This window comes from Rhodnius prolixus, unplaced genomic scaffold (genome assembly GCF_049639745.1).
Source record: "Rhodnius prolixus isolate KJV_2025 unplaced genomic scaffold, Rpr scaffold_8, whole genome shotgun sequence".
NCBI classification, from domain to species: Eukaryota; Metazoa; Arthropoda; class Insecta; order Hemiptera; family Reduviidae; genus Rhodnius; species Rhodnius prolixus.
The window spans coordinates 7,215,941-7,442,828 of NW_027411593.1; the positions used below are offsets into that span (position 1 = coordinate 7,215,941).

The following is a 226,888-nucleotide window of genomic DNA, read 5'->3' on the forward strand; positions in this document are numbered from 1 at the left end:
TCTAAATTGTCATCCCAAAATATTCTGGAGAATAATAAATTACCCAAAACCAGATCAATCTTTGGAAATTATTGACAAAAATATTTACAGAGATTGTACATATGTATTAAAGAAAATATTGTTTAAAAAAGGTAATATTTCTTAGAAGAATCAATGTTCATCATAACAAAAAAATGTAGAGATAAAGTTTATACATTCAAAAAACATTTACACGCGAGTATGTTTATAAAAACGAAAGATTTAATTTTGAATTTTGATACTTTACTTTGTTATTGTTTACTTTTAAATAGATTCATGCACTGTTTAAAATATTTTTTATTATTTTTTTTAAATATCTCAGTTGTTACATGTTTAAATAAGGATACAGTGGGATGACGATTCCTTTTTGGCTTAGCTTATCACTTTAGGTCCACCGTTTGCACTTTAGTATTAGTCATGTGACAAATCGATTGGGAATTTCTTCCGTCTTGGCTGCCGTTTATCTCCCGGTTATCTTATTTAGTGAGAGATCCTTCTGGACCATATAATCACCACCATATCTGAAGATATTATCTTTCCTTCAACATTGTAAAAAAATGTCCAAATTAGTGAATATATTATTACAGAAATCACAATCAGAATTTCCGTGGGGAATAACTCTTGGAAGTACAACAACAGCCACAAATAATGTACATATTACTTGGGTAAGAATTTATAATTTATTTAATATATTTTAATAAATATGTAAAGAAGTTTTTTGTGACTGTAACAAGTTTATCATTCTAATCTCTTATTTTTAAAACAAATATTTTCTCATAAAGTCCCAGATAGAAGTAAAGTACACCTTTAACCTTAAAATATTAAGCATTTTTCATATTTTATAGTGGCAATGAATTTGGTTTTTAAGAAAAATAAAATTCTATCATTTAACTAATAATTTACTGGTAATAATTTTCTTTTTTGCAAAGATCTTTACGACTGCAGTTACTCTAATAAGATAAAAATTAATTAGCATAATAATTAGCATAAGGCAATAAAAAGACATAATATTTAAGTGCCAATATTTTTTTGGTTTAGAAATTATCCATGATTGTAGATTTTTAAAATAAGTAATTTATTCATAACAAGAAAGCTTTTTTCATGAAGGCGCTCTTACCTATTTTTGGGCCCAGCAAATTTGTAGATTTTGTTATTTTATTTAATCTTTGATTTAAAACAAAAAAAAATGACAAACTAGAATTATTTGGGTTGAGAAATCAATTATTCTAGACCCTTCTTCCTCAAAATAAAACTGGTTACAGAAAATTTTTGGTGTATCCCGGAATGCTGTCTCTTTTCAGTACTATAAAAAATTAAAGTGATGCCTATTTTTTTAGGCAGCTTTATACCTACAAAACCCAAATTAGTTGTTATATTTTAACGGAAAAATAAAAATTAGCGTTTTATATAAAGTAAAAATATTCTCTTTATAATAAATTGTTTATAATTGATTAATTGATTAATTATTTATTGTTAATTTTAGTTTCAATTGATTATCATTACAAAAAAATTAAGCATTTTTTATTAACTACAAAAAAAGGATCTTAATTATTGGTTGCCTTAAATTATAAACGACCATTTAGATTTGATTTATCTAATTATTACCTTCGATTGATTACTTTATAAGACTTGGCTGGAAACTTATAGTGAAAGTCGTCAGCCAATCATTACATAAAGTTTTATATCATTGTAGCGTACTAATTACTAATTTTCTCTTGCTTTACTGTTGTGATTCAAAAAATAGAATGAATTTAATTACATTCGTCTTTAAATTTGAAATTTTGTAAATTCAGTTGGGGTTTAGGTTGGTTTAATTAAAAAGTAACATCCTCACAAAATGCCTCAATTCTTGAAGGTGTGAAATATAAGCAGGGCCGGATTTTCCTTTATAGGCTAACTAGGCTTCAGCCTAGGGCCTCATGATCAAGAGGGGCCTACATTCAAATTGTTAGCAAAATTTAAATTACACTAGTCTAAAAAAACAGTGCACACTAAAACACTGTTTTAGTGATGTATCAATGTAGAGATCTATTTTATTATCTCTCATATAATTTACAAACTTAAAAATGTGAGGTGAAAGGGCCTCATAAGTGGAATACCTTAGGGCCTCTTTTCATCTAAATTCGGCCCTGAATATAAGAATAGAATTTCAGGGCTGATGTCAAATTTATAACTATTTAATCACCCAAACTTATGGTATAAAAACTGGGAAATCCATTAGATAAAGTGGTGCTCAAAGTTAACCGATTTGGAGCCTTGTTATCGAGTCCATAGGCACTGGTTTAGGGATGATGGTTCCCTCCTCCAAAAATGTATGAAAACCAGTTTTTATAATAATCTAGCCCATAATTCCCCAGTGTTTTTCTTAATAAGAGAGTGAAATTTCGGTAATGGCCAGAAAAATTCCTTAAAAAAAAAAAGAAAGTGCCTATCAAATAGGGGCTCAAAGTTTCAGTTATTATTGGTACCCTTCTTCAGGAGCTTCTTTAAAGTTGAAGAGCTAAGTGTTAATTTTTTTTCTAATATTTTTTATGTTTTGTTTTTGAGTTGCGGTAGATAATTGCAAACTCTCCTTCAGGAAAAGATACCCAGAAACCACCTTTTTTTTTCTGGGGCTCAAGATATCTCAAAAAAGATAATTCCTTTCCTTTTTTTTTGAGTGAAAAACTCAGTGGAAAATCCGCACGATTACAATACTTCTCGCAGAGAGAGTAAGAGAAGTAAAGTAGAAAAGAAGTAAGTGAGGAAGTTTAAATAATTCTAAAGAATGTTTATTTTTTGTTTTATGCTAAAAATGATTTTTTTTTTAAATCAATGTTGTCGGAGTGGAATTTGAATAGAGAGGGCTTGAACTCCTCTTCAGGATGAACTCCCAAGGTTGCACCGAAATTCCTCCTTCCATTAAAAGACATTACATTGTAATGCCCACTCTTTGCCAACAGCGTCCAGCCGATAGAACTTTCTATTGCATAACTACAAACCAGTTATGTTAACTTTGTTTATATAAAAACTAAACAAAAAACCTGAAATAACCTGAAAAACTGATCCATTCAGTTTACCTAAATTTTTTTAATAACTTTTTTTTTGTATTTCCTTATTTCACAGTCAGATCATGATTAGATGAATCGCTATTATTATAGTAGTAAATCAACAACAGCTGTATACAATTCTCTAAGAATACATACTCTAAAAATAGCACTAGAATAATTATTTGAAAATAACTGGCACTAAATATGGAACCAAACGGTGTGCATATCTTTGCAAATGATAATACTTTGGGTTAAAGATCAACTTTTTTTTTTTTTTTGCCTCCACATAATTTTCTTATTTATTTCTATAGAAAGAAGAATCTTCAGTGGAATTTTCACAATAAAATAATTAAAATCACAATAAAAACTAGCCAACCAAAGCTGTACATTATACGCCTGGCTTGAAAGTACAATGTAAGAAGCAGGAAATTCTAGTAAAACTAAGGAAGATTGGCCTATTTTTCCTTTCTATTATTACCTTAAAATCCAAAACTAGCCAGCCCCACCTGTACGTTATACGCCTGGCTCGAAAATACAAAATAAGAAGCTGGAAAGCAGAAAATTCTAGTAAAACTAAGGAATATTACTCTATTTTTCCTTTCTTTTATTAACTTAAGATCCAAAACTAGCCTGCTCAAGCTGTTCATTATACGCCTGGCATGTAAGAGGCAGGAAACAAGGAAATTATAGAAACACTAAGAATGGTCTATCTTAATTCCTCTATTTTGAGAACCACAAGATCCAAAACTAGCCAGCTCCTACTATATCTTATACGAATGGTTTGAAATTGCAATGTACGAAGCCGGAAACAAGGAAATTCTAGTAAAACTAAGGAAGATTGCTCTATTTTTCCTTTCTTTTATTACCTTAAGATCCAAAACTAGCCAGCCCTAGCTGTACATTATACGGCTGGCTTAAAAAACATAGTACGAAGGTGGAAACAAGGAAATTCTAGTAAAACTAATGAAGATTGCTCTATTTTTCCTTTCTTTTATTACCTTAAGATCCAAAACTAGCCAGCCCTAGCTGTACATTATACGGCTGGCTTGAAAAACATAGTACGAAGGAGGAAACAAGGAAATTCTAGTAAAACTAAGGAAGATTGGTCTATTTTCCTTTTCTTTTATTACCTTAAGATCCAAAACTAGCCAGCCCTAGCTGTACATTATTCGGCTGGCTTGAAAAACATAGTACGAAGGTGGAAACAAGGAAATTCTAGTAAAACTAATGAAGATTGCTCTATTTTTCCTTTTCTTTTATTACCTTAAGATCCAAAACTAGCCAGCCCTAGCTGTACATTATTCGGCTGGCTTGAAAAACATAGTACGAAGGTGGAAACAAGGAAATTCTAGTAAAACTAATGAAGATTGCTCTATTTTTCCTTTCTTTTATTACCTTAAGATCCAAAACTAGCCAGCCCTAGCTGTACATTATACGGCTGGCTTGAAAAACATAGTACGAAGGTGGAAACAAGGAAATTCTAGTAAAACTAATGAAGATTGCTCTATTTTTCCTTTCTTTTATTACCTTAAGATCCAAAACTAGCCAGGCCCAGCTGTACATTATTCGGCTGGCTTGAAAAACATAGTACGAAGGTGGAAACAAGGAAATTCTAGTAAAACTAATGAAGATTGCTCTATTTTTCCTTTCTTTTATTACCTTAAGATCCAAAACTAGCCAGGCCCAGCTGTACATTGTAGGCCTGGCTTGAAAATAAAATCTAAAAAGCCGGAAACAAGGAAAACCTAGTAAAACTAAGAATGATCCCTCTTATTTTCCATATTTTGCCAAAAAGTTCTCATAATAGAAAAAATAAGAGGGATCATCCTTAGTTTCACTAAATTTTCCTTGTTTCCAGCTTCTTACATTGTATTTGCAAGCCAGGCGTATAATGTACAGCTTAGCTTGCCTACTTTTGGATCTTAAGGTAATAAAAGAAGGGAAAAATGGTCCAATCTTTCTTAGTTTTACCGGATTTCCCTCCTTACCAGCTTCTTACTTTGTATTTTCTAGCCAGGGGTATAATATACAGCTTAGGTTGGCTAGTTTTGCACCTAAAAGTTCTCATAATAGAGAAAATAAGAGGGATCATTCTTAGTTTTCCTAGTTTTTCTTTGTTTGCTGCTTCATACTTTGTATTTGCAAGCCAGGCGTAGCACATAAAGCTTTGATTGGCTAGTTTTGGATCTAAAGGTTATTGGAATTTTGAAAAATAGTCCAATATTTCGATGTTTAACAAGATATTCCTTATTTTGTGTTACTAACTTTTTATTTTTAAGGAAGGTATACACAGTACACTAAATGTGACCAAGCTGGTGATCTTGAGGTTCTCAAAATGAGGAATAAAAAATATTCGCTCTTAGTTTTTCTAAAATTTCCTGGTTTCCTGCTTCGTACTTTGTAATTTCAAGCCAGGTGTACAATCTACAGCTAGGGCTGGTTGGATTTGGATCATAATGTATTAAAAGAAAGGAAAAATAGAGCAATCTCCCTTAGTTTTACCAGATTTTCCTCGTTTCCAGCTTCTTACTTTGTATTTTCAAGACAGGGGTATAATGTACAGCCTGGGCTGACTAGTTTTGTATCTTAAGGTAAAAAAAGAAAGGAAAAATAGACCAATCTCCCTTAGTTTTACCAGAATTTCCTTGTTTCTAGCTTCTTACTTTGCATTTTCAAGCCAGCCGTATATTGTACAGCTTAGGTTGGCTAGTTTTGCACCTAAAAGTTCTCATAATAGAGAAAATAAGAGGGATCATTCTTAGTTTTTATAGTTTTTCTTTGTTTGCTGCTTCATACTTTGTATTTGCAAGCCAGGCGTAAATAAAGCTTTGATTGGCTAGTTTTGGATCTAAAGGTTATTGGAATTTTGAAAAATAGTCTAATATTTCGAGAAATTCCTTATTTTGTGTTACTAACTTTTTATTTTTAAGGAAGGTATACACAGTACACTAAATGTGACCTAGCTTGTGATCTTGAGGTTCTCAAAATAAAGAATAGAAGAATATTCGCTCTTAGTTTTTCTAAAATTTCCTGGTTTCCTGCTTCTTACATTGCATTTTCAAACAGGCGTATAATTTACAGCCTGGACTGGCTACTTTTGGATGTTAAGGTAATAAAAGAACGGAAAGATAGAGCAATCTTCCTTAGTTTGACTACAATTTCCTTGTTTCCAGCTTCTTACACTGTATTTTCAAGACCGGCGTATAATATACAGTCTCGGCAGGCTACTTTTGGATCTTAAGATAATAAAAGAAAGGAATAGTAGACTAATCATTTTTAGTACGACTAGATTTTCCTCGTTCCCTGCTTCTTACTTTGTATTTTAAAGCTAGGTGTACAATGTACAGCCTGGGCTGGCTAGTTTTGGATCTTAAAGTAATAAAAGAAAGGAAAAATAGACCAATCTCCTTTAGTTTTACGAGATTTTTCTCGTTTCCAGGTTCTTACTTTGTATTTTCAAACGAGGGGTATATTGTACAGCTTAGGTTTGCTAGTTTTCGATCTTAACGTAATAAAAAAAAAGGGAAAATTGAGCAATCAACCTTAGTTTTACTTTATTTTCCTCGTTTCCTGCTTCTTACTTTTTATTTTAAAGCTAGGCGTACAATATACAGCTGAGGCAGGCTAGTTTTAGATCTTAGGGTAAAAAATAAAAGGAATAATAGACCAATCTCCCTTTGTTTTACGAGATTTTCCTCGTTTCCAGCTTCTTTCTTTGTATTTTAAAGCTTGGTGTACAATGTACAGTCGGGGCTGGCTACTTTTGGATCTTAAGGTAATAAAAGAAAGGAAAAATAGACCAATCTCCCTTAGTTTTACTAGATTTTCCTCGTTTCCAGCTTCTTACTTTGTATTTTCAAGGCAGGAGTATAATGTACTGCCTGGGCTGGCTAGTTTTGTATTTTAAGGTAATAAAAAGAAAGGAAAAATAGACCAATCTCCCTTAATTTTACGAGATTTTCCTCGTTTCCAGCTTCTTATTTTGTATTTTCAAGCGTGGCGTACAATGTATAGTTTGGGTTGGCTAGTTTTGAAACTTAAGGTAATATAAGATAGGACAAATTGACTAATCTAACTTACTTTGACTAGAATTTACTTGTTTCCAGCTTCTTAAATTGTATTTTCAAGACAGGCGTATAATATACAGCCTGGGCTGGCTACTTTTGAATCTTAAGGCAATAAAAGAACGGAAATATAGGCTAATCTTCCTTCGTTTGACTAGAATTTTGTAGTTTCCAGCTTCTTACATTGCATTTTCAAGCCATTCGTATAATATACAACCTGGACTGGCTACTCTTGGATCTTAAGGTAATAAAAGAATGGAAGAATAAAGTAATCTTTCTAAGTTTTACTAGAATTTTCTTGTTTCCAGGTTCTTACATTGTATTTTAAAACAGGCCTAGAATGTGCAATTTGGGCTGGCTACTTTTGGATCTTAAGTTAATAAAAGAAAGGAAAACTAGACTAATCTTTTTTAGTATGACTAGATTTTCCTTATTTCCAGCTTATTACTTTTTATTTTTAAGCCAGGCGTACAATATACAGCTGAGGCAGGCTAGTTTTAGATCTAAGGGTAATAAAAGAAAGGGAAAATTGAGCAATCATCCTTAGTTTTACCATAATTTCCTTGTTTCCAGCATCTTACTTTGTATTTTCAAACCAGGAGTATAATGTACAGCCTGGGTTGGCTAGTTTTGGATCTTAAAGTAATAAAAGAAAGGAAAAATAGACCAATTTCCCTTAGTTTTACGAGATTTTCCTCGTTTCCAGCTTCTTACTTTGTATTTTCAAGCCAGGGGTATAATATTTGTAAACGTATTATTATACCCCAAATAATATTTAGGGGTATAATAATAATATAGGTTGGCTAGTATTGGATCTTATGGTAAGAATAGGAAGGAAAAATAGAGTAATCCTCCTTAGTTTGACTAGATTTTGCTCGTTTCCAGCTTCTTATTTTTTATTTTCAAGCGTGGCGAACAATGTATAGTTTGGGTGGGCTAGTTTTGAATCTTAAGGTAATAAAAGATAGGACAAATTGACTAATCTAACTTAGTTTGACTAGAATTTACTTGTTTCCAGCTTCTTACTTTGTATTTTCAATCCAGGAGTATAATGTATAGCCTGGGCTGGCTAGTTTTGGATCTTAAAGTAATAAAAGAAAGGAAAAATAGACCAATCTCCCTTAGTTTTACGAGATTTTCATCGTTACCAGCTTCTTACTTTGTATTTTCAAGGCAGGGGTATATTGTACAGCTTAGGTTGGCTAGTTTTCGATCTTTAAGTAAGAAAAGAATAGGAAAATTGAGCAATTATCCTTAGTTTTAATTTATTTTCCTCGTTCCCTGCTTCTTACTTTGTATTTTAAAGCTAGGTGTACAATGTACAGCCTGGGCTGGCTAGTTTTGGATCTTAAAGTAATAAAAGAAAGGAAAAATAGACCAATCTCCTTTAGTTTTACGAGATTTTTCTCGTTTCCAGGTTCTTACTTTGTATTTTCAAACGAGGGGTATATTGTACAGCTTAGGTTTGCTAGTTTTCGATCTTAACGTAATAAAAAAAAAGGGAAAATTGAGCAATCAACCTTAGTTTTACTATATTTTCCTCGTTTCCTGCTTCTTACTTTTTATTTTCAAGGCAGGAGTATAATGTACTGCCTGGGCTGGCTAGTTTTGTATTTTAAGGTAATAAAAAGAAAGGAAAAATAGACCAATCTCCCTTAATTTTACGAGATTTTCCTCGTTTCCAGCTTCTTACTTTGTATTTTCTAGCCGGGGGTATAATATACAGCTTAGGTTGGCTAGTTTTGGATCTTATGGTAATAAAAGGAAGGAAAAATAGAGCAATCCTCCTTAGTTTGACTAGATTTTACTTGTTTCCAGCTTCTTACTTTTTATTTTTAAGCCAGGCGTACAATATACAGCTGAGGCAGGCTAGTGTTAGATCTTAGGGTAATAAAAGAAAGGAAAAATAGAGCAATCTTCCTTAGCTTAACCAGATTTTCCTCGTTTCCAGCTTCTTATTTTGTATTTTCAAGCGTGGAGTACAATGTATAGTTTGGGTTGACTAGTTTTGAGTCTTAAGGTAATAAAAGATATGACAAATTGACTAATCTAACTTAGTTCGACTAGAATTTACTTGTTCCCAGCTTCTTACATTGAATTTTCAAGACAGGCGTATAATATACAGCCTGGACTGGCTACTCTTGGATCTTAAGGTAATAAAAGAACGGAAGAATAGAGCAATCTTTCTAAGTTTTACTAGAATTTTCTTGTTTCCAGGTTCTTACATTGTATTTTAAACCAGGCCTAGAATGTGCAATTTGGACTGGCTACTTTTGGATCTTAAGTTAATAAAAGAAAGGAAAACTAGGCTAATCTTTTTTAGTATGACTAGATTTTCCTTGTTTCCAGTTTCTTACTTTTTATTTTTAGGCCAAGCGTACAATATACAGCTGGGGTGGTTAGCTTTCGATCTTAAGGTATTAAAAGAAAGGGAAAACCGAGCAATCTTCCTTAGTTTTACAGAATTTCCTTGCATCCAGCTTCATACTTTGCATTTTCAAGCCAGGCGTATAATGTACAGCTTAGGTTGGGTAGTTTTGTATCTAAAGGTAAAAAAAGAAAGGAAAAATAGACCAATATCCCTTAGTTTTACGAGATTTTCCTCGTTTCCATCTTCTTAATTTGCATTTTAAAGCCAGGAGTATATTGTACAGCTTAGGTTGGCTAGTTTTTGATCTTAAGGTAATAAAAAAAAGGGAAAATTGAGCAATCATCCTTAGTTTTACTTTATTTTCCTCGTTTCCAGCTTCTTACTTTGTATTTTGAAGGCAGGAGTATAACGTACTGCCTGGGCTGGCTACTTTTAGATCTTAAGGTAATAAAAGAAAGGAATAATAGACCAATCTCCCTTAGTTTTACGAGATTTTTCTCGTTTCCAGCTCCTTACTTTGTATTTTCAAGCCAGGGGTATATTGTACAGCTTAGGTTGGCTAGTTTTCGATCTTAACGTAATAAAAGAAAGGAAAAATAGACCAATCTCCCTTAGTTTTACTAGATTTTTCTCGTTTCCAGGTTCTTACTTTGTATTTTCAAACGAGGGGTATATTGTACAGCTTAGGTTGGCTAGTTTTCGATCTTAACGTAATAAAAAAAAAGGGAAAATTGAGCAATCAACCTTAGTTTTACTTTATTTTCCTCATTTCCAGCTTCTTACTTTGTATTTTAAAGCTTGGTGTACAATGTACAGTCGGGGCTGGCTACTTTTGGATCTTAAGGTAATAAAAGAAAGGAAAAATAGACCAATCTCCCTTAGTTTTACTAGATTTTCCTCGTTTCCAGCTTCTTACTTTGTATTTTCAAGGCAGGAGTATAATGTACTGCCTGGGCTGGCTAGTTTTGTATTTTAAGGTAATAAAAAGAAAGGAAAAATAGACCAATCTCCCTTAATTTTACGAGATTTTCCTCGTTTCCAGCTTCTTACTTTGTATTTTCTAGCCAGGGGTATAATATACAGCTTAGGTTGGCTAGTTTTGGATCTTATGGTAATAAAAGGAAGGAAAAATAGAGCAATCCTCCTTAGTTTGACTAGATTTTACTTGTTTCCAGCTTCTTACTTTTTATTTTTAAGCAAGGCGTACAATATACAGCTGAGGCAGGCTAGTGTTAGATCTTAGGGCAATAAAAGAAAGGAAAAATAGAGCAATCTTCCTTAGCTTAACCAGATTTTCCTCGTTTCCAGCTTCTTATTTTGCCAGGGGTATAATATACAGCTTAGGTTGGCTAGTTTTGAATCTTAAGGTAATAAAAGATATGACAAATTGACTAATCTAACTTAGTTTGACTAGAATTTACTTGTTCCCAGCTTCTTACATTGTATTTTCAAGACAGGCGTATAATATACAGCCTGGGCTGGCTTCTTTTGAATCCTAAGGCAATAAAAGAACGGAAATATAGGCTAATCTTCTTTCGTTTGACTAGAATTTCCTAGTTTCCAGCTTCTTACATTGCATTTTCAAGCCATTCGTATAATATACAGCCTGGACTGGCTACTCTTGGATCTTAAAGTAATAAAAGAAAGGAAAAATAGACCAATCTCCTTTAGTTTTACGAGATTGTTCTCGTTTCCAGGTTCTTACTTTTTATTTTAAAGCTAGGCGTACAATATACAGCTGAGGCAGGCTAGTTTTAGATCTTAGGGTAAAAAATAAAAGGAATAATAGACCAATCTCCCTTTGTTTTACGAGATTTTCCTCGTTTCCAGCTTCTTTCTTTGTATTTTAAAGCTTGGTGTACAATGTACAGTCGGGGCTGGCTACTTTTGGATCTTAAGGTAATAAAAGAAAGGAAAAATTGACCAATCTCCCTTAGTTTTACTAGATTTTCCTCGTTTCCAGCTTCTTATTTTGTATTTTCAAGGCAGGAGTATAATGTACTGCCTGGGCTGGCTAGTTTTGTATTTTAAGGTAATAAAAAGAAAGGAAAAATAGACCAATCTTCCTTAGCTTAACCAGATTTTCCTCGTTTCCAGCTTCTTATTTTGTATTTTCAAGCGTGGCGTACAATGTATAGTTTGGGTTGGCTAGTTTTGAATCTTAAGGTAATAAAAGATATCACAAATTGACTAATCTAACTTAGTTCGACTAGAATTTACTTGTTCCCAGCTTCTTACATTGAATTTTCAAGACAGGCGTATAACATACAGCCTGGGATGGCTTCTTTTGAATCCTAAGGCAATAAAAGAACGGAAATATAGGCTAATCTTCCTTCTTTTGACTAGAATTTCCTAGTTTCCACCTTCTTATTACAGAATGCATATTATTCATGGTTATTGGACCGTTTGAAAACCGAGCTGCAAGAAAAACGCCCACGATTGGCTCACAAAAAAGTCCTTTTCCATCACGACAACGCACCAGCTCACACCTCAGCAGTTGTGGTCGCAAAATTATTGGAAATAGGGTTCCAACTCGTTTCACATCCCCCCTATTCTCCAGACTTGGCTCCCTCGGACTACTATTTGTTCCCCAATATGAAGAAATGGCTGGCGGGAAAAAGATTTTATTCAAACGAGGAGTTGATTGCAGAAACGAATAGCTATTTTTCAGACTTGGACAAATCCTAATATTCGGAAGGGATCAACAAACTAGAGCATCGTTGGACGAAGTGTATAAGCCTAAAAAGAGACTATGTTGAAAAATAAAAAAGGTTTACCCCAAAAAATTAAGTAGTTTTTATTTTTGCACGGACTTTTCAAACGACCCTCGTACAGCTGAGGCAGGCTAGTTTTGAATCTTAAGCTAATAACAGAAGGGAAAAATAGATCAATCTCCCTTAGTTTTACGAGAATTTCCTAGTTTCCAGCTTCTTACATTGCATTTTCAAGCCATTCGTATAATGTACAGCCTGGACTAGCTACTCTTGGATCTTAAGGTAATAAAAGAACGGTAGAATAGAGCAATCTTTCTAAGTTTTACCAGATTTTCCTTGTTCCCAGCTTCTTACTTTTTATTTTTAAGCCTGGCGTACAATATACAGCCTGGGCTGGCTACTTTTGGATCTTAAGGTAATAAAAGAAAGGAAAAATAGTCCAATCTCCCTTAGTTTTACCAGATTTTTCTCGTTTCCAGCTTCTTACTTTGCATTTTTAAGCCAGGGGTATATTGTACAGCTTAGGTTGGCTAGTTTTCGATCTTAACGTAATAAAAGGAAGGAAAAATAGAGCAATCCTCCTTAGTTTGACTAGATTTTACTTGTTTCCAGCTTCTTACTTTTTATTTTTAAGCCAGGCGTACAATATACAGCTGAGGCAGGCTAGTGTTAGATCTTAGGGCAATAAAAGAAAGGAAAAATAGAGCAATCTTCCTTAGCTTAACCAGATTTTCCTCGTTTCCAGCTTCTTATTTTGCCAGGGGTATAATATACAGCTTAGGTTGGCTAGTTTTGAATCTTAAGGTAATAAAAGATATGACAAATTGACTAATCTAACTTAGTTTGACTAGAATTTACTTGTTCCCAGCTTCTTACATTGTATATTCAAGACAGGCGTATAATATACAGCCTGGGCTGGCTTCTTTTGAATCCTAAGGCAATAAAAGAACGGAAATATAGGCTAATCTTCTTTCGTTTGACTAGAATTTCCTAGTTTCCAGCTTCTTACATTGCATTTTCAAGCCATTCGTATAATATACAGCCTGGACTGGCGACTCTTGGATCTTAAGGTAATAAAAGAACGAAAGAATATAGCAATCTTTCTAAGTTTTACTAGAATTTTCTTGTTTCCAGGTTCTTACATTGTATTTTAAACCAGGCCTAGAATGTACAGACTGGGCTGTCTAGTTTTGGATCATAAGGTAATAAAAGAAAAGAAAAATAGACCAATCTCCCTTAGTTTTACTAGATTTTCCTCGTTTCCAGCTTCTTACTTTTTATTTTCAAGCCAGGAGTATAATGTATTGCCTGGGCTGGCTAGTTTTGTATTTTAAGTTAATAAAAAGAAAGGAAAAATAGACCAATCTCCCTTAGTTTTACGCGATTTTCCTCGTTTCCAGCTTCTTACTTTGTATTTTCAAACCAGGGGTATATTGTACAGCTTAGGTTGGCTAGTTTTCGATCTTAACGTAATAAAAGAAAGGGAAAATTGAGCAATCCTCCTTAGTTTGACTAGATTTTCCTCGTTTCCAGCTTCTTATTTTGTATTTTCAAGCGTGGCGTACAATGTATAGTTTGGGTTGGCTAGTTTTGAATCTTACGGTAATAATAGATAGGACAAATTGACTAATCTAACTTAGTTTGACTAGAATTTACTTGTTTCCAGCTTCTTACATTGTATTTTCAAGACAGGCGTATAATATACAGCCTGGGCTGGCTACTTTTGAATCATAAGGCAATAAAAGAACGGAAATATAGGCTAATCTTCCTTCTTTTGACTAGAATTTCCTAGTTTCCACCTTCTTACATTGCATTTTCAAGCCATTCGTATAATGTACAGCCTGGACTAGCTACTCTTGGATCTTAAGTTAATAAAAGAACGGTAGAATAGAGCAATCTTTCTAAGTTTTACCAGATTTTCCTTGTTTCCAGCTTCTTACTTTTTGTTTTTAAGCCTGGCGTACAATATACAGCTGAGGCAGGCTAGTTTTGGATCTTAAGGTAATAAAAGAAAGGAAAAATAGTCCAATCTCCCTTAGTTTTACCAGATTTTTCTCGTTTCCAGCTTCTTACTTTGTATTTTCAAACCAGGAGTATAATGTACAGCCTGGGCTGGCTAGTTTTGGATCTTAAAGTAATAAAAGAAAGAAAAATTAGACCAATCTCCCTTAGTTTTACGAGATTTTCTTCGTATCCAGCTTCTTACTTTGTATTTTCAAGCCAGGGGTATAATGTACAGCTTAGGTTGGCTAGTTTTCGATCTTAACGTAATAAAAGAAAGGGAAAATTGAGCAATCATCCTTCGTTTTACTTTATTTTCCTCGTTTTCAGCTTCTTACTTTGTATTTTCAAGCCATTCGTATAATGTACAGCCTGGACTGGCTACTCTTGGATCTTAAGTTAATAAAAGAACGGAAGAATAGAGCAAACTTTCTAAGTTTTACCAGATTTTCCTTGTTTCCAGCTTCTTACTTTTTATTTTTAAGCCTGGCGTACAATATACAGCTGAGGCAGGCTAGTTTTGAATCTTAAGCTAATAACAGAAAGGAAAAATAGAGCAGTCCTTCTTAGTTTGACTAGATTTTACTTGTTTCCAGCTTCTTACTTTTTATTTTTAAGCCAGGCGTACAATATACAGCTGAGGCAGGCTAGTGTTAGATCTTAGGGCAATAAAAGAAAGAAAAAATAGAGCAATCTTCCTTAGCTTAACCAGATTTTCCTCGTTTCCAGCTTCTTATTTTGCCAGAGGTATAATATACAGCTTAGGTTGGCTAGTTTTGAATCTTAAGGTAATAAAAGATATGACAAATTGACTAATCTAACTTAGTTTGACTAGAATTTACTTGTTCCCAGCTTCTTACATTGTATTTTCAAGACAGGCGTATAATATACAGCATGGGCTGGCTTCTTTTGAATCCTAAGGCAATAAAAGAACGGAAATATAGGCTAATCTTCTTTCGTTTGACTAGAATTTCCTAGTTTCCATCTTCTTACATTGCATTTTCAAGCCATTCGTATAATATACAGCCTGGACTGGCTACTCTTGGATCTTAAGGTAATAAAAGAACGAAAAAATAGAGCAATCTTTCTAAGTTTTACTAGAATTTTCTTGTTTCCAGGTTCTTACATTGTATTTTAAACCAGGCCTAGAATGTGCAATTAGGGCTGGCTACTTTTGGATCTTAAGTTAATAAAAGAAAGGAAAACTAGACTAATCTTTTTTAGTATGACTAGATTTTCCTTCTTTCCAGCTTCTTACTTTTTATTTTTAAGCCTGGCGTACAATATACAGCTGAGGCAGGCTAGTTTTGAATCTTAAGCTAATAACAGAAAGGAAAAATAGACCAATCTCCCTTAGTTTTACGCGATTTTCCTCGTTTCCAGCTTCTTACTTTGTATTTTCAAACCAGGGGTATATTGTACAGCTTAGGTTGGCTAGTTTTCGATCTTAACGTAATAAAAGAAAGGGAAAATTGAGCAATCCTCCTTAGTTTGACTAGATTTTCTTCGTTTCCAGCTTCTTATTTTGTATTTTCAAGCGTGGCGTACAATGTATAGTTTGGGTTGGCTAGTTTTGAATCTTACGGTAATAATAGATAGGACAAATTGACTAATCTAACTTAGTTTGACTAGAATTTACTTGTTTCCAGCTTCTTACATTGTATTTTCAAGACAGGCGTATAATATACAGCCTGGGCTGGCTACTTTTGAATCTTAAGGCAATAAAAGAACGGAAATATAGGCTAATCTTCCTTCTTTTGACTAGAATTTCCTAGTTTCCACCTTCTTATTACAGAATGCATATTATTCATGGTTATTGGACCGTTTGAAAACCGAGCTGCAAGAAAAACGCCCACGATTGGCTCACAAAAAAGTCCTTTTCCATCACGACAACGCACCAGCTCACACCTCAGCAGTTGTGGTCGCAAAATTATTGGAAATAGGGTTCCAACTCGTTTCACATCCCCCCTATTCTCCAGACTTGGCTCCCTCGGACTACTATTTGTTCCCCAATATGAAGAAATGGCTGGCGGGAAAAAGATTTTATTCAAACGAGGAGTTGATTGCAGAAACGAATAGCTATTTTTCAGACTTGGACAAATCCTAATATTCGGAAGGGATCAACAAACTAGAGCATCGTTGGACGAAGTGTATAAGCCTAAAAAGAGACTATGTTGAAAAATAAAAAAGGTTTACCCCAAAAAATTAAGTAGTTTTTATTTTTGCACGGACTTTTCAAACGACCCTCGTACAGCTGAGGCAGGCTAGTTTTGAATCTTAAGCTAATAACAGAAGGGAAAAATAGATCAATCTCCCTTAGTTTTACGAGAATTTCCTAGTTTCCAGCTTCTTACATTGCATTTTCAAGCCATTCGTATAATGTACAGCCTGGACTAGCTACTCTTGGATCTTAAGGTAATAAAAGAACGGTAGAATAGAGCAATCTTTCTAAGTTTTACCAGATTTTCCTTGTTCCCAGCTTCTTACTTTTTATTTTTAAGCCTGGCGTACAATATACAGCCTGGGCTGGCTACTTTTGGATCTTAAGGTAATAAAAGAAAGGAAAAATAGTCCAATCTCCCTTAGTTTTACCAGATTTTTCTCGTTTCCAGCTTCTTACTTTGCATTTTTAAGCCAGGGGTATATTGTACAGCTTAGGTTGGCTAGTTTTCGATCTTAACGTAATAAAAGGAAGGAAAAATAGAGCAATCCTCCTTAGTTTGACTAGATTTTACTTGTTTCCAGCTTCTTACTTTTTATTTTTAAGCCAGGCGTACAATATACAGCTGAGGCAGGCTAGTGTTAGATCTTAGGGCAATAAAAGAAAGGAAAAATAGAGCAATCTTCCTTAGCTTAACCAGATTTTCCTCGTTTCCAGCTTCTTATTTTGCCAGGGGTATAATATACAGCTTAGGTTGGCTAGTTTTGAATCTTAAGGTAATAAAAGATATGACAAATTGACTAATCTAACTTAGTTTGACTAGAATTTACTTGTTCCCAGCTTCTTACATTGTATATTCAAGACAGGCGTATAATATACAGCCTGGGCTGGCTTCTTTTGAATCCTAAGGCAATAAAAGAACGGAAATATAGGCTAATCTTCTTTCGTTTGACTAGAATTTCCTAGTTTCCAGCTTCTTACATTGCATTTTCAAGCCATTCGTATAATATACAGCCTGGACTGGCGACTCTTGGATCTTAAGGTAATAAAAGAACGAAAGAATATAGCAATCTTTCTAAGTTTTACTAGAATTTTCTTGTTTCCAGGTTCTTACATTGTATTTTAAACCAGGCCTAGAATGTACAGACTGGGCTGGCTAGTTTTGGATCATAAGGTAATAAAAGAAAAGAAAAATAGACCAATCTCCCTTAGTTTTACTAGATTTTCCTCGTTTCCAGCTTCTTACTTTGTATTTTCAAGCCAGGAGTATAATGTATTGCCTGGGCTGGCTAGTTTTGTATTTTAAGTTAATAAAAAGAAAGGAAAAATAGACCAATCTCCCTTAGTTTTACGCGATTTTCCTCGTTTCCAGCTTCTTACTTTGTATTTTCAAACCAGGGGTATATTGTACAGCTTAGGTTGGCTAGTTTTCGATCTTAACGTAATAAAAGAAAGGGAAAATTGAGCAATCCTCCTTAGTTTGACTAGATTTTCCTCGTTTCCAGCTTCTTATTTTGTATTTTCAAGCGTGGCGTACAATGTATAGTTTGGGTTGGCTAGTTTTGAATCTTACGGTAATAATAGATAGGACAAATTGACTAATCTAACTTAGTTTGACTAGAATTTACTTGTTTCCAGCTTCTTACATTGTATTTTCAAGACAGGCGTATAATATACAGCCTGGGCTGGCTACTTTTGAATCATAAGGCAATAAAAGAACGGAAATATAGGCTAATCTTCCTTCTTTTGACTAGAATTTCCTAGTTTCCACCTTCTTACATTGCATTTTCAAGCCATTCGTATAATGTACAGCCTGGACTAGCTACTCTTGGATCTTAAGTTAATAAAAGAACGGTAGAATAGAGCAATCTTTCTAAGTTTTACCAGATTTTCCTTGTTTCCAGCTTCTTACTTTTTATTTTTAAGCCTGGCGTACAATATACAGCCTGGGCTGGCTACTTTTGGATCTTAAGGTAATAAAAGAAAGGAAAAATAGTCCAATCTCCCTTAGTTTTACCAGATTTTTCTCGTTTCCAGCTTCTTACTTTGTATTTTCAAACCAGGAGTATAATGTACAGCCTGGGCTGGCTAGTTTTGGATCTTAAAGTAATAAAAGAAAGAAAAATTAGACCAATCTCCCTTAGTTTTACGAGATTTTCTTCGTATCCAGCTTCTTACTTTGTATTTTCAAGCCAGGGGTATAATGTACAGCTTAGGTTGGCTAGTTTTCGATCTTAACGTAATAAAAGAAAGGGAAAATTGAGCAATCATCCTTCGTTTTACTTTATTTTCCTCGTTTTCAGCTTCTTACTTTGTATTTTCAAGCCATTCGTATAATGTACAGCCTGGACTGGCTACTCTTGGATCTTAAGTTAATAAAAGAACGGAAGAATAGAGCAAACTTTCTAAGTTTTACCAGATTTTCCTTGTTTCCAGCTTCTTACTTTTTATTTTTAACCCTGGCGTACAATATACAGCTGAGGCAGGCTAGTTTTGAATCTTAAGCTAATAACAGAAAGGAAAAATAGAGCAATCCTCCTTAGTTTGACTAGATTTTACTTGTTTCCAGCTTCTTACTTTTTATTTTTAAGCCAGGCGTACAATATACAGCTGAGGCAGGCTAGTGTTAGATCTTAGGGCAATAAAAGAAAGGAAAAATAGAGCAATCTTCCTTAGCTTAACCAGATTTTCCTCGTTTCCAGCTTCTTATTTTGCCAGAGGTATAATATACAGCTTAGGTTGGCTAGTTTTGAATCTTAAGGTAATAAAAGATATGACAAATTGACTAATCTAACTTAGTTTGACTAGAATTTACTTGTTCCCAGCTTCTTACATTGTATTTTCAAGACAGGCGTATAATATACAGCATGGGCTGGCTTCTTTTGAATCCTAAGGCAATAAAAGAACGGAAATATAGGCTAATCTTCTTTCGTTTGACTAGAATTACCTAGTTTCCATCTTCTTACATTGCATTTTCAAGCCATTCGTATAATATACAGCCTGGACTGGCTACTCTTGGATCTTAAGGTAATAAAAGAACGAAAAAATAGAGCAATCTTTCTAAGTTTTACTAGAATTTTCTTGTTTCCAGGTTCTTACATTGTATTTTAAACCAGGCCTAGAATGTGCAATTAGGGCTGGCTACTTTTGGATCTTAAGTTAATAAAAGAAAGGAAAACTAGACTAATCTTTTTTAGTATGACTAGAATTTCCTAGTTTCCAGCTTCTTAGTTTGTATTTTCAAGGCAGGAGTATAATGTACTGCCTGGGCTGGCTAGTTTTGAATTTTAAGGTAATAAAAAGAAAGGAAAAATAGACCAATCTCCCTTAATTTTACGAGATTTTCCTCGTTTCCAGCTTGTTACTTTGTATTTTCTAGCCAGGGGTATAATATACAGCTTAGGTTGGCTAGTTTTGGATCTTATGGTAATAAAAAGAAGGAAAAATAGAGCAATACTCCTTAGTTTGACTAGATTTTCCTTCTTTCCAGCTTCTTACTTTTTATTTTTAAGCCTGGCGTACAATATACAGCTGAGGCAGGCTAGTTTTGAATCTTAAGCTAATAACAGAAAGGAAAAATAGACCAATCTCCCTTAGTTTTACGCGATTTTCCTCGTTTCCAGCTTCTTACTTTGTATTTTCAAACCAGGGGTATATTGTACAGCTTAGGTTGGCTAGTTTTCGATCTTAACGTAATAAAAGAAAGGGAAAATTGAGCAATCCTCCTTAGTTTGACTAGATTTTCTTCGTTTCCAGCTTCTTATTTTGTATTTTCAAGCGTGGCGTACAATGTATAGTTTGGGTTGGCTAGTTTTGAATCTTACGGTAATAATAGATAGGACAAATTGACTAATCTAACTTAGTTTGACTAGAATTTACTTGTTTCCAGCTTCTTACATTGTATTTTCAAGACAGGCGTATAATATACAGCCTGGGCTGGCTACTTTTGAATCTTAAGGCAATAAAAGAACGGAAATATAGGCTAATCTTCCTTCTTTTGACTAGAATTTCCTAGTTTCCACCTTCTTATTACAGAATGCATATTATTCATGGTTATTGGACCGTTTGAAAACCGAGCTGCAAGAAAAACGCCCACGATTGGCTCACAAAAAAGTCCTTTTCCATCACGACAACGCACCAGCTCACACCTCAGCAGTTGTGGTCGCAAAATTATTGGAAATAGGGTTCCAACTCGTTTCACATCCCCCCTATTCTCCAGACTTGGCTCCCTCGGACTACTATTTGTTCCCCAATATGAAGAAATGGCTGGCGGGAAAAAGATTTTATTCAAACGAGGAGTTGATTGCAGAAACGAATAGCTATTTTTCAGACTTGGACAAATCCTAATATTCGGAAGGGATCAACAAACTAGAGCATCGTTGGACGAAGTGTATAAGCCTAAAAAGAGACTATGTTGAAAAATAAAAAAGGTTTACCCCAAAAAATTAAGTAGTTTTTATTTTTGCACGGACTTTTCAAACGACCCTCGTACAGCTGAGGCAGGCTAGTTTTGAATCTTAAGCTAATAACAGAAGGGAAAAATAGATCAATCTCCCTTAGTTTTACGAGAATTTCCTAGTTTCCAGCTTCTTACATTGCATTTTCAAGCCATTCGTATAATGTACAGCCTGGACTAGCTACTCTTGGATCTTAAGGTAATAAAAGAACGGTAGAATAGAGCAATCTTTCTAAGTTTTACCAGATTTTCCTTGTTCCCAGCTTCTTACTTTTTATTTTTAAGCCTGGCGTACAATATACAGCCTGGGCTGGCTACTTTTGGATCTTAAGGTAATAAAAGAAAGGAAAAATAGTCCAATCTCCCTTAGTTTTACCAGATTTTTCTCGTTTCCAGCTTCTTACTTTGTATTTTCAAACCAGGAGTATAATGTACAGCCTGGGCTGGCTAGTTTTGGATCTTAAAGTAATAAAAGAAAGAAAAAATAGACCAATCTCCCTTAGTTTTACGAGATTTTCTTCGTATCCAGCTTCTTACTTTGTATTTTCAAGCCAGGGGTATATTGTACAGCTTAGGTTGGCTAGTTTTCGATCTTAACGTAATAAAAGAAAGGGAAAATTGAGGAATCATCCTTCGTTTTACTTTATTTTCCTCGTTTCCAGCTTCTTACTTTTTATTTTCAAGCCATTCGTATAATGTACAGCCTGGACTGGCTACTCTTGGATCTTAAGTTAATAAAAGAAAGGAAAAATAGACCAATCTCCCTTAGTTTTACTAGATTCTCCTCGTTTCCAGCTTCTTACTTTGTATTTTCAAGCCAGGAGTATATTGTACAGCTTAGGTTGGCTAGTTTTCGATCTTAATGTAATAAAAAAAAGGGAAAATTGAGCAATCCACCTCAGTTTTACTGGAAGTTCCTGGTTTTCAGCTTCTTACATCGTATTTTTATGCCAGGGGTTTAATGTTCAGTCTTGGCTGTCTACTTTTGGATGTTAACGTAATAAAAGAAGGGAAAAATAGAGCAATCTGCGTTAGTTTTACTAGAATTTCCTTGTTTCCAGCTTCTTACATTGTATTTTCAAGCCTGGCGTACAATGTACAATTTGGGTTGGTTAGTTTTGAATCTTAAGGTAATAACAGAAGGGAAAAATAGACCAATCTCCCTTAGTTTTACGAGATTTTCCTCGTTTCCAGCTTCTTACTTTGTATTTTCAAGCCAGGGGTATATTGTACAGCTTAGGTTGGCTACTTATCGATCTTAACGTAATAAAAGATAGGGAAAATTGAGCAATCATCCTTAGTTTTACGAGATTTTCCTCGTTTCCAGCTTCTTACTTTGTATTTTAAAGCTAAGTGTGCAATGTACAGCCTGGGCTGGCTACTTTTGGATCTTAAGGTAATAAAAGAAAGGAAAAATAGTCCAATCCCCCTTAGTTTTACCAGATTTTTCTCGTTTCCAGCTTCTTACTTTGTATTTTCAAACCAGGAGTATAATGTACAGCCTGGGCTGGCTAGTTTTGGATCTTAAAGTAATAAAAGAAAGAAAAAATAGACCAATCTCCCTTAGTTTTACGAGATTTTCTTCGTATCCAGCTTCTTACTTTGTATTTTCAAGCCAGGGGTATATTGTACAGCTTAGGTTGGCTAGTTTTCGATCTTAACGTAATAAAAGAAAGGGAAAATTGAGCAATCATCCTTCGTTTTACTTTATTTTCCTCGTTTCCAGCTTCTTACTTTTTATTTTCAAGCCATTCGTATAATGTACAGCCTGGACTGGCTACTCTTGGATCTTAAGTTAATAAAAGAAAGGAAAAATAGACCAATCTCCCTTAGTTTTACTAGATTCTCCTCGTTTCCAGCTTCTTACTTTGTATTTTCAAGCCAGGAGTATATTGTACAGCTTAGGTTGGCTAGTTTTCGATCTTAAAGTAATAAAAAAAAGGGAAAATTGAGCCATCCACCTCAGTTTTACTGGAAGTTCCTGGTTTTCAGCTTCTTACATCGTATTTTTATGCCAGGGGTTTAATGTTCAGTCTTGGCTGTCTACTTTTGGATGTTAACGTAATAAAAGAAGGGAAAAATAGAGCAATCTGCGTTAGTTTTACTAGAATTTCCTTGTTTCCAGCTTCTTACATTGTATTTTCAAGCCTGGCGTACAATGTACAATTTGGGTTGGTTAGTTTTGAATCTTAAGGTAATAACAGAAGGGAAAAATAGACCAATCTCCCTTAGTTTTACGAGATTTTCCTCGTTTCCAGCTTCTTACTTTGTATTTTCAAGCCAGGGGTATATTGTACAGCTTAGGTTGGCTACTTATCGATCTTAACGTAATAAAAGATAGGGAAAATTGAGCAATCATCCTTAGTTTTACGAGATTTTCCTCGTTTCCAGCTTCTTACTTTGTATTTTAAAGCTAAGTGTGCAATGTACAGCCTGGGCTGGCTACTTTTGGATCTTAAGGTAATAAAAGTAAGGAAAAATAGTCCAATCTCCCTTAGTTTTACTAGATTGTCCTCGTTTCCAGCTTCTTACTTTGTATTTTCAAGCCAGGAGTATAATGTACAGCTAAGGTTGGGTAGTTTTGTACCTAAAAGTTCTCTTAATAGAGAAAATAAGGGGATCATACTTAGTTTTCCCAGTTTATCCTTGTTTCCTGCTTCATAATTTGTATTTGCAAGCCAGGCGTAGCATATAAAGCTTTGATTGGCTAGTTTTGGACCAAAAGTTTATTGGAATTTTGAAAAATAGTCTAACATTTCGATGTTTAACAAGATATTCCTTATTTTGTGTTACTAACTTTTTATTTTTAAGCTAGGTATACACAGTACACTAAAGGCGGCCTCGTTTGGGATCTTGAGGTTCTCAAAATAAGGAATAGAATGCTATTCGCTCCTAGTTTTTTTAAAATTTCCTGGTTTCCAGCTTCGTACTTTGTAATTTCAAGCCAGGTGTACAATGTACAGCTAGGGCTGGCTAGATTTGGATCACAAGGTAATAAGAGAAAGGAAAAATATTCCAATCTCCCTTAGTTTTACCAGATTTTCCTCGTTTCCAGCTTCTTACTTTGCATTTTCAAACCAGGAGTATAATGCACAGCTTAGGTTGGCTAGTTTTCGATCTTAACGTAATAAAAGAAAGGGAAAATTGAGCAATCATCCTTCGTTTTACTTTATTTTCCTCGTTTCTAGCTTCTTACTTTGTATTTTATAGCTACGTGTACAATGTACAGACTGGGCTGGCTACTTTTGGATCATAAGGTAATAAAAGAAAAGAAAAATAGACCAATCTCCCTTAGTTTTACTAGATTTTCCTCGTTTCCAGCTTCTTACTTTGTATTTTCAAGCCAGGAGTATAATGTATTGTCTGGGCTGGCTAGTTTTGTATTTTAAGTTAATAAAAAGAAAGGAAAAATAGACCAATCTCCCTTAGTTTTACGCGATTTTCCTCGTTTCCAGCTTCTTACTTTGTATTTTCAAACCAGGGGTATATTGTACAGCTTAGGTTGGCTAGTTTTCGATCTTAACGTAATAAAAGAAAGGGAAAATTGAGCAATCCTCCTTAGTTTGACTAGATTTTCTTCGTTTCCAGCTTCTTATTTTGTATTTTCAAGCGTGGCGTACAATGTATAGTTTGGGTTGGCTAGTTTTGAATCTTACGGTAATAATAGATAGGACAAATTGACTAATCTAACTTAGTTTGACTAGAATTTACTTGTTTCCAGCTTCTTACATTGTATTTTCAAGACAGGCGTATAATATACAGCCTGGGCTGGCTACTTTTGAATCATAAGGCAATAAAAGAACGGAAATATAGGCTAATCTTCCTTCTTTTGACTAGAATTTCCTAGTTTCCACCTTCTTATTACAGAATGCATATTATTCATGGTTATTGGACCGTTTGAAAACCGAGCTGCAAGAAAAACGCCCACGATTGGCCCACAAAAAAGTCCTTTTCCATCACGACAACGCACCAGCTCACACCTCAGCAGTTGTGGTCGCAAAATTATTGGAAATAGGGTTCCAACTCGTTTCACATCCCCCCTATTCTCCAGACTTGGCTCCCTCGGACTACTATTTGTTCCCCAATATGAAGAAATGGCTGGCGGGAAAAAGATTTTATTCAAACGAGGAGTTGATTGCAGAAACGAATAGCTATTTTTCAGACTTGGACAAATCCTAATATTCGGAAGGGATCAACAAACTAGAGCATCGTTGGACGAAGTGTATAAGCCTAAAAAGAGACTATGTTGAAAAATAAAAAAGGTTTACCCCAAAAAATTAAGTAGTTTTTATTTTTGCACGGACTTTTCAAACGACCCTCGTACAGCTGAGGCAGGCTAGTTTTGAATCTTAAGCTAATAACAGAAGGGAAAAATAGATCAATCTCCCTTAGTTTTACGAGAATTTCCTAGTTTCCAGCTTCTTACATTGCATTTTCAAGCCATTCGTATAATGTACAGCCTGGACTAGCTACTCTTGGATCTTAACGTAATAAAAGATAGGGAAAATTGAGCAATCATCCTTAGTTTTACGAGATTTTCCTCGTTTCCAGCTTCTTACTTTGTATTTTAAAGCTAAGTGTGCAATGTACAGCCTGGGCTGGCTACTTTTGGATCTTAAGGTAATAAAAGAAAGGAAAAATAGTCCAATCTCCCTTAGTTTTACCAGATTTTTCTCGTTTCCAGCTTCTTACTTTGTATTTTCAAACCAGGAGTATAATGTACAGCCTGGGCTGGCTAGTTTTGGATCTTAAAGTAATAAAAGAAAGAAAAAATAGACCAATCTCCCTTAGTTTTACGAGATTTTCTTCGTATCCAGCTTCTTACTTTGTATTTTCAAGCCAGGGGTATATTGTACAGCTTAGGTTGGCTAGTTTTGGATCTTAAAGTAATAAAAGAAAGGGAAAATTGAGGAATCATCCTTCGTTTTACTTTATTTTCCTCGTTTCCAGCTTCTTACTTTTTATTTTCAAGCCATTCGTATAATGTACAGCCTGGACTGGCTACTCTTGGATCTTAAGTTAATAAAAGAAAGGAAAAATAGACCAATCTCCCTTAGTTTTACTAGATTCTCCTCGTTTCCAGCTTCTTACTTTGTATTTTCAAGCCAGGAGTATATTGTACAGCTTAGGTTGGCTAGTTTTCGATCTTAATGTAATAAAAAAAAGGGAAAATTGAGCAATCCACCTCAGTTTTACTGGAAGTTCCTGGTTTTCAGCTTCTTACATCGTATTTTTATGCCAGGGGTTTAATGTTCAGTCTTGGCTGTCTACTTTTGGATGTTAACGTAATAAAAGAAGGGAAAAATAGAGCAATCTGCGTTAGTTTTACTAGAATTTCCTTGTTTCCAGCTTCTTACATTGTATTTTCAAGCCTGGCGTACAATGTACAATTTGGGTTGGTTAGTTTTGAATCTTAAGGTAATAACAGAAGGGAAAAATAGACCAATCTCCCTTAGTTTTACGAGATTTTCCTCGTTTCCAGCTTCTTACTTTGTATTTTCAAGCCAGGGGTATATTGTACAGCTTAGGTTGGCTACTTATCGATCTTAACGTAATAAAAGATAGGGAAAATTGAGCAATCATCCTTAGTTTTACGAGATTTTCCTCGTTTCCAGCTTCTTACTTTGTATTTTAAAGCTAAGTGTGCAATGTACAGCCTGGGCTGGCTACTTTTGGATCTTAAGGTAATAAAAGAAAGGAAAAATAGTCCAATCTCCCTTAGTTTTACCAGATTTTTCTCGTTTCCAGCTTCTTACTTTGTATTTTCAAACCAGGAGTATAATGTACAGCCTGGGCTGGCTAGTTTTGGATCTTAAAGTAATAAAAGAAAGAAAAAATAGACCAATCTCCCTTAGTTTTACGAGATTTTCTTCGTATCCAGCTTCTTACTTTGTATTTTCAAGCCAGGGGTATATTGTACAGCTTAGGTTGGCTAGTTTTGGATCTTAAAGTAATAAAAGAAAGGGAAAATTGAGGAATCATCCTTCGTTTTACTTTATTTTCCTCGTTTCCAGCTTCTTACTTTTTATTTTCAAGCCATTCGTATAATGTACAGCCTGGACTGGCTACTCTTGGATCTTAAGTTAATAAAAGAAAGGAAAAATAGACCAATCTCCCTTAGTTTTACTAGATTCTCCTCGTTTCCAGCTTCTTACTTTGTATTTTCAAGCCAGGAGTATATTGTACAGCTTAGGTTGGCTAGTTTTCGATCTTAATGTAATAAAAAAAAGGGAAAATTGAGCAATCCACCTCAGTTTTACTGGAAGTTCCTGGTTTTCAGCTTCTTACATCGTATTTTTATGCCAGGGGTTTAATGTTCAGTCTTGGCTGTCTACTTTTGGATGTTAACGTAATAAAAGAAGGGAAAAATAGAGCAATCTGCGTTAGTTTTACTAGAATTTCCTTGTTTCCAGCTTCTTACATTGTATTTTCAAGCCTGGCGTACAATGTACAATTTGGGTTGGTTAGTTTTGAATCTTAAGGTAATAACAGAAGGGAAAAATAGACCAATCTCCCTTAGTTTTACGAGATTTTCCTCGTTTCCAGCTTCTTACTTTGTATTTTCAAGCCAGGGGTATATTGTACAGCTTAGGTTGGCTACTTATCGATCTTAACGTAATAAAAGATAGGGAAAATTGAGCAATCATCCTTAGTTTTACGAGATTTTCCTCGTTTCCAGCTTGTTACTTTGTATTTTCTAGCCAGGGGTATAATATACAGCTTAGGTTGGCTAGTTTTGGATCTTATGGTAATAAAAGGAAGGAAAAATATACCAATCTCCCTTAGTTTTACGAGATTTTCCTCGTTTCCAGCTTCTTACTTTGTATTTTCAAGCCAGGGGTATATTGTACAGCTTAGGTTGGCTACTTATCGATCTTAACGTAATAAAAGATAGGGAAAATTGAGCAATCATCCTTAGTTTTACGAGATTTTCCTCGTTTCCAGCTTCTTACTTTGTATTTTAAAGCTAAGTGTGCAATGTACAGCCTGGGCTGGCTACTTTTGGATCTTAAGGTAATAAAAGAAAGGAAAAATAGTCCAATCTCCCTTAGTTTTACCAGATTTTTCTCGTTTCCAGCTTCTTACTTTTTATTTTCAAGCCATTCGTATAATGTACAGCCTGGACTGGCTACTCTTGGATCTTAAGTTAATAAAAGAAAGGAAAAATAGACCAATCTCCCTTAGTTTTACTAGATTCTCCTCGTTTCCAGCTTCTTACTTTGTATTTTCAAGCCAGGAGTATATTGTACAGCTTAGGTTGGCTAGTTTTCGATCTTAATGTAATAAAAAAAAGGGAAAATTGAGCAATCCACCTCAGTTTTACTGGAAGTTCCTGGTTTTCAGCTTCTTACATCGTATTTTTATGCCAGGGGTTTAATGTTCAGTCTTGGCTGTCTACTTTTGGATGTTAACGTAATAAAAGAAGGGAAAAATAGAGCAATCTGCGTTAGTTTTACTAGAATTTCCTTGTTTCCAGCTTCTTACATTGTATTTTCAAGCCAGGAGTATAATGTACAGCTAAGGTTGGGTAGTTTTGTACCTAAAAGTTCTCTTAATAGAGAAAATAAGGGGATCATACTTAGTTTTCCCAGTTTATCCTTGTTTCCTGCTTCATAATTTGTATTTGCAAGCCAGGCGTAGCATATAAAGCTTTGATTGGCTAGTTTTGGACCAAAAGTTTATTGGAATTTTGAAAAATAGTCTAACATTTCGATGTTTAACAAGATATTCCTTATTTTGTGTTACTAACTTTTTATTTTTAAGCTAGGTATACACAGTACACTAAAGGCGGCCTCGTTTGGGATCTTGAGGTTCTCAAAATAAGGAATAGAATGCTATTCGCTCCTAGTTTTTCTAAAATTTCCTGGTTTCCAGCTTCGTACTTTGTAATTTCAAGCCAGGTGTACAATGTACAGCTAGGGCTGGCTAGATTTGGATCATAAGGTAATAAGAGAAAGGAAAAATAGTCCAATCTCCCTTAGTTTTACCAGATTTTCCTCGTTTCCAGCTTCTTACTTTGTATTTTCAAGCCAGGAGTATAATGTATTGTCTGGGCTGGCTAGTTTTGTATTTTAAGTTAATAAAAAGAAAGGAAAAATAGACCAATCTCCCTTAGTTTTACGCGATTTTCCTCGTTTCCAGCTTCTTACTTTGTATTTTCAAACCAGGAGTATAATGTACAGCCTGGGCTGGCTAGTTTTGGATCTTAAAGTAATAAAAGAAAGAAAAAATAGACCAATCTCCCTTAGTTTTACGAGATTTTCTTCGTATCCAGCTTCTTACTTTGTATTTTCAAGCCAGGGGTATATTGTACAGCTTAGGTTGGCTAGTTTTGGATCTTAAAGTAATAAAAAAAAGAAAAAATAGACCAATCTCCCTTAGTTTTACGAGATTTTCTTCGTATCCAGCTTCTTACTTTGTATTTTCAAGCCAGGGGTATATTGTACAGCTTAGGTTGGCTAGTTATCGATCTTAACGTAATAAAAGATAGGGAAAATTGTGCAATCATCCTTAGTTTTACTTTATTTTCCTCGTTTCCAGCTTCTTACTTTGTATTTTAAAGCTAAGTGTGCAATGTACAGCCTGGGCTGGCTACTTTTAGATCTTAAGGTAATAAAAGTAAGGAAAAATAGTCCAATCTCCCTTAGTTTTACTAGATTGTCCTCGTTTCCAGCTTGTTACTTTGTATTTTCAAGCCAGGGGTATATTGTACAGCTTAGGTTGGCTAGTTATCGATCTTAACGTAATAAAAGATAGGGAAAATTGTGCAATCATCCTTAGTTTTACTTTATTTTCCTCGTTTCCAGCTTCTTACTTTGTATTTTAAAGCTAAGTGTGCAATGTACAGCCTGGGCTGGCTACTTTTGGATCTTAAGGTAATAAAAGTAAGGAAAAATAGTCCAATCTCCCTTAGTTTTACTAGATTGTCCTCGTTTCCAGCTTCTTACTTTGTATTTTCAAGCCAGGAGTATAATGTACTGCCTGGGCTGGCTAGTTTTGTATTTTATGGTAATAAAAAGAAAGGAAAAATAGACCAATAGTTTTACGAGATTTTCCTCGTTTCCAGCTTGTTACTTTGTATTTTCTAGCCAGGGGTATAATATACAGCTTAGGTTGGCTAGTTTTGGATCTTATGGTAATAAAAGGAAGGAAAAATAGACCAATCTCCCTTAGTTTTACGAGATTTTCCTCGTTTCCAGCTTGTTACTTTGTATTTTCTAGCCAGGGGTATAATATACAGCTTAGGTTGGCTAGTTTTGGATCTTATGGTAATAAAAGGAAGGAAAAATAGACCAATCTCCCTTAGTTTTACGAGATTTTCCTCGTTTCCAGCTTCTTACTTTGTATTTTCTAGCCAGGGGTATAATATACAGCTTAGGTTGGCTAGTTTTGGATCTTATGGTAATAAAAGGAAGGAAAAATAGACCAATCTCCCTTAGTTTTACGAGATTTTCCTCGTTTCCAGCTTGTTACTTTGTATTTTCTAGCCAGGGGTATAATATACAGCTTAGGTTGGCTAGTTTTGGATCTTATGGTAATAAAAGGAAGGAAAAATAGACCAATCTCCCTTAGTTTTACGAGATTTTCCTCGTTTCCAGCTTCTTACTTTGTATTTTCTAGCCAGGGGTATAATATACAGCTTAGGTTGGCTAGTTTTGGATCTTATGGTAATAAAAGGAAGGAAAAATAGACCAATCTCCCTTAGTTTTACGAGATTTTCCTCGTTTCCAGCTTCTTACTTTGTATTTTCTAGCCAGGGGTATAATATACAGCTTAGGTTGGCTAGTTTTGGATCTTATGGTAATAAAAGGAAGGAAAAATAGACCAATCTCCCTTAGTTTTACGAGATTTTCCTCGTTTCCAGCTTCTTACTTTGTATTTTAAAGCTAAGTGTGCAATGTACAGCCTGGGCTGGCTACTTTTGGATCTTAAGGTAATAAAAGTAAGGAAAAATAGTCCAATCTCCCTTAGTTTTACTAGATTGTCCTCGTTTCCAGCTTCTTACTTTGTATTTTCAAGCCAGGAGTATAATGTACTGCCTGGGCTGGCTAGTTTTGTATTTTATGGTAATAAAAAGAAAGGAAAAATAGACCAATAGTTTTACGAGATTTTCCTCGTTTCCAGCTTGTTACTTTGTATTTTCTAGCCAGGGGTATAATATACAGCTTAGGTTGGCTAGTTTTGGATCTTATGGTAATAAAAGGAAGGAAAAATAGACCAATCTCCCTTAGTTTTACGAGATTTTCCTCGTTTCCAGCTTGTTACTTTGTATTTTCTAGCCAGGGGTATAATATACAGCTTAGGTTGGCTAGTATTCAATCTTATGGTAATAAAAGATAGGACAAATTGACTAATCTAACTTAGTTTGACTAGAATTTACTTGTTTCCAGCTTCTTACACTGTATTTTCAAGGCAGGCGTATAATATACAGCCTGGGCTGGCTACATTTGAATCTTAAGGCAATAAAAGAACGGAAATATAGGCTAATCTTCCTTCGTTTGACTAGAATTTTCTAGTTTCCACCTTCTTACATTGCATTTTCAAGCCATTCGTATAATGTACAGCCTGGACTGGCTACTTTTGGATCATAAGGTAATAAAAGAACGGAAAAACCGAGCAATCTTCCTTCGTTTTTCTAAAATTTCCTGGTTTCCAGCTTCGTACTTTGTAATTTCAAGCCAGGTGTACAATGTACAGCTAGGGCTTGCTAGATTTGGATCATAAGGTAATTAGAGAAAGGAAAAATAGAGCAATCTTCCTTAGTTTTACTAAATTTTCCTCGTTTCCTGCTATTTACGTTGTATTTTAAAGCTAGGCGTATAATGTACAGCCTGGACTGCCTACTTTTGGATATTAAGGTAATAAAAGAACGGAAAAACCGAGCAATCTTCCTTCGTTTGACAGAATTTCCTTGCTTCCAGCTTCATACTTTGCATTTTCAAGCCAGGCGTATAATTTACAGCTAAGGTTGGGTAGTTTTGTACCTAATAGTTCTCTTAATAGAGAAAATAAGAGGGATCATACTTAGTTTTCCCAGTTTATCCTTGTTTGCTGCTTCATAATTTGTATTTGCAAGCCAGGCGTAGCATATAAAGCTTTGATTGGCTAGTTTTGGATCTAAAGGTTATTGGAATTTTGAAAAATAGTCTAACATTTCGATGTTTAACAAGATATTCCTTATTTTGTGTTACTAACTTTTTATTTTTAATCTAGGTATACACAGTACACTAAAGGCGGCCTCGTTTGGGATCTTGAGGTTCTCAAAATAAGGAATAGAAGGCTATTCGTTCCTAGTTTTTCTAAAATTTCCTGGTTTCCAGCTTCGTACTTTGTAATTTCAAGCCAGGTGTACAATGTACAGCTAGGGCTGGCTAGATTTGGATCATAAGGTAATAAGAGAAAGGAAGAATAGAGCAATCTCCCTTAGTTTTACCAGATTATCCTCGTTTCCAGCTTCTTACTTTGTATTTTCAAACCAGGAGTATAATGTACAGCCTGGGCTGGCTACTTTTGGATCTTAAGGTAATAAAAGTAAGGAAAAATAGTCCAATCTCCCTTAGTTTTACTAGATTGTCCTCGTTTCCAGCTTCTTACTTTGTATTTTCAAGCCAGGAGTATAATGTACTGCCTGGGCTGGCTAGTTTTGTATTTTATGGTAATAAAAAGAAAGGAAAAATAGACCAATCTCCCTTAGTTTTTCGAGATTTTCCTCCTTTCCAGCTTGTTACTTTGTATTTTCTAGCCAGGGGTATAATATACAGCTTAGGTTGGCTACTTTTGGATCTTATGGTAATAAAAGGAAGGAAAAATAGACCAATCTTCCTTAGTTTTACTAGAATTTCCTTGTTTCCAGCTTCTTACATTGTATTTTCAAGCCTGGCGTAGAATGTAGAATTTGGGTTGGCTAGTTTTGGATCATAAGGTAATAAAAGAAAGGAAAAATAGAGCAATCTTCCTTAGTTTTACTAGATTTTCCTCGTTTCCTGCTATTTACTTTGTATTTTAAAGCTAGGCGTATAATGTACAGCCTGGACTGGCTACTTTTGGATCTTAATGTAATAAAAGACCGAAAAAATTGACCAATCTTCCTTAGTTTGACTAGAATTTCCTGGTTTGCAGCTTCTTACATTGTATTTTCAAGCCAGGAGTATAATGTACTGCCTGGGCTGGCTAGTTTTGTATTTTATGGTAATAAAAAGAAAGGAAAAATAGACCAATAGTTTTACGAGATTTTCCTCGTTTCCAGCTTGTTACTTTGTATTTTCTAGCCAGGGGTATAATATACAGCTTAGGTTGGCTAGTTTTGGATCTTATGGTAATAAAAGGAAGGAAAAATAGACCAATCTCCCTTAGTTTTACGAGATTTTCCTCGTTTCCAGCTTGTTACTTTGTATTTTCTAGCCAGGGGTATAATATACAGCTTAGGTTGGCTAGTTTTGGATCTTATGGTAATAAAAGGAAGTAAAAATAGACCAATCTCCCTTAGTTTTACGAGATTTTCCTCGTTTCCAGCTTCTTACTTTGTATTTTCTAGCCAGGGGTATAATATACAGCTTAGGTTGGCTAGTTTTGGATCTTATGGTAATAAAAGGAAGGAAAAATAGACCAATCTCCCTTAGTTTTACGAGATTTTCCTCGTTTCCAGCTTGTTACTTTGTATTTTCTAGCCAGGGGTATAATATACAGCTTAGGTTGGCTAGTTTTGGATCTTATGGTAATAAAAGGAAGGAAAAATAGACCAATCTCCCTTAGTTTTACGAGATTTTCCTCGTTTCCAGCTTCTTACTTTGTATTTTAAAGCTAAGTGTGCAATGTACAGCCTGGGCTGGCTACTTTTGGATCTTAATGTAATAAAAGACCGAAAAAATTGACCAATCTTCCTTAGTTTGACTAGAATTTCCTGGTTTTCAGCTTCTTACATTGTATTTTCAAGCCAGGAGTATAATGTACTGCCTGGGCTGGCTAGTTTTGTATTTTATGGTAATAAAAAGAAAGGAAAAATAGACCAATAGTTTTACGAGATTTTCCTCGTTTCCAGCTTGTTACTTTGTATTTTCTAGCCAGGGGTATAATATACAGCTTAGGTTGGCTAGTTTTGGATCTTATGGTAATAAAAGGAAGGAAAAATAGACCAATCTCCCTTAGTTTTACGAGATTTTCCTCGTTTCCAGCTTGTTACTTTGTATTTTCTAGCCAGGGGTATAATATACAGCTTAGGTTGGCTAGTTTTGGATCTTATGGTAATAAAAGGAAGTAAAAATAGACCAATCTCCCTTAGTTTTACGAGATTTTCCTCGTTTCCAGCTTCTTACTTTGTATTTTCTAGCCAGGGGTATAATATACAGCTTAGGTTGGCTAGTTTTGGATCTTATGGTAATAAAAGGAAGGAAAAATAGACCAATCTCCCTTAGTATTACGAGATTTTCCTCGTTTCCAGCTTGTTACTTTGTATTTTCTAGCCAGGGGTATAATATACAGCTTAGGTTGGCTAGTTTTGGATCTTATGGTAATAAAAGGAAGGAAAAATAGACCAATCTCCCTTAGTTTTACGAGATTTTCCTCGTTTCCAGCTTCTTACTTTGTATTTTAAAGCTAAGTGTGCAATGTACAGCCTGGGCTGGCTACTTTTGGATCTTAAGGTAATAAAAGTAAGGAAAAATAGTCCAATCTCCCTTAGTTTTACTAGATTGTCCTCGTTTCCAGCTTCTTACTTTGTATTTTCAAGCCAGGAGTATAATGTACTGCCTGGGCTGGCTAGTTTTGTATTTTATGGTAATAAAAAGAAAGGAAAAATAGACCAATAGTTTTACGAGATTTTCCTCGTTTCCAGCTTGTTACTTTGTATTTTCTAGCCAGGGGTATAATATACAGCTTAGGTTGGCTAGTTTTGGATCTTATGGTAATAAAAGGAAGGAAAAATAGACCAATCTCCCTTAGTTTTACGAGATTTTCCTCGTTTCCAGCTTGTTACTTTGTATTTTCTAGCCAGGGGTATAATATACAGCTTAGGTTGGCTAGTATTCAATCTTATGGTAATAAAAGATAGGACAAATTGACTAATCTAACTTAGTTTGACTAGAATTTACTTGTTTCCAGCTTCTTACACTGTATTTTCAAGGCAGGCGTATAATATACAGCCTGGGCTGGCTACATTTGAATCTTAAGGCAATAAAAGAACGGAAATATAGGCTAATCTTCCTTCGTTTGACTAGAATTTTCTAGTTTCCACCTTCTTACATTGCATTTTCAAGCCATTCGTATAATGTACAGCCTGGACTGGCTACTTTTGGATCATAAGGTAATAAAAGAACGGAAAAACCGAGCAATCTTCCTTCGTTTTTCTAAAATTTCCTGGTTTCCAGCTTCGTACTTTGTAATTTCAAGCCAGGTGTACAATGTACAGCTAGGGCTTGCTAGATTTGGATCATAAGGTAATTAGAGAAAGGAAAAATAGAGCAATCTTCCTTAGTTTTACTAAATTTTCCTCGTTTCCTGCTATTTACGTTGTATTTTAAAGCTAGGCGTATAATGTACAGCCTGGACTGCCTACTTTTGGATATTAAGGTAATAAAAGAACGGAAAAACCGAGCAATCTTCCTTCGTTTGACAGAATTTCCTTGCTTCCAGCTTCATACTTTGCATTTTCAAGCCAGGCGTATAATTTACAGCTAAGGTTGGGTAGTTTTGTACCTAATAGTTCTCTTAATAGAGAAAATAAGAGGGATCATACTTAGTTTTCCCAGTTTATCCTTGTTTGCTGCTTCATAATTTGTATTTGCAAGCCAGGCGTAGCATATAAAGCTTTGATTGGCTAGTTTTGGATCTAAAGGTTATTGGAATTTTGAAAAATAGTCTAACATTTCGATGTTTAACAAGATATTCCTTATTTTGTGTTACTAACTTTTTATTTTTAATCTAGGTATACACAGTACACTAAAGGCGGCCTCGTTTGGGATCTTGAGGTTCTCAAAATAAGGAATAGAAGGCTATTCGTTCCTAGTTTTTCTAAAATTTCCTGGTTTCCAGCTTCGTACTTTGTAATTTCAAGCCAGGTGTACAATGTACAGCTAGGGCTGGCTAGATTTGGATCATAAGGTAATAAGAGAAAGGAAGAATAGAGCAATCTCCCTTAGTTTTACCAGATTATCCTCGTTTCCAGCTTCTTACTTTGTATTTTCAAACCAGGAGTATAATGTACAGCCTGGGCTGGCTACTTTTGGATCTTAAGGTAATAAAAGTAAGGAAAAATAGTCCAATCTCCCTTAGTTTTACTAGATTGTCCTCGTTTCCAGCTTCTTACTTTGTATTTTCAAGCCAGGAGTATAATGTACTGCCTGGGCTGGCTAGTTTTGTATTTTATGGTAATAAAAAGAAAGGAAAAATAGACCAATCTCCCTTAGTTTTTCGAGATTTTCCTCCTTTCCAGCTTGTTACTTTGTATTTTCTAGCCAGGGGTATAATATACAGCTTAGGTTGGCTACTTTTGGATCTTATGGTAATAAAAGGAAGGAAAAATAGACCAATCTTCCTTAGTTTTACTAGAATTTCCTTGTTTCCAGCTTCTTACATTGTATTTTCAAGCCTGGCGTAGAATGTAGAATTTGGGTTGGCTAGTTTTGGATCATAAGGTAATAAAAGAAAGGAAAAATAGAGCAATCTTCCTTAGTTTTACTAGATTTTCCTCGTTTCCTGCTATTTACTTTGTATTTTAAAGCTAGGCGTATAATGTACAGCCTGGACTGGCTACTTTTTGATCTTAATGTAATAAAAGACCGAAAAAATTGACCAATCTTCCTTAGTTTGACTAGAATTTCCTGGTTTTCAGCTTCTTACATTGTATTTTCAAGATAGGTGTATAATGTACAGCTTAGGATGGCTAGTTTTGTACCTATAAGTTCTCAAAATAGAGAAAATAAGAGGGTTCATTCTTAGTTTTTTTAGTTTTTCCTGGTTTGGTGCTTCATACTTTGTATTTGCAAGCCAGGCGTAGAATATAAAGCTTTGATTGGCTATTTTTGGATAGAAAGGATATTCAAATTTAGAAAAATTGACAAATCTTTCGATGTTTAACAAGATATTCCTTATTTTGTGTTGCTAGCTTTTTATTTTTAATCTAGGTATAAATTGTACATTAAAGGACGGCCTGTTTGGGATCTTGAGGTTCTCATAATAATGAATAGAAGACTATTCGTTCTTAGTTTTTCTATAATTTCCTGGTTTTCGGCTTCGTACTTTGTATTTTCAAGCTAGGCGTGTATTGTACAGCTAGGGTTGGCTAGTTTTGGACTCAAAGGGTATCAAAATAGAGAAAAGTAAATGAATCTTTCTTTGTTTTACTAGAATTTCTTTAATTGCTGCTTCTTGCTTTTTGTATTTTCAAGCCAGGCGTACAATGTATAACTCGGGTTAGCTAGTTTGGGATCTAAGGTTATCAAAAGTAGAGAAAAATAGAAAAAAGCTTCGTTAGTTTTACTAGATTTTCTTTATTTGTATTTACAAGCTTGGCATACATTATGTGTCTTATGTTAGATAGTTTGAGATTTAGATTTTCTCAAAAAAAATAGAAAAATTTAATATCTTCATATACTTTGTTGGAATTTTCTTATTTCCGGTTTCTAATATTGTAATTTTAGCCACACTTACCTTGTACACTCTACTTTGGCGAGTTATAGAATTATAGTTTCCCAAAGAGGCACAAAAGGGAAATCTTCATAAGTTTTCCTGGAGTTTTTTATTTTCTGTTTAAAAAAAAAACAAAAAACAATGAAATGAAAGCATTTAAGACCTGAACCAAATATTTAAATAAATAAAATTAACCATTCATCAAGTGTAACGAGAATGAAGTGGAAATCTCGTCACCAAACTGATGAAGGATAGATAAAAGTCCACATCCGGTCTGAGATACTGCGTGTTACAATGGTTTAAAGCAATGATACTTAAATCAATATTGCAAGATATAAGTTAACATTTAGTTTAAAACCGCTGTGTGTTTGGTTATCATTGATCCTCACCGCCTTATTAAAAAAAAAAAAGCAAGCTATGACGTAAAATATGAACTGTTAACTTATATTTCCTTTGTCACGTAGTCCGACAATTGAACCAAAACTTGAAAGTTTTTTCTTTTTTTAAAGTTAAAGAATACCAATTTCTTTATAATAACATCTTCTAAATTATTCTTTCAACCCAAATAATTCAAGGTAATCTACTTCTCCCCTTATGCCCTCATAAAATATGTACACTTTCTATAAAAATATGTAACTTATTTAAAATTTATTAACCAGCTGGTGCCCCTATTATAAATAATTAAACAAGGAATTATGCAACTGCACAAGTGCAAACTTCTAGCTCATTTATTGGTTAGATATTAGCAAAAGATATGTAGTTTTTTTTTAAATACAATATTGGTTAAAAGCAGGTTTAAAAATCAATTTTAGAAGTGATTTTTCATTTTATAACTAAACGAGTTTTTTTTATCCAAATTTTTTCATAAAATTTAGACCAAAATTGATGATTTCTCAAATATAACTGAATTTTAAGGCGCGTCATTATCGAAGTGTTCTCTAGTTACAGACATCACTCTCCATTATCGGGCAGTAAACTCTTAAGAAGTTCCTTGGAAGAGAAAAACAGCTGGGTTTGTACTCGAAATCAATTTTTTTTTTAGAATTGTTTAGACTCAGGGGGACCTTTCCGCTCGAAATCGAAAATTGGACATTATCACAATAATTGCTTAACAGGTAAAATAAGTTTGCCTTCTATGCTTCATTTTTGCAGATACTCGTGTCTTTGAGGAAGGCCTCTACTTGGTCCAAAAAAGTTTAGAAACGTGAAAGCTGGAAACTGAAAAGACTATTCCTCATCTCATCTTTTTGGCTGTTACATTTTTGTCTCAATAATAATGGAACTAAGTCGCCGTATTAAACGTAAAAAAATTCCCACACTAAAAATAGGGAATCATTTAATAATAAAAAAAAGAAATTTGTATTTACTTTAAAAAAAGCTTGCTATTATACTCGTACATACACTTTCTCTGCTTAATTATATACATTGTTTGATTGTATAAAACGTAGCGTATTATTTACGTTTTAACATCGAAGAAAATGGTACGTTAACATAATAATAAAAAGCGTGGTTTTCTTAATGAAGAAGTTGTTAAGACTATTCATTTTAAAGAGAGGAATGTTCATAAATTCTTGTATTCATTTTTTATTTTCCCCAGTGAGTTACAGAACTTTTAAAGTTGGTAATTGTTACTACCGTTTATCTCGCGTTTCATATTTGTATCCATCATCAGATGTTGATTAATTGTTTTAGTGTAGATTGTGACTTCCATTTTGTTTCTGTCAGAATACTAAGCATGCACTACTTACACTAAACTGTTTAAATAATCTGTGATAATGGATAAAAATCTAAAACAAACCAGAAACGATAATCAAAGAAAATCAAAGATGTTATCCAGCACAGCGGACCCAAAACCACAAAAGAGGCTAACTGCAGTTAACTCTAACCGAGTTTGATATTTTAGACTTTTACAAGATTTGTCCGGAAACTGCTACCCAGAGGGTCTTCCGTCTTATTGACGGTGTTTGTCATGCTTCTCTGCCATAGCTTATAAAAAAATTGGTAACTTGGTTAGTACGTTTACGAGAGAAACAGGTCGTAGCTTCCTAATTGCTACCCAGATCGTCGACCACTTCACTTCCCTAGTTGCCGCATCTTGCAAAGACAATCTACTTGTGCCGTTAAAGTCGGCACCTTGGACTTCCGCTACCAGGCAAGAGATAAGGTATTTCTTGAAGTAATGAATGCCTTTATGTTGTAGCCTAATTTTTCCAAAAAAAAAAGATGTGAATCATTTTTATCTTGAAAACCTTTTCTTACGTTTACTTCTGCGCCGGAATTGCTTGCTTAAATGGCACGGTAACGGTGCAATACCGTGGAGCAAATTCTTAGAAGACTTCCTATGACAATCTCGCTTGAAGAACGCCCAACAGAACTTTTAAAGTAGAGCTTTTGACTTTACAGCCACTCCTAAACAAATCTAGTCATTAAAATCCACAAGTATCTTTTGAGCTGTCTGTAGTCTATCTTGTAATCTTGAGATAACTTAAAGTTTGGTAAAAGAAAAAAGGCTATTTTTGAAGGATTTAGTTCCTCAATCTTGAGGAACTTGGGTCGACTTTTGCCGGGTATACCCATTTCATAAAGTTTTGGAGGAAGAAACTGACTGACACAGCCTTCTTCGGGGCTGATTCTGTTTCGTACTGAACTTTTTTTAGACTCGATTTATATGGTTCGACTTCCCTCGGCTACTTGATGCGCCTACTACTTGAATTTCTAAAAGGAAATTGCTCAAATTTAACATTTGATTGGCATCAATACTTTTACAAAAAATAGATATAAAATAAGCAAATTTTAAGAAGTCAGACGAGAGTTTTTTAAAAAAAACAGACTTTGAATGATTTAAAACAAAGAAAACTCTTTTACTTAAGAACATGTTACAAAATCTAACCGCTTATTTCACGAATTCACAATAAATAATGGACAATTTAAGCAATTCTTAAAAAAAAAGAAAGTCCTCTATAAGTGAAAATTCATGTTTTAATCTTGAGCAAAAACCTACGTGATATCTTCTGTTTTATGTTCACATTAAATCTATGTTAAATAAAAATAACCAGTAAATCACGTAGTATAAAAGATTTAGAAAAGAATTCGATTTTAGCGTCATAAATTTACCCATATTCAGACAGATTGAAATGTTACATAATTCGCATGAATGATAATTATCAGTGTAAACGATCGTCCTTGGCACAGAAGTAAACTGTGTTGAGACATTTCCTTTTTATTTTATTTTGTTTTCGATCTCTTTCTATTTGATTAAATGGTTTTCTTTTTTCAATTACTTACCAGTATACTCAAGAGATCGTAAGAAAAACTATTAGTTCTTTTCTGTAAAGCGAGAAATAGTATTAGCACAAAAAGGCAAAATATGTAAAAGAATTCTTTATAAATTAATTTATTTTTTAGCTTAAGTAGCCGTGATTCTCAAGTGAAGAAAAATAACTTCACAGTTTTCTTTTACCGTTGGCTTCCCATAAAATAAAAAAAATAAATCGTGTGTTGCAGAATATGGGGCTCTGGACCATCACAGAGTCTATTGTTTGCAGGTTTATTCAAATACTATTAGAACTGCCCATGGCTAGTTATTGCATTGGAATTGTTCACAACTAAAACACTCTTTAAATGATGATTACGTGGTTTTTAGCTCTTTACTACTCGTCTTCCTTCATCTCTTCACATGTATCCATAATTTCTTTTTCTAATTTTGGCCTTTAATTTTAGAAAGTCTAAAATAATCTGATATTGCTCTTTAACAATGCTGATCTACAATTTTGTTTGAGTCAGCAAGTTCAAGGAGATTCCACTCTCCACTTCTATCACTTAGTAAAAATAAAAGCGTCTTTCCAGGGCCCTCCCGGACCTGATAGCTAAAGTGATATCTTATCTATCCAACAATTAACAGCTATCCAATCAGTGACCTCTAAATTAGCTAATGTTTCAGCTTGATAATTAGTGCATAAATTATTCAGGTTTAATAGTACATACTCTTTTCTTCTGCCAAGATTTTTAAATTTTAGTTTTTTATAGACCTTAAATTTTAGAATAGATCACTGTTTAAGTAATTACGAGTAGTAGTATTACTTAATTACGAGTGGTAACTACTGTTTAAGTCATTCGTAATAAGAAGGAACGCATTTTTTTTTTTCAAATCACATTGCAGTAAAAATATATGCAAAGTATTTTTTAATTATAACAAAATATAGAAGGTAGAAATTACAAAATGATTTTGAAAAATTTAAAATAGTTATTGAAGTGAATAAAAACTAACAAAATCTCTTGCAGACGCGAACGACATCTCTGGAATAATTTAGTAATGATTTTCTTTCTATATTCATTACTCAAAGGACAGTAACAAGCTATTAATACAAAAAAAAATTGAAATAAGGTTTTCATTTAAAGTAAATTAAAAGATTAGAAAGAGTTCATGAAAATTAAATTAAATTTAATTAGATTAAAAAAGGAGAATAGTTTTGAATTTGTACAAAAATTCTAATTTTTTTTTAATCCAAAAAAGTATTACTATTTTTGTTCCAGATTCTTAACTACAATTTACCAGATACTACGTTGCAATTTATTGATTAACAATGAATAACTTCCTCCTCACAAATGTTCAGGAAGTAAACATCTTTAAGAAAGGCTATTCTAATCAGACTCATCCAGCTCAAATTAATTTACACTCTGCTAAGTGTTGCAACAACAATAAACAATATCTCCTTGTCCATTATTTAATAGATAGGTATTCCAAGGCATTTTTAATAATTTATTTCCGTTACGCCCTTGATATTTGTGACCAATGAGTCAATCTGATTATGATGTGACAAATGCTTGCTACTAATGATAATTTTTGATTAGAAGAAAATAACTTTTGAAACATAATATGCGTCATTTGGTATTCTTTTTATGGAAAAACTAAATTACAGAGATATTAAGCTTTAATTTCCTAAAAATTAATCTAGCTAACACAATTTTTTCAATGAAAAATTCCAATCTATTTTTCTCAGGGTATACCAGTGAACCCGACATAGTTTCTTGTATCAAAAAAGGCAGGCTGAGGGAGCTCGGCCATGTTGAACGGATGCCCCATCACCGAGTTCCTAGAAAAGTATTATATGGACACCCGGGAGGCGCAAGACGTAGAGGTCGTCCCAGGATAAGATGGTTAGATGACGTAGAAAGAGATCTTCGAAAGGTGGGTGTAAGAAGATGGCGCCTAAAAACCGAGGATAGGGAAGAGTGGCACTCTCTCTTATATGAGGTCCAGGTCCTACTATAGGACTGTAGCACCAGGGGAAGAAGAAGAAGATACCAGTGCACTGCGTCTTTTTAAGATCTGTCGTGCTTTTTTTAAATTTTTTTTTTTACTGGTACCGAGCAAATCCCTAAAGCACCTCTAAGAGAGTTCCAAAGAGAATATGTCCTCCTTCAAGCACTTGGTAACTATCCAGATGACAGAGTCTTCCTTAGATAAAACGGAATTCATCCTTACTTAGGCCGAAGCACGCCTGTTGATTTTTTTCCAGTAATAATTATCCAAACAGTTCTTTGCCTGACTGAGGGCAGACAGACTGGTCCAAAGCGATGTTATGCAGACTTCCCCTTTTCTGAAGAACAGCGACTTTTTTCGTTAACGTGATGTTCTCATTGTATCTAGGTCTATATAAATTTTATTTTAAACACTTTTCAAGGACAATTCGAGTAAGGACACTTCCGTAGGAGGGAAATGGTTAGGTTTTCCTCTCAAGTGCTATTACTGTATATTTTACTATCTAGCCACCAGTATAACATTACTTAGAAACAAATAAGAGATAAAATTCCAAAATTTTGAAGAAAATCGATGAACAATTATCACATTAAGTTTAAAGACAGTTTTAGAAGTCATTTTTGAGAAAATATATTTGGAAAAAATACTTTCGGTTGACCAATTTTGACCAAAATCCTGAGTTTTCCAAGTTCTGTTTGGTATCTTAGTTAAATATCAAATTTAAAGTTTCGGCGATATTTCTTTTTGAGTCAAGCATACACATGTAACGGTCAATTTTGAAAAACCATTTTCTTCGGACTCAGTGGAAATTCAACCGGAAATCAGCAGTATTAAAATAAATATCTGCTCTTATTAGTAGAGCAAGAGAATCTAAAAATGATTTCAAATTTGTGTATAAATATATTTATTTTTTAAAGGATTGGGCACTTTTATGCTACTAATAATTAAGGACAATAATTTAAGAGTTTTTAGGCTTCTTAAACGAGGAACCCACCAATAGGATAAAATTATCCATAAATTTATCACAATCACAAACAATATACAAACCTAACATTTTTTTTTACATAAAAACATTATTCAGCAAATAATGATTTCTGGAATATTGCAAACGTTAAGATATCACTTAATTTAAAGGCTCGATTAAAATTAAAAATAAATGTCATTCTCGAATTCAATGGATTGACATTAGTCAATGAATCATAATCACAATTTAAAATCTATTTAATTTTTTTGTTTTAACGTTGTTTATTTTTATTTTTTACTTAAAAATTTAAAAATTTGTTTAACAATAACTTCCCTTATAATTCAAAACTAGTAGAAATGATTTTAAACCGCACCATTTTAAACTGCTTCACCACCTGGTGGGAATTTTAGAAACTAATCCTACAGTAAACAATGTTTTGTAAAAAAGTACTGTGGAATATTTTTTTGGAACTTTTTGTAAGTACAATAATAGTTTATATCTATTATTACATAATAATAAACTATTTCTAAATCAATTTTTTCCATAAAATAAGTGCTGAGAGCTTCTTTTTCCTACTTTTAAATAGTCAATCTTATAGGTATGCTTTTATGAGTAGAATTATGAACCGAATTCCTCACTGAATTTTTTATTTATTACAAATATTTTTTAATTAAATAAATTAAAATGGTCTAAAAAACTGTGTTCTGAATTTATTTAAACAAAATTGATCGATAATTCGAATAATATAAAATAGTTTAAAATTACCTCATAAGATTATAATCTTACTAGAAAAGTTTATAAGTTTACTAGCACCCAGTAAAGTTATTTAAGTTTTAAGCAACAGGTTTAAACATAATTTCATCTAAAAATTACTTAATTCTTACATAAAAATAGTTATTTAATCAAGTATAAGAAATTTATGTCCAAATTCTTTTACCCTTTAATAATTTGTTATATAAGGTTGCCTTTGTTCACTTATCTTAATTGTTACATATAAAATTCCATTCAAATTATACCTGTTAAAGACAGTGCAGTTCATAAAGATAATGTCACAGTATTTTTTGTCCCAATTTTTCGTGTAGTTTTAAATAAAAAAAGAATTTGGATAAATTTATGTGTAGGGGTGTTGTTTATGTAATGAAGCATATAAGGACTTTTAAGAAAAGGGTGAAGGAAATAATATGTACGTATATTCTATATTTTCGTCTGAAGAATTGATGAACGTAATTTTCCGAATAAATTTTGTGAGAATAGAAAACAGTCATTGCAGATTTTATTTGTCCACTTTCATGTTTTACACTCAGTTAATTTTTTTTAAATTATTTTTGTAATAAAATAAAATAAATTGTGAATATCACTTGTAAACGATGTTAAAATTGTTTAGACAAATACAACTTCAGTAGAAATAGAATCATTCGGTTATATTTAAGATGAGTATACTGACTATTGGACCTCTGTTATGTCTGTTTATAAGTCATCATGACTGAAATATTACATATTTTGTTACCCTAGATTCTTTCTGATTCCTATATAAAGATGTTTAAAAACCTTGACACATTCACAACTTGTTATTTTTAAGGAAAGCATTTAGTTGTAATAGATAAGACTATTAGAATACAAAGTTCTTCTTAGTACAGACAAATATATTATTGCTTTCTTTTAAGTCTTATTAAATTCAAGTTTCGAGGTCCTTTGGTTAGGAATAATTTTTCCATTATCGAATATCTACATCCTAGTTGTAGCCAAAGCCTTGGCAGTCCGGCAATTAAAGAGGCAATCTTCCATCTAATTCAGACCTAGCGGAGCATATCCACAGCTATGAGCAGTTGGAGGCAGATCCAAATTTGGATCTAACCGCAGACAGGAAAACTCTGAAACACATCTTCAACAATGTTTCTTATGAGAAAGAGAGGGTTCGCAACGTGGATCGTCATTATCAGGCGATTTTATGGTATTAACGGCTTCTAGACAGAGGAATTTGTGGGTGTCAAAATGAATAAGGCTAATCTAAGTCTTATTAAAGCTATCTCGGTAGTCTAGCAGACAAAGTTAAACGCTCTTGGGGGCTTACTAAAAACTAAGACATTTTTCTTCAATCAACAATTTCACTCACATTCTAATTGGCTTAGAATTCACAGAAATTAATTTTCAGCAACAGGAAAAAGGTAGCTCTTCTTATCAGAGTGTTGTTTTTTTATCTCGTCATAATAAAAAAATCGTTTGTTTACTCATCTTTTATGCTGAAGGTTCATTATTTTTTGTAACTTAAATTCTCGTTGAGCCAACAACTCGACTCCTCTCCAATAGCTGATCAAATCTTTACACGCTTTAAGTTAGAGAATAATTAATTCTAGAGTCGTCCTCTTATCAGAGTCGTGAAGGTTAGTTTAGAACTATTTGGAAATTTTAAGCTTACAGTTCGTCATTTTTTGTAACTTAAATTCTCGTTGAGCCAACAACTCGACTCCTCTTCAATAGAATATCAAATCTTTACTCTCATTAAGTTAGAGAATAATTAATTCTAGAGTCGTCCTCTTATCAGAGTCCTGAAGGCTAGTTTAGAATATTTTGGAGATCGTAAACAGACAAAATCAAGTATCTGTCTTCATCTGTGTTCTTTCTTTCTTTCTTTCCCCGGATGAGGAGCGATGTGTGGTAGATTGTTTGACTTGAGAGGGGTTTTATGTAGTGTCCAAGGGATCATTTTATCATCAAAGAACGAAACAGTAAGTCGCAGGTGGGAACCCAGACCACTGACAGATGAAAAAGTTCAAAGGGGTTACTCGCTAGAATGTAGGAAAATCAGTGATGAGGTAGGTTCCTTTCAAAGGATCATTTCGATAATTTAGCAGATTTACAATTTGTATAACGTTAAAAATAATCTGACTTTGGAAAATAGAGTAAGCTACCTTAACCCAGATAAAGACCTGACCCTTTAGTATGAATTTTTTTTTTTGTACAATGAAAATATATTTTCAGGGAGTTGTCCTTCGGAAAACTGAGGCACGCTGCCCTGAAAAACCCACCTTTTTATGAGGAAGCCAAATTTAGTACACATGTGAAATGGAAATTCACAAGTTAGAATTTGTAGAGTAAATAGTGTAGAGTACAAAAAGCGTATGAATGTCAGATATTTTTTTCTTATTTACTAGTTTATTTAAAAGTTAACTTCCCTAGAAAATAAATAGAACTAAATTTAATTTGAGAATGTAAAAATGATGAATTACAGTTTAAATTTTGGCATTTGACAGATAGCTTTTAAAAACTTCTTTTTTTTAGTTTCAACGCTTGGTAACCAACTAGGAAGTTTACTTTAAAAGTACGGAAGGTTATTTTCAAAAGTTTAATTGACTACTCATTCCAAATCTGGATTAAAAATAACTTTTATTTTTAGTCTTAGTGAGTATTCCAATTGGGCGGATTTTCGACTTGACTACTGACCAGAAATATTCATTATGAGTTCCTTATGTAACATTTCTTTTTGTAGTTAAATGATTTTTTTTTTCTCTAGAGTAACTCGTTTTTTTTTTTAAATTTTAATTTGACATTTCGTTAAATTGATACAAGAAAGCGTCAATTAAGGTTCTTTTTTTTAAATCAAAATCTTGCACCACCGTCTTCAGTATCGATTGACTGGAATCATTTTTACATCTTTCAGAGATATTTTTGACACTAGCTCCAATAATTTTCCAATTATATTCCAATAAATTGGCATACTTTTGCGCACAACTTTTTATTTGAAGAATTTTCTAGTGATAATTCCATTAAGAGCGCACTTCTGGGCGATAGGCTTGGTTGAGCATGCTTCTAAATGCACCATTTCAGAGCAATGACAAGACTTATCACCTAAATTTTGAAATAGCCTTAATTTTGGTTTCTTTGCTGCGTACCATGTCTCATTAGGCATTTATAGAGCTCCACTCTCAACGCCTAGTTTTCCTATTATTATTTAAGGTATTTCTCAAATATTTAAGTGACCCTATTTTGATTTTACGATAAATTATTTAGAAAAAAAATTAATTTACTTAAAATACAAAGCAAACTTTCAAATTTCATTTTCTAGGAATTCAATGGCAGATAAATAAGCTTCAACAAATCAAATGTTTTGTTAATATTTTGTATATTACATAAAAAAATTTTACATATTAATATTACATAAAACATATATCCTACCTCACAGAACGTCTGACGAGTTCCAGCTTTAAATTCATTTACTTTGTTCAGTTCTGGAGGATGCTTAGCGGCAGATTCCTTTGAAAATGTTATTTCACTTATAGTTAATAAAAACTGTTTAATTTTAAGGAGAGATAATATGATTCAAAAATTAGAGGTTTGGAGAAAAACTGTGTGTTAGAATCTTCAGAATTATCGTTAGAGAAAGACATGTCAATGTTCGTATTAGAATTTTATTAATTTTATTTTTGCCCCAACAGGTTGACGACAGCAGTTTAGCTTCGGAACATTTGCAAGCTGGCGACAGAGTTCTTGAAATAGAGGGAATAGACGCAAGCATACTCACAGATGCGGAAATAGAATCTTTACTCAACAGTTCCAGCAAAAAACTTGAATTGTTAGTAATGAAAAGACAAAAATCACAATCAATTAATACTAATGGAATTGATAACACAAAATGCTCTAGATTCTATGAGGCAAGGGTACAGACAAGTGAAAGGACTGTTCATCAAAGTAAAAGTTGTGAACAGTCAGTTCTTGCAGAGAAGAAAAATGAATCAGTTGAGAAAATGAAAGGTGACCAATTCTGGACAAGACCTCCAGCGGATTTAGAGGTTACCATTATGAAGCAAACTTCTGAAGCGAAGAACAACTATCAAGAGAGAAAAATGGAAAATGATAGCGGTAAAAGTTTTGTAACTGAAAGTATGATTTTTCATTCGTTAAATAATTACAATAATAAGGGAAAGCTTGATCCTAGAGAGGAAAAGAGGAAATTCTGGGAAAACTGTAGGAAAAATGAATCAGTGAGAAGATTTAAGTGGGGAGACAGCATCAAACCGATAAGAATCAGTTCTCCATTGACAACCGTTGGCTCTTCAGAAAGTCTTTACAGCAGATCTGAGAAGATCGACACTAAACATCAAACTAATGCTAAAATAGAAAGATCCAAATCGTGCGAACCTAATGACTGGATGGGGACAAATCCCTTTTTTGCTGATGTATTCCCATTGGAAGGATTAAAACATGAAATAATGGTAAAAGCTAATAATCCTTTTATGGCTAACGAGCGGTTGAGCTCCTCAGAGTTCAGAAATGAAAAATCTATGAGTGATCAGAACATACGTGATAGATACGCTTTTGCTTCCAACAATGATCTGCAATGCAAAGAAACATCTTTTCAAATAGATGATAAACTAACAAATACTGGCAAAGATAGTTCCGGAACAAAATACTATTCAAAAATTACCACAAATGATGCGAAAAGTCAAGATATTAAAGAAAATTCTTCCAAAGAAGAGTTCAATGTGAAGTGTGAATTTTTTGAAAAAGCTACTTCTGTGCCCATATCCTGCGTTAATGAAAATGCTAAAGGTTTAGTGGAAGCCAGATTAAAAGAAGGTTCCAGTTCATGTCCAAATTCTAGTTTCATTTGGCCGACTTTACATAGCACAGCAGAGACAGATAGCAGTAATATGGCTGCAACCAGTAACAAATCACCACAGTTTGAAATGCCAACAAAAGAAAGATCATTTTATGCATCGCCAACCCCCAAACTACCAGCGCATTCAAGTCTGAAGAAACCATCACATTTTATAGCTCTGCAAAGAAATTCTCCAGTGGAGATTAGAGCTGAAGAAAATCTACCATCTACTGTTGAAAAGACGGATAATCAAGAAATGTATGGATTTCAAGAGCATAAAAAGAGGACACTAACTCAATCATCTTATGAAAAGATAATTCGCGATCGTAGTTCACCCTACGAGAATGTAGAATCATCTTCTAGAAGAGAGTATAAAGAAGAAGAACTAATAAGACCACTTAACATAAAAGATAGATCGTCTACACCGTCCGGTTTTTATGATAATCATTTTGAAGAGGTTTATCAAGAGATAAGATCAGCTAGTCCAGCGGTGTGCGTATTGTCTGACACATTTGAAGAGATTCGTTCAAAAGTTGGCAATCTGCTTGGCGGAACTCCGTTAGTTTGGAAGGCAAGACCCGTTCATTATCCACCAGAACAAGGAATCGAGGAAGCTTTCCAGGAGCTGGCCGCCAAAGAAGGGCTTGTTGGAGATATTTCCTCGTATGATCTTTACTATGATCAATTTACGTGAGTAGACTTCTTGTTTACACATTTTAGTAATTAAATTGTATTTTTTTTAATCAATTCTTGCAATATTGTTACATTCTCTTGCTAGATGAGCAAATCATTAGGATCTTATTAAATTTTCGATTTAGAGCATTCTCTGGAAAGATCCATTTTAAAGTCCCTTGAGTCTGTAAAAGAGGTTTATTGAAAATAGTCTGAACTTTCTGTTCTCTTTGTAATGTTGGTCTACAGTTTTCGAATTAATACAGTTTCGCTGGACGATTCGATTAAATTTCTCTTGGGATATTGGGTTTTCTTCCCTCTGAAATACTACAACCCCTTTGCCCCTTTTAAATTTTAGAGAGACCTCTCTTTAAAGGAGAAGTTTAACTTAAACTTCTCGTTAAATTCCTAGTTCGAGAAAAATTCCAGAAGTACCTAAAGTACCACACATTACTCAATGGATTTTTTCACATTCTAAAATTTTTTATTTCTTGAAAATATCTTTTAAATTCCTTATAAACTTCGTAATTATATAAAAGGTTTTATTTGAATCATTTTGAGCGTGCCTCACGGCTCTAAAGGGCAGACCGGACCCCTTAAACATACGGTTTAGGCCCACTGATTAAAGAACTTAATATATAAAATGACAATTATTAAATTATTATTTAAACACTAACTCTAATCTTTATTTATAGGTATTTTTATGTACAAGCGTGTCGTATATACTCCACTGTTAAGAGGTTCTTTTTTAAAATTAATCGATTTATCTATTTATTGATCAATAACAAAAATTCCCCTGAATATACATAAATTAACTTTTTAATAACCAATTTTCGACCTAACAAAAATGAACAAATTTAGTTTTGCCAAATCAAATTAATGGCCCCCTCGTATAAATACTATTTAAATCTTTTGAATTCGAAACATTCTTTACACACTCAAAAATACTGTTCACGATATTAAACGCTATTTTTTGAATTAATTTTACTCAATTCTACAAAAATGTGAAATATTTTTTTTTATATAAATAATCAGTAATATCTACTACACACAGTGTAACCTTCCTCACTTAGTCGACATCTGTAGTTGTGTAGTGTGCGTATATTGTGTGCGTGTGAGTGTTCTGTTATGATGCCTAAACTCTTCAGCTACTGATAATTATCTTCTGGTGATGGATGTAATCCGGAACTGGTCAGAAAAAATAGAATATGTCTGCTATGATGGATTTAATCAACGACTATCATATTGTGAGTACTATCTTATTAATTTATTTAGTGCATGTTTTTAATTAATCTCTGAATTTATTCATGGTACTTTACTCGTTATCTTATTCGCTTGTATAGGAACAGTAGTTTCAGTTTCAGTTCGTGAATATATTTTCTCCGAAGTTAGTCTTACAACGTCTTACAGTAATGTTACAATAATTTCGCTGAGTCTTGTCCGTTTATATAAATATTGTAGAAAATAATTGTTCTTGCCTTTTTTTTGAGCTTTACTATTCAAATTCCTTCTTTTTACATAGTTTTATGAGACTGTTCAACTCTTTTGTAAACATTCAAAGTAACACTGTGAAATATTTTCTTACAAATCAAAACCAGCCCCAATACTTCAGTCCTTAGTTCAGAAGACTAACTTCAAATGAATAATTTTTCTTTTAATTATATCTAAGCTATCTATAGCTGAATGTTACTTCAGTTTCTTGAGCTCCTAGTACTTCATCCCTTCGCTGAGTGTGGGTCCTTTTAACATGTAAGCTTCTTATGTCTAGTGTTTGCTTATTATAGTTAAGTAGATATTGAACCATTCATCATGATATTCGACTCCTAGGATGTCTCTTTTTTTGTCCCCTTTGTTTAAGTTTTTAAGGTTTTTCTTTGTTTAACTTTTCTTTAAACATTATGTATCTTCTCATTTATATTATGTTTCTCTTTCTGAGCCTGGAATTGGGAATGAATTCTTTCTTTGTTGCCAAGTTCCAAGTAAAGGAGCATTTTTTTTGTGATCAGCTTGTATTGATATTATTCACATATTATATCCAAGAAACGTAGATTTTTAAAATAAAATAAATTCGTTATGTCTTGAGAAAAGCAAGCAGTTTGTAAATTCATATTAAATGAACTTTGAAAATGAACTCGAGCTGGAAAAAAAAGTAGAAAGTTACTAATTAAATATAACATTTTAATAAACGCAGTTTAGAGATTTGTGTACGTTCTAGACTATATTTATCTCTGATTCAGCGGCCTAGATCGTAACTGTGTAAATGACCCAACTTAATTTAATAATAATAAAAAAAAATACTCATCTAGTGTGAACACATAAAGAATGTATTTCATTCTTATTTGCATCATAGTTTTTAAAACCTTACATCATAAGAAAAATATGCTTCCCTTTAATTATTGAATTATGTGTATTTAATGTAACCATTAAGAATTAAATTTTTCACCTCCTTGGGAAGCATGCAGCCCTTATTGTTTTAAAAGAGTGAATGGTCATTAACCAGGTTGATGAAGTCTTCCTTTCTTTTTACTAAGTTGATACAAACTTCGCTTCTCTTTTCGCTAAACCAATAAGTTAGGAGAAACTCGTAGGTACCAACTTTGAGAAAATCTTAAAAATGTGAAATACTTGTTGTAAAGTGTATTTCTAGTTGAATTTATTTCAAACATGATATTTTAACATTTATTTGATCTCTCTAATATTTCATGTGTTAGGTTAAGGATTACTCATTTCTTAGATATTAAAGAAAAAGTTTAAAAACTAGGACCTTCCTAGAAGTGATATATATTAATAGACTTTTCCACAAAAATAATTTCGATAGTTTGTTCGCCCAACCGTTTGATAATTATTTAATCAATTGTGACTAAAGTTGTACTTATACTTGTTGAGAAATAGTTTGCTATTTTACTGTCCTTTTTAAAGATGTTTCTACTTGATCATCTTTATTCCTTCATGACAAGAATTAGATAAGCAGAATGTTTCGTAATACATTGAAATTGCTAGTTGATTGATTATATTAAATTGATTATCTCTTTTCCAAAACTCGTTAAGTTAGGCAAATTATTGGTTCTTCTCTTAGGATGATTCGCTTACTAAATGAGATTTTTTTTTAAACTCGGTACGTTGTTTAACAATATTGTAGTATAACAATATTTTCTAATGAGAAATCTAATGAGTGCTTAAGGGCATTTTAATAAAATATAGTTTTAAAATTTAAATTAATTGAATTTTCCTTAACTAAAAATATCGATGGTTTGTCCTCCAACCCTTCGATAATTATTCAATCAATTGTAAAGGCTAAAGTTGTTCTTTTAACTTGTTGAGAAATAGCCAGCTTATTTACTTACTGTCCTTTTTAAAGTTGTTTCTACTTTAACAACTTTATCCATTCGTTTATGACAAGATTTGGATGAGGAATGTCTCATAATAAATTGATATTGCTGTTAGATTGATTGAATATTTTTTTGATGAATTGATTTGTCTTTTTTCCAAAACTAATTTTTCACAATTAAGATTGGAAAATTATTTTTCTTCTCTCAGGTTGATTCAAATAGTAAATGAGATTCTCAGGGTAAGATATTCTTTTAGGATAAGGTTAGTTATAGGGGGTCCCTCAAGTGATATTTTAATTAAATATTCAATTTAAATTTTAAATATTATTGACAAGATTAAGCCGTTGATAAAATTACAGATTCGATAGAATGTGAAATACTCAACTACTTTACTAATTGTTTAGTTTTGTGAAAACTTTGCACCAAAATACTATTAGATTTTCTCTGAACTTAGTAATTTACACATTTTCCTCATTGATCTGTAATTTTTGTAGTAATTTGTTTCGGGAAATTCATTTCAATGCATTTCTGTTGTTCAGAAGGGTCTTTTTAGTGTAAATTAGTATTTTGAAAACTGAAAAATGTTACTAAGAATGAATTGTGTTTTAAATTCGAGGATAGATTAAGAGTTTAGATTACAGCATAAGATTTTTTTAAAATTATTAGTTTGTTAAACGTGTGAAATCAATAAAAACGTGTAAAAAAATTAAACTACTTTATTTTTTAACTTTTAACTGATTCTATCCAGGCATCTTTATGGTTATTCAAACAATATTGATTTATTAAACTAAAGAAAGATTTTCAAATAATGAACTTGACATTTTCTTATTTATAACGTAGTCACTTAACTTCTATAGGATGAAAAATTAATGCCAGTTTCAGTCATTATAAACTTAATTCTGCCGAGGTTTCGACCTAGGGACTAAGTCATCTTCAGGGCTAATTTACAATATATGTACTGTTTTTACATCATTAGAGGGTTGGTGTGTCTTCTGTCTTGTCTGTTCGTGGACCCTTTAATGATGTAAAAAACAGTACATTGTCAATCAGCCCTGAAGATGACTTAGTCCCTCGGTCGAAAGCTCGGCATAATAAAGTTTATCATGACTGAAACTGGCATTAATTTTTCATCCTATTGAAACTATGATTCAGTCACCTAAAATAATGAACAGTAAAAAACAGTAAACTTCTATAGTTTTTGGTAATTGATCGCAGCATGTTCAAAGTGAAATCGTGTATCAAAAAAAGACTTATTTTTTTTAACTATTTGTCGAATAAATAACTTTTTCTAGCTACTTAAAAATATCACCTTTTGTGAGACGTATGTAAAATAATATTAGCTTAAAGTATCAAGTTATTTTTTTCACTTCAAAGTAAAATACAGTTAATAATAAACTCTGTATAGTTCCTTGTATTTAAATCAAGTTTGAATTTAAATTTGGAATGAGAAATACAGAATAAACATGGATAGAATTTAAAACACGTGCATAAATAATTAGCAGCACCTGATTAAAACTAAATTTTATAAAGAAAACAAAATTGGATATCCTTATTAAATTCAGGATTTACCATTTGTTTTGTTGGCAAGTAGAATTAGTGTGGCTAGACGCCGTGCCACCACACTATAGCCTAAGTGACCAAGATATTAATGAGCCAATTGCTGTATGTTATTGTCTTACAAAGAGCCAATTGGAGCCAGTTTTATAACATTGTTCTTCGCTGTTGCCTCTATTTAAATTTACATTTATTAGATAAATTAGAGCAAGAGGCTCTTTAATTTTTCATTGTTTTGTAAGTTAATTAATTTTTTTGTATTAGTTTCTCCTTGTTATTGCTCGTTGAAGGAGTTAAATTTAAGTTAAGGAGGGGGGACAGTAAACATGTTTTGAGTTGTCCTGAATGCGGAAAAAAGTATCTTTAGCGAATGTTCTTCACTCACTACTGTAAGTACGACAAAAAAGGGACATCCGGAAAGGGTTATAAATTTACATTAAATGGATCTTTCGACATTATTTTTTTGGTAAACCAAAAAGTGATTAGCTTTTTTAAACTGAATCGGTTATGCCAGTTATTGGGAATAATTTGTTGTGGTTTAGCAAGCATGTTACTCTTTTAATGGACAGTGTAGGTTCCAGATTTGACTATGTTCTTTGCGTGACTGTATTTATGTGGTTCAGTGTAATGACTGCTTCAGGAGCAGGATGGCGCATTGTTATTTCTCAACTATACTCTTAGTCAAAGTCGATTTTATTGTGTCCTACTTCGTTCTTCTTAGGCATTAAATGATTGACAGCTTTACTAATAACAGTTCTTGTAGTTTCTCGTTTAATATCGTAAATTTTAATTGTTGATTTCGGCCGTTATTTCTTTTCAACATATTTCTCTTAGTTTTACAAAAAAATTTTAATCCATTTTAATGCCAATTAAATCAGTTAATTGGTTAAAATTTACCAATGAAAATAAGAAAAAGTATTTCTATTAAAATGGATTTCAAGTTTAAGTTTTTCTTTGAAGCACCACCTTAATTTTTTTATTTTTAGATTGTAAAATTTTAAGTAAAGTTTATCGTACAACCGGAAGTCTTAAGTTTTCAGGAAACTGGGTTTACTGGAAAATAGTTCTGATTTTATAATTTTCCGAAATTATTGATTGCACCGAATTATAACCCATCATTTTTATTGGTTTGAATCCATCATTCTCATACATTGATGTTTAAAGTAAGTAGTAAAATTTAAATAATTTAAGGAGTGATAATTGTTATTTGTTTTCCCCCCTCTACAAAAGCTTTCCTATAATTAGGAAATCTCATTAAAAGTCGCCGTTAATATGTCCTGTAAACATCATTGTACTAGACCAGGAGTCGGCAACCCGCATGCGGCTCTTTTATCCAAATTTTGTTGCTCTTCAGCCTGTCCAAAATAAATTGTATATTTCAATTTAAATGAAAATTTCATTTATTAAAGTAAAGATATTTTTTCAAAAAGAATTTTAAATGTGATAGGTTTAAAATTGAATAGAATTATATTAAAATACAGTACGTAATATATAGGACTGAGGCCATTTTCATTCAAACACAGGTTTAGTTATTATTTATTTCTTTATTTACTTTGCAATATGTGAAAATAAATATATAAAATTGTCAAAGTTGGATGTTTTTCAACGTTACGCTTTTCCGTGCAGTTTTTGACGATCAACCCTTTTACCAATGTCCTACCGGACTGTTGTAAAACATTTAAATGTTATTGAATATCATAAAATCATAATTTGTGAAAATACAAATGATCTACAGAGTTCTTTACACTGTATCATCCTTGCGGCTCTTGGTAAGATTTATTAAAATTATTTAAGAAGAAATATGGCTTTCTACTTAAAATAGGTTGCCGACCCCTGTACTAGACCAGTGATTCTCAACCTTTTTTTTTGGGGGGGGGGGGGTTGCGGCACACTTTTAACAAATTCAAAATTTGGCGGTACACTAACAATAAGAGAAGTTTAAAAGTATTTCACTTATCCATAACTACACTGTGTAAAATAGTTTGTTTATTTTCAGTATAAAATAATATGTACTACAAAAACGAACAGTATATGTTTATTAAGGGATTAATTACAAGTTAACAATAAGAATACTTTTAATGAGAAATTTGAGCTTGATGTTTTTGTTTTTTTTATAATTACAGTTTATATTTGGTCGTATAAATGATAATGCTACTCTCATATCGTCTTCTACATTTAGATATACTTACAATTTTTATTGAATGCATTTCTAAAAATTTGGCGGCACTCTTCAAAACTTTGGCGGCACACAAAAGTGCCGCGGCAAAGTTGGTTGAGGATGATTATACTAGCCCCTCTTCTCCGACGAGGCACTCCCATAATATTATCAAACTGAATACACGTTTTAATCCGAAGAATCAAATTCAAATGATATGCGCTTTTTTTTTTTGAAATTAAACTACTATTAGTAGTTTCCGTTGAAGCAAATTCTTGATTTTATTTTATTTTTGGGTTTCAATAGTAAGTTATAGTCGTCGTCCCTCCTCTGTTTTGTTAATAAATTGGTGAATGATTCAAGTTAGTCTGCAAGAGGGGGCGGCGGAATCATAAACACTTGAATTATTTTTACCCTGTAGCTGAGATGGTGGGGTGGCTCCTGCTAGAGACTGCGCTTCAACGGATATAGTGGCTCTGTTTGTCTAGTTCAGATTTTGGAGGAGTAGCGGTTAGAACTGAAAGAGGGAGGTTTAGTTTTGGTTATTTATTTATTTTGGAGAAAAAAAAGGAGGGAACCTCTCTTTCAGTTTTATACCTCTAAGTTGAATAAATGGCCTAGATTTAGTTACTGAAGCGGGTAGTCAAGGGAAAAGAACAGAAAAAAGGCTCAGAATTGGACTGGGGGACCCAAACAATTGATACCATGAGTTCGGATTCTGTGCCTTGGCGGTAAGTCTTCAAATCACAAATATAGTTATTAATTTTTGATTTTCTTTAAAAAAAATTGTTCTTCAACTTCTTTTTTCTTTTTTTTTAAAGACTCTTTAGACATTTTCACTGCCATACCATGTAAACTGTCTAACCAATAGCATCACATTTTCCCATAACCTTCAAAACTGAACAGACCTATATTAGGATCTGATATATGAAACAGGGGATTCTTAGTAGAGTAATGTTCTAAAATTGGCAAATGAAACAGCTGTAGCTAAAATAAAGGCACCTTATAATTTGAACTTTAAATTTTTATTATGTATTGTATTATATTTTTTAGCAGAACATTCTATTTCATTAAAAGAATGTTCAACAAACATTAAAAGTTCTTTTAAAGAAATCTTTTATTTAAGAACTTAAAAAAAAAAAAATAAAAAAAAAAAAAAATAAAGACATTGCTCAAGTCTGAAACATCGAAGTTTTAAATCTGGATTGACCTTAGTTAAGCTAAAAATGTCATTAATGTTCTATGAGTCATTTGTAGAATTGCATTTTATACTTACCTTACATACCAGAGACGGTTCAATACATTGACAATGAACTAAATCAAGTATTGCAATACTGTTTTGAAATTTATATATCTACACGAGGGTCGTTTGAAAAGTCCGTGCAAAAATAAAAACTACTTAATTTTTTGGGGTAAACCTTTTTTATTTTTCAACATAGTCTCCTTTTAGGCTTATACACTTCGTCCAACGCTGCTCTAGTTTGTGGATCCCTTCCGAATAATAGGATTTGTCCAAGTCTGAAAAATAGCCATTCGTTTCTGCAATCACCTCCTCGTTTGAATAAAATCTTTTTCCCGCCAGCCATTTCTTCATATTGGGGAACAAATAGTAGTCCGAGGGAGCCAAGTCTGGAGAATAGGTGGGGGATGTGAAACGAGTTGGAACCCTATTTCCATTAATTTTGCGACCACAACTGCTGAGGTGTGAGCTGGTGCGTTGCCGTGATGGAAAAGGACTTTTTTGGTGGGCCAATCGTGGGCGTTTTTCTTGCAGCTCGGTTTTCAAACGGTCCAATAACGATGAATAATATGCATTCTGTAATAGTTTTACCCTTTTCCAGATAGTCGATGAGGATTATTCCTTGCGAATCCCAAAAGACAGTCGCCATAATCTTTCCGGCCGAAGGAACGGTCTTCGCCTTTTTTGGCGCAGATTCCCCCCTTGGTAACCCATTGTTTAGATTGTTCTTCGGTCTCAGGAGTGTAGTGATGTATCCATGTTTCATCCACATTGACGAAACGACGCTTAAAGTCCTGCGGATTCTTCTGGAACAGCTGCAAACCGTCCTTGCCAACACTTCACACGATTTCGTTTTTGGTCAAGCGTGAGCAATCGCGGCACCCATCTTGCGGATAGCTTTTTCATGGTCCAAATGTTGATGCAAAATATTATGTACCCGTTCATTCGAGATGCCCACAGCACTAGCAATCTCACGCAGCTTCACTCTTCTGTCATCCATCACCATATCATGGATTTTATCAATGATTTCTGGAGTAGTAACCTCAACAGGGCGTCCAGAACGTTCAGCGTCACTTGTGCCCATATGGCCACTCCGAAAATTTTGAAACCACTTATAAACTGTTCTAATCGAAGGTGCAGAGTCACCATAATGTTTATCAAGCTTCTCTTTAGTCTCCTGAGGCGTTTTGCCTTTCATAAAGTTAGTGTTTAATCAACACACGAAATTCTTTTTCGTCCATTTTTTGAAAATCACTCGACTTCCTCGATTCAAACGAATGCCAAACACAAAGAAATAGACCGATCTGGCTGAAACTTGGTGTGTGTTCTTCCAAGAGATGCTACTAACTAAACATAACCTCGATACGCACCAGTAGTGCTATCTCTCTGACTTTGCACGGACTTTTCAAACGACCCTCGTATATTTCTTTCTCCTGATAACAGTGAATCATTAGATTTTTGTTACAATTTCGAAATTTGAGGTTCGAGTACATGTTTGAGGCTTTTTACTTTTTATATATGGGGTACAACTACCTTTTTTTTTTGTATTCATTCTAAGCCAAGTTACCTAATTGTAGGTCTATCATATTTTTATGAGGCTGATATGTTTAGTTAATGGTATCTCCAAATATTTTGAGGTATATTCTTTATTTTTAAAAAAAATGGAGACAGTTTCCACGAGTTATTCTAAATGATTTCATCTAAATCATTTTGCATGTTTCTGGTGCATTATTGTTATTTTATTTTTAGAGCAGTTGAACTCCTGATTCTTTGTTAGCGCTACTTCAGTCTGCATTGTGCAGTCTTGTACTCTTCTTATTGTTTCTGATATTGCTGATTATAAAGGAAACCACTTGCCCCACAATTGCCTCTGGTATTTACTGCAACGATCTTTTTGTGTTTTCTGCAATTTATTGATTTTGTAATCATTAAGGTTTTTCTTTCAGTTCGTTATGTTAACTAAACATTTATGTTTTATGGGAAATTTCTTTGCAAAGCAAACTTTGGAGGATGAAGTTCGCAAATGGCGTCATGATTCTGTTGAGATTGTTTTAATTCTTCATTGATTGGCATTTTAGTTATCGTACAATAATTTTTAACCCATCCATTTTTTTTTTTAACAAGAACACCAAAATTTTGAAGAAATTAATCGTTTTTGGGGCAAACTAAATTGCTGCAAGAGATTTTATTTTGACCAAATTTGAACTGTCTCTAATTTTTGGTTAACCTAAATATTTGGAGGCCCTTGAGTTCGAAAAAGTGGGTTCTCCTTCTCTCTCTCTCATTCATTTTCTCCCTCTTACACGCTGTGAAAAAGGAAGTATTCGATGTCTTTCAGAACGAAGAAGTTGTTTTCCCAAATTGATTTGTTTTGTGTGTGTGTGTGTGTGTGTGTCTTTCCTCAATACGCAGTAATTTCCTTCTTTCTTTTTTTAAAATAAAAGAAAAAAAGGAAAATCTCAGTATTTCAAATTCGATATTTCGCTTACGGCGGTTCTTTGCGCCCGACTATGACGTTTTGGTCAAAACTAGTCTACCGTAAACTTATCACTTTAAATCGATTTTTGAGTTCCTATAAAAGATAACATTTCCAAATGTTCTATTTAATATAAAGAGCGTATTCTCTTTTTTCTATGTTTACTTTTTTTTTGGCAACAACACAGATCAAATAAATTTCGAGGAAAACTTTACCAAAGTTGGGCATTTTCGAAAATTATTGTTATTGTTATTGTTATTGTTCTTCTTATTGCTGATATTGTTTAGTTCTATAATTTTTTATTCATGTTATTTTGCCAGGGAAATTCGATTAAGGGCACTTTTTGGCGGCTGAAATTGTTCTTTAAAGTACCATTTTTGTTGTTTTTACTGACTTACCATCATTATTCTTTTTTTGATTTCACTTTTTACCTTTTCAATAATTGAATAATTAAATTAAAACATGCAGTAAATACGTCTAGCTATAAGAAAATTCTATCATTAGCAATCACTTAACATTACAGTAAATGAACAACAGACCCGTTGTTTCATAAGATATTAACAAAAAAAAAATAAATGATACGATTCCTGCAGCCTCATTTTCAGACTCTTGACCCTGTGTTCTAAATCTGGAACCAAGGCTCTGTTAAGACCCTGGTGGATGATTTTCGTTCTATTAAATAGGCCAAAACTTCTATTATTATTATAATAATAATTTTTTGGTCAATGCTTAGGTGTGTCCCAAAATTAGCTACGGAAAGGAGGCTATTTTTTTTTTGAACTATTTATTCACAATGCTTACTCAAGTAAAATGAGATGGATGAGTTAGTTAGGTATTTTCTTAAATTTTTAGTTTTAAATTGTATTTATATTTTGTTTAATTACAATTTTTCCCCCAAAAATAGGTTTTAAGATGTTTCCCTAATTTTAAAATACCATACTTGCGAGTTTGTATGCTTACAATATCTCAAATAATAATTAAAAAGGTCTCAAAACTCAAACTTAATTATACCATACAAACAAATTACCAGTGTAGCCAACTTTATTAAGATTTCAGCTAAAACACCATGTTCCGGAAGTACAACTAATTGACGTGTTTGTTGTTAAAGATGTTTTTTTTGGTGGGGGGGGGGAAATGACTACTAACTAACCTATACTCAAGACTGATCTAGCTCTTCAACGTTTCTTTGACATATCTATCTAGGAGAAATCTCTATTAAGGGCACTATTTGGGTGAGGAGTGAAGCTAGACGTACCTGTAAAGTGTCCCTTTCATTGTAATATAATTGTCCTAGAAGTTAAAACCATTGAGCAGTAATGTGTGGCTAAAAAAATTCAAGTTAAAATTCTGAACTGACGGTTACTTAATAATGGAAATCTCCTTTCAAAGAATTTTCTTATTTTTTTTTACATAGATTTTCTTTAAAACGTCTCCATCAATAGATTATACTTATCATCACCAAAAATTTGTGACCCGTCCAAGACCACCTAATCGGTAGTTGGACGTTAAGCCCGGCCTGAGAAAAATAGGCGATTACTTTACTGTACAAATGTTTTCAATGAAACAGTTTTCCGGGGAAAATCTCTTATTATGGGGAGAGGTAATCATTAAGCTTTCCTCTTCAAAAAAAAAAAAAAAAAAGGAGTCAATTTCAGTATAATTTACGGTTCTGTTACTTATATAATTTTAAGTAGGGTTGAATAAATGGTTATAGTTTTGAGTTCCAAAAAATGTGGCTTGACTGGAAAAGCGAATTTGCTGAGTTTTCTCATTTTTCTGCTATTTTCATGAAAATCCATCCAGCTAACTTCCCTTTACACTTGGTATAACCTGCCAGTTTTCATTGGTTTTGATTTTGTTCGAGAAAATTGTTGGTTGTCGTTCCCTTTTTTGGATTATTATCTCAAAATTACTGATTCTCTACGTCTAAAATTCATGTTACTGTTCCATTGGTAAAGTCCCGAAATTTAATCACCCATTTATTTGTGAAAATTGTCGTTTAAGTGGAATTTATGTATTTCCATATCCAGGATATGATTTCTTTTTCTCCATTAATGGAACGGTTAATGAAGTTTTAACGATAAATGATAGGTTGTCAGATCGTTGGGTGAGTGGTAGAAAATTTGGCACTTCTCGAATGAGGCCTTTGACCCTTCGTGTCCGTCGCGTCCACTAGGGGTCGTTTACATCGTCGCAGGCCCCTAAGCTTCCTAGTTGATGATGCCAAAAAAAAATTTTTTTTGATGCTCAACTTCTCACCCTCCTCCTCTTTTAGCAATTTATAATAATTCTTTTGCAGTAATTATTCATTTTTATTTAATTATTATTCTAGTTTTCTCTTTATTTTATATAATTTTATCGGCTAATCTTTCCAGATAAAAATAGCATTGTCTAGATTATTGTTTCCTCTATTCTTTGAATCTTAGTCAACAGTTTTTCAGTTCTATATTCAAATAAACTTGATAAATCTTACTTCTTCTTTTTTCCCTAATTACTAAGTCCTTAAGTTTGTAATTAAATTTGAATAAAATAAAAAGTGAACATTAATTCGTATAGTTTTATAGTTGGCGATGGGCCGCCTGGTGGGTCTATATTAAGTTTAATTGGTCCATTGCCAAATCTTGCCAAGCCTTCCTTCCACATACACACATCTGGTCCCTTATCAATTTTAATGCATTGCGCACTTCTTTCGTAGTTAACCATTCTTGTGGTAATTGCTGTATGTTATTTAAGCTATGAATAACTTTTAAAAACGGAAGTAATTATAGTAACGTATTTGGTTTAAGACTGTATTAATCATTAAACGATCTATAAGAAAACGGAAGTAATTATAGTGACGTATTTGGTTTAAGACTGTACTGATCATTAAACGATCTATAAGAAAACGGAAGTAATTATAGTGACGTATTTGGTTTAAGACTGTACTGATCATTAAACGATCTGTAAGAAAACGGAAGTAATTATGGTGACGTATTTGGTTTAAGACTGTACTGATCATTAAACGATCTGTAAGAAAACGGAAGTAATTATGGTGTCGTATTTGGTTTAAGACTGTACTGATCATTAAACGGTCTGTAAGAAATCGGAAGTAATTATAGGTGCGACGGTAGCCGAGCGGTTTATGTATAATATGTATCGTGGTACTGGGTTCGATTCCCGGTCTTAGGTCTTGGATTTTCTTTAATGGTTAATAAAAGAAATTTACAATGTTTACTAGTCGCCTCCGTCCACGATACCTAATTTGGTAGTTGGACATAAAGCCTGCCTGAAAAAGTAGGCAATTACTTTACTTTTTTTACTTTAGTGACGTATTTGGTTTAAGACTGTACTGATCATTAAACGATCTGTAATTGACCTAATAATGTAAAGATTGTTAATATTTCTACTTTCTTAACATTTAAGTTTGATCTATTTTAATTTTTCTTAGTTTTTCCCAGAAAAAGAGTTCATATTAGGGACACTTATGGGCGGGTGGGAGGTTCCCTTTAAAGTCCTGTACCATGGTAACGCATGACCGTACACCGGACAGTTGATCGCCAAAAACTGTACGAAAAAGAAGAGTGTAACGTTTGAAAATCACCTGACTTTGAAAATGTGTACCTTTTTTCGAATAAAAGTTTAAATTCTCAAATTTTCTTTAAAATAATAGGGCACATCGTAATTGAGAAGAGAATCGCTGAAACCGTTTTTGAGAAAAACTTAAAACCACTGAAAAAACAGTTTAGCAATGTGGTACTTCCGTTTTGCCTTGGTGGTAACCAAGCCAAATATCAAATTTGATCTTCAATTTTGCAATTTTTTCGTATTTAAATTACGATGGATACACTGACAGACACACTCCAAAAATACCAAAACGGAAACACTTACGGACTCCTAAGACTTCCAAAATGGGTATTTCCGGTTTAAATTCAAAATCGAAAAGCAGCACGATTACAATAACATCTCTTATGTAAGAGAAAGTAAAAATGTTATTTATAATTTTGAAAATCGCAATTAGAAGAAGTCGTCTGGACTGTTTGACGCTATATCTTCTTGTTTGACGTCAAATAAAAATGTATTCTCCTTTTTCTTTCTTTTGAATAAACCACTTTCATCACCTCGAAATTGTAAGAAAGAAAATTAGTTACATAGTTTGTAATTGACTGAAAATTTTCAGAATTTCCAATCCCTATAATCTATTTTAACATTTAAATATATCTTATCATTTTCGTCAGCAATGATAGAGAGCAAAATAGAAATATTACGTCAAACATAATCTCTCTTTCCAACTACTGCAGAAATAGATAAAACTGAGTCAGAGTTGATGTTTTATGTATTTAAAAATAACTAATGTGAGAGACTTGCACCCCGAGATATCGATATAATCTTAAACGGAATTCCCTAATAACCTGTATTTTTTTTTTTAGTAGAATTGGGGTCAATATTCTGGCAGGTCATTCCAAGCAGGGTTTTCCAAGTTTGTAAATTTGGGATTACGAAATTAGGTGTTCAGTGGTTAATATTATCCAGTCCGAGAGACTCCAATTACCAGTTGTAAATTGTAAATTTGGGATTACGAAATTAGGTGTTCAGTGGTTAATATTATCCAGTCCGAGAGACTCCAATTACCAGTTGTAAATTGTAAATTTGGGATTACGAAATTAGGTGTTCAGTGGTTAATATTATCCAGTCCGAGAGACTCCAATTACCAGTTGTAAATTGTAAATTTGGGATAACGAAATTAGGTGTTCAGTGGTTAATATTATCCAGTCCGAGAGACTCCAATTACCAGTTGTAAATTGTAAATTTGGGATTACGAAATTAGGTGTTCAGTGGTTAATATTATCCAGTCCGAGAGACTCCAATTACCAGTTGTAAATTGTAAATTTGGGATTACGAAATTAGGTGTTCAGTGGTTAATATTATCCAGTCCGAGAGACTCCAATTACCAGTTGTAAATTGTAAATTTGGGATTACGAAATTAGGTGTTCAGTGGTTAATATTATCCAGTCCGAGAGACTCCAATTACCAGTTGTAAATTGTAAATTTGGGTTTACGAAATTAGGTGTTCAGTGGTTAATATTATCCAGTCCGAGAGACTCCAATTACCAGTTGTAAATTGTAAATTTGGGATTACGAAATTAGGTGTTCAGTGGTTAATATTATCCAGTCCGAGAGACTCCAATTATCAATTAGGTGTTGGGGGACAAGAGCGGAAAGTTCACACATTTTACTGCAGCATTTTTTTTTTTTTTCTAACAAATAAAAAGTAGCTAGACACGGGATTCGAACCGGTGATCTCTTACTTACAAATCTACACTTCTTAACCACTAGACCAACCCATGGTCATTTTATTGTATAGTGTTTTTCAGTTTGTAGCGATTTTTTTACTTCCACTTCTTCTTCGTATGCAGGAAGTATTGCAATCGTATTTCTCCAGAAATATCTGTTTTAAGGTTTTCTTTAATATGGAATACGAAGTTTGAGTACAAATTGGTCTATATGTATTACATTAAAATAAGATCCTCCATTTTATTTTATAATGAATAATGGCAGAAAATATAAAAAATGATATTTCGCTAATGTACCTCAAGGGGAAACGGAAATAAGGTTGTTTTTTCAAAATTGGTTTACGGGATGTCGGTCTTTATTGATTCGATTTTTCATTATTTTTACTTTTATTTTATATATAACTTTTAGATTTTTCTTTATAGCGACTTCCATTTTTTTTTAACTTAGTATAATAATTATTGTAAATCTGGGTTTATAACTTCTGGTCGGGGAAGTGGTTGGGTATACCTCTAACGTGCCATTACAGAATAATGTTCGTTTTTTTTTGAAATTTTTTAAAATAATGAAAGCAATTTTAATTCATTCAGAGACCCCCCTGCGACATTGTCTGCCGCAGAAATTGTTTATTTTGCAAGTTTGCCAGAAATCTGACGGTCTCCGTCCACCCCCTTCCACTACATTTCCTTATTACATCACGGACATATAAGAAGTAATGGATGCCAACCGGTTGTCTTAGCAACAAAAACATGTGCGCCAACTATATTTCCATAACAAATAAATATCGTATGTATCAGTAGCACATGCGTGTGTGGGGGAACCTTGGTTGTTGGTGCTAAATGTAAACTTGTTCTATATTTTGTACGAGTAATTAGAATGGTGTGTGCGATATATGTTGGCTCGTATGTTGGCCACACTGTTACTAGACTCTTACTTTTGTCATTTTTAACCTAAATTACCTTTGTGAGTTTCGTATACTACTTCGTATTAGTAATGCTTTTGTAGGTAATAAATTGGGATGTATGGAATATGTTACGGTTTAACATTTGCTTTCATTCATTGATACTTTCTCCTGATTTTCTTTTAATGGAAAGTGTGCCAATCAATTGTTTGTGACAAATTTTAGGAAATCGAGTTTTCTCTAAAAAGATACTATTTGGAGTTCCATGAAAAATAAAGAAATTTAAAAAAATGTAGCCTATGCCGCGCGCAGAGTGTCTAAACATTTTTTATCCCAGCAAGTAGTAGTAACCTACCAATTAGGTGTCGTGGACGAGGGAGGAAGCTCATACTTTATTATAAATAATTTTTTTTTTAACAAATAAAAGTAGTCACACGCGGAATTTGAACTGGAGATCTTCCACTTACAAAGCCACGCTCTTGACCACCCTTAAAGTTCAAACTACCTTTTTTATTTTACTACTTTTTTTTTTTTTTTTTAATGATTTAAGGCGCGTCAACATCCAAGGTTATTAGCGCCCGGAGCTTTTTCCAGTGCACTGCCGGCCTCCGGACAGTGTTATCTCGTTACAGACAACACTGTCCATCACCGGACAGTGAGCTGTAAGAAGCTCCTAGGAAGAGAAAATCTAAGGGTCAGCTGCTGGATTCGAACCCGGGACCTCCGCGTGGGAGTCCAGTATGCTAACCTCATAGCTAATCCCTTCCCTTTTTTATTTTACTACTATTGTCGCTTTTGATATTGAAGATTTCATCTCCCGGAAGAGGACTTTGCTATATTGCTCAGTTTTTTTTTTTTATTGCGATTTTATCGTCAATAGCTCTATCGATATTCTCTGAACTTCCTGTATGGCGGTTTTTTTTTCTAAACGTTTTTCACTTTCATTTGCTAATATTTCCTAGAAAAAATAATCTTTTAAGAGTTTCTGCGAGAACTGCAAACATAGGCATCCCACTAAAGTATCACATCCCAATTTTACAGGTCAGGGATGGATTGAATAATCGGAGAAAGTCATAAGGATAATCGAGTCCAATGAAGTTTTGCTCAAGATTAGGATGGGACTTCCCAGGTGTATTCAGTGTGACAAGCATTGGTAGGGTGCTAGGGTTGGGGCAATCATAGAGATCCTAGGTGATTACCAGGTTTCTCAAATCATTGGAAATTTAGTTAGATCTACAGTGCTGGATAATATTCGGTCGTAGCACGCATGATTAGCGTATCCCTGACAGGTTTCGAAATTTAATCCATCATCAGAGGTAGATTAATAACTTTGGTTAAGCTGTAAGGATGGCAGGAATATAGAGTACTGATCCATCCATTAGTTGTAGTAAATAGTTGTATATAGTAGAGGGATGAATGTATGAAGCGAATGTATTTATAAGTAAGAATGGAGAGTGAGTGATATTGTAGTGATAAGCACCTAGACGATGCTGGCTGTATGGCGGAAGCCAATGCCGAAAAAAAAAAGAAAAGCAAAGATTTGATTACTAGAAGCGCGAAACAGAAAAATAAGTGAACATCCTCTACTCCAAGCTTATTAAATCTACCTCTGATAGTGGATGTAAGTCCTAAAACCGAGAGACACAATAAAGATGCGTGCTACGACCGGATAAAATCAACGGCCCATATTTGCCGAAAATTGTATACCTCTGCCCAACATCAGTATCAAAATGGATTACAACATTAAGCTCTCTCCGATTTTCTCTCTTTTTCTTGCACACTTACGGGCGCAAACTGCGCACAATCAGGAAAACATTTCTAAACTTGTATTTCCGTTAAAAATTTACGTAAATTTGGAAAAGATTCTTCCTCTTGTTATTGGGTTTGTGAAATTTCAAATAGTTCTGCTGAAAAGTATTCTGGCGCAGACATATTGGTCCAGCAACATAAAACTTAACCCCTTCTGAACCTTCTCAATATAAGTTTATGTGTCACACACATTTTGTATGCTTAGTAAAATCTCATTTTACCAAGAAAATTAGTCAATTTTAATTTTAAAGCTTCTAATCACAGAGAGAGTAAATTTTTTGAGATTAGAACGTTCAAATATTCTAAATTATAATAATAAATAATTAAAATTTAATACTAAATATTAATTTCCGCCTTCTTAAGAACCTAGAAAGAAAAAAGAAGCTGTAATTAGTAAGTATCTGTCTACCATGTTGGCTTAATTCCAGTTTTAGTGAATTTAAATTTATCCCAATCTATTTAATGTGGGATCCCGTTGGGAAAATAATTACTTGCACTTTACACCTGTATGTTTCATGTAAGAACTATAAATTGTGGGGAGTCCCGTTTTGGCGAAACATTTGTTGTTTTAAAACTAGCTTTCCGGGTTGTGTGATATTGCTACCGTTAGTGTTCAACATTGTGCCATTATACGATATGAGCGATCTAAAAATAATGTTTCCTTATTTTCAACACTCTGTTACCATTAATCTGTTTTTGTTAAACATGGAAACTCTATTCTCAGAGAAGTTTGTAATCATATAGAGTATTTGATGTATTGTTTTACAAGATTGGCGGGATGTTGGTCTAGTGGTTATGAAGCATGGCTTTGTAAGAGAGAGATAGATCGCCAGTTCGAATCCTGCATTCAGCTACTTTTTATCTAGAAAAAATGTTAATAGTAAAGTTAGTACTTCCGCTCTCCCCTACGACACCTAATTTGGCAACTACCAAATTCAGGTGTTAAGCCCCTGCCTGAAAAACAAGTGAGCGATTACTTCACTTTTCTTTATAAGTAGCCTAGATAATTACAGGAAATTCAGAGTCTGCATTTGGCTGATTCTAAGATTCGAACGTTAATGGAATATATACTCGTACAGGGTGAACCAGAAAATATTGTCCATAGGCCTACTGTGTGTAGTACATCTAAAGTGGAGTTCGATGACGTATTGGCCAACTTCATATTTTCCACTGTTCTTGAGTGACGTCAATTTAATTTTTTTTCTGAAATCATTACTTTTTTACAATAAAAAAGTTATTACTCAGAAAGTTTTAGTCCGAATTCGTTTCTGATGACACGGTTAGAAAGACAGATACATTTTCTAAAAATTGATACCATTTCGAAGCATAAGTTATACTCCAAACAGCCTCAATCTTCCTCCGGATGCTGGAAAAATAAAAGTAATAGAAATTTTTAAGAAAACTCATTGAGTAATAACATTTTCATTGGAAAAAAGTAATGATTTTAGAAAAAAAAATTAAATTGACGTCACTCAAGAACAGTGGAAAATATGAAGTTGGCCAATATGTCATTGAACTCCACTTTAGATGTACGTACTACGCACAGTAGGCCTATGGACATTACTTACTGGTGCACCCTGTAGACTAGTACTGCAATACATCTTAGCTGTGCGGGTCTAACCTATAACCGCTATTGTGGACGGAGGCGATTAGCTAACTATACTTTACTGTGAATTTATCATTATAAACCATTGGGAATATAGACTAGTACCGCAATACATCTTAGCTATGGGGGTCTTGCCTATAACCACTCGGCTATCGTGGCGATTAGCTAAATATACTTTATTATAAATTTCTCATATAAACCATTGAGAATATAGACTAGTACCGCAATACATCTTAGCTGTGCTGGTCTAGTCTTCAACCGGTCGGCTACCGTGGCACTTCGTAAAATGTTATTTCCCGTTTAAGGGATTTTTAATTTCTCAGTTAAAACACTATTTTGGATTTAAGGGGACGCTCAAAACGGATTTAGATTCCTGTTAGAACTCGAATTTCTAAAAACTGTAAAATCGGACTTCCTCTTGCTCAGAGAAAGAAAACAATTTAGGTTTTCCTTAGTAAAACACTCGTACAATGACTTCTTGCCCTATTTGTACTTTAATTATTCTCTAAAAAAACTCCAAATTCAGTTTACGAACATTAATTAATTATCTAGTCGTATTTACTGTTTCCTTTTTGTTAATTTAAGAAAGCTACAATCTAATTGGGCCGTTATTAGGAAGTTTGGGAGTGAGGCCAGTGGTTTTTCCCCTCAGTCAGATGTGTAACACTTTTGAAACTAGAGCTGTTCAGAATTAGTTCAGTCAGCATTTACTAGGTCTCGCTGTTAGATCAACTTCCGCCTACGCCAATGGACGCGTCATATCTCAATTTCTTTCTATGAATAAAAAAATTTCACAATAAGTCGTGATGATTAGAAAGAAGTGGTGGGTGGGGGAAAGCGTGGTTTTTAGGAGGTGGGGGAAGCTTGCCTCGTGGGGACAATTCCAAAATTTATTAGTTTTGGATCTGACCGCCTAGGGCGCGACCTAGTCAACTGTTGGCATGACCTGTTACTTTTGAAAAAGATATATATTAGTCGTATTTATATAATAGACTAGAGACGCACAAGAGAACGGCACTATTTTTAAAACTAAAGATTAAATTTAGTTTTATGATAAAAATATACTTTTACAAATCTCTACAAATACAAATGCTTCTTATTTCGTCGGTTACAAAAAAATATATCTTCATTATAAATAATTAAATTTTCCAAAACTCAAAATTCTGGTAATTATAAGCAGTAGACATCAAAACTATAAATGTCTTAAAGTTTAAAGCACAAAAAACAGTACAATTTTTCAATAAAATATCTGAGACTTATCAAATTAAAACTGTTCGGTAGGACAGTTAATAAGGGTTGATCGACAAAATGTGCACGAAAATGCGTAACGTTGAAAAACACCCAACTTAGTGAGATAAAGTTAGGGAGCATTGCATTTCCTTCAAATTTCGAATCACTGTATTTCCTGTCTTATTGGCGATTTCTCTGCGTAAATGTGTACAATTGTAGTCCTCGTTTACCTCTACAATTGTGTATAATTGCAGCTTCCAATCGGTATTTTTGTAGTAGAAATAAGCGAGATAAAGTTTGGGAGTTTTGCATTTCCTTCAAATTTCGAATTGCTGTATTTCCAGTCTTATTGGCGAAATCTCTGCGTAAATGTGTATAATTGTAATCCTCGTTTACCTCTATAGTTGTGCATAATTGCAGCTTCCTATCGGTATTTTTGTAGATGGTATAAGCGAGATAAAGTTTTGGAGTTTTGCATTTCCTTCAAATTTCGAATTGCTGTATTTCCAGTCTTATTGGCGATAACTCTGCGTAAATGTGTATAATTGTAATCCTCGTTTACCTCTATAATTATGCATAATTGCAGCTTCCTATCGGTATTTTTGTAGTAGAAATAAGGGAGATAAAGTTTGGGTGTTTTGCATTTCCTTCAAATTTTGAATTCCAGTATTTCCTGTCTAATTGGCGATATCTCTGCGTAAATGTGTACAATTGTAGTCCTCGTTTACCTCTATAATTATGGATAATTGCAGCTTCCTATCGGTATTTTTGTAGTAGAAATAAGGGGGATAAAGTTTGGGTGTTTTGCATTTCCTTCAAATTTCTAATTGCTGTATTTCTTGTCTTATTGGCGATATCTCTGCGTAAATGTGTACAATTGTAGTCCTCGTTTACCTCTATAGTTGCGCAGAATTGCAGCTTCCTATCGGTATTTTTGTAGTAGAAATAAGCGTGATAATGTTTGGGAGTTTTGCATTTCCTTCAAACTTCGAATTGATGTATTTCTTGTCTTATTGGCGAAATCTCTGCGTAAATGTGTACTATTGTAGTCCCCGTATACCTCTATAGTTGTGCATAATTGCAGCTTCCTATCGGTATTTTTGTAGTAGAAATAAGCGTGATAATGTTTGGGAGTTTTGCATTTTCTTCAAATTTCGAATTGCTGTATTTCCTGTCTTATTGGCGATATCTCTGCGTAAATGTGTACAATTGTAGTCCTCGTTTACCTACGAGGTGTTGCCTTTACGGAGTAGACGATGAATCCTTCCTACGGGGAACTGAAGTCCAGCCCTGGACGATCTGGTTTTTGCCTTTCCTTTTTTGGCTACAATTACAGCTTCCTATAAGTATTTTTGTAGAAGAAATAAGCGAGATAAAGTTTGGGAGTTTTGCACTTCCTTCAAATTTTGAATTGATGTATTTCCTGTCTTATTGGCGATATCTCTGCGTAAATGTGTACTATTGTAGTCCCCGTATACCTATATAGTTGTGCATAATTGCAGCTTCCTATCGGTATTTTTGTAGAAGAAATAAGCGAGATAAAGTTTGGGAGTTTTGCATTTCCTTCAAACTTCGAATTGATGTATTTCCGGTCCTATTGGCGATATCTCTGCGTAAATGTGTACAATTGTAGTGCTCGTATTCCTCTATAATTATGCATAATTGCAGCTCCCTATCGGTATTTTTGTAGAAGAAATAAGCGAGATAAAGTTTGGGAGTTTTGCATTTCCTTCAAACTTCGAATTGATGTATTTCCGGTCCTATTGGCGATATCTCTGCGTAAATGTGTACAATTGTAGTGCTCGTATTCCTCTATAATTATGCATAATTGCAGCTCCCTATCGGTATTTTTGTAGAAGAAATAAGCGAGATAAAGTTTGGGAGTTTTGCATTTCCTACAAATTTCAAATTGCTGTATTTCTTGCCTTATTGGCGATATGTCTGCGTAAATGTGTACAATTGTAGTCCTCGTTTACCTCTATAGTTGTACACAATTACAGCTTCCTATCGGTACTTTTGTAGAAGAAATAACCGAGATAAGTTTGGGAGTTTTGCATTTTCTTCAAATTTTGAATTCCAGTATTTCCTGTCTAATTGGCGATATCTCTGCGTAAATGTGTACAATTGTAGTCCCCGTTTACCTCTATAGTTGTACACAATTACAGCTTCCTATCGGTATTTTTGTAGTAGAAATAAGCGAGATAAAGTTTGGGAGTTTTGCACTTCCTTCAAATTTTGAATTGATGTATTTCCTGTCTTATTGGCGATATCTCTGCGTAAATGTGTACTATTGTAGTCCCCGTATACCTCTATAGTTGTGCATAATTGCAGCTTCCTATCGGTATTTTTATAGTATAAATAAGCGAGATAATGTTGGGGAGTTTAGCATTTTCTTCAAATCTCGAATTGCTGAATTTCTTGTCATATTGGCGATATCTCTGCGTAAATGTGTACAATTGTAGTCCTCGTTTACCTCTACAATTGTGTATAATTGCAGCTTCCAATCGGTATTTTTGTAGTAGAAATAAGCGAGATAAAGTTTGGGAGTTTTGCATTTCCTTCAAATTTCGAATTGCTGTATTTCCAGTCTTATTGGCGATAACTCTGCGTAAATGTGTATAATTGTAATCCTCGTTTACCTCTATAGTTGTGCATAATTGCAGCTTCCTATCGGTATTTTTGTAGTAGAAATAAGGGAGACAATGTTTGGGAGTTTAGAATTTTCTTCAAATCTCGAATTGCTGAATTTCTTGTCATATTGGCGATATCTCTGCGTAAATGTGTACAATTGTAGTCCTCGTTTACCTCTATAATTATGCATAATTGCAGCTTCCTATCGGGATTTTTGTAGAAGAAATAAGCGAGATAATATTTGGGAGTTTGGCATTTCCTTCAAACTTCGAATTGATTTATTTCCGGTCCTATTGGCGATATCTCTGCGTAAATGTGTACAATGGTAGTTCTCGTTTACCTCTATAGTTGTGCAGAATTGCAGCTTCCTATCGGTATTTTTGTAGTAGAAATAATCGAGATAAAGTTTGGGAGTTTTGCACTTCCCTCAAATTTTGAATTGATGTATTTCCTGTCTTATTGGCGATATCTCTGCGTAAATGTGTACTATTGTAGTCCCCGTATACCTCTATAGTTGTGCATAATTGCAGCTTCCTATCGGTATTTTTGTAGAAGAAATAAGCGTGATAATGTTTGGGTGTTTTGCATTTCCTTCAAATTTCGAATTGCTGTATTTCTTGTCTTATTGGCGATATCTCTGCGTAATCGTGTACAATTGTAGTCCTCGTTTACCTCTATAGTTGTACATAATTTCTGCTTCCTATCGGTATTTTTGTAGAAGAAATAAGCGTGATAATGTTTGGGTGTTTTGCATTTCCTTCAAATTTCGAATTGCTGTATTTCTTGTCTTATTGGCGATATCTCTGCGTAATTGTGTACAATTGTAGTACTCGTTTACCTCTATAGTTGTGCAGAATTGCAGCTTCCTATCGGTATTTTTGTAGTAAAAATAATCGAAATAATGTTTGGGAGTTTTGCAAATTTCGAATTGCTGTATTTCTTGTCTTATTGGCGATATCTCTGCGTAAATGTGTACTATTGTAGTCCCCGTATACCTCTATAGTTGTGCATAATTGCAGCTTCCTATCGGTATTTTTGTAGTAGAAATAAGCGTGATAATGTTTGGGAGTTTTGCATTTTCTTCAAATTTCGAATTGCTGTATTTCCTGTCTTATTGGCGATATCTCTGCGTAAATGTGTACAATTGTAGTACTCGTTTACCTCTATAGTTGTACATAATTTCTGCTTCCTATCGGTATTTTTGTAGAAGAAATAAGCGTGATAATGTTTGGGTGTTTTGCATTTCCTTCAAATTTCGAATTGCTGTATTTCTTGTCTTATTGGCGATATCTCTGCGTAATTGTGTACAATTGTAGTACTCGTTTACCTCTATAGTTGTGCAGAATTGCAGCTTCCTATCGGTATTTTTGTAGTAAAAATAATCGAAATAATGTTTGGGAGTTTTGCAAATTTCGAATTGCTGTATTTCTTGTCTTATTGGCGAAATCTCTGCGTAAATGTGTACTATTGTAGTCCCCGTATACCTCTATAGTTGTGCATAATTGCAGCTTCCTATCGGTATTTTTGTAGTAGAAATAAGCGTGATAATGTTTGGGTGTTTTGCATTTCCTTCAAATTTCGAATTGCTGTATTTCTTGTCTTATTGGCGATATCTCTGCGTAATCGTGTACAATTGTAGTCCTCGTTTACCTCTATAGTTGTACATAATTTCTGCTTCCTATCGGTATTTTTGTAGAAGAAATAAGCGTGATAATGTTTGGGTGTTTTGCATTTCCTTCAAATTTCGATTTGCTGTATTTCTTGTCTTATTGGCGATATCTCTGCGTAATTGTGTACAATTGTAGTACTCGTTTACCTCTATAGTTGTGCAGAATTGCAGCTTCCTATCGGTATTTTTGTAGTAAAAATAATCGAAATAATGTTTGGGAGTTTTGCAAATTTCGAATTGCTGTATTTCTTGTCTTATTGGCGAAATCTCTGCGTAAATGTGTACTATTGTAGTCCCCGTATACCTCTATAGTTGTGCATAATTGCAGCTTCCTATCGGTATTTTTGTAGTAGAAATAAGCGTGATAATGTTTGGGAGTTTTGCATTTTCTTCAAATTTCGAATTGCTGTATTTCCTGTCTTATTGGCGATATCTCTGCGTAAATGTGTACAATTGTAGTACTCGTTTACCTCTATAGTTGTACATAATTTCTGCTTCCTATCGGTATTTTTGTAGAAGAAATAAGCGTGATAATGTTTGGGTGTTTTGCATTTCCTTCAAATTTCGAATTGCTGTATTTCTTGTCTTATTGGCGATATCTCTGCGTAATCGTGTACAATTGTAGTCCTCGTTTACCTCTATAGTTGTACATAATTTCTGCTTCCTATCGGTATTTTTGTAGAAGAAATAAGCGTGATAATGTTTGGGTGTTTTGCATTTCCTTCAAATTTCGAATTGCTGTATTTCTTGTCTTATTGGCGATATCTCTGCGTAAATGTGTACTATTGTAGTCCCCGTATACCTCTATAGTTGTGCATAATTGCAGCTTCCTATCGGTATTTTTGTAGAAGAAATAAGCGTGATAATGTTTGGGTGTTTTGCATTTCCTTCAAATTTCGAATTGCTGTATTTCTTGTCTTATTGGCGAAATCTCTGCGTAAATGTGTACTATTGTAGTCCCCGTATACCTCTATAGTTGTGCATAATTGCAGCTTCCTATCGGTATTTTTGTAGTAGAAATAAGCGTGATAATGTTTGGGTGTTTTGCATTTCCTTCAAATTTCGAATTGCTGTATTTCTTGTCTTATTGGCGATATCTCTGCGTAATCGTGTACAATTGTAGTCCTCGTTTACCTCTATAGTTGTACATAATTTCTGCTTCCTATCGGTATTTTTGTAGAAGAAATAAGCGTGATAATGTTTGGGTGTTTTGCATTTCCTTCAAATTTCGAATTGCTGTATTTCTTGTCTTATTGGCGATATCTCTGCGTAAATGTGTACTATTGTAGTCCCCGTATACCTCTATAGTTGTGCATAATTGCAGCTTCCTATCGGTATTTTTGTAGAAGAAATAAGCGTGATAATGTTTGGGTGTTTTGCATTTCCTTCAAATTTCGAATTGCTGTATTTCTTGTCTTATTGGCGAAATCTCTGCGTAAATGTGTACTATTGTAGTCCCCGTATACCTCTATAGTTGTGCATAATTGCAGCTTCCTATCGGTATTTTTGTAGTAGAAATAAGCGTGATAATGTTTGGGAGTTTTGCATTTTCTTCAAATTTCGAATTGCTGTATTTCCTGTCTTATTGGCGATATCTCTGCGTAAATGTGTACAATTGTAGTACTCGTTTACCTCTATAGTTGTACATAATTTCTGCTTCCTATCGGTATTTTTGTAGAAGAAATAAGCGTGATAATGTTTGGGTGTTTTGCATTTCCTTCAAATTTCGAATTGCTGTATTTCTTGTCTTATTGGCGATATCTCTGCGTAAATGTGTACTATTGTAGTCCCCGTATACCTCTATAGTTGTGCATAATTGCAGCTTCCTATCGGTATTTTTGTAGAAGAAATAAGCGTGATAATGTTTGGGTGTTTTGCATTTCCTTCAAATTTCGAATTGATGTATTTCCTGTCTTATTGGCGATATCTCTGCGTAAATGTGTACTATTGTAGTCCCCGTATACCTCTATAGTTGTGCATAATTGCAGCTTCCTATCGGTATTTTTGTAGAAGAAATAAGCGTGATAATGTTTGGGTGTTTTGCATTTCCTTCAAATTTCGAATTGCTGTATTTCTTGTCTTATTGGCGATATCTCTGCGTAATTGTGTACAATTGTAGTACTCGTTTACCTCTATAGTTGTGCAGAATTGCAGCTTCCTATCGGTATTTTTGTAGTAAAAATAATCGAAATAATGTTTGGGAGTTTTGCAAATTTCGAATTGCTGTATTTCTTGTCTTATTGGCGAAATCTCTGCGTAAATGTGTACTATTGTAGTCCCCGTATACCTCTATAGTTGTGCATAATTGCAGTTTCCTATCGGTATTTTTGTAGTAGAAATAAGCGTGATAATGTTTGGGAGTTTTGCATTTTCTTCAAATTTCGAATTGCTGTATTTCCTGTCTTATTGGCGATATCTCTGCGTAAATGTGTACAATTGTAGTCCTCGTTTACCTACGAGGTGTTGCCTTTACCGAGTAGACGATGAATCCTTCCTACGGGGAACTGAAGTCCAGCCCTGGACGATCTGGTTTTTGCCTTTCCTTTTTTGGCTACAATTACAGCTTCCTATCAGTATTTTTGTAGAAGAAATAAGCGAGATAAAGTTTGGGAGTTTTGCACTTCCTTCAAATTTTGAATTGATGTATTTCCTGTCTTATTGGCGATATCTCTGCGTAAATGTGTACTATTGTAGTCCCCGTATACCTCTATAGTTGTGCATAATTGCAGCTTCCTATCGGTATTTTTGTAGAAGAAATAAGCGAGATAAAGTTTGGGAGTTTTACATTTCTTTCAAATTTTGAATTCCAGTATTTCCTGTCTAATTGGCGATATCTCTGCGTAAATGTGTACAATTGTAGTCCTCGTTTACCTCTATAGTTGTGCATAATTGCAGCTTCCTATCGTTATTTTTGTAGAAGAAATAACAGAGATAAGGTTTGGGAGTTTTGCTTTTCCTTCAAATTTTGAATGGATGTTTTTCCTGTCTTATTGGCGATATCTCTGCGTAAATGTGTACAATTGTAGTGCTCGTATACCTCTATAGTTGTGCATAATTGCAGCTTCCTATCGGTATTTTTGTAGAAGAAATAAGCGAGATAAATTTTGGGAGTTTTGCATTTTCTTTAAATTTCGAATTCCTGGATTTCCTGTCTTATTGGCGATATCTCTGCATAAATATGTACAATTGGAGTCCTCGTTTACCTCTATAATTATGGATAATTGCAGCTTCCTATCGGTATTTTTGTAGTAGAAATAAGCGAGATAATGATTGGGTGTTTTGCATTTCCTTCAAATTTCGAATTGCTGTATTTCTTGTCTTATTGGCGATATCTCTGCGTAAATGTGTACAATTGTAGTCCTCGTTTACCTCTATAGTTCTACCTAATTGCAGCTTCCTATCGGTATTTTTGTAGTAGTAATAAGCGAGATAAAGTTTTGGAGTTTTGCATTTCCTTCAAATTTCGAATTGCTGTATTTCCAGTCTTATTGGCGATATCTCTGCGTAAATGTGTACAATTGTAGTCCTCGTTTTCCTCTACAATTGTGCATATTTGCAGCTTTCTTTCTGATTTAATAAAAGAGATATAATATTGTATAGGGTGGTAATTTATAGCTCGTCCGTCAGTATCTGAGGTTATTGGCGCCCGGAGCTTCTGTCAGCGCACTGCTGGTCTGCATAGAGTGTTATCTTGTTATAGACTACACTGTCCATCACTGGAAGCTTCTAGAAAGAGGAAATCTATTGACCAGCATCTGGACATTCTAACCTGCTTTCTCCTTTTAAACGAAATTATCTCTTGTATTAACTTTCGAAATATCTCATGGTATCGCTTTAGACGGGTTCTTCATAAATCAGCCTCTCTCCGTTGAAGGAAACAGCTATATTGGTGATGATTGCTTGTAGAACTTGTAAGAAAGAATCCTTGTCGGTTTTTACAAGTCCGCCAGAGTGACAATGTGGAAATGTTTGGCTTCCAAGTGCCAAAGAGCTTTTAATCTGACAGGTTATAAGAGACGTTTCTTCTCCTCGTGGCATAGTTTACACGGGGTCCACTACAGCGGATGATCTACTCATACTCATCTGTGTAGAAGAGTAGATGATCTATTTTGCAGTATAACAAGGTAAAAGATAAATTTCTTCAAATTGTAAAGAAGCACTACCGTTTAACAGAGTTTCCTAGAAAAGAAAAATGTATAGTGAACTATAATGTTGATAATTAGCTTTCACTTTGTTTTTCTTGATGATCCATTAAGAATTTGACCTCAGTTAAGGAGAGTAGATCTTATTCAATGTTTGAAATCGTTTAAAACAAATTTTTTGATGCGAAAAAATTTAGCATCCAAGGATATTCTTCCGTTGAAAATGTTGGATTAGGTTCTACGTCCTAAATGTGCTATGATGAATATAATCAAAGATATTCTTGCACTTACGCACGTAAGACGAAATTTAAGACTTACAAACATTTACAAAGGTTATAATTAATTAATCTGCTAAAAAATTCTTGGCACATTTAGCTAGTTAAAATTCCTCTCTTATTTAGTAATATCTAAATTTAAGTATTGGTAATGTGTTAACACTCACATACTTTGGTAATTACTGACGGAAATTAAATTGCAGGAAACTGAGAAATACGAGATGCAGTTAAATGGCACTTTCTTCTTTCAACTGATTTTCTTTAAATTTTAAATTGAGATTAAATATTTAGTGACTACTAATATTAAAAATTATTGAAACAGAGTATTACATTTAAATAACTTTTGGAGGAGGTATTATTTGTAAAAAAAAAACTCCCTTTTTTGGCTTTCTGGAGACCTCCAAATGAAAACATGACTTAATAAACGCTAAAATTTTTTTACTTGAAGGTTAGAAAGAGCTACAACTAGTTTAGGTTATTAATCGGGGGGGGGGGGCTCCTCGTGGTGGTTGATGGACATCCAGCACTGGAACGACATTTCCAGATGTCTTTTTACTTTCGCATGTAATTGTAGTCTACACTGAACCTGCTGTGTAGTATTGGTTGCCCATAAAATATTGATTCTGCAACTCAGTGGCGATGTTTGCCGCCAAAAGCGAAGCGTATCTCTCCATTTGTTTTCGCTGTAAGGGCGATCTATTTGGGTTAGCAAGGCACAATACATGTTCATCCCTTTAGCCTCAATTGGTCAAGGCAAATGGTGTACTTCTAGGAGAAATCCAGCTGTCAACTAGCCGCATATTTCAATCTGGATTAGGCTGAATTTCCATGCAGAATTGAGCTGGATTTTTTTTCTTTTGTTTTTTTTGAGCTCCTGTGCAGAAACGGTGGTATCAGGAAAGCTTACCCTTACTAGAGCTACGAAGGGACGGCACAGTAAGCCTCTTTTGGGTTTCTACACAGTATTTATCTATTCGATCTAACTAAAATTAATTGGAATGGGCTGTAGAAGCCATGTTTGAATAAAAACCAGAAACTTAGCTGCTTTCCTTTAGATGACTGACAGAATTTAAATTTCGTAATTTGAATAGTTGCTGCGCAGTTCTGATCGGTCCGTTTGGACATTCTTTTCTTTTACGTAATATACGTATTTAATTGAATTACCATCTGTTGAGATTTCATTATTTCTGCTGAAAACAAAGATACTTATTTGTTTAAATCAGTACTTTTTTTTATTTGCATGCGATAAAAGACGTTTTATGTTCGTTCAAGTACATATTTACATAGTGTACATATATGTTTCCTCTTAATGCGCTCATGCTATAGTTGACGTAATTTCTATTTTTCTATAATGGGATGGGAACGCACGGTCACATTTTATAAATAAATACAGTGTATGGCCATTTAATGATGATAAATTAAGTGCATAGTTTAATAGAAGAGATGCATCTTTAGGCTGAAATGCAATTTTTCTTAATCAAAAGTCTGACGTATTCAAGAAATATATAAATAATAATAATATTCTTTCAACTTAGATAAATAGGAAGTATTATTCATTAAAAAAAGAAAAAAGAAAACTTTGAAGTGTGTGTGTGTGAGAGTGAGCGAGAGAGATAGGTGACGTCACAGAGAGGAGTACCGTCTTGGCATGTCTAGCCACTTCGAAAGACCTTCCAACTCCCAAATATGGATATCAACTTACAAGGTTGATTCGGCCTTCTTAATCTCAAAAATATACCTTAATTTTGAAAGTTTTTTTTTTTTGCAAAGCGAAAGTATTGCGTGCAAAAGTGTCAAATTTGGGATAACATGTTAGCACCGGAAATACACTCGTTTTGAGCCCCCCCCAAAAAGTGTTTTTTTCCCCCAAAAAATTTTATTTACTTTACATTCGTCTCGCGCTATACTTGATGATTGTCAGCATCAACAGTCAGCAAGAGTAGTGCGAAACGGTAGCCGGAAGTAAAGTCGTAACCTCTACACCAAACTGAATATTCTGTCTCTAATAGTGGATGAAAGATCGAAACCAGTCAGGTGTGCTCATACTAAGACGGTAAAAACCAAAGATCTAATTCTTTAATTATTATAATGTTGGAATCGATAATCTCTAACTGTTTTTTTAATCGTTTAAAGATCTAATTATAGTGTCATTTCGTAATTAACATATTTTCATAGTGAAGAAATTCTGACATCTAATTATTTTTGCATACCGAACTAGATGACTCATTTTACCACACATTAAATGCTTTATTGATTCAAGTGAAAGTGCCGTAATGGTATTCAGAGTAATTAATGTACATTAAATTATATTAATAATCATTTATTAATATTACATCAAGTAATAAGTTTTTTGCTGTAAGTATTATTTTGTGATTTTTAATTTCATTTTCGTTTTGAATTATTTTTTTTGTTTCATAGTTTTCTAAATACTTTCACTTAATTTCTGCAAATTAAGATACATGACTTTTTTTTTTTTATTTATGCAGTTTTTTGTTTTGAAATTACAAAATATCAATTTAAAATTTTAATTGATTCATAATTTCATCTTAATAATAATTAATATACATATGTATGCCTGTCTTTGAACGTTACGTTAGTGAACTTGCAACGTTTTAATTTAAGCAAAGAAAATAATTTAAATGACTTCAAGGTTTTTTTTACGAGGTTCGTTTGAAAAGTCCGTGCAAAGATAAAAACTACTTAATTTTTTGGGGTAAACCTTTTTTATTTTTCAACATTGTCTCCTTTTAGGCTTATACACTTCGTCCAACGCTGCTCTAGTTTGTTGATCCCTTCCGAATAATAGGATTTGTCCAAGTCTGAAAAATAGCCATTCGTTTCTGCAATCACCTCCTCGTTTGAATAAAATCTTTTTCCCGCCAGCCATTTCTTCATATTGGGGAACAAATAGTAGTCCGAAGGAGCCAAGTCTGGAGAATAGGGGGGGATGTGAAACGAGTTGGAACCCTATTTCCATTAATTTTGCGACCACAACTGCTGAGGAGTGAGCTGGTGCGTTGTCGTGATGGAAAAGGGCTTTTTTGTGGGCCAATCGTGGGCGTTTTTCTTGCAGTTCGGTTTTCAAACGGTCCAATAACGATGAATAATATGCACCTGTAATAGTTTTATTCTTTTCCAGATAGTCGATGAGGATTATTCCTTGCGAATCCCAAGAGACAGTCGCCATAATCTTTCCGGCCGAAGGAACGGTCTTCGCCTTTTTTGGCGCAGATAACCCATTGTTTAGATTGTTCTTTGGTCTCAGGAGTGTTGTGATGTATTTATGTTTCATCCACAGTGACGAAACGACGCTTAAAGTCCTGCGGATTCTTCTGGAACAGCTGCAAACCGTCCTTGCAACACTTCACACGATTTCGTTTTTGGTCAAGCGTGAGCAATCGCGGCACCCATCTTGCGGATAGCTTTGTCATGTCCAAATGTTGATGCAAAATATTATGTACCCGTTCATTCGAGATGTCCACAGCACTAGCAATCTCACGCACCTTCACTCTTCTGTCTTCCATCACCATATCATGAATTTTATCAATGGTTTCTGGAGTAGTAACCTCAACAGGGCGTCCAGAACGTTCAGCGTCACTTGTGCCCATATGGCCACTCCGAAAATTTTGAAACCACTTATAAACTGTTCTAATCGAAGGTGCAGAGTCACCATAATGTTTATCAAGCTTCTCTTTAGTCTCCTGAGGCGTTTTGCCTTTCATAAAGTAGTGTTTAATCAACACACGAAATTCTTTTTCGTCCATTTTTTGAAAATCACTCGACTTCCTCGATTCAAACGAATGCCAAACACAAAGAAATAGACCGATCTGGCTGAAACTTGGTGTGTGTTCTTCCAAGAGATGCTACTAACTAAACATAACCTCGATACGCGCCAGTAGTGCTATCTCTCTGACTTTGCACGGACTTTTCAAACGACCCTCGTATATCATCAGATTTCTATATAGTTTGCTAATTGTGTGTTTTTTTCTTCCGGAAGAAGTCGATGGCTTTAAGTTGTAGCCTGCTTTCAAGGAAATATTAGTTTGTAATTTTAAATGCCGACTATATTACTCGAATAGTTGGATTGTGGGTCTGGAGCTTCTACGATTTTGATTTGATTGGCAATAGTTACGGTTTTGTGAGAACACCCTAATATTTTTCTAGCCTAAGGTTTAGATTTTGCATTATAGTTTGGACTAGTTTTTCTTCTTTTCTTATAAGTTAGAAAATAGTCCAATTTTCTTTAAAATAAAGGGCACACCCTCTTTACATAAGTGTGATTTTTCGCAACAACGTAGATGAAATAGATTTCGAGAAAAATAGGCTAAAACGGGTTTTTCAACAATTGTTCTTGTACTTCTTCTGCTTCTTGTTGTTACCATTCTGTTGTAACTGTTGTGTTACCATTTTTTGGTTATGAAGTACAGAAGCTTCTAAACGTATGAACCCCATTTCCATGAATGGAGGTGATTCGATTCGATTCGAAAGTTCCTGTTGTATTTTGATGTGTTTATCTACACATCACGATTACAAGAACCTATCATGGTGTGGTAGTTAGTAAAAGATATACAAGAGGTACATGAAATGGTTTTTATTTAGGGATTGTCCAATCTGAATTTGAATTTAAATCCGAAAAGTTTTTTTTTTTTAATGATTTAAGGCGCGTCAACATCTAAGGTTATTGGCGCCCGGAGCATTTTTCAGTGCACTGCCGGCCTCCGGACAGTGTTTTCTCGTTACAGACAACACTGTCCATCACCGGACAGTGAGCTGTAAGAAGCTCCTAGGAAGAGAAAATCTAAGGGTCAGCAGCTGGATTCGAACCCGGGACCTCCGAAAAGTTTGCGTTTGGCCCAAATCGGCCCCTTGGAGAACTCAGGACTCTAGTAAGAACGCTGGGCACCGTTTTTTCTAGCCTAGTATCCCACCTTATGCCGCACCTTTTCTTCATCCAGTTTCTCTCATCAATTCTCTGGAAGAAGCTTTCCAGGTTTACAAAATCAAAATTTTGGTCATTAAAATTGTTGTGGTGGCAGACCTGGTATTTATTCTTCTCCTGACCTATTACGATCATAGTCTTGTTTACATTGAAAACTAAATGAACCTTAAATCCTATTCTGTACACGCTTCAGACTCTAGCATGTGTAAACTTCCTTTTTTTTTTGTTGCTTTTTTTTGGCATTGGCTTCCGCCATACAGCCAGCATCGTCTAGGTGCTTATCACTAGAATATCACTCACCCTCCATTCTTACTTATAAATACATTCGCTTCACACATTCATCCCTCTACTATATACAACTATTTACATACAAACTTACAACTAATGGATGGATCAGTGCTCTATATTCCTGCCATCCTTATAGCTTAATTGAAATTAAAATCACCGTAATCCTTCTCTAATCATTTTCTTCCATTCATTTTAATCGGCTATAACTTTTAAATACATTCATATTTCATTGCTAGCTCTGCTATAGATTTAAGCACATAAATGTTGGTGGAGAATATTATGTCTTCGTAGCGAAATGGTGCATCTAAATACCTGTATATGTCGTCAAACATTCGTTTCCTTTCTACCACATAACGTGGACATATCATTATTATATGTTTGAAATCCTTCTCCTCATTGCAATCCACGCAAAGAGGAGAGAGGACCTTTTGTTGATCCTGTGAAGATACGATCCGCACACCGCGTGGTTCGACTTCCTTGATACTTTGTGAAACCCTTTTTAAAATTATATGGCCCACAAATTTTTCTCACTTCTTGAAAAAACTCATCTTTTAGGGTATTCATTCCACGATAACAAGCCTAAAAACGCTACGTATTAAAAGAAATATTATTGAAGCAGTATAAGAGGTTGTTTTTTTTTTTTCAAACTTACTCATTACCCTAAATCGAACAATTAATTACTTTCATTTGACTAATCGAATTAGTATTGTTCTTGGCCAATCATTACTCTCTTACATAACATCAAGGTGAATAAGTTGCATTTAGAATTTTTTTTTTTTTTTTACCGAATGTCAAAACAATTCAGAAGGTTTTGAATCTGTGACGAACTTAAGAGTTCTGTTTGTTACTCTTTATTTAATTCATTTTTTGTTTGCATTTGTTTTTTAATTTCATTATTATTATAATCGTAGGGAAATCTAAGATTATGATAGGGCACGTTCTTAATTTTTAAATAATAACTTTCTTGTTTTGTTTTACGCTATTTTCTTTTATTTATTGACTATGAAATGTGATAAACATGGCCAGAAAATGACTGTCGATTTGTCATATAAATTACAGAAATATGTGTGCTACTTTTATCCCCCCCCCCCCAATATAATCGATTAATTTTATTTGAATCAATTTTCCAGAACAAGTTATTTTTTTTTCTGTATTTTGCGAAATTGAAAATGTACTTCCGAATTTGTGGATAGCGCAGTGTTAAGTGGATCAGTTGCTTAAGAATAATTTATGGCAGCCCAAATCGATACTTAGATTGACTGAACTCGTTTATTAAAATTTATCATTAATAGATAATTGTAATAGGAAGAAAGATAGTAATTAGTTGTCTAACAATTAGTGTTCCCATCTGATTGTTTGGAAAATAGATCCAATTAAGTGAACATGTTCTATCATGCTTTTTTTAATAACAAATTCTAAACTTCAAGGCTAATTATTATTATTTTAACGAGAAATTCTGCGTTCCTATCAAATTAGGTTTCTCCATTTGTACCATTTAAGACTAAACACTCCGTAGCACCTCTAAGTTATGATTAAACAATTCCCTCAGGAGCTCTAGGGAAGCTTTAGGAAGAGAAATGGAAGCCATAATTATGGGTAACTATTTCTTAGTGCCTGCCAACTCAACTTCCTTTCAATCTCCTCCTTTAAAAAATTCTGCAGAAAGCTCCCCCCAAGGTGGTTCTATTAAGGGAATATTCCCCTTTAACACCTCTAGTTACTATCTAAGCTCTCCAGGCAACCCCAGATAGCCTTGTATCATTCACCCTTCACCTGCCTCCTTGTTCTGAGTTGTATTGTTCCCAAATTATGAAGTTGGTCTTAATGATAACATACATCTTTCCAATCCTGGTAAATTATCCAGACTCTATTTGTGAATCCCAGAGGAATAAAGGAACCGGAACATTAGGATAACTACGTATTTCCCCTTAATACACAATATAAGTTAGATAGTGCTGTGCTGGTCCAAGAAGAGGTTCAGAAAAGAGAGAAAAATGTCATTTCTTTCTTCGTTTCACTGGAATTTCCATGATTTTGGTTTAGTAATTTGTATTTTCATTCAAGCTAGGAGTACACTGTACACAGTAGGTGCGCTTTTGTTTTGAAGAAGGGTACATTGTATAATCAAGCCAGGAGTACATATTACACGTTAGGTCAGTTTGTTTCTTAAAGAAGAGGTTATTTATGAAGAGGAATAACCATGCAGAATTGTTCTGAGAAATGTTCTCCCTTCTAGACAGACTCATATTACTCCAAGACGGTCCCATTTTCAATATGGTCACCACTACGTCGTCTATTCTTCGGCACAGTCGCATGACGCGTTTAAGTTGGGCTAGGGAAGTACTACAAATGGAGAGAAGCAGCAGTAAGGGATATCTTGTTTTCCTATCGCGATATTCTTTCTTCTCTCCTCCTAAACATCTTCTCCAGATGTTCTATGGATGACTCTTTTTCGAACTCCTTTTGCATACTTTCCTTTTTTTGCGTCTCAGCCAGATGGAGAGCTTCATTACTCCATCTTGGCCATGGGGCTAGTCTACTTCCTATCTCTGTAGGCCTGCTTCTAGGAACAACTGTTCTAGGGGCGCCTCGAAAAGGTAAAGATAGTATTTTTCTTCCCTCCAAATTTCTTATTGCGTGTAAATTGAATTTCTACAGTTCTAGTTTGTAATTTTTCTTTATCAAGTCTTCGGGGAATTTCCTGAAGAAAAAAAAATACGTATTTACAGAAAAAAAAAAAAAAAAAAAACGCTATCGGCCGAAAAATGAAAATTTTGAATTTCGTAATAGCTTAGAAAGTGTGCGTAGATTCGAAGAGGAAGAAGGTTGATGACTGTTGCAAGAACGTGTATTGTGGTTGGACATAAATTACAGGAAAACGCATTAGTGGAGGAAGAACGCCACTCCACTAATGATCTTTGTGGTTATGTTCGAAAGAAAAGAAAAAAGAAAGGATTGTTGCTGACCTTGAGTTCAGCAGGAGACTCCAGACCGGAGAGAAGATAATATCCTTACTTTCCTCTTCATCGTCAAGTTCGCTTTCTAAATTCCAGCAAGAGAGAAACCATTATCGTAGCTGGAAGAATGACCCACCTAGATCAGATTATTATTATTATTATTATTATTATTATTCATATTAAATTATAATAATTGAATAATTTAGTGATTACAAACTCTTTCATGTATTTCGTTAAATGTAACAGAGTGAATCTGATTTATTTTACTTCATTTACATATAAATTATACTTTAGGAACTGTTCGGGTGAATTAAAGGTTTCTCTGGGTAATTTATAATTATAAATTATACAGTCTTGTTTTGGAAAGCAGGAACTCTAGGGCAAAGTTAGTAGATCTCCTCAATTCCAATACAAATAACTGTTACATTCAATTCGCTGCGAACGTTCGCCCGCAACAAAATAAAAATACGTGCGATTTGTTCATATTGTAAAACACCATTTGGAAAACTCCATAAGACCTGATGAATATAACGCACGAAATCCCGGAAATCCATTCTGTACACTGTTCAGAGGCCAATGACCGCAAATGTTGACACAGCTTAAAAATAAATAAATAAATAATCTATCGTTAATAAAATGGCAAAAATGTGCACAATTCATTCAATAAAGAATATATTTCTTTATTTTTTGTATTCCTTAGATCAGTTTTATGTACGTGGGTGAATGTATTGAGGCGTCCGATAGTCCCTCTTAGAATTCCACGACAAGTTGTGTGGTATAGTGAATTCCATTTGGAGACATGTTACTATACGAGCTGAGATCTGGTATTAATTCTTTATGCTTTAGAACATTCTTACGGAAGCTTTTTTTTTTTTTTAAGTTGATTTTCTTCAAAGCTTGAGTTCCTGTGGAGCTTGGAATTTAGCTACGGCTTGGATTTTTTTTTTTTTTTTTTTGAAATGCTAAGATAATTTGTGAAAAACAATCTTTATTTGATTTGACTCTAGTGGTCTCTTTAGATAACTTGTTTCATGGGTTACATCCTATTCAGTCAATATTATTGTCAATCTCTTTTGATCTTGAAACGAACCAAGAATATTGACAATTTGAGCTGTATTAATTAGCGGAAATCCAATTATTTGTCAATTAATCAGATTGTGTTATTTTTTGTTTAATTTTCGTTACACTTCTGCAGAGAGGGAAGATAGATAGATAAAATTCTGTATTTAAAGAAAATTTCTCATTACAGGGGTTCATGACCTAGAATAAAGTAAAGTATCGCCTATTTTTTCAGGCCCGGCTTAACGTCTAACTACCAAATTAGGTGTCATGGACGGAGGCGACTAACAAACATACTTTACTGTAAATTTCTTTTATTAACCATTAAATAAAAACCAAGGCCTATGACCGGGGAATCGAACCCACTAAACCAACAATACATCTTAGCATTGCGGGTCTAGTATCTTAACCGCTCGGCTACCGTGGCACCTACCATGACATTATATATCCTACTAAATAAACTTAAAAAAATAAAAAATAAAAAAAAATCCATTCATCCAGCCTTGTAATAATCGATAAAACCAATCAGGGTTCGCGTTAACCCCATTCAATTGAAACAAATGAATTTTTACATCGACTTATTTATTTGACCTAGAAATTATGTCCCAGTAATATAAACCATGTTAACATTTTTATTAATCTTCTTAACTGCATTATTAATACATAAGATTTTATTACTTTAATAGCTATCGATAAATAGGAAGTCAAGGATCCGGCATTTGAAGAGACCCTGGCCTTTAATTTTACTTCCTTTTTTTTTCAAAATGTAAGCCTGAATTACTTCCTGTATTAGTGTTTTCAGTTTCAATTTTGAATTTAATACTTTCAATTTAATGTTCATTTAAGGCAAAAGTTTTACAACAAACTTTAAAATTTAAAGACAAATTTGTCTTTTCATTCCTTTGATTTCCTGGGAAAACAATTTGAAGAAGTGATTCAAAAAATTTCCCATTTAGGCTGTTGTCTAAAAAAGATTGTCCTCGAACATCGTGAGTCCATTTAGCGTCCTGCAGCTTTTTCTTTCACAGTTTACTGCCGGCCTCCCGGACAGAGTTCCCTTGTTACAGACAACACTGTGTCCATCAATGGTTATAGAAAATCTTCTCTTATCCTTTGATTTTATTGGTATCACTGACCGGTTTCTATTTTTCATTTACACTTGCTGACTCAATTTTTTTTGGCATTGGCTTTCGCCATACAGCCAGCATCGTCTAGGTGCTTATCACTAGAATATCACTCACTCTCCATCCTTACTTATAAATACATTCGCTTTACACATTCATCCCTCTACTATATACAACTATTTACATACAAACTTACAACTAATGGATGGATCAGTACTCCTATATTCCTGCCATCCTTATAGCTTAACCGTAATTAAAATCACCGTAATACTTCTCTAATCATTTTCTTGCATTCATTCTACAACTTTTAAATACATTCATATTTCATTGCTAGCTCTGCTACAGATTTAAGCACACAGATGTTGGTGGAGAATATTATGTCTTCGTAGCGAAATGCTGCATCTAAATACCTGTACATGTCGTCAAACATTCGTTTCCTTTCTACCACATAACGTGGATATATCCATTATTATATGTCTGAAATCCTCCTCCTCATTGCAATCTACGCAAAGAGGAGAGAGGACCTTTTTGTTGATCCAGTGTAGTTACGATCCGCGCACAGCGTGGTTCGCTCTCAGCCTGCTTATTGTCCGTAACAACCCAATTTATTAGTGGCAGTTCCCTTATAAACCATGGTTGTCTAGGTAACTGTTTTATAGAATCTCCCTTTATTTCATTACTGTAATCTGTCTGCCATTTTTGTAGTGCTGCTTTTGCAATTATGCACTTGATATCGGTGTGTGGTAATTAATAATTAACCATTTCCCCACTATTGGTGGCTTCCTTTGCCACTCAATTTGGATTATTTTCATCATCCACTAATTCTGAATGGTTCTTTTTTCATTTCCTTTAAACTTTTTCTTAAAAAAAAAACTAGCGATTTCCTTTAAACATTGTCTAGGTACTTATTTGTATTTAGGTTAATCAACAAACTTTGATTTGAAACATTATCGATTTGTGGAACATTTCATTTCAAGGGCTATTTTGGGAGAGGAAGATTGGTACACTCCCCTTTATAGAACCATTTAAGAATAATGTACGTCCCTATGTCTTATATATTACAAAAAGAGGGGGGAAAAATGTATTGCTAAATTCGAATTCCTCCCGCCCAGAAAATACAAACTATATTCCTCTAAATACATTACATACAAATTGAACAATCGATAAATCTTTATTGGGTAGAAAACAAAATAAAATAAAATAATTGAAAATCACAGCAGCAGCAATCGATTATATTCCATCAAAACTTTTCTTTCAAGAATTAATAATTATTTTTTTTTTTTGGCGCATCAACAGCTGAGGTTATTAGCGCCAGGAGCTTTTTCCAGTGCACTGCCGGCCTCCGGACAGTGTTCTCTCGTTACAGACCACACTGTCCATCACCGGACAGTGAGCTGTAAGAAGCTCCTAGGAAGAGAAAATCTAAGGGTCAGCTGCTGGATTCGAACCCGGGACCACCTCCGCGTGGGAGTCCAGTATGCTAACCTCATAGCTAATCCCTTTCCTAACTAATAATTTGATTTAATCAATACAAAGAAAAAAAAACTTGAATCATTGTAATTAATTTGAAAAGGCTAAGCATTGATTATAATTATTATAGAATATACAATTGTTATTACATCAGTCACATCAGGCATGATTAGTCATTTATCCAGTCACATATTCTCGCCACAATGTTGCATTAAAAAAGAATTACTCATTCATGTATTACACATGTATACGCACGCTCACAATGTTGATTGCTGATTGGGCCGAAGAGAAAACGTACAATTTACAGATTACAGATGTTTATTTTGTTTAGTTCCATTTTTTTAAATTTTATTTTGCTCGGTCAGAAAGTGGGTTATTATTTAATAGATCTAAAAAAATTAGTCGAATAACAGTAATTTTAGTAATTTATCGATTAAAATTCATTTTGATGACCAACTTCTTTCAATAAACTTCCCCAAACTTGATGTGCTCATTTTCAATGATGTAATGTTTGATTTGCAGGCCATCAATATGTGGTTGTTACCTCATTTACATAATATACAACTCTTTTAAAACATGAATCCATTCTCCCTCTTCCTCCTCACTCTCTCTCTCTCTCACTCCCTCTCATACACACGCACAGCTCCCCAACACTGTGTGCTCTTTGGTGTGTCACTACAGATGTTTTTTTTAAGTATAGGTTAAGAATATATTAAGACGGTATTTTGTTACAGTTAGCAATTAATTTTCACTTTTTGCTCTGCTATTTGATGATGACTAACTATGAAATTGATTATCGATAATCGCTTGAATTGAATATCAAATTATTATCGAGGACACGAAAGTATGTGGTCAGAAAGTTAAAATAACAAAACTGTTGTTTTTAATTAAAGAAAACTTTTTTTTAAAATCTTTTATTGCAATTTACCACTGCAACAGTGTAAAAATAGAAGAAAATCATGAGTGGAGAAGGCACCCAGTGGTGCCACTCCAGTAACGTGCTTTGCTCTCACGATTAGAGAAGATCACGAGGCCATCTTCTCTTCAATCTCCTTAGAGGATTACCTAGTAATGTGGAGGAAGATAGGTGTTCTATGAGAGGGTTAGGATGAGCTGCTGTAGAGAGGAATGAAATTTGAGAAAACGAGTAGTTAGCAAGTTCTGTAATGAAAGGGATTTTGTGAGCTCATTATGGATAGTGAGGTTAGATACAATAGAATGGAACGTTAAGAAGTTTTCGAAGTATTTTTTGGACTATAATGCCTGGAGGCGTAGTGAGTTGGGAACGCTTAGTCGATCCCCATACTTCGGATGCTGTATGACCAAATATAAATCGTAGGTCACAGTAACAGTAGATATAAGAGTCTTTTGTTATGTAGATTAAGTTTCGAACGTTTGTCTCAAGTAGTCTGGCGAGAAGTGTTGCAGCGTTGGTTAGTTTGTTGTCTTTTCTAGTCTAGTATGGAGATTCCATGACAACCGTTTGCTTCTAGGTACTGTCCCAAGGTAGCGTACTTTATCCACAGTTGGTATACAGGAGTTTGGATCAAGATGCCTACCTCCTTTCATCTTGAAGGAAACTTGAAAGCCAAAGAAATATTCGCATGATATATGGCCATAACTTCGAATTACTCTAATAAATAATAAATAAATAATTTATTATTTATTTTGTTTTAATGAAGGTAGCAAATATAAAAGGTTATGTTGTTTTCAACAAGATTTGAGTGGGTGGCTTGTCGAACCAGTGAACCGAGCTGAATGGTGGTCTTTTTTTTTTTTAGGCATGCGTGGAAACGTCCATTTTGTAATGCACTTTACGTGGTTTCCTTTATGGTTTTCCATTATTCTGCTAACTGTTGGTCATCAACTGCCAACAATCTTCGGGTGGATGTTGTGCGCACGTGAATTCCTAGGTTTTTTCTCGATGTACAGGTATTTTTTGTCTTCTTTGGCGTTCATCAGCTTATAATTTTGTTTTCTTCATCCCCTCTTAATGGGAAGGCTATTGGCAACGGTCTAGACAAAGAAAGTGGTACCTCTCGCCAAATCCAACACTTCTCCTAAAGCGGTAACTTTCAATTTACTGCCTAATTAAAAGATACCAAATTATTAGAATTGCCTCAGTAATTTCACTCTTAATTCGTTCCATCAAAATGGTAATATTGTACATTTCAGTGAAGTAGCACCTTAGATTGAAGGCTACATCACCCCTCACTAGCCGAAGAACCTTACACTGTGAGTTGCTGAGCAATGAACTTCTAGCTGAAACAGATTAAGAAAGTAAAATAACAAATCAAACGTTAAGACGTTTTTTTCTCGTCAGACAAGCCTAGGTTCACATTAAATGTATATCGTTTACCACATTGCCAAAAACACTTTTAATTCTAAAAATAGAACTTAAGGCGGAGTACATTGAAATGTATATATATTTTTTTAATGTTTTCTGAATAGGTGCCAAAAAAGAGAAAATATATAAAGAAATTCGGTAGAATAGATCATATTATTTCCTCTTTTATCACCATTTACAATTGTTATTTTAACAATTCAGAAATTTGGTAGATCAATTTGGTCACGTGGTTTGGTTTTTTGTATTTTTAACTGAATCTTATTGAAGGTCATTAGCGCTCGGAGCTTTTTTGGAGTGCACTGTCGGCCTCTGGGCAGTGAGCTCGTTACAGACAACACTGTCCATCACCGGGACAGCTGAAATAATCCCTTCCCTGGTACTGAAGTGTGTAATTCAAATTACGAAGTTTAAAGGAAACAAAATCTTCGGGCGGTTTTCGATAAAATCTCAAAAAAAAAAAAAAAAAAAGAATGACGTAAGTTCTGGAATTTCCGGTTAAGTGTTTTATGAAACCAACTTCCTCTCAAATTCATGTGCACTTTTTAATCCTTATAATTCAGGATTCAACTTTTTCCATTTACGTGGAAAGCTCCTAGGTATACCCCAGTATGTGCGATAATTAGCTGAATTTTCTGCCCTTAATTCTTGGCTACGTCACAGAAAAGGACCGTTAAATACTTTTAACGACCTTATTAAAAAACTATTTACCATGATTAAAATCTTGATATGAGACAGAAATATTTGAGCCAGCTAGGGAGTGTTTCACTTAGGGTCTCTTAAGTGTTCGTAAGTTGTCTGGTATTTTAGGAATGTCCATACCAAGTCCCCCTTAGCAAAGCCCCCTTGGGATCCATCCTTTCCCTCCCCCCTCTTTACACGTTCTGAAATATGTTTAAAAGTATAGATTATGTCTTAAGCCATTTCGTTATGCCTTTCTAATCGGCTTTATTTTTTTCAGAAGTTACTCTAATATGCTTTCTTTCATGCATGTGTCACACTCTTTTTGTATTATATATATAAAAGCTTTTTGGGTTTATAATTTAAAATATTTAAGCGTGAAATACACTGTGAAGAAATACTTTAGGAGGGAAGGGATTAGCTATGAGGTTAGCATACTGGACTCCCACGCGGAGGTCCCGGGTTCGAATCCAGCTGCTGACCCTTAGATTTTCTCTTCCTAGCAGCTTCTTACAGCTACAGTCCGGTGATGGACAGTGTTGTCTGTAACGAGCTCACTGTCCAGAGGCCGACAGTGCACTGAAAAAAGCTCCGGGCGCTAATAACCTCAGCTGTTGATGCGCCTTAAATCATTAAATATATATATATATATACTTTAGGATCGTGTCGAAATTTTCTATATTTATGTCAAATTTTAATATAAATTTTGTTGTAGAATTAATTATCTAAAAATTTAAAAGCATTAATAATAAATTAATTGAATTAACGCGAAGAAGCCCAATCTTGAAGATTTACCATTCGAATCAGGATGGATCTAGCCCCAAGCAACATGGAACCAGTCGTAAATCCAGGTGGTTCGCTGTTTTGAGAAGCGCTATCCATTTTTAGGGTAGACGATGCTATCAAGTTGAATCTAACGCAGTTAAACTTGGAATTCACCACAAACTGTATAAGAATTTAGCTCACATTTAGAGCTAATTAATCTTTTTCTTAGAGTCAGTGAAGGAAAGTGGCTTTTTGTGATGTAACTTCCGTCTGAATCCCGCCAATACGATCAGTATTGACCCTGGATCCAAACTAGAATGATTTGTTTCCGGATAGTGCTTTTTCTTTTTACGAAAACGGACTGCGGAAATTGATTGTAACTATCCTGCTTCGACGCTTTGGGGGGGGGGCAAGAAAATCAGCCCTTTTATTGCCCTCGAAACCAACATGGTTCTTAACCCACCTGTAAGTCATTATAGCTTCAGTTTTCTGTAGACGTATGCGAGTATTGTGTACTACGCTTAAGCGGTAAGGGCAGAAGACAGTTTAATGTTAACGATGTAGAACAAATTATAATTGTTATTAAATATAAGCCCTGAAGATGACAGCCCCTAGGTCGAAAGAAGGGCAAAAAATAATGACTGAAATTGGCAATAATTTTTCTTCATTTAAGTTTAATGAATCAGCCACCAAAAAAGCAATGTTCAAATTGAAAATCATTTCAATTAAATTATTTCTTTAAAAAGTTGAGCAGCGGATGTTCTAGCGAATGCTGTGAGAGGTTAGGTTGGGAGGAATTTCAGTCGCTCAGTGTAGCCATGGCAGTAAAAAGGAATGAGAATTGCAAGCGAGCAAACTGGTTGTTGCAAAAAAAGAAAAACAGATCCAAACTGCACAATCGCACGGACCTACTACCTTCTCCACTATGCATTTACATTCAAATGTCTCCACTATTTTATTGTGGAATTTATTGATGCCGACATTTTAGAAATTCTTAACTTCTAACTTCTGCCAGATTTGATGTAATTAAAAAAAAAATAATTAAAATAAAATTAGCTTTAGTCGGGGAGGCAGTCAATTTTTGTCTAAATAGACTTTAGAAGAGATGCCAATTATTTATTCAATTAAAAATTACGTGAAGATTTTTAATTTTTTTTCTTCGTATTTTTACCGGAAGTACACGTGAACACACTCGCGACAATGCCCAAATTGTCGGACTTTTAGAAACATTTTAGCACACCTGTTAGTTGCACGTGTTGCAACTAATCAGATTTGTGTTCTAAAAGAATCAAAACTTTTCTATCGTTTTTTTATCTGTTTTTAAAGAATATAGTTCTGATAAATTTAAGAAAAGAAGTGAGAAGCCTTGTTTTGTTATTCATACTTAGAATTTCATAGAATCATACAAAACACATGTACTGATAAATTTAATAAAAGAAGTGAGAAGCCTTGTTTTGTTATTCATACTTAGAATTTCATAGAATCATACAAAACACATGTACTGATAAATTTAATAAAAGAAGTGAGAAGCCTTGTTTTGTTATTCATACTTAGAATTTCATAGAATCATACAAAACACATGTACTGATAAATTTAATAAAAGAAGTGAGAAGCCTTGTTTTGTTATTCATACTTAGAATTTCATAGAATCATACAAAACACATGTACTGATAAATTTAATAAAAGAAGTGAGAAGCCTTGTTTTGTTATTCATACTTAGAATTTCATAGAATCATACAAAACACATGTACTGATCGATCAATAAAAAACTTGTTTACATTTAAGTAACTTCAAAACGTTTTTATTGCTTTTAAGATAAATTTCTAACAGCTAAGGTTGAGTCAATTTACAAAGCATCAACAGTAATTACAAAAAAGACGATTGTATTGAATTTTATATTGTATTTAGAGACTGGTGTGGACTTGTTGGAGGTGTTTACCCTGAGACTGCATTTCAAATATTGTCTAAAAGTTTTGAATCTACCTGAGTACCGTCTTCCTAGAATACTTGCATTGGAAGTAATTAAACGTAAAGTATTCTGGTTTGAACACTGGATTAATCTTTTTGACAAATATTCTACTGGTTTCTTCCCCTCAGTTGAGAATATGCATCTATGGAGTGGTCAGTTGCCTGTTCTGTTGGATACTGTTAGGCTGGCGCATCGGGAAGAGTGTGTAGTAAAAGCCAGATCGTCGACAAAGTTTTTGTTCTATAAAAAACTAAACTTCTCGTTAAATCTTTTTTCTTTTGAGCGAGATTCCCAGGCCAACTCTTACCCATTAAAAGATCTTTGCTGGTTTTTTAAATTGAGAGGAGAGTTGTTGTTTTTAAACTGTACTCCTTGGGTCGAAAGGCAAATTGAACTCTGCTCTTTATGTAATTTGAATGTTAGGGAAGATATTATGCATTTTTTGGCAGTGTGTCCCATACTGTCAGAATTTCGAACAAGGTATCTGGGTGCGTCTACCTTTTCTGAGGCTGAGATGGTCACTTTACTAAACTCTTTTAATAAAAATTTAATTATATTTGCTAGTCGTGCATGGCAGTACCGATATTTCCTTGTCCAAGAATTTAATTATTAAATTGCTGGAATATTGCATATTTCTGTTTTTTCTTGTTTTATTTTATATCACTTCATTGTAGTTAAATTATTTTATTTTATTTTTTTGGCACTTTTTGATTTTAAGTCTTCTTATCTTGTTTTATTTGTTAATAAGTATATTAAAACTGTCCGGTAGGAGGGTTGATCATCAAAAACTGCACGAAAAAGCGTAACGTTGAAAAACACCCAACTTTGACAATTTTTTTCTCTTTTTCTATAAAAGATAAAATTCCCAAATTTTCTTTATAATACAGGGCAAATCCTCCTTTATAACTGTAATTTTTTTGCAACAACCTAGATTTGATAGATTTTGAAAAAAAAGATGCTGAAAATGAGCAAAAACGGCATTTTCAAAAATTGTTCTTCTTCTTCTTCTTCTTCTTGTTGTTGTTACCTTTTTTGTAAACAACGTAGCGCCTAAACGCGGGAACCGATTTTCATGAATGAGGTATCATTCGAGTCGGAATGTTATGTAGACGTGCCTTTTGGGGGTCTCGACGCTGTACATGGAATGGGAGAGGAGTTAGCCCCTTTTAAGTAAGGCCCCCTCCAAAATTATTATCATTAATTACTATGTAAATCTTAGCCCGATTTTGATAAAATTTGGTAGGATGACAGGGTTAGGGCTCCCCTACGTAACATTAAAGCGACGATCTGCTCTTACACTTGTTAAGGGGAAGTATAGCAATCGTTTCAAATTATCGAAACGTGAACCGATTTTCATGAATGAAGTGTCATTCGAATCGAAATTTTGTACAGATTTGCACTTTAAAAGTCTCGACGCTGTGCCTCATAAGGAGGGGAGTTTGCCCCACCCAAGTAAGGCCCTTTCTAAAACTATTATTACCAATATTTCTATAACGCTTAGTCCGATTTTGATAAAATTCAGCCCGAATAAGTGGTTAAAGCTCCTCTACGTGGCTGTGAAGTGCCATCATGCTCTTACACCTACTAAGAGGAAAGACTGCAATCGTTAAAATTTTCAATGAGTGAACCGATTTTCATCAATGAATTGTAGTTCGATTCAAAATCTTTGCCTCTTTGCCTTTTAGGGAGAAGTACTGTAATCGCAGTTTATTTTTCTTACTCCTCTTAAAGGGAAGTACTGAAATCGCAGTTTAATTTTGCTATTTACGTACAAATTACCTTCCTATTTTATTCAAAACGCTTTCTCAAAAAAATTGTTATTGAGGATAGTTTGGGGGACCGCAACTATAATCATTCTTTAAAAAGATCTCTCCAGTGGTAGTAACTCCGACTTGACACCTTTTCAGGTTATAATGATACAATTAAAATTTATTATTCCCAATTTTAATAAAATCTGTAAAGCAGATATGTAACTTTGTAGAACATACAAAAAGGAAAATCTATCCAAATCAACCCTTATACTTAACATTTTAAACTGTAAGTTTTTGTTAAAGAGTATATATATTTGATATTTTGTGAAACCCCAACCTCCGGCTGACGGAATTTATTCCAAGCCGTACATACTTTGTATTCAAGAATTTTTGTTAATTTTCTTTTCTACGAGGGTCGTTTGAAAAGTCCGTGCAAAAATAAAAACTACTTAATTTTTTGGGGTAAACCTTTTTTATTTTTCAACATAGTCTCCTTTTAGGCTTATACACTTCGTCCAACGCTGCTCTAGTTTGTTGATCCCTTCCGAATAATAGGATTTGTCCAAGTCTGAAAAATAGCCATTCGTTTCTGCAATCACCTCCTCGTTTGAATAAAATCTTTTTCCCGCCAGCCATTTCTTCATATTGGGGAAGAAATAGTAGTCCGAGGGAGCCAAGTCTGGAGAATAGGGGGGATGTGAAACGAGTTGGAACCCTATTTCCATTAATTTTGCGACCACAACTGCTGAGGTGTGAGCTGGTGCGTTGTCGTGATGGAAAAGGACTTTTTTTGTGGGCCAATCGTGGGCGTTTTTCTTGCAGCTCGGTTTTCAAACGGTCCAATAACGATGAATAATATGCACCTGTAATAGTTTTACCCTTTTCCAGATAGTCGATGAGGATTATTCCTTGCGAATCCCAAAAGACAGTCGCCATAATCTTTCCGGCCGAAGGAACGGTCTTCGCCTTTTTTGGCGCAGATAACCCATTGTTTAGATTGTTCTTTGGTCTCAGGAGTGTAGTGATGTATCCATGTTTCATCCACAGTGACGAAACGACGCTTAAAGTCCTGCGGATTCTTCTGGAACAGCTGCAAACCGTCCTTGCAACACTTCACACGATTCAAGCGTGAGCAATCGCGGCACCCATCTTGCGGATAGCTTTGTCATGTCCAAATGTTATGTACCCGTTCATTCGAGATGCCCACAGCACTAGCAATCTCACGCACCTTCACTCTTCTGACATCCATCACCATATCATGGATTTTATCAATGATTTCTGGAGTAGTAACCTCAACAGGGCGTCCAGAACGTTCAGCGTCACTTGTGCCCATATGGCCACTCCAGAAAATTTTGAAACCACTTATAAACTGTTCTAATCGAAGGTGCAGAGTCACCATAATGTTTATCAAGCTTCTCTTTAGTCTCCTGAGGCGTTTTGCCTTTCATAAAGTAGTGTTTAATCAACACACGAAATTCTTTTTCGTCCATTTTTTGAAAATCACTCGACTTCCTCGATTCAAACGAATGCCAAACACAAAGAAATAGACCGATCTGGCTGAAACTTGGTGTGTGTTCTTCCAAGAGATGCTACTAACTAAACATAACCTCGATACGCGCCAGTGGTGCTATCTCTCTGACTTTGCACGGACTTTTCAAACGACCCTCGTATTTCAATAAAAGTATATTATTATTATTATTATTATTATTATTACAAAAAAGACGAAATAATAACAGTAATAATACAATATAAACAATAGAAATAAAAGTAACATAAAAATAGACTAACTCTTTTTGTTATGACATAGAAAAAGTAAACAAATAAATGGTAGTAATTATATTTAGACACAATTAATTTTACCAAAAAAATTAGTAGATAAAAAGTGATATAAAATAAAACTGTTGCTAAACTTTACATTAAGTCTTTTAACTTTAATGTTTTCAGAACTTAAAGAAAAATGTCAATATTCGTTTAAAAACTCGTGATTTTTAATTATATTAAATAATCTCCTTAACAAAAACTTACAGTTTAAAAAGTTAAGTATAAGGGTTGATTAAACGCCAAAAGGTACACAAATCAGCAAGTATCCAACATTTCATTCAAGCTTAGTTGATATAATTTAAGTAATTTTGCTGCATTAACTTTTCCTTCACATTTTTTAGAATTTATTAGATGTCACAGACCCTTATGCTGGCCTGTTCGTTCATAATATTATTTGGTTATAATTATGATAAAATGTATATTATATCTTCGTTTTTAAATAGGTACTTTATTTTAACTCTATTCCAAATAATTATTATTCTTCTGATTTATCTTTAATATGCCCTTTATTCTGAAGTTGTCACATCTTATACATGCATGTTAAAGTAGAAAAAGACAAAGTTAGAGTCGGCTACTGTTTAAATTTGAATCACGGAGGATTTAAAACAATATTTCAGACTTGAATTCGTCTAACCGAAATATTCGTGAGAACAAATAACACACAGTTAATAACAAGTAGATTATTCAACAATTATTCATTTCTCTATTGTAATTTAATTTTACTTACAGTAAAATACTGGAATAATTAGCTGTCCTAAAAGTATGCAATACTTATTTATTTTATATTACATAACATATATATAACATTGTGAGAAGAACAGCTACATTGAGAGTGTGATTGAAGAAAACTATATTATTTTCTATAAAGCCAGATAATTATTACCTATTATTATAAACGTTTGACTACTACATAAAATAACAATTACTTTAATCGAAGAATGAACTTAAACAGACGATTTTTATTAAAAATAAAATAATCGAAATCATTGATGTATGTTGGTGTAAGCATTTTTTTTAAAAAGTTTTTAAATTTTGTAGCCTCGTAATTTTTTTTATTTTTTATAACGTTTTCTTTTTAACCTGTAATTAATAGTTTGATTATTATAGATTAATAGATATTACAGTCAATCTACAGTGCTACTTGAACAAATTTTTTGTAGATGAAAATGGCCAGCATAAGGTTCTGTGACATCTAATAAATTCTAAAAAATGTGAAGGAAAAGTTAATGCAGCAAAATTACTTAAATTATATCAACTAAGCTTGAATGAAATGTTGGATACTTGCTGATTTGTGTACCTTTTGGCGTTTAATCAACCCCTTATACTTAACTTTTTAAACTGTAAGTTTTTGTTAAGGAGATTTTTGTACCTTTTGGATAGATTTTCATTTTTGTCTATTTTGCTAAGTTACATATCTGCTTTACTGTTTTTTTTAAATTTGGAATAAGCAATTCTAACATTATAACCTGATAAGGTGTTAAGTAGGAACCGTAACTACCACTGGAGAGATCTTTTTAAAGAATGATTATAGTTGCGGTCCCCAAACCATCCTCAATAACAATTTTTTTGAGAAAGCCTTTTTATATAAAATAGGAAGGTATTTGTACGTAAAAAGCAAATTTAAACTGCGATTTCAGACCTTCCTTTTAAGAGGAGTAAGAAAAATAAACGGGCGATTACAGTACTTCTCCCTAAAAGGCAAAGAGGCAAAGATTTTGAATCGAACGACAATTCATTAATGTAAATAGGTTCACCCATTGATAATTTTAACGATTTCAGTACTTCCTCTTAGTAGGTGTAAGAGCATGATGGCACTTCACAGCCATGTAGAGGAGCTTTAATCACTTCTTCGTGCTAAATTTTATCAAAATCGGACAAAGCGTTATAGAAATATTGGTAATAATAGTTTTAGAAACGGCCTTACTTGGGTGGGGCAAACTCCCCTCCATATGAGGCGTAGCGACGAGACTTTTAAAGTGCAAATCTGTACAAAATTTCGATTCGAATGACACTTCATTCATGAAAATCAGTTCACTTGTCGATAATTTGAAACGATTGCTATACTTCCCCTTAACTAGTGTAAGAGCAGATCGCCGCTTTAACGTTACGTAGGGGAGCCCTAACTCTATCATCCTACCAAATTTTATCAAAATCGGGCTAAGATTTACAGAGTAATTAGTAATAATAATTTTGAAGGGGGCCTTACATAAAGGGGGCTAACTCCTCTCTAATTCGGTGTACAGCGTCGAGACCCCCAAAAGGCACATCTACATAAAATTCCGAATCGAATGTCACCTCATTCATGAAAATCGGTTCTCGCGTTTAGGCGCTACGTAGTTTACAAAAAAGGTAACAACAACAACAAGAAGAAGAAGAAGAACAACAACAACAATTTCTGAAAATGCCGTTTTTGCTCATTTTCGGCAACTTTTTTCTCAAAATCTATTAGGTCTGGGGGGTTGCAAAAAAAATTACAGTTATAAAGGAGGGTTTGCCCTATATTTTAAAGAAAATTTGGGAATTTTATCTTTTACAGAAAAAGAGAAAAAAATTGTCAAAGTTGGGTGTTTTTTAACGTTACGCTTTTTCGTGCACTTTTTGACGATCAATCCTTATACAACTGTCCTACCGGACAGTTTTAATACAATAAAATTTAATTAAAGATATATATATTATAATTAATTAATTAAAAAAACAAAAAAAATTGCTCACCCAGTAAATTTTGAATAAAATATATTTGGCCGCCATTATTATTTTTGACCTTGTTTCTAAAATGAAATTAAAATAAAATTTTCTGTCTTGGCCAGAAAATGATTTCTCTGCCAAAAATGGCAATGAATCATTCCAATAATATTTTGAATACTGTGTTATTTATTTTTATTTTTTAAAAATATACATTCAGGGCTTTGGCTTTGTTTAATATTAGTTATTTTACTGTTTTTTTGATTAGTTATTTGTTTCTTACTAAATTTTGTTTTACGAAAATAACCTTCAATTATATTTATACGTTATACTTGTGTCTGTCTCATTTCACAGTTTAATTTACGTCTGAAGTAAACAATTCTTTGTTATTGTATTTGTGAGTCAGTTTGTAGATGTTTGTTTCCGTTTATCCGTTGCTTTGTGATTCTTGACGTCAGTAATAATGATGATTTCTTGTAAGATTTAAAAACAAAAAACAAAACAAAGGAATTCTGATGGTGCAAGATGGGTTGTCATTACAGCTCATTTCTAGTGGTGGTACTTTTTTTTGAGCTCTAACTAAAGATTGTGACTCTTTTTCTTCTTGAGTAACAAAATCTCGCATATCTTTTACGAACTTTAATTTTGTAGATTCCAACTTACTCATTTTTTTTTTTGTTCTTTTTTGTAAATAGTCATGGCCCGTTTTCATCCAAAACAACGCCACCTCTGTCCTACGTGGAAGATTTGTGGGAACACGGATCTGCTGGATTTAACAATGAGTCCCAGATTTTGCCCTCCGCTTTCCCTTTCAGCATTTCTTGTAGTTTTTTCCAACATGTGACCCTTAATATTCTTTTTTTGCTGTAAGGTACTTAATCGCATTTTCGGGCTGTACCTTTTGGGCACCCAGTTTTGCAAGTTTGTCGGCTTCCTCGTTACCTTGTAGTGCACAGTGAGCTGGGATCCACTGCAGTACTATCCTGGTGGGACGGAACAGTAGCCTCTCCAGCAGACTACTTGCAATTACTCACACTATCCGAGGAACTAAAAGCTGGGTTTGTGACCTCCGCTATCGCCGCCCGTGAATCAATGAGCAAGACAATGTGCGTATACTTTCTCTCAACTAATTCGGCCAGAGCCACTTCTATTGCCATAATCTTGCCGTCAAAATTGGATGCATTTCTGCCCACGGCTACTGACATTTGGAAATGCACTGAATAGACGCCGGCTCCTGCATTTTTCCTTGCTTCTTCAGCAGAGCCAGTTATGTACGAGGGGGTACCCAAAAAAAACCGGAATTATTTTTTAAAAGCTATTTATTTACAAATTTTTTACAGAACAACCTTATCCTCTTCAAAATACTCTCCATTACAACTAATACATTTGTCCCACCGGTGCTTCCACTGTTCGAAACATTTTTTTGTAGTCATCTTTAGAAATGGCTGACAGCTCCTTCTTCGTTTTTTTCTTGACCTCTTCAATGTTGTCAAATCGGTGACCTTTCATGCCCTTTTTCATGCGTGGAAATAAGAAAAAGTCGCACGGAGCCAGGTCAGGCGAGTAAGGTGCGTGGGGCAGCGGAACCATGCCATTTTTAGCCAAAAACTGTGTAACAGAGATGGCTGTGTGTGCAGGTGCATTGTCGTGGTGGAAGAACCAGTCTCCTGTTTGCCACAAATCGGGTCTTTTTTGGCGAACACTATTGCGCAATCTTTTCAAAACTTCCAAATACAAGGTTTGATTGACGGTCTGACCTGGGGGGACAAACTCTGAATGGACTACGCCTTTGGCATCAAAAAAGCAAATCAGCATTGTTTTGATGTTTGACTTGACTTGACGACATTTTTTTGGTCGGGGTGAAGATGACGTCTTCCATTGGCTCGACTGTTGCTTTGTTTCTGGGTCATAACCATAGCACCATGACTCATCACCAGTAATGACCTTTGACAGAAAGTCTGGATCAGTTTCAAGCTGTTGTTTCAAAGCACGACATGTTTCAACTCGATGTTCTTTTTGATTGTCAGTCAGAACTCGAGGAACAAACTTGGCAGCAACCCTTTTCATCCCCAAATCTTCCGTTAAAATTCGCTGAACCGAGCTCCAAGATAACCCACTACTCTCTGACAGTTGATAAATTGTCTGTCGACGGTCTGTGAACACCGGCTCTCGAATTTTTTCAACATTTTCGTCGATTCGGGCAGTTGATGGACGTCCAGAACGAGGTTTGTCATCAATCGACATGTCGCCATTTTTAAACCGAGTAAACCACTCGTATACTTGAGTTTTTCCCATAGCGTCATCTTTGTAAGCTGTTTTCAACATTAAAACACTTTCAGCAGCATTTTTGCCGAGTAGAAAACAAAATTTCAGAGCTGCACGTTGTTCACTTAAACTTGCCATCATAAAAAACGAAAAAAGAACAAAACAGCGCTGGTAAAAACAATCACTGCAGATGAACAGAACAAGCCAGGCAGACAACACAGGCAGGACTGAACTGGCAAGGAATTGCGCTATACACGTCTAGCGGCAGAAATGCGTACTACATAAGCTCCATGCGCGGCAACGCAATTCCGGTTATTTTTGGGTACCCCCTCGTATACGTGGGTCCAAGGAAGATTAGGGTACCACTTATGGATAGTCTCGAGGACACATGCCCTTAATTCCAACGATACTCTCTTTGTATGCAGGCTGTAATAGTTGAAAGACAGCTGGTGTAAGTCTGCTTGGGATTCGATCGGATTTGGATGTGAGAGATTGCAACGGAGCACATAGATTATCAAGGCAGCATAGCTCTTCTACTTTAGACCAGAATGAGACCTGGGTCTTTAGCCTGACGCTAGGGGGTCTTTTCGCTTCCCAGTTATCAAAGTTTAATCGTTTCATCCTCTCGTACATTTTTAAGGCTGCTTCTTCTCGACGGATGTACATGGGTTCTAACTTGGCTTGAAGCAGCATAGCCTCGATCGGCGTGGACTTTGGGGCCCCAATAATAATACGAAGAGCCTTATTTTGTGTCCGCTCAATTTTTTGTATTAAATTCTCTGGGGAAGTAATAAGCAGTTCTGCTCCATATTCAAGAATGGGACGTACGTAGGTCTTGTAAGCAAGTGCCAAGGTATTATATAATATCCGCAAAATATAATATTTACCTTGACGTAATAACAAAAGATATCTTGTGATTCGGGTGTGTGTATGTGTTTGTTTACTTTTAAGCTGTAAAATTGATAAAGAAAATGGTGGTTTTTTCCTGTTTCATACTTAACAAAGGATAATATCATAAACTATGGAAAAAACCTCTCCGGTTAGTGATTAAAGTTTAGCTCTTAGTTATTAATGGAAAGCGTTGGAAAGTATTAGATTGAGACACGTGTCCAACAATCAATCATCAGGCCACGTGAAAGTTTTGCCAAAAAATTGGAAAATATCTGATTACCCCCTCCAAACCAATAATAAAATCATTAATTTTCCTATTAATGTCAACAGATTGACGTGCATGAGTAGTTATTTTTGCAATCAGTTTACTTATCTAAACAGTTTATTTTTTACTCTTTGCAATGATTAAATTTGCTTTTTTTTTTATTTGTTTACATTTTACCTTCTTTTTTATCTCACGTTAAAGTGCTGCCATTTAGGGCAAACATTCAATTTTAACAGGAAATACACAGTGCGTTTTCCTCTTGAACGGCAAAAAATTTATGCATACTTTGTACGATGGATACTTTTGCGTTTTTGCGCTTTAATTAAAAAAATTAAATTCGAAGGTTGTTCTTCTTTTCTGGACTTGGAAATCAGGTGATTACAAGGCCATGGACCTTCTCTCAGCCTTAGGACTTAGTTTGATATCAGTTTATGTGTATGGAACGGTTTGTGGAAGTGTTGGATAATTTTGGAATGAAATAGAAAATTTCAACTTGCTGCAACTATGAGACCCACCATTTTGTAATTAACTACCGGAAGTGACTTTGTTTTACTGTGTTTTCTCTTGCGATTTTCTCAAATCCTTTTCCGGAGATTTACTTTTAAATTCGTGTTTCTCTAGTACAGGGGTCGGCAATCTATTTTAACCAAGAGCCGCAAGGATGATAGTGTAAAAACCTCTGTAGATCATTTGTATTTTCACAAATTATTATTTTATGACATTCAATAACATTTAAATGTTTTATATATTTATTTTCACATATTGCAAAGTAAATAAAGAAATAAATAATAACTAAACCTGTGTTTGAATGAAAATGGCGGCAGTCCTATATATTACGTCCTGTATTTTAATATAATTCTATTCAACTTCAAACCAATCACATTTAAAATTCTTTTTAATAAAATATCTTTAATAAATGAAATTTTCATTTGTTTCAATAAAATGGAAATATACAATTTATTTTGGACAGGCTGAAGAGCCACACAATTTGGATAAAAGAGCCGTGGGTTGCCGACCCCTGCGTCTAGTTCCAAAACTTATAAGTGAAAAATAATTTTTTTTTAAGGCAGTTTTGGTTAAGGGGAAAGGGTTAAGAGGATCTAAAGTGTGATTTAAGTTTAATTTAAGAGCTCGTTTTCCTTGTAAAATGCTAAAAGGAAGTCATCATGTTTGTAAAACAACAAATTTGAAATAAAACGATTGAGCGGAAGTCCCATTCCCCCCCCCCCAAAAAAACGGTATTGTAATTTAGGTTTAACAACTGGCATCTCGACCGGAACAATACCCGCGTGTGGTTTCTAGCTATTTTTTTAGCTCATTTTTCCGATGAGAGAAAATCTTAAGAGTTTGCACCATTTTTTTTTGGTTTTTAAAAATACATCATATTAAATTCACGACCAAACCTCTCCTGAATCATCATACATAATGTTACCGGAAATCTCACATGGCTGTTTAATTTTTATTATTAATTTTTTTTTTTTTTTTTAATACAAAACATTCGTATAAGTAAGTTCCGAATGGGCGGCCAGAATTCTGTCCGGAAACAAGAAAAAAAAAAAAACCAGCAAAAAGCAATGAGTCAGTAATTATGAGCCTGGAGTAATCGAAGAGAGATAGCTTGATATGTGACGTCATTACCTAGTCTGTCCCGCCCCCACCACATTCACTTTTCTTAATTCCAGTTCCTCACACACAGACGGGGAGTACCCCCCGGACGGTAGAGTAATACGTTGGCCCTGTAGCGACCGGTTACCGGCTCCAGTGCTATTCCATACTTCCGATCAGTTGGGGCAGGTTTTGAAGGGAACGATTTTTACTGCTACCCGGGGGATAAAAATTTTTTTTTTTCCTTTTTTTTTTTTAAATCAAATACTAGTACATCTCCTCGTAGATCTCAGGATAGTAGAAGATCATGGCTAGTAAAGTGGATACAAGCGATCCACATGTTCGGAAGATGGTGTATAACATGTACAGAGGTATTCTTGGTAATTATAACCAACAGGCCAACAATATCGTATCCACTTTGCCAAGAGGACGTGTCGTTGAAGATAAAGGAATCTCGAAACAAGTTGAGAGTATGATGTAAGTAGAGCAGAATGTAAACCATTTTTTATTTACATAAACAGTAACAATATTATAAAGATTTTATTAAAGTTATTGTTGTACTTCCTCTTAGAGCTTGTTATTGCGATTTAGTTAGCTTTGGATTTTGATTTTGCAACGGAAGTACTCGTTTTAAGTTAAAAGTGGTGCGTCTCTTTCTTTTGAGTGTGTAGGTGTATTGAGCGCAGAGCCGGATTTTCCTATAGGCTATCTAGGCTTCAGCCTAAGGCCTCAAGAACAAGAGGGGCCTACATTCAAATTGTTAGCAAAATTAAAATTACACTATTCTAAAAACAGTGAACACTAAAACACTGTTTTAGTCATGTATCACTGTAGTGGTGTATTTTATTATCTCTCATATAATTTACAAACTTAAAAATGGGAGGTGGAATAGCCTAGGGCCTGATTGAGCGACAAAACTTAAAATCACGTTGAATTCAAATAATTTGATTTTTGGAATAACTATCTTAGGAGGCTTTTTAAGATCAGATTTTGGTTAAAATCGCTCATCCGGAAGTGCTTTTGTTTTTTCTGTTTCTTTTCAAAAAAAACTTTTGCTTTTATTTTCTTTGAAACATATTGCATTCTTAGACAGGCTTCACTTCCAGCTACGACGAAATGGTTAGGTGTTGAGCTTTAAGACGAATAAAATAAAATTCTAGTTCGAGACCAGAAATCGTACCCATAACCGTGGTATTTAGATTAGATTAGACTCTGGCGGACTCAAGGCCTACGCCACTGCGACCCCTTTGGATCTATTGTGGTTCCCCTCACTCTAAAGCTCACCCTCCAGACCTGTCCTTTTAATCTGACTCTTAATGCTGGAGAGCGGCTCTCAGGCTTTGGTTTTTCCTCCCCGAGAACCGTGGTATATAGCTTAATAGCTTCCCGCTGCCTCTAACCGCTACCATAGCTCCTTCTTTGTATTCATTTCTAAATCGGATCTTAACGAAGAAGTGGAAGGCTGTAATCGGTAAATGCGCAAGGAAGAGCTTTGAAAAACGTTCTTATCTCCCCGTTTCAGTCATTTTTTCTGGCTCCTTCATCAGAAGTATTTTTTTTTTTAAGCAAAGGATTCATGTTTTCAGGCAAATTACCAGATCTCTGTTTCTCTTCTGTTGTTTCCCTCTCTTTAATTAAATATTACTCACTGTGTTTGCTTTTTTTTGCAATGAGTCAAGTTGTCAAGTTCGCCAAGTTTGTACGCTATACCCGACTAATTTTTTTACTTAAATTCCACTGCCTAAGCGGCCCATTTTTTACTTTGATTAAGAATATTTCATGATGTCTACATTTTAGTCTGATACCACACTCCAAATTCTGAGGCTGTAGAGTTCTAGATCATTTCTTTGTAGAGTAAAAGTAAAGTAATCGCCTATTTTTCAGGCGGGTTTAACGTCCAACTACCAATTAGGTGTCGTGGCGTCCAGCAAACATACTTTACTTTCATTTCTTTGTATTTCCAACTTCAAATTGTTACTCATAGTTTGACTCTTTTTCCCCTCCGACGTTCGCCAATCTTTACAGGATGTCTTGATAAAGGATGTGATAGAATAGAAAAGATAACAAGTTTAGACAGTGGTCTGACTGTTCCAAAGTAGCGCTCTATTCTGGACCAAAACTTTTTTTTTTGGTCCAGAATAGACGTTTCCTGTGTATACTTCATATTTAAATTTTTTGTTATGATCCCAATATTTTGTCTCGCCTTCGTAATAAGGGAAAGTCTAGGATAAAATTTCCACTTAAGAGGAAATCTGGGTTAGAGTTGTTACGCGTTGCCAAGTTTTTGTTCAACTATACAAAGACGTGTTGCATCTAGATAGAACATATTATGTAGTCACAATTAGATCATCAAATTTTAATAACTGGTTAAAGCAATTCACTTTTAATGTGATTATTGGTGAATCATTTACATATTTTATCGAGTATATAAAGAATAATTATAATTCGCTTTCAACTAACTTGCTTTTTTGTATTCGAATTTAATAATTCTATGCCTCAAAATGGGTAGACCAATAAGACGCCAAGAAAATAACAATAAATTCATAATTATAACCTAAAGCAACAAAAGAAATTTTTTTTTTTATAAATAAACTTGAAAATATTGCGCCTCTTAATAAAAATTACGTAAAAATACACACACATAAAAAAAACGTTCATTTAATAAATAATCAAACAAAGGAAATTCCACAGCCATTGTAGTAATAAATTCTTAGCTTACATAATGGATCGTTAAGGTCATAAAAATATATTGCATTATGCCCGCAATATTATCAGGCTTGTCTTAATTTTTTTACTCCATTAAAGACGCAATTATGGTCAATTTATTGTGACTATATTCAGATAATATTGAATCACATTTATTGTGAACAATATACACTTTATTCAATAATATGCTTTGTGCATTCTGTTCTTGAAAAAAAACAAAGATATGTTCATGATCTTATCATTGCGCACTCATAGGGTTTTATAAAATCACTAAGTAATATTCCTTCAATCAATTATTCCTGCTTGTCTTGAAATCTAACAGAAATTAACTTTTCTCTTCGGTTTTTTGCAAACGTCTGTAGGTTTTTCACGTTTTAAGCTTAAGTTTTCAAACTGTAGCTCATTATTTTCCATGACCTGAACTCTCTCGCTGAGCCAAACAACTTGACTCCTACTCTAGGAGCCCCCCTTATTGCAGATTTTTTAACAAGGGGAAATTATTTTAATTCTTTGTCACCGACTTCTTGTACAATAGCTAGGGCGTCCTTACAAGCCTTCTTCTAAACCCAAGAAGTCTACTCAAGGCTGTTCATATCTGAGAATTAAGATGTTTTTCTTTTCTGGGTATCTGGGCGAAGTCGGGATACAGGGTGAGTAAGACGCCGGCTAGTGACAGGCTGGGATAAGCTTAGCATCTCTCGTCTAAACTTACTGAGGTAGTATTCCAGCAAGGCCAGACTAGATCGTAGATCTTCTGCGTGGGTCAAAATGGGATTTCATTAACTTTTTAAAGCTAAATTTTGGGGCTATTGTAGACTTTTTTTTTAAAAAAAAGTATTGATCCAACATTGCTTGATTTAACTCAGCTCTTGTTTAAATCTCTTAGAACTTTTCATATGTTGATTCAAATCTAATCTGAACAATTAAAGGAAAGAAGAAAAGTTTGGTAAATATAGTTAGTAAACAACACGAAGAATGCAGATCATTAACTGAGAAGGAAAATAGATTTTGTCTTTCCCTCTCCTTAGACTAATGAGTCTTTTAAAAGAGGGTCGGTGCGCTTAAAAGAATTTATTCCTTGAAATTTTTTACGTGAATCCAATACGTTGAACTGTTCCCTTCTCTTTTGGACAAAGCTCCACCCAGAGTATTCTATGTTGATTTTGAGTCTTCAGTGGCCAATAAGAAGGCCTAATACTTCCCAGTGGAAGTGAGCCATCCTCAATGAAATTAATCAGTATATCTCGCCTCTCTCAACCTCTTCTGTCAGGGAGCTATCGAAATTGTCAAATTAAGTTACAGTTTCAGTAATAACAAGTCAAGAGTAGCCAACCACTTATATATACGTAAACTATTTCACTAACGCGAATTAGATTTTCCTTTCAGCAATCCTATGAATTACATGTTATAGTTCGCTGTTACGTTATTTCAGCTGTCCGACAATAAGACAGCCGACAATCTTGTAAAAGCGTTCAGATCCTGTGGGGGGGAAAATACTAAAATAATAATAAGGTAGCCACGGTAGCCGAGCTGTTGTAAAGCTAATATGCATTGTGGTACTGGGTTCGATTCCCGGTCTTAGGCCTTGGATTTTATTTAATGGGCAATAAAAGAAATTTGCAGTAAAGTATGTTTGCTAGTCGCCTCCGTCCACGACCCCTAATTTGTGATAGTTGGACGTAAAGCCCCGTCTGAAAAAATAGGCAATTACTTTACTTCTACTTTAGTAAGAAGGAAGTCCTTATTTTGGGCTGATAATTGCGGTCAAGGAGCTCTAAGCCACCATTGAAACGATTTGATAAGCTAATGACTTCACAGCCTAAAATATAATGGAATTAAAGGTAACACAGTCCTTTATCAGTATATCTCGCCTCTCTCAACCTCTTCTGTCAAGGAGCTATCGAAATTGTCAAATTAAGTTACAGTTTCAGTAATAACAAGTCAAGAGTAGCCAACCACTTATTATCATTTTCCATTATCAAAATTAAAGTAAAAAAACGTTTAAAATTATTTTTCCTAATTAATATTTTTGTTATCGGAATACCTGTACGTACAACAAATAAAATTAGCAGAATTAGCATCAATTTTGCTGACTGTTACATAAATAATTGCCCTGAGCGTATCTGTTTGGCTTCATTGTTAATTATTATTTATTTTCTATCAAAATAAAGTAATTAATACATAAATAAAATGCAATTTAAATTTAGAACACTATAGTCCACAGTTTTCTTTGGTAAAAATCTTTGATATCTGTAAGTTAATGCAAGATCTTTGTAATAATGCAGATTTTCGATTTGCGATTTCAGGGGCAACATCCGTTTTAAGATGCCCAATGGGGAAAAGTAGTTTTTTACAAAACTGGTCTCTTTCTGTCTCTATTTCTCTCTGTTTTGTATGTATGCACATCTGCCATAAATCAACAACGGAAAATCGTAGGAAGACGCAGTTCCAATCCAATTCTGGAGTACTTGTTAAGATGAGTTTAATTAATGGATTCGATCTGGATATCATCTTGTTCTTTAAGTTTAAGGAAACTCACCATTTCCTTTCTTACTCCTTCGTCCTAAACTGGACTTACACCTAGTCTTATGGGACTATTCTAGATCTAGTAGTGCTGGGACTGTTTTCGCGAGAGCCTAATGCACTTTGCTGATTGTTTTAGTAACTGATCCCTTCAGTTACATGTTTTTCGTGTTATCTGATGTCTTAGTTATTTCTGGTACAATTTGGAAGTGCCAGTGTTAAGGATGACCAGTAAAACTAAGATGTATTGTGGTACTGGGTTCGATTACCGGTCTGTAGGTCTTGGATTTTATTTAAAGGTTAATAAAAGAAATTTACAGTAAAGTATGTTTGCTAGTCGCCTCCGTCCACGACACCTAATTGGATTATTGGACGTTAAGCCCCACCTGAAAAAATAGGCGATTACTTTACTTTTACTTTAGGATGTGAATTTAAAAAAAAAAAAAAGGCTATTGAAGCAGGTTTTACGTCCAACTACCACAAATTAGGTGTCATGGTTGGAGACGGTTAGCTAAACAGACTTCGCTATAAATTTCTTTTATTAACCATTTGATAAAATCCAAGAACTAGTCCGGGAAACGAACTCAGCACCACAATAATATTGGCTCGGAGGATATAAAATTAAATATTCTAAAAAATATTAGTATTTTAAAAGTAAAGCCAATTTTCCGATAAGTCCAAAATGTATCGGAGATGTATTCTATTATGCAGCATTTACCAGTTGCTCGATTACTTTCAAAAATGGAAATAACGTCAAAACAAAAACAAACAAAAACTGACTTTAGCGTGTTGTTCAAAGTTACAGTTCCGAAATCTGACAAAACAAACACCCCTCCAAAAAAGATAAACTAAAAATCGTTAATGTCATTTGTCAAAAAAAAAAAAAAAAACAATGAATCGCTCAAAAATCTTTTATTTTGTAGAAAAATTAGTTTGATTTCCAAAAATCTATTTCCTTTGGAGACATATTTAATTAAAAATAAATAAATAATCATAAATGCCATAACAAACACTTAAAAAAGTAGACTAAATATTTAATTTCGGCAAAGAAAGATACAATTCTTCAAGGATTCATTGAAGGCCTTGAATACTTTTTCAAGGATTCATCATTTTTTTGACAATGATTCCCATTGGATTAGTCATAAATACAGGGAGGGGAAAACAAAACAAATCCAGTAATTTATTCCGTAGCTACGGGTTGATTCAATAAATCATCGTGACTTTAGTCAGTAGAAAGTGTGGGATTTTTTAACATAAATGACTCCAAGTATCTCTGTAGTAAATGACTCATTTTAGAAGAAATGAATACTAAATTCTAGGTAATATATTCTTATATGTAATCATTAGTGAATCGATTATTTAAATGTATATGTACACACACACAAATCGATCACATATTGTCCGCTAAAAAGAAACAACATTTTGTTATGTAAAAGATAACTACTGTAGGAAATGAGTGATGAATCATTACAATCGCAAAACATTCACATCGTGTCCTTTATTTGTGATTCATACATTGCTTTCATCATAAATGTGTCGATTGTACTGTATCGCCAGTAAAATTTGATAATTACTTAGATTAGATAGTGTGGGGTGATAGGTGCCATATTTTATTTTATATTGAGAAAAATTGGGACTAAAATTGTATTCATGTATTTTTGAAGGGGATTTTATGCAAAAAAAAAAAAAAACGTCAATTTGATGATATTTCATTGGTAATTTACGAATTCTGTGTTTACAGAACGGATATTAAACTATTTCGCTACAGACAGGAAGAAATTGTAACTGACACAATTCATTATAATTTCTGTAAAGTGCCTTTATTATTAGATGGCTAGGTTTGGCTAGACTCGAGGACCATTCATCATTTCAAAAAAAGTGCCCCTCCTAACTAGGTTTTGCTTCCTGCAATCATTTTTGGAACATAGTTGCATTGCTGGTCATAGCAAAGAACTACATGATGATAATGATGAATTGTAGCCAGGGTTGCTAGCCTAAGTGATCCATGGGTAAGATGGTTGGACGAGGGGGGGTGGTCTAAGAATGGCTGTAAGATTCGCTGCCAACTGAACAGAGGACAAGTAACTCTATCTTCAAGCTAATTTGGTCTTCAAAATATACAGTGCCCATACCATCATTTATCACATCATGAAACGCACTCTTGTTAGTGCCGTCGTCTATCCGGCGTTCTCAAAACGGACGAAGAGAATGTCAACAAGTCAACGCTTAAATTCATTTATATGCAAGTAGTTCGCAAATTAGTTTTATTATAAAACGTTGTTACAATTCCAATATCATTATTTACTTTGTACCTCCATATTTGATTCTATGCAACTACTTTTTCTTTTTTTATCTCCTCTTTTAAATCACTGCGAATTTATTACTGTCTGGTTGTCTAACATAATTTTAATTAAAGAAAATAAAAAGAAAGCGAAAAATTTGAAAGAAAAAATAAAGGTGATTTACGTTCACATTATTAAATTTAACTGACTTAAAAAACAGTTTTCTAAATTATTGCTGTACTCGAATTTATTTAACAGCTTTCTTTATTTCTATCCCGTAAATACTTTGACTTTTCCTGATGGGATAAGAAAAATATTGTGATCATGTCAAATTTTAGGGTTTCCATCGGGAATATCCGTCTTTAGATTGGGCATGATTATAATATATCGCTACGTAGGGTGAACTACGGACGAAAAAGCGGTCCGCCACAAATTAGTCTTTTCCTTACGGTTATTACTTAACAGCACGTCTTCAAATAGAAAATCTATGAATAAGCGAAAGTAAAAAGAAAATGCTTAAAAAGGAAAATTTAATAACTTAATTATTAGTATTTAGTAAAAGTTCATAATTAAATAAGTAATCGAAATAAATAATAACCAGCAAACTCCATAGGTCGTGACTTGGGTGAGGTATTTCTCACTTTTACCAGTAACTTTCCTTTCTTTTGTAGAAGTTAAGTGAGTGGGTGTGAACACCGCCAGAGATTACCGAAAGCAGCTTATAAGATTAGAAAGTGAAGTTACTTTTTTAAAAAAAATTGCAGTCGTAAATTTGAATTATACCACCTGGGGGGGCGACTCCTTGCATGTTACTGATTTACTTCTTGCTGGGAAAATCACGCCTGCAATTGTAGAATTCAATAAACTTAATGTATATACATATGTATATATAATTTTATAATCTTAAATTTCATTTATATATCTTATTTATTGTTATTACTTATCTTAATTTATATAAACGTACATGAAATATATCGGGGCATTAAATAAGTAAATTATAATAAATAAAAAATACCACTGTTCATTCTAAGCATATAAACCAAATACATGTACAAGATTCAACCATTTTGCTTATTATTCAAAATAATAATGGACAAACTTTATTCGAAAAATAATAATATAACCTTACCTGGTTATAAGGTTGTGTAGAAGGTTAATTGAAAGTTACATCAGCTACACTAACAGTAATGCGATTTTGTTTAGTTACTTAGATGAGAACAATGGGTTGCTTATGTTTGCTTGTTAACTAAAATATTTATTATGGTAAGAAATTTACTTCCTATTTTGCAAATAATCTGATTCAAATTCTATTCTAAGTGTTGCACATAAAATAACAATATAAGTTAACCATATTGCAAAATGTAAATTAAATAGGTTTAGGTCAATATATGGAAATGAAAAAATATAAAACCATCTTGTTATTAAAAAAAAGTTCATTGCCCACACATGTTCGGTCTGTGTTCTTTTGTGGTGCACTTTAAGTTGTTGATTCCATATTTTATATATTGCCTTCTATTAGGTTTTGTTGTTGTACATTCGTATAATCTGAGGATATTACTGAAGTTACACGTTATTGATTTTAGGTTTCTAATTAAATTTACTTTTCCTTGAGTTTTTAAATTATACTTTTTTACAAGTGGTAATAGATAAACTGCAGTTCAAGGAATACACACGGAGACCTCATGGTATACTGCATGCCCTTGAGGAAAGGTGGTCACAAACTTGCTAGTACCATATATGGATGTGTTATACTGTGCCTAGTTCTTCCTTATTGCACTATTCTTTATGTGTTTTATCAACTTCCTAAACCAACTAAATGTGTAACATTTTGAACGTTAATGTATACAATAATGTATCATTTTTATACTTTTACAAAAGGTCTACAAAGATTTTAATAATCAAGAAATTAATTTACAAATAGGATTTAATATTTTTGAATCATTTTTTATTTGTTACAGACGACAATCAAGTCAGATCGCAAGTGGTAATGGAAGTAATTCTCAGCTAGGTAATTATATTTAAACAAATCATTATTAAGTTTTAGTTAAGGTATAAACATAGATTTAAACGCAAATCTGCTAATAACATTGTTTAAGTATAGCTAAGAACATGCGGGTCTGTTGGTTCTCTAGTTTCGTAACGAACATTTCATAAAAACATTTTTTCTAATCGCCTAAAGTTTCATAACAAATGATATGAAATATTAATGTGACATATTTTAAAATGCTGATTGATTTTTTTTTTATTTAAATGTTGAATCTTTATTTTGCTTCATACTGTACTGTTTTCTCTAAGGGATTTTTTTTTTTTATAACGATAAATTATTTTATGCCTTTGATTTCAAATGTTTCCTGGATGTACGCATTTTGAGTTCCTCTAAGTATGACATTGTTTTGAAATTTAGCTGGAGAATGTGAATTTTTGTGGGTACACCCTCTCCATAACTCAAGAATTGAAAAGTGCAAAACATTATAATTATATATTTGGTTTAGATTGTACCAAACATGCTTTTGCAAGCTGACCAAGAATGCTACTACTGAGCTGACTTTTTCGTGTTTTATCCTTCTGAACTCCTTATATTTGTATGATCGAATTTATGTTTATCTACAAATTTTATTTAAAACAAGAAAGAAGAATTATCTCAAGAACAATGATTATGGCATTTAAAGAGAATGGGTGATTGGGGTACACTTTCCTCTAAAGTGTCATGTGAGAGTCTGTTGTAAATAACAGATTTTTAAGGATGGAATTAGTTCCTAAAGTTCAAATTTTTAGGAAAATTGCATGATCGAAAGAGCGATTAATGATTTTTGCAATCATTAATTATTTTATGTTTTTTATTTCATGCAGGCGAGCCAGTAGTACATCATGCAGCTCCACCCCCACCGCCTCCTCCACCAACGCAAGGCGCTGCACCAATCCGACTTGCGTCTGAGGTATAAAGTTTAAGATTATCTAACCTTAAATTTTTAAATTTATATTAGGTACGCACGATAATGTCTTGAAGAGAAATATGATTTATAGTTTATTTGGCCTCCATTTAGCGTCCAAGTTTCTAATATTCTCATTTTTATTTGATGAACATTAAACTTGAACAAATTAATCATTCCAGATTGGTCCAGCGAAGAAAAGCTATGAACCTCCGGCGGCCATACAAAACGCCATGATGACTAAAGATAAAAAGCCATTTACATACACTCCTGGAGGACTGGATCTAGCTGAGATCAGGAGTCCCAGGATGGCCAGACGTATAAACAGGAATGCTCACATGGAGGATAGGTACGACGCATGATTACAGTTATAGTTTTTTTTGTTAAAAAGCAGTGAATTGAATTTGCTCGTTCGTATTGCATCGTATGAATTTACCTTATTCCTGTATGTAACACAATTTTCTTGTAAAATATTAAATAAATTATTATTTCTTTTATTAAAATAGAGATATATGATCCTTTCATATTTCTGATACTGGTCTTTGTCTAATCTTTGAAACAATTCGATAGATTTCTTGATTCTGCATGAAACTGAACACGATCAGAACCTTCTTAAGATCAATTTTCCGGAAAAATTGTCATAAAGAAAACAAATTCATTATATCTATTCTGTTATTAGTCCATCTAGATGAGTTGTTTTGGTTGCCCATCAACTAAGTGGCTCGTAACACATTCTGTGAGAACTCGAACGGTTTCGAGACAGAAAAAGGGGTAAGAGTCGGGTTGTGAAGTAAAGAATGATATCTCGGTAATCCTAGGTAAGTTAACTACAGTCGTTTAGGCGCAGATGCTTGTTATATTTGTTTTTCCTGCTGAGAACATAAAACGAAAATCAACTATGTCTAGAGTCAGCTAGGATGATGATCAAATTGTCTAAGGCTATGGGACTGAGTGGAGATCTTGACGAGAAGTCTTAGGTAAAACAAGATCTTACTAGGATTGGTGACCGAACTGTCGAATACAAGGGTAATGAGATTGCCTTGTGTTTAAAAAATTTGAACTTTGGCTAGGTAAAATATCTTGAAAGTATGCAACCTCGAATTGGTGTACAGCAACCTGCAGGAATTATGGGAGGGAACTGGCAACAATTCCAGTTGCGGATAAAAACCTTTATTATTAGGGTTACTTGCCTAATTTTACTGTGGTATCATCTTCAACAAGATTAGGCGGCCATTAGGATGATCGTTGGTGTTCTGAAGGGCTATTGTAAACTGAAGAAACATACATCATAAGGGCCTAGAAATAGACCATCTATGTAGCTTTTATCAAGAAAAAGTGGAAACTGTGTTTTAGAATGTAGGTCTAGAATGGCTTTGAGTTCAACAATCAGAGAATGAACTCCTTTCTTCATAATCCGTCTAATTCCAATTAAACAGTAAAAACTGATGGAGGTGCACTAAACTAAGCGCCATAATAATCCCTTAGGGTCACTGTGGCAGATTAATCCTCATAAAATCTAATCTGAGATAAAATATTAACCAAATTTATTTGTAAAATACCAACGGAATTAAAACTTTTGGTTCTGTTTTTGATCTGTCAAAGAGCAACAGTTCAGAATCTTGGCATTTCATTTTAGTTGGAATCTTATTTCTTTAGAATTTGTTCATTTTTTAATATATTTAGTTTTGTAAAACTTGATTCTAACCAAATACTTACCAAACTGAAAGTAGACTTACCTTTCTAAGAAATCTCAGCTGAAACCTCTTACCACTTTCTGTTAACATAATCATTGGTTAGTTCACTTTAATTCACCAAAAACTGAACAAATAAATATAGATACCAAAATTTTGATTTTTAAGTGAACAGTTGTTCAGTGTGGATATTGCAAGCTTAATCAATACCTGTGTTTCGAAACAGCACCTGTACTTTTAGCTCTCATTTTTACAGAAGAATATTTACAAAGTTCTTTTACAAGTTACAATATCTTTACCGAGTTCTTAGAACATGTTCGTTTTGAGCGGATCTCTAATGTGTACTCCTTATAATTAAACTTCTTAATTCTAGATTAAAGATTTTAAACACAAGAACTTAGAATAAAAAAATTCTCTCAATACATAATCTAAAGTTTTAGGAAATTCAGTTGGCCAGTAAAAGTAATTACGTTTAAAATATGCTAACATTTCATTATAAATAAAAGTATCAGGTAAATTAAACTAATGTTAATAAACGAAATAACAGAAATATATACTAAAATTAAAACTTAGGTACCTGGAGAATAAAAAACACTTTTTTCAACATTTATTTCATTTTAAATATATTTTTTTTTAATTATAAATTGAGAAAACGAAGTTAGAAATCATGTTTTTCTATTAATGCTAACCATGCTGATTATAATCTTAAAAACTCTTGATGATCGTTTGGGTTTTTCAACAAGACCGGGAATGAAAGCTTGCTAAACAGAGACTACACAGTCCGACAAATACTTCTGCGTCTAACTTACAAGTTAAACAACTGATTAATGACACATTAAATTAAACACTCGAAATAAAAAACTACTGTAAGCACAGCACTTGTAACTCCTGAAGAATGTATTCCGTGAATGCTTTTCAGTTTCTACATAAAGTAGTAGTACCCTCTAGATCGAAACTAAAAACACTGAGAATTAGTTTTTTTTTCTATGTGTTTCCGATAATAATTCACCATTACAATACTCCCACTTCTACGATAATCCTTGATAGCAATATTAAATAAGAGGGGGTGATATGATTCACTCTCCAGTACCGTATTTGGAAAAATAAAAGCAGTTTAAAATATACAACTTTGCAAATGTATTAATATAATAACTTCCCTGACTTTTTAAATAAAAGTCACGCTTAAAATAATCCTACTTTAAATAATTTATTTAAATTTCTTCATGTTTGATAGAATGACAGTTTCCAATAAATTGTATTTTATTCGGCTTAGATCGTGTTAATTCAAAAAATGATCTCTCAGTTGCAGTGGTCCACAAATAAAACCTCCTGGAATGATGCAGCCACACTCAATGCCGCCTTCAGCGATCGCAGCGATGCAGCCTCAGTTACCAGTTCCAGTTTTTCCCCCTGGAGCCGACATCTCGCCCGGAGGAAGTTCAGTACCTCCACCACCGCAGGCATTCGGCGGAAGTCCACCTCCTCCTCCTCCACCACTACCTACAGCCGGCGCATGTCCTCCGCCTCCTCCACCTCCAATGCCTGATAGTTCTTCATCTCCACAAATGCAGTCTAACCAAACCACTCTAAATCAACAACCGTATCGGCCAAAAAATGGAAATCATTCACCACCAACTTATCTACAAGACATACAAAATCGCCCAGCATTGAAACCAGTAACTCAAAACAATCTTCCTAAATCTCCGCCAGATTTTGTGAGCGAAATTCCTTGTCACTCTCCACTTAAACCGGTAAATCATCCTCCAAGATCTTCTTATGAACCATCCTCTACTTCTCCTATACAAGTGCAATTGAAACCAGTTTCTCCCAAACCAGCCCCAACTCCACAAAATTCTAGTCCTCCGTATATCCCACAACCTCCACAGATTTCTAATCAACAAAAATTTCAAGATTCTCCACAGTCTTTGCCTCATGCGACAAGAAACATACAAGATACCAATTCTTCTACAGCACAACAAAAACAAATTCAATCACCTAAACCAAGTGTATATATTCCACCAAATCAAGCTTCTCCTCCAAATGTTACACCCGTCAGGCAGACTCCACCCTCTCCTGCTCCATTAAATAAATCTCCTGCACCTTGGATGACAAACCGCCAGGCACAAAAAGAAAGTCCTCCATGGACTATGAGACAAGGATCTTTTGAAGAAAGAGGTACGCCTCCGATATCCGGAAGTACTACGCCTCTTTCTAGAGTAATCCCTATCCAGGTAAGTAAGAAAGTGTTTAATTATTAAATATGTAGGATTTGGTGAATATTTAAAGAGAACATTTTTTATTACTATCTTTGGACTCATCTTTAAGACCTGAGGTATCCAAACATCAGAGGTCACGACTGAACCTAGCGATGGCAAAGCAAGCATACAAGGATTTTAGGGTCGGTTTCTTCTTCATCCTCACTCAAACTGTCCTGGGGCTCCACGTGAGGAGTAAGAGCGTCATGTACCGTTGGCATTGCTAAATTGCTATGCCTTTATATTTTAGACTTATTTTAGACAAGATTTAAGTATGCTAATGATAGTTACTAATTATTTACTATTTTCGTATAGTTAGAAAATTCTTGATGGTCATTATTAACTTCTAAAATAAAATTACAGGTAGAAGGAAGAGAACCACTACCAAACTATCAACAACAAATGGCCCAACAAATGCAGCAAATGCAAATTCAAATGCAGCAACAAATTCAACAACAGCAAAGGCAGATGCAACAGCAAATGAATCCAAATATGAGCGTAACATATTCACCGCCAATCACGAAACAAAATAATATTCAACCGAAACAAGATTCACCGCAAGGCAGGACCAGAATAATTCCAATCCAGATTGAAGGCGCATCTGGAGATGCGAATAATCAATCCAAAAACTATTCAACCCAGCAGTCTTACCCAAATCATAACAGTTCACCTGTTGGTTATGCAGCCCAGAACCAGAATAGATTTCCTAATTCTCCTCAAGCGGATAGCATACAAAGAACATCAAGGTAAGATATCTTTTTATTCTTATATAATTATTTATTTTTATTTTTTAAATTATTTATTTAAGTTTTTTTTCCCACCACAACCGATGTAAACAAATAGTGTAGATGCAACTGATCATAGGAGTAGACAATTACAGTCTCAAGTTAGCTGGACACAAGGAACTAACAACCCTATACAATCAAGGTCCTTCAGAGTCTTACAAAAAATAACAGGTTCAGAAGATCAGCCTTCAGGTACTAGAATCAATATTCATAAATTTACTGTGAAACCAACTAATTCATTTATAAAATTAAAAACTTAAAAAAAAAAGAAAAGTGTTTACTGCAGCTGTTTTTATATCGAAAAACTGGATGGGATAGTAACCACCTGGATTCGACACTGCCCTTTTTATACAATAATTATATGGTATAGTTATTTGTTTGACTATTATGGAAAAGTGTTTCTTGTATTGCGAGTGCGAAATATTACTACACTATCTGGAGGCGAGTGTTGTATCCGCTCGATAAGAAAGTAAGAAAACACTTCTGCTAAACAATTACATCAGTTATGTGCCACATTTTTCCTGCTGACAAAAACAAATAAAAAGAAAAAAAATAATTATATGAAATATAAACATAAAATGAAAGAAAATAAACAACGGTTACAATGGAAACACTGCTAAACAAACAACTGCAATACTAACCGTTAATATAAAAATGGAAGAATCTCATCTACTTTAAATAAGAAAAAAAAGCTCACAATTAGTTTTAATTTGTCAGAAACAACACAATACTAAATATTAACGTTCAAATTTGCTCAAATTGTAATAATTCTTATTAATTTTTACACAACAGTAAAGATTAAGTTTTCTTAAGTTTCTTTGCAGTTTTTGTAAAAATAAATTGATTAATTTAATTGACTATTGACTATTTTGTGGGTGTACATAGCTGTATGTAAAATATAGCATGATACATTAATTTAAAATGCGATATCAATACACAAGCGGAAAGGGATAACACATATTGATATCACTGCGGAAAATAAGTTCAGTGCAAAGAAGTATTTTCTGAACCCAAAAATAATTTTTTACATGGCCTATGAACAGATTATTATTATTTTTTATTTGTTTTATAATACGAAGCATAAAGAAAATGTAAAATATTCCTGGTAAACTTACAATTAAAGGATACAAAAGAAATCACTTGAACCAATTCGAAATGAAATTAACAAAATTATTAAAGGTATGAAAGATTATTGCCAATTTCAATAATAATTTTATGATCAAAATTGGCAATAATTTTTTTTTCTTCTGGATCAATGAATCACAGTACACTTAACAAAAATGATTAAAATGTGTTTATTTGGGTATTTACTATATAATATATTAAAAAATTAAATATTTAATAATTTTTATTTCTTTTAAGTGATAATCTTGTATGAAAGTTATGATTAATAAACTATTTTATATTATTAATTTTTTGTTTTTTTTATTTTCATTATAAAAATATATTAATCTCTTATTGTTATCAACAGCACCCATTAATCAGGCTCAATTAGGAGAAACGTTTCTAGTCAATAGGGTACTGCCTAACAGTCAAGGTAATTTCGCCTTTGTTGTGCCTTGTTTTGTTTATGTCAGTGACATACAATCAAAAATTAAAGTAAAAAAAACTTTTTCTTACTGCATTTTCTCACGGTTTCCAAAAAAGAATAATTTCCTGTAGACTGAATTTATTGTCTACAGAGTTTTAGCTGAAGAGAAAATGGAATAACTAAACAAAAATAGGATTTTAAAAAGACATCCATGAGAACAATCTATCTATAAATGGAATCCCCCATAGAAATCAATTTTACTTTTTGTGGAATACATTTTGAAACAATAAACAATAATTTCGTTGATTTGATCCTCTGAAGCACGCATGTTATATATTATATTCCTGATGGTTTTTGGACTTTCATCCATGATCAGAGGTAGATTGATCAGTTTGGTGTAGAGATTTCGACGTCACTTCCGGCTACCGTCTTGCACTAACTAGCTGGCTCAAAGTCAGTTGGATGAAAGCATGAATCCGGTAAAGAATACTATAAACATGCTGCTACGACTGGATAAAATCAAAGCTATTAACCAGCACTACGGATCTAACCACTTTTCAAAAAAGAAATTACTGATTTCTTTCGATAGAAGGTGTTTTTTTCTATTCTGAAAGGATATGGAGTCGTTGTACCAAGTTAAGTAAATGCTGTTGGGTTATTTTAAGTTGAGGAATAGGCTTACCATACGTCCCGTTTTGAAGTTGTAGTCCTGGCGGTCCAGTGTATCATTTTATCCCGATTGTTTTTAAAAAAAGGAAAAGTTATTGACGCAATATGCAAAATTCGATAAAATATTAATTATAGAATACGTTGTCATCTTGTCAGACGCATCTGACAAGCGTTGATAATATATGCTTAATAATGAACGTCACGTTATGTTTGAATCATAAGTTAGAATGGCTAAATTAGCGCTCAAACTCAACTGTGAGTTTCCGTAATCAGCAGTAAGAAAAAGTAATAGAAACATTCGTATGTCACTGAAATCATTGTGTTGCAATAATTCGTTAATCAGCTTGTGAATCCTTGTTCCAATTAAATATAAATAATAATAACAAAATTAAATAAATGAAAATTTATTTATTCGATAAACTTTACTATTATTCTATTTCAAAAAATAGTAGCACAATACTCTTCCATTTGTACATAATATACATAAAAATTCAACTAAAAGATTTTTATGTTTTAACGGCCAGAATATTAATGTGACATACACTAACTTGTTATGATAATATTTAACAAAAAAATAAAGTGAAATTGTTGGGGTTTTGTTATTCATAGTGATCCTTTCTTTTAATTTAAATTAAAAAAATAAATAAATATTTAAATTCATTGCGTACAGGTAGATTTTCATATTATTTTATTATCTGTTGTAGCAGACGTACTAGCTGGTGCTGATAATAATACAGATTGGGATATTAACACCTCCCCTACATTTCCCCAAGGCTATCCAAATCCTAATTATTGGTACTATCCGCCACCACAAACACTAGAAGAACAGCAACAATTTTGGGAACATTATAATGCAATGTGCGCATATATGGCCCATATGAATGCGGCCGCTTATAGATATAGTCCCTATCCTTTTTACCCTATGTATCCTACTGCTTATCCTAGTGAAACTGAAGAATATTCTGGATATTCTTCGAGTGATGAGATGGCCTATTATGGCCAAATGTTTATGAATCAACGCGCACAACAGAATTCTGAATTGAATGCGATTACACCAAATACAGAGAGTACTAGTGATGAAAGCGAAGTATCTAATAATTCAGAGGTTGATTTGAAAAATTATGAACAAATAAATGCTTTGAAAAGTATAAAATCAGTTCCTAATATAAATATTTATAATGAGAAAGATAATCCTGAAATGAAAGATAATATTCAATTTGAATCAGAAGAAGAAGATGATGATGATGAAGATGATGACGATGATGAATCCGAGTATGGATCAGAAGCATCTAATCATCTTAGCGTGATAATTGAGGAAAGTGAACAGTCAAGTGATGCTGAAGGCTTCAAGAGATCAAGGGAGAGCTTTTTATACGAAAGCGATGCAGCAAGTTCTTCTTCCACTTTGAACAATAATGATAACAGTGAAGAAGATGAAGAAAATTCTGTAACTGTACGTTTGCCACTGCAATTTAAAATCAGTCGATCTGCTAACGATGAAGAAGTCACTACTGTAATAGTTGGTACTAGTGAAGTTGAATCAAATTCTCAGGAACAAATTGAGCCGGACGATACTCTCATCATTACAGATATTGTTCGAGAGGATAGCGATCCTGAAATTTCCGCTACAATTCGTCTGAAAAGAAGAAAAAGTGATTCTAGCCAAAGTCCAGTGGCTACAGTTAAAGAAGGTGAAAATACTGACGGTAGTGTTCATAATTCTGAATCACCAATTGATTTTTGGAAAGAAATGGGTAATGATAAAGAGCCAGGAAGTTCATCAAGAACTAATAATGATACTCCTGGAAGTCACTCCCTGATATCAGAAGATGATCTGAAACAGGAAGAAAGTGATTTCCATTGGGAAGACGATTCAAGTAGCACTAGTTTACAAACTGTTAAAAAAGGCCAATCTGGTAGTGAAAACTATAGCGGAAGTGAAATTGAAGCAGCTGGTACCGCAGATGAAATTGAAGACCTTACTATCCATTCCCCTACAGAAAAATTATCTGAAATAAGTAATACTTTGATGAATTGTGGTCAAGAATCTAGTGGTAGTGAAGATAGCAGTGAATCCGAAGATGATACAAGCGATTCTTCTAGCTCGTCTAGTGATGATGAAGATAGTAAAGATTTCAATGAATCAAGAAGTAAACGCGAGGTAGTCGAACCGTCAGATTTTGAAACAGACCCAAGAGGTAAATATGGAAGAGCAAAATCACAAGAAGAAAGCGAAGAAGATGATTCCGGAGTTACTTCTGATATAAGTAGACATATCTCGGAAACAGATACAGATGCTGAATGTGGTGGTAGTGAGCTGCAAAAAATGACAAGATATCAAAGAGCAGCCACTCATTCAAGGCTTTTCAAGCTCTTACAAGAAGAATGTAGCCAGGAAGATGCTGCAGAAGAATCAATGTCAGTTAAAAAAGAAAGATTAATGTTACCATTAAACAAGCATTCCTCCAGTGAACAAGATAGTTTAAGTTCCTCTAGTGGTATTAATTCACCATCATCGCCTACAGTCACCGACAGATTGGTGAAAGAACTTATACAAAGTTTGTTAAGTAGAAAGAAAGGACGTCATTTTAGAAAATTACCTATGGAAAAGCTTTACGCTGCTGCAATGAGAATACTTCAAGAAGATATGGATCCTTATGATACTGGATCCACTTCTGATGATAGTAACCTATTCTTATCTCCTGTTAGTGGTGGTAATCCTTACAGCCAACAGCAGGCAGAAGCTAAGAAATTCAAAAACACAGAAATTGTTAATCCTGAAAATTATGGTGCTAACTATTACGACTATTGTAATTACTACAGTACTTGGGGAAATGTGAATAATTATTCACAAGAAGAAATTGATTTTGATATACTACCATCAAAAACATTTAGAATTTTACAAGAGAATTCCCAAACAGAAAGTGGTTATAAAACGCCAGTAAAAGGACTTGGACTAGTTAGATGTCCAAGAGTTGCTAGTTCCCAAAATTTGGAGAAACAAAATAATGAAAATAGTAAAAGTCCTTGTGAATCCGAACCTATTTCCTCGAATCCACAAGAGACATGAGAAAAACCCTAAAGGGTGTATTTGCGAAGGGTATTTCTTCAATTATTATGATGTCCTAAATGGTCCTCACAATCACATTTTGGGAGGTACTACGATAACTTAATTCATGATTTGAAATTAATGATTTGGAGCCTAACACGATCTTTTTTTTTGTCAAATTAATAATTTAGGTTCCATTCATTCATTTTATTGAGTAAACTCCACCTTTTTCAACGATCCAGCTAAACTTACACATATATAAAAGCCAAATCTATTTATTAAATAGTTTTTTTTTAAACTATTCTACACATCCTTTATATAGTGTGTTTTGCATGAAAAATTAAGTAAATTTAAGTAATATTAACATCTAGTTTGCCCACTTTTTTATTTTTTAATTTATTTTATTTTTAATTTTGTATTAAAAATAAATTGTCAGGGTGCAAATTAAAATGTATTTATTCATAATATTGGTTAGTATAAATAAGATACAACTTAAAATAAAGTCAATGCACTTTTCTGCGTCCTGATAAGAAAATATAAAAATCTTGATACTGTTCAAAGTGACAACATAAATATTATTGTATATAATAAAAAGTTAATAATAACAAATTAACCATATTTTAACACATTAATAAAATTGCATCCCTTTGTTTTTTAATATGCTGGTTAAAAATAACTAAAAATTAAATAAAATCTATGTATAATTAACCATTAAAGTAAAATTACTTTTTACAGCTAGTTTTATAAAGAGTACATTTATGTAAAAAAAATTACTTAATAGGTGTTTAAATTCATTATTAAGTTAATAAATTTTTCATTTATTATGCTGGATTATCTTTAAGAAAATCTTATGGTAGAATCTAAAAGGTTCATCTTTAAAAATCAAAATCAAAATTATACTATAAAAATTTCTTTAAAAAAAGGTGCAGTTTGCTTCAGTAAAAAAGAAAACTATTTACTAACTAATCTTTTGAAATTAGTAGATTTACAAAACCTACTCCAAGTTTTTTTATATTATAATGCTGCACTTCTTATTTCTAACATTTTTTTTTGTTCTTTCCAATTAAAAACACTTCTTTTGTTTTTGTTTTTTTTTTTATTCAAAATTTTATAACTAAGATAGTTTACGACATTCAGAAAATGTAAACTCCTAAGCTTAGTGAAATTTGACAAAAAGAAGGCATTTTTTTTTTTTTTTTTTCTGGCTTGTATATGTTTCTGGAAACGAGTGTAGTGGTATGTTCTGTTTTATTTGTTTGAGTATTATGTAATTATTCCACTAATATTTAGTAATATATATTAAATTATCTAGGTACTCTTTATTTAAAGATAGAAGTTATGATTTCAAGTCCGAAATGTTCAAGTCATTGTCTCAAAAAATCTGTTTATGAACGAACGATTTCATATTTCCCTTTGCGACCACAGCGACCACGACCACGACCGCGATTTTGGCCGTTCCACTTGCTTGTGGGCGTTGCGATCGAAAACCCAAGTGGAACGGACTGAGGGCGTTTTAACCGTTCATGTAAACATTACATATGGCGGCTTCGAAAATAAGTTAGAAGCTTGAAGAGGTTATTTATTAATTTAAACCCCATTTATAAGCAGTTATAATAAACTTTATTAATTATTGGTAAAGTTGACTTATATTAAAAGAATATATATAATTCAATTTTTTATATTGCATTTTGGAGTATTTATAAAATTTACGTTTAAATAAAATTAAAGTGTCTTTTGTGGCAACAGTTGGATATTTATTAATAATGCTTTAGAAAGTTCTTTATCTAGTTCCGATGAAGAGTGGAATGCAATTTTACGAAATCGAAAACTTAGGCCACGTATTATTAGCTATCAGAGTAATTGATCTTTATTCAAATGAAGAATTTAAAAGTTATTTCAGGTAAATGATTTTGTGTTATTCAGTGATTTAGTATGTAAAGGGATAAGTAATTATTTATTTATTTATTTTTTGTAGACTTTCGAGAAACACATTTTATTATTTACATGAAATAGTACTTTCATTTACATGAGATAATTTTTTCGGTCGCCATATTTTGTTTTAAAAATTGCGCCAACTCTGAACGCCCACTTCGACCCAGCTTTTAAGGTGGGGCGTTGTGGTCGTTGTGTGGGCGAAAATAATGACGTCATTAGTGACGTTTTCGCCACGACAACAACGACCGCGGTCGCCAAGTGGAACGCCTGAAAGTATGTTTTGGTCGTTGTGGTCGCCAAGTGGAACGCACCCCTAGAATCTCAAAATTATTTTGTTTTCTTAGGATTGAATTATTTAAAGAGGCTAATTGGCAACCTTTTCTGCAATCTTAGTAAAAAAAAAAACAGTTCTCTAATAATTTATCCATTTTAGAAACAGGTATTTCCATTTCCCAGATATCCTGTACAGCCTCACAGCCAGATAATGATTGTATTCAAGATTTTAAAAACTTTTAAAAGAAAGTTAAAACATTGGTATTGCTAGCGAATAAAAAAAACGTTTTACTTATGTATATTTTACCAGATGCGATTTTTTTTTTCTTTCTAATTTTCAACTTCTATTCAAAATTAGTTTTTCGTCGATTTTGTGAGCTAATGCCTCTCTCTCTCTTCCTTTTCTATGACATCTTAATTTTTGTTTTATATCATTTTAAGTAAAATACGATAATTGATAAAGGTTAATAAGCGTAGTTTATCCCCTGACACTGTTAAGCATATAGGTTCTAGGCAAATTCATATATTCAGTAAAAGCTCCTGACGGGCCACTGAAGACTAAGGAAACAAATTATTCGTAAGGGCATGGTAACAGAGAATCTTTGTAGTTTTTGTCAAAAAGAAGAGGAAACTGCACTGCATGCACATGTATTTTTGCCAGTGCTAAGGGTTTGTATGTATCAAGAGTTTGAAGAAAAAAAAAAATTCATGCTTTCATAAGTTTTCTAAGAGTTTCCTCGTCCGACTTCAATGTCTGATCAATTGACAGAGCTGGAGAAGGTGCTCTAAACTGTGAGCTCTTCAACAGGACCTTCTGGCTCGAATCTAAAATGAGGAAAATTTCAAATTTTAAAAAACCTAGTGCCACTGCGTGTTAAATCTACTTCCTACTAAATGTTTATTACCAGGAAATATATAGTTTTAGTATAAACTTTGAAATTATGGTCCTGTATGTACAAATGAAATGGCTGTTTAGTGGGACGCTTAAGGTTAGAGACCGTCACCAGAGAATTCTGTAAAAAAAAAAATCAATTTTCCTGAAATAATACTCTAATAGTTCCTCAGAGAGGCTGTAGGCTTTCCTGGCTAAGCCTAATGGAATCTAATCTATTTTCTTAAATCATGGACTCGAACATCGAGTATTGATTTGAAATCAATTACTTTGAATTGATGCAAATTTTCTGTAAAAAAAAAAAAAAGAAAAAAGATCTAGAATTGTGATTCTAGCAAGTCTTTTATCAAGATGTGAGAAGCACCAGAATATATTATTTATTCTATAGAACGTCGCCTAACCCACTAGCACTAGATAAAGCTATAGTGTTTTAAAATATGATTTTTATGAAGAGTTTTGTGCCTTTTTCAATGTTGCTTGGTGTTATTTGTTTATGTTAACAGTATCAGTTTAAAGAATGAATAGAAGTGAATTTTGCATGCTGCCATTATACGGTACTCTCAAATTTTCTTCGAATGAATGAAGGGTAAAAACAAAGTTTACAGATAAACTTAAGCCTGGGTAAGATTCAGAAACCCTCACAAATTTTTTTTTAAAGGGAATACAGGAAACTGCCCTTGACTAGACTCAAAGATTAAGAGTGAGAGAGAAAAAAAAACAGATCAATGACTAATATTGTTAGAATTAGTTTGGGTTTAGTAAAATGTTTAACAAATTGTCTTTATAAAGTCTATAAAATTAAAATTAAAATTTACGTTGATTAAAAAAACTCCATATTTTTATATATAAAAAAAAAGGTTTAAATTTTGGTCATTTAAGTGAATTCCAGAGAGGATTAGTTCTTATTTCTGTAAAATATTTTGCCTTTACATTAAATATCGGTGAGAAATCATTGAAATAAGCGACTTCATTTAGTAGTTTCGGACACTTATCTACTTCTACATCAGAAAAAGACACATAATTGCTATGGATTTCTGTTTTATAATTAATAACTGCTTGAGGATTATCTCTAATTGAAATATACAGTGGCGCCCAAAAGTATTTGCACAAGTGAATTATTTCCTATTTCTAAATGAGTACACGAAATAGGATCCCAAAACTTTTATCATTATAATCTTTAGTTCAAATTATTTACATTTAATAACAAAACGAGATAAAACATTAACATGTAAATGAATAATTCAGAAAATAAAAGAAATTGACAGTTCAAAAGTATTTGCACAACAAATTTTATTTTGCAAATAAGATGGCAGAATTTTAATTTTAGTACTTAGTATGAAGTTCCTTGGCTTCAATTAAGGCCTGAAGTCTTCTAGGGATTGAACAAACCAAGTTTTTTAAGATTGGAATCAAGTTTTTCTCATTCTTCGAGTAAAACCTCAACCAGACGGTCCCTTGTTCGTAATGGCGTGTTTGCGCACCTTCTGCTCCAGAATACTCCACACATTTCAATTAGGTTTCAGTCAGGGGATTGCGGGGAGTGTATGCAGTCTTATGGGAACGTTCTGCAGTAGCCACGCTTTTGTTTTCTTAGCTGAATGTTTTGGATCATTAGCCTTTTGAAAGATTAAGGAGTTTTGTGTGCCCAAATTCTCAGCTCTGCTCTTTAAGTTTTCGCGCAATATACTCACATAGCCATCTGCTGTCGTATTGCCATGAATCTATACCACTTTGCCGACTTCGCTGCACGCCACACATCCCCATACCATAACATGCACTCTACCATGTTTGACAGTTGGTCTAACATGCAATATTTTCAGTTCTTGATTTGGCCTTTGCCAAGTGTGTTTCTTACCATCGCTTCCAAAAACATTAAACTTGCTTTCATCACAAAGTAGTACATTTGCCAAAATTCTATAGGCATGTTTAACAGGTTTTGGCGAATTCGAGCCTCTTCCTCCGGTTGAGTTCTTTATGAATGGTTTGCTCCTAGGAACGCTCCCTTATAAATCAGCTTGATTAAGCACTCTTTTTACAGTAGTAACGCTTACACTCTTTTGAGAAGTCGTTTCCACCTTTTCAACCAATTGCCAAGCACTCGATGATAGATTTATTGTTGCCTCATGAATAATGTTCCGACATTCTCTTGCCGTTACAATTTTTGGTCGACCTTTTCTTGGTTTATTTAAGCATTTCCCCATTTCCTCGAATCCTTTAATTACGTACTGCACTGTGGGAAAGCACAATTCAAAATTTTTCCGATTTCCTGGAAGGTTTTCACCATATTTCTTTAAAAAAAAAAAACGATTTTTCTCAGGTTGTGAGGGATAATTGGGCTGTTTTGATGCCATGCTCTATTAAGACTGGTACATAATATAAACAAATGACAAATAACAACTTTAAATTTGACTTTTCTAGTGAATATAATTAAAATTAGTCAATATGAACATATTCATTCTAGGTTGTGCAAATACTTTTGGGCGCCACTGTATTTCATTCATTGAATATTAACTTGATATGTATGTTGTCACTTTTTTTGTTTTTGCCTTTTTTAATAGATATAAATTTTATTAACATCCCAACTTTTATTTTTGGACTTTCATTCATTTTTCCTCTTCTTTATTATTACAAAAATTAGTAAATTAATGCTAAAATATTTAAATAAAACCAAATAAATAGGAAAGTAGTGTTTGATTAGAAAGAAAAAGAGAGCTTAAAAACTCTGTTTCAAAAAAAAGGTGTTAGCCAAAGTTATTGTAACTTCTTTTTAATTTAAAATTAAATTCAATTATGGTTCTGATAATATTTTTGCCGAATCTTATGTCAGTTTTCTATTACTTTAAAACTTATTTTTAGGAACCATTACTCTTTTTCTTGTCTTTTTTTTTTACTCTTAAAGCTCCTAACTTTCATAAAAGTAAGTATATATCCCATGAACTAATTTTTCTTTTTCTTTTTCAAAAATTTTCAGATCGTTTGGATGAATCAGAGTACTGAATGAAAGAGTTGTTAACAGTCGCAGAAGATTGTGTAGTTCATTCTTTTGCTTTTTCGGGCAATTAAAGCTAAATGTACTTATTTGTAGTAAAATACTTCTATAAGAACGGAGTATAAGGTGCATTTTATTTTATATTTTATCAATTTCAAGATTTTTTTTATTTATAAATATTAGTTCATTATTAAACCATTTTATTAATTTTGTCAGTCGTTTAGAATTCATTTTTTTTTTTTTTCAAGAATTGGTAAATGTTTCTTTCTAATTATGTTTTTGTTTATATTGTGCAAGAATTTTTTTTTTTTATATTTTATGTTCGAATATAGAAAAAACTATATTATAATGCCTAGGTACAAAAATTATTTATATTCTGTCTTATGATTCTCAGATTTATATACAATTTAAGTATTGATGCTTTAAGATTATGTGATGTCAGTTTTCTTTTTGATCTTGCTTGTCAAGTATGAAGTGAAATAATTATTTATCTTATTTAAAAAAAATATTGCTTTTGAACTTAATTGTATAACAACTTATTATTATATTTACAACTTAAAAGCAATGCAGAAATTAATTACAATATTCTTTTTTGTGAATAAATTCAATCTGGTCTCAAATTTTTTTTATAAGAAATCATTTATATTACGACCTTTTTAGTAAAGAGCTTCTTTTTTTGTTTTGTTTTTGTTTTTATTGGCTTTCAGATGTCTTTAAACAAAAAAAAAAATCTATGAATAAGTTGTTTGGAATAAATGTATACGTTATTTGGCTTGAATTAATTTAGCATCTACCTTATTTCCATTATTGAATGAAGTAACTGATTTTAGATTAAAAAATTTGCTTTTCTAAAAGAGTCCTTCAATTTTTTACTTTCTCTTACTCATCTAAACAAGAGAAGGTATTATAATATCGTGGAAATTTTCGATCCTGAGTTTCCACCGAAATTATTCGTTTTGAGCTCCTCAGAGTCAGAAAAAGTTGTCTTTTACATATTTTACATATAATTTTTATTTGGAACATATACATTTTACTTGTGATGGTTAAGTAGGGTACTTTTAAAGCGAAAAGAATTAAAAATAACTCAAACGTTTGGAGTATGAAGAAGACTGTGTACTAGAACTTTGAGAATAGTAATACTAAGAGAAAGAACGTGTAAAAATTCGGCGAAGTTAAAAAATTCAAAAAACTGAACTTACAAAAAAGAAAGAGAATTAGTTTTTCTCAGATATTTGCGAATTTATCTCTCCCTCTTTCTTTCTTTTCTTTTTCTCTCATTTAACCCGTTGCCGCAAATGACGGCTATAGCCGTCCGATCTTTGTTGATATGTAGGCAAACGACGTCTATAGCCGTCGTGCACATTTTAATGAATAAAAAAAAGTACAGCGTTAGTACGAAGTGTACTACCGCATACACTTGTTAATTATTGAATTAGTAAAGCTAATGCTGTATAGTCGTCACGACGGTCATAGCCGTCATTTGCTCTGGAAAGAGAAAAAATGACATGAGCAAATGACGGTTATAGCCGTCGAGAGGTTTTTTGGAAAAACCGTGGCCAAATGTGATAATTTTTACTTCCAAATATACAACTTACACTTGATTCCATCTGGCAGTCATAAACAATTGAGAGAAAAAAAAAAGTGTGTTTCTGAGCACGATCATCAAATTAAAAGTGTGCGGCAACGGGTTAAGGATCTAATTTCACTGTGACTAAAACACATGAATCAGCCATTCTGTGACATTTTTACAGAAAAAGAAAAATGCTGACATCTATCTAAACAGGAGAATAAAATAATATGTATTACTTTTTGTTCTAGTGCTTTTTGTACCTTTCTAGCATGATCAATTTTAAGGTAAGTTTCCCTTGATTATTTATTTATGTTTTTAAAATATAATTTCATCATTTTCGTAGTTTTTCATTTGTTTATTTATCATCTTTGTCTAGCTTTTAAAATGTAGTTTATTAGAAAAGAGAGATTCCTTAAGGATTGTAATGTACTTTAGAATAATGTGGTTCTTCCTTTGTCCATTGCGTAAACTTAAATATGTACAAAAAAAATGGAGCTTTATTCATTATAAAATATCATTATCAAAAAAATAGTGATGCACAGTAATTTTTAAAATAATTTTAATACTATAATAATTTGAATATGCACAAATTTGGGTTGTTAAACTGCTGCAGCTAGCTCTGCAGGCTTTCTTTATCAATTTATCTCTATCTATATCTGTAGAAATGTCATTATGCCTGAAAGCAGTTATACTAGAATCTCCCCTAATAAACCTACTTTAGGTAGACCAAATAATTGACAGAAAAATTATGTATTTTGACAGTTGTAACGATCTCTGAGGAGATCCACTTAATGGAAATCCCAAGAAAGGTGAATAAGCATGCTCAGCGCTGTGCTTCTTAGGCAAAATAAAGACTGAGATCTTACCATGTAATTCTCTTTTGTTCCAATCGATTTCAAAAGCAGTCTCACCACAAATTAATGAAACAAACGCTGATATTAGAAGAAAATTCAATACCGACCGTAATTCCGCTTAGTGTCTAGAATAGTAAATAAGGTGTTTCTGAAGCAAAGTACTAGTTTTTTAGCATTTACTATTATGGCTTGATTGTAATAAGTTGGAGACGAGATTAAATGATATAGTTATGACTAGTGTTACATTCAGGATTTTTTATTTTTTTTAATTTCATGCAATTGATTGCAAAGCTGATTGCTGCGTAGGACATTTTTTATAAGTAGATGTAAGGAGAAAGTCAATTATACTTGCTAAAAATAAAATGTAAGCGGGACTACCATGGTCAATTTCTTCATGAATTGACTTATGAAATTTTGTCGTTTCTCAATGATTTGTGAAAAAAAAGTCTCATTATAATAACATATTCTTTATTTTTATTAATCACTTTCAATGTTTTTCTTTAGCATCTCCGTATACATAAAAGCTTTTCTTGTGAAGATATTTCCTCAGTTGATAATTCTAATTTACATTATTTGTTCTTTTAAAAATTTCTCTCCCCTCTTAGAAATTTATTGATCTGCTACTTCTTAAAAGTTATTACATTTATCTTTTAAAATCATCTTACCAAGGAAAAAAATCCAAGACCTTAATGAACTGTTTGGCTACATTTATTTATTTTTTATTACTGCTTTACATTTTTCAAAATATATAATAATTATGCTTCTAGGGTGTTACAGCTACTTTAATACTTTTAACATCGATTCTTCACTGTGCTGCAACAGATACCAGACCTATTCAAAGTCGTCATTTCTTCAAATGGTTTCATCATCCTCACTGGCGAAATTACCATCTACCTAATCACCATCATCTATATCCAGGCTTCCATCACGGTGCAATGTTAAGAAATAGTGAACCACAAGTATCTTTGCAAGATCTTGCATCAGCTTATACTGATGGGATTCCGTGGCCATTGTATCGTTCATCAACTTCCACAAGTAATAGCCAACATTTGTCAAACCTTAATGAGTACAACAATCAAGGAATCAATTCTGGTTTACCTTTTCTGTTTACCACATCAAATGCACCTCCAAAATATGATGATCGAAGGTTTTATATTTGTCCCAAATAATAAATAAATAAAAAGAAACTATAAGTAATTAATGTTGATGTTAAATATGTTTTTAAAAATAAATAAGACTTGAATTTAGTGTTTAGAAATCTTAAAGCTTATTACATTAATAATATATACATTAGTTTTTGTCTAAGATTAAAATAGCCTCTTCAACTTCTTCCAACCACTCTTGGGCGAAAGATCACTATCTCTTAACAAACAGTGTCTTTAAGTCAACTTCTGCACTAGTCAGTCATTACAAGTGACTTCACGGCGCCACATTCACCACTTAAAGAAACTTTTAGTGTTTTACATTTTCTAGAAGACAAGTTCTCTTTCTTCTGCTCTTAATACTTTTAGTGACTGTGAAATTTTTTCATGGTAGTTTATTCCGATCATGAAAATTGTGCGAATAAAAATAATTTATCAGTAGAGCTACCTTTTTTACTTTCTTTTTCTTAAATAATGGCAGTTCAAGACAACTTTATCTGAATGTATTCTTCTTACAGTAAACTTGTTTTTCAATTGTAACCTACCAGAATTTAGACTGGTCGAACTAGTAGAAAGCGTTGATTGAGCTTTCCTAAACAACATTAACTTCATCGGATAATCAGTTATTATTTCAATCAGTTATTTTTAACCAGCTTCAACGCTGGTCAACAGGTCCAACGTGCTGGTGTGTCATAAGGATACAAAGATTTCTCTTTCTCGTTACGCATTCTTATTGAGAATATATGATGAGAATAATTTAGTTAAATATCTGCTAAGGCGATTCGCAAATTAAGCATCGCCCTATATCAAGTTTGTGAATAATGAAAGACTTTATAGATGTAAAATTGACAATTCCACGAATAAGCATATTCATCCATTTGTAAATAATTGACCAGAAACCCGGAGCTCCAAAATTACTAAGCTATTTGAGAAAAAAAAGAAGAGAATAGTTTAAACTTGATCGTACATAGAATCACTGTTTTTATTATAATTCATCTAACAAATACTGATTTAAAGAAATGCAAAGGCTGACGAATACACACACATAAACAACACATTCCAAACAGAAAATCAGTACAAATAAATTTATAGTCTCAAATATTAATAAGTTTTTATTTAAATATTCATACAACTTATTTACCCATTTAATTATCGAAACGTAATTTTTCTAAGCTCGCTATAAACAAAATTGATAAACAAAACACTCTGTCGTCTTAAACAAACTGCTATTAAATTTTGGTTACAAAATTAAATTTTGGATCCTATATCCAAGAAAGAATTTGCTAGCTTCTATCCCTTTCTTTTTGAATTCTATTACTGTAGGTCTTCGATACCAAATTCCATGAGTCCATGTATCTATCCATGCACATTAATACGCATTTCTGAAAAAATGAATAATATTTTAAATGACTAAAAATAAAACTTATTTTTATTTTAACTTATTATAAAATTTAAGCGAGGATGTTATTTTTCGGGTAATCCTTCTCTCCCTAGGAAGTCGTTACTGCCCTTTCTCAATCAATTAAACGAGAGATTCGCGGTCCAAATTAGCTCGAATTCGAATCCGACTCCTTTCCAGTCTTCCATTTAGGAAATACTGCATTCAAATTACCTGCAGCTAGTTAAGATTTGATTCCTTCAGAGATCAGGCCATTACATTGTACGAATTGGAACATAAGCAGATCGGACCACTATCATCTTGACCTTCTCTATCTTCAGTTTAAACTTTAACAATTTAAAAAAAAAAATATCTCACTCCTAATTTTAGCTACAAGACATACGCACCTATTCATCTGTCTTTCATGCCCAAATTACTTTTGTAGGATGCACTACACAAATATGTAGGTTTTTCAATTCAGTTAGCCTTGTGCCTTATCAAGACTGAAAAAATCGAATTAGTTGTTAAGGAAGACGAGGAGGAGCATAAGATATATCAACCAAACAAATTGCCAAAAAGAGGGTGAGAGGTTGGCAAATTTGGTTTACAAATTGAGACTGGAAGATAGAATATGACACGGCAAACCAAGCAGAACTAGGATATGACTGAAGCACTGAAAGCAATAGGTAAAGGCTTATGAAGTAGCACAAAAATGGCGATGGGATTTGAGTTGAATGGAAGATGAGTTAAAAATGCTACAATGCTTTTCTACATTAAATTTTAAAGACCAATAAGTAAGTAGATAATTTTGTGCAATCACCTGCTCAGAATTGTCTAAAGAAGTTCCTGGTTTTCCAACACACTTTTTGAAACATTTTTCAGTCATTTTCTGTAAGAAATAAATACATTTATATTAATGTAAGGCAAATATTTAGCCATTTAAGGTATGTAAAAATTAACATACCATATTATAAACGGTATAACATGTTATATTATAAACTGTATAATATAACATGTTATAGTTCTCCAACAAAGTCTCAATTACCTAAGATATTCAAATAGTTTACGCAAATTTATTGAATTTTGATTCTCCAAACCAAACCCAGTTAACCTAGTAGAAATTTTTTAAGTTAAAGATGTTTAGGTCTAGAATAAGTGGCCATCATCCCAAACACTACTTATGCACAATTTTCCAAATGATAGCTTGAAATAAACACCATTGCTAATGTACAAAATATCTATAAGCACGTTTATAGATATTACACACACATCACACAAAATCTTAAATAATAAAGGTACAAATTTAAGAATTTTACCTACTGTTAATAATTCCTGAGCATTTGCAATTGCTATTTGTTGTTTAACTGTTTCCATCAACTCATCTTTTTGAGATCCAGAAAGCCCCGTGGTCAAAGAATCCATGTTCATCTCAATTCAAAACTAGGATTTAAGTAAAACTACACGAAATTTGAGATTGTACTTAAGGAGTCAGAAAAATTAATCGACCTAACTGTTCATTATTCACCGATTAGAAGAATTTAAGGTATTTTTTTCTGAAATCATACTATCGGTAATATCTAGCACAAGCAGTCCACGAGGCTTTTTTTTGTTTGGTTATAACCTAAAACGGGAAAATTAACATACCTGTGTCATGTTCACGACATTTATTTATCTCGCAAACTTTTTTTCTCCTGTTAAATTTATTTTACCGGTTAATTAATTAAATAATTGAATAAAGCATTATAAAAAATATATTCAGTTTTAGCCCCCTCCTAAAGAATAAAATAAATTTGTCACTAAAGCAGAATCATTTTCCTTGGACTGCACTTTGATTACATGTACATACATATGTTTTAAGTAAGTAGTAAGTGATATTGTCATCCGATAAAAGTTTGACAGCTATGCATTTAAGTACGAAGTCACCTTTCAGCCAATCTATTGTCACTTTCAATGTATTTTCATATTAGCATAAAGTAATGGCAGAAGATTGAAGTCTTACTGTTGTTTAATGGATCTCTTTAACAAAAACTTACAGTTTAAAATGTTAAGTATAAGGGCTGATTAAACGCCAAAAGGTACACAAATCAGCAAGAACCCAACATTTGATTAATACTTCATTGATATCATTTAAGAAATTTTACTGCATTAAATTTTCATTGATATTTTTAGAATATATTAGATGTCACAGACCCTTATGCTGGCCACTTCATTTATAATAATTTTTTTGTGAGAATAATAATAAAATGTATATTTCTTCATCATAACTAAATAGAAGCTTATTTTAACTCTATTCCACATTATTTTTCTGATTTATCTCTATTATGCCCTTTATTCTGTGTAATCACATACACGTGCACATTAAAATAAAATAAAAAAAAGACAAAGGTAGTTCTGATTACTATTTAAATTTGAATCACGAAGTTAGAACAAAATTTGAATCTTCAATTCGTCTAACAGAGTATTTGAGAGCACAAATAACACACAGTTAATAACAAGTAAATTATTCATTTCTCAGTTGTAATTTAATGCAGTCCCTTTAATTGAGTAATTGCTGTAAAATACTTTAATAATTAACTGTCCTAAATACTATGTGCAAATCTTATCTATTTTATATTCCATATATATATATATAAGATTGTGGGAAGAACACCTAGATTAAGAATGTAGTTGAAGAAAACTATATTGTTTAATATTAACCCAGATTAATTATTACCTATTATTTTTAACCCTTGAATACATAAAGTAACAATCACTTTAATCGAAGAATTAACTTAAACCGACGATTTTTATTTAAAAACTAAATAAATAAAATAAACATAACGTTTTTCTTTCAACCTGTGATTAATAGTTTGATTATTGCAGATTAATAGATATTACAGTCAATCTAAGTGAAATGGTGCGTTACTTGAACAAATATTTTGTAGATGAAAATGGCCAGCATAAGGGTCTGTGACATCTAATATATTCTAAAAATATCAATGAAAAGTTAATGCAGTAAAATTTCTTAAATGATATCAATGAAGTATTAATCAAATGTTGGGTTCTTGCTGATTTGTGTACCTTTTGGCGTTTAATCAGCCCTTATACTTAACATTTTAAACTGTAAGTATTTGTTAAAGAGATTTTTGTACCTTTTGGATAGATTTCCCTTTTTGCTTTACAGATTTTCTTAACATTTGGAATAAGCAATAGTTTCATTACAACCTGATATGGTGTTAAGTCACACCCGTAACTACCACTGGAGAGGTCTTTTAAATGAACGGTCCCAAAAGAATCCGCAACAACAGTTTTCTTCGGTAAACGTTTCAATTAAAATTGGAAGGTATTTGTGAGTAAATAACAAAATATATCAAATTGGTCGTAGTTATTGATTATTAAGGCGGGCCTTACTTAAGTGGTGCAAACTCCGTTTCTAATGTTGAAAACTCGAGATCCACAAAAGCTTTATTCTCATAAAATATCGAATCGAATGACAATTCGACGATTGACGTAAATCAGTTCACGCGTCGATAATTTAAACGATTGCAATACTTTCTCTTAGTAGGTGTAAAAGCATAGTAGCATTTTGGAGTCACGTATGGAAGCTTTTACCACTTCTTCGTGCTAAACTTTATCAAAGCGGACTAAGTGTTATAGAAATAATAGTAATAATACTTTTACTTGCTTGGGGCAAACTCCCCTTCTTAAGTGGCACAGCGTCGAGACTTAAGTGCAAATCTGTACAAAATTTCGATTCGAATGACATTTCATTCATGAAAATCAGTTAACGCGTCGATAATTTGAAACGATTGCTGTACTTCCCCTTAACAGGTGTAAGAGCAGATCGTCTCTTTAATGTTACGTAGAGGAGTCCTAACCCTTTCATCCTACCAATTTTTATGAAAATCGGGCAAAGATTTGCAGAGTAATTAGTAATAATAATTTTGAAGAGGGGCCTTATGTACATGGGGCTAACTCCTCCCACATTTGATATACAGTGTCGAGACCCCCAAAAGGCACATCTACATAAAATTTCGAATCGAATGGACACCTCATTCATGAAAATCGGTTAGCGCGTTTAGGCGCTACGTTGTTTACAAAAAAGGTAACAAGAAGAAGAAGAAGAAGAAGAAGAAGAAGAAGAAGAAGTACAAGACCAATTTTTGAAAATGCCGTTTTTGCTCATTTTCAGCAACTTTTTTCTCGAACTCTATTATATCTGTGTTGTTGCAAGACATTACAGTCATTAAGGAGGATTTGCCCTACATTATAAAGAAAATTTGAGAATTTTATTTTTTATAGAAAAAGAGAAAAAAATTGTCAAAGTTGGGTGTTTTTTAAACGCTACGCTTTTTCGTGCACTTTTTAACGATCAACCCTTATACAACTGTCCTCTCGGACAGCTTTAATACAATGGATTACCATGGCTGAGGGACAACGTTAGATTTGTTGACAACTTTTACTCTACATCTTCAACTTCTTATAAAAATCGTTATTTTTTATTGATTTACTTACTAAAATTTTAGTTACGTTATTTGAAAATAGTGAAATATTCCATACATCTTATGGAGATTTATTAAGAATTTTCCTCCTTTGTTATACCAATATTACTGTCTATTAATGATTTTCAACGTTACGCTTTTTCGTGCAGTTTTTGATGATCAACCCTTATACAACTGTCCTACTGTTAAATTACTACAACTGTTAAATTAAAATAGTTTCATAAGATTGGTTGGTTCTATTATACATAACTTGTAAAGAGAGTGGAATTTATAAATATATTACTTCGGTATTTGCTCTATTTAAATCAAAGAATAAATCAGAAATTGAAGTCCTTATATTTAAATTAAAGAAATGGGGCAACCTAATTAGAAGTTCTATACATTCTGTTCTTACTTTAAAATTAAGAATGGGGAAAAATAGACGCCAATGCTATCTAGCGGCAATAGCTTAAACTAGAAAGATGTAATTACGTAGGAACTAGTTCCAGCAATTACCGCTAGGAAGCATGAACATGTACTTTGTAACTATTATAATAAACAATAAATAACCTCCTAACGCTAACGAAACTACTGTCTGGTAAGGCAGTTGGGTAAAAAGGTTATTCGGTTTTGTCCAAATATGCACTTTATAATGTTGCAACAGTAATAATTTGCTTATCAGTAACAGTAATAAATGTTTATCAACGTGTGTGAAAAATATTTTATATCATCAGTATTTTAAAAAAAAGTTTTCCTCTAAAAAAAATTCCATGTTTTAAATTCACTGTTTACCTCATAATTTGATGTTTTTTTAAATTTTCTGATTGATAGTTTTAAGTTCATGTTGCTGTAACTACGTAAGTGAGAACTTTACATACCTTAGAAAACTGATTGTATTATCTGTTTGCATTAAGCGATAAATTCGTAGGAAACTGTATATGTTGGGTCGATCTAGACTGAAAATTAAGAAGTAAAAACCATTGGAAAAAGTAGAAATCGTTTTCTACTTTCACCCGAACACTCCTGTTTTTACATCTACCCAATATGTACTATCTAGCATCAAATACATCAAATACTGACACAGCAGTCTTCCAGTGAAATTAGAAAACAATTTCTCCTATTTCCAATGGTTTTTATTTCTTGTGTTTCAAAATGGATGGACCTAATTAGTACAATCTAGCATTGGCTTTAGTGTTAACTATTAAATCCAGGAGCAGCATCATTTCTGTAAAGTTAGATGAAAAGATCCTCCTATCCAATGGTTCTTCTTTTTGTTTCTCAAAATAAATTGACGTAGCGTATACAATCTAGCATTGCCCTTAGTATTAACTGTCCTATACGGAAACATGAGTATTCTAGTGAAATTATGAGTAATGTTCATCTTTTCTAATCGTTTTTACTTCAGGTTTCAGGAAATGATTTGACTAACATATTCATCCATATTTTATTTAACAATAATTATTTCTCAGTGAAAATGCCATATTTTAAATTTCGCTCCCCCTTACCGCATAAAATAAATTTCTAACTTCTCAGTTATAAAATATTACTCGCCCAGAGTTAAAAAAAAAAAAAAATTCCTTTTAACATTTACTAGATTTCAATTATTTTAATTCATAATTTTTACAAATGTTTGACAATTCGTTAATATTTTGGATAACCCCACGTAACCTCCCTTACTCAGTCTGCTCAGTTAGTAAGTATGGTGGGGCCCGGGGAGACCTGTGAAGTTGAAATCCTTACCCTAATCACGTTCTACCTCTGAGATGGTTGAAAGACCGAAACCGATAAGGGGTATAATAAAAATACGTCATACCACGGGCAAAATTACTAGTATTATTACGCACTGCGGACGTAACCTCATTTTCATGAGACTAAAAAATTCTTAAGCCTTTACGAAGATCTATAAAAAGTAAGGTTCGAGAAGTGTTAGCTCTATATCGAAGTGAAGTAACGAAAACCACAAGTCAAGATTCCAAGACGAGGAAGATGACTAAGCTTAATTCGCTTGTAGAACGAGTTAGACCTGTACTTGAAATTGACTACTTATATTACATTAACAGTATAACTGAAGAGTCATTAAATCAACTGTTACAGATTTAATAAAAAGGAACCTTATTTAATAATATTAAGTAACGTACATATGTAGGTATTACATACAATTGTTTATGTATTTTGGGATAATCGTTTCATGCTATTATTATTGTTGTACTTCGTGTAACATAACCAGTATAAAAACAAAATAACAAGATGACAATGTGTATATATAATACATTTTAGGGCTTGAAAAAGGTGTGAAATATATCGAAACTTTGGTATTAATTCATGATGGTGGTTTCAGCACTTTAGATGAAAAATTAAATGGCTTCATAAATATGACTGATAAGAAGTTACTTGCTCTGTATTTCGCTGGTAATGGTTTTGACTATTTCGTAACAAGAATGAAGAGGGTAGTAGTGCCTACAAGCAGGAGTAGAATGAGAAGTACTTTTTGGAGCAAGTGTGAACAAGACCTTTCCTTTTACATCGGCTTCATAAGGTATTTTATTTATCTTTGTCAATTTGCCATTTAATTTTTTACCTTTACTTTAATATCCACCAACCACTCGTTACAATTCAATTACTTTTTCTTACCCTTGATAATTACAAGGAGATACGATCAAGTAGAATGTTCTTCAGTTTTCAACGGAAATATTTGTTTTCGATAAATGTTTTTACGAATCGTCAAGTTTTGTGTGAGATGAAAATAAATAATGGAAAATCCAAATTTTGATATTTAGTTTGATGGCTCCTTTTGGCGAAAATCTGTCAATCTAACTACAAATTTACTGAATCTGATTTTTCGTATTTTCTCTTGAACAGCATTTACGATTTTCTGTAAACAAAGTACTTTCATTATATTATTATGATCTAGAGCATGTATTGAAACATTTCTCTTAAAACATTGATAAAAAAACTAAAAACTCTCTGTAATAAATATAAGACTGCTGTAGTAGCTGGTGTGGAGCAATCTGTACTTTGACAGAAATCATGGGGTACTTACTACCTTTCCAATTGTCAACGAATTCAGTCACCCCAATCAAAAATATTTAGGAAATTAGTATATGCTCTTCGGTTCGCATTGATCTTACCATTCATTATGATCTCGAAATATTTTGTACTCTATCTAGCGAAATCCTTTCTTTGCAAAGTTATTGTCATGTGCACATAATTGTTTTAGTTTAATTACAGTCACATTTATTTAATTTTATGAATAATAATTCATCAGTTATAGATATTAAATGCGTTTCTTTAGATTTAATGAATTAAATGAAATAATTTTGAACAAAGTTGAATTTGAAAAATCGTTTATTTTGGTTGATAAACCTAATAAACTAATGATTTAAATTTATGGCAGAGTGTAACTTGACTTAAACAAGTTTAGTATTACAGTTAAATTGCATCGTAGGAGTAATTCATGTTAAAATAATTTAATGTTTGACAATGCTATGAATACGTTCTAAAAGATTGATATGTTTAAAAGATTTTTACTAAAATTTCAGTATTAATATTTTATTTGTTTCTTACATTGTTGAAAGATACAAATTTATCTTAAACAAATGGTTGCGTTTAAATTTGTAGTATCATTGAATAGAATGCTTTTTAATTTAAGATTAACTCTATGAACTGTTTATTTCATTGAATAATGATTTTCAGATTGAAAGCAGCCAATACTGTGAGCCAATAACTGCAAAACCATCCATCAACTGAAGTGGAAATGAAAAAGACGTTGAGAAAACATCACTCAAATGTGTATGTACAAATGACTTTTTTCTTATGAATCAATTACTTATTATTTAGATCTAGGTAAATTGCATGTTTGTATCACAACCTTATTAAATGGTTTTTTGATTTAAAGTGAAAATAAAAAGTGTTATTTAGTAGGAGAATAAATAAAAACCTTAAATTTGAAGAAAAAAATTGTTTATTTTCATACCTATTTTGTTTTTACAAAGACTTCATATTTTACATTCTATTATACGAAAGATATATATATATAAATCAATAAAATATAAAAAGAATTGCTAAAAAACATTTAAACCTGACAGAGAAACTTAAAATAATTAATAAATAGTTATTTTCAATCATGTTTGTTTTAATTTTAATGAAAAATTCTATATCAAATATAATAGAATCGCATGCAACTTCTGTAGTCTTTATTCAATAATTTTTTACTAAATTAAACTTTTTAACAAAAGAAAATTGAATATATGTTTGTTGATACAAAAAATCTGCACTTTGTGACATCTGACAGAAATCGTGTAGTACTTACCTTTCCAATTGTCAACGAATTTGCTCTTCCTAATCAAAAATCTTTAGGAAAAGAGTACATGCTCTACGGTTCGCATTCATCATAATGACCTCAAAATCTTTAGGAAAAGAGTACATGCTCTACGGTTCGCATTCATCATAATGACCTCAAAATCTTTAGGAAAAGAGTACATGCTCTACGGTTCGCATTCATCATAATGACCTCAAAATCTTTAGGAAAAGAGTACATGCTCTACGGTTCGCATTCATCATAATGACCTCAAAATCTTTAGGAAAAGAGTACATGCTCTACGGTTCGCATTCATCATAATGACCTCAAAATCTTTAGGAAAAGAGTACATGCTCTACGGTTCGCATTCATCATAATGACCTCAAAATCTTTAGGAAAAGAGTACATGCTCTACGGTTCGCATTCATCATAATGACCTCAAAATCTTTAGGAAAAGAGTACATGCTCTACGGTTCGCATTCATCATAATGACCTCAAAATCTTTAGGAAAAGAGTACATGCTCTACGGTTCGCATTCATCATAATGACCTCAAAATCTTTAGGAAAAGAGTACATGCTCTACGGTTCGCATTCATCATAATGACCTCAAAATCTTTAGGAAAAGAGTACATGCTCTACGGTTCGCATTCATCATAATGACCTCAAAATCTTTAGGAAAAGAGTACATGCTCTACGGTTCGCATTCATCATAATGACCTCAAAATCTTTTATTCTCTGTCTAGCGAAATCCTTTTTTCCCGATTTTATTTTATTGTTTTGATGAAGCTCTTACTTTAGATGTATAGTATTGAAGAATTTCTTCATTATTATGTTTAAGGAAAAGTTTTATATTTAAAGAAAATTTCAATACGTAATGTGACGAGAATTTGTGAATGCTCTCAACATTCTCAGAATTCGTTTGTGTAGCTCATTAGTGCATCGATTAAACTAAGTTATGAATGTTATTTTTGAAGTTTGTTTAAGTTTTTAGATTGTGTAGGCTTTTAATCGATCTTGTAGGTTACTCCGAGTAAATTCTTTTTAGTTTTATTTCCGCTTAAAGTTCATTAAACTTTTTTTACTTATGTGACATACTTTAGTTAATGGGGCAACTTATTCGGTGTAGCGTATCCTTAGTGTCAAATTTCTACCTATTTTCAACACTTCATTTCTACCTATATATTTTCAGACAGCAATGTTTTTTTAATATTTTAAGCTGTTATTTGCAAATTTCATTTCTATAATAAGAGAATTGTCAGTATTGTAGTCAAGTTTAGAGTTTAGTAAAACGTAATCGCGATTCACGACTAAATTAGTGACAAACAGATAAAAGATTTAGGTTTTTTAAAAAAAAGATCAATTCATTAGGTTAATCATAGTGTTTATTTAATTTATAATTTACATAAATAGATGTTTTTCTCGTGCTTCTTAATACTAGGTAAAACTCAATATACATTTAAATTATTTGAATTACAATAAATAATGTTAATTTTCAGGATTAAATACTGGTGATTCCAGAGTACTGCCTGCAAAACTGTATATCAATGGAAGCCCCAGTGAAAAAGACGTAAAACATCAATCCAGTGTGAATATTCTCATATTTAGTATATATTTAATTTTGTTAGGAATCTATTAAAAATGGTATGTAATTATTATATGTAATATGCATGTTTTTATCAAAATTAAAAATTGCAAGTTAAAAAAGGAGTAATTTTTTTTGCTGAATAAAAAGTGTTCAAAAAATGATTTTTCCATTTAATGTGTTGATTGATATTTTACACTCACATTTAACCATGTTGACGACTCACTAGGCCTATACAGAGTGAACCAGTAAGTATTGTCCATAGACCTACTGTGTGTAGTACATCTAAAGTGGAGTTCAATGACATATTGGCCAACTTCATATTTTCCACTGTTCGTCATTGAACTCCACTTAAGATGTACTACACACAGTAGGTCTATGGACAATACTTACTGGTTCACCCTGTTTAGAACAATTTTACATTCAAATTTAACCAAGTTGACGACTCACTAGGCTTATATTGAACAATTTACACACACCTTTAAGAATGTTGACGACTCACTAAACATATATAGGTTTATCTTACATTCACATTTAACCACGTTAGAAACTCATCAGACTTATATAGGTTCAACTTACACTCATATTTAACCCTGTTTGCGTCTTACTAGACTTATACAGGACTATCTTACACTCGCTGTTAGCTTATTTTTTTACCGCTTCACATGTAACCTATTTATTAATTTGTTTACTTTTGTCAATCTATATATACAAACAAAAAAAAGAAAAGTATTCTACGTTCCAAGCACACCTGTTCCTTTAGAATTTAAAAAATACCTTAACAAAAAGTGGAGCCTTTGCTAAGTTTACATGTTTATTTTTCGAGGTTTTCGCTTTGAATGATAGAATATTTCTAATTTTTTAAAATATATATACTGACAAAATTAACAAATAGGATACTAGTTACATGGTAAAAAGTAAGATAAATGTGTTTGTAAGGTGGTGCATTATAAATCTTGTGAGTCACCAACTTGGTTAAAAGTGGGTGTAAAGTGGTTTTATATAAGTCTTGCGAGTCACCAACTTGGTTAAAAGTGTGTGTAAGTAAGTTCTTTGTAAGTCTTGTGAGTCACCTTCAAGGTTAAATGTGAGTGAAAGGAGGTCCTGTATAAGTCTCGAGAGTCACCAACATGGTTAAATGTAAGTGTAAGATATTCCTGTATAAGTCCAGTGTGTCGTCAGCATGGTTAAATGTGTGTGTAAGATAGTCCTGTATAAGTCTTGTGAGTCACCAACATGGTTATAAGTATGAGTAAGGTGGTCCTAAATAAGTCTTGTGAGTCGCCAATGTGGTTTAAAGTGAGTGTAAAGTGGTCCTATATATGTCTTGTGAGTCGCCAGCATGGTTAAATATGGGTGAAAGGAAGTCCTATATAAGTCTAAAGAGTCACCAACGTGGTTAAATATGAGGTTGTAAAGATTTTATAAAAATTTATTGTAAAAAATGTATCAATAATTAATAAATAATAAACGATTTAATTATGACAATATTGTATTTATTTTCCTTTTTAATCTCTCAATTATATGAAAAATTAAAAAAAAAAATGAAAAAATTGCGTAGAAATGAAAAGAAAATATGAAAAAAAAGTTAAAAATGGCTGCCAGAGTCTAGAGAGTGTGAAGAAGCATTAAGCAAGGTTACAACAATGGCCGCCGAAGTCTAGAGAGTGTGTAAGAAGATAGTAAGGTTACAACAATGGCTGCCAAAGTCTAGAGAGTGTGTAAGAAGCATTAAGCAAGGTTACAACAATGGCCGCCGAAGTCTAGAGAGTGTGTAAGAAGATAGCAAGATTATAACAATGGCTGCCAAAGTCTAGAGAGTGTGTAAGAAGATAGCAAGATTACAACAATGGCTGCTAAAGTCTAGAGAGTGTGTAAGAAGATAGTAAGGTTACAACAATAGCTGCCAAAGTCTAGAGAGTGTGCAAGGAAGGCTACGAGAGGTAAAAGAGACAGCACGAGCGATCTAGTGACAGCTGGTGGAACTAAAAGTAGGGGGGAGCCCGTTGTCATGGTGATATGACGCTATCTAGAGGGTATATAAGAAAGTTCGCCGCGCGGGCCGGGCCGGGTGGGGCGAATAGTTGCCTTCCGACCGTCGAGGTGAACACATCTCCCTAACCATTACCCAAGAACATATCATCAAGATTGTTGATGTGGAGAGAGGTGTTTTGACTAGATTACATATTTTTGGAGCGACGAGCGACATAACCCCCTCCTCACGAGTACGACCCTGCAGTCGTACTGAGGAGACATCTTGTTTGACAGTTGTATATAAACAGTTTAACCTGGTGGCAAACATGTGAACTAAATTTTGTTTACATAGTAAACAAGTCCAGTAAGTGCTGCAACCTGGTGGCAAATATGTGAACTAATTTTCCTTTTTTTTTGTTTTACGTCTTTCTGATGCAATTTTTTCAACTTTTTTTACTTTTTCTGCTTTTTAACGCTCTCTGACGCCATTTTTCGTACTACTATTACTTTATTTTATTTTTTTTTGTTTAATATAGTTTTACATTACTTTATTTGCCTCGAATCATTTTTAGTCTTTTTTAACTTTGTTTTTAGTTGTAACTTTGCAAATATAATAAAAATAACAAGACTACGGGAAAAGAGAAAATACATAATGACTTTTCTAATAATTTATAGATAATTCTTTATTTTGCTACCAATTATACATTTTTTTTTCTTTTGTATTACAAAAACATTTTAAATTCAATTACATCTTTTAGGTAATGATTCTTAAAATTACCTACATAATAAAATTAAAATTTACATTACATTTTCAAACTTCAAATATATTTTTTTTACAAATAATCGACTAAATAATAAAAGAATTGGAAGAGTTGCAGTTGGATAGATGTTTTCCAACGTCTTTTTCATTTTGGCTTAATTCGATGAACCTCTTTTGCAGGAAGAACTCCAGTTTTGTCTGTTTCAACTCTGAAAAATAACAATATACAATGAGATAGACTGTTCGTCAACTGAATCGTCCTACAAATAAAACTCAACTTCCTTGAAAATCAATGTTAATTTTTTTATCCGTTAAAATAAAAATAGATCAATCTTTTAGAAAGAAAACGCAAGAAAGTAAAACTGAGTTTTAGTAATTATATGAATTTAATTCATTTTCAAAATAGCAGTTTTCTGTACTCTTTTAAGTGAAATAAACATTTTTTAAATAAATACTCGACATTTTTGTTCTTGTACCTTTCAATTTTCCAATCAAATTAAACTTTCTTTAACACAAAATCTTTTACTATACTCATTCCGATTCTACAGGAATATATGAAAAAAAAATTTAATCACGTAAAAATGCTAAGTTTTAATAAATAATGGGTAAGATTACCTGGAAGATAACACCACAGAGTGGTAGGTAGATTTCCTTATTTGAATATTGTAGGAATAGAGATGGATGGGAATCACCTCTTATTTTCGGAAGTGCTGCAGCATTAAAAGAAATTCCCTCAAAAGTAATCATTTTAGATTATGTCTCAGCTTTACTAGGCTGCGAGTCGGCCAAGGGCTGAAAGTATTAAAACCTTAGTAAATGATATGAATTTCATTCACACTTATTCTAGTCCGGTAGCATTTTACAAACAAAATCTTAGTTAATTCTGTTTATAACAAATTAAACCATTCTACAACTAACTGGGAAAATCTAATTTAAACTATCTATTGCACAAAATAACAACTTTTTATTCAGATTCAAAGGAAAATATTTAATTTATCGGAATAAAGGTTTAATTGATGTTAAAATGCTTTAGAAGTAATCAATAAGTAATTATATGAAGATCAGTTCCATAATGTAACATGGTAAGTATGGAGATTTCATCATTGATTTATTTAATGGAATGTAGAAATAGTTGTGAATTATCTCAAATTACATGCAATAAATAATAGTTAAGACTACCTGATTTGTTTCATGAACGAAATGTAGAAATTAGATGTGAATTACCTCAACTTATGTAGGAGTGCTGCTGGATGTAAAGAAGGACCATGATGAAGAATAGCCAGCGAAGGCAGAAAGGGTCCTTGAGCAAAGGCACTGGATGAAAAGAAAAACATACTACATTTTAAAACACATAACTTTTATTTTGTAATGCAATTTTGATATTGAAACATAAGATGAAGTTGAGGCATAGCCTCTAAAACAGTCCACTATATGTGACCCAAGACTTCGAAATAAACAATTAACGTTGTAACAGAATAACCAATTTTGAAGATATATTTTTCACATAGAAGTTGAAATGTTGTAAAAGAGATTTAATCTGAGTAAGCTTCATAATCAAACTCAAAATTAACATTATGTTACAGGTTGGTATTACATAATGTAGAGCCAGGACAAAAGTAACTTAGCACACTTCCCTTGAGCATATATAAGACAAACCGAACATATTATCTCTTTTATATATAATTTTAATGGCATAATCTGATAATTTATCAATTACCTATGGGGAGAAAATTGTTTTAAACATTTTAATTTTTCTGTGAAATAAGAAATAATTAAACTTAAAGACTGCAGAGGAAGGGGAGCAAAATGTAGAGTAAAAAGCAGGGAAAGGGATTCATCATTTATACTTTATATTGCACAGAAATATTGAGTAGATAAAACCAGTGAACTTGGAGGTGTTCCAGCCATGCACATGCAATTTTATGTAAGATTAAGAACTTACTTGTTTTTCAATCAATTTTGCACTTAAAGTTTCCTTATTTTTGTAGAATATTAGCTTCATTATTCTCTCTTACGTAGTGTCTTTGGAAGTTAAGAATAACTGCGTACTCTTTGACCCGACGTTGGTTACTACTTATTTTACTGTGACTCCAGTTAACCTCGCTAACCTAGAGAATAGTTGCTCTCCGACCGTCGAAGCGACATCTCCCTAACCATTACCCAACATCATGATTCTTTGGAAGAGAGGTGGTGAGTATTACACTAGACTAGATCACATTGTTAGGAGGGACGAGCCATCTTTCCCCCTGCATATAAATATTATTTAAATTAAAAGTTTTTTTTTATTCTCCTACAAAATAATGCATATAATTAATAAGATTGTGACATAAACATGCACATTACACCTAAATAATACATTTTTTAAGGAATTGATTCATAACAAAGTTGTTTGTACATACTCATTTGATCGATGTTTTCTCAACGTCTTATTCATTTCCACTTCGGTTGATGGATAGTTTTGCAGTTATTGGCTCACAGTATTGGCTGTTTTCAATCTGAAAATATTCAATGAAATAAACAGTTTATAGATTTAATCGTTAATTAAAAAGCATTCTATTCAATGATACTGCAAATTAAAACGCAACCATTTGTTTAAGATAAATTTGTATCTTTCAAAACTTTAAAAAATATATAAAATATGAATGCTGAAATTTTAGTAAAAATCTTTTAAACAGATCAATCTTTTAGAACGCATTCATAGCTCTGTCAAACATTAAATTATTTTAACATGAATTACTCCTTCGTTGCAACTTAACGTTGTACTAAACTTGTTTAAGTAAAGTTACACTCTGCCATAAATTTAAATCATTAGTTTATTAAGTATTCTAACTTGTTTAAGAATTCGTTGACATTTGGAAAGGTAGTACTCCATGATTTCTGTCAACTAGGAGCTGCTATGACAGTCTTTTATATATTACAGAGTGTTTTTAGTTTTACCAATTTTTCAAGAGTAATACAAGTATTTCAATACTTGCTCTAGAGTCTAGATATGCACATAACAGGGTCTAGAGCATAATAATATAATGAAAGTACTTTGTTTACAGGAAATCGTAAATGCTGTTCAAGAGAAAATACGAAAAATCAGATTCAGAAAATTTATAGTTAGATTGAAAGATTTTCGCCAAAAGGTGCCATCAAACTAAATATCTAAATTAGAATTTTCCATGATTAAATTTCATCACACACGACAATTCGTAAAAACATTTATCGAAAACTAATATTTCCGTTGAAAACAGAATAAAATTCTACTTGATCGTAACACCTTGTAATTATTAAGGGTAAGAAAAAGTAATTAATGGTAACGGGTGCTTGGTGGATATTAAAGTAAAGAGGTAAAAAATTAAATGGCAAATTAAAATACCTTATGAAGCCGATGTAAAAGGGAAGGTCTTCTTCACACACTTGCTCCAGAAAGTACTTCTCATTCTACTCCTGTTTGTAGGCACTACTACCCTCTTCATTCTTGTTACTAAATAGTAAAAAACCATTACCAACGAAATACAGAGCTAGTAACTTCTTATCAGTCCTCTCATCTTGTTATTTTTTCTTACACTGGCTGTATTATACGTAGAACAATGACAAAAACATGAAACGATTCTCCAAAAAATACATAAACAATTGTAGGTAATACGTACATAGGTTACTTAATATCATTAAATAAGGTTCCTTTTTATTAAATCTGTATCTGTTGATTTAATGACTCCACAGTTATACTGTTAATGTAATTTAAGTAGTAAATGTCATGTTCAGGTCTAACTCGTTCTACAAGCGAATTAAGCTTATCGTATTCATCTTCCTCGTCTTGGAATCTTGACTTGTGGTTTTCGTTACTTAACTTCGATATAGAACACTAAACTTTACAGAAATGATGCTGCTCCTGGATTTAATAGTTAACACTAAAGCCAATGCTAGATTGTACTAATTAGGTCCATCCATTTTGAAACACAAGAAATAAAAACCATTGGAAATAGGAGAAATTGTTTTCTAATTTCACTGGAAGACTGCTGTATCAGTATTTGATGGTTAATATTAAGGCCAATGACTATTAAATACAGGAACAGCATCATTCCTGTAGCATTGCCTTATTTATTAACTAATGCATACAGAAACCACAGCACCTCAGTGAAGTTGGGATAAAAGTTCAATTTTTCCTATGTTTTTTACTTTCTTTTTTTCAAAAATAATGGACTTTACAATTACAATCTAGCATTGGTCTCAATACTATTAAATAAGCAAAATTAAACGACAATTTTGACTTTTTTTAAAGCTTTTTACCTCTTACTTTTAAAAAAAGGTCGCACCTACCTGTACATTTTACCATTAATAGTGGCTATCAAATAAAAAACAGGAGTGTTCGGGTGAAAGTAGAAAACTATTTCTACTTTTTCCAATGGTTTTTACTTCTTGATTTTCAATCTAGATCGACCCAACATATACAGTTTCCTACGAATTTATCGCTTAATGCAAAACGGATAATACAATCAGTTTTTTAAGGTACGTAAAGTTCACATTTCTTAGTTACAGCAACATCAACTTAAAACAATCAATCATAAATTTAAAAAAACATCAATTTATGAGGTAAACAGTGAATTTTAAACATGGAATTTTTTTAGAGGAAACTTTTTTTAAAATACTGATGTTATAAAATGTTTATCAACGTGGGTGAAGAACATTTAACAAATAAAGCAAATTATTACTGTTGCTACATGATAAAGAGAATATTTGGACAAAACCAAATAACCTTTTTACCCCACTGCCTAACCAGACAGTTGTTTTGTTAGGAGGTTATTTATTGTTTATTATAATAGTGTCAAAGTACATGTTTATGCTACCTAGCGGTAATCACTGGAACTAGTTCCTAGTAATTACATCTTTCTAGTTTAAGCTATTGCCGCTAGATAGCATTGGCATGACCTTAATGCGTCTATTTTTCCCCATTTTTAAATTTAAAGTAAGAACAGAACGTATAGAATTACTAATTAGGTTTCCAAATTTCTTGAACTTAATTATAAGGACTTCAATTTCTGATTTATTCTTTGAATTAAATAGAGCAAATACCGAAGTAATATATTTATAAATTTCACTCTCTTTACAAATTATGTATAATAGAACTAACCAATCTTATGAAACTATTTTAATAATTAATGGACAATAATATTGGTATAACAAGCGAGGAAAATTCTTAATAAATCTCAATAAGATGTAAGGAATATTTCACCATTTACAAATAACGTAACTAAATATTCCATAAGTAAATCAATAAAAAATAAATAATTAAATAAAATATGGATATTTAGTAAAAACTATTAGAAAAGATGAGCATTACTAATAATTTCATTAGAATACTCATGTTTAAGTATAAGGCAGTTAGTACTAAGGGCAATGCTAGATTGTATACGCTAAGTCTATTTATTTCGAGAAACAAAAAAGAAAAACCATTGAAAAAAGAAGATCTTTTCATCTAACTTTATAGGAATGATGATGCTCCTGGATTTAATAGTTAATATTAAGGCTAATGCTAGAATGTGCCGATCTATTTTGAAAAACAAGAAGTAAAAACAATAGGAGAATGTGGAACATTTCTCGTAATTTCACTAGCATACTTATGTATGTTTCCGTATTTGACAGTTAATAATCTACCAAGGCTAAAACCTAAAGTAAAAACTATGAGAAAAGGTGAAAATTACTCATAATTTTTCTTACTATTGTAGGAATATTCCAAGATTAAAAAGATTTAAAACTTGTTTGGTGTGCTTTTGAAATCTTCGCAGTTGTCCACACTTTCAACTTTGCTTTATTAAAAACCTAAATACCTTAAGTAAATCCACTGAAGATAGGCTTTACTAACCGAAAGCTTTGAGAGAAATTAAATTAGATAAAATCGCACGCCAGTTTCATTAGTTTCACTACCCTTCTATCAAACCTTTTAGATTCCTTGTATATATATAACAGTTATTAGGTTATATTTGAGATGGAGGTTATACAAGCGTAGACATTAAACCTAAACACATTTAAGCCTAAAAACGTAGGAATTTGTTGTAACTTATAGTAAGAAATTGTGAATTATTAGGGAATCTAAATGAGCAACGTGACGGAATTGTTACTTTATTTGAATACTTACTTAAGTCATGATTTTTTACGACACACAGAAGAGATTCCATCTGATATATTGTATGTTTTACAGCATAGTTTTCATTCTGTGAAATCCCAAAAAAGGTATGTTTTCATACTACCAAATTTTATATAGTGCACAATAACATTGTAGAAAAACTACTATTTATAATTTTAGAGATCCTACAATCTTGGACAGTATTCAGTCTGCCCTTGACATAATTTGGGAAAATTTGAATACTGGTCACTGGAGTAATGTACCTGAAATACATAGAAAACTTTATTCTCTATTCAGTTTCTTAAAAGTAAGTTATTTAACGACCATACTAATGATTAATTATTCAAAGAATTTTTCATGAATACCACTCACTTTTTTTAAAAAGGTTTTAGCGCTATTAAAAGAAGATTCTGATAACAAGAATGAGTTTTCAAGTGTGTTAAAAGCAGCAATAAAAGCTGCTGATCTTGGATTGCTTCTTGGAAATTCTTGCCGCAAAGAACTATCTCATGCTGCGACTTTACTAAACAGAGTTATTCATGGAGGTAAGTTTAATTACGGTATTTTATTTTGTTGAATTAGATTGATTACGAGCATCTATTGTAAACAAATTGTTGTGTAATAAATGGTGACCACGTATTGTCGAGTTTGTCCTAATGCTTATTGTGGAACTGTAGTGAGGAAGAGGCACCTTGGGACTTGAGACTTCCCCAAAAATGAGTGATATAAATAGATTTTTCTTAGTGGTATGCCTACCTAGAACGCATATATTTATAAAGTTTGTGTACCCACATTAATTGGAACGAGTTACTGTTTGCAACAATCAGAAATTAGTCATATACTTATAAAAATTAAATTAAATTTGCGAAAAATATAAATAAATGGAAAAACCCTATTTTTATATGTACTGGATTCGATAAATATTTAAAACATAGCATATATCGTACTTAGAAATATACAAATCGTAAAATGGAAGTCCCTTTTTTTGAGATGATGAGGGATGCGACCGAAATAGACTTACACCAGAAGAAATAATATTGACTAAGTACTATTTTTACAGAAAAATTGAAGGAAAGTGATAATTCAAGCAATGTACACCCAGATCCTTCTACAGACTTCGATTCTATACATACCGAGCAAATTTCTGTCAAAGACTGTCCTTCAGTTGAATATTTTAATGGGTGTTATTTTAATCCTGAATTGCCAGTAAAATTGATCAGTAAGGTTTAATCCATATTGCTTAAAAGAAGATATCAAATGTAAAAAATGCATCTAAATAATTAAAACTTTTTTCAGTTAGATTGTATATCTCATTGGCCTGCACTAAGTAAATGGCAAGATTTGAAATATATCAAAAGTGTTGCTGGATGTAGAACTGTACCTATTGAATTAGGCTCTTCATACACTCATGAAGACTGGGGGATGAAATTGTTGACGATTGAAGAGTTTATTCAAAACCATATCTGTTCTTCTGGGGATAAAGTTGGATATCTTGCGCAACATCAACTCTTTGATCAGGTCTAAAATAATTTTTGTTTTGAATTTTTAGTGCAAAATTAAATCTGTGGCAATTGGTTTATAGATGGAAGATTGAATCCTTGGGATTGTATAGTCAGCCTATGCTACCGATTTCCTGAGCTAATTAAGCATGGAGACTTTCTTAGGAAAGGAAAGGCACTTAGCATACAATTAACGGCACAGTGCCTCCCCCAAACATAACTCAAAAATGCAATATCTAGTCAGTAATCCTTTCTCATCTCATTTTTTGATGTGGCAGGGTGATAGGTTGAATTTGGCTTTTTTCGGCCTTCCAGTAAAATCTTGGAGAGCCTCATTCCCACCATCCTTCTGCAGTAAATATACGCACCTATTAGAATAATGTTTTGTGCAAGAAACAGCAAATAAATTTCAGGATCTCAGAGTATCTTCCACTATTTTTCTAGCTTTTCGGCTTCATCATTGCTTTTTAACGCTTAGCCTTAGATTTCTTTCTAGCTAAAAAATAATGGAATGATTAAAAAGAATGATCAGTGTGCCAAAATACGCTTCCAAAGCCATCAGAAATCCATACTTAAAGAGTCCTCTGAAAGAAATATCGATGCCTGTTGGGTGTTCTCTTGGTAGTTGCTTTACTCCATGTTTGAGTTGGCCATGAATATCATGCCTATAGCCTTGGTTTAATTTCTGCTTTTGCTCAAGTCAATGTAGTGTTTAAAATCCGTGCCATATTCCAAGGGGGTAACATTTTCTCCTGTTTTGGGATTCGCAGTTTCCATTACAAATATGAGCAACTCTAATGTTGACTCTTAACCATTTTTGTTCCATAGTTTTCACTTTCACTTACACCTCGTTCCAGAAAATATTACGACCGTATAGGTTTTTATAATTTGTGCGAAAAATATGCTTTTAAAAGTTTTTTAGTGGTATTCAGGTAAATAAAAAACTGATAATCGAAGATAGTTCATATTTTTTATTTGATTTAGATGTCCAACCAGAGTTCTGGACCTGCCGGAACTATCACTTTGCTGGAAAGGCAAAGCGTCTTTTTTGTAGTTCTCTTGAAAATAGCTCCGATTTTGTTTTTCAAACTAATTATATCTATCTATATTTAAACTAGTTATCCTTTATTAAGTTGTATCTAGGGCTGCAACTTTTAGTTAGAACATTCCAGAAAAAGTGTTTAGAAGGCTCTCCTGGAAAAAGGAGCTAGGTAGATTTCCCTCTAAAGTGTCATTAATACAACTTTATTCCATGTTTTTATAATATTATAAAAATTATTGAACAGAAATTAATGAGGAGACCAGGTTTTTAGGAAGGAGGCACATTAAGTTCTATCTAAAGTGGCCTTCAGTGTACTGTACGCTAACGCTTATGTCACATTTATATGCGATTAAATTGCAAAACAATCAGTTTCCCACTAGCGCGATTGTATGAAACATATGAAATGATTGTATAAAATGTGATTATCTAGACTGACAAAGGATTTCTTTCGAACTTGTTCCTAGGGTTATCACTATTTATTGAGACAATCTTGGTCACACTTTTGGGAAGCTATGATGTCCCGTTTCCATGAACAGTTTTTACATGAAACACAACGTTGATGTCAACTCTTTTTAAATTCTAGTAGAAAAAACGAATTAATGAGTAAATGCGTTATGAAAAAGTCGTGACATATTTTGTTTTTTGTCCACTCAGATACCAGAACTTAAAAATGATATATGTATACCAGAATATTGTTGCTTGACAAAAAGTGAAGATTTAGACAGTGAACCTGATATTAACGCATGGTTTGGTCCTAGAGGTACAGTCACTCCATTGCATTATGATCCTAAGCATAATTTACTATGTCAGGTAAATGATCAACTCTTCTATCATGATGTTTTTATCTTCTTTTTTTTATGTCTGTTTTTTATTTATCATTCTGTTTTTTTCAAGGTTGTTGGAAGGAAAAAACTTCTTTTATATTCGCCCGAAGATTCTGACTTTTTATATCCTCATGAAACGAAGATGTTACATAATACAGCCCAAGTTGATCCTCAAAAGCCGGATTACAAATCATTTCCTCGGTATAAGTTGGCTAAAGGTTTTGAATGTGTATTGAATCCTGGTGAGTTTATAATTTTTACCTTTTCTATTCTGAAAAAGATATCAGGCGAGAGTGTTACGGTTTAGCTCATTTGTGTTTCTTGTATTGAATGTTTTATTTACCTCCCTTGAATTTCTTTAGATATTGGCAACTCTTCCTGCATTTAGGCATAATATATCAGCAATTCCTTTGACATCCAAGCAGTGAAAATAAGGTCTCTCAAATTGTTTGTTGGTAGTTCCTAAGGAAAAATCTTGATTCTAGGACAATAATGATCGATAAATAATTATTTTGTTGGGTTCAAATAGCCAACACGAAACGATCGCTATGCGCGCCCGTAACGGACTACACATCCTTCTCTACTACTGATTCCCACATTGAAAAATTCCTTGCCATTATCTTTGTCTGGGTATACGCCAAATTATGATTACTTGGTTAGAAACATGCAGAAACAAGCTTCTCATTAACGATAGGACAGTAAAATAAAGTATAAATATTTATTTTTCCTGTAGTTATTTCTCAATTAATAAATATTATTAATAAGATATTGTATTGATTTAATATCCATTTCTCCCATTATTACCTATTACTAGTTTGTATGTATTAAATATCAAGATTAGTTTCTTTCAAAAGGAATTTCATGATGTGTGGTACAAGGGACCATGATCCCTAAATGAGGATTCTTACATTTTATCACTTACACATCAATAAGAATAATGAGTATAATAAAGAAAATATGTTTCTAAAAGAAAATTAAAATAAATTTTCATTTCAAAGTTAAGTTATTCTTATAGTATAAAGTAAATTATTTGGTGTAAAAATGATAATTTGTCACATTCTTTACAAACATAGTTTTTCTTTTGAGGCATTTTCCGCATAAATATTTTTTACAGATATTACAGATAGTGGTAGTCTTATTATTAGTGTAGTGTCCTATTTGATTCGTTTTACGTGAACAATGTAAGGTCTTTGAAGTTGTAGGAATATTAGCTTCTTGTGATTCCATCTCTGGTTTAACATTTTCAACGGCTCTTTCAATAGCAAGTTTATCTGGTAATTGAAAAAGAAAATCTTTTCTGGATATAATTTTACCTTTAGTTTCTCCATATAAGATACAGACATTTATGCCAGCTAAATCTAAAATGTTAAAAAACACTTGAAGTGGCCAACTTCTTGATCTTAATTTTACGCTATATTTCTTTGCCATTTGGTCAGCAATGTCTACGCCAAATTTAGTTTTATTATAAAATTCAACTGTTTCCTGTAGGAGTTTGTTACTTTTATAAACTCTGACGGATTTATATTTTGAACTCAATATAAAACTCTTCTTCGTCTGCAACCTCATCATCACTATTTTCACTATCAAAAACTTCATCTTGGGTACCGCATAGTTCATTTTCAATTTCTTCTGATTCATCTTCACTGTATATCGTTCAGGTTTTCCAAAATTTCAGAGATTTTCAATCGTTTTGATATTTTCAGGGCTTATAAAAACAAAATCAGAAATATTGATTACAGAGTTTATATTTGTAATCATTTTTCTCATCTTTTACTAATTGAAGTAATATGTCGTTTATTAACTATTTTATATAACTAAAGAAATATAACTTTTTTATTATTATTTATTATATTGTTATAAAGTATAAGTGCAATATTCATAACATATTCTACGTCTCCAGATCTAAATGAATGATTAAATATATTTTCGAATGAATGCATTAGGTTTTGCATTAGCATTATGTTCGATCCTGATTTTTCCTGATAATCATCACCATCATACTGAATGATTCGCAATGAAAATTCTAAAAAATTCTAAGGAACACTTTGTAGTTGTACATATCGAGTAAACTTGTTAATTCATGACCGGCAAGCAAATTACAGGATGCTTTTACACTTTAACTGGTAGCCAGTCATTTTGACTGGTGCTGGTATAAGTAGCCATGATACAAAATTATTTTGTATTCGTTGAATAAAAAGAAAAAAAATTATATTCATTATACTTTTTCTTGAGTTATCGCTGCAAAAGTCATTGTTGGGAGAAAAAAATGTAACTTGAAGTAGGAATTTTTTAATATAATTGCAAAACCAGTCATTTTGACGGCGTGGTAGTTCTAGTCTAGTGTTAATGAATTATAACATACTTCAGAGATAAATTTTCGATATCATCATTTGTCATTTAAATAATTATCATTGCAAATTTAACATATTTTAAAATTTTGTTCTAGGTGAGATGCTGTATATCCCTCCAAAATGGTGGCATTATGTCAAATCTATGGATGTCAGTTTCTCAGTTAGCTTTTGGTGGACATGAAAGTTTTAACTTGTCAGTATATAAAGGGTTACACGGAGGAGAGGTCGAAACCTCGGTAGATGAAGTTTTAACTTTTCTCTCCTTTAGAGAATATTTTTTGTTGCATTTGAGCTGCTGAATCACCTTCCTACGTGTACAACTTGTAAATATGAATGAAATAAGCGGAAGTAGACAGTTTATAATCTGTATTTTATAAATAAAATAAAAAAATTAATGGTCGGTGGCAAGGTGGTTTGATTTCCCTTTAAAATGTCATTGCAGAGTAAAATATTGAAATCACCTAAAAAATGTTAATAAGGATTAAATATGTACCCAAAATTGAAAAGATGAAGTAAAGTGGTTAATCATGAAAGTGCCATTTCAATGAAAAATTGTAGATTTAGCAATCTTTTTCAAGGAAAAATTAAATTGCGTAAACTATAATAAAGGAAAGTTTAAGGTTTGGAGTGACCAACACCAGATTTTTTTCAATAATTATTGTTAAGTCCATTAAGCAAATAAACAATGATTTAACACTCTCCAAGTTACTGGAAAAACTGCAAACTAGCTTCCTTTTTTTTGGCATCGGTTAAAGAAAAGTGGCAAACGTCTAACGCTAAACTGTTCGTCTTCAAGATGACTTTCTTTTATATCTTTTATGATGAAAGAAAAGAAAAAATGAGTTACAATTTTATACAAACAAAAAAATAATTTATTTATTGAAAAAAATGTATATAATTTGTACATAAAGGTTTCCATATTGTGAGCCAGTTTTTGATTTAACATTTATTTTTTGATTCTTGATTATCACAGTAAATTTCTTTTAATTGCTGTGAGTTAAAGTATGTTTAACCCACTCTTCATCGTAGAAACGATGATCGCTTAGTCTCAGGCTAGATCTCTTGTAGAAATAATAGAACAATACAGCAACTAAAAAACAAAGTTGAATGCATAAAATAATAAACGTAATTTAAAAAAAGAAAAAATTAAATAAGTAATTATTGTTATTACTAGTAATGGATTGTAACTTCTGTTGTGATAAAATAGTAGAAACTGCATCGACAATAAACATTTAAACACAGCAAAAGATTGACTGGAATTTCAGTTCTTTTCCTGGAGGTTTTTTTTTTATCATGTAGAAATAAATTTTATTTTCTCATTCAAAGCCAACACAAGAGTAGAAAACTGATTTATCCAACGATAAATCCGTATGACTAGATTATTTTGGTGATATAGAGGAAACAATATAGAACAAAAATAAATAACAGAACACTTCAATGAATCAATAAGGGGAGATCAAAAAAAGTCAAAGAAGCTTACATACTATAGATTGTGCCTAATTTTGTTCTAAGGCGATTCGTTACCAAAAATAACGAAACATTGGATGTCTAAAAAGGTATTTATGCAGTTTGTTCAATTAAAACTGTCCGGCAGGAGTTGTATAAGGATTTTTTGTACACTTGGTACGTTTTTTAAAAGTATTTCATGTTTGGCCCTCACAAGTTTTTTACTTTTTCTAGTAATTAGGTACAATATTTTGCAAGAATTATCATTATTATTTTTATAATGACAAAGAGAAAACATGTATTCAATACCACATAACTTTCTAGCTTTACTTTTAACAAACTTGATAAATACCTTTGTAAAAGAACGTTCATAAAAAACAATTTTGATATCAAATTAGTGTGCTGATCTTGTAAACTCCACGGAGAGATTCAACATCTTCAATTTTGATGAACAACAATGCATAATAATGAATTGGACTACTTTTATTCATTAACTTGAAGAATTAATTAATTGGAAAACATTTCTTCTTTTTTTTTTTTTGGAATATCCCTACAAATTGTGAGTTCATGCAATTAAATCTACTTACAAAAGCGCTGGATTATGTATAAAGCACTGAGTAAGCCTGGCCAATTATAGTCAATAGGTTGTTCCCATCTCAAGAGCAATAAGAAAGTTTGTAGAGACACAGTAAGTATAATGTAAAGTGCTGCAAATATTATGGTACCTTTGAAACCATAAAGTAATAGCTCTACAAAACCAGCCTGTAAAAGATACAAGCTTTTATCAAACATAAATTTTAAGATCTTGTCTTTGAAAAAAATGAATCTTAGGGTATAGAAAACTTAAAATATAATCCTGAAAACCAATGTACTTTATGTATAGTATCCTTTACTTTAGCAATAAGTAAACACTATACTATAGTTAGTAAACTCTATACTACGATGTAAGAATAATAATCATAAGAAATTAATTCTACACAAAAAGAGAGGTAAATTGATTAGACAAATCGATATTTAGCCTAAATCTAAACTTTCTCTCGGTTGAAAACCACACTAATTAACATAATTCACAATACTGGGCCCCTTAGTTTCATAATTGACCACTAAATGCAGACGAAAGTACATTTCTAAGAACTAAGTGTGAAACTGACGCCTTTTTAAAAGAAAACATTTAGAAGATAAAGCACTAAAGAAACATTATTAGTATTTACCTTGAATACATTGGTTCTGAATAAACTAAAACACAGACAAGTCACCGCCATCAGAAGAAAAGCATCTTGTACTCTGTAAAACATAAGTGATTTCCTTAAAAACAAGTTAATCAATACACTTTTTTTTAGTTTAATATTAAACTAAAACTTCTTCTGAAGACAGCAGAGAAACTAAGCTTCAACAAGAAATTGTCACACACTTACATGAACACCACAAATAATATTGTTGAATTTTTTCTAATAAAAACTTTGTCAGAGATACAATTAAATATAATATCTATAAATATAAAGATATGTTGTGTAACTAATGTGAACACATATACACCTTTACCAAGAACCATTATTTTGGTAACTAATATAAAATAAATACTAAACTAGTATTTATAAAACTAAATAAACCAAAAATAAAATAAACTAAAAATTCTATGGTAAGAAAGGTTTAACCTGTTTATAAACAAACCGTCACTAACATGGCTGTGTAATAACTACTAGTTGCTATGGTAATAATTGACATAATTGCTGCAAAGTGGCAAACCTAAGTTACTATTCAACTCAATATATTGCCTGCAAGCTATGCTCCAATTTTCTCAGAAAATTGTAACTGTTTTATCGTTGCAATAACACTTCTTCATCTAAGTATGAAAAGAAAATCTCAAAATTACACCTACAAGGTTATAGCCATCGAAGATGTTCTTGAATTACAAATACACGTTTTTGCTATTCTCATTGAATAATTACAAAAAAAAAATCTACTCTCTTGATCTTTATTGGCATCAAGTCCCATTAACCACTCTCCCCTACGACAACTATTACTGTTCGTAGTCGTAGATAATAAGGGCTATTGAATATTCAGTTTCCTTTTCTAAAGGAGAATCCTTAATTTCTCCAGCTAACGTCGATTCCTAAATAAGGGGAATTTGTAAAGCAAGAAGAATTAAAAAGTATTCCATTAACCATCATTGTAAACTAATCAGTATGTATACAAAAATACTGATAAATGTATCAGTATAAATTTCGCCTTTCAATATTATTATTGTCAAGAATCAACATTACTTACACTTGAATGTTCCTCTTCTAGCTGCTCTTTCAGTTTCCTTTTCTAAAGGAGAATCCTCAATTTCTCCAGCTAACGTCGATTTCTAAATAAGCGGAATTTGTAAAGAAAGAAGAATTTTATAATTCTTAATTAAGTAAAATTGGAATTTGTGATAAATATTCCATATTTAAGATGTACTAACCTTTAATGCTGCAACAGTGGACTCTATATCTCCTCTAGTACCTATAATATGCTCCCTCACGAAATCTTGAACAAGTATCGGCAAAGTTCTGTGTTTGAAAAAGCGGCGTTTAATTTGGTTAAAATTGGATTCGACGGATGCCGTTGTAGCTGTAGTTGGTGAATTTGGAAAATGATGGCACATTATGGCAGTCCATAAGGGCAGCGTTGATGATAAACTTAAAAAATCATCAACAAGAGTAGGTAGTTTTTGTTGATTACCTATGCTGCCCTGTGTTTTTTCTTCGGCAATCATTACTAATGCTCGTTGGGCGATTGTCGCCACCCATAGTTTAAAGCTTTCTTGATCAGATGTCGCAGGGAGCATCGGCACTTCTATTTCTTGTTGCGCACTATCAGTCTCTCTGCAGGAACGAATTAAGGAATAAACGTCACTGGAGCCACTTGATGCTCTGTCTATTAGCCATTCCTTTTTTTCCTCACAAATTGTGCTTTTGCCATTGATTTCACCTCGCGTATCCGCATACGCCACAATGAACATTGCTTCCAATAATGTTTCCAAGTCTTCAATCGATGTACATTGAATGACTTGGCCTAGCACCTTTAGATAGAATTTTCTGGTCAACCAGAATTGATTCTTTAGTGAAGGCCAATTTGACATTAATTTAAGCACGTGTGCAACATCGTGCCTAAGGAAACATATTGGAAGCTCTGACATATCGTCAACAAACAGTAAATCATAGCAGGTGGCTAAATAATCGTGAAGTGAAGTAAATTGTGTGAATACTGAGACGCATGCATATGTCATGGCTTTCGACGTATCAGTGACCACTTCGCAAGGTCTACAAAGCGAAGTGCTGTTAAACCACCTTTGTAGCCACATTGTAATTGTGAGGGTGTCGTTCATTTCGCTTAACATCGAGCCTACTGTAAATTGTATATTCTTATCACATCTAATTAAAATATCGTACAGGAAAATATGTCTGCTTAACATGCCATTGGGAAATTTTATTTTCTTCACTAGTCCGCCGGTGCAATCAATGGCCACTCTGCTATATTGTTTGCTACAGTATTCTTTAAATATATGCACTTGGCTCTTTGACCAGTAATACACATAAAATGGGGAGTATCCAATGTCCCTTATTTCACTATAACCCTTGGAGACTTTGCATAAAAACAAAGAGATTATACTATCTTCATGTAAATTTTCTTGCCTGATAGCTTTGGACTTTGCCATTCTTAATTTTGCACTCAATGTTGGCACATCGACAATTTCCCATAGTTCGTAATAATTTTTGGTAGCAGCCGTATATAAAGCACTTGCAGTAATATGTACATCATTAATACTTAACTCATTACTCAGTTCTTGCCAGGCCCTTTCGCGCTTTGAAATGAAACGTCCTCTTTCTGCATCATATAATTCTTTGCGTTTAAGAAAGTTTTGAAAAACATTCCTGATAATTTGAATTTCTTTTGGTGATCGCCTCTTTGCCATGTTTAATAATTTCTATAAAATTTAAAAATTATTTCTAGGATGAAACTATAATTATATACACAATCTACTCACCAAAAGTCTCTTAATAGCTATACTTGAGCACTAATTAATTAATTTAATTATTATTATATAAAAATAATCACTATCTTAAACATAAACTTAACTATTCTGCAGTCTAAGCACATAAATATTTATCTATACACTAGACGTTTTCCCTATAATAACTTATTTCACTATTTTCAAGATTTTTTTAAAAAGTATTAAAAAACCAGAGCAAACACTAACGCAAGAGGCTAAAAGATTTAATTTAAATTTCTTAAATTAAAACTCAAGAGTGAATCTTGTTACAATGAAGGTTCAACTTCTTCTTGTGAGAGCACTTCACAAACGAGTGAGGAAAAAAATTTTTTCGGCAGGTATACATTTATTGATTTTAGGGGGACATTTTGGTCGAGGAAAGTGGGGGAAAGGGAAATGGGTAAAGAAAGAAATTGTGGTGGAACTTATAGTTGTTTGATACCCCTTTCATAAAGCCACACAGACACACACAGTCAAATGTTGCTAGAAATTTAATTTGAATGAAGAATAGAACTGCATTTGGGACAAAGCCTTTTTAGCCGCTTTGGGGTAGCGGTAGGTAAACCGAAACATTATATAGCTCATAGAGCAGGTAAAAGTAAGGGTACAGAAGTTATATTCAACAAAGGAAATATAAGAAAACGGCTAAATTTCTTTGAAGTCATTTATTTCTTTTGCAAACTTATACCGCCCTTTCACTAGCTGAATTCTGTATAATACTTAACATTATTTCCACTATTCTTTAATAAGGAAATTTTCATTCTTATTATTATATTTAACAGCTTTCCAAAATTCAATATTCAATAGTCCTTTTTATCTACAACTACAAACAGTTGTCGGTAATAAAAGTACAGCGCCGTTGCCCTTGAGCTTCTGAGAGAGCGACAAAGAAGAGAGTGGTATGAAAGAAAAAAATATTTCGCCACATTTGTTTGAAACTTTCAACTCTTTCTTCAATTTTTTTGTCATTCAAATTAGGAAAAACAACTTCAAAAATGAAGGAAAAAGTACGAAATAATAGTTAGAATGACCAGCAAATCAGTGTTTTAGGGCTAGCCCTACCGATATCAACAACAGAGCTAAAATATACATATTAGGTCGTTCGAATTAAGAAAAAAAACTTCAAAAACGAAGGAAAAAGAACGAAATACTAGTTAGAATGACCAGCAAATTAGTATCTTCAAACCCATTGCAAAAAAAACGACTGAAAACTTAGGAACTATCAATTAGTTTGACCAGAAAAAGTTATTTCGCGAAACTGACAACAGCTATTAGGCCAGTACTTAATGTTCTATTTGAGATAGACCTTTTTTCCGTTCAATCATTGCCTTAGAAAGTAAGGAAACTTAGAAAGTACCTATCATCTAATTTCGGCAGGAAAAGTTTGGTTTTGGATAATGACAGCCATTTCTAAATGTTTGAACTAGGAATATCTTCTCTTTATCATCTATAGCTATAAACAATTAAAAACTATCTATTTGCAAGGAGAAACAAGTTTTGGGTTAACTGCAGCTTATATTTGAAGCCTCTTCTAAATGTAACAGCTTGATTTACATTGCAATACGAAAAACGAAGGACTTATGGAGTATTGACAAAAATAATGAAGTCCAGACCTAAATATTGTAACTAGGATGGTATCATTCACTTTGAGAAAATGTTGGTATTAACCAGCTGTCGTGGGTTGGTAGAAGGAGTTTTATAGTAATAAAAACAGCTATTTAGGTCTAAACTAAACTAATTTAGACAAGAACTAAATGTGACTAATAGACATTTTTTTAGATATTTTTCATTTGAATTTTGCGGGAAAACAAGGAAAACTTAGAAACTATCAATTAACTTGGCCATAAATTGGTGTTTAGGGAAATGGACAACTATTTAAGTAAGTATTGGTTGTAAGCACTACAGTTTACCTATTTCTTAGAACTCTTAGAGGTAAATTAAGGAAAATTTAAGAACTATGTAGTAATTTGGTCAAAGAAGGAGTACCGACAACAGCTATTTATGCAAAAAGAAAATGTTACAACAAGGAAAGTCCTGTATTATTTCAATCATTGCGAAAAAGAATGGAAAAATTAAGAAATATCGGCTAGTTTGGACTGGAAAGAAGTGTGTTATGATAAGAAAAATATCTGCTACTCTAAAACTTACACCCTGACAACTATTGACAGCTTTATTTCTAAACTAACGAAAACGGAAGTACACCATATTCTGCAGTCCCAAAACAGGAATATGCAAATAAATAAATGACCCTTTACACCACCTATTATTGCTATCCCTTACAGTCCTAAAATCACTCTAATTAAGAAGAAAACAACCCGGCCTATCAACCCATCCAAAACAATAAATTACTAATGTAAAACTAAGCATTTTCTAACGATGGATAACAATAGAAAGGTGCCGAATAGATAGGGCTAGAGGGAGACTACAGCGTCTTGTTCAAGCACGTTTTACATGTATAACATTGAATCATCAATTTTCTTGTATCGTTTAAATGAGCACAATACATCTTAAAAATACTGTATGTTAAAGTGGTATTCATTCAGACATGAGTTCTTAACACTGGTTGACACTGACACCGATCTATGCGAACAAACATTTTTGTCGAATTTAAACAAATACGGATGATATTCATTTTTGAAAATTTGGAGCTTTTCGTAATGCACCTTTGATCTTGCATGCAATAATACACAGATAAAAATGGATTTAAGGATTTTTTCGCGGATTTCCAAGGAAGGGGTTGACAACTGGCTACATAGAGTCGAATAACTGTCGATGAAAGTGATCTGCTCGCGTTAATAAGCTGACAGTATAAACAATAACCTTAACTGCTTTACCAACCTTTAGACTATTATTAGATCTAAAGGCTGCTCAGGCAGATTGGAAAATTGAGTAGAATTAGGAACTGGCTCTGTTAGCCTGCTCAGAGGAGCAGTTTCCCGGGGGGCACCACGAGGAGGTAGAGCTCAGGTTTTGCCCCCCAAAAAATACCATTCTTGCCTTTATAAAACCGCATTCCAGCTAGTTTTGACCCTATATAAAGCAGGCTTACTAACAAATGTCAATAATATTGGCATCCATCACCTGCGAAGGTACAGGGTGAAAACCAGTTATTTTGGAATACGGTTAACCGCGAAAATTTTTTTGGCATGAATGGCGGAAAACAGATTTGTTCGCGTTTGGGGGTAAACAAAAGAAATAGAACAACAAAAACCAACAAAACAACAACAACAACAACAACGACAACAACAAAAACAACAACTGAAAATCGAAAATCGAGAGGAATGAAACAACAAAACAACAACTGAAACAAAACCAACAACCAACAAAAAATACAATATAAAAACCTGAAAAAAATACATAATAAAAAATACATAGTATAAATACATAATATAAATACATAATATATAAATAATATAGATATGAATAAATATTTAAAATAGTCATGCAAATATCTAACTAATATGTTTATTTCCAAACTAGCTGGTTGATGTGTAGCTGAAAACCCTAACTAAAAAGCAAATTCTAAATTTTAATTTTGAAATTACTTTAATTATCTAATATATTGTGTTTGTCCACCTGAAAACCCTAACTAAAAAGCAAATTCTAAACTTTAATTTTGAAATTACTTTAATTATCTAACTAATTAATTGTATTTGTCCACCTGAAAACCCTAACTAAAAACCAAAATTTAAACTTCAATTTTGAAATGACTTTATAAACCTAACTATCTAAAAATATTTGCTGCTGTACATAGAAAAATAATCATGCAAAGAAAGAAAAGATGCTTAGTAACATGCAGAATTGACTGACCTGTGCTGCTCTACTTGGACTTGAAGTTCCGAAGAAGGATATTAATAGAAGCCATATAAATAAATAATTAAGATTCCATTTATTTATAAAATGACTAGTGTCATTTTGTCATGCACTAAATAGAGTGCCTGGTTGATGTGTAGCTGAAACCCTAACTAAAAAGCAAATTATAAACTTTAATTTTGATAATACTTTTACTATCTAATATGTTGTTCCTTTCCTTCCTCCAGGAATCCCTAACATGCCCTAATAAATGGAATCATAACTATTAAATAATTTGATATTTATAATTGTCGAAAAAGATGGTTCACGTAGAATGGTAATTGTTAAGCAAAATTTGGTCAAGAATAAAAATAAATAAATCTTTGATCAGGAGATTTTAGAGTGTCACTCTCTCTCAAGGAGAGTGACACTCTCTTAATCGCGCCCGGGAATTATTTATATGGCCCACTATAATTCCCCGGCCTACCTTGTTTGCTGTAGGTTGGGATATGTAACAACACTTGCAGTTACATATCCATCGATGTTGCTTCTTCTTCTTCTGCACCGCATCAGAGTAACGCAAAAAATGTAACGCAAAACATTAAAGCGCATCACATTGCGGAATTTAGAAAAATGTGAAAAAAAAATTAAAAAAAGTTGAAAGCAATTCACGATACAAACACTCCCGAAATTTTGACATTACCGGAACTTTAACACTCCCGAGCTGAAACATAAAAACAAAAAAAAAAAAGCCTCTCTCTCTTTAGAAGAGGCAAGTGATTTGTGACATATCTGTAAGTGTAAGTTACTTTTCTTATAAAGTGTGCATGGTGTTCTGAGCTGGGGTAGCTGTGGGGTCGCTACTCCCCAGGTAGCTGCATGCATCAGCTACCCCCTGCAGCAGTTATTGGCAATGTTCCCGGAACTACGAAAAAAAAAAACTTGCCCGGAAATACTAATACTCAATCGTAAGTTAATGGAGAAAATAAAAGTCAGCCGGAATTGAAGAATAACTCCGCTACTTTACTGAAAAGAAAATAGTAACTTTTGTAGACAAAGAAACGAGAAAAGAAATGAGAAATTAATATTGAAGGAAGTCTTTTCTACTGAAAGGTCTGCAACAGTTGGTTTAAAACAGTATAGTGGGGATCAATCTCGAAAGCTGGAGTTTGTCTATTCAGCTCTTCTGTTGGTCGAACAATATAATAGGTTTATCTGTTAGCTGTTTAATCTTAGATTGAAATGTAAAAAGTATAAAAGTCAAAGTAAAAAACCAAACTTAAAAAATGGAATAAAATAGCAGGTAAATAAGTGGTTCAAGAAATCTGTTTTAAGAAGTGTAGATGATTAGATCGAATTCAGCTTCGTCTAGAGTTGAGCTCGAAACAAGACAAAAAGATTTCAATTGAAAAATGAAACAGAAGCAACTATTTTATACTAAGACGAACCAACGATACTCTGAACGATAAGTACCATACCCCCTAATCCAGTACATCTATCCCATCTAATCCCGTAAATCTATCCCATCTAATCCTGTACATCTAGCCCATCTAATCAGATATATCTATCCCACCTATTTCAGTTTAGTTTACCTAACCTTTTATCATCGTATAATTCAAAATGAAATTCTTCAAACGTGACAAATCATGTAAATGACAAAAGATTATTCCAAACTAATTGTCCTAACAAAGCTTTCTTTGTAAAAAAACAAGCTGAACTTTACTAATTAAGTCTTACTTTTATGTTAGGTAAGATTAAAGGACTCCAAATTCCCAACTACAAAACATTTTCTTAAATTATGTGACCTTCAGAAAACCAAAAACAGTTACTGTAAATTTCAGGAGCAGTTAGTCTGTGTATTAGAGGGTTTTCTGTTTGAAAGTGTAAAAATTAATAACGACTGAATATGAAGGACCATTTTTGCATGAATACTGGATGTGATCTTTAATTTCATATGTGAACCAAAATTTATTATTGCTAACAGACTGAAATTTGTATTTATTCTTTTAAATAAAAACTATACAGAAGTTTTCTAATATGCCTTCTTATTAGGCCGGGTCTAGAAAGACACGAACGAACGCAATCAATTCAATACGGAACGGAAGATCGCAGAACGGCGTATAACGGAGCACGTTTTTACCGAGTGAAACCGCAGAAAAATTACGAGACGAATAAAGCGACTAATAACGTGCAAATCGACCTCGTCCTCTTCACGAGCGGCGCGCTTTTTCCCGATGTACTAAACGTCGACGCGCATTATATTCGACGTAGTTTTAACGGTGTTGCGGCGCACGGTATCTCGTCGAACGATACTAGACCCAGCTTTAAGTTTACAGAGATCTCTCAATTTCATTATCTTTAAATTCGATCTCAGTATACAAGATCCTTAGAGTCTTATGAGAACTTATAGAACGGTTAAATCAGATCATAAGAGAAGTTTTAATACTTGGTTTTACTGAACTTATTACTGTTACTGTTCATTACTTTGTGATTTCCAACCCACCTTTAAGAGAAACCTAGCTGGATAAAACGTTTCTCGATTCAAAATATTTTCAGTGCAATACAGCTTATGAACAAGGTGGTTGAAAGCACAACTTTATCAACTTAAAAGTTTATTGTTCATATTTATATTGCATACTAGTGCAGAATTCTAATAGCTTTTGCTACGTTAAGACATCTAAGAATAACAACTCTTGTAGACTGACATAATGACTACAATAAAATGATCTTGTAAGTATTTAAAAGTATTAATATTCAATAAAAATTAATAAGAAATAAATTGAATGAAATTTAGCACCAATGAAAGACGAATTTTCTTACAAAGAACAAAGATACTAGAATAGCATTTTAAGATAAATAATAAACTTAAATTTAATTAAGTGTCATGACAAAAAAAATGATAGAAAACTATATGACACTGATTAAAAGTAACAGAAATAGCATTAAATAAATTTTAATAAAATAAACTGAGTTCATTTAATTGACATTAAACTAAAAATATAACATAAAGACAATAACTGAATTTTATCAAGGCGAGCTTTGCATGAAGTAAGTGACTACAGGTTAATCTTGAATCAGCAAATTAAGAATGGATATTGGAAAAGTGAAAGATGCAAGCATTGAGCGATCTTGTGCAGGTAAAATGTTAAATGTTTGGCTCTTTGTTCTGCACTATTTTAGATTAAGTCGAGTAAATTCTACTGAATATGTCCAGTGACTTTTTTAGCATTTTGTTAAGTATTTTCTATTTGGGTAAAATGTTTACCATTGTTTTATTGTATAGTCTTGAGTTCATTCGGAATTATAGATTTAACGAAAGTGAAATTGCGTGCACAAAAGGTTATTTTAGATCTCAAACTTGTGTTTCAATATTCTAATTTTTAATTGTAATGACATCTTAACAAAGTATACTGTGAACAATCTTCAGAACTGTTTTTTCCAACATTCTCAGCTCAATGGTATTGCTTAGATTTCATGTTACTAAAGACAAAGTAATTCATACTTCTTATTTCTAACCTCCTAACAACAAACATCATCACAATATGTCTTTAAGCTAACAATATCCATAATCCACTTCTTTTTATCATACTATCAAAACCTCTGAAACACCTCGTATCTGAGATAACCCAGGCTGGCTGCAGTCCAACTACTGCAGTTATCTCGATACAGGTCTGTAGTTTTGATAGCTCATGAAAGTGATATTAGATGTTTGCAGCATAGACTATAATTGTGATGCTTGTTGATTTGGTTTAGTAAAATAAATAAATTTATCATTAGGTAACATGAAATAAAGAAGTCCAATAGAGTGAAAAAGTTAAGAATGTATATCCTGATTGTTCTAAAATATACAATGGTCACACATACATAGTATGTATGTATTTAAAAATAGAATATGTAGTCACAAAATTTGACATTAAAATAAATAAACCTTTAGTGAAAACCACAATTTTACTTTCCCCAAGTAATGAACTCAATACTACACGCGATCTAAAGCAATGGTGAACAGTAACCAAACAGAAACACTTACAAGACAAAACACTTGATCATCTCAGCAGATTTTTTTCCATCGACAATATTCCATTTAAATAATACAAAATCCAAATCCACACATTTACATTGATATAATCTCTTGTTGCTTGCAAATTACTATTTCAAAAAACCCAAAATATAACATTTTTAAATCTGCTCTTGTCAAGATTAAACCAAAACCTTTATCTCAAATACAGTTGTTCTCTTTGAAATATAATGTTTTTAAGTTAATAACGTTGATAAAAATTAATTTATTTTCAAAAAAATCTGTCAAAACCCTTAGCATTTACTGTACCGTAGAGTACTAAATAATGCAGGAATTGATCACTTAGTGAAATTAATCAATCATAGCATAGTAATCGAATAAATTAAAAATTGATGTTCAATAACTCGCGAGTTGATTGTTACTCTTTGAAGAGATTAGAGTAAAGCTCTAAATGTACAATGTAGAGAGATGAAATTGGACATATAATTCCATTATGATGTTTTAAAATAACCCTATAGGGCCCATTTCTATGTCAATACTGTGGAGATGGAAGCGACTAAACTAAGAACAGTAATAAATTAAAACCTTAAGCCTGGTTAAAAAATTGAAAAAGAATTAAACTTCCCATATTTAAACGTTACCGTTCTCTTAGTTCATGTAAGTCTATGAACCTTTCTAAGATCAAAAATATAATGAAATTAAGATTCCTTCCTCCAACTTAAGATGACAAATAGAAATTCTGTAATGTTTATTATTTAGAACTGAAGTTTCAGTCTGTATACAGTTTTAAAGTTTGGTTTACTGCTGAAAAAGATCACAAACTATTGGTGCCTACTCAGAACTTAGAAATTTAAACAAGTTCAAAACGAACACCCTGTCTAAAACAAGTCTAGCTGACTCAGGGAGTATTAACGGAACTCTAACTGACCAGTTGAACAGATTGTTTTTAAAATAAATGTTTACGTAATTGTCAGAAGGTTAGAAGTTTGTCTGTATAAGTTTTTTTTTTTTATATTCCTGTATAGCCATTTAGTTATTTAAGTAAGTTTGTTACATGTTCTGTTTAAAGGAAACAATGATGTCCAAAACCCAGAATGAAGATTGCATTCCTAAATGGTCAAATTTAAATAAATAGCTTTGGAATAACCCTTTATAATTCAACAATTTGCCACATTTACTACAAGAACCATAACTTGAAACTAGAAACTTCTTGATTAGCGGATCAAAAAGTGGCATTGAAACTGATTGAAGAAGTAGGCATGAGAAAAGATGGATCTGGGTCGGATGTTGTTTATGATTGAGGCAAATTGTAGAGCAGTGACATGAATCTTGCTTTTTTGATCTCTTCAAAATTGGCAAGGAAGATTATCGCATCGAATCCTTTCTTATTGAAGAAGTAGGCTTCATAGAAGTTGGATCTTGTACGACTGTTGTTTGTGATTGAGTTGAATCCTTACTGATTGAAGAATTGATTGAGGCAGGTTGTAGAGCAGAGATTTGAATGTTACTTTGTTGATCTCTTCAAAATTGGTAAGGAAGATTATCCATCGAATCCTTAGTGATTGAAGAAGTAGGTTTGAGAAAAGTTGGATCTTGCACTGGTGTTGTTTATGATTAAGCTTGGCGAAGCGTAATTGATGAACTAACTGATGTTTATGAAGAAGCAGGAGAACCACTATTGGTTAACAATATGTGCCTTGATTCGGATTGTTTAGAGTTGGAATTTAACTTAAATCCTTGGATTTCAATAAATAGCTAATCCTTACTTTCCCCATAGATTAAAGAGAAACACTAGTTTAAAGTATTATTTTATCGCAACTTCATGTTGGCGAGATTCATTATTATCAAATTTTTTAGACCAATTTCAAACTACGAGTAAACAACGAACACCTACAACCTATCTCATTTCGATTTGTGCCCTAAAGTTAGAATTTAATGTACAACTTAAAAAGCATTAATTATTAAACAAAATTACTTTAACAACTTTCCTTCCTTTTTATTTTTAAATATTCTATTTTTAATAAAGTGATTTTAACAAATGTTTGTAAATGTGGTATAGAAATTAGACTGCTCACAAAGTTCGAACAAATCCTCTGAACTTCTCAAAAGAAATTTTCCCTTTCCTTGTATTGAATTGCAACTTTGTTCTCGTTTAAGATTCAAATGATTGGAAATGAAACAAACTATTATGAAAATGGAGCGAAAGATTCGATATACAAGACCGAACTAAACTGATCAATTCATAAAATTAATCACTGAATCCGTTCTTCTGGAAACTACTGTCCTGTGTTTGCTTCCAAATGTTGAGGATAACATCCTGCTCAAGTAAAGTAATAATTTATCGAGAATGTCAACCTATAGGATTATAATTGGCATAGAACTTTTTTCTCCCACTAAATACCCACTACAAATATTTTGTCTGAAACCAACTTTGCAACAATTTAAAAAAAAGTAGTCACAGAACAAAGAAGCCATTAAAATCTCGAAACCTAATTTAATCACGAACTAAAATAAACACTTTATCTATTCTAAGATCATCGTCCATTACACTACCAGAAGACACTACTGCCATCGCTCTAAACACAACACTTGACACCACCAAAAATACAAGTTAAACAGTGAGTTTTATAAAAGCCTAGCAAAAAAAAGTTACAACTAAGAATTAAATTTAAAAATGAATTGTCTGAAACGATCCGTGTTTATAAAATTTTCCTCAGATTATAGTCATTAAAGCTGAAAATTCAACGCGGCCTATCTACTTCTGAATTTCTCTAGGTATTTGCAGTTTTTATATTAATATGTAGTGTTGTTTTGTGTTAAGTGTACTGACTGAGTGATTGTTGATATGGTGTCAAGGGTACGAGTGTTGTTTGTGTGGAATACCAAAAGCCTGGGTACCTGAAAACCCTAACTAAAAAGCACATTCTAAATTTTAATTTTGAAATTACTTTAATTATCTAACTAATTAATTGTATTTGTCCACCTGAAAACCCTAACTAAAAAGCAAATTCTAAATTTTAATTTTGAAATTACTTTAAATATCTAACTAATATGTTTATTTCCAAACTAGCTGGTTGATGTGTAGCTGAAAACCCTAACTAAAAAGCAAATTGTAAACTTTAATTTTGAAATTACTTTAATAATTATCTAATATATTGTATTTGTCCACCTGAAAACCCTATCTGAAAAGCAAATTCTAAATTTTAATTTTGATAATACTTTAACTATCTAATATGTTGTGTCCAAAGTAGATGGTTCATGTGTACCTGAAAACCCTAACTAAAAAGCAAATTCTAAACTTTGATTTTGAAATTACTTTAAATATAACTAATTAATTGTATTTGTCCACCTGAAAACCCTAACTGAAAACCTAATTTTAAACTTCAATTTTGAAATGACTTTAAAAATTTAACTATCTAAAAATATTTTCTGCTGTAAATAGAAAAATAATCATGCAAAGAAAGAAAAGATGCTTAGTAACATGCAGAATAGACTTACCCCTCTGCTCTACTTGGACTTGAAGTTCCGAAGAAGGATATTAATAGTAGCCATATAAATAAATAATTATGATTCCATTTATTTATAAAATGACTAGTGTCATTTTGTCATGCACTAAATATTTTATGTATCATGCACTAAATAGAGTGGCTGGTTGATGTGTAGCTGAAACCCTAACTAAAAAGCAAATTCTAAAGTTTAATTTTGATAATACTTTAACTATCTAATATGTTGTGTCCAAAGTAGCTGGTTGATGTGTAGCTGAAACCCTAACTAAAAAGCAAATTCTAAAATTTTAATTTTGAGATTACTTTAACTATCTAATATGTTGTTCCTTTTCTTCCTCCAGGAGTCCCTAACATGCCCTAATAAATGGAATCATAACTACTCGTATAAAATAATCTAATGCATTTATTGTTGTCGAAAAAGATAGTTCACAAAGAACAGTAACGGCTAAACAAAATTTGGCAAAGAATACAAAAAAAAATAAATTTTTGATCTGGAGATTTTAGAGTGTCACTCTCTCTCAAGGAGAGCGGCACTCTATTAATCGCGCCCGGGAATTATTTATATGGCTCTCTATAATTCCCCGGCCTACCTTGTTTGCTGTAGGTTGGGATATGTAACTATACTTGCAGTTACATATCCATCGATGTAGTCTTCTGCGTCTTCGTCTGGGTGGAGGAGGAGGTGGTGGTGGAAGAGGAGGAGTAGGAGGCCTCGTCAATTGGCACTGGACACTAGTTAAAAATATATCGAAACAAATACTTTTAGCGCATTAAATTTTCTAGCGGAATTTGGAAGAACCCGAACAATTATTTTTTAATAAGCACTGGTTAAAATATAAATGATATTTAATAAAGGGTAATAAAAGTTCCGAAGCAATGTCTCCCGGGGATTTTAACCCGAACTCGGTTCCTGTAACAATAAGAAGAAAAGATTAGTGAAACCTAATTAGCATAAAATAAAATGTGTATTAACTATCTAATAAAATAAAGTAGGTAATAGGAGATGTCTAATTTAAACCTTATTAAAAAGTTCATTCTACTAGGCATGCAAATATAAAAGAATTTAACACATATCTGTGCAGCTTAATTTTTCATCTAAGTCAAAAAAAAGGACTTAGTCTAAATTCATTCATACTAATAGGAACAGTATGAATCATTCAAGAATCAACATTATTTAAATTAAATAATGTTCAAAATTTAAAAAGAGTAATTTTCAGTAAATACCTACTACAAATTCATTAAATATGTAATTGGTTAAAGTACACCTTCTTACTTTGAATTTAAAAAAAAAGGATAACTTAAATTCTAAATTTACTCAAATCTACTTTTACCATGCATTCAATTGATGAATAAGTAAATTACATGACTACTCACTAAAAAAAAAAAAAAAAAATCCATCAAACATTTATTACAAGACTAAAGAATCATTAAAAAAGACTACAATAGTTTAAAAATATCGAAAATTAAATAAATATATTCATATTTAAGAAGAATGAACGGAACATGCCTGTTCAGACAAGTCTGTACTTGGCCAATTCTATTTTTTCTTAATTTCTTTAAATAAAATAATATAAAACCTTAATTTCTTATGTATTCTACTTTCTTTATGATACTCTATTAATAATTATAAAAATTTGATGGAATAATATCAATAAAAATAAAGAAAACTTACTTGCTGTGCAGCATAGACCTTGCCTGCACGAGAACACGAGGTGTAATGATAAATGACTGTTACCTACTACTTTAGTTATATTAGATATTTTTTTATTATTATTATTAAACATTATTTTTGATTATTTCTTGCAAATCTAAACTTAAAAAATAGTTTTTTAAGCTCAAATATTTTTTTAAAAAATATTAATAATATATTAGGGAATACATTATGACGTCATACGTGAAAAGTGACAATATGGTATTTTATGAATAAAATTGCATGAATTAATTATCTAATAATTTAAAAGTAATTCTTACTACTTTAATTAAAATATATACATATAGATAATACTTTTTTTTTAAAGAAATTTAAGTTTTTAAGACGAAGTTGAACAGCTGATTGAGACACTTTCCTTTAACATTTTGTTAAAATCTACTGAATGAATTTTCATTAATTTTAGACTTTCAATAAAATAATAAACTATATTTTATATTTTACTAGTGTTTAAACTGTAATTTAAGTATAAGAGCCAACTGAGAGGGAAGTTTGAGAAATAGATCTTCCCCCTAAAACCACTATGAAATCAAGATGCAGGAAATAGTTACCAATAAAAATGACAGGATATTCTGCAGAACATTAGGATAGAAAGTTTAAAGCCAATTGTTGCAGCCGTTTATTCCAGAAATAAAGAAACAATAAAACCGATAACATCTTTTTTCACCAATAGAAAGCCAGCAGAAGAAACCAGGCTTGAAAACACAACATTACAATGATAAAACAAGGAAAATCAAGTAAAACAGAGATTTTTCTATTTTTCTCGTTTAAGAGAACCACTGGATCAAGAATTAGCTGACCTAAAGTGTACAATGTACGCTTGAGAATACAATGTTAGAGTGAGAAAATAAGTAAAATGTAGTAAAACTATCAGAGATATTTGTATTTTTCTCTTTTTTTAGAACCTCTAGATCTAAAACAAGCGACCCAGAAATGGTAGAATGTACGCTTATCTAAAAATGCTACGTCAGAAACCGGAAATTATTGTAAAAAGTTAATGAGTTTTTAATATAAATAAATTCTGCAAAAACTGAACAAGATGCTTCTATTTCTCTGTTTTTATAAAACCACTTAGAACCAAAACTAGTAAAATGTATGCTTGGCTTCAAAATTAAACTTAGCAGTAGATAAGCCAGCCGCACTCTTAGCAATAGGGAATAAAAGTGATTGAAATAAAACTACCGTAGATTTTTCTATTTTTCCCTTATTTTGAGAACTTCTAGACCTAAAACTAGCCAACCCAAGAGATACAATGTAGGCCTGGCTAATTAAAAATAGAGATTATCAACAGGAAATAAATTATAGTAAAATTATCGATGGTTTTTCTATTTTCTCTTTTTATAAAACCTCTAGGTCGAAAACTAGAACCCAAAGAGGTAGAATGTACTCCTGGCTGGAAAATAGAAATTATCAACTGGCTTTAAAATACAGAGCGAGAAGGTGGAAATAAGAAAGCTCTAGTAAAAATAAGAATGGTCCGTCTTATTCTCTCTATTTTGAGAAACTTAAGATCCGAAACTAGCCAACAACAGTGGTATATGGTACGCCTGGCTTGAAAATACAAAGTAAGATGCTGGAAACAAGGAAAATCTAGTAGAAGTAAGGAAGATTGGTCTATTTTTCCGTTCTTTTATTACCTTAAGTTCCAAAACTAGCCAGCTCCGGCTATATATTGTACGCCTGGTTTGAAAATTCATCGTATTAAGAATGAAAGAAGGAAATTCTAGTAAAAATAAGAATGGTCCGTCTTATTCTCTCTATTTTGAGAAACTTAAGATCCGAAACTAGCCAACAACAGTGGTATATGGTACGCCTGGCTTGAAAATACAAAGTAAGATGCTGGAAACAAGGAAAATCTAGTAGAAGTAAGGAAGATTGGTCTATTTTTCCGTTCTTTTATTACCTTAAGTTCCAAAACTAGCTAGCTCCGGCTATATATTGTACGCCTGGTTTGAAAATTCATCGTATTAAGAATGAAAGAAGGAAATTCTAGTAAAAATAAGAATGGTCCGTCTTATTCTCTCTATTTTGAGAAACTTAAGATCCGAAAGTAGCCAACAACAGTGGTATATGGTACGCCTGGCTTGAAAATACAAAGTAAGATGCTGGAAACAAGGAAAATCTAGTAGAAGTAAGGAAGATTGGTCTATTTTTCCGTTCTTTTATTACCTTAAGTTCCAAAACTAGCCAGCTCCGGCTATATATTGTACGCCTGGTTTGAAAATTCATCGTATTAAGAATGAAAGAAGGAAATTCTAGTAAAAATAAGAATGGTCCGTCTTATTCTCTCTATTTTGAGAAACTTAAGATCCGAAAGTAGCCAACAACAGTGGTATATGGTACGCCTGGCTTGAAAATACAAAGTAAGATGCTGGAAACAAGGAAAATCTAGTAGAAGTAAGGAAGATTGGTCTATTTTTCCGTTCTTTTATTACCTTAAGTTCCAAAACTAGCCAGCTCCGGCTATATATTGTACGCCTGGTTTGAAAATTCATCGTATTAAGAATGAAAGAAGGAAATTCTAGTAAAAATAAGAATGGTCCGTCTTATTCTCTCTATTTTGAGAAACTTAAGATCCGAAACTAGCCAACAACAGTGGTATATGGTACGCCTGGCTTGAAAAAGCATCGTACGAAGCAGGAAACAAGGAAATTCTAGTAAAACTAAGGAAGATTGGTCTATTTTTCCGTTCTTTTGTTTCCTTAAGTTCCAAAACTAGCCAGCTCCGGCTATATATTGTACGCCAGGTTTGAAAATTCATCGTATTAAGAATGAAAGAAGGAAATTCTAGTAAAAATAAGAATGGTCCGTCTTATTCTCTCTATTTTGAGAAACTTAAGATCCGAAACTAGCCAACAACAGTGGTATATGGTACGCCTGGCTTGAAAATACAAAGTAAGATGCTGGAAACAAGGAAAATCTAGTAGAAGTAAGGAAGATTGGTCTATTTTTCCGTTCTTTTATTACCTTAAGTTCCAAAACTAGCCAGCTCCGGCTATATATTGTACGCCAGGTTTGAAAATTCATCGTATTAAGAATGAAAGAAGGAAATTCTAGTGAAAATAAGAATGGTCCGTCTTATTCTGTCTATTTTGAGAAACTTAAGATCCGAAACTAGCCAACAACAGTGGTATATGGTACGCCTGGCTTGAAAAAGCATCGTACGAAGCAGGAAACAAGGAAAATCTAGTAGAAGTAAGGAAGATTGGTCTATTTTTCCGTTCTTTTATTACCTTAAGTTCCAAAACTAGCCAGCTCCGGCTATATATTGTACGCCAGGTTTGAAAATTCATCGTATTAAGAATGAAAGAAGGAAATTCTAGTGAAAATAAGAATGGTCCGTCTTATTCTGTCTATTTTGAGAAACTTAAGATCCGAAACTAGCCAACAACAGTGGTATATGGTACGCCTGGCTTGAAAAAGCATCGTACGAAGCAGGAAACAAGGAAATTCTAGTAAAACTAAGGAAGATTGGTCTATTTTTCCGTTCTTTTGTTTCCTTAAGTTCCAAAACTAGCCAGCTCCGGCTATATATTGTACGCCAGGTTTGAAAATTCATCGTATTAAGAATGAAAGAAGGAAATTCTAGTAAAAATAAGAATGGTCCGTCTTATTCTCTCTATTTTGAGAAACTTAAGATCCGAAACTAGCCAACAACAGTGGTATATGGTACGCCTGGCTTGAAAAAGCAACGTACGAAGCAGGAAACAAGGAAATTCTAGTAAAACTAAGGAAGATTGGTCTATTTTTCCGTTCTTTTGTTTCCTTAAGTTCCAAAACTAGCCAGCTCCGGCTATATATTGTACGCCAGGTTTGAAAATTCATCGTATTAAGAATGAAAGAAGGAAATTCTAGTAAAAATAAGAATGGTCCGTCTTATTCTCTCTATTTTGAGAAACTTAAGATCCGAAACTAGCCAACAACAGTGGTATATGGTACGCCTGGCTTGAAAAAGCATCGTACGAAGCAGGAAACAAGGAAATTCTAGTAAAACTAAGGAAGATTGGTCTATTTTTCCGTTCTTTTGTTTCCTTATGTTCCAAAACTAGCCAGCTCCGGCTATATATTGTACGCCAGGTTTGAAAATTCATCGTATTAAGAATGAAAGAAGGAAATTCTAGTGAAAATAAGAATGGTCCGTCTTATTCTGTCTATTTTGAGAAACTTAAGATCCGAAACTAGCAAACAACAGTGGTATATGGTACGCCTGGCTTGAAAAAGCATCGTACGAAGCAGGAAACAAGGAAAATCTAGTAGAAGTAAGGAAGATTGGTCTATTTTTCCGTTCTTTTATTACCTTAAGTTCCAAAACTAGCCAGCTCCGGCTATATATTGTACGCCTGGATTGAAAATTCATCGTATGAAGCCGGAAACAAAGAAATTCTAGCAAAAATAAGTATGGTCCGTCTTATTTTCTTTAGTTTGAGAACTTTAATATCCAAAACTAGCCAGCCCCAGCTGTGAATTGTACGCCTGCCTTGAGTATATAAAGTAAGAGGCTGGAAGCAAGGAAAATCTACTAAAACTAAGGGAGATTGGTCTATTTTTCCTTTGTTTTATTACCTTAATATCCATAACTAGCTGTACATTGTACGCCTGGCTTGAAAATACAAAGGAAGATGAAGGAAACAAGGAAATTCTAGTAAAACTAAAGAAGATTGGTCAATTTTTGCTTTCATTTATTAACTTAAGATCCAAAACTATCCAGCTCCAGCAGTTCATTGTACGGCTGGTTTGAAAATACAAACAACGAAGCCGGAAACAAGGAAATTCTATTAAAACTAAAAAAAGATTCGACTACTTTTCCTTTCCTTTATTACCATCAGATCCAAAAACTAGGGAGCCCCAGATGAACAATATACGCCTGGCTTGTTAATACATAGAACGAAGCTGGAAGGAAGAAAATTCAAGTAAAACCAAGGAAGATAGATCTATGTTTTCTTTCTCTTATTACCTTATGTTCCAAAACTAGCCAGACATAGCTGTACATTGTACGCCTTGCTTCAAATTACAAAGGAAGAAGCTGGAAACAAGGAAAATCTAGTAAAACTAAGGAAGATTGGTCTATTTTTCCTTTATTTTATAACCTTAAGTTCCAAAACTAGGCAGCTCCGGCTATATATTGTACGCCTGGTTCGAAAATTCTTCGTATGAAGAAAGAAAGAAGGAAATTCTAGTAAAAATAAGAATGGTCCGTCTTATTTTCTCTATTTTGAGAAACTTAAGATCCAAAACTATCCAACTACAGTTGTATATGGTACACCTGGCTTGAAAAAGCAACGTACAAAGCAGGAAACAAGGAAAATCTAGTAAAACTAAGGAAGATTGGTCTATTTTTCCTTTCTTTTATTACCTTTAGATCCAAAACTAGCCAGCCCGAGCTGTACATTATACACTTGCCATGAAAATGATGAGCAAGGGGGCAGAAATAAGAAAGTTCTAGTAATAATATCAACAATATGCCAATGTTTCTCTATTTTTCTAACCTTAGGACCAAAAACTAGCCAACCCTAGCATTAAATGGTACACCTGGATTGAAAATTCATTGTATGAAGCCGGAAACAAGGAAATTCTAGTAAAAATAAGATTGGTTCATTTTATTTTCTCTATTTTGACAGCCTTAAATCCCAAAACTAGGCAACCCCAGATGTATATTAAACGCTTGGATTAAAAATACAAAGGAAGAAGCTGGAAACAAGGAAAATCTAGTAGAAGTAAGGAAGATTGGTCTATTTTTCCGTTCTTTTATTACCTTAAGTTCCAAAACTAGCCAGCCCGAGCTGTACATTATACACTTGCCATGAAAATGATGAGCAAGGGGGCAGAAATAAGAAAGTTCTAGTAATAATATCAACAATATGCCAATGTTTCTCTATTTTTCTAACCTTAGGACCAAAAACTAGCCAACCCTAGCATTAAATGGTACACCTGGATTGAAAATTCATTGTATGAAGCCGGAAACAAGGAAATTCTAGTAAAAATAAGATTGGTTCATTTTATTTTCTCTATTTTGACAGCCTTAAATCCCAAAACTAGGCAACCCCAGATGTATATTAAACGCTTGGATTAAAAATACAAAGGAAGAAGCTGGAAACAAGGAAAATCTAGTAGAAGTAAGGAAGATTGGTCTATTTTTCCGTTCTTTTATTACCTTAAGTTCCAAAACTAGCCAGCCCGAGCTGTACATTATACACTTGCCATGAAAATGATGAGCAAGGGGGCAGAAATAAGAAAGTTCTAGTAATAATATCAACAATATGCCAATGTTTCTCTATTTTTCTAACCTTAGGACCAAAAACTAGCCAACCCTAGCATTAAATGGTACACCTGGATTAAAAATTCATTGTATGAAGCCGGAAACAAGGAAATTCTAGTAAAAATAAGATTGGTTCATTTTATTTTCTCTATTTTGACAGCCTTAAATCCCAAAACTAGGCAACCCCAGATGTATATTAAACGCTTGGCTTAAAAATACAAAGGAAGAAGCTGGAAACAAGGAAAATCTAGTAGAAGCAAGGAAGATTGGTCTATTTTTCCGTTCTTTTATTACCTTAAGTTCCAAAACTAGCTAGCTACGACTATATATTGTACGACTGGTTTGAAAATTCATCGTATTAAGAATGAATGAAGGAAATTCTAGTAAAAATAAGAAAGGTCCGTCTTATTTTCTCTATTTTGAGAAACTTAAGATCCAAAACTAGCCAACTACAGTTGTATATGGTACACCTGGCTTGAAAAAGCAACGTAAAAAGCAGGAAACAAGGAAAATCTAGTAAAAGTAAGGAAGATTGGTCTATTTTTGTAGTCTTTTATTACCTTTAGATACAAAACTAGCCAGCCCCAAATGTACATTACAAGCTTGGTTTGAAAATACAAAGTAAGAAGTTGGAAACAAGGAAAACCTAGTAAAACTAAGGAAGAATGGTCTATTTTTTTTCTCTTTTATTACCTTAAGATCCAAAACTAGGTGTACAATGTACGCCTGCCTTGAAAATACAAAGTAATAAGTTGGAAACAAGGAAAATCTAGTAAAACTAAGGAAGAATGGTCTATTTTTTTTCTCTTTTATTACCTTAAGATCCAAAACTAGCTGTACAATGTACGCCTGCCTTGAAAATACAAAGTAATAAGTTGGAAACAAGGAAAACCTAGTAAAACTAAGGAAGAATGGTCTATTTTTTTTCTCTTTTATTACCTTAAGATCCAAAACTAGGTGTACAATGTACGCCTGCCTTGAAAATACAAAGTAATAAGTTGGAAACAAGGAAAACCTAGTAAAACTAAGGAAGAATGGTCTATTTTTTTTCTCTTTTATTACCTTAAGATCCAAAACTAGCTGTACAATGTACGCCTGCCTTGAAAATACAAAGTAATAAGTTGGAAACAAGGAAAACCTAGTAAAATTAAGGAAGAATGGTCTATTTTTTTTCTCTTTTATTACCTTAAGATCCAAAACTAGGTGTACAATGTACGCCTGCCTTGAAAATACAAAGTAATAAGTTGGAAACAAGGAAAACCTAGTAAAACTAAGGAAGAATGGTCTATTTTTTTTCTCTTTTATTACCTTAAGATCCAAAACTAGCTGTACAATGTACGCCTGTCTTGAAAATACAAAGTAATAAGTTGGAAACAAGGAAAACCTAGTAAAACTAAGGAAGAATGGTCTATTTTTTTTCTCTTTTATTACCTTAAGATCCAAAACTAGGTGTACAATGTACGCCTGCCTTGAAAATACAAAGTAATAAGTTGGAAACAAGGAAAATCTAGTAAAACTAAGGAAGAATGGTCTATTTTTTTTCTCTTTTATTACCTTAAGATCCAAAACTAGGTGTACAATGTACGCCTGCCTTGAAAATACAAAGTAATAAGTTGGAAACAAGGAAAATCTAGTAAAACTAAGGAAGAATGGTCTATTTTTTTTCTCTTTTATTACCTTAAGATCCAAAACTAGCTGTACAATGTACGCCTGCCTTGAAAATACAAAGTAATAAGTTGGAAACAAGGAAAACCTAGTAAAACTAAGGAAGAATGGTCTATTTTTTTTCTCTATTATTACCTTAAGATCCAAAACTAGGTGTACAATGTACGCCTGCCTTGAAAATACAAAGTAATAAGTTGGAAACAAGGAAAACCTAGTAAAACTAAGGAAGAATGGTCTATTTTTTTTCTCTTTTATTACCTTAAGATCCAAAACTAGGTGTACAATGTACGCCTGCCTTGAAAATACAAAGTAATAAGTTGGAAACAAGGAAAACCTAGTAAAACTAAGGAAGAATGGTCTATTTTTTTTCTCTTTTATTACCTTAAGATCCAAAACTAGGTGTACAATGTACGCCTGCCTTGAAAATACAAAGTAATAAGTTGGAAACAAGGAAAACCTAGTAAAACTAAGGAAGAATGGTCTATTTTTTTTCTCTTTTATTACCTTAAGATCCAAAACTAGCTGTACAATGTACGCCTGCCTTGAAAATACAAAGTAATAAGTTGGAAACAAGGAAAACCTAGTAAAACTAAGGAAGAATGGTCTATTTTTTTTCTCTTTTATTACCTTAAGATCCAAAACTAGGTGTACAATGTACGCCTGCCTTGAAAATACAAAGTAATAAGTTGGAAACAAGGAAAACCTAGTAAAACTAAGGAAGAATGGTCTATTTTTTTTCACTTTTATTACCTTAAGATCCAAAACTAGCTGTACAATGTACGCCTGCCTTGAAAATACAAAGTAATAAGTTGGAAACAAGGAAAACCTAGTAAAACTAAGGAAGAATGGTCTATTTTTTTTCTCTTTTATTACCTTAAGATCCAAAACTAGGTGTACAATGTACGCCTGCCTTGAAAATACAAAGTAATAAGTTGGAAACAAGGAAAACCTAGTAAAACTAAGGAAGAATGGTCTATTTTTTTTCTCTTTTATTACCTTAAGATCCAAAACTAGCTGTACAATGTACGCCTGCCTTGAAAATACAAAGTAATAAGTTGGAAACAAGGAAAATCTAGTAAAACTAAGGAAGAATGGTCTATTTTTTTTCTCTTTTATTACCTTAAGATCCAAAACTAGGTGTACAATGTACGCCTGCCTTGAAAATACAAAGTAATAAGTTGGAAACAAGGAAAATCTAGTAAAACTAAGGAAGAATGGTCTATTTTTTTTCTCTTTTATTACCTTAAGATCCAAAACTAGGTGTACAATGTACGCCTGCCTTGAAAATACAAAGTAATAAGTTGGAAACAAGGAAAATCTAGTAAAACTAAGGAAGAATGGTCTATTTTTTTTCTCTTTTATTACCTTAAGATCCAAAACTAGGTGTACAATGTACGCCTGCCTTGAAAATACAAAGTAATAAGTTGGAAACAAGGAAAATCTAGTAAAACTAAGGAAGAATGGTCTATTTTTTTTCTCTTTTATTACCTTAAGATCCAAAACTAGGTGTACAATGTACGCCTGCCTTGAAAATACAAAGTAATAAGTTGGAAACAAGGAAAATCTAGTAAAACTAAGGAAGAATGGTCTATTTTTTTTCTCTTTTATTACCTTAAGATCCAAAACTAGGTGTACAATGTACGCCTGCCTTGAAAATACAAAGTAATAAGTTGGAAACAAGGAAAATCTAGTAAAACTAAGGAAGAATGGTCTATTTTTTTTCTCTTTTATTACCTTAAGATCCAAAACTAGGTGTACAATGTACGCCTGCCTTGAAAATACAAAGTAATAAGTTGGAAACAAGGAAAATCTAGTAAAACTAAGGAAGAATGGTCTATTTTTTTTCTCTTTTATTACCTTAAGATCCAAAACTAGGTGTACAATGTACGCCTGCCTTGAAAATACAAAGTAATAAGTTGGAAACAAGGAAAATCTAGTAAAACTAAGGAAGAATGGTCTATTTTTTTTCTCTTTTATTACCTTAAGATCCAAAACTAGGTGTACAATGTACGCCTGCCTTGAAAATACAAAATAATAAGTTGGAAACAAGGAAAATCTAGTAAAACTAAGGAAGAATGGTCTATTTTTTTTCTCTTTTATTACCTTAAGATCCAAAACTAGGTGTACAATGTACGCCTGCCTTGAAAATACAAAGTAATAAGTTGGAAACAAGGAAAATCTAGTAAAACTAAGGAAGAATGGTCTATTTTTTTTCTCTTTTATTACCTTAAGATCCAAAACTAGGTGTACAATGTACGCCTGCCTTGAAAATACAAAGTAATAAGTTGGAAACAAGGAAAACCTAGTAAAACTAAGGAAGAATGGTCTATTTTTTTTCTCTTTTATTACCTTAAGATCCAAAACTAGCTGTACAATGTACGCCTGCCTTGAAAATACAAAGTAATAAGTTGGAAACAAGGAAAACCTAGTAAAACTAAGGAAGAATGGTCTATTTTTTTTCTCTTTTATTACCTTAAGATCCAAAACTAGGTGTACAATGTACGCCTGCCTTGAAAATACAAAGTAATAAGTTGGAAACAAGGAAAACCTAGTAAAACTAAGGAAGAATGGTCTATTTTTTTTCTCTTTTATTACCTTAAGATCCAAAACTAGCTGTACAATGTACGCCTGCCTTGAAAATACAAAGTAATAAGTTGGAAACAAGGAAAACCTAGTAAAACTAAGGAAGAATGGTCTATTTTTTTTCTCTTTTATTACCTTAAGATCCAAAACTAGGTGTACAATGTACGCCTGCCTTGAAAATACAAAGTAATAAGTTGGAAACAAGGAAAATCTAGTAAAACTAAGGAAGAATGGTCTATTTTTTTTCTCTTTTATTACCTTAAGATCCAAAACTAGGTGTACAATGTACGCCTGCCTTGAAAATACAAAGTAATAAGTTGGAAACAAGGAAAATCTAGTAAAACTAAGGAAGAATGGTCTATTTTTTTTCTCTTTTATTACCTTAAGATCCAAAACTAGCTGTACAATGTACGCCTGCCTTGAAAATACAAAGTAATAAGTTGGAAACAAGGAAAACCTAGTAAAACTAAGGAAGAATGGTCTATTTTTTTTCTCTATTATTACCTTAAGATCCAAAACTAGGTGTACAATGTACGCCTGCCTTGAAAATACAAAGTAATAAGTTGGAAACAAGGAAAACCTAGTAAAACTAAGGAAGAATGGTCTATTTTTTTTCTCTTTTATTACCTTAAGATCCAAAACTAGGTGTACAATGTACGCCTGCCTTGAAAATACAAAGTAATAAGTTGGAAACAAGGAAAACCTAGTAAAACTAAGGAAGAATGGTCTATTTTTTTTCTCTTTTATTACCTTAAGATCCAAAACTAGGTGTACAATGTACGCCTGCCTTGAAAATACAAAGTAATAAGTTGGAAACAAGGAAAACCTAGTAAAACTAAGGAAGAATGGTCTATTTTTTTTCTCTTTTATTACCTTAAGATCCAAAACTAGCTGTACAATGTACGCCTGCCTTGAAAATACAAAGTAATAAGTTGGAAACAAGGAAAACCTAGTAAAACTAAGGAAGAATGGTCTATTTTTTTTCTCTTTTATTACCTTAAGATCCAAAACTAGGTGTACAATGTACGCCTGCCTTGAAAATACAAAGTAATAAGTTGGAAACAAGGAAAACCTAGTAAAACTAAGGAAGAATGGTCTATTTTTTTTCACTTTTATTACCTTAAGATCCAAAACTAGCTGTACAATGTACGCCTGCCTTGAAAATACAAAGTAATAAGTTGGAAACAAGGAAAACCTAGTAAAACTAAGGAAGAATGGTCTATTTTTTTTCTCTTTTATTACCTTAAGATCCAAAACTAGGTGTACAATGTACGCCTGCCTTGAAAATACAAAGTAATAAGTTGGAAACAAGGAAAACCTAGTAAAACTAAGGAAGAATGGTCTATTTTTTTTCTCTTTTATTACCTTAAGATCCAAAACTAGCTGTACAATGTACGCCTGCCTTGAAAATACAAAGTAATAAGTTGGAAACAAGGAAAACCTAGTAAAACTAAGGAAGAATGGTCTATTTTTTTTCTCTTTTATTACCTTAAGATCCAAAACTAGGTGTACAATGTACGCCTGCCTTGAAAATACAAAGTAATAAGTTGGAAACAAGGAAAACCTAGTAAAACTAAGGAAGAATGGTCTATTTTTTTTCTCTTTTATTACCTTAAGATCCAAAACTAGCCAGCCCCAAATGTACATTACAAGCTTGGTTTGAAAATACAAAGTAAGAAGCTGGAAACAAGGAAAACCTAGTAAAACTAAGGAAGAATGGTCTATTTTTTTTCTCTTTTATTACCTTAAGATCCAAAACTAGGTGTACAATGTACGCCTGCCTTGAAAATACAAAGTAATAAGTTGGAAACAAGGAAAACCTAGTAAAACTAAGGAAGAATGGTCTATTTTTTTTCTCTTTTATTACCTTAAGATCCAAAACTAGGTGTACAATGTACGCCTGCCTTGAAAATACAAAGTAATAAGTTGGAAACAAGGAAAATCTAGTAAAACTAAGGAAGAATGGTCTATTTTTTTTCTCTTTTATTACCTTAAGATCCAAAACTAGGTGTACAATGTACGCCTGCCTTGAAAATACAAAGTAATAAGTTGGAAACAAGGAAAATCTAGTAAAACTAAGGATGAATGGTCTATTTTTTTTCTCTTTTATTACCTTAAGATCCAAAACTAGCTGTACAATGTACGCCTGCCTTGAAAATACAAAGTAATAAGTTGGAAACAAGGAAAACCTAGTAAAACTAAGGAAGAATGGTCTATTTTTTTTCTCTATTATTACCTTAAGATCCAAAACTAGGTGTACAATGTACGCCTGCCTTGAAAATACAAAGTAATAAGTTGGAAACAAGGAAAACCTAGTAAAACTAAGGAAGAATGGTCTATTTTTTTTCTCTTTTATTACCTTAAGATCCAAAACTAGGTGTACAATGTACGCCTGCCTTGAAAATACAAAGTAATAAGTTGGAAACAAGGAAAACCTAGTAAAACTAAGGAAGAATGGTCTATTTTTTTTCACTTTTATTACCTTAAGATCCAAAACTAGGTGTACAATGTACGCCTGCCTTGAAAATACAAAGTAAGAAGCTGGAATAAGAAAAACCTAGTAAAACTAAGGAAGAATGGTCTATTTTTTTTCTCTTTTATTACCTTAAGATCCAAAACTAGCTGTACAATGTACGCCTGCCTTGAAAATACAAAGTAAGAAGCTGGAATAAGAAAAACCTAGTAAAACTAAGGAAGAATGGTCTATTTTTTTTCTCTTTTATTACCTTAAGATCCAAAACTAGGTGTACAATGTACGCCTGCCTTGAAAATACAAAGTAAGAAGCTGGAATAAGAAAAACCTAGTAAAACTAAGGAAGAATGGTCTATTTTTTTTCTCTTTTATTACCTTAAGATCCAAAACTAGCTGTACAATGTACGCCTGCCTTGAAAATACAAAGTAAGAAGCTGGAATAAGAAAAACCTAGTAAAACTAAGGAAGAATGGTCTATTTTTTTTCTCTTTTATTACCTTAAGATCCAAAACTAGGTGTACAATGTACGCCTGCCTTGAAAATACAAAGTAAGAAGCTGGAATAAGAAAAACCTAGTAAAACTAAGGAAGAATGGTCTATTTTTTTTCTCTTTTATTACCTTAAGATCCAAAACTAGGTGTACAATGTACGCCTGCCTTGAAAATACAAAGTAAGAAGCTGGAATAAGAAAAACCTAGTAAAACTAAGGAAGAATGGTCTATTTTTTTTCTCTTTTATTACCTTAAGATCCAAAACTAGCTGTACAATGTACGCCTGCCTTGAAAATACAAAGTAAGAAGCTGGAATAAGAAAAACCTAGTAAAACTAAGGAAGAATGGTCTATTTTTTTTCTCTATTATTACCTTAAGATCCAAAACTAGCTGTACAATGTACGCCTGCCTTGAAAATACAAAGTAAGAAGCTGGAATAAGAAAAACCTAGTAAAACTAAGGAAGAATGGTCTATTTTTTTTCTCTTTTATTACCTTAAGATCCAAAACTAGCTGTACAATGTACGCCTGCCTTGAAAATACAAAGTAAGAGGCTGGAATAAGAAAAACCTAGTAAAACTAAGGAAGAATGGTCTATTTTTTTTCTCTATTATTACCTTAAGATCCAAAACTAGGTGTACAATGTACGCCTGCCTTGAAAATACAAAGTAAGAAGCTGGAATAAGAAAAACCTAGTAAAACTAAGGAAGAATGGTCTATTTTTTTTCTCTTTTATTACCTTAAGATCCAAAACTAGCTGTACAATGTACGCCTGCCTTGAAAATACAAAGTAAGAAGCTGGAATAAGAAAAACCTAGTAAAACTAAGGAAGAATGGTCTATTTTTTTTCTCTTTTATTACCTTAAGATCCAAAACTAGGTGTACAATGTACGCCTGCCTTGAAAATACAAAGTAAGAAGCTGGAATAAGAAAAACCTAGTAAAACTAAGGAAGAATGGTCTATTTTTTTTCTCTTTTATTACCTTAAGATCCAAAACTAGCTGTACAATGTACGCCTGCCTTGAAAATACAAAGTAAGAAGCTGGAATAAGAAAAACCTAGTAAAACTAAGGAAGAATGGTCTATTTTTTTTCTCTTTTATTACCTTAAGATCCAAAACTAGGTGTACAATGTACGCCTGCCTTGAAAATACAAAGTAAGAAGCTGGAATAAGAAAAACCTAGTAAAACTAAGGAAGAATGGTCTATTTTTTTTCTCTTTTATTACCTTAAGATCCAAAACTAGGTGTACAATGTACGCCTGCCTTGAAAATACAAAGTAAGAAGCTGGAATAAGAAAAACCTAGTAAAACTAAGGAAGAATGGTCTATTTTTTTTCTCTTTTATTACCTTAAGATCCAAAACTAGGTGTACAATGTACGCCTGCCTTGAAAATACAAAGTAAGAAGCTGGAATAAGAAAAACCTAGTAAAACTAAGGAAGAATGGTCTATTTTTTTTCTCTTTTATTACCTTAAGATCCAAAACTAGCTGTACAATGTACGCCTGCCTTGAAAATACAAAGTAAGAAGCTGGAATAAGAAAAACCTAGTAAAACTAAGGAAGAATGGTCTATTTTTTTTCTCTTTTATTACCTTAAGATCCAAAACTAGGTGTACAATGTACGCCTGCCTTGAAAATACAAAGTAATAAGTTGGAAACAAGGAAAATCTAGTAAAACTAAGGAAGAATGGTCTAATTTTTTTCTCTATTATTACCTTAAGATCCAAAACTAGGTGTATAATGTACGCCTGCCTTGAAAATACAAAGTAATAAGTTGGAAACAAGGAAAACCTAGTAAAACTAAGGAAGAATGGTCTATTTTTTTTCTCTTTTATTACCTTAAGATCCAAAACTAGGTGTACAATGTACGCCTGCCTTGAAAATACAAAGTAATAAGTTGGAAACAAGGAAAATCTAGTAAAACTAAGGAAGAATGGTCTAATTTTTTTCTCTATTATTACCTTAAGATCCAAAACTAGCTGTACAATGTACGCCTGCCTTGAAAATACAAAGTAAGAAGCTGGAATAAGAAAAACCTAGTAAAACTAAGGAAGAATGGTCTAATTTTTTTCTCTATTATTACCTTAAGATCCAAAACTAGCTGTACAATGTACGCCAGCCTTGAAAATACAAAGTAATAAGTTGGAAACAAGGAAAATCTAGTAAAACTAAGGAAGAATGGTCTATTTTTTTTCTCTTTTATTACCTTAAGATCCAAAACTAGGTGTACAATGTACGCCTGCCTTGAAAATACAAAGTAATAAGTTGGAAACAAGGAAAACCTAGTAAAACTAAGGAAGAATGGTCTATTTTTTCTCTCTTTTATTACCTTAAGATCCAAAACTAGGTGTACAATGTACGCCTGCCTTGAAAATACAAAGTAATAAGTTGGAAACAAGGAAAATCTAGTAAAACTAAGGAAGAATGGTCTAATTTTTTTCTCTATTATTACCTTAAGATCCAAAACTAGGTGTACAATGTACGCCTGCCTTGAAAATACAAAGTAATAAGTTGGAAACAAGGAAAACCTAGTAAAACTAAGGAAGAATGGTCTATTTTTTTTCTCTTTTATTACCTTAAGATCCAAAACTAGGTGTACAATGTACGCCTGCCTTGAAAATACAAAGTAATAAGTTGGAAACAAGGAAAATCTAGTAAAACTAAGGAAGAATGGTCTAATTTTTTTCTCTATTATTACCTTAAGATCCAAAACTAGGTGTACAATGTACGCCTGCCTTGAAAATACAAAGTAATAAGTTGGAAACAAGGAAAACCTAGTAAAACTAAGGAAGAATGGTCTATTTTTTTTCTCTTTTATTACCTTAAGATCCAAAACTAGCTGTACAATGTACGCCTGCCTTGAAAATACAAAGTAATAAGTTGGAAACAAGGAAAATCTAGTAAAACTAAGGAAGAATGGTCTATTTTTTTTCTCTTTTATTACCTTAAGATCCAAAACTAGGTGTACAATGTACGCCTGCCTTGAAAATACAAAGTAATAAGTTGGAAACAAGGAAAATCTAGTAAAACTAAGGAAGAATGGTCTAATTTTTTTCTCTATTATTACCTTAAGATCCAAAACTAGGTGTACAATGTACGCCTGCCTTGAAAATACAAAGTAATAAGTTGGAAACAAGGAAAACCTAGTAAAACTAAGGAAGAATGGTCTATTTTTTTTCTCTTTTATTACCTTAAGATCCAAAACTAGGTGTACAATGTACGCCTGCCTTGAAAATACAAAGTAATAAGTTGGAAACAAGGAAAACCTAGTAAAACTAAGGAAGAATGGTCTATTTTTTTTCTCTTTTATTACCTTAAGATCCAAAACTAGGTGTACAATGTACGCCTGCCTTGAAAATACAAAGTAATAAGTTGGAAACAAGGAAAATCTAGTAAAACTAAGGAAGAATGGTCTAATTTTTTTCTCTATTATTACCTTAAGATCCAAAACTAGGTGTACAATGTACGCCTGCCTTGAAAATACAAAGTAATAAGTTGGAAACAAGGAAAACCTAGTAAAACTAAGGAAGAATGGTCTATTTTTTTTCTCTTTTATTACCTTAAGATCCAAAACTAGGTGTACAATGTACGCCTGCCTTGAAAATACAAAGTAATAAGTTGGAAACAAGGAAAACCTAGTAAAACTAAGGAAGAATGGTCTAATTTTTTTCTCTATTATTACCTTAAGATCCAAAACTAGGTGTACAATGTACGCCTGCCTTGAAAATACAAAGTAATAAGTTGGAAACAAGGAAAACCTAGTAAAACTAAGGAAGAATGGTCTATTTTTTTTCTCTTTTATTACCTTAAGATCCAAAACTAGGTGTACAATGTACGCCTGCCTTGAAAATACAAAGTAATAAGTTGGAAACAAGGAAAACCTAGTAAAACTAAGGAAGAATGGTCTATTTTTTTTCTCTTTTATTACCTTAAGATCCAAAACTAGGTGTACAATGTACGCCTGCCTTGAAAATACAAAGTAATAAGTTGGAAACAAGGAAAATCTAGTAAAACTAAGGAAGAATGGTCTATTTTTTTTCTCTTTTATTACCTTAAGATCCAAAACTAGGTGTACAATGTACGCCTGCCTTGAAAATACAAAGTAATAAGTTGGAAACAAGGAAAACCTAGTAAAACTAAGGAAGAATGGTCTATTTTTTTTCTCTTTTATTACCTTAAGATCCAAAACTAGGTGTACAATGTACGCCTGCCTTGAAAATACAAAGTAATAAGTTGGAAACAAGGAAAACCTAGTAAAACTAAGGAAGAATGGTCTATTTTTTTTCTCTTTTATTACCTTAAGATCCAAAACTAGGTGTACAATGTACGCCTGCCTTGAAAATACAAAGTAATAAGTTGGAAACAAGGAAAACCTAGTAAAACTAAGGAAGAATGGTCTATTTTTTTTCTCTTTTATTACCTTAAGATCCAAAACTAGGTGTACAATGTACGCCTGCCTTGAAAATACAAAGTAATAAGTTGGAAACAAGGAAAATCTAGTAAAACTAAGGAAGAATGGTCTATTTTTTTTCTCTATTATTACCTTAAGATCCAAAACTAGGTGTACAATGTACGCCTGCCTTGAAAATACAAAGTAATAAGTTGGAAACAAGGAAAACCTAGTAAAACTAAGGAAGAATGGTCTATTTTTTTTCTCTTTTATTACCTTAAGATCCAAAACTAGGTGTACAATGTACGCCTGCCTTGAAAATACAAAGTAATAAGTTGGAAACAAGGAAAATCTAGTAAAACTAAGGAAGAATGGTCTAATTTTTTTCTCTATTATTAACTTAAGATCCAAAACTAGCTGTACAATGTACGCCTGCCTTGAAAATACAAAGTAAGAAGCTGGAATAAGAAAAACCTAGTAAAACTAAGGAAGAATGGTCTAATTTTTTTCTCTATTATTACCTTAAGATCCAAAACTAGCTGTACAATGTACGCCAGCCTTGAAAATACAAAGTAATAAGTTGGAAACAAGGAAAACCTAGTAAAACTAAGGAAGAATGGTCTATTTTTTTTCTCTTTTATTACCTTAAGATCCAAAACTAGCTGTACAATGTACGCCTGCCTTGAAAATACAAAGTAATAAGTTGGAAACAAGGAAAATCTAGTAAAACTAAGGAAGAATGGTCTATTTTTTTTCTCTTTTATTACCTTAAGATCCAAAACTAGCTGTACAATGTACGCCTGCCTTGAAAATACAAAGTAAGAAGCTGGAATAAGAAAAACCTAGTAAAACTAAGGAAGAATGGTCTATTTTTTTTCTCTTTTATTACCTTAAGATCCAAAACTAGGTGTACAATGTACGCCTGCCTTGAAAATACAAAGTAATAAGTTGGAAACAAGGAAAATCTAGTAAAACTAAGGAAGAATGGTCTATTTTTTTTCTCTTTTATTACCTTAAGATCCAAAACTAGCTGTACAATGTACGCCTGCCTTGAAAATACAAAGTAATAAGTTGGAAACAAGGAAAATCTAGTAAAACTAAGGAAGAATGGTCTATTTTTTTTCTCTTTTATTACCTTAAGATCCAAAACTAGCTGTACAATGTACGCCTGCCTTGAAAATACAAAGTAAGAAGCTGGAATAAGAAAAACCTAGTAAAACTAAGGAAGAATGGTCTATTTTTTTTCTCTTTTATTACCTTAAGATCCAAAACTAGGTGTACAATGTACGCCTGCCTTGAAAATACAAAGTAATAAGTTGGAAACAAGGAAAACCTAGTAAAACTAAGGAAGAATGGTCTAATTTTTTTCTCTATTATTACCTTAAGATCCAAAACTAGGTGTACAATGTACGCCTGCCTTGAAAATACAAAGTAAGAAGCTGGAATAAGAAAAACCTAGTAAAACTAAGGAAGAATGGTCTATTTTTTTTCTCTTTTATTACCTTAAGATCCAAAACTAGGTGTACAATGTACGCCTGCCTTGAAAATACAAAGTAAGAAGCTGGAATAAGAAAAACCTAGTAAAACTAAGGAAGAATGGTCTATTTTTTTTCTCTTTTATTACCTTAAGATCCAAAACTAGCTGTACAATGTACGCCTGCCTTGAAAATACAAAGTAAGAAGCTGGAATAAGAAAAACCTAGTAAAACTAAGGAAGAATGGTCTATTTTTTTTCTCTTTTATTACCTTAAGATCCAAAACTAGGTGTACAATGTACGCCTGCCTTGAAAATACAAAGTAATAAGTTGGAAACAAGGAAAACCTAGTAAAACTAAGGAAGAATGGTCTATTTTTTTTCTCTTTTATTACCTTAAGATCCAAAACTAGGTGTACAATGTACGCCTGCATTGAAAATACAAAGTAAGAAGCTGGAAACAAGAAAAACCTAGTAAAACTAAGGAAGAATGGTCTATTTTTTTTCTCTTTTATTACCTTAAGATCCAAAACTAGCTGTACAATGTACGCCAGCCTTGAAAATACAAAGTAATAAGTTGGAAACAAGGAAAACCTAGTAAAACTAAGGAAGAATGGTCTATTTTTTTTCTCTTTTATTACCTTAAGATCCAAAACTAGCTGTACAATGTACGCCAGCCTTGAAAATACAAAGTAATAAGTTGGAAACAAGGAAAATCTAGTAAAACTAAGGAAGAATGGTCTATTTTTTTTCTCTTTTATTACCTTAAGATCCAAAACTAGCTGTACAATGTACGCCTGCCTTGAAAATACAAAGTAATAAGTTGGAAACAAGGAAAATCTAGTAAAACTAAGGAAGAATGGTCTATTTTTTTTCTCTATTATTACCTTAAGATCCAAAACTAGCTGTACAATGTACGCCTGCCTTGAAAATACAAAGTAAGAAGCTGGAATAAGAAAAACCTAGTAAAACTAAGGAAGAATGGTCTATTTTTTTTCTCTTTTATTACCTTAAGATCCAAAACTAGGTGTACAATGTACGCCTGCCTTGAAAATACAAAGTAATAAGTTGGAAACAAGGAAAATCTAGTAAAACTAAGGAAGAATGGTCTATTTTTTTTCTCTTTTATTACCTTAAGATCCAAAACTAGGTGTACAATGTACGCCTGCCTTGAAAATACAAAGTAAGAAGCTGGAACAAGAAAAACCTAGTAAAACTAAGGAAGAATGGTCTATTTTTGTTCTCTTTTATTACCTTAAGATCCAAAACTAGCTGTACAATGTACGCCTGCCTTGAAAATACAAAGTAAGAAGCTGGAAGAAGAAAAACCTAGTAAAACTAAGGAAGAATGATCTATTATTCTTTTCTTTTATTACCTTTAGATCCAAAACTAGCCAGCTCCGGCTATATATTGTATGCCTGGTTTGAAAATTCATCGTATTAAGAATGTAAGAAGGAAATTCTAGTAAAAATAACAATGGTCCGTCTTATTTTCTCTATTTTGAGAAACTTAGGATCCAAAACTATCCAACTACAGTTGTATATGGTACACCTGGCTTGAAAAAGCAACGTACAAAGCAGGAAACAAGGAAAATCTGGTAAAACTAAGGAAGATTGGTCTATTTTTCCTTTCTTTTATTACCATTAGATCCAAAACTAGCCAGCCCGAGATATACATTATACGGTTGCCATGAAAATGACGAGCAAGGGGGCAGAAATAAGAAAGTTCTAGTAATAATATCAACAATATGCCAATTTTTTCTATTTTTCTAACCTTAGGACCAAAAACTAGCCAACCCTAGCATTAAATGGTACACCTGGATTGAAAATTCATTGTATGAAGCCGGAAACAAGGAAATTCTAGTAAAAATAAGATTGGTTCATTTTATTTTCTCTATTTTGACAGCCTTAAATCCCAAAACTAGGCAACCCCAGATGTATATTAAATGCTTGGCTTAAAAATACAAAGGAAGAAGCTGGAAACAAGGAAAATCTAGTAGAAGTAAGGAAGATTGGTCTATTTTTCCGTTCTTTTATTACCTTAAGTTCCAAAACTAGCTAGCTACGACTATATATTGTACGCCTGGTTTGAAAATTCATCGTATTAAGAATGAATGAAGGAAATTCTAGTAAAAATAAGAATGGTCCGTCTTATTTTCTCTATTTTGAGAAACTTAAGATCCAAAACTAGCCAACTACAGTTGTATATGGTACACCTGGCTTGAAAAAGCAACGTAAAAAGCAGGAAACAAGGAAAATCTAGTAAAAGTAAGGAAGATTGGTCTATTTTTGTATTCTTTTATTACCTTTAGATACAAAACTAGCCATCCCGAGCTATACATTATACGCTTGCCATGAAAATGACGAGCAAGGGGGCAGAAATAAGAAAGTTCTAGTAATAATATCAACAATATGCCAATGTTTCTCTATTTTTCTAAACTTAGGACCAAAAACTAGGCAACCCTAGCATTAAGTGGTACACCTGGATTGAAAATTCATCGTATGAAGCCGGAAACCAGGAAATTCTAGTAAAAATAAGATTGGTTCGTCTTATTTTCTCTATTTTGACAGCCTTAAGTCCCAAAACCAGCCAACCCCAGATGTACATTACACGCCTGGCTTGAAAATACAAAGTAAGAAGCTGGAAACAAGGAAAATCTAGTAGAAGTAAGGAAGATTGGTCTATTTTTCCGTTCTTTTATTACCTTAAGTTCCAAAACTAGCTAGCTACGACTATATATTGTACGCCTGGTTTGAAAATTCATCGTATTAAGAATGAATGAAGGAAATTCTAGTAAAAATAAGAAAGGTCCGTATTATTTTCTGTATTTTGAGAAACTTAAGATCCAAAACTAGCCAACTACAGTTGTACATTACACGCTTGGCTTGAATATACAAAGTAAGAAGCTGGAAACAAAGAAAATCTAATAAAACGAAGAGAGATTGGTCTATTTTTCCTTTTTTTGAAATCTTTAATTTCCAAAACTAGCCAGCTCCGACTATAAATTGTACGACTGGTTTGAAAATTCATCGTATTAAGAATGAAAGAAGGAAATTCTGGTAAAACTAAGGAAAATTGGTCAATTTTTCTTTCTTTTATTACCTTCAGATCCAAAACTAGCCAGCACGAGCTATACATTGTACGCTTGCCATGAAAATGATGAGCAAGGGGGCAGAAATAAGAAAGTTCTTGTAATAATATCAACAATATGCCAATTTTTCTCTATTTTTTTAACCTTAGGACCAAAAACTAGCCAACCCTAGTATTAAATTGTACACCTGGATTAAAAATTCGTCGTATGAAGCCGGAAACAAGGAAATTCTAGTAAAAATAAGATTGGTTCGTCTTATTTTCTCTATTTTGACAGCCTTAAATCCCAAAACTAGCCAACCCCAGATGTACATTACACGCTTTGCATGAAAATACAAAGTAAGAAGCTGGAAACAAGGAAAATCTAATAAAACTAAGAGAGATTGGTCTATTTTTCCTTTTTTTGAAAGCTTTAAGTTCCAAAACTAACCAGTCCTAGCTGTACATTCTACGCCTGGCATGAAAATACAAAGTAAGAAGGTGGAAACAAGGAAAATCTAGTAGAAGTAAGGAAGATTGGTCTATTTTTCCGTTCTTTTATTACCTTAAGTTCCAAAACTAGCTAGCTACGGCTATATATTGTACGCCTGGTTTGAAAATTCATCGTATTAAGAATGTAAGAAGGAAATTCTAGTAAAAATAAGAATGGTCCGTCTTATTTTCTGTATTTTGAGAATCTTAAGGTCCAAAACTATCCAACTACAGTTGTATATGGTACACCTGGCTTGAAAAAGCAACGCGCAAAGCAGGAAACAAGGAAAATCTAGTAAAAGTAAGGAAGATTGGTCTATTTTTCCTTTCTTTTATTACCTTTAGATCCAAAACTAGCCAGCCCGAGCTGTACATTATACACTTGCCATGAAAATGATGAGGAAGGGGGCAGATATAAGAAAGTTCTAGTAATAATATCAACAATATGCCAATGTTTCTCTATTTTTCTAAACTTAGGACCAAAAACTAGCCAACCCTAGCATTAAATGGTACACCTGGATTGAAAATTCATTGTATGAAGCCGGAAACAAGGAAATTCTAGTAAAAATAAGATTGGTTCATTTTATTTTCTCTATTTTGACAGCCTTAAATCCCAAAACTAGGCAACCCCAGATGTATATTAAACGCTTGGCTTAAAAATACAAAGGAAGAAGCTGGAAACAAGGAAAATCTAGTAGAAGTAAGGAAGATTGGTCTATTTTTCCGTTCTTTTATTACCTTAAGTTCCAAAACTAGCCAGCCCGAGCTGTACATTATACACTTGCCATGAAAATGATGAGCAAGGGGGCAGAAATAAGAAAGTTCTAGTAATAATATCAACAATATGCCAATTTTTCTCTATTTTTCTAACCTTAGGACCAAAAACTAGCCAACCCTAGCATTAAATGGTACACCTGGATTGAAAATTCATTGTATGAAGCCGGAAACAAGGAAATTCTAGTAAAACTAAGGAAGAATGGTCTATTTTTTTTCTCTTTTATTACCTTAAGATCCAAAACTAGCTGTACAATGTACGCCTGCCTTGAAAATACAAAGTAAGAAGCTGGAACAAGAAAAACCTAGTAAAACTAAGGAAGAATGGTCTATTTTTGTTCTCTTTTATTACCTTAAGATCCAAAACTAGCTGTACAATGTACGCCTGCCTTGAAAATACAAAGTAAGAAGCTGGAAGAAGAAAAACCTAGTAAAACTAAGGAAGAATGATCTATTATTCTTTTCTTTTATTACCTTTAGATCCAAAACTAGCCAGCTCCGGCTATATATTGTACGCCTGGTTTGAAAATTCATCGTATTAAGAATGTAAGAAGGAAATTCTAGTAAAAATAAGAATGGTCCGTCTTATTTTCTGTATTTTGAGAATCTTAGGATCCAAAACTATCCAACTACAGTTGTATATGGTACACCTGGCTTGAAAAAGCAACGCGCAAAGCAGGAAACAAGGAAAATCTAGTAAAAGTAAGGAAGATTGGTCTATTTTTCCTTTCTTTTATTACCTTTAGATCCAAAACTAGCCAGCCCGAGCTGTACATTATACACTTGCCATGAAAATGATGAGGAAGGGGGCAGATATAAGAAAGTTCTAGTAATAATATCAACAATATGCCAATGTTTCTCTATTTTTCTAAACTTAGGACCAAAAACTAGCCAACCCTAGCATTAAATGGTACACCTGGATTGAAAATTCATTGTATGAAGCCGGAAACAAGGAAATTCTAGTAAAAATAAGATTGGTTCATTTTATTTTCTCTATTTTGACAGCCTTAAATCCCAAAACTAGGCAACCCCAGATGTATATTAAACGCTTGGCTTAAAAATACAAAGGAAGAAGCTGGAAACAAGGAAAATCTAGTAGAAGTAAGGAAGATTGGTCTATTTTTCCGTTCTTTTATTACCTTAAGTTCCAAAACTAGCCAGCCCGAGCTGTACATTATACACTTGCCATGAAAATGATGAGCAAGGGGGCAGAAATAAGAAAGTTCTAGTAATAATATCAACAATATGCCAATTTTTCTCTATTTTTCTAACCTTAGGACCAAAAACTAGCCAACCCTAGCATTAAATGGTACACCTGGATTGAAAATTCATTGTATGAAGCCGGAAACAAGGAAATTCTAGTAAAAATAAGATTGGTTCATTTTATTTTCTCTATTTTGACAGCCTTAAATCCCAAAACTAGGCAACCCCAGATGTATATTAAATGCTTGGCTTAAAAATACAAAGGAAGAAGCTGGAAACAAGGAAAATCTAGTAGAAGTAAGGAAGATTGGTCTATTTTTCCGTTCTTTTATTACCTTAAGTTCCAAAACTAGCTAGCTACGACTATATATTGTACGCCTGGTTTGAAAATTCATCGTATTAAGAATGAATGAAGGAAATTCTAGTAAAAATAAGAAAGGTCCGTCTTATTTTCTCTATTTTGAGAAACTTAAGATCCAAAACTAGCCAACTACAGTTGTATATGGTACACCTGGCTTGAAAAAGCAACGTAAAAAGCAGGAAACAAGGAAAATCTAGTAAAAGTAAGGAAGATTGGTCTATTTTTGTAGTCTTTTATTACCTTTAGATACAAAACTAGCCAGCCCCAAATGTACATTACAAGCTTGGTTTGAAAATACAAAGTAAGAAGCTGGAAACAAGGAAAACCTAGTAAAACTAAGGAAGAATGGTCTATTTTTTTTCTCTTTTATTACCTTAAGATCCAAAACTAGGTGTACAATGTACGCCTGCCTTGAAAATACAAAGTAATAAGTTGGAAACAAGAAAAACCTAGTAAAACTAAGGAAGAATGGTCTATTTTTTTTCTCTTTTATTACCTTAAGATCCAAAACTAGGTGTACAATGTACGCCTGCCTTGAAAATACAAAGTAATAAGTTGGAAACAAGGAAAATCTAGTAAAACTAAGGAAGAATGGTCTATTTTTTTTCTCTTTTATTACCTTAAGATCCAAAACTAGGTGTACAATGTACGCCTGCCTTGAAAATACAAAGTAATAAGTTGGAAACAAGGAAAATCTAGTAAAACTAAGGAAGAATGGTCTATTTTTTTTCTCTTTTATTACCTTAAGATCCAAAACTAGGTGTACAATGTACGCCTGCCTTGAAAATACAAAGTAATAAGTTGGAAACAAGGAAAATCTAGTAAAACTAAGGAAGAATGGTCTATTTTTTTTCTCTTTTATTACCTTAAGATCCAAAACTAGGTGTACAATGTACGCCTGCCTTGAAAATACAAAGTAATAAGTTGGAAACAAGGAAAATCTAGTAAAACTAAGGAAGAATGGTCTATTTTTTTTCTCTTTTATTACCTTAAGATCCAAAACTAGGTGTACAATGTACGCCTGCCTTGAAAATACAAAGTAATAAGTTGGAAACAAGGAAAATCTAGTAAAAGTAAGGAAGATTGGTCTATTTTTGTAGTCTTTTATTACCTTTAGATACAAAACTAGCCAGCCCCAAATGTACATTACAAGCTTGGTTTGAAAATACAAAGTAAGAAGCTGGAAACAAGGAAAACCTAGTAAAACTAAGGAAGAATGGTCTATTTTTTTTCTCTTTTATTACCTTAAGATCCAAAACTAGGTGTACAATGTACGCCTGCCTTGAAAATACAAAGTAATAAGTTGGAAACAAGGAAAATCTAGTAAAACTAAGGAAGAATGGTCTATTTTTTTTCTCTTTTATTACCTTAAGATCCAAAACTAGGTGTACAATGTACGCCTGCCTTGAAAATACAAAGTAATAAGTTGGAAACAAGGAAAATCTAGTAAAAGTAAGGAAGATTGGTCTATTTTTGTAGTCTTTTATTACCTTTAGATACAAAACTAGCCAGCCCCAAATGTACATTACAAGCTTGGTTTGAAAATACAAAGTAAGAAGCTGGAAACAAGGAAAACCTAGTAAAACTAAGGAAGAATGGTCTATTTTTTTTCTCTTTTATTACCTTAAGATCCAAAACTAGGTGTACAATGTACGCATGCCTTGAAAATACAAAGTAATAAGTTGGAAACAAGGAAAATCTAGTAAAACTAAGGAAGAATGGTCTATTTTTTTTCTCTTTTATTACCTTAAGATCCAAAACTAGGTGTACAATGTACGCCTGCCTTGAAAATACAAAGTAATAAGTTGGAAACAAGGAAAATCTAGTAAAACTAAGGAAGAATGGTCTATTTTTTTTCTCTTTTATTACCTTAAGATCCAAAACTAGGTGTACAATGTACGCCTGCCTTGAAAATACAAAGTAATAAGTTGGAAACAAGGAAAATCTAGTAAAAGTAAGGAAGATTGGTCTATTTTTGTAGTCTTTTATTACCTTTAGATACAAAACTAGCCAGCCCCAAATGTACATTACAAGCTTGGTTTGAAAATACAAAGTAAGAAGCTGGAAACAAGGAAAACCTAGTAAAACTAAGGAAGAATGGTCTATTTTTTTTCTCTTTTATTACCTTAAGATCCAAAACTAGGTGTACAATGTACGCCTGCCTTGAAAATACAAAGTAATAAGTTGGAAACAAGGAAAATCTAGTAAAACTAAGGAAGAATGGTCTATTTTTTTTCTCTTTTATTACCTTAAGATCCAAAACTAGGTGTACAATGTACGCCTGCCTTGAAAATACAAAGTAATAAGTTGGAAACAAGGAAAATCTAGTAAAACTAAGGAAGAATGGTCTATTTTTTTTCTCTTTTATTACCTTAAGATACAAAACTAGGTGTACAATGTACGCCTGCCTTGAAAATACAAAGTAATAAGTTGGAAACAAGGAAAATCTAGTAAAACTAAGGAAGAATGGTCTATTTTTTTTCTCTTTTATTACCTTAAGATCCAAAACTAGGTGTACAATGTACGCCTGCCTTGAAAATACAAAGTAAAAAGTTGGAAACAAGGAAAATCTAGTAAAACTAAGGAAGAATGGTCTATTTTTTTTCTCTTTTATTACCTTAAGATCCAAAACTAGGTGTACAATGTACGCCTGCCTTGAAAATACAAAGTAATAAGTTGGAAACAAGGAAAATCTAGTAAAACTAAGGAAGAATGGTCTATTTTTTTTCTCTTTTATTACCTTAAGATCCAAAACTAGGTGTACAATGTACGCCTGCCTTGAAAATACAAAGTAATAAGTTGGAAACAAGGAAAATCTAGTAAAACTAAGGAAGAATGGTCTATTTTTTTTCTCTTTTATTACCTTAAGATCCAAAACTAGGTGTACAATGTACGCCTGCCTTGAAAATACAAAGTAATAAGTTGGAAACAAGGAAAATCTAGTAAAAGTAAGGAAGATTGGTCTATTTTTGTAGTCTTTTATTACCTTTAGATACAAAACTAGCCAGCCCCAAATGTACATTACAAGCTTGGTTTGAAAATACAAAGTAAGAAGCTGGAAACAAGGAAAACCTAGTAAAACTAAGGAAGAATGGTCTATTTTTTTTCTCTTTTATTACCTTAAGATCCAAAACTAGGTGTACAATGTACGCCTGCCTTGAAAATACAAAGTAATAAGTTGGAAACAAGGAAAATCTAGTAAAACTAAGGAAGAATGGTCTATTTTTTTTCTCTTTTATTACCTTAAGATCCAAAACTAGGTGTACAATGTACGCCTGCCTTGAAAATACAAAGTAATAAGTTGGAAACAAGGAAAATCTAGTAAAAGTAAGGAAGATTGGTCTATTTTTGTAGTCTTTTATTACCTTTAGATACAAAACTAGCCAGCCCCAAATGTACATTACAAGCTTGGTTTGAAAATACAAAGTAAGAAGCTGGAAACAAGGAAAACCTAGTAAAACTAAGGAAGAATGGTCTATTTTTTTTCTCTTTTATTACCTTAAGATCCAAAACTAGGTGTACAATGTACGCCTGCCTTGAAAATACAAAGTAATAAGTTGGAAACAAGGAAAATCTAGTAAAACTAAGGAAGAATGGTCTATTTTTTTTCTCTTTTATTACCTTAAGATCCAAAACTAGGTGTACAATGTACGCCTGCCTTGAAAATACAAAGTAATAAGTTGGAAACAAGGAAAATCTAGTAAAACTAAGGAAGAATGGTCTATTTTTTTTCTCTTTTATTACCTTAAGATCCAAAACTAGGTGTACAATGTACGCCTGCCTTGAAAATACAAAGTAATAAGTTGGAAACAAGGAAAATCTAGTAAAAGTAAGGAAGATTGGTCTATTTTTGTAGTCTTTTATTACCTTTAGATACAAAACTAGCCAGCCCCAAATGTACATTACAAGCTTGGTTTGAAAATACAAAGTAAGAAGCTGGAAACAAGGAAAACCTAGTAAAACTAAGGAAGAATGGTCTATTTTTTTTCTCTTTTATTACCTTAAGATCCAAAACTAGGTGTACAATGTACGCCTGCCTTGAAAATACAAAGTAATAAGTTGGAAACAAGGAAAATCTAGTAAAACTAAGGAAGAATGGTCTATTTTTTTTCTCTTTTATTACCTTAAGATCCAAAACTAGGTGTACAATGTACGCCTGCCTTGAAAATACAAAGTAATAAGTTGGAAACAAGGAAAATCTAGTAAAACTAAGGAAGAATGGTCTATTTTTTTTCTCTTTTATTACCTTAAGATACAAAACTAGGTGTACAATGTACGCCTGCCTTGAAAATACAAAGTAATAAGTTGGAAACAAGGAAAATCTAGTAAAACTAAGGAAGAATGGTCTATTTTTTTTCTCTTTTATTACCTTAAGATCCAAAACTAGGTGTACAATGTACGCCTGCCTTGAAAATACAAAGTAAAAAGTTGGAAACAAGGAAAATCTAGTAAAACTAAGGAAGAATGGTCTATTTTTTTTCTCTTTTATTACCTTAAGATCCAAAACTAGGTGTACAATGTACGCCTGCCTTGAAAATACAAAGTAATAAGTTGGAAACAAGGAAAATCTAGTAAAACTAAGGAAGAATGGTCTATTTTTTTTCTCTTTTATTACCTTAAGATCCAAAACTAGGTGTACAATGTACGCCTGCCTTGAAAATACAAAGTAATAAGTTGGAAACAAGGAAAATCTAGTAAAACTAAGGAAGAATGGTCTATTTTTTTTCTCTTTTATTACCTTAAGATCCAAAACTAGGTGTACAATGTACGCCTGCCTTGAAAATACAAAGTAATAAGTTGGAAACAAGGAAAATCTAGTAAAAGTAAGGAAGATTGGTCTATTTTTGTAGTCTTTTATTACCTTTAGATACAAAACTAGCCAGCCCCAAATGTACATTACAAGCTTGGTTTGAAAATACAAAGTAAGAAGCTGGAAACAAGGAAAACCTAGTAAAACTAAGGAAGAATGGTCTATTTTTTTTCTCTTTTATTACCTTAAGATCCAAAACTAGGTGTACAATGTACGCCTGCCTTGAAAATACAAAGTAATAAGTTGGAAACAAGGAAAATCTAGTAAAACTAAGGAAGAATGGTCTATTTTTTTTCTCTTTTATTACCTTAAGATCCAAAACTAGGTGTACAATGTACGCCTGCCTTGAAAATACAAAGTAATAAGTTGGAAACAAGGAAAATCTAGTGAAACTAAGGAAGAATGGTCTATTTTTTTTCTCTTTTATTACCTTAAGATCCAAAACTAGGTGTACAATGTACGCCTGCCTTGAAAATACAAAGTAATAAGTTGGAAACAAGGAAAATCTAGTAAAACTAAGGAAGAATGGTCTATTTTTTTTCTCTTTTATTACCTTAAGATCCAAAACTAGGTGTACAATGTACGCCTGCCTTGAAAATACAAAGTAATAAGTTGGAAACAAGGAAAATCTAGTAAAACTAAGGAAGAATGGTCTATTTTTTTTCTCTTTTATTACCTTAAGATCCAAAACTAGGTGTACAATGTACGCCTGCCTTGAAAATACAAAGTAATAAGTTGGAAACAAGGAAAATCTAGTAAAACTAAGGAAGAATGGTCTATTTTTTTTCTCTTTTATTACCTTAAGATCCAAAACTAGGTGTACAATGTACGCCTGCCTTGAAAATACAAAGTAATAAGTTGGAAACAAGGAAAATCTAGTAAAACTAAGGAAGAATGGTCTATTTTTTTTCTCTTTTATTACCTTAAGATCCAAAACTAGGTGTACAATGTACGCCTACCTTGAAAATACAAAGTAATAAGTTGGAAACAAGGAAAATCTAGTAAAACTAAGGAAGAATGGTCTATTTTTTTTCTCTTTTATTACCTTAAGATCCAAAACTAGGTGTACAATGTACGCCTGCCTTGAAAATACAAAGTAATAAGTTGGAAACAAGGAAAATCTAGTAAAACTAAGGAAGAATGGTCTATTTTTTTTCTCTTTTATTACCTTAAGATCCAAAACTAGGTGTACAATGTACGCCTGCCTTGAAAATACAAAGTAATAAGTTGGAAACAAGGAAAATCTAGTAAAACTAAGGAAGAATGGTCTATTTTTTTTCTCTTTTATTACCTTAAGATCCAAAACTAGGTGTACAATGTACGCCTGCCTTGAAAATACAAAGTAATAAGTTGGAAACAAGGAAAATCTAGTAAAACTAAGGAAGAATGGTCTATTTTTTTTCTCTTTTATTACCTTAAGATCCAAAACTAGGTGTACAATGTACGCCTGCCTTGAAAATACAAAGTAATAAGTTGGAAACAAGGAAAATCTAGTAAAACTAAGGAAGAATGGTCTATTTTTTTTCTCTTTTATTACCTTAAGATCCAAAACTAGGTGTACAATGTACGCCTGCCTTGAAAATACAAAGTAATAAGTTGGAAACAAGGAAAATCTAGTAAAACTAAGGAAGAATGGTCTATTTTTTTTCTCTTTTATTACCTTAAGATCCAAAACTAGGTGTACAATGTACGCCTGCCTTGAAAATACAAAGTAATAAGTTGGAAACAAGGAAAATCTAGTAAAAGTAAGGAAGATTGGTCTATTTTTGTAGTCTTTTATTACCTTTAGATACAAAACTAGCCAGCCCCAAATGTACATTACAAGCTTGGTTTGAAAATACAAAGTAAGAAGCTGGAAACAAGGAAAACCTAGTAAAACTAAGGAAGAATGGTCTATTTTTTTTCTCTTTTATTACCTTAAGATCCAAAACTAGGTGTACAATGTACGCCTGCCTTGAAAATACAAAGTAATAAGTTGGAAACAAGGAAAATCTAGTAAAACTAAGGAAGAATGGTCTATTTTTTTTCTCTTTTATTACCTTAAGATCCAAAACTAGGTGTACAATGTACGCCTGCCTTGAAAATACAAAGTAATAAGTTGGAAACAAGGAAAATCTAGTAAAACTAAGGAAGAATGGTCTATTTTTTTTCTCTTTTATTACCTTAAGATCCAAAACTAGGTGTACAATGTACGCCTGCCTTGAAAATACAAAGTAATAAGTTGGAAACAAGGAAAATCTAGTAAAAGTAAGGAAGATTGGTCTATTTTTGTAGTCTTTTATTACCTTTAGATACAAAACTAGCCAGCCCCAAATGTACATTACAAGCTTGGTTTGAAAATACAAAGTAAGAAGCTGGAAACAAGGAAAACCTAGTAAAACTAAGGAAGAATGGTCTATTTTTTTTCTCTTTTATTACCTTAAGATCCAAAACTAGGTGTACAATGTACGCCTGCCTTGAAAATACAAAGTAATAAGTTGGAAACAAGGAAAATCTAGTAAAACTAAGGAAGAATGGTCTATTTTTTTTCTCTTTTATTACCTTAAGATCCAAAACTAGGTGTACAATGTACGCCTGCCTTGAAAATACAAAGTAATAAGTTGGAAACAAGGAAAATCTAGTAAAACTAAGGAAGAATGGTCTATTTTTTTTCTCTTTTATTACCTTAAGATCCAAAACTAGGTGTACAATGTACGCCTGCCTTGAAAATACAAAGTAATAAGTTGGAAACAAGGAAAATCTAGTAAAACTAAGGAAGAATGGTCTATTTTTTTTCTCTTTTATTACCTTAAGATCCAAAACTAGGTGTACAATGTACGCCTGCCTTGAAAATACAAAGTAATAAGTTGGAAACAAGGAAAATCTAGTAAAACTAAGGAAGAATGGTCTATTTTTTTTCTCTTTTATTACCTTAAGATCCAAAACTAGGTGTACAATGTACGCCTGCCTTGAAAATACAAAGTAATAAGTTGGAAACAAGGAAAATCTAGTAAAACTAAGGAAGAATGGTCTATTTTTTTTCTCTTTTATTACCTTAAGATCCAAAACTAGGTGTACAATGTACGCCTGCCTTGAAAATACAAAGTAATAAGTTGGAAACAAGGAAAATCTAGTAAAACTAAGGAAGAATGGTCTATTTTTTTTCTCTTTTATTACCTTAAGATCCAAAACTAGGTGTACAATGTACGCCTGCCTTGAAAATACAAAGTAATAAGTTGGAAACAAGGAAAATCTAGTAAAACTAAGGAAGAATGGTCTATTTTTTTTCTCTTTTATTACCTTAAGATCCAAAACTAGGTGTACAATGTACGCCTGCCTTGAAAATACAAAGTAATAAGTTGGAAACAAGGAAAATCTAGTAAAACTAAGGAAGAATGGTCTATTTTTTTTCTCTTTTATTACCTTAAGATCCAAAACTAGGTGTACAATGTACGCCTGCCTTGAAAATACAAAGTAATAAGTTGGAAACAAGGAAAATCTAGTAAAAGTAAGGAAGATTGGTCTATTTTTGTAGTCTTTTATTACCTTTAGATACAAAACTAGCCAGCCCCAAATGTACATTACAAGCTTGGTTTGAAAATACAAAGTAAGAAGCTGGAAACAAGGAAAACCTAGTAAAACTAAGGAAGAATGGTCTATTTTTTTTCTCTTTTATTACCTTAAGATCCAAAACTAGGTGTACAATGTACGCCTGCCTTGAAAATACAAAGTAATAAGTTGGAAACAAGGAAAATCTAGTAAAACTAAGGAAGAATGGTCTATTTTTTTTCTCTTTTATTACCTTAAGATCCAAAACTAGGTGTACAATGTACGCCTGCCTTGAAAATACAAAGTAATAAGTTGGAAACAAGGAAAATCTAGTAAAACTAAGGAAGAATGGTCTATTTTTTTTCTCTTTTATTACCTTAAGATACAAAACTAGGTGTACAATGTACGCCTGCCTTGAAAATACAAAGTAATAAGTTGGAAACAAGGAAAATCTAGTAAAACTAAGGAAGAATGGTCTATTTTTTTTCTCTTTTATTACCTTAAGATCCAAAACTAGGTGTACAATGTACGCCTGCCTTGAAAATACAAAGTAAAAAGTTGGAAACAAGGAAAATCTAGTAAAACTAAGGAAGAATGGTCTATTTTTTTTCTCTTTTATTACCTTAAGATCCAAAACTAGGTGTACAATGTACGCCTGCCTTGAAAATACAAAGTAATAAGTTGGAAACAAGGAAAATCTAGTAAAACTAAGGAAGAATGGTCTATTTTTTTTCTCTTTTATTACCTTAAGATCCAAAACTAGGTGTACAATGTACGCCTGCCTTGAAAATACAAAGTAATAAGTTGGAAACAAGGAAAATCTAGTAAAACTAAGGAAGAATGGTCTATTTTTTTTCTCTTTTATTACCTTAAGATCCAAAACTAGGTGTACAATGTACGCCTGCCTTGAAAATACAAAGTAATAAGTTGGAAACAAGGAAAATCTAGTAAAAGTAAGGAAGATTGCTCTATTTTTGTAGTCTTTTATTACCTTTAGATACAAAACTAGCCAGCCCCAAATGTACATTACAAGCTTGGTTTGAAAATACAAAGTAAGAAGCTGGAAACAAGGAAAACCTAGTAAAACTAAGGAAGAATGGTCTATTTTTTTTCTCTTTTATTACCTTAAGATCCAAAACTAGGTGTACAATGTACGCCTGCCTTGAAAATACAAAGTAATAAGTTGGAAACAAGGAAAATCTAGTAAAACTAAGGAAGAATGGTCTATTTTTTTTCTCTTTTATTACCTTAAGATCCAAAACTAGGTGTACAATGTACGCCTGCCTTGAAAATACAAAGTAATAAGTTGGAAACAAGGAAAATCTAGTGAAACTAAGGAAGAATGGTCTATTTTTTTTTCTCTTTTATTACCTTAAGATCCAAAACTAGGTGTACAATGTACGCCTGCCTTGAAAATACAAAGTAATAAGTTGGAAACAAGGAAAATCTAGTAAAACTAAGGAAGAATGGTCTATTTTTTTTCTCTTTTATTACCTTAAGATCCAAAACTAGGTGTACAATGTACGCCCTGCCTTGAAAATACAAGTAAATAAGTTGGAAACAAGGAAAATCTAGTAAAACTAAGGAAGAATGGTCTATTTTTTTTCTCTTTTATTACCTTAAGATCCAAAACTAGGTGTACAATGTACGCCTGCCTTGAAAATACAAAGTAATAAGTTGGAAACAAGGAAAATCTAGTAAAACTAAGGAAGAATGGTCTATTTTTTTTCTCTTTTATTACCTTAAGATCCAAAACTAGGTGTACAATGTACGCCTGCCTTGAAAATACAAAGTAATAAGTTGGAAACAAGGAAAATCTAGTAAAACTAAGAGAAGAATGGTCTATTTTTTTTCTCTTTTATTACCTTAAGATCCAAAACTAGGTGTACAATGTACGCCTGCCTTGAAAATACAAAGTAATAAGTTGGAAACAAGGAAAATCTAGTAAAACTAAGGAAGAATGGTCTATTTTTTTTCTCTTTTATTACCTTAAGATCCAAAACTAGGTGTACAATGTACGCCTGCCTTGAAAATACAAAGTAATAAGTTGGAAACAAGGAAAATCTAGTAAAACTAAGGAAGAATGGTCTATTTTTTTTCTCTCTTTATTACCTTAAGATCCAAAACTAGGTGTACAATGTACGCCTGCCTTGAAAATACAAAGTAATAAGTTGGAAACAAGGAAAATCTAGTAAAACTAAGGAAGAATGGTCTATTTTTTTTCTCTTTTATTACCTTAAGATCCAAAACTAGGTGTACAATGTACGCCTGCCTTGAAAATACAAAGTAATAAGTTGGAAACAAGGAAAATCTAGTAAAACTAAGGAAGAATGGTCTATTTTTTTTCTCTTTTATTACCTTAAGATCCAAAACTAGGTGTACAATGTACGCCTGCCTTGAAAATACAAAGTAATAAGTTGGAAACAAGGAAAATCTAGTAAAACTAAGGAAGAATGGTCTATTTTTTTCTCTTTTTATTACCTTAAGATCCAAAACTAGGTGTACAATGTACGCCTGCCTTGAAAATACAAAGTAATAAGTTGGAAACAAGGAAAATCTAGTAAAACGTAAGGAAGATTGGTCTATTTTTTGTTGTCTCTTTTATTACCTTTAGATCCAAAACTAGGCCAGTACAATGTACAGCTCTGCCTTGAAAATACAAAGTAATAAGTTGGAAACAAGGAAAATCTAGTGAAATAGTAAGGAAGAATGGTCTATTTTTGTAGTCTTTTATTACCTTTAGATACAAAACTAGCCAGCCCCAAATGTACATTACAAGCTTAAGTAAGAAGCTGGAAACAAGGAAAACCTAGTAAAACTAAGGAAGAATGGTCTATTTTTTTTCTCTTTTATTACCTTAAGATCCAAAACTAGGTGTACAATGTACGCCTGCCTTGAAAATACAAAGTAATAAGTTGGAAACAAGGAAAATCTAGTAAAACTAAGGAAGAATGGTCTATTTTTTTTCTCTTTTATTACCTTAAGATCCAAAACTAGGTGTACAATGTACGCCTGCCTTGAAAATACAAAGTAATAAGTTGGAAACAAGGAAAATCTAGTAAAACTAAGGAAGAATGGTCTATTTTTTTTCTCTTTTATTACCTTAAGATCCAAAACTAGGTGTACAATGTACGCCTGCCTTGAAAATACAAAGTAATAAGTTGGAAACAAGGAAAATCTAGTAAAAGTAAGGAAGATTGGTCTATTTTTGTAGTCTTTTATTACCTTTAGATACAAAACTAGCCAGCCCCAAATGTACATTACAAGCTTTGTTTGAAAATACAAAGTAAGAAGCTGGAAACAAGGAAAACCTAGTAAAACTAAGGAAGAATGGTCTATTTTTTTTCTCTTTTATTACCTTAAGATCCAAAACTAGGTGTACAATGTACGCCTGCCTTGAAAATACAAAGTAATAAGTTGGAAACAAGGAAAATCTAGTAAAACTAAGGAAGAATGGTCTATTTTTTTTCTCTTTTATTACCTTAAGATCCAAAACTAGGTGTACAATGTACGCCTGCCTTGAAAATACAAAGTAATAAGTTGGAAACAAGGAAAATCTAGTAAAACTAAGGAAGAATGGTCTATTTTTTTTCTCTTTTATTACCTTAAGATCCAAAACTAGGTGTACAATGTACGCCTGCCTTGAAAATACAAAGTAATAAGTTGGAAACAAGGAAAATCTAGTAAAACTAAGGAAGAATGGTCTATTTTTTTTCTCTTTTATTACCTTAAGATCCAAAACTAGGTGTACAATGTACGCCTGCCTTGAAAATACAAAGTAATAAGTTGGAAACAAGGAAAATCTAGTAAAACTAAGGAAGAATGGTCTATTTTTTTTCTCTTTTATTACCTTAAGATCCAAAACTAGGTGTACAATGTACGCCTGCCTTGAAAATACAAAGTAATAAGTTGGAAACAAGGAAAATCTAGTAAAACTAAGGAAGAATGGTCTATTTTTTTTCTCTTTTATTACCTTAAGATCCAAAACTAGGTGTACAATGTACGCCTGCCTTGAAAATACAAAGTAATAAGTTGGAAACAAGGAAAATCTAGTAAAACTAAGGAAGAATGGTCTATTTTTTTTCTCTTTTATTACCTTAAGATCCAAAACTAGGTGTACAATGTACGCCTGCCTTGAAAATACAAAGTAATAAGTTGGAAACAAGGAAAATCTAGTAAAACTAAGGAAGAATGGTCTATTTTTTTTCTCTTTTATTACCTTAAGATCCAAAACTAGGTGTACAATGTACGCCTGCCTTGAAAATACAAAGTAATAAGTTGGAAACAAGGAAAATCTAGTAAAACTAAGGAAGAATGGTCTATTTTTTTTCTCTTTTATTACCTTAAGATCCAAAACTAGGTGTACAATGTACGCCTGCCTTGAAAATACAAAGTAATAAGTTGGAAACAAGGAAAATCTAGTAAAACTAAGGAAGAATGGTCTATTTTTTTTCTCTTTTATTACCTTAAGATCCAAAACTAGGTGTACAATGTACGCCTGCCTTGAAAATACAAAGTAATAAGTTGGAAACAAGGAAAATCTAGTAAAACTAAGGAAGAATGGTCTATTTTTTTTCTCTTTTATTACCTTAAGATCCAAAACTAGGTGTACAATGTACGCCTGCCTTGAAAATACAAAGTAATAAGTTGGAAACAAGGAAAATCTAGTAAAACTAAGGAAGAATGGTCTATTTTTTTTCTCTTTTATTACCTTAAGATCCAAAACTAGGTGTACAATGTACGCCTGCCTTGAAAATACAAAGTAATAAGTTGGAAACAAGGAAAATCTAGTAAAACTAAGGAAGAATGGTCTATTTTTTTTCTCTTTTATTACCTTAAGATCCAAAACTAGGTGTACAATGTACGCCTGCCTTGAAAATACAAAGTAATAAGTTGGAAACAAGGAAAATCTAGTAAAACTAAGGAAGAATGGTCTATTTTTTTTCTCTTTTATTACCTTAAGATCCAAAACTAGGTGTACAATGTACGCCTGCCTTGAAAATACAAAGTAATAAGTTGGAAACAAGGAAAATCTAGTAAAACTAAGGAAGAATGGTCTATTTTTTTTCTCTTTTATTACCTTAAGATCCAAAACTAGGTGTACAATGTACGCCTGCCTTGAAAATACAAAGTAATAAGTTGGAAACAAGGAAAATCTAGTAAAACTAAGGAAGAATGGTCTATTTTTTTTCTCTTTTATTACCTTAAGATCCAAAACTAGGTGTACAATGTACGCCTGCCTTGAAAATACAAAGTAATAAGTTGGAAACAAGGAAAATCTAGTAAAACTAAGGAAGAATGGTCTATTTTTTTTCTCTTTTATTACCTTAAGATCCAAAACTAGGTGTACAATGTACGCCTGCCTTGAAAATACAAAGTAATAAGTTGGAAACAAGGAAAATCTAGTAAAACTAAGGAAGAATGGTCTATTTTTTTTCTCTTTTATTACCTTAAGATCCAAAACTAGGTGTACAATGTACGCCTGCCTTGAAAATACAAAGTAATAAGTTGGAAACAAGGAAAATCTAGTAAAACTAAGGAAGAATGGTCTATTTTTTTTCTCTTTTATTACCTTAAGATCCAAAACTAGGTGTACAATGTACGCCTGCCTTGAAAATACAAAGTAATAAGTTGGAAACAAGGAAAATCTAGTAAAACTAAGGAAGAATGGTCTATTTTTTTTCTCTTTTATTACCTTAAGATCCAAAACTAGGTGTACAATGTACGCCTGCCTTGAAAATACAAAGTAATAAGTTGGAAACAAGGAAAATCTAGTAAAACTAAGGAAGAATGGTCTATTTTTTTTCTCTTTTATTACCTTAAGATCCAAAACTAGGTGTACAATGTACGCCTGCCTTGAAAATACAAAGTAATAAGTTGGAAAAAAGGAAAATCTAGTAAAACTAAGGAAGAATGGTCTATTTTTTTTCTCTTTTATTACCTTAAGATCCAAAACTAGGTGTACAATGTACGCCTGCCTTGAAAATACAAAGTAATAAGTTGGAAACAAGGAAAATCTAGTAAAACTAAGGAAGAATGGTCTATTTTTTTTCTCTTTTATTACCTTAAGATCCAAAACTAGGTGTACAATGTACGCCTGCCTTGAAAATACAAAGTAATAAGTTGGAAACAAGGAAAATCTAGTAAAACTAAGGAAGAATGGTCTATTTTTTTTCTCTTTTATTACCCTAAGATCCAAAACTAGGTGTACAATGTACGCCTGCCTTGAAAATACAAAGTAATAAGTTGGAAACAAGGAAAATCTAGTAAAAGTAAGGAAGATTGGTCTATTTTTGTAGTCTTTTATTACCTTTAGATACAAAACTAGCCAGCCCCAAATGTACATTACAAGCTTGGTTTGAAAATACAAAGTAAGAAGCTGGAAACAAGGAAAACCTAGTAAAACTAAGGAAGAATGGTCTATTTTTTTTCTCTTTTATTACCTTAAGATCCAAAACTAGGTGTACAATGTACGCCTGCCTTGAAAATACAAAGTAATAAGTTGGAAACAAGGAAAATCTAGTAAAACTAAGGAAGAATGGTCTATTTTTTTTCTCTTTTATTACCTTAAGATCCAAAACTAGGTGTACAATGTACGCCTGCCTTGAAAATACAAAGTAATAAGTTGGAAACAAGGAAAATCTAGTAAAACTAAGGAAGAATGGTCTATTTTTTTTCTCTTTTATTACCTTAAAATCCAAAACTAGGTGTACAATGTACGCCTGCCTTGAAAATACAAAGTAATAAGTTGGAAACAAGGAAAATCTAGTAAAAGTAAGGAAGATTGGTCTATTTTTGTAGTCTTTTATTACCTTTAGATACAAAACTAGCCAGCCCCAAATGTACATTACAAGCTTGGTTTGAAAATACAAAGTAAGAAGCTGGAAACAAGGAAAACCTAGTAAAACTAAGGAAGAATGGTCTATTTTTTTTCTCTTTTATTACCTTAAGATCCAAAACTAGGTGTACAATGTACGCCTGCCTTGAAAATACAAAGTAATAAGTTGGAAACAAGGAAAATCTAGTAAAACTAAGGAAGAATGGTCTATTTTTTTTCTCTTTTATTACCTTAAGATCCAAAACTAGGTGTACAATGTACGCCTGCCTTGAAAATACAAAGTAATAAGTTGGAAACAAGGAAAATCTAGTAAAAGTAAGGAAGATTGGTCTATTTTTGTAGTCTTTTATTACCTTTAGATACAAAACTAGCCAGCCCCAAATGTACATTACAAGCTTGAAAATACAAAGTAATAAGTTGGAAACAAGGAAAATCTAGTAAAAGTAAGGAAGATTGGTCTATTTTTGTAGTCTTTTATTACCTTTAGATACAAAACTAGCCAGCCCCAAATGTACATTACAAGCTTGGTTTGAAAATACAAAGTAAGAAGCTGGAAACAAGGAAAACCTAGTAAAACTAAGGAAGAATGGTCTATTTTTTTTCTCTTTTATTACCCTAAGATCCAAAACTAGGTGTACAATGTACGCCTGCCTTGAAAATACAAAGTAATAAGTTGGAAACAAGGAAAATCTAGTAAAAGTAAGGAAGATTGGTCTATTTTTGTAGTCTTTTATTACCTTTAGATACAAAACTAGCCAGCCCCAAATGTACATTACAAGCTTGGTTTGAAAATACAAAGTAAGAAGCTGGAAACAAGGAAAACCTAGTAAAACTAAGGAAGAATGGTCTATTTTTTTTCTCTTTTATTACCTTAAGATCCAAAACTAGGTGTACAATGTACGCCTGCCTTGAAAATACAAAGTAATAAGTTGGAAACAAGGAAAATCTAGTAAAACTAAGGAAGAATGGTCTATTTTTTTTCTCTTTTATTACCTTAAGATCCAAAACTAGGTGTACAATGTACGCCTGCCTTGAAAATACAAAGTAATAAGTTGGAAACAAGGAAAATCTAGTAAAACTAAGGAAGAATGGTCTATTTTTTTTCTCTTTTATTACCTTAAAATCCAAAACTAGGTGTACAATGTACGCCTGCCTTGAAAATACAAAGTAATAAGTTGGAAACAAGGAAAATCTAGTAAAAGTAAGGAAGATTGGTCTATTTTTGTAGTCTTTTATTACCTTTAGATACAAAACTAGCCAGCCCCAAATGTACATTACAAGCTTGGTTTGAAAATACAAAGTAAGAAGCTGGAAACAAGGAAAACCTAGTAAAACTAAGGAAGAATGGTCTATTTTTTTTCTCTTTTATTACCTTAAGATCCAAAACTAGGTGTACAATGTACGCCTGCCTTGAAAATACAAAGTAAGAAGCTGGAAACAAGGAAAACCTAGTAAAACTAAGGAAGAATGGTCTATTTTTTTTCTCTTTTATTACCTTAAGATCCAAAACTAGGTGTACAATGTACGCCTGCCTTGAAAATACAAAGTAATAAGTTGGAAACAAGGAAAATCTAGTAAAACTAAGGAAGAATGGTCTATTTTTTTTCTCTTTTATTACCTTAAGATCCAAAACTAGGTGTACAATGTACGCCTGCCTTGAAAATACAAAGTAATAAGTTGGAAACAAGGAAAATCTAGTAAAACTAAGGAAGAATGGTCTATTTTTTTTCTCTTTTATTACCTTAAGATCCAAAACTAGGTGTACAATGTACGCCTGCCTTGAAAATACAAAGTAATAAGTTGGAAACAAGGAAAATCTAGTAAAAGTAAGGAAGATTGGTCTATTTTTGTAGTCTTTTATTACCTTTAGATACAAAACTAGCCAGCCCCAAATGTACATTACAAGCTTGGTTTGAAAATACAAAGTAAGAAGCTGGAAACAAGGAAAACCTAGTAAAACTAAGGAAGAATGGTCTATTTTTTTTCTCTTTTATTACCCTAAGATCCAAAACTAGGTGTACAATGTACGCCTGCCTTGAAAATACAAAGTAATAAGTTGGAAACAAGGAAAATCTAGTAAAAGTAAGGAAGATTGGTCTATTTTTGTAGTCTTTTATTACCTTTAGATACAAAACTAGCCAGCCCCAAATGTACATTACAAGCTTGGTTTGAAAATACAAAGTAAGAAGCTGGAAACAAGGAAAACCTAGTAAAACTAAGGAAGAATGGTCTATTTTTTTTCTCTTTTATTACCTTAAGATCCAAAACTAGGTGTACAATGTACGCCTGCCTTGAAAATACAAAGTAATAAGTTGGAAACAAGGAAAATCTAGTAAAACTAAGGAAGAATGGTCTATTTTTTTTCTCTTTTATTACCTTAAGATCCAAAACTAGGTGTACAATGTACGCCTGCCTTGAAAATACAAAGTAATAAGTTGGAAACAAGGAAAATCTAGTAAAACTAAGGAAGAATGGTCTATTTTTTTTCTCTTTTATTACCTTAAAATCCAAAACTAGGTGTACAATGTACGCCTGCCTTGAAAATACAAA

General features: G+C 32.8%; 4 protein-coding genes and 2 long non-coding RNA genes across 16 annotated transcripts; 4 read left to right on the forward strand and 2 right to left on the reverse strand.

Moving 5' to 3' along the window:
* The first annotated feature begins 317 nt into the window (after positions 1–317).
* Positions 318–136,367, forward strand: LOC141450788 (uncharacterized). Of its 4 annotated transcripts, none has more exons than XM_074121593.1 (11): positions 318–683; positions 48,095–49,947; positions 118,560–118,609; positions 119,461–119,537; positions 119,714–119,880; positions 122,526–123,453; positions 123,841–124,223; positions 124,321–124,454; positions 125,734–125,799; positions 127,167–129,618; positions 135,583–136,367. In XM_074121593.1, exons 1-10 carry the CDS (start codon positions 576–578, stop codon positions 129,530–129,532), a joined length of 6,132 nt encoding a protein of 2,043 aa, XP_073977694.1. In that variant the 5' UTR covers positions 318–575; the 3' UTR covers positions 129,533–129,618; positions 135,583–136,367. The 4 variants fall into 4 exon arrangements, with proteins under 4 accessions (XP_073977694.1, XP_073977693.1, XP_073977695.1 ...); XM_074121592.1 differs by having other exon boundaries at positions 321–683; positions 119,452–119,537; XM_074121594.1 differs by lacking the exon at positions 318–683 and adding an exon at positions 44,678–44,844 and having other exon boundaries at positions 119,452–119,537.
* Positions 136,368–137,298: 931 nt separating this feature from the next.
* Positions 137,299–139,289, forward strand: LOC141450789 (uncharacterized). The gene is made up of 2 exons (XM_074121597.1): positions 137,299–137,454; positions 138,792–139,289. Exons 1-2 carry the CDS (start codon positions 137,440–137,442, stop codon positions 139,191–139,193), a joined length of 417 nt encoding a protein of 138 aa, XP_073977698.1. The 5' UTR covers positions 137,299–137,439; the 3' UTR covers positions 139,194–139,289.
* Positions 139,290–140,251: 962 nt separating this feature from the next.
* Positions 140,252–142,300, reverse strand: LOC141450790 (mitochondrial import inner membrane translocase subunit Tim13-like). The gene is made up of 3 exons (XM_074121598.1): positions 141,865–142,300; positions 141,365–141,433; positions 140,252–140,548 (listed from the first exon to the last, which is right to left on the reverse strand). The coding sequence occupies exons 1-3, from the start codon at positions 141,970–141,972 to the stop codon at positions 140,450–140,452; spliced, it is 276 nt and encodes a 91-aa protein (XP_073977699.1). The 5' UTR covers positions 141,973–142,300; the 3' UTR covers positions 140,252–140,449.
* Positions 142,301–145,582: 3,282 nt separating this feature from the next.
* LOC141450794 (uncharacterized) lies at positions 145,583–151,660 on the forward strand. Of its 3 annotated transcripts, none has more exons than XR_012456325.1 (4): positions 145,583–145,861; positions 147,343–147,540; positions 148,698–148,793; positions 150,798–151,660. It is a non-coding gene; the product is annotated as an uncharacterized lncRNA (long non-coding RNA). The 3 variants fall into 3 exon arrangements; XR_012456326.1 differs by lacking the exon at positions 145,583–145,861 and adding an exon at positions 145,879–147,146; XR_012456324.1 differs by lacking the exon at positions 145,583–145,861 and having other exon boundaries at positions 145,888–147,540.
* Positions 151,661–153,510: 1,850 nt separating this feature from the next.
* On the reverse strand, positions 153,511–158,662 carry LOC141450793 (uncharacterized). 4 transcript variants are annotated; one of them, XR_012456322.1, is made up of 6 exons: positions 157,253–158,662; positions 156,979–157,173; positions 156,017–156,112; positions 154,842–155,863; positions 154,233–154,409; positions 153,511–153,826 (listed from the first exon to the last, which is right to left on the reverse strand). It is a non-coding gene; the product is annotated as an uncharacterized lncRNA (long non-coding RNA). The 4 variants fall into 4 exon arrangements; XR_012456323.1 differs by having other exon boundaries at positions 157,923–158,661; XR_012456321.1 differs by having other exon boundaries at positions 154,842–154,931; positions 155,560–155,863; positions 156,979–158,620.
* A 901-nt stretch (positions 158,663–159,563) lies between these two features.
* On the forward strand, positions 159,564–165,842 carry LOC141450791 (bifunctional peptidase and arginyl-hydroxylase JMJD5-like). Of its 3 annotated transcripts, none has more exons than XM_074121601.1 (8): positions 159,564–159,833; positions 159,907–160,033; positions 160,112–160,271; positions 160,787–160,945; positions 161,027–161,244; positions 163,028–163,077; positions 163,162–163,333; positions 165,538–165,842. In XM_074121601.1, the coding sequence occupies exons 1-7, from the start codon at positions 159,697–159,699 to the stop codon at positions 163,325–163,327; spliced, it is 1,017 nt and encodes a 338-aa protein (XP_073977702.1). In that variant the 5' UTR covers positions 159,564–159,696; the 3' UTR covers positions 163,328–163,333; positions 165,538–165,842. The 3 variants fall into 3 exon arrangements, with proteins under 3 accessions (XP_073977702.1, XP_073977700.1, XP_073977701.1); XM_074121599.1 differs by having other exon boundaries at positions 159,565–159,833; positions 162,922–163,077; XM_074121600.1 differs by lacking the exon at positions 160,787–160,945 and having other exon boundaries at positions 159,565–159,833; positions 162,922–163,077.
* The last annotated feature ends 61,046 nt before the right edge of the window (positions 165,843–226,888 follow it).

What these genes read in the sequence shown, in the direction of transcription:
- LOC141450791 (XM_074121599.1), top strand. Translation starts at nt 159,697, where the DNA reads ATGAGCAACGTGACGGAATTGTTACTTTATTTGAATACTTACTTAAGT. An exon ending in ATTGCCAGTAAAATTGATCA is followed by an intron (nt 160,946 to 161,026) that starts GTAAGGTTTAAT and finishes TTTTTCAGTTAG; the next exon opens with ATTGTATATCTCATTGGCCT. An exon ending in AACATCAACTCTTTGATCAG is followed by an intron (nt 161,245 to 162,921) that starts GTCTAAAATAAT and finishes TTGTCCACTCAG; the next exon opens with ATACCAGAACTTAAAAATGA.
- LOC141450790 (XM_074121598.1), bottom strand. Translation starts at nt 141,972, where the DNA reads ATGAACATGGATTCTTTGACCACGGGGCTTTCTGGATCTCAAAAAGAT. An exon ending in ATGCTCAGGAATTATTAACA is followed by an intron (nt 141,434 to 141,864) that starts GTAGGTAAAATT and finishes TATTTCTTACAG; the next exon opens with AAAATGACTGAAAAATGTTT. An exon ending in CTTTAGACAATTCTGAGCAG is followed by an intron (nt 140,549 to 141,364) that starts GTGATTGCACAA and finishes TCATTTTTTCAG; the next exon opens with AAATGCGTATTAATGTGCAT.
- LOC141450788 (XM_074121592.1), top strand. Translation starts at nt 576, where the DNA reads ATGTCCAAATTAGTGAATATATTATTACAGAAATCACAATCAGAATTT. An exon ending in ATAATGTACATATTACTTGG is followed by an intron (nt 684 to 48,094) that starts GTAAGAATTTAT and finishes TTGCCCCAACAG; the next exon opens with GTTGACGACAGCAGTTTAGC. An exon ending in CTAGAGTAATCCCTATCCAG is followed by an intron (nt 123,454 to 123,840) that starts GTAAGTAAGAAA and finishes ATAAAATTACAG; the next exon opens with GTAGAAGGAAGAGAACCACT.